The 273,298-nt window shown below is 39.0% G+C and overlaps 1 protein-coding gene across 2 annotated transcripts; it reads left to right on the plus strand.

The window, feature by feature from the left end:
- Positions 1-2,802: 2,802 nt before the first annotated feature.
- Positions 2,803-241,612, plus strand: GRM1 (glutamate metabotropic receptor 1). 2 transcript variants are annotated; one of them, XM_070733671.1, is made up of 8 exons: positions 2,803-3,517; positions 68,495-68,744; positions 161,390-161,625; positions 179,828-180,074; positions 196,207-196,375; positions 201,726-201,852; positions 205,213-206,143; positions 240,730-241,612. In XM_070733671.1, the coding sequence occupies exons 1-8, from the start codon at positions 2,818-2,820 to the stop codon at positions 241,610-241,612; spliced, it is 3,543 nt and encodes a 1,180-aa protein (XP_070589772.1). In that variant the 5' UTR covers positions 2,803-2,817. The 2 variants fall into 2 exon arrangements, with proteins under 2 accessions (XP_070589772.1, XP_070589774.1); XM_070733673.1 differs by lacking the exon at positions 240,730-241,612 and adding an exon at positions 235,705-235,765 and having other exon boundaries at positions 2,818-3,517.
- Positions 241,613-273,298: the final 31,686 nt, after the last annotated feature.

Here is a 273,298-nt window from a genome sequence, read left to right on the forward strand (position 1 = left end):
AAAACAAAACTCTGGAAAATAACACTCTGCAAAACAGTACAGTTCCACAGTTCTATGTCTCATGAAATGTACCTACCTCTTTTGAAGTAGGACACTACGACTGTGCCTGCTCTTTCCAGCAAGATGCCACTTTAACTTCAACATCCTTATAATAAACTGAGAACACTAAAACTACTAATTTTATCAGCATACCAAACTCTTCCATTGTATTTTTCAACCTGGCATGAATTTAATCAGGCATACTCCCAACTTTCATGTATCAGACTGATCTTTAAAGAATCCATCTTCTACTTTATTTGGATACCATTTTCATTCATTCAAATGTTTGAAAAATCCAACTCTCTCCCTCTCTCTCCCTCCCTCCCTCCCTCCCCCTCCCTCTTCCCTTCTCCCCTCTCTCTTCCTCCCCTCTCACTCTTCCCCTCTTTCCCCCTCTCTCCCCCTCCCTTTCCCCTTTATCTTCCTCTCTCTCCCTCCCTTTACCCTCCGTCTCCCCTCTCTCTTCCCCTCCCTCTCCCTCTTTCTCCCCCTCCTCCTATCCCTCTCCCCTCCCTCTCCCCACTCTCTTCCTCTGAGTAGTCTTTACTTCCAGTATTAGAAAAGCTAAATTTTAAATTGCAAATAAAAGTAAAAAAGAAAGAAAGAAAGGCAGATCTATATGTACACTTCTGAATCCAATTCTTCCCTCCCCTCTTATTTCCCTCTTCATATATTAGTCCTTGCTTATTGGAGAGGGAAGCAATGATCTGCTGGTACTTGGAAAAGCTGGGCTCTTCCCCCGTTGAGAGAGACATATACAATACAGGGAACTGATGATCAGAAAAGAGCTGGGGAAAAGTGGGGGAATCCGGAGAAGGGCGTTGGGAAGAATGGCCAATCTTCGTATACCAGAAGAGCCTTGGATGACCTGAGCTACACCACCACCACCCTCCGCCGCCCCCTCTCCTTGCTTCATGCGGTAAAACCACGTTGAAGAAAGAGGGCAGTCGCGTACAGCCCATCTCCTTCCATCTGCCTCTACCAGCTTCTGGCAAAGAGAAGAATTGGCAATAAACGTTCTTCTGACCAAGGAAGGAGCGAATTGCGTCCTGGATTCGGCTGAAGGTAAGGTCTGTCTTAAGTTTAATCAGAGCGAGCTTAAGATCGTAGGCAAAAGAGCCCAGCCCAAGACTTCATTATACATGCCGATGGATGACAGATAGGGTGGATTTCCCGACCAATTTGAGACCCTCGGCTGTAGTCAGCGTGCGTGTGCGCAGAGGAAAAAACGGGACTTGATTCCCTTCCTCGGAGGATCTGTCTTCCACCCCTTTCCTTCGTGGTGCTTTGGGCTTCCTGTCCTTCGGGGAGAAGAAAGAGGGAGGGAATGTGAAGAAGAGTGCGGTGCAATTTGAAATCTGCCTTGCGATAGAGAAGCCTACCGCCGCTGCTTAAATTCTCTAGGCATTCAAAAGCCATTCCGAGAAGAATGGGAAGCAGAAGCTGCTGCAACTGGAATTCTCTGTATGTATTTCATTCTGTTGTCAGGCACTGGCGGGAGGAGGGATGGTGCTAGTGAAAGAGGTGCGTGCGTGTGTTTGAGCGAATTTGATAGATGCAAAGATAAAAAGCAGCGAGAGCATGAAGTTTCGGGCACAAAATGCTTAGAATCGCCCTTGAATTTCCATTTCCAAGACCGGAGGACGTCCTTAGGATTTGGGTTGCAGGAATCGCTGTCCAGGGTCCTGAAATCCATAAGTAGCCTAGCCCATGCAACAGGAAGCCCAGACAGGCGAGCTCAGCGAAACATCTCTTTCTTTTTAGTAATTATCTCGAACACCGACCGGTCGCCTTTTAAATCGCATTAAACTACTTAAACTCTAGCCACCTGACTTGCCACCACTCCTGCCCAAAGTCTGCATGAAAACCAAGAGGTGCCAGGAAAGCACATCAGGACTTTGTCTGCGGTTGCCTTAGTAACTAATATGTTTTTCCCACGGCTTGCATAGTTGTAGCTCATACAGAACTACAGATTTTCCTTTCAAAATTCCGAAGATTAATAATCTTGCCAAAAAAGGCTGGTACCTTGTTTGGTTGTTTAACAATTCGAGATTGACCTTTAAATGACATCTTCTTTCTGCTTTGATTTCCCCTTTTTCTTTTTGGTGATGTTTGGAATGGGTATAGCTTTCTCATCCTTGAGTAAACAATTTTTGCTCTTTAAAAAATTACACAACCTATGGAAGTTTGATAACTTATAAGGTTTCCTCAGTCCCATTCAAATATCAGCTTACAGGTAAAAGCCACTTCACCTAGTACATAAAATATATTCGCAATGATATACATGTAGATTGTCAAGTATAAATGAATTCAACTGGTCATGCTAATATCTGCCAATGAATGTATCACTATTAGAATATTATGTGAAATTAATTTTCTGTTATCTTCATCTATGATTGATAGGTAGGTAGATATTTGGGGGGGATTTGTATTTAAGGACAACTTGCTCTTTGCAGCCAATTGATTATGGTGTCTACTAATACTCTAGGCAGGTGGAGAGGGAACTTATAAAGGAAATGACCTTTACAGTGTTTGGCTGTGTCATACTTTTAGCTGATGAATATGTTCTGTTCTTTCTTCTCATGTCAACAGGCTACAATTCACGCCTACAGTGACTTCTGTTGCCCCTTTAAGCTTTTGCTTTAAAATCACCTTGGAGATTCTTAAGAAGTGAAATAGTGAAAAAAGTCTGTCATCTTCTTTATGCTTTTAAGCATGTGTAGACAGGAAGATCCCATGAAACTGGTCACTTGGATCTGGATGGTCTCCTGCAACAAGATGATAGGAGTCCTGCTTGTCTTTTTTCCTGCTATCCTCTTGGAGATGGACTTTCTCCCCAAGAATACTGGGAGAAAGATTTTGATTTCAGCAGCTACCTCCCAAAGATCAGTAGCCAGAACGGATGGGGATGTCATTATAGGAGCCCTCTTTTCAGTCCATCACCAACCCCCAGCTGAGAAGGTACCAGAAAGGAAGTGTGGTGAGATCCGAGAGCAATATGGCATCCAGAGAGTTGAAGCCATGTTTCACACTTTGGATAAGATAAACTCAGACCCATTTTTGCTGCCCAACATCACTCTTGGCAGTGAAATTCGAGATTCCTGCTGGCATTCTTCAGTAGCCTTGGAACAGAGTATTGAATTCATAAGGGATTCTTTGATCTCTATCCGAGATGAAAAAGATGCCCTGGGTCGTTGCCTGCCAGATCCTTTATATCACCACCAGATCAGGGCTAAAAAACCCATTGCTGGTGTCATTGGTCCAGGTTCCAGTTCTGTAGCCATCCAAGTGCAAAATCTGCTTCAACTTTTTGATATTCCTCAGATAGCTTATTCTGCAACCAGTATTGACCTGAGTGACAAAACTCTGTACAAATATTTCTTGAGGGTGGTTCCATCTGATATTCTGCAAGCTAGAGCCATGCTTGACATCGTCAAACGTTACAACTGGACATATGTATCTGCTGTGCATACTGAAGGTGGGTAAGGCATTTGATTTAATTCATTGAGCTTTTGTGTAGAATGCTATTCCAAATCTTTATCTAACTTTTACTTTCAGGACAACCACTATAAGTAATTTACATTTTAAGAAGCAATGGCTACAAAATACATACTTGATATTAAATACCTGCACTTGAGTAATAGATTGTGTTAAATCATAATGCAGTTGGCTTGCTTTTGGGCTCAACAAGTTGTAAGAGCCAGCCATTGTGGCTTTTAAATCATGACTTACAGCTTAATGTGTACCAAACACTTTACCTTATTAGGGTACCATTATTGAAACAAGCTATGGTTCAACAGTATGTGTGAAGTGTAATAAGTGAATGGATGGATTTGTACTTGAACTTCCAAGAGTGAGCTTCCAACTCTTTGACCACATTAGATAAATAAGTCATTTATAATAATGTTGTTTGTTCACTGCTTAGTTTGAGCCAAAAATAAATCACATAATATACAGACCGTATACAAATCCTCTTTTTTCTTTATGCTGTAAACAACTGAGAGCTGTTAACCAAGAATACTGAAACAGAGAGGTTAAACCTCCCCTTTCCACACTTTTTCTTTGTAAAGTTGTTTCTCTGCTTTTTAAAAAAAGAATAAGCAATTCAAAAAGAATTTAGTATATTTTAGAATTGAATCCTAAATCTTCCTTTTGTCTCTGGACAACAAATCACAAGCTTTTCTTTTACATAACATTCATTCCTTATTTCAAAGCTTTTCATTTTAGCATGAATATAAGATATCTTTGAAATTTTAGCTTTGATTTTGTTTTAAAATTCTTTCTTGGGATATTTTCATATGAAGCAAAAAAAGTGGTTCTGATTTTAGGTTTGCTTGTTTTTCACAAAATAGTAATGCATTTTATCCTTAGATAATATATGGAACTAATTTGTATTTATCAAAGAATAAGAACAACAAAATTAGAGTTTATGATGCAAAATGACAGCTACTGTTTCTTATTCTCCATGTTCTTTATACTAAACTATTGAATCTGAAAATAAGTTGTGATCCCAAGTTTACAGCGCAAAAAGAAATATTCATGTATTATATTGTATTTTACTCAAGATACCATTTCCCTTCACTAAGATTGAACAACCTCAAGTTTTATTTCTTATTAAATGAGTAATAGGTGCAGAATTCTACAAAGTTAAGTGATATAAACAAATCATTATTTTTAAAGTCCCCAATTCAGAACTGAAGTGTATAGATTTTCCATAAATAATTTCATTTCTTTGTGTGAATAAAAATACCATCCAATGTCTATGTCAATTCCTTTTTCCTCCAATGATGCTAAAGCTGTTTCAAAAACTAAACAATGCAATTTGACCACAGAAAATTTGTTTTTATTGGACGTTACAATGCTGTAAAAATAATGCCAAAATACTATTAATAATAATAATAATAATAATAATAATTATTAATAATAATATTATTAATAACAATGCCAAAATACTATAGTATACAAATATAATTATATTATCATATTATACTATACTAATGGTATAATAGTATACTATTATATAGCTTACTATTATATATAGTATACTACCACTGTATTTATGTAAAATAAATAGTGTAATATACTACTGTAGTATTGACGTAGAAGAAAATATCATGGGGATAGATTCTCACAGAAGGTTTAATAGAGATGGTTTAATGATATATTCTAATTAGCAGATGAACTTTCCAATTATTACTATCAGTAGTAAGAAGATTCATAGGAAAAACTGATCAGAACTTAGAGGCATTTGTCTACTGCCATGTCATGATAGAAAACATAAAAAATAATGCAGTTTACTATGATATCTGGTCAAGATGATGATCTGTCTATTAGCAAAATTTAGAACTGATCTGGGACAAATAATTTTAGACTACCTTATGCATTCAGTTTCACAATGTTCTCAGTACAGGTTTTTTTTTTCATAACTCTTTCATCAAATTCAGTCTGGATGAAATAAATGACAAGTTTTGATTTCCTGTACCTTTTCCAACCTGGCATTCTCTAAATGTGTCGAGACTGCATCTCCTAGAAGTCTTCACCAAAGACTTTCAATATTTTCAAAAGCAAAAAATCCTGATCGGAGATCTCTCATATGTATTTCCATTTTTACCCTTAGAGTATAAGTGTTTACGTAACATAGAATACAAAATTATGTTATGTTGTATCTTTTCAGAAAGCAAGGGGGTGGAGTACAATCTAAAGTTGGCATAATGCAAGCTAGAGATAGTACAAGTGGGTTTTTCCCCCTTGAATGATTGTTCAGTGAATTTTATACAAATGCATGGCATTTTCACAAATGAAGAGGGTGTAAAGCATTATATGCGCTCATTTAGAAGGAACCCTTTTGCAATCAAGAGGGCTTCCCAGATAAATTAATGCAGAAATTGCCCTTTTAGAGTGATTCTCATTTCAGTGGCTTGTAATGTATGGTCTGAATTCTTGTTTTGCAAGTCCAATATTCTCGTCCCCAATATGCTGACTTCACACAAAAGTGTGAAAGAAATCTCAGTGCCTTTTTATTTTACATAATATAAGAAAACATTCAAGAATTAGTCATCTCTGAAATGCAAGTTAATTAACCATGCCAATTTGCTGAGGAGACTGGTAGTTAATTTTGAAAAAAAGAAGAGAGATTTCCTTTTGAAATTGCCCTGCCATAAAAGAAATGGTGCAATATGACATCTCTATAACATCTGAATTAAAATCTTAATATCAGAATCTTTCCAAATGAAAGGGAAAATGCCACTCTATTCTTAGTGGTTTATTAGTGCTACCTCCAATTTAGCAAAAGAAAAAGATGACTTGCCTTGCCTCATAATCTTGATATAATCATTTTAATACAGACTATAAAACGTTGGAAGTCATGGGGGGTGGGGGCACCTAAGAATTTTCTGTTGAAATTGCATTTATAAGAAATTCCTGTGTTGGGATATGTTAGTAATTTATATAGTAGTGTAACAAAGCTGACAGTGAGAAAGTATAGGAAGAAGTCGTCTTTCATATTTTAGACCACTTTTCACCTTATAGGGCTTATAATAATACAATTCATCATTATTGTAATAATTAACTCCTGCCATTTCTCTGCCATTGGAAACAATCTTTAGCTAAAGGTAAGACTGAGGCTTGCTATATTTACACCACAGTTATAGTTTCTTTGAATGCTATATTTGATTATTCATCATTGTAGTTTTAGAATCTGCACCTGATATGTTTCAAGTGCCTAATGTATTACAGTCACATTCTTACAGAGCAGTTCATTGCCAGATGGCTCAACTTGGGAACATAGAGAATTCCTATTTCCAACACGTTTGAAGATCCCAGTAATTATGCTCTAAACCATAGTATTTTCTTTTTAATGAAAATATTTACATTACCACTACATTTTAATCATTTTCCATTTTAACAAAAGTAATAATGTTTTATCTACAATTGCTGATGGGGTCAGCATTGATAAGGTCCTTTTTAAAAAAAAAAACATCCAGAATGTATCTAGAGTCATGATGTCCATCTGTCTGAAGTTCTGCAATTATTTTAATTCTGGAACAGGAATAAAGGCTAAAAAGACACCTGAAAACATTCCAGAAGCTGTGTGTTTTCTTGCAATGATTCTGACTCAAGTTGCAGAAAGCAGAATATTTCTGGATTAATAAATCATGCTAAGTCTTAATGTGGTTTATTTGGTTTTGGCTTTAGTGTATCATGTGAATTCAGTGACTGTGAATTTGTTTATTGTTGAATTCAGCCATTGTGATTTATTTAATAAACTGTGGACAAGCAAACAATAGATTGGCATGATAATAGAAGCCAGATTTTGTGTAGAGAAAAATCTGTTGCTTGTAACTTAAAATCAAGGTGGTTTTTTTCAAATTTTAGGAGCTTCTATTAATATCACCATGTCTCGTATTATTTAAAGGATCTTATCTAATAGAAATATTAAGAAACCAAAGTTAGCTTGGGGTGTTTATGCTAGCTGCTGAGGAGCAGGCTATTACAGTGTTTGCTCACTATCCACCCAATTCCACTTGTAGAAAGTGGTCTGTAAAAACCAAATTTTATTTCAATATAGATGATGGAGAACTATTCTCCACCTCAGCAAATACGCAAATAAGCTTAGATAGTCTAAGCGAGCAAGTTAAAATACATAATTCTGACCTTCAGTAAAAAGGAATGCTGTGAGGGTTAGACATTTTAAAAACCTCCAGATACATTTAGACTCTGACTAAAGATAGGAGGAGAGTACAATGATGTTGAATGCAGTTAAGAGAGAATTATTTTGATTCTCTGCACTTGAACATTTCATTTGGTAATTTATCTTTGATGAGGCATTCGCTTTTCAGGCACACATTCCTTGACTAGGAATCCTCCTTGGCTCTACCTTTGACATAGACAACCATGAAAAATCAATGGCCAGGTAGCCTATTATCCGACTGAGCTAGTAAATCAGTTTTGACCTTTTGTGGAGGAGAGACACAATCAAGGTTGGATTATTGCAATGTGCTCTTCATAAAGTGGCACTGGAAAATGACACGGAAATTGTAGCTGACTCAGAAAGCAGTGGCATAATTGGTGAATAACATCCCTCAAAGTCATCCCAGTGTTGACACAGCCATAGATTACTGGTTGCTTTCTGACTCAAATTCAAAATGCTCACGTTCATGTGCAGAATTTTAACCCGTTTAAACTCAGGACCATTTCCTCCCACAAATCCATTTTATCCAGGTTCTGTCATGGATATATTTAACAGATTTATGAAAACCTGTTTATTTGCAGATAGAGCCTTTACTTGTAGAACTATAATTACCATTGAAATTGAGGCCTAATGTTTATTATAATAGAAGACAAAACCTAAAATCTGCCTTTTGGCCCAGGGATTTTAATCTAAATCTACATATAGATATAGCACTGACCATCCCAGGCATCTCTTCCTAATCCAGTGCTTCTCAAATAGTGGAGTGGGGCTGTCTGGGGGGGCGGCGGCACAAAGCAATGCCAGGGGTCACATGTGATCCCAGCAAACATGTATGGTCCCTCTCGATTGAATTTCGTGGATAGGGAGTGTTTTCCCAGTTGCATGCTGCTCTGAGCCCGGAAGAGAAGGCGGCCAGGTGGGGCAGGGCAGTTGCATAGGTTCTTCCTGTTCTCAGCGGGCACCATGGTAGCCATGAACCGCGTGGCGATCCTGCTGCTGGGAAAGAAGGAGCATCCTCTAACCCAGTGATTTTCAACCTTTTTTGAGCCGCGGCACATTTTTTACATTTACAAAACCCTGGGGCACATTGAGCGGGGGGGGGGGGGGCGCTACAAAAAGTTTGGACAAAAAATTCTCTCTCTCTCTCTTTTCCTCCCCTTCACTCTATTTCTTTCTCCTTCCCTCTTTCTCTCCCTTCCTTCCTCTTTCTTTCTCTCTCTCTCCATCTCTCTTTCTTTTCCTTCCTTCCCCTTTTTTGTTCTCTTTCTCTCTCCCTCCCTACCTCCCTCTATGTCTTTCTCTCTCTCTCTTTCCCTCTCTCTCTCTCTTGCTTTCTTTCTTTCTCTCTCTTGCTCTCTCTCTCTCTTTCTCATTTTCTCTGTCTCTTGCTTTTTTCTTTCTCTCTCTCTTTCTTTCTCTCTGAGCTTCGCGGCACACCTGACCATGTCTCGTGGCACACTAGTGTGCCACGGCACACTGGTTGAAAAACACTGCTCTAACCAAAAACAGGCTCCACCAAGTTCAGTGTGACTTACTCCTAGGTAAGTGAGTAGAGCAGCCTTCCCCAGTCAATAGTTTCCTTGCAGCTTATAATAAGTAAAATAATAAATATTAACCCTAAAATTTCCGTTGGGGCCCAGTTCAGAGAGTTGGGGTTGGCATGATATGTTTACTTCTTCTAGCGGTGGGGGGGATGGGGGACGGACATAACAGAAAATGATTGAGAAGCACTGTCCTAATCAGAGAATCAATCTTACAATTCCTAATCTAGGGTTTTTGGTACTCTCTGAGTTTGTTGCTTTTCTTGCAGACATTTCATTTTTAAACCAGGTAACATCTTCACTGTACTGAATGAAACGTCAGCAAATTCCCACCAAGCTCAGAGAGCACCATGTACCCCACAGTTCAACTCTTAGTTACAAATATTCTCTTCTGTTGATAGTTTATATTTTCTCTTTGTCCATAAGACAAGTACTTAGGTCTGGAGCAGTAGTGGATTCCAAAACACATTGCTTTCTTTCTTTCTTTTTTTCTTTCCTTCTATTTTCTTTTCTCTCTTTTTGTCTCTGTCCCTCTTTCTCGTTTCTCTTTCTTTTCTTTTCTTTTCTTTTCTTTTCTTTTGCCATGTTTTCCTCCTTTTTTCCCTCCCCGTCCATTATTTTCTTTCTTTTAATTATATGTTTGTAACAGGTTGTTTATTGTTATTTTTGAATTGTATTGTTTTTATATTTGTGAATAAAAAACTTTTAAAAAACAAAACACATTGCTACCATTTTGGGCGTGCTTCCACTGCGCATGCGCAGAAGCATCTCGGGTGGGTGGGCGGAGCCTCCTGCCGTCGCCACTACCGCTTCACAGAACTGGGCCGAACTGGGAACAACCAGCCACTGGTGTGGAGATAAGTCCTCAGCATAAAGAATGTTCATGTTCAATTGTCCATTAAATTCTGTTAATGTCAATTTGCATGATAAGAGAATATTTTTGTAGTTTCAGTAGGAAAAAGATTTGAAATATTAGCTTTCGTGTGGCTTTTATATTGTCTTGTCATTTGTATGAGATTCCATCTTGTCACTAGTTTTTCATGGTATTATTTTGTTTGAGGAAATAGATCAAAAGCATTGTATGCCCTCACAAACTCTGTCCATTACTTTCAGAATACCCAGGCAATGAAGGGTTATATTAGTGCATACATCAATGTACAGAAACAAAATGTGTGCATAAATTAATGTGTTAGAGAAAATTATAGGATGCGTCTATATGTAAGCATGATCTCATTTCCAGGGTAAATATATCTTTTAGCATTGCTTGTGAGGTAAATATTTCTATATACTAAAATATGGTTTTTTTAATTGTATTACTCTACTCCTTTCAAATGGGCAGAAATATATTAAATCAGCCTTACATAACCATAACCAGACATACTGAACACAACTCCCCAGGCATGTGTTGTGGCTTGTCAGATGCTTGACAACTCCCAATTCCAACCAAGCAGTAAAATCAGGATATTTACCACATACAGTTGTGCTAAAAGAAATGTCTGGAGGTTGTATTTAGCTTGTTGGGTCACAGGCTGTGGAGATTTCCTCTGAAACATCTCATGACCTAAAACAAAGAACCTCAACCACAAGGGGATAAAAAGCAGAACTACTGTTTATTGCATTAGAGTTGCATTACATTTCAATCAATGCTTAGATAGGAATACATTCTGTTTATCCATATATGTAAAAAACAATCTCATCCCCATTAACTCTGTTTGAATCTATAGAACTACTCTACATTCCATATATTTGTGAGGCATTACTATTGGAGCAGCAGATGTCCTCTTATTTTGCAGTAGCACAAGAATCCAAACATAGTTAGGATGGGAACTATATTACCGGAGCAGCATGATACAGGGGAAATTCTATAGTTCTGCTTTGGAATAATTAATGTATATGGTATGGATGAAAACATTGATATACACATGCACTCACACATTCTCACATATCCAGCTGCTCACCTTGTATTTAGTGCAAATATCTGAAAGAGGGTGGAAGTGACAATTGAGTAAATGTTCTGACAAACTTCTTGCCCTAAATGTTTCCCAATCAAAGGCAGGTTTGACAGTTTAGGACAAATATATAGCTTGTCCATAAATTGTCAATCAACTATGGACCACCATCAGAGACATCAAAATCTTAACCAGAAAACTCTAATCTTAAATGAACATTAAATACTACTATGGCCTCAAGTCCATCACATTTAAAATGCACAAATGAAAATGGCAAACATACAACAAGAACAAAAGGCTAATACGAACGTCAAGAAATGCATATTGCTAATACTTGTCTCCTCAGGATTTTTTTTCAGGTACTTTCTTCAAGGCTCCAAACACGTGCATCCAACTGGAGTCCTAACTCTACTGATGCAAATGAACAGCACTGAAGCATGCCCCAAACAGGTAAGTCAGAAAAACTGAGCTATCTCCATAGTCATGGACTGCATCATTATGTCACTGAGGAAGAAAGATAATGTATTAGCTTAGCAACTGCCTCTTATTCCAAAGGCAACAATTCCCCATCCACATAGTAGCATGGGGCATATAGATATGGCTTAATAATAAGTCCCTAATGTTAAGTAAGCTTTCTTTATGCATCTCTGAAAGTAGTGAGGGAACACAGCTACTCTAACTAGTAAACACCAACCGCTATGGTAATAAAATGGAACAACTAGAACATGATTTGTTTTAATTTGTAGGGTCAGAACAAAAATACATGAAGGAAAATGAATAGTGGTGGAATGCTGATACACACGCCTTGGGTAAGTTTTTTTAAAAATATATTTATTAAATCTATATCCTGCCCATCTCATTGTCAAGTGACTAAGAGTATTGATTTATTACTCTATCGTCTCTTAAGGTAGGGTAATCCTTAAATGTAGGCCTCGCTGGAAGAATGGGGAACTTGGTTAGAACATGGGAAATGGAGAGGCATCTAGATAAAAGAATCAGCTCTTAGTCCATCAGTGGGTGAACTTTCATTTAGAGCAACTGTCTGTACCAGCTATTGTACTTTACACTTCTTTGATTTTTCTTGTCACTTAATAGGCAGCTGCCAATTTTCTGCCAGACAGAGAATGAGGAAATCTACATGAGAAAGAGCAGCAATTGCAACCAATGACAAGATATCCACTCTTCTGGAAGCTGTCAACTCTACTCTCCCAAAGCTTCTGTTCTTTTTCACAGCACAAGAATAGTAGCCTAGTAAAGGATACCCAGCTGCAATCTATTTGTCACAACCAGAGGCAGAGGGACCTGAAAGATGAAAAGGCCTGGTATCTGAACCTCTGTAAAATGCCTGTAGAATCCATCCCACTATTGATGTTAGTAAACCTGTGACCATATTCCAACAACTCACTAAACTATATTGTAATCTGGCTTAATGTGTCATCTGTACTTGGACCAGGGTTCTGATGATGATTTTGTTATTGCCTTAACTGAAATCTGTAACCATGGTTCAGTTTGGATTACTTTGTTTAACCCACAGGGCGGATGTCATTCAAACCTGGATGGAAAATTTGTTAATGGCTAAATTCTCCCTTTAACTTCCATAGCATGAAATCGGGTGGCAAGAATGACCTCAACAAAGCAAATCTCTACTGCTCCCAATCCACTTTCAGTACTCTTCCAGGAACAATAGAAAGAATAAGAGGGGAACAGCCTTGCCTCATTAGGCTTGTAACACCTGTGACCTCAGTGGTCCATCAACTGCCTTTTGTTTCTTTAGAAAAACAAAAGTCCTAGTTGGTCAGCCAATAGAATGGTAGTTGAGGGACCAGCTAAGGAAGAGAATTGCCGGCAAAATTGCAGCCAACTGAAGTTAGCTGTAATCTGGCAATGTTTGTAACAGACAAATACCACACCTATGGTTAATTCTAAGTGAACCTTCGCACATTGTGCAAAAGAAGTATTTGCTATTAGCTGTGCTTATGCAGCATCTATTAAGCAGCAGTTCTTTTCACAATGGCATATATTCTGGGAGCTGGTGACACTAGGATATTTATCACAGTTGCCTTTCATCTCTGAGCATCATACAAATGGTTTTGTCACTTAGACCAGATGTTCTCAATCTATTTTTTTTGTTCATTCCCCCTCTTTCCAGCCTCATTTATCTCTTAGTTTAATTTACCACGATTAGCTTAAAGCTATTAATGGTAAATGTGATAATTTTCAATACTTATTGCTGCGGAAATTAGGACAAAGAATGAGTTTGACAATTATATCAGATGAACCTAAGTCTGAACAGCCCCGTCAGAAATTTGCTCTGTCCCCTACAAATAAGGCATTAAGAACCACTGACTTAGGCCAAAAACAAGAATGGGAAGAAAGCTGGCCTTGTAAATTATCTTCTTCATGCTCTTCCTGTTTAATATAACCCAACCGCAATTCTGTGCAGCGCAGTGGTTAGAGTGCAGTACTGTAGGCTACTTCTACTGAATGCCAGCAATTTGACAGTTTGAATCTCACCAGGCTCAAGGTTGACTCAGCCTTCCATCCTTCCGAGGTGGGTAAAATGAGGACCCAGATTGTTGGGGGCAATAGGCTGCCTCTGTAAACCACTTCGAGAGGGTTGTAAAGCACTGTGAAGTGGTCTACAAGTCTAAGTACTATTGCTATTAAAATATTTAAGCAACTGACCAAAAATGCAGCTCCAGGCAGCATACAATACAATACAATTGAATACAATATTGTACAGTACAATACAATATCCTAAGTGGCAATAATGGAATGGATATACTATACATACATTTTCTGGTTTCTAGGATAAGCCCACTTAACATCCTTGCCCCAATATCATTGGTAAATAAATAGTGGATAAGTACTCATGGCTATCAATGAGATAGCTATGTCAAGTTTCATAAGACTTTTTAATCTTTCTGCTCTTTGGTAGTAGCTGCAGAACTTCAGCCTCAAACAATTCCTAGCTAAACTACTGATACGGAAATAAAAAAACCCACAAACATCTGCAGAATCAAAGAGCATTCCAAAATAAATATGTGACATTAATTCCATGTCAGAGGGAGTTATTGTAGCACAAAAAACACATGATATTAACTAATAATGCACCATATGATTGTCCATATGAGTTAACAAATACTGCATTGTGAGTTTATCTTTTTGATGCAGGCATACAATAAACACTTTTGACTTCCTTAAAGGGCTGGCTGGCTTTTCCTTGCTGTAAAATGTGGCAACCATTAGTACCTTTATATTGGGAGCACTGAAACACTTTTGGTTTGAGAGAATTAGCCAGTGACACCCAGTTGGGAGTTCCTTTTGTGTCCCTTTAAATTGCTCACTGAAGTGGTATCTCTCTATCTATTTGATCACCCACTTTCAAACTATTGGGTTAAGGGAAGCTGGAGCAAATGACACTAACTCAACCCATTCTATTGGGTTTCAAACATGGGCCTGTCGATCATCAGCCCATTGTCCTAACCATGTGAGCTACTATAGTCCTCTAGACCAGTGTTTCCCAACCTTGGCAACTTGAAGATATCTGGACTTCAACTCCCAGAATTCTGGGAGTTGAAGTCCAAATATCTTCAAGTTGCCAAGGTTGGGAAACACTGCTGTAGACAGCCTCTAAACAACCCAAACTTTCCTGCTTCCTTTAGATGTTATAAGAAACACTGTCCATTGCTGGTTTTGAAAACTTATTCAACTGTCAATCCTTATTAGATTTAGTTTTCTGCTCTGGGCATGAAAATGTCTTTGGCTGGCATTGTCTCTCACATGAATCCAATGCAACTGCTTTGTGTTAGCAGAATGAATGATTGTATGACAACTCACAGATGAATTTCTGAACCCTCCTAGAATGCCCATCGGTTCTTTGGAAAACTGGAGAGGTTGGATCAATTCTCCGATCTCACCAAGTCAAACATTTGCCTTTGGGGCTTTCTAGTATTTGTGGCAAAAGAGTTAGTGGGGGAAAAGGGAAAGGCGATGAGAGCAGATGATCATACATAGAAAATAAGAGTACGAATGTTGCAGTGACCAGGACTGAGCAAAGCTTTGAAAGATATCTTGTGTTTTTTATATATAGTGTGAAATGAAGCATTCCCTAAAACTTGATAGTGTAATCATGTAGTCCATATGATCTTCTAAGAACAAGCAAAGTGAAGCAGCCTCATTGCTTCATTTTACTTCCCTCTTGTCTGACATATATAACACCTGCAAGAGTCTTCTGCTTAGGCTCTGCACCTAAGCAAAACCCTCTGCCAATGCATTTTACACTCCAAAGCATCTTCTCTAAGTGCTAAAGAGGTTGAATACCAATAAAAGGACCTTGCTGAAGCAAATTGCATTGCCTCTTTGCTTTAGTGAAATGAATCACATCACCTTTTGCAGCATGAAATGCCTCTGCAGGGAAAAAGCCACCTTGCTCAGCTGCTAGCACAACATTTTATGTTTTTGTCTGTATTTTATGCTTAAGGGGGCACATATAGCAAGCCTTGCTTATGAATCTATATGCTAGCATATAGCCATGTACATGTTCAGTGTGTCTGTGTGTAAATTTTGAATTTCCAACCAGCTAGTTGATGCAGGGAGAGGTTGTGCAGATACTGAAAGAAAGAAACTGCAAAACAAATGGGAGCTTCACAGCTGTTAAATGCGTATTTGAATTTAAGTCAAGTCTTTGACTAGATCAGGATGACATTTTCCAAAACTACTGCATCCCAAGAAGTGATTCATTTGGGAATCCCTTTTTTATTTTTATTTTTAATTTAAAATGAAACAGACATATAAAAATACACAAACATATAAAAAATACACATATCCAGGATGATTTACATCCCGATTTTCATCAGAAGCACATACGGAGTTGTATATGTTTTTACATCAAATTGAAAACATTTTAGTTTATATTCATCTTAAATACTGTACATTTTATGAAATAAAAAATAAAAAAGAAAAGAAACATTTTAGAGAAGAATGTGAAAGAGAATAGAAAAAAAGACGTCAAAAAGCAAGAAAATCTAGTTTTCACTTTTGAAAAAAGAGATAAACATATTGATTATTAATCTTTTAAACCTTGTATTCTATTTCACTTGTTTATTTGGTTGTTTCTTTGTTTAAGCCAATTGTAGAATTTATCCCAAACTCTATAATAATCAATTTCTTCTTTCCCATCTAATTTTTGGGTTAACATATCCATTTCAGCACATTCCCAAACTTTTTTTAATAATAATTTCTTCTTTTGGAATGTCCTCGCATTTCCATAGTTGAGCATATGTTATTCTAGCCGCTGTTAAAATATGCATAACCAAATATTTATCTTCTTTTTTATATGATTTATTAAAGATCCCTAATTTAAAAAAATCCGGGTTTTTCTCTATTTTTTCTTTTAAAACTTCTATTAACCATCCCTCTAGTTTTCCAATAGATTTTGGCTTTAATACACATCCACCATGAATGATAGAAAGATCTTTTTTCTTTTTTACATTTCCAGCACAGCGGCAATACATTTGGGAACATTTTTGAAATTCTCTCGGGTGCTAGATGCCAACAGTAGAACACCTTACATTGGTTTTCTTTAAATGCATTTGACTTGGTAATTTGCGAGTTAAAGGACCACACTTTTTCCCATTTATCTAATTCAATTGAATATCCGAAATCCCCCCCCCCATCTTTATCTCCACCTCCATTTCATAATTAATTAAAACTTTATAAATTTTGCAGATTAATTTTGTGTCTGTGCCCATAATTATCTTATCTAGATCACTCTTCCCCACTTGAAAACCATATTCCTCCTTATCTTTTTGATATGTATCGTGTATCTGTAAGTATGTCCACCAGTCTAAAGGTCTCCCTTTTTCTTCTAATTCTTTTGATTTTAACATGAATTGTTCTTTCAATAACTCTTTATATCTTATAGTATTATCTAAATGTATTAGACTAGGATGGTAATTAGTTTCAAATGGAGAGACCCATTCAGGTATTTTTCAATAGTGGTGTTTCTTAATATCCTGCCATATTTGTGCATTTCTAAGTATGTTTTTAAAAAAATATGCATGTGTTTTGTATTTTCCGTACCATACGTAGGCATGCCATCCCAGGAGTAGATCATATCTTTCTAGAGTTGATTCATTTGGGAACTGTTGATGGTCTGATTCAAGTTCAATTTTAAAAAGTATTATTTAATTTCTGCATCTACAGTATATACTCATTGGAAATGATAGAATAGATGGATATATGAGATATTCAGTGCAAATGTATCTCTAGACATGTACTGAATTAAGTAATTAAAATAATTATTGTACAGGGGTAGTGTTTTGCTTGATAAAGAGAATTGATCAAAAATGTAAACAATTCAGAAGTAGGCCTTATTCAAAAGGACTTATCTTTTGTGACTATAATTTAAGTGCCATCCTTGCAGTGCAAAATTATATCAGGTTTTTTTTACTACTGTTTTCTATTTTATTGTTAATGGTTTAGTTCCTACTGACTATGCAATAGTGTAGATGAATGAATGTTGTGATAATCAACAGATTTGTGACTTACAGTAAAATATGAGCTGGAGCACTATGTGAATTCTGTCATTTATGTCTCACAATCAAAAGTCATAGAGGGTATCAATTCAAACTATTGATGACAGTGTCCACAAAAAGGCCCAAATCAGGGGACTAAAATATGGGAAAGTACCTCATCTGTGCAGCTAAAAGATTCCATGCAGGTCTGTCATATAGAGCATGAGAAATTCTATGCATTGGATTATTTTGATGGTCTTCCAGTCTTTAGGCACCCAGTGTATGACATCACACCATGCATTGATGGAGCAGACCATTTATTAGTCAAAGAATTCATGTCTTTGTGAACTCATAAATTCAAGAAAGACCACAAAAGCTTCATGTAGAGTTAGAGATGAACATTACAATCAGAGGTTCCTTGTGATAACTATATTTTGTCCATAGACGGTCGTATGAGGCATTAAATTAAACGTGGCAACATGGATTGGCAGTATTGATCCACTTTAAAGCAAATTTTTGTATTTCAACATTGTTCTACAATTTTAACTATTTCAGCCTCTGCCATGTCAACAACAGAATGGTATTTTGGTCCCCAAAACACATTTTTAACTAGACTAAGAAGATTATACATTGGAGTCTCTGAATACAAGAAAGAAACCTCCTTCTAGCTAGATTAAAAAATAATGAGAAAACTCAAAGCACAAATAGAAAAAGATGAGAAAGTAAGGTTTGTTTATTTATTTTTATTTATTTATTTTGTCCAAAACACAATGAGGGTTTTAGTGGGTATACATACATATACATATACTGTGTGTGTGTGTGTGTATATATATATGCGCATGGCAGAACATATGAATGCAGTCAAGAAACAGGAGAAGACCTCCTCCCTTGTCCAGCACATTAAAAGAACAGGGCACGAAATTGACTTTGAAAAAACTAAATTACTCCACAAAACAGAGAATTTATATAAAAGAATCTCTCTAGAAGCTATTGAAATTGAAAAAAGATCTTTTTGTTTAAATAAACGGGATGATACCTCACGTCTGCCAGAGATTTGGAAACCAGCCTTAAACAAAATAAAAACTTCATTATAATCAATATGTCAATCCTTTAATTATTATGATTTTAGAATTTTATATTTGGAAATCAGACTTAAACAAAACACTTCATAATCTTCATACCATTCCTTCTATAACCATGATTACACCAACCAATCAGATCACGGAAGCATAGTCACCCAATCTATTTGCTACATTCAAAGCAAATCTCCACCCCCACACTACATGCTAAGAAGGAATGTCAGTTGCTAATATTCATTTGCAAAAACACAGAGATTGGAACTCCAGCCTGATGATGGTAAATGTGATTTTACCGAAACGTCGCATAGACATGCAAAACATTACACAGGGCAAAACCCGAACTCAGAACAATCTACATATATATATATATATATATATATATATATATATATATATATATATATATATATATGTTTTCGTAAATTTTCACGGGTATATGTATGTAGATTGTTCTGAGTTCGGGTTTTGCCCTGTGTAATATTTTGCATGTTTATGCGACGTTTCGGTGAAATCACATTCACCATCATCAGGCTGAAGTTTCCAAGCTTCGTGCTGTTGTAAAATGGAATGTTTGCAACTGTCATTTCTTCCTAGTATATAGTGTGGGGGTGGAGATTTGGTTTGAATGTAGCAAATAGATTGGGTGATTATGTTTTAGTGATCTGATTGGTTGGTGTAATCATAATTATTAGAAGGATTGACATGGTGATTTTTATGAAGTGTTTTTTGTTTAAGGCTGGTTTCCAAATTTCCAAATTCCAAAATCATAATTATTAGAAGGATTGACATGGTGATTTTTATGAAGGGGTTTTTTTTTGTTTTTTGTTTTGTTTTTTGTTTAAGGCTGGTTTCCAAATTTGGAAACCAGCCTTAAAAAAAAAAAAAAAAAAAAAACACTTCATAAAAATCACCATGTCAATCCTTCTAATAATTATGATTTTGGAATTTGGAAATTTGGAAACCAGCCTTAAACAAAAAACACTTCATAAAAATCACCATGTCAATCCTTCTAATAATTATGATTACACCAACCAATCAGATCACTAAAACATAATCACCCAATCTATTTGCTACATTCAAACCAAATCTCCACCCCCACACTATATACTAGGAAGAAATGACAGTTGCATATATATATATATATATACTGTATATATATATACACATAGTAAAATATATGATGAAGTTTATAGAGGAGATACTCATAGTTAAATATATCTAAGAAATAATAGAAAAGAAGATATAGTAATAGAACATATCAATGAAAGAATAGAAGAAGAGATATAGGAATAGAAGAAAGGTATAGGAGATATAGGAGAGCAATAGGACAGGGGACGGAAGGCACTCTAGTGCACTTGTACTTTTTTGTTATTTTATCTCTCGTTGTTGATGATGGCTCTTCTAAACATAGACTGCATCATATCCAATCATGATAGACACCAATTCTCTCTGCTTTTGTAACATATTGTGATGTGGGATGACTTTTAGTGAAGTGAAATGTCCTGGATCTTGCAGTCTGTCTTTTCATCTGTAGCTTGCTCCTGTTTGGATGATTTGCTTCAGTTGAAAAAGAAAGAAATGTCATTCCTTGCAAGACAATCCTCATATTATCCAATCCATCAATCCATGGTAAAATGAGAAAGGGAGCATTTCATTTGTATTACCCTGGTTGTTTTTCAAATGTACTGAATAATATATAGAGGGGATTATCCACAGCCCAAAAATGTATCATCTCTTAATAAAAGACTCTTCCTGTACCTTTTGGTTTTTAGTCCTTGTGAAGGCAACAGAATAAGTATTTTCAGCTCTGATTCTATAGGTTGGTGCACAGAATTTTTTAAAGGCTGTAGTAGTTTTAAGCATCTGGGAGCATACTCTAACAATAAATTGTCCTCAACTTCCTATGGAAATGCACTATAAGATATATTTATATCTATAAAAAACCTTTGCCAGAATAAACCTATATCTTAACTTCTTCCCCTGAGCTTACTACACATTAGCTTGCTTTAAACACATCGCAAAGAGTTCAATTGTTTTAGCTAATATTGAAACTGGTCTAAATGGATGACATTCAATAATCAGTAATTCAATAATTTTGTTTTTCTGAAAGCACCAGTTCTAATTCCATATATTGGCTCTAAATGTGGCTTTTAATATTTGATATTGACTCTGGGTTGTATATAAAGTAATAAAATCATATGTCTCGAACATGTAGCAGGAGTGTGTGTGTGTGTGTGTGTGTGTGTACGTATATGCATAATTGTTTTCTAGTATAAATTCTGTATAGAAAAACATCAGATTATAGTTACCTCTCATCTTTTTTGAACTTGTTGTATATCTTCACAAATTTTCTTTGCTTTGAAAAGGGTATCTGTTGAATCAGAATAAGTTTAAATGTGTGGCTTTATTTGTGGAATTTAGAAGTCATAAAATAATATTCAATGTTTTAATTGATTTGAACTGCTGAATACAAACAGATGCCTACATTTTTGGGGGGAGGGGAGAAGATGTTAAAGGCAATTTAGAGATATGAGGCACTTGTTGGGTCTGCTGAGGTTTCAACACTATTGTAATCAAATCAAATGAGATCAGATCAGATGAAATCAAATTGTCTGCTACAGCCATAAGGCCAGATATACTAAAATATACAATAATAGAATTGTTACACACATCTGTAGATAAAAATAGGAAAAACAATGAACATAATAAAATCTAAAGATAAATAAGAACATGTACAGTAAAATTAGAAACAGTATTATAAAAAGAGATTAATTCAAACTTAGTTAATAGTGCAAAGTGTTGTACACATGGTTACATAAAACTGAGTGACTTGGGAGGATAATTTTGAGACTTTGTCCAAAAAAGTAACAGTCAATAGAAATCCCATCCCCTGCTTGGAAATTTCTTCAAGATATGATAAATGAGCATTTGTCTGGCATCTTTATATAGAAAGTACCATAGTAGCATATGACTTAAATCTTCCATTGACCACAACCTTACGGACATAACCAGAGAGGTTAAGCACTACCCTTGAAACTTCCAAAAAAGACTACAGATGCTGAAGCAATGTGTCCACCTTGGCTAAAGTGAAAGCCTTATGCCAGTTTAAAATTGTACAACATTGTTAGTATCTATATTTTCATATTGGATAAAGCTAAATGGAGATGGGCTTGAGTCATGTGATAAGCTCTTTTATTATTGAGTGGTCAGCTAATGAGTTTTATTAGATTGGTAAATCCTGGAAATCAGAGCACTTCAGGGAATGTGGCTTTGCCATTTATGTCCCTCATTCTTAACAATGGGGAGAGGGTGACTGGAGTGGAGATTGGAATGAAAAGGAGACTCAGGTTTATTGATTATCCAAACAGGTCTGAAATAGTATGCAACTTGCATGCAATGTAGACCATTTGTTTACATTAAATTGTATTTATTTGTGTCCCAACATAGATCCTTAGGAAAGATGACTCCATTTCTCAGATCTGCCCCAACTCCATTTAGTTGAAGTGATAAGTTCTTTTACTACTACTACTACTACTACTACTACTACTACTAATAATAATAATAATAATAATAATAATAATAATAATTTATTAGATTTGTATGCTGCCCCTCTCTGAAGACTCGGGGCGGCTCACTAAAGTTCAGTAGTTGCAGCAAAACTAAAGCTAGATTTGAGAATTCATGCAAAAGTTTACATTCTTTCCCTTTCCCTGGCCCTCCCTCCTTGACCAATTCAACAGTATCCAATAGCATCCTATTTTGATGTGGGCTCATTCTAGTTTGACACCTCTGGTTCCAGTCAGCTTGTCTCTCTCCTCACCCCTCCATTTGTCTTTTGAGCTTCTCCAAATTCCTGCCCTCATCCGCATTGTGGTTTATTGCAAGATGCCAGCAAAGTGAAACAAAGAAGCTGAAGATAGCAGACCTGACAATAACACAATACAATAACAATACTATCCATATATCCTATATGACTTTAAAAACAGTACAAAACACATTATCTCCAAAAAGGGCAAATGAGCCATGAAAACAACTCCATCAACCCAGTAAAATAAGTAGTCACAGGATAGTGGATTCCTTGATCTTAGTAAAGTTTTCCTTTTGGGGTTCTGCTGTACTATAGCAATTGGTTTTTCCTTTACCACCTAACATAAATTTCACCCTTCCAATATTATGGGTACTTATGAGGATTTTAGCTGTACAGAGGCCACATATATACCATCTTTAATCAATTTTACTGATGAGGTCACACATATTTGGATCATTTCCCACTTGTTAAGCAATATAAGCAGAAAAATCTAATTGTTCTGGTTTTGCCTGTAACTAAAGGAATAGACAGATGTGTACATCCTTTCGATTTAAAAAAAAATATAAACCACACTTTACAAATGCTTTGAAGTGTTTGTCAAAATCTTATTGCATTTGAACACTTTTAACACTTTTTCCACAGTGTTAATTAGCACATGCGAATCCCACATGCACTGTTTTCGGAAAGCAATATGCATATGACTTGTCTTTTAGCGGAAACTTGTTCTTTGGAAATTTGAATCATCAAAGTGGAGCAAAACAGCTTGGACACACATTGCAGAGCCTTTGTAAAGAATAGTGAGAACTATATTGTTGAGATGGACTAATCAGATAATTCAAAGGAGTGTGCAAGCTTTCCTATTCTCCAGAAATACTCATCATACAAATTCCCAAACTGAGCCAGCACCAACAGAAGAAAAATATGTAGGGTTGAACTTTGGAGTACTTGGCATTCTCTAAACTTGGTTGTTTGCTTGTCAATATTTCATTACTCAACTAGGTAACCTCACCAGTGCGAGTGAATGTGGTGTCTGCTCCCTGTTTATATATGGTTTACTCTTTATAAACAATATACACACATATGCTGTTTATATACAGTAACTTGTAATGCCAATGTTGGTGGGTGTATGGTTTTTCCCTTTGGTAGTACTTTGATTAAAGTAGTGTTTTCTGCCTGATTATTGATCTTATGTTAATCCTTGATTGTAGGCTGTTGAAGAGCATACATTCTGATCTTTTGTTTCTTTCTTAGCTTTTTTTTTAATGGTGTGCAAATATGGCTATCCCTGTGTGTCCATTGATGGCTGATTTGTCTGCATGCTAAGCTTCAGGATTTCCATAGCATTTTTTAATTTAGATTGATCTAGGGTGCTCATAGGTTCCCAGTTGAAACTATGATTAATCTGTCCTTGTGAGATTAAGAAGTTTGTCTGTCTGTCTGTCCGTCCGTCCGTCTGTCCGTTGATCCATCCATCCCTCCATCCCTCCATCCCTCCCTCCCTCCCTCCTCCATCCCTCCATCCCTCCATCCCTCCATCCCTCCATCCCTCCATCCCTCCATCCCTCCATCCATCCATCCATCCATCCATCCATCTATTATCTATCTATCTATCTATCTATCTATCTATCTATCTATCTATCTATCTATCTATCTAACATGTATATGAGAGTAGTAGTCTGTATAAACATAACCTAAGTAAAAAGTAACGATAAAAGAGGACAATAGGGCAGGGACAGTAGGCACAGTGGTGTGCTTATGCACGGCCCTTAAAGACATAGAAACGGGGACAGGTTGACAATGGACAATCTAAGGTTAAAGCTTTGGGGGTTTGGGGAAGAAATCACAGATAGTGGATTCCAGGCATCAATCACTCTATCAACATGTCTTTGACTGCTAGTCAGTTTTCATAAATACGTCTGCCTGCCTGACCTTTATCATAGCTATTAGAATCCTTACATTGTACATGGTAGTTGACTCCTGGGCTGCTGCTGCTGCTTCTTCTTCTTCTTCTTCTTCTTCTTCTTCTTCTTCTTCTTCTTCTTCTTCTTCTTCTTTCTTCTCCTTCTCCTCCTCCTCTTCCTCCTCCTCTCCTCTCCTCCTCCTCTTCTTACTGTGTCACTTGCTGTACTTACGATGTTTTGGAAGTTTATTTCCCCTATCTTTATCTTCTTCCATTTTACCTGTCAAAATTCAAAATCCTTACATACTTTGTGGTTCACTTGAATTGATCCTAATAAAGTTTTTATCTGATCATAGATTGAGTAATATTATTAAACCAACTTAAATATGTACAAATATAAAAATGAAATCTATCTTTATATTTGATATTAGGAATTTGGCTTGTCAGAAATAATAAGTTATTTCCTATTATTTTCATAGCAGCCAGCACATGGATTTGCAAATTTGTCTGATTGTTTTCCCCATTCATTATTTTTCATCTTTGTATTTGTGCATATTAAATTTGTTCTCATTGAGAAACAATGATTAATAAATTGCTTGAATGGAAACATTTGAATATACAGCTTGCATGTTAATATTTATATTTCTCTGACTGATAATACTGCCTCGCAAAGTGTATCTGCATATTGTAACAATGCTAAGGAAGACTTCAGGAAGTTGAGACCTAAAGTGTTAAAATATTTAAAGGGAGGGATTGTGGGATACAAATGAAGGGCTTAAAAGGAAATGTAAACCAAGTTAAAGCAGTTGCCATTTGCTTGTTTCACTATGCAGAAAACCAATGGCTTCCTGATATGTTATCACTACTTTGAAACTCAAGAATGGGCATCCTCCTACTTACCTGGGTGTTATAAACCTGAAACTATCTAGTCTTAATCCAGTATCTTAACCCTTGTGTCACACTGACCTGTATTGGATATCTGATGCTCAAAGATCAGATAGTAGTATTACAGAGAGTAAAGTAGAGTAGAGTATGAGTAGAGTAAATCAGAGATTGTAAAGAATTAGTTGGATCCTAAGAGCAAAATTATTCAGTTTAAGGATTCAAATGTGCAGTTTATAATAAAATGGGAGTGGTCTTGATACTATGGAAACCCAAACACACCTGTCAGTTCCTATATTCTGGTACCATTTCCAGAGTTCCCGCAAACACCAAAATGCTATGGAATGGCTGCTGAATTAGGTGGCAAGCTACTCTGAAATAATCTTTATTTATTTGGAAACCCTTGAGTCATATGGCAGAATACTGTATCAAGACTAATTTTAAAAAAATCAAGATGATTTGCAGGAAGAACCTTGCCTAAAACCAAAGCTGATACATATGTATTATTTTAGCTTTTAAGTTATACCTTTTGGCTTTTTAAACACATGTCACAGTGACAAAATGGATTAAGTATGTTTATACATTCTGATTTCAAACAGTTTATCTTCATTTTGAAAAAAGGTTGGAATATTTAGCATGCACATGGGTATACTAAGCTTTTTATGCTTTTCTTCTTAACTTGCAAAAAATATTGGTTTAGTTTAGTTTAGTTTATTTAGATTTGTATGCCGCCCCTCTCCGAAGACTCGGGGCAGCTAACAACAATAAAAAACAATGTAACAAATCTAATATTAAAAAGTAATCTAAAAACCCCAATTTAAGAGACCAATCATACCAACAAACATACCATGTATAAATTCTATAAGCCTAGGGGGAAGGGAGAAAAAAAATTTCAATTCCCCCATGCCTGACGACAGAGGTGGGTTTTAAGGAGCTAGCGAAAGGCAAGGAAGGTGGGGGCAACTCTGATATCTGGGGGGAGCTGGTTCCAGATTGGTGTCAGCAGTACAGGTGCTATTTATTAATATAGTCCAAGTATTGACTTTTATTATCTGCCCCCAACCACCAAATCCTGTCCATATCCACAATCTTAAAAAGAGAGAGAAAGAATGTAACAGCTGGGAAGCTGTCAAAGATATTGGTCCCCCTTTTGTGTAGGGTCTCTCTAATCTTGTACTACCAGCAGGTGGGGGAATTTTCCTCAGGATAAAGAAGAAAATACCACAGTTGGAGATGTGCTCAGGGTCTCCACTGCTTCATGGAAAAACTAACCACCTCTTGACCTCAGAAATCCCAGAAAGCTGGTGGGTAGACAATGTGTCAGCAGATCCCTAACCACATCAAGCTGCTTTTCAGTGTATTGGCTTGTTTTAACAAGATTGACAGAAATCTTGACTCAGGATGAGAGGAAATATTAATGAGCAGGGGATTGCTTCCCTCAGTGTCTCAGAGGAGAAAATAGCACATCAAGAAAACAATGGCTCATTTTCAATGTGGTGACTCTGCCTTCCTGGAAGAGGAAGCAAATGGCAATCCTGTCAGAATGAAGGTAAGGAATCCCTATGATCCAATTCTTGGCTAGGATTTTGCCCACCTTAACACCTTTTTTTAAATACCTGAACTACTTTTTTAAACTAGTGTGCATGTTTATCCACTTGAGTAGCAGATGCAAGGGAGTAATAATACAGCTGGATTAGAGAGCAAAAATGTCTCCAATGGTCCGCAACAGTCTGGTTTTGCTTTTTAAAACACTGCTTGCAAAACCAAATGACTACTGTGGAATGACGTTGTAGTGAACAGTATCTGAGAGGAGGAATTTTGTAGCGATTTGAACCTATTCCCTATTTATATTTTCAAACAATGCCTGACATTTCTGCTAGGGAAACTATGGAAATCTTGGAATTGAAGATGCTACTCAAAGTGGAACGTTGCTATCTGTTTCTTTTAACTGAAAGAATATTTTAAAGCAGGGGTCCTCCAACTTGGCAACTTTAAGACTCATGGACTTCAACTCCCAGAATTCTTCAGCCAGCATAGCTGGGTGAAGAATCCTGGGAGTTGAAGTCCACAAGTCTTAATGTTGCCAAGTTTGAAGACCTCTGCTTTAAAGTATATTTTTAAAGTCAAGTGGAGCAGTGAACTTGCAAGCTCCAAAGGAGATGTCAGCAGGACCATTGCTGTTGATGGGCACCAGGGTCTCAGAGGTATAAAATTGCATTTTAGTTCAATAGCATAGCAAAATAGACCATATTGAATCACATCTCACTTCCTTTAAAAGACCCTTTTGGCTGACGAGTAATATAACACATACAATTTAAAATAATAAAAAGCATAATTGAAATCAGTAATCCTTCATCATCTCATATTAAAATTCCAGTACCCAGAATTATTACCACATTAAAATATATTCCTTTTAAAAGTTACTTTTAAGTTCTAAATAAGAAGAACTGAAAAAGTAGAGCAAGCTGAAGAACTAGTGACCTACTAAGGCAAACTTCCTTCCAGCTATGTATTTTGTGGCTGGCAGGTTTTTTAAAATTATTTTAATGTAGATAGCATTAGCACATTGTTTGGTAATAGGTTAGGAATTCACACTTTAGAGTGGCAGAAGTTTCCAAATAAAACAGGGATGCTAACTGTTATTTCTTTTGTATTCTAAACAAAAGATCCTCCACACTGGGGAGAAATTGCCACCCATCCACATTTGACCTCCATTAAACCACCCAACTTAGATTTTGAAGAAGGATTTGGAAGGAAGGTTTTCTTCTGAACCTTATCAATAAATGAAAAGATGAAATATTGTCTCTGCTCCTAACAATTAACTTTACTAACTGCATTCTAAAAGTTAAATGTAGGTTAGATGCAAATTTGTTTGTTTGTTTGTTTTGTCAAGTACGTATTGGTGGTATACAAAGATATAACAATATTTATATACATGATACTAGTAAGAGAGAAACATTACAACAGGGGACGGAAGGCATGCTGGTGCACTTATGCATGCCCCTTATTGACCTCTTAGGAATCGTGAGAGGTCAACAGTGCATAGTCTATGGGAAAAGTTTTGGGGGTTAGTTGATGATACAACAGAGTCAGATAGTGAGTTCCATGCATCAACTACTCGGTTACTAAAGTCGTATTTCCCGCAGTCGATACTTTAAGTTTGTATCTGTTGTGTACTCGTGTGTTGTGTTTGAACTGAAGTAGCCGTTGACAGGAAGGACATTGTAGCAGATAATTTTATGGGCTATGCTTAGTTCGTGTTTAAGGCAACATAGTTCTAAGCTTTCTAACCCTAGTTAGAAACCCTAGTCCAGTTGCATAGGGTAATCTGTTGCGAGTGGAGGAATGGCGGACTCTTCTAGTAAAGTATTTCTGGACATTTTCTAGAGTGTTTATGTCCAAAATGCGGAAAGGATTCCAGACAGATGAGCTATATTCAAGGATTAATCTGGTGAAAGTTTTGTATGCTCTGGTTAGTAGTGTAACATTACCAGTGCAGGAGGTATGTAGGATTAGGTTAACAACTCTTGAAGCCTTTTTGGGGATGCTGTTGCTGTGGGCTTTGGCACTTAGGTCATTTGATATGAGTATTTTACATATGAGTGTTTTACATATGTGTATTGCAAGGTCTTTTAAATATGTATATTTAACTTATATTCAATATTCTTGTAATTAGGTTACTTCACATCCTGTACAAAGTAGTTGGCAATAGGACAGAGGACAGTCAATTTTCACACAACATTCTGAAAATGGCTTTGGATTAAAATACCCTACACTGGTCATCAAAGTTGTGCAGATTGCAACACCTAGTCAGTTTTCAGGTGCTGCCCAGTCAGTTTCACAAGAGGAAAAATAAAATGTGTGAGGAGCAGAACATATAAAACAATGAGCCTCTCTCTTACAGAGGTCACAGTGATGACAATGTGATGTTGCAAGTTTGATAACTGTGCAATAGATGTTAGAAAATATTACAGCACTCAAACAAAAACCTGCCTCTTGTTTGATCAGTGGAAATCCTGGAACTATTGCCTTGCTAAGAAAGTTTGATGGGCTATCAGATGAAGCTAGGGAAAGTGGGCAATTGGCCTTTAGATTCTTAAATGGCAGCTCTTGACCTAAGATGATTGCATAATGCTAGAATCACCAGAAAGGATTTAAGCCTGACTGAGTGAAGCACCTGTGAATAAGGCCTTAATGTTTGGTAACATATTGCCCCTTAAACAAATTGAAGTGAGATAAAAGGAATTAAAAGGGGCAGGGAGAGGATCTCACAAGACAAAAAGAGGTGAAAAAAACACCCCAAATTAATAATTGCATAATTGAGATCTTGCATGGCGGCTTGGTGGGAAGAAACGAAGGCACCACGTGTCTGATAAGGGCCGTTTTAAATTCTATTATTTTACTTATTTATTATACACTGCTCAAAAAAATAAAGGAACACTTAAACAACACAATATAACTCCAAGAAAATCAAACTCCTGTGAAATCAAACTGTCCGCTTAGGAAGCAACACTGATTGACAATCAATTTCACATACTGTTGTGCACATTCAACTTTGTACAGAACAAAGTATTCAATGAGAATATTTCATTCATTCAAATCTAGGATGTGTTATTTGAGTGTTCATTCATTCATTCATTCATGCATTCATTCATTCATTCATTCATTCATTCATTCACTGAGTGTCATTCATTTTCCTCCCCTGACTTTTCCTGTCTTAACTGATAGCAGTGATATATCTAGCCTGTTCTGATCCAGGATAAAAGAAATTTACAATCCAACATTGCAAACAATGTAGGAGCCAGACCTCTTTCTCATCTGGTTTCCCTTTCTTTTATAATTTATTTATTTATTTTATTTATTTATTTTCTAATACATAAAGTAGAATTCAGTGGATAAAATCAAAGTAAAATACAATAATAGAGGAATAGAAAATAAGGCATTAGGGATAATATGGAAGCAGTAATCATTAGGAATAGTAGAGCTCATATACATGGAGCTAGTAGAAATATAAGAGAGACATTAGAACAGGGGATGGAAGGCACTCTAGTGCACTTATGCATACCCTTTACTGACCTCTTAGGAATCTGAAGAGGTCGATAGTCTAAGGGTAAAATTTTGGGGGTTAGAGGATGACACTACAAAGTCTGGTAAGGAGTTCCATGCTTCAACAACTCGATTACTAAAGTTGTATTTTTTGCAGTCTAGTTTGGAGTGGTTAATATTAAGTTTGAATCTGTTGTGTGCTCGGGTGTTGTTGTGGTTGAAAGCTGAAGAAGTCGTTGACAGGGGGGATGTTGTAGCATATGATTTTATGGGCTATGCTTAGATCATGTTTGAGGCATCATAGTTCTAGGCTTTCTAGACCCAGGGTTGTAAGTAGTGTTGGGCAAACCAAACCTGCAAAGCTCGAGTTCGTGCCGAACTTTGCAGTGTTCAGTATGCCGAACCCGGACTCGAATTTTTTAAAAGTTCAGGTAACATTCAGGTTTGGGTTCAGGTTCGGATGAACACCACAAAACGCCGCCGCCTGGGAGGAGAGTGGGGAATCCCATCATGGGAATTGCCACCTCCTTTTGCTTGCAGCACCGCTGCGGCATCCTTTTCTGTAAAAATAAAAGGAAGCAAAAGGAGGTGGGGAATTCCCCACCTCCTTGTTTATTTTTACAGAAAAGGACGCTGCAGTGGCTTGCTGCAAGCAAAAGTTCGGGTTTGGCGAATTCACCCAAAATTCACGGCAAAGTTCGGGTGAGCTCGCCGAACCTGAACTTCGTTGGGTTCGCCCAACACTAGTTGTAAGTCTAGTTTCCTCTTTCCTGGGATGAATGTCACAAATGCAAATCACATGCACTGAGTCCAGATATTAAGATGGAGACTGTGTCTTATAATCCATGCTCCCTCCTCTGCAGTAGGAAGAACTAGTGTTTCATTATTTGAAGGCATTGTGTCATATCTGGATAGAAGTTCTGTCACATTAAATATTTTGGCTAGACAAATAGCTCATGCTTCGCTTCCTTTGTAATTCTTTCATATGGGAAAAAATGCTAGACATCAACCTGTCTATGAATATTTTATTTCACTTGAGTTGATATACCTAATATAGAAGAGCAATTGAATAATGCTATTAAGGGCATTGGCTGAGGAAACGTAGAAAATGATTTTTGAAAATGTTCATTTCCTTGTTTGTAAACTTCTCAGTGGCCTGTTCACTTACTTAACAGAACTGTGGGGATAAATGTCTTCTAAGAACTCCACAACTGAGTTAAGTGATCCAGTTAATTCAGAGGAGTTAATTACTAGTCCTCCAGGTCCACTCACGGTATGCAAATAACTGTCAAACTTTTTTTAGCCAACATTTGGTCACAGAAATAACAGGAGGAGCTGATGAGAGTGGTATATTTATTGCTGCTCACCATAGACAGAAATTTCAACAGACAAAAACACTCACTGTAGGTAGTCCTTGACTTACAATCCTAAAAGTTTTGATGCTAAGCAAAACAATTGTTAAATGAATTTTTCCCCCATTGTGCAATCTTTCTTGCCATAGTTATTAAGTGAATCACTGCAGTTGTTAAAATTAGTAACAGTTGTAAAGTGAATCTGACTTCCTCGTTGATTTTGCTTGTCCAATGGTCACAAGAGGGAATTTTGTGACCGTGGGACACTGCAACTGTTAGATAGGGTGAATGGGAGAAGCAGACAGAAGTGGCTTCAAAACCATAGCTCTTTATTTGGCAACTATTTACAACCCAGCATAGGCTCTGTCTGACAGTCAGCCCTTTTATAGGGAGCTGCCAGACAGTCTAGCTAGCCAATCAGCATTCAGTATTTTCCCTCCAGAATGGAGGACCTGACTGAAACCTATGTGCTTCAGTCTGAGAATGTAACAGTAACTGTCATAGATATAGGCCAGTTGCCCAGCATCCGAATTTTGATCATATGACCATGGAGATGCTACAATGGCTCTGTGTGTGAAAAATGGTCATAAGTCAATTGTTTCAGTGTTGTTGCAAGTTTGAAAAGTCATTAAACAAATGATTGTAAGTTGTGGACTACATGTACACAACTATTAGATACCTACTCCAAAGTTTTAGAGAGGATCGCCTTTCAGCTATTTCCTCCCTATCAGTGACTCAAGACTAGCCAATCTTTTCACTCTTCCACTCAGCTCCAAATTGCACCACAGCTACACAAGGAACTGTCACAATATATTTCCAAGAACATTAAGCCTCTGAGAAATAGATTTATTGCAACAAAATTAATGAAGGTGCCATAAAATAATTCCACCAATTACTGTTTATAGTATGTGAAATCAAATCTATGCAATATAAAGACTAGAAGTTACTCTTGTTTGTGTGGGAGTGAAAATTCCATCTGGTTCTTTTTTGTAACAAACTGAGCTGGAATTAGGCTGTTTGTTTTTAAGTGTGAGATAACTTGATCTCACAACTTAGTGGAGCAATGATTTCCTTCTTTCATCTATGATCCCGACTTAGCATTTCATTTTGATTGTGATAAAAAGAGGACAGAAAGAGTAAGGAAGACCTATGACCAGTAAAACCACTAACAGTAGCTTAATACAGTGGTACCTCTATCTACAAGAACCTCTACTTATGAACTTTTCTAGATAAGAACCAGGTGTTCAAGATTTTTTTGCCTCTTCTCAAGAACTATTTTCCACTTACAAACCTGAGCCTCCAAAACTGTAACCGGAAAAAGCGGGGAGAAGCCTCGGTGGGGCTTCTCTAGGAATCTCGTGGGAGGAAACAGGGCCAGAAAAGGAGGGGAGAAGCCTTGGTGGGGCCTCTCTAGGAATCTCCTGGGAGGAAACAGGGCCAGAAAAGGAGGGGGGAAGCCTCGGAGGGGCCTCTCTAGGAATCTCCTGGGAGGAAACAGGACCAGAAAAGGAGGGGGGAAGCCTCGGTGGGGTCTCTCTAGGAATCTCCTGGGAGGAAACAGGGCCAGAAAAGGAGGGGAGAAGCCTCTGTGGGGCCTCTCTGGGAATGTCCTGGGAGGAAACAGGGCCTCCACCCTCCCTGTGGTTTTCCCAATCGCACACATTATTTGCTTTTACATTGATTTCTATGGGAAAATTTGCTTCTTCTTACAAACTTTTCTACTTAGGAACCTGGTCATGGAACGAATTAAGTTTGTAAGTAGAGGTACCACTGTATCTTAATATCTATGGAGATTCTCAATAATCCAGGTCCTGGTTATCATAAAGGTGCTTTTCCAAAGGCAAGTGGACTTTTGGACCCCAAGAAATGTGAAATATAAGGAAAGACAAAAATATGATTGCATACTGGCTAGAGCCTGAAAACTGGGAAACAAAATGGCAGAAATAGTTTATATGGTTATTTTATTCAGTGAGGTTGCGTTCTTGTTTCAAAGGAAGGTTGGATGGGTAAAATTTGATTAGGTACTTTGAATGGATCAATTCAAGAAAGGATTTTAAAGTAAAAGAAAAAAATGCATTGTGGATACTTTGAGGTCAGGAAGGCAAAACAGTTGTGAGCATGAGAAGACACTTTTACAGACACCTGCCCTATTTCTTCTCATTTGAGTTTTATGGCCTGAAACCAGCATACTAATGCCACTTTCTCTCACTTTACATACTCTTATATGGTTTTTGGCTTTTTTGCAGCAGGCTAGCTCTCACACTATTGAGAAGCATGTTTGTTCTGAAGCAACTAATTTATGTGTGTGAATGAAAGAGCAGAGGGAGATTTAAGTGTACTGTGTGAGAGAATGCGATTTTTCAATAGATTTATTTTTAACTACACCCTCATTTTTGAAAATGAAACACAGAGAACATCTAGTTTTCCCAGGAGCATTGTGTTATTACACCTATTATTATTTCACTTACCATGAAATACTAATATATAACATAGCTGAGCAACCAATTTCATAATCAGCCTGTGCTAAAAGAATATGAAGGTCAAATGATGAACTAGATTTTCAATCTCCAAGCCTTCTGGCTATATTCGCTTCTTATCTTCTTAACAAGGGCACACAAATTACTCAAGATTGAAGAAACAATTCCCACCTAATATCAAAGAACCGTAGAGTACTCAACCTTTTTTCTCCCAAAGCTTTCATACTGATTGTTGTGATTCAGTCTGAGGCTCCTCAGGGAACGGCTGGAACTCTGCCGGCTCCATGCTCAGAGGGGGAGGACGAGGAACAGGAGGAGGAGGAACAGGCAGACGGGGAAGAGGAATGTCAGGACGAGGAGGAGGGAGAACAGCCTGAGACCCCCGGGGGGGAGCTCTCCCCAGCGAGTAGCCTGGAATCATTAGATGAGAACGCACAAGCCATCATAGATATGAGGCAGAGAAGGGCAGCACAACGAAGGGGACAATTAGCCAGGTATTTCCATCCCTAATAGGCAACAGCTGGGTTTGGGTGTGGTTCTCCTCAGAAAGGTTGAAAAGGCAGGCCAGCCCTTCCTGTATTGTGGAGAGTTATCTTTTGGGAGTCCTGTGACCTTGCTTCGATCCTTGGCGTCTCTGATTCTGGCTTGTGACCTCGAAGGCTGAAAACTTGGGGGAGGCGTGGGTTTTATTATCTACAGTGGTGTGTGTGCCAGCAAGAAGCCTGTTGTATTGTCTGGCCATCGTGACTCTTCTGTGAAGCTTCATAGCATTCCAGTTTGTAAGAACAGTTTTTGTTATCTGCATTTGTTTTCAAAGATATAAAATGACTTTGCTTTTTATCAGAGTGTCTGGCTACTCTTTTTAGTTGGTGTTGGCGTCTGGGGGAACCCAGACAGAACACTTTGTGTGCTCCTTTTAAACTGTATCAAAAGAGAAAAGATAGGAGTTTCTATAATTATCCAAACCGAAGAAATGACTATCTATGAATAGTCAAGAAAACAATTCCAATTTGTAAGATTTCTTTTTGTGATGGAACTATAGAAACTTGAGAATGTTGAACAATGGTCACCAGGAAAAAAAATAGAAACTCAAATTAAAATAATTCATTTTATCATGATTAAATCACTTAACTGAGTATCACAAAGTAGACATTAAAAACAATTTTAGCTCCTGCTAAAATTGCTAGGCTCATTAATGTGGATTATTGCTGGTTTAGTGAATGAAGTAGCTATTTTGATAAATCATCTGAATCATAATGATCTGACCGTATTAAATTTGGGTGGTATTTTAATTCTATTGGAGAAACCCATTCCAGTATTTTTAAATAATGTTGCTTTTTAATTTCTTTCCAGATTTGCATGAGTGAATTTCTTAGTATATGTTTTTTGAAATACTTGTGTATCTTATCTCTTCTATGCCATAGGTAGGCGTGCCAACCTAATAATAGATCATGTCCTTCTAAAGTTAGTATTCGTCTATTTTCTAATGTAATCCAATCTCTAATCCAAGTTAATGAAGTCACATAGTAATATAATTTCCAATTTGACAATTGTAATCCTCCCCTTTCTTTTACATCTTGTAGTGATTTTAACTTAATTCTTGACTTTTTGCCTAACCAAATATAATCTGATACTATTTTAGTCAATTCTTGTTTAAAAAATTACCTGGATTAATAGGAATGTTTGAAAAAGAAAGAATAGCCTAGGCAGGATACTTATTTTAATTGAATTAATTTTTCCCAGTAATGAAAGTTGAAAATTTTTCCAATTTTTAAAAGCTGTTCTAATTTGACCATTTAATTTCATATAATTTTCTTCTTTTAGTGTCATAGTCTTTGCCGTGATCCATATTCCTAAATATTTAACTTTTTTAGCTGTTTTCATATCAGTAATTTGCTCTAATTGTATTATCTGGTTTTTGGTACAATTTTTAGTTTGTTTTATTTTTATTAATTTTTAGTTCCGCCACTTGACCAAATTCTTCAATCATAATGATCTGAATCTGACCTGTGTATCAAACATATGGTGGCAAATTCCAAAAAAGGCAGAATTGTGTCCTTCTTTCAGGTGTTTTACCTTGTTTTAAACCTGCAAATTTAGACTGAAAGACAACAATTTATATAAACCACCTAGTGAATTTCATAGGTAAGCCACAATTTAAAGCTGCCTTAATGCCTTAAAATCAAAGACTAGTAAATTAGCAATTCTACTTTATTATTTATTAACTGTCACTACATGTATAAATATCATACACTCTATGATCCATTGAAGCATAAAAAAGGAAGAAAAGATTTGCAGGCAAAAAAGGGCAAAAATTATGCTGCACATTAAAAGAATAACAGATTAATTTTTTGTTAAGATGCATCAGGGGTCCATATCTTTGCCGCAACAAATCAACATGTTGGTTTTTGGAGAGTCTTTGCATCAGCTATGGGAGTTTTAGTCCCCAGTATTCCAACTCCTGGGTGTAAAAGAATAGATTAGAACAGCAGAGTGAGTTCTGCACTCCACCTATATGCAAAGCCCAAAGCGATGCAGAACAAGAAGAGCTCTTCATTTCGGCTCATGTTATTGGGCAGGTTTGCTAGGAAATAGGCCAGGATCAGCCACTTGGGAAGATGTCATAAATCAGGTATTGAGGAGAGCATCTGAAATGTCACCACAACCTTATTGTTTTCAGAAGGAAGGCACTACTGTACTAGACTTCCCACTCATTCATTTTGACAGACGATCTGCCCGACACCTATAACAAAATGTGACTCAGGAGAAGTACTTTGGGAAATGAAAATTAAGACGTTCTTTTTCCGCTCACATTACAAAGGCAATGAAGAAAGTAATTCATTATGAAGAAGCTGTTTCCTAGTAATGGATTACTTTTATCCAGGAATGCTGACTGCGGGTTCATAACTAAAAGGAAGAGATGGGTGAAAAAAATGAAAGGCTTCTTTATCTCTCTCTCTCTCTCTCTCTCTCTCTCACTCGCTTGCTCGCTCTCGCTCTTTTTAAACCTTTTCTCAACTGTATGAGACTTAGAGATGTCTCCAGCGTTTACTTCTTAGTGATCAAGAAGCTTTTCTCCTGCGGTTACAAACGTTAGATGTTTCTTTCTAATAGCTCTACAACAGTCACAGAATTTGAGCAATGGATAACGGATTTCTTTGTATGTTTTTTTCCTGCAGACTTTTCATAAATTGGCTATATAGCAGAATTGCCAGTGATTTCTCTTCTCCTCCTTTTCCTCCTCCTTCTGCTCCTCTTTTCCTTTCCTTTCTCTTCCCTTCCCCTCCTCTTCCTCCTTTTTTGCATTTATACTCTGATAGTCAACAAGTTATGACTCTTTACTTGGTTTCCTCCTAAGAGCCTCTAAAACAGGAGTGGGCAGCAGGCAGGACGGGGTGAAACGCAGTTCTACCAGCAGAAATGAAGATGTGTGCCCAGCTCCAGTTGTCACTTCTTGGATTACTGGTCTCAGCTCAGCTCTCCTTTTTCCCCCTGCTGCTGCTGCATCTGCACTTCTTGTTTTTTTCTTCTTTCCTCCTTCCTGGCCTCCGACGAGGTTCCCTCTCTGCTGCACAGCTCCCCTCCAGCCTCACGCAGCCACCTCCCACCTGAGGTGGAACCAGAAGGCATGGGTGGAAGCGGCACTGGCAGCATTTATGCTTCTGGCAGCACCTGTTTGCCTAGCTACCCAGCCTGAGGTGGGGGGGAAGGAGAGGGCAGGAAACACAAAGCAAATTGTCATCCCAGCAAGTGACACTTATAACTGACAAGGTTGTAAATCAAGGACTTAACAGTTCACTGGAACAATGATGATCATTCAAGCCACTCCCTCCTGGTCACATGGTCGGCAAGCCACTCCTACCAAGTCATCTGACCATTAAGCCACACCCACAAAATAAACCACACCCACAGTGTGGCAGTAAAAAATTTGGCTGCCCATTACTGCTTTCAAACCATGATGATCAAACACTGGTGGCAGAATTTCCATAATTTTATATTGGAAGAAATAGAAATTAAAATGCCTAGAAAAAGTTTAAGGAGAAAAAAACCCTAAAAGTAAAGGCTACTGCATTCCTCTCCTCTCCCCCCAAAAGCTAAGTTTGATCTCTGATCACCAAAACAATTCTCCATCCCTCCTTCATGCAATAAGAATCTCATTTGTCCTAAGCATGCCTGTACTTCATCTGCATCACTACAGACATTAGAGAGTTTTCCACTCAATGGAGTAAATGTTCTTGTACTCATTCTACATTATTGGTGACTGAAGAAACTCATTCTAGGATGGCTGGAATTACATAAAAAGAAAACTTTCATTGCTTTAGATCAGGGGTGTCAGAGATGTCAAACTCATGGAGTCACATTGTCATCACGTGATATATCACAACTACCCCCCTTTGCTAATTTGGGGATGGTATGGCCAGTATGTGATGCATCCAGCCTGCGGCCCACTAGTTTGACACCCCTAGATGAACTAGTTCTGTTGGCAAATGCTGAATGTAGCTCAAGTCATGTACGTGTGGCTGGTTGTGATCAATCTGCTTTGGAAAAGCTCTTTTTTTCTTTTTTAAAGTATTTTTTTATTTTTCCCCACCGTTTCCACTTACAAACTTTGCTAGATAAGAACCAGGTGTTCAAGATTTTTTTGCCACTTCTCAAGAACCATTTTCCACTTACAAACCTGAGCCTCCGAAACTGAAACTGGAAAAGGCAGGGAGAAGCCTCGGTGGGGCCTCTCTAGGAATCTCCTGGGAGGAAACAGAGCCTCCACCCTTCCTGTGGTTTCCCCAATCGCTCACATTATTTGCTTTTACATTGATTCCTATGGGAAAAATTGCTTCTTCTTACAAACTTTTCTACTTAAGAACCTGGTCACAGAACGAATTAAGTTCGTAAGTAGAGGTACCACTGAATACATCAATATATCCCAAAATATATCAATAGTATGCACAATTATACATTTTTATTTAATCATTCATAATTCAATATCCTATTTTTGCACCTATTTTATGCTGTTATTTATCAGTCTGCTTTTCTTCTTCTCTTTACCCTCCCCTCCCTCTATCCTCATTTCCTCCATCTACCTTCTTGTCCTTCTCTCCCCCTTCCTACTTTCCTCCACTCGTTCTCTTTCTCCCGTCCCTTTCCACTTCCTCTTTCACTCTCTAAGCCTTCCCCAGAGTGATTGTAATACTAATATATTTAACATTTAACAGACTGATGATATATTCCCAAACTTCTTTAAATGACCAGTGTCACTTCTAAACCTCTTGTTTATATAATTTCTGTACTTGTTACTCTTTATTCTAGATATATACTGTACTCTTAATCTAATGCTACCTCCTTAAAAGTCTAATTTTGTCATCTGGGTTCCCTCCATTTATTCTCCATTTTCTTTTCTTTTAGTCATTCTAGTTACTGATTAATTTCTGTATATACAGTGTTCCCTCGATTTTCATGGGGGATGCATTCCGAGACCACCCGCGAAAGTCGAATTTCCGCGAAGTAGAGATGCGGAAGTAAATACACCATTTTTGGCTATGGACAGTATCACAAGCCCATCCCTTAAGACTTTAAAACCCTAAATTACCATTTCCCATTCCCTTAACAACCATTTACTCACCATTATTACTGATACTCACCATTGAATAAGACACTTAGTGATCCTGATATTTATAAACATAATTATTTATTAACAATAATTATTTTTTTTGTTATTTATTTGCAAAAATTATTAGTTTGGCAATGACATATGATGTCATCGGGTGGGAAAAAACGTGGTATAGAAAAAAAACTGTGAAGTATTTTTTTAATTAATATTTTTTGAAAAACCGTGGGATAGACTATTCAGAAGTTCGAACCCGCGAAAATCGAGGGAACACTGTATTCATTTTCTATCCAATCATAAAAAAAGCTCTTTTTTAAAGGTACCTGGGCATGGCACAATTTAAATGTTTTGTTCTGATTCTTGTGAGAGTGCTCACCCCCCTCATAAGTCTTCTGGGACCTAACATAGATTTTTGCTCTTCTAGGTACCTAATGAACCTCTCATCACTCCTGATAATATATATCTCAAACTATTTGAAATATTGACAGTAGTGAGGATGCCAGGAAAATATAGGATTGCTGGAGTTCTCTGCTTCAGAATTCATAATGAATCTAACTAATTTGCAAAGTCAATCAGGTAAAAAAAAAAACCCACATCCCACAATACTAAGGTGACCAGACATCCCATTTTTGGCGGGACAATCCTGCTTTTAAGCAATTTGTCCCGCGGCGTTTTTTTTAAAGCCCCGTTTTTTTAAAAAACAGGACATCTGGTCACCTTACGCTAGCAGGGACAGCAAAGAGGATGAAAAGGAAAGGGAAACGCAGCTATATTCACAACCTCCTCCTCCGATACCCTGTGCTTGGGGGTGGACAGACAGAGCAGCATTTGCGCTGGGCAGGAAAACCCGTTTGCTCTTTGCAAGCACCAGCTCGCCTGGCAAATAAAGATGAGTCCATCTTGGCCTGGCATTTTTCCTTCCCGATGGGCTTTCGCCCCAGTGCCATGACTGCTCTCTGTCATTGATGGGAGGGGGGGGGAGAGATTTATGGGTGGATGGTTGCATGCCTTGGGAGTCTTTCCATCCTTTCTCTCCCTTTGCAGCCTGGGAAGGTTTAAGGGAGGGGGCTGGTGGGCAAGGCTGGGCTGAGTCAAAAGGGCAGGAGGAATTTGGGGAGGGAGTCACCTTTGCTGTTTGTGGCGAGGCCAAGGCTCCCTGGCTCCCCGGCTGGGAATTCTGGCTTCTTGGCCAGCTGTCTCTCTCTCTCCCCCCCCCCCCACACACTCCCCATCCCAACTCAGGAGATGGAAATGCCTCCAACCCCACCCCCATCTCAATTCCTTCTCCGAGCTGAAATAGCCTCCTGCCTGCCCATTCGGTATATCAGTTGCAAATTTGCTATGGCAGCCTAAGCAGTGTGCTATCCATGTTGGAGAACTGGACAGACAAGTGGACTATTGTAAAAAAAGAGATGGAGGGAATGAGAAAAAGAAAGAGGGAGGGAGAGAGGGAGAGAGAGAGAAAGAATTTTTTTGCTAATTTTTTTTTTGCTAAACTTTTTTTAGCGCCCCCCCCCCCCCCCCCCCCGTGCTCAATGGTGTCCCTCTTTCCCAATCTTAAAATCTGGTCACTTTACACAATACCAATCCAAATGAATTTTCTTCAATTAATTAAACTTGGTGTGGTGATTAAGGTGTGAGATTAAGGTCAAGGTTACATGAAGATGTTTGGTGGACTTTTGATCTGTTATTCTCTCCTGGCTCAAGGTTTTGAAAATGAATTACCATAGGCAATCATTAGGTCTGGGCTGGATTTTAGGGTTCCAGTCCAAAGCCACACAGACACGGTATCACTCGGATTAAGGTAGCATGAAAGAACATACCCATCAATGCATATTCAGAAAAAGATACAAAGAGCCAGCAGAAATCTAAGGGCCCAACACCTTATCTTACTGTTATATTTAATTTTATTTAATACAATATATATTATTTGCGTATTTCTCCAAGTAAAGTATACGGCAATCTTTATAAGACTACTTGATTGGTGGTTTATAAAACTGCTTACTAGCTGCAATTACAAACAGTAGAACTTTAAAGCATTGTGGAAGAACAGCTTGGGGAAAAGTAAGAAAATAAAGAAAGAATGACTTCTCTGGCATTTTCTAAATCCTTCAGACCGTTGATATGCCATTGCTTCTGGAGTCTTTTCTCCCATCCTAGAAAATAATGAGTGTTTGAAATATTCCAAGCCTTGTGGCTCTCAACGGCATTTTGTAGATATTAAAAATGCACTCCAGTAGAAAGATAGATATTTACTGTTCATATTAGTTTCCCATCTTGCATGTCATACAGTTGTGTTATGCAACGTAATCTGAAGGAAGTCAAGTTAAATAAGAGACAGCTACACATAGGAAACACAGGAAAATATTGAAGTTTGGAGCGCTCCCTATTTTCTCAGATATGCTTTTCTAAAATGTCCATTTTGACCCAGAATAGACTCGGTGCTCATGCTATTCTTTGGTACCATACATTTGCTTGTATTTCTGCAAACCTTGAAATTCTCAGGAGGATTCTTCTGCAATTACTTTGTTTTTTCCTTGGGCACCCCAGCAGACTTGGCCCCCCCAGCAGACTGACTTTGAATGGCATAGAAACACAGTTGCTGCTGCCTCATAAGTAACATGGCAGCCTAAACATGAGAGCATTGGTCCTGGCAATCTGGTCTAGGAGCAAGTGATGGATCCAAATTAGGAAGAATAATTTTACATCAGAATGGCATCCTTTTTCCAAACACAGCTGCACAGTCCATATGTAGATTGTAATTATGGATCAGGGAGGCCTCTTTTTATACTGATACCTCTTATTCCATACTTCATGGTACATTGAAGTATGAAATATCTGAAATGAGCCTTTTCTTTTTGCTTGCCTCCTTCTATCTGTGGGTGGTTGAGATAGGATGGATGGGTGAACAGATGGCATGGCATTAATTATTTTATAAGAAGTTGTTGTTCTAATGCAAGCTTATGGATCCATTGATATACTGTAAATAAACTTACTTTTAGGTAAATGTGCTGAGAATTGTTTCCTTATTATATTAATTTATTAGAAAAGGTACTACTAGACCAGTGATGGCGAACCTTTTTTCCTCGGGTGCCGAAAGAGCATGGGCATGCATTATCATGCATGTGCAAGTGCCCACACCCATAATTCAATGCCTGGGGAGGGCGAAAACAGCTTCCCCCGCATCCCGGAGGCCCTCTGGAGGCAGGGAATGACCTGTTTCCCAACTTCTGGTAGACCCAGTAGGCTTGTGTTTCACCCTCCCAGGCTCCAAAGGCATCCCTGGAGCTGGGGTAGGGTTAAAATGCCCTCCCCGTTCCCCTGGAGGCTCTCTGGAAGCCAAAACCGCCCTCCCAGAGCATCTGTGTAAACCAAAAATCAGCTGGCCAGCACACACATGCATATTGGAGCTGAGCTAGGGCAACAACTCGTGTGCCAGTAGATATGGTGCCATAGGTTCGCCATCACTGTACTAGACTACATAGTCACTCTGCAAATGGCGAAAGAGATTTATCAGATACAAATCCAATATTTAAAAACAGTTTAAAATGAATGAATGCCATATAATTGTAAATGAATGAATGAATAAATGAATGAATGAATGAATATATTCAGATTTTCATAATTTTTTAAAAAATGGCTGTTCATGAAGCTCTTTAAACTGAATTAACCTTTCTAAAGGCCACTTTAATGTTTATTCTTCATTTTCCAATTTTCTATTTTAGGAGTCTGTGGCCAGCGGTGGGATACAAGCTGGAACGCTAAATTGCGCTCGCTGCCGCAGCTTGGAAGTTCTTGCGAGGCCAGCATGGTTTTGCTACTTCACCTGTGGAGGAAGCAAAATCGCACATGGAGCTGCAAGTGCGCCCATGTTTCAGCATGCGTGGAAGCAAAGAACCTAGCCAAAACACAAGCCCACTTGTGGTTCCGTGCACAATTTTACTTTTTCCACAGGTGCAGCAGCAAAATAGCGCTGGTCTCACAAGATCTTATGAGCCACGGCGGCGAGTGCAATTTAGCGTTCCGGCTCGTAGCCCATCACTGTCTGTGGCTCACTGGAGGGCCGTGGCCTCTTCAGAACCAGGCTGCGCAAGAAATAGGCCAGTGCACATACACAGCTCCCCCTTCTGTGCCCCAAAGACTTCTGTTCTGAGTGGAGCTTCATGCGTACATGCGCATGTCAGTCCACTGTCCATGCAGTTCGGTCCCCTATTCCCCCACATAGCCAGACCACTAAGTCGCAAAGGTTGGAGACCTCTGTTCTATTTGATCACATTCATTTATATATTTGTGAAACTTTATGGCCCCCTTGGGAACTGAAGCCTCATTTAAAAAACACCACAGCTCTCTTGGATGCTGCAAAATTTGCACAAATACAAAAGAACTGAGCCATTTTGCTAAAGATAGCATTGAGAATAACTTGAACATTTGAAAACATTGCACATGTTCAGCCCTTTCTGTCTGAGCTTGATGTTCAGTTTCATCGCATGCAAATACATTTCCTTTATTTCCTGCCTTTCTGCAAAGCCTCAATAAAGAGATAAAGGAGAGAGGGAGAGGGAGTGAAAAAAAGCCACGGTTATCAAAAATTTGGTTGTCTCCACAATAACAATATACTGGACATACAATATCTCACTATTGTGAAACTTTTACTATTTACTGTACAATGCAATCCTATGCATATCTGCTTTGCTGCCTTATTGAATTCCATAGACAATCATAGATAAATGTGCCTATACTGTTGCTTGGTTAATGTTGTGGTTAGCTCTGGCCCATCTCCTGCCCCAAGGAATGTGGAGGTGGATGTGGGGGAGACACCCACATGCCGCAGGCCTGTTTTGCTCCCAGTAGAATCTGCCGACGAAGTCTCATCTGACCAAAGAAGTGTGAGTGACAGGGAAGAGGGAAGTTTGGCAGACAGCCCAGGAGATCAGTCATCTGTATCATCCCTGGATTCTGAACAAGAATTAATGTAGAGTGATGCATAGGAGACAACAACTGAAGGATTATTACAAGAGAAAATGAGGCCACCTGTGGTTGGGTGGGGCTGCTGTAATTAGTGCTACAGATAAAAGTGCAGCCTGGTGTTTTAGCCTCATGGCAGTTTATCTGATTCATTGTTTCATCAAGATCGTGGTTTGTGCTGTTCAGGATTGTATGTGTGGACTCTCTGGACTTTAGAATTGGACTCAATTTCCCAGTTATTGGGTGGGCAGTTGGACTGCATTTAACCTGTGCCTTGTTTGTACCAGAAAATCCCTTTGACATTTAAAAAGGGAGCTGTTTCTGTTTTTCTGTTTATAAAAACTTTTGGGTTTTCCTTTTATTGTGTGGTGTGTGTCTTCCTGGACTAATTACCCTGTAATTATGGTGGTTGAGACACGCCGGCATAACAGTTAAGAAGAAAAATAAGAAATGAAACCTGATATTTGCAGATAAATATCTCCAGATCCCATCAACTAGACAATGTTGCTTGGTGGGCCTAGGGGAAGAGCCTTCTCTGTTGGGGCTCCGGTCCTCTGGAACCAGCTCCCCCTAAAGATTCGCACTGCCCCCACTGTCCTCACCTTTCCCAAGAGTCTGGAGACTCATTTGTGCCATCAGACTTGGGGCTATTAATTATTTGCACCCTGGCCAATAAATGAAATCTATGTTTGCTGTGTGAATGTGAGTGATTGATTTGTAATAAACCTAGGGTATAGAGTAGTTAATTTTAAAGTTAAATTAGATCTAAGATGTTTACATTGTATTTTTATATGTTGTAAGCTGCCCCGAGTCCTCGGAGAGGAGTGGTATATAAATCCAATAAAGTAACTAACTAACTAACTAACTAACTAACTAACTAACTAACTAACTAACTAACTAACTAACTAACTAACTAACTAACTATTATGAACTAACTAACTATTATGAACTAATTAACTAATAAATAAGTCTACCAGTTGAAAAGATCCAATTCCACATGGATTTTGAATTTCAGAGAAGTATTTTAAAATCAGACAGCATACTGATTTCTCATCTATTAACACAACCAGGAACTGCAGCAAATGGTGTGAAATGAACCGTTTCTGAACTATAACCTGAGTGTTAATGAGGGCAAGTTAGTTTGTAGATAAATGCAGAAAGCAGACATTTTAATGCTTTGCGAAGGTGGCATTTTCTTTACAGGGTAAATAAGCGTGCCACAAGGCTGACTTAATTGCACCAATTGTCTGTCACTCATTTTACTGGGCAATGAGGCCAGGTTGTGATTAACTCTGGAAAAGCATTTTAACTTATATACAGATTTTGTGATTAACATTTACCAATAGGTACTGAAATGGAAAACAGACCATGGACAGGCAAATTTTCAACTTTTTAAAAGTTATGTCTGAGTTACACCAAGTAAAGAGGGAAAAAATTTTCTTTCTCTCTTAGGATTTTCTAAGATGGCTGATTAGGAATGGATTTAGAACAAGTCAAAGCCCCCCCACTTTTTAAACCAGGGCATAACTAGCTTGCAAAAATTAGGTAATCCTCAACTTATAACAAAAACTGTTCCAAGTTACGATGTCACTGAGAAAAGTGACTTATGACCAGTGAAGGGCTACCAAATTTCTTACTACCACACTGTGGGCGTGGCTTATGCAGGACACCCTGCATTTTCTTTCAACATCTTTCAGTGCAAATTGGGTGCTCTGGGGTGGAGCTCCATTTTTGCTACCCCACTGTGTTCCCCCCCCCCATCCGGACTGCAGCCCATCCCTTCTTATGACCATTCTTACCACCATTCTTACGACCATTGCAGCATCCCCATAGTCACATGATCAAAATTAAGATGTTTGGCAACTGACTTGTATTTTTGATCGTTGCCATGTCCACGGGCCATGTGATCCCCTTTTGTGACTTTCTGACAAGCAAAGTTCAAGTGGAAAACCAGTTTCCCTTAGCAACCGTGTTACTAATAATCACCAACTGCAACTATGCAGAAAAAAACCCTATGGCAAAATAATAATAATAATAATAATAATTAATAATAATAACAACAACAACAACAATAATAATAATAACAATAATAATAACACTAATACTACTACTACTACTGCTACTACTACTACTACTACTACTACTACTACTAATAATAATAATAATAATAATAATATATTATAATATTATAATTTATAATAAAATAATATTACCCAGCTGTGGTACTTGGCACGCTGGGTGCAGTGCCAAAGGATCTCAGCGGACATTTGAAAACCATCGGAATTGACAAAATCTCCATCTGTCAATTGCAAAAGGCCACTTTACTGGGATCGGCAAACATAATTCGCCGCTACATCACCCAGTCCTAGGTGCTTGGGAAGCGCTCGACTGGTGATGAAATACAAAATCCAGCATATTGATCTTGTTTGCTGTGTTGTATCGACATAATAATAATATGGAGCAAAACTCACGGAACAAATATTTCACTTAGCAACAGAAATTGTAGTCGTAAGTTGAGGACTATCTCAACTTACACCAGTATTGCATAACATGTGAGGCCCATGAACTTGGATGCTTTAATAAGAAACTTTGTGGACTATTTGTGAAGGTCAGATCTATTGAGGGCTATTTTTTTTTGAAGACTCATTGTTGCTTCTTTGTTGGGGTCTCCAAAGACAACCTGGAAGAAAAAAACCAAACAGGGCTTCATTTCCTGCTTGTGAGTATTTAGACTAGAGGTGTCAAACTCAATTTCACTGAGGGCCGCTTCAGGATTGTGTTTGCAGGGAACCAGTCTGGGTGTGGCCAGCTCAACATCACTTGCTATGTGATCCAGTGTCAGAAGAGAAGGATACCAGTCACATTCAGGGAAGGATACTAAAGAGCTGTTAGTCCTAGATATACCAGGCGATTGGGTCATGGCCACGACCCCTGCAGAACATCATCAATCAACTTGTGTGGAGCTAGTTCACTACTTGTGGTGCACCTGGATAGTGTGGAAGCATGAATAAACAAATTAGCCATTTCAGGCTGCCCAACTTCTCTGTGATTACACTGTAGACTTCCTGGTGCACAAACACATCGACATCACATGTATAAAAGTGGTGGGACTTGTTTCATGAGGCCATGATGCTATTTTTGTCATTTTGATGAAGGCATTAGTTTCTGTGGTTGGCTCTTCTAGCTATAGCATTCAGGAGCATACATTTTATAATCTAACACAGGGGTCCCCACCCCCCAAACCCACATCTGTAGATTGTTATCTGTTAGGAACTAGACCACCCAAGCAGTGGTCTGTTAGGAACTAGACCACACAAATGTTGAGCAAGAAAGCAAGGTTTCATCTGTGCATGCATGAGGTGTAGGTTGTGCAAACACAAACACAAATGCACGCATGTACGCGCGCACACACACACACATCCAAAACCAGTTCCTAGTGCCAAAAAAGATGGGGATCGCTACCCTAACAAACCGTAGTCAAAATAGTTTTGTTTTTGACTGGTTAATTGTGTTTGGTCTCGCTTCAGGAAATGTATGATATCTGGTCTAGAAACATTTTGTGCATCTGAAAGGTTCATTATCTTTTCACTGCATGTTTCTTGCCTCTTGTCACAAGGCATTGCATTATTTCATGCCAAGAGACTTCATAGAAGTGTCTTACTAGAATCTGGAGTTGATCTGCTTTTGTTTGGAGGTGGGGAACAATTTTACAGACAGATTTATAGGAAAATTGATACTGAAGTTTCTGACTGATTATCCCATACTAATTTTTTCTTTAATCTGTATGAAACATTGCATGTATTTTCTCCTACCCTGTGCAGTTTCATTTGCAATTTATTTTTGCAAACAATTTTGTCTGAATTAATCTTTTCTGGACTTTAGTTTGAATATATAATTTTCCTATATGGATTGGCAAATGTTTGTGTGTGTTTTTTTTAAATTTGGAGAAACGTAATAGTTGTCATTGAAATTCAATATAAATGAACTACCATGACCTGATATCAGCTATTTCTGTAGAAATGTCATTCTTCAAAAGAGGTTATTTAGAATGTGTGAACATATGTAACAAGCTCATCTTTTCCGGCTGTTAGCGCAGCTGTGGCTTTTTTAGGCACTTTTCCTAGAGAACCAAAGTGACTGTGCAATAAAGTCAGGCAAAAAAAAAAGAGTCTGGAATCACTTCCAAAGCAGCCATCACAGGCTAGAAAAAGATGCAGGTGTTTTAATGGTTTGAAAAATAAAATAACCTCTTTGCCTGCCTAGAAGCTGTACAGCATGACAATTAAGTCTTTCTTTTAGCATTCACAATAAGATGCCAGCCACACCCTCACCATATATGGCAGTGATGGTGAACCTTTTTGATTCGTGTGCCAAAAGATTGTGTGTGTATGTGTGTGTGCCCACAACCTTTTCCTTTCCCCCATGCATGTGCGCAACCCACCTCCCCACCCCATCTTTGCACATACACACAGGCCTAACAGAAGCCTGAGACGGTGAAAAAAATATCCAAACCAGCAAACCGGAAGTTTGGAAAAACAGACTTCCAGTTTGCCCGTTGTGCTGTTTTTCACAGCCTAGAGCCTTTAGGGAAGCCCAGAATGTGAAAAACAGCACAACGGGCAAACTGGAAGTCCATTTTCCAAACTTCTGATTTACCCATTGGAATGTTTTTCACACTCCGGGGCTTCAGGAAGCTTCCCTAAAGCCTCCAGATGGAGAAAAAGCCTTTCCCAAGATCGAAAATCAGCTAGCTAATGTGCGCATTTGGAAATGAACTTCCTGTTGCGGTATTTTTTGCCAGCCATGAGCTCTAGAGACTTTCTTGAAGCCTGGGGAAGGTGAAAATGTCTTCCTCCTGCTTCGGGAAGGCCAAAAACCAGCTGGTTAGTGTGCACATGTGCACTGGAACTGACATAGGGCCTTGTGTGCCCTCCGACATGGCTCCATGTACTACCTGTGGCACACGTGGGATAGGTATAACATATTTGGCACTTTTTGAAGTCCTTGAAGAAGCTTTAGCATTTCATCTCTGCTCCATTTTCACAACAGAAGAAAACAGTTTATAATATAACAGACAAACAGGTTAAAATTCTCTAAACCAAGCTTGATTTCATTGAATTTGTGTTTAAAGTCTCTAAATCTGCTCTTAAGGGGGTTAGTATTGTTCAGTTGTTGGGAACTATTTTGCTTTCATGACTTACAGTAGATGAAAACCAAAAGACTTTTCCTTGTTCCACGAATGTTGCAAAATCAACATTTGGCTGAGTTCTCGGAACTTCCCTTGTCTGTTGGTGGTTGATATTCCAGATAAGGTTTAAGCTAGAATCTCTTCTGCCTCTCAATACCAGCAAATGTAGAAATGCAAATTGATGTTTTAGCAGATGCAATCAGCAAAAGGTTGAAATAGAGATGGTAGGAGAACTGGGGAAAGGCAATACTTTGCCTAAAGTTTGATACTTTAGCAGATGCAATCAGTGTAGGGCGAACATAAAAAAAGCAAAAAAGCAAGGAAAACCAATACAGTGGTACCTCTACCTACAAATGCCTCTACCTATGAACTTTTCTAGATAAGAACTGTGTGTTCAAGATTTTTTTGCCTCTTCTTAAGAACCATTTTCCAATTACAAACCTGAGCCTCCGAAACTGTAACCAGAAAAGGCAGGGAGAAGCCTCCGTGGGGCCTCTCTAGAAATCTTCTGGGAGGAAACAGGGCCAGAAAAGGTGGGGAGAAGCCTCGGTGGGGCCTCTCTAGGAATCTCCTGGGAGGAAACAGGGCTTCCACCCTCCCTCTGGTTTCCCCAATCGCACACATTATTTGCTTTTACATTGATTCTTATGGGAAAAGTTGGTTTTTCTTACAAACTTTTCTACTTAAGAAGCTGGTCACGGAACAAATTAAGTTCATAAGTAGAGGTACCACTGTACTTTGCTAACCATATTAGCCAGTTGTCTTTAAAACTCTTTGAGTTGCAATACTTGTCTTTAGAGAACAATAGGACTATTAGTTTACAGTATACTAATAGCCTCCCCGAACAGAAGCTGATATTTGCGTAGACTATTTCTCTTATTGCAAACATAATTAACAAATTAATTTAAAACAAATTCAAATGCTAGGTATTTATGTTTAACAAAATTCCCCAAGCAACCAAGAGATTTTGGCTTCAGTCTTGTACACATTGATGTGCATCATGATATCTCTAGCTGCTATAGGCCTGGTGTAGAGCAGTGGTTAGACTGGAGTACTGCAGGCTACTTATGCTGACTGCCGTCTGACTGCAAGTTGGCGCTTGGACTCTCCCGAGGCTCAAGGTTGACTCAGTCATCCGTCCTTCCGAGGTGGGTAAAATGAGGAGCCGGGTTGTTGAAGGAAATATGCTGACTCTGTAAACCCCTTAGAGAGGGCTGTAAAGCACTATGAAGTGAAATATATGGTAAGTCTAAACGTTATTGCTATGTTATTTATTTATTTATTTATTTCCATTTATTTATTTATTTATTTATTTATTTATTTAGTCCAATACATAATACACATTGAAGAGAATAGATATGTAGTAATATAAAAAAAGAAAAGAGTAGAAGAAAAGATATAAAAGTATAGGTGAACATATCTGAAAAGAAGAAAAGATAAATGAGATAAGGAGAGACAATTGGACAGGGGACGGAAGGCACACTGGTGCACTTATGCACGCCCCTTACTGACCTCTAAGGAACCTGGAGAGGTCAATCGTGGATAGTCTAAGGGAAAAATGTTGGGGGTTAGGGGTTGACACTACTGAGTCAGGTAATGAGTTCCACGCTTCGACAACTCGGTTGCTGAAGTCATATTTTATTTTTATGAACTATTAAGTTCATAAGAGAGAGTTCACAACCCAACACACGTTTTTCATTTGATCCACCCTTCCCCCAGTATATAATAATAATAACACCAACAACAACAACAAATTTGGAAGGGACCTTGGAAGTCTTCTAATCCAGTGTTTCCCAACCTTGGCATCTTAAAGAGATCTGGACTTCAACTTCCAGAATTCCCCAGCCAGCGAATGCTGGCTGGGGAATTCTGGGAGTTGGAGTCCAGATGTCTTCAAGTTGCCAAGGTGGGGAAACACTGTTCTAATCCAACCCCCTACTTAGGCAGGAAACCCTACACTACTTCAATATATCCTATTGATTTCTTTCCCCATTTTATGACTATGTGTTTATTCAAAGTTTCCTAACTAAAGCTGAAATGGATCACTGAACCAACTCTACTAGCTATAGACTGAAGGAACTTATCTCCGTTTTATCCCTTCTTCGCTTTTTTTGTGCTTCAAATTCTCAAAAAAATAGTTGAAGCCAAACTATGTTTACCTTTCTTGCTGCCTCTCCAGAGAGCAAAAAATGTTAAGGAATCAGAACTGCACCCCCAGCTTCATACCTGATCTTACTTCATTCAAGAGGATAATGAAACCAGTTGGTATTAGCCTGCCTTATACCCTTTTGTGCTATTTTGGTATGTTCTTTTGTCTGCTTCTGCTATGTTTAATAGGTGGCAGTGCGATAACTGAGGCTTGACTCGTAACTGGGTTCAGTTATATTTATTAAACACAACAGAGAACAAGTAACGAATAACATCTGAGGTAAAACAGCTCCAGACAGCTCTTTAAATAGGCAGTTGTCTGATGGAGCAACCAATGATTCTGCTCCTAGAACAGCCAGTCTAGAGCATAGGTCTTCAAACTTGACAACTTTAAGACTTGTGGACTTCAACTCTTAAAGTTGCCAAGTTTGGGGGCCCCTGGTCTAGAGGAACACCAGAACACTGTGCCTTCCATGAAAAACAATTTGACCAGTTGAGATAAAAAACCATTAAACTACAGTACTTTCCCCTATGGATGACTGATTAGGAATCCAAAGCCTTGAAACTGACAACTGGGTGCCATCTAGCCCCTAATAAAGGGAACAATTAGGTAACTATAGAGGGTTTGTCATGTTTTGGAGCTGGGTCAGAACAATTATCTTTCTTGATTCCATTTCCATAGTATATTAGACTTTCCCCTCTCTCCCACCCAGTAATCTCATTGTGACCTAGATTTGATTGAAGGTATTCTCATGGGTTCACCGGCTAATATTAATTTAGCTTATTTTGATGTGGGCTGAGGTATGATTTGGGTCAGGCTATTTTAGAGTTTAAAATCTGGTTTGTTGGAACTTTGGTGAGCAAACTTTATGAAGGTAACTAGCCCCTCCTTGGCAACCTGCCACTAACTTTTGAATGACAATGAAAGAGTGCAGATTGGATTAGAGATCTGCAGGATTGTTTATTAAGCTAGAACAAGATCATTGGCTTTTACTGTATTCCTACATTGTGAGATTTGGATAATGACCTCATAAACAATCTGGAATTCAGCCCCACTGACCACTCATAGATTTCAATTTGTTCCAGGATGTTTTGGAATGCTCTGTTATTGCCTTGCTCATTTATGTATATTTGTCAGACTTTGTAAATGTCCCAGCCCAGTTTGTTTTGATGGAAAATACTGAAGTTAGTCTTAATAAATTCATTTGTTCAGGCTGTTTGCTTTGCAGGTCTTGTGATCTAGATTTCTGGATGAAGGATGGGCTTACAAATCATTGGGCTAATATTATCATCTTCCCCAGTGCCTTATCCAATGTTGACGTAGAAGATGACCAAGCTGAGCCTGAGGGTGGGGTCATCCTATGTAAAGCTCCCTGTAAATTTCACTGATTCTTATCTAGCACCAATCTTGACCAATAAAATACAGAAAATAGTATAAGGGCAGACTAGATGGACCATGAGGTCTTTTTCTGCCATCAGACTTCTATGTTTCTATTAGTAGATCAGATTTTTGTGTATAGAAAGCATGGGATACATTTGTAGTACTTTTGACTTCTATTCTGGTTCCTGGTTTCTTGCACCTGACAGTCTCTGGATAATAATAATAATAATAATAATAATAATAATAATAATAATAATAATTTATTAGATTTGCATGCCGCCCTTCTCCATAGACTGAGTGGCTCACAACAAAATAATAACAGTGTAACAAATCTAATATTAAAAACATCTAAAACCTAACATTAAAGCCATGCAACATAATCATACCATGTGTAAACTATATAAGCCTGGGGGATCTCAATTCCCCCATGCCTGGCGACATAAGTAGGTCTTTAGCAACCTATGAAAGGCAAGGAGAGTGGGGGCGGTTCTAATCTCTGGGGGGGAGTTGATTCCAGAGGGTTAGGGCTGCCACAGAGAAGGCTCTTCCCCTAAGGCTTGCCAGATGACATTGTTTAGTCAAGGGGCCCGGAGAAGGCCAACTCTGTGGGATCTTATTGGTTGCTGGGATTCGTGTTTAAACAGAAGACGGTTCCGAAGGTATTTGGGTCCGATGCCATATAGGGCTTTATAGGCCATTACCAACACTTATAAAAATTATACGGATAATGGTTATCCAGTATCTAGAAGTAAAACCAGGGGGGAACGCAGTGGAGTAGTAAAAATGGATCTCCACCCCAGAGCATGCAATTTGCACTGAATGATTTTGAAGGAAAATGCAGGGAGTCCTGCATAAGCCACATCATCAGCGTGGTAGTAAAAATTTTGGTAGCCCATCACTGAGTAAAACACATCTAGATGTCATCAAGTTGGGGAACGCCCGAAAAGAAAAAAGAAGGCAAACCTTTGCTCCCAATTTCAAAAGTTGCTGATTATAAATCCACATTTTCCTCTTGGTAAAAACAACTGTCAGGCAACAAATCTTGATTAAATAATTTAAGAAATATTTAAACTATTAATTTCTAATGCATTTCAACATTCAAATTATTTTTCCATATAATATAATTTAATAATCATGTTGCAAATGAAGATATAAAACTTAATTAAAATGTCAATTTTTAAAATTAACTTTGCTTTACTTTAAATTGGTTTACTTTGATAACCCATTTACCATAAAGCTGATTTTGCAGATATGTAGAGAGCTTGTGACATTTTACCTGTTGTCTCTAAGTAAAGTTATAATCAAATTGCTTGCTGATTAATTTTGTCTAATCTAATTTACAAACAAGGGCCTCATCTTTTTTAAGGACAGCATCAGAAATATTCACACAAATGGAAATATATGAAATAACAACAATAGCACTAACAATGATAACGAAATGACTATTATACTAAAAGATTAGTATGAAATCATTGAGATCAAAGTCACTTTAACAATGGAAACATAGCTATCTATATGGTTATAGCCATGAAATATTCATTACTTCAGATTCTGAAGAACATATGGTGAGTGAGGAAGACATTGAATGTGGCAGGTTGAAGTTGATGTTTTATTATTGCTATTTTGGGTGGTCATCTTCTTCAGAAGGCGTTTTCAAAAAACCCACTATTCTTTATTTCTCCAACTTGTCTGAGTTTTCAAAAAAGTGGAAGACAAGCATTAATTTAACAAAGACGAGGGGGGAAATACACTGGTTTCCCATGACACCTTCCAATACTGTAACTTTTTTTACTTTAAGAAAAAACTTTAATTAATTTACAAATTAATTAAAGATTGCCCTTGACATACTGCTTTCAATGATGTCCCAGTTAAGATACCTATTTAGCAAGTTATGCCCAAATTTAGAATTTAAGGAATTGGGTTTCAAAAGAAACTATACAAGTTTAGCAAAAGCTTTTTCAATAACTCTTCTTTGTGTTCCAATTTTTCTCTATCTTGCACAACTACGGTTTTCAAATTTGCTGAAGGATAAATAATGACAGGGCAAGCTTTTAATGGTTAATCCCATAATTGATTGGCTGATAAAAGAATGATAGATCCCCCAAAAGATATTATTTGTTTGTGTATAAGACAAGATATTCTGTGTCTAATAAGAGAGATTTTATTTTAATAAAATAGAAGATTATAAGGTTTTTTTTATTTCTGATCAAAGTTATTTAAGTTATTTCAGATAAATTGTAACATTTTATTGCTCAAATGTTAAGGTTTAACTTCATTTAGATTAAATTAAAAGTTTATTAAAGCGGTCTCTGTTTTTATTTATCACATGCATCGTCGCCCTCTCTGTTCATATTTTCCTGACTGAAATCACTTTGTGATAGAAAAATAATATACCCACTTTGATGAATCACAGGACCAAGAATACCTGGGGTGAAGTTTAACAAATTATTTTCAAGTGCTTAAATCTCAAAAAGTTCAGTTCCTTTCATTTCTAATGCAGCAATGCTTATCATGATCTTTGGCCAGGCTGTTGTAAATGATTGGATTTATTATTATTATTATTGAGAAATGTTATCCACAATAGGATTTTTGTTATAATCTGTTTTGTTGTTTAAATTCTGCTGTGCTGGAGAAGTGTAAGTGTACTCTGAAGAGTATATGAGTGCATGTTTTGAATGGATTGAGACATTTTATTACAATTTATTATAATTTTTACTATGGATTTTAATTTCTCTCAAATGGCTTTTAGTTTCTGCCACAAATTCTTAATGCAATTAATGGAAACATGAATTGTAGTTTCAGATGTGGTATTTTCTTTTCTTTTTTTTAAATTAAATTGATTTTTCATTAAACAAACAACACAAACAACATTTATCATTTAAAGGAGCTACAATTGCTCCGCTAGTCATAGAAGTCTAACTAATACAAAAAAAAAGTCTAACTATAGTCAGATCCATACAGAAAAACAATTAATAATATTCTACATCTATATTTCCATTTTAATCTTATGATTCATTTGGTTAAAATCAGTTCTAATATCAATATAATACTAAACTATAACATTCAATTTTGTATTTTCATTTTAATAAAATAATTAAACTAATTCAAGCCAATTAATTAAACACAAAAGCTTATATTTTAAAATTTCTTAAAATACGACAATGCTACATAGTTATATTCTTTTAAATCTATTTCTTTATATCTAATTTAACAATATAATATAATAAAATATTTAAAATCAGTTACTCATTATAAAAAAAACCCTTAAAATTTCCATATATCATTTATTTAGTTTCATAAATTCTAATGTTTTACAATTTTTTCATATATTATTAAAACTCTTTTTTAATATGTGGCATTTTCTAAAGTCGATCAGAAACAAAGTAGGACAAAATAAGAGTCAGATGCTACGTGTAGCACAGATATGGCTAGTTCACTCCTTCACTACATTATTAAAGAGCATTGTGTGAAAACCTCAATAAATCAACACTGTGATGGATGGTAATAAGTATGGGTCTATTTGAAGGTGGCCCTCTCGTAAGAATTGGGTGACCTAGAATATAAGAGAGGTAAAGGGGATGAAATGGAATGGAATGGAATAAAATGAAATGAAATATTTGGTGTCTGTGAAATTATGAGAAAGCATAATATATCTGAATCTCTGACACTGGAATCTATGGGAAAGTGGGACACGTATGTGTAACTCTTAACAAAAAGACTAAAATGTGTGTCAGACTGTTTTATCTGAGTTTGTTATCTAGTGATAGGTGCATGATACACTCTCGTAAATGTTGATAATGGAATAGTTATGATTGTGCCTGGAGGGATAATGTGTAATAATCTAAATAAATGCAGTTCTTAGTGCAGAAAGGGGTAAGACCTATTCTATTAGACAGTGAAGGGCTACAAAATGTTTACTACCACACTGTGGGCGTGGCTTATGCAGGATGCCCTGGGGTGGAGCTTCATTTTCGCAATAGCCCTCCACTGCTATTAGACCAGGAGTGTCAAACTTGTGGCCTGTGGGCCAGATGTGTCTTGCCCTGGCCATGCCCACCCCTGGTTTAGCAAAGAGGAATAAAGTCATGATCTGTCACATGACAACAACATGACATTGCATGTTTGACACCCCAGTATTAGATTATCTGAATATGGCACTGAAAAAAATGACTCATGGCTGTTGCACGATCCCCATGGTCAAAAGATCAAAATTTGATCACTGGTCAACTACCTCATATTTATGATGGTTGCAGTTTCCCAGGGTCATGCGATAATCTTAGATGTTTTATGGCAACAAAAGTCAATAGGGAAGCTAGATTCAGTATACAACTCTGGGAGTAACAACAACTGATTCACATAACAATTGTGGCAAGAAAGTTCATAAACTGAGGCAACACCCATTTAAAAACTGCCTTGTTTACCACCAGAAATTTTGAGCTCAGTTGTGGTTGTAAGTCAACGATTACCTGTAGCTGGATATGAAGAAGCGAGTAGAGAAATTGGGTCATCCACACACCCAAGAATGAATGAGTATAGTAATTACTGAGTAGTATCAGTATAGCTTTTCCTTGAGGTTCTCTTAGTTCATGATCTGCATGGCTTAAGAACCTGAATATTCTTGGGATCAACCTATGCCCATTGGCTTTTGCTGATCCTCTTAGATTTGGGACAGTATTTGGGACTCTCTGTCTCTCTCTTCTTCGATAATATCATCTTCAGGCATTGAGGATGACCAATTGTGGTGCCCTTTTTGGGAACAACATTCCCCCCAAGATTAGACTGGATCTCACCTTGTTGTTTCAGAAAGCCTTTAAAAACTTAGCTATTCTAGAGGGTTTGGGAGAGTTTTTATTCTGGCTGGGCATCCATCTTGGTCTGTGTTTTGAATTTGGTCAAGTTGTCTGGAATAAAGTCTTACTAGAATTGTTTATTATATATTTTTTATTCTGAAATTTGAGTTTTAAAATTCTGAGAGTTTTATTCTGAAATTACTGTTTTAAACTTTGGGATGGAGCTCCATTTTCGCTACCTCACTGCATTCCCCCCTCTCCCCATCCGGGCAGTAGCTGACCCCTGGCTGCAGCGCTATGCTCCTTTCTTCAGAAAGTCCAAGTCATCTTTCAGCCCTACCAGTCAATTTTATTTCAGTTCATAAATTCAATTTTAGAGCCACCGGTATCTGCACATGTGAATTTCAGGGAGGGGGGGCAGAATAAAGAGGGACAACCAGTGATATCGCCTGTCATGATCTTACTGTGAAAATAATATAATATATATATATTATGTCATTTGCATTGTGTCATTCTGTGACTAATGCAAATTACAACATTCGTGACACCTGTCCAGAAATAACAGCAGGCGATATCACTTGTACATAATTGGGGATGATTGTCCCTCCATTGCCACATTGTGGTTAGAAGGCTCTTCTTCTCCTTTGAGAAGTCATTTTCTTTTTGTTTTCTTTTTTTCCTCCAGAGATTAGAAAGAAAAAGAATATTGCTTATCTGCCACCCATTTCTGCTTCTATTTCACTCCCCCACATAGTCAGGGAGATAGAAACAGGATGATCATAGAGCAACAATGACAAACCTTCCCAGTAGCAAGTGCCCAGCCCGATGTGTGTATGCACGCATGCCAGAAACCCAAAGATCAGCTGGCCAGTGTACGTGCACATGCCAGCCATCTGGTCTTTGGGTTTCTGGTGCATGCATTTGTGCTAGCCAGTTGGTCTTCGCATGTGCTGGATCACTGGAAACCTGAAGACCACATGGTCTTTGGGTTTCCAGCATACCAGGTGGTCTTTGTGCGTGCTGGAGCAACGGACACCCAAAAACCAGCTGGCTAACATGCATGCTGGTCTTCAGGTTTCCAGCATTTTGGCGTGTGCAAACACCAACTGGCTGGCACATGCAACCATAAGAGCAGTTGGCAACAGCGCGCATGCCCACAGAGATGTTTCTTCATGCCACCTCTGGCACGTATGCCATAGGTTCGCCATCATGGTGATAGAGTATCCAGAAAGGTCCCTTTCACAAGGCTTTTCCTTGGACTTGGTTTTAATTTCATGATAGATTAACTCAGGGCAGTAATGGGCAGCCAAAATTTTTACTGCCACACTATGGGTGTAGCTTGTTTTGTGGATGTGGCTTAATGGTCATGTAACCAGGTAGGAGTGGCTTGAACGATCATCATCGTTCCAGTGAACTGTTAAGTCCTCGACTTACAAACTTGTCAGTTGTAAGTGTCACTCACTGGGGTGACAATTTGCTTTGCATTTCCTGCCCTCTCCTTCTTGGGTTGCCCCCCCCCACCTCAGGCTGGGTAGCTAGGTGAACGGATGCTGCCAGAAGCATAAATGCTGCCAGAGCCACTTCCACCCATGCCTTCTGCTTGCACCTCAGGCAGGAGGTGGCCATGTGAGGCTGGAGGGGAGTCGGGCAGGAGAGAGGGAAGCTCATCCAAGGCCAGGAAGGAGGAAAGAAGAAAAAAGCAAGGAGTGCAGATGTAGCAGCAGCAGCAGGGGGAAAAAGGAGAGCCAAGCTGAGACCAGTAATCCAGGAAGTGACTGCTGGAGCTGCGCACACGTCTTCATTTCCACTGGTGGAACTGCGTTCCACCCCGTCCTGCCTTCTTGCCTTCTGCAAGCCGGAATGTCTAATTGGGCTTGCCTTCGCGGCTCTGGAGGTACTGTGAGTTTGAGTGGAATTATGCTTCTGTGCCTGTGCAGGTAGCAAAATTGCACATGGAGACCCAGGTGCACCCATGTTCCGGTGAGGTTTTTTGCTTCTGCGCATGTGGAGGCGAGCCCAATTAGGCATTCTGGCTATCAGTCCACCTCTGGATTAACTCTGTCCACCTCTGGATTAAAGGTCAGCAGTTCTCATGATAAGCCTGATTGACAAAATTAGTTTAGTCTTTCCAGACTGGGTAGGTTTAGAGTTATAGCTACTCCCTTAAGTACAGCTAGCAGACCTGGGTTTCAAAAATGCAAATGAGCACACTGCAGGGTAGAGATGCAAAACCCTTGCCTTGCTAGTATCTAAAGGGTGCCTAGAGAGTTGCAGCTCAAGACAATGGACTGGATCAATGGACTGATCCTCTTTTAATATTTCTGTGACACCCTAACACTTTATTGACTCAGTTAAACATTTTGTAAGAATAGGGCTCATTCAAAACTTAATTCATGAAGGATTGTAATACTTTGGCGTATTGCACTGCAAAGAAAACAGCAATGTGGTACTATCAACAAAGGAGAAAATTGTAGCTCAGGGCTGAAATAACCTTCAATGTGCTACTCTTAAAGGACAACAACTAAGCCAAATAATTTTTCAGAGCCAAAATTAGAGAACTATCCAGAAGACCGATTAGGTTCCACAGAGTTGGCCTTCTCCGGGTCCCGTCGACTAAACAATGTCATCTGGTGGGTCCCAGGGGAAGAGCCTTCTCTGTGGTGGCCCCGACTCTCTGGAACCAGCTCCCCCTGGAGATTAGAACTGCCCCCACCCTCCTTGCCTTCCGTAAACTCCTTAAAACTCACCTCTGCCATCAGGCATGGGGGAATTGGGGCATTCCCCCTCCCTCTCCCTGGGCCTGTATAATTTATGTATGGTGTGTCTGTGTGTATGTCTGGTTTAATAATGGGGTTTTTAATGTTTTTTAAATTTATTAGATTTATTATGAATTGTCTTATTGTATGCTGTGAGCCGCCCCAAGTCTATGGAGAGGGGAGGCATACAAATCTAATAAATAAATAAAACAAACAAACAAATAAATAAATAAATAAAGTGCATATTATATGTGCAAGATTGTTGGATATATAGCTTCACTCCTTAACTACAAAGGTTTCCCAAAGGTTTTCAGCAGGAATTTCTATTACCAAAATGAAACAGGGAAATCCTGATTGCTGACCATTAAGTTCTGAATATGTTCAGTTATTATTTATGAGCTGCTGTCTTAATATGATGTTCAGTGTGGTCCTTAGAATGTACTCTGATACCCTAATACTGGATCATCTCATTTTACTATTTACCTTCGTGGATATAGGTTTATATATCTTAAATGTATACCAAAAAGAGATAGGGAAAAAAACCCCTTTAAATTTCTAGTTAAGGAATTAAAGAGGCATAAAACAACCCTGATTAAAGCAGCTTGAAATTCGAAAGACAAGAATAAATAAAGCTATGATCCCAAAGTTCCTGTCTCAGAACAATCATCCCAAAAAAGAAAATGTCCCATGCTACAGATCAGGATGAAGTGAAATTAACATTTAAAACAATCCTGAGGGCCCAAATCAACAAGGTCCCCTGTGCAATATAGACAAGCTGAAAATATTAATGCCACTGGCAACTAGGTTTGATGGGATATTATTAAGATTCCGACCTAGAAACCAGGAAATGGGGACTCTCAGGTGGTTTTTCAAAAGGCAACTGGACTGTTTTTTTCCTTGAGGAAGAAGACGATGACATTTCATTTATGATCCAAGAAGCTTTGTCAGTTATGCCTGGGTAGTAAGGGAATGGTAGCAGCAGGTAACAGGATGGTGGGGACGAATGGAAGGATTGTATTTCTTTGCAGTCATCTGGTCATTAGCATTCTCTTTGAGAGCCATTGACACCACTTGGAAATCCTCAAAGACAGGAATAATTAAAGCTACAATAACAAAGCCATCCCCCTTAAGCATAAAAGCCAGTTGGGTGATTTGGGTTAAGTCTCTTCCCCCCTCTCTTTTAACCCAACTCACCTTTCAGGATTGCTATTGTGGGGAAAATAGGAGGCAAGAATAGTAGGTATGTTCACCACAACTTGAGTTCACTAATTATAAATAAAAAGGAGGGATACAACAACCACAACAACTTGATAGGTGGATAAAAATGCCAAATCCAGTCTAAACATCTGGTTAACTGAGCAACGAACCACAATTACATTAATCCCTTGGTGAAGCACAACTTGGATGTGGTTGTGGGTCTTGTATTCTCTGAGAAGGATGGGAGCTATGGCAGAGATTCAACCATACTGGACCTGCAAATAGAAGCAAAATGACTTTGACAAAAGAAAACAAAGGTGGTAGCAATACTAATAGGCAGCTTGAGTGCAATCCCAAAATATTTGGAGCACCACTTGACAAGCACTGAAAAATTCACTGTCAATCAATTGACAAATCAATCAGTTGGAAAACGCAGCTTTACTTGGAAGAGCTTCCATCCAGAGACAATATCTTTAACACCATCAAACATTCACATCTGCTTATGCCAGGTCCTTGAGAAAGACTCAGTAGGTGGATAAGCATGAGAAATTTATTCTACATTTTTAGCTCACTGTACAACAAACAACAATAATAATAAAGTTACATTCTGGTTTCTCTTCAGGTCATATAAATCTTTCACCTTGTAAGTATTTCTCTAGCAATATTAATAAACTCGACTTACTGGTTATATTTTGCCCACTAGATGGCGCTCATATGGATTTATATAAATAACATTCATACTTACAAAACTAATTGTACAAACCAATCCAGTCTCTGCCTTAGTTGCTGGGCAAAAATAAGATAATACCTTTTTCCTAGCAAATCATCAAAGGTATGTTAGCACTGGAAATCTACATTTGTTCAACAGCATGATTGCATGGTGCTTACAAGCAATCTTCAACCATAAGAATGTGGGAGCAATATGCTGACATTTAAAACCTTCCATAATGTGCTGTAAAGCACTATTGAGCAGTATATAGGTATGACAGCTATTTCTATTTTTTTTTTAAAAAAATTGTCAAGTGCATATTTGTAGTATAAAAAGATATAACAATGTTTATACACATGATGCTAGTAAGAGAAAAACATTAGGACAGGGGACGGTAGGCATGCTGGTGCACTTATGCACTTCCCTTCCTCACCAGGAACGATGACCTCTTCCTCACCAGGAATTGGGTAAGGTCAACAGTGGATAGTCTAAGGGAAAGATTTTGGGGTTAGGTGATGATATTACAGAGTCAATATATCTCACAGAGGACATGGGTTGGGCAACCTTGGTCTTCTGACCCAGCCTTAGCATAAGCAAGAAACAGACTCTGGGTCACAAAAAAAATCACTCTTTATTTAACTCTTGTGAATTAATTGCATTAGAAACATAGAAACATAGAAGACTGACGCCAGAAAAAGACCTCATGATCCATCTAGTCTGCCCTTATACTATTTTCTGTATTTTATCTTAGGATGGATATATGTTTATCCCAGGCGTGTTTAAATTCAGTTACTATGGATTTACCAACCACATCTGCTGGAAGTTTGTTCCAAGGATCTACTATTCTTTCAGTAAAATAATATTTTCTCATGTTGCTTTTGATCTTTCCCCCAACTAACTTCAGATTGTGTCCCCTTGTTCTTATGTTCACTTTCCTATTAAAAACACTTCCCTCCTGGACCTTATTTAACCCTTTAACATATTTAAATGTTTCAATCATGTCCCCCCTTTTCCTTCTGTCCTCCAGACTATACAGATTGAGTTCATTAAGTCTTTCCTGATACGTTTTATGCTTAAGACCTTCCACCATTCTTGTAGCCCGTCTTTGGACCCATTCAATTTTGCCAATATCTTTTTGTAGGTGAGGTCTCCAGAACTGAACACAGTATTCCAAATGTGGTCTCACCAGCACTCTATATAGCGGGATCATAATCTCCCTCTTCCTGCTTGTTATACCTCTAGCTATGCAGCCAAGCATCCTACTTGCTTTCCCTACCGCCTGACTGCACTGTTCATCCATTTTGAGGCTGTCAGAAATCACTACCCCTAAAGTCACCCACCGAAAAGTCTGGGCAATAGTCCTTCAAGGAATTAACTGCAGTAACAGACGTTATCAGTTCCTTGCAATAATTGCAAGCCCATGAGGCTGAACATTAAGTTCCGAAAAGCAGTCTTTGCCACGCAAAACACAATGAGCAAAATCTTCAGAAATACTAACTGTTGTCTGCTATGACAACCACTCCCCTTTCCTTCTATTTATTCCCCAGCCAGGGAGGGGCCATTCAGCATCCATGTGTGTTTTGCTTCCCCAATCAACTCCTTGTCCTCCATCATTCACCTCTCCTAATTGCTCTGTGCGTATGTGCATCGGGAACAGGGCCCAGTTGTTCTTCCTCCTCACTTATACTGTATCAGCTTCCAAAGGCAGCTTCCACTCCAGTGGCTGAAAAATGTCAGACCACCTTGGCTCTATCTCTACGTTTGATGCAGAGCATTTATCCGAACCTTCCCCAGTCTCAAGAACTGGCCCAAATTTATCCCAAATCTCCTCATTGTCCGAATTTGCTACCAGCTCTGTTGGCAGCTGGTGGACTACAACACTGGGCTTCAGACTCAGTTATATTCTGGTGACCTGGTTCAGATCTTCAGTTTTGAATATTGGAAGGTGAAAATTGGAGCTCGTTGCTTTGCCTCAGTTTATCTGTTAGCTGCAGGCACAATGCTTGAACGAACATGAATGCAGTGGGGAGAAGGGAAATAGGTACTTCCCATAAACTATGATCATGTACAAAAATATGAGAAAACATGTTGCTACAGCTAGGAATGCCAAAACTCTTCTGATAAATTGCAACAGTTCCTTGTATTTTATACTTTATATGTTGTATCACTTTCTTTTCTTGTGTGTTCTTAAGTTACCTACAAATATATAGTGAGTCCACCTTGGGAGGAAAAGAGTAAGAAAATCACTATATTGTTGCTTTTGCATTTAATTTATGACTCAAAGAAGTCACACCACTCATTCTATAAAGCCCCACAGAAAGCATAAAAATTGCATTTGCTCTTATTAATTTCACACCAAAAGAAACCAAGGAGAGGCAATTTCCCAAAACAATGAGTTCTGAAGGTGCCTGAAGGATTGCCAAACAAAGCTAAAAAGCACAGCTGAGCAACTTGCAAGATTTTTTAAACCAGATGGAACAATACCTTGAATAATGCTCTGTTGCCACAGCAATTACGAAGAAAGAGACGAATGGGGCCTCTTGGAATATTGGCAACCTTTGTTCATACTTCACTGTGTGTTCCTAGTGCCCTAAAAGCTGGCAGACCCATTGATTTCTGTCTCCACAGAATTAACAAGACCCGAGCATAAGTGAAAACCTCGCTTTTGGTTAACCTTCATGTCCCCTTTCCTCAAATGTTTACTTTCAGGGGTCTCTGCTAACAACGGAATGCTATCCTTTCAACTAGGCTAGAAACAACAGAGTCACAGACTAAGTGAAAATAAAGTAATGCTAACTGGGGGGAAACCCCTTTACGTCCTGTTTGCCTTCTTTGCTTTCCAAACATGGCTCTTATGATGGTAGTGAAATAATTTGAGCCATGCAGCCTGTGTGATTTATCTGACATGTAAGATGGAAATTGATAGTCCAGCCAGGAAGATATAGATTAGAAAGCGCTGCTCCCCTAGGTCACAAATAAACTATATAGGAATGGATTATTCTGTAGATTTGTTTTAATCAGCTAAGATTTATTCAGTGGACAGAGGAGACACAACTTTGGTCATTTTAAAACCTGTTGGGTGCACTGGAACTAATAGTAGTATAGAGTAGAACAACAGAGTTGGAAGGGACCTTGGAGGTCCTCTAGTCCAACCCCCTACTTAGGCAAGAAACTCTACACACTTCCTTTTGTGGCAACTTTTTCCACTTTTGAGGAGTCCTTGGTGCTCTCCGAACTTACTTGTTTTTTTACAGATGTTTCATTACCCAAACTAGATAAAATCATCAGGGCTAGTAGTTTGTTGTCAGTTTATATTCAACTGGCTTGCCTGTCATTGTTAGTGGGGGTGATATTAGAGATTCTGTGGCTGGGTTGTTTACTATTGGCTCTTTGGTGGTTTCTTGATTGGATTATTTGTTGGTCTGATCTGTTGGTCTGATGTTAACCTTGGAATTACCAGTAATCTTTCAGGGCTGGGTGATAGTCTCTTTTGCATAGTCTATATCTCTATATAAACATATGTCTATGCTGCATGTCTATTGATGGCTGATTTGTCAGAGTGCCAGATTTCTAGAAATTGCCAGGCTTCTAAAAACAGCAACTATATATAGGACAAACAGGTAGACGACTGGCAAAACACATCCACGGACACCAACTAGCAGTCTGAAGACATGATGGGAATTCTTTAATTTCACAACATGCAGACAGATTTAATCATCGTTTCAATTGGGAAAATGTGACTCTTCTAGACCAGTGGTTCTCAACCTGGGGGTCGGGACTCCTTCGAATGACAGTTTCACAAGGGTCGCCTAAGACCATGAGAAAAGACAAATTTCCCATGATATCAGGAACTAAAGCTTCTATTCTGACACCTTGGAACATATTTTTTACAATCTGACCAATCAGGCGTTTACAGTGGGGGGAGTCCCTCTGACCTACCTGCCAATCGGCTTAAAGTCCTGTTGGGAGAATTGGGGCTAGACTTATGGTTGGGGCTCACCACAACATGAGGAACTGTATTAAGGGGTCGCAGCATTAGAAAGGTTGAGGACCACTGTTCTAGACCAAGCCAAGTCCAAAAACGCCAGGGACTTTCTAGATGCCTGGCACTCTGACAAATCAGTCATCAGTGGGCACAGAGACATCAACAACATCTGTACACTATGCAAGAGATAATCAACCAGCCCAAAAGAAAACCAAAAGACTCCAGTACCTCCCCACCAGTAATCAGCAGCCAAATCAGCATATATTAACTTAAAGGTTAACATCAGACCAACAATCAAATAAACAATATCCTAATAAAGAAACAGTCAAAGAAACCAACAGTAATAAACCCAAGCAAAATATCTCTTAAGACCACCAACAATGACAGGCCAGCCACTAGAGCTGTGATGGTGAACCTATGACACCTGTGCCACAAGTGGCACACTGATTCATATCTGAGGGCACATAATGCATTGCCCTATGTCAGCTCCAGTACACATGTGCGCACTGGCCAGTTGATTTTCGGCCTTCCAGAGAGTGGGGGAGGACATTTTTGCCTTCCCCAGACTTCAGGAAACTTTCCGGAGCCTGTGGATGGCAAAAAATGGTCCAATGGAAAGTTCATTTCTGAACTTCCAGTTGGCCTGTTGGTTCTGTTTTTCACCATCCATAGGCTTGGGAGGCTTGCCTGAAGCCTGGGCCAAATGACCTCCCACCTGCCCTCGGAAGGTCAAAAATCACCTGAATCCATTTTTTGTCACCCACAGGCTCCATTGAGATATTGGGTTTGTAAGGTGAAAATAGTTTGGAAGAAGAGGCAAAAAAATCTTGAAATCTTTGTTTCTTGAAAAGTTTGTATGATGAGGGGTTTGTAAGACGAGGTATCACTATATATACCCCAGGTGTTACCCCACTGACTCACCAGGAAGTTTCTACACAGCAGGCAATTGCTGAGCTATCAAACCACACCCAGCCACCAGTATTTATAGAAGGAAGGCAGCTCAGGTCTCGCCAAGAACAAACTGAGCCCTGTGCACATGCACAAAGGGGCAGCGCAGGGGGAGTTGTGCACATGTGGAGTTGGTATGCATGCATGGGCTATTGCGCATATGCATACTCTTTTGACACACTGGATACTTCAGGAAGCTTCCCCAAAGCCCCGGAATGCAAAAACAACCCCAACAGGCAAACCAGAAATTCGTAAAAATGGACTTCCAGTTTGCTTGTTGTGCTGTTTTTTGCACTCCGGGGCTTCAGGAAGCTTCCCTGAACCCTCCAGAGTGCAAAAAACAGCACAATGGGCAAAAATAGGTTCGCCATCACTGCACTAGAATATAAACTGACAGCAAACTGCATTCCTTACTAGCACTGATGATGTTACTTTGTTTGGGTAATGAAATATCTGCAGAGAACAAGCAAGCTCGTTACGTCAACCCGTTACGTCAAACCTGAGCTACAAATATTCTCCTTTATTTTTCCCTTTTGTTTAGGAAACTATGGAGAGAGTGGCATGGAGGCTTTCAAGGAGCTGGCTGCACAGGAAGGCCTTTGCATTGCTCATTCAGACAAGATCTACAGCAATGCGGGAGAAAAAAGCTTTGAGAAGCTGTTACAGAAGCTCCGGGACAGGCTGCCAAAAGCCAGAGTTGTGGTTTGTTTCTGCGAAGGAATGACCGTCAGGGGAATCCTCATGGCTATGAGACGCATGGGAGTATTAAGAGAGCTTCTACTGATTGGGAGGTAAGTCATGTACCTTTGCTTGCTGTCATACCGGGACAAAGAGGAGAAAGAAAAGTAAAGCCACTGAGCTTGTTACGACTATAAATCTAGAGTTCAGAACCAAGAACTCTTCTGGAAAACTAAGACCACAGCCTAGGCTTATATTCATTTTCTTCTTCTTCTTTTTTTAAATAGATTTTTATTACAATACAAAGATTAAAAAGAGCAGGTATATAGTGTTGTACATATTGTATCATTTCAGAGTACTTTGTATAGCTGTTGTACTTAAATTCTAAAATACTTTATACAGAGCTGCCCCTAGTTCCCCCTCCCTCCCCATTGAACTGTTGACCTAACAGTTCTATTTTTCCCCCTTTGATATTGTTTTTCTAATTGTTGTCTTGTTTTAATATTTCCTTTCTCATCTAATATATGATTATAATTCACCAGTTTTTGGATTTTGAAAGTACTTGGATATGTAAGTGCTTCCATACTAGAATACCATCTTGGAATTTTAACATAGGGTTCTCTTTTAGTCTTTGTCCATGTTGCCATTAAGGAGTCTCTAATTATATGATTTTTAAAATATGTTGGGACTTCATTTTTTTTCATTCCAAAGGAATCCATGCCACCTTTGTAAAATGTCATGTCCTTCTAAAGCTAATAATCTTTGATTTTTAAGTTCTTATGTCACAAACACCTCATGTTATTTTTTGAAGATCATTTCCATTTCACTTTGCCCTTAAAATAGCAGAGCAAATTTTTAAACCAACCAATGTTCTCTGGACAGGTTCCTTGAATGAACAAAATGTGCAAGCTTGAGTACGAAAGATGGATTATATAAATACCCTCTGGTAAAAGGAAGCATTGTGAGCTAGTAGTATGGTCTTACTTTATATAAGAACTTTTTTTATTAGTTTATATCAGCGATGGTGAACCTTTCTTGGTTCACGTGCCAAAAGGGTATGTGCGCATGTGCTAGCATGCTGTAGATCTGTAGATCAGCAGTTCAAATCTCATCACCGGCTCCAGGTTGACTCAGCCTTCCATCCTTACGAGGTGGGTAAAATGAGGACCCCGATTGTGGGGGCATTATGCTGGCTCTGTTCAAAAGTGCTGTTGCTAACATGTTGTAAGCCACCCTAAGTCTAAAGAGAAGGGCGGCATAAAAATCAAAATAATAATAATAATAATAATAATAATAATAATAATAATAATAATACCCCTTCCCTCTCCCCATGCATGTGCACCCCCATGCTGCATATGTGCACAAGCCCCCCCCCCAACACATATATGCACAGGCCTCCCTGAAGCCCGGAAGGGTGAAAAAACCATCCAACGGGCAGACCAGAAATTTGGAAAAATGGACTTCCAATTTACCAATTTTTTGCACTCTGGAGGATTCAGGGAAGCTTCCTGAAGCCCCAGAGTACGAAAAACAGCACAACAAGCAAACCAGAAGTCCATTTTTACGAATTTCTGGTTTGCCCATTGGGCAGTTTTATGCATTCTGGGCTTCGGGGTTAAGCTTCCTGAAGCATCCAGAGGGCGAAACGGCATTCCCTGAGGCCGAAAACCAGCTGGCTAGCCCATGCATGCATGCTGTACCTGACATAGGACATTGCCTCACGGGCCCTCCAATTTGGCTCCATGTGCCACCTGTGGCACAAGTGCCATAGGTTTGCCATCATGGGTTTATAATATATGTTGTGGATTAATAGAAGAGAACAGGGTTGACCTTGGAGAGAATACATGGCAACTGTTAAGACAACATGAACTTTTTCTGGAAAAACAAGATAGTGGGAGAAAGAAACTCAAAATTGTCCCACCTTGATTTCCTTTGGTATAAGAAGGAGGAAAGACAAAATACTTACACGTTTTCAAGAATCCATTATTTTGCCTTAAATTAATGAAGTAGAGTTCCAATATTTTTGTGGTAACTGCTTCCTGACCTGGCCTAATTTGAAAGGCTGACAGGTTTTGAATAATGTTTCTTCTTTTTTACATGCCTCCCTACCACAAAGATCTCCAAATATTTCAGTCTCAATGGCTTATTGTCTTTCATTTGTTCACTTTTATGGAGACTTTTATTTTGTGAGAAATACATAAGGACAAAACCCAAACATCTCCAGCCCCTCACTTAAAATTTCCAGCTCTGTACCTTGATAGTTTCCTATCCACTTTCCATCATTGTCCATGAATGGTGGTTATGAGGAAGGAAGGAAGGAAGGAAGGAAGGAGGGAGGGAGGGAGGGAGGAAGCTTTTGTCATAATTCCCAGGAAACTTGCTGGGGGAGGTGAAAGAAGGTTGCTCTTGTAGGAGGCGGTGATAAGGCTGAGAAAGGAATGGGAGAGATAGCAGACATGAACAGTCAAGAGAAAAGACTGTGTCAATTGATACACCTCATCTTGCAAACGGCAACTTAGTCCAAGTGTAAAATGATTCAATGATAGCAACTTAATGAAACTGCACACACAAGCCTGTGGAATTTTTTTAAAAAAAATTATTTAGATTTGTATGCCGCCCCTCTCCGCAGACTCGGGGCGGCATACAAATCTAAATTCCTTTGCCATTTTCAAAATTCTATATCCACCCCAAGTTAGCATGGCTTACTGAAATCTATGCAGTTCTTGCTTCATTGAACTTTGTGCTGCTTGATAATTGGACATCATTTCTCTGCTTGCTCCAAAATTAATAAAACTAATATTTTCAGTTGAAAATGAAGGTCTTTCACTACTTCATCTGATAACTGAAACCGTGTCATAATTAAAGATCATCTATATTTTTGAGTGTTGAAAGTGTTTCTGAGGGAATGGAAAATTATGTACAAAATGAAAACATTTTGATAAATATTTCCAGCATACATTTAATCTTGAACATCTTGAGTTGCTGTATTTGAATGAAGCTGGCAACTTTGAATTATATTCATGCAGGAAAACTCCAAATATGTCTGAGAAATGTCATGTATTTTAGTACAAGGAAGGCTCTGTATCTCCATTTTTTCTTTTTGGCTAAGCTAGAGTTGAGGAAGGCTTTCAGTCAAGTATATGGATGTTTCCTCTTTTCAGGCAAAAGCGGAAGCAAAAGTAGTTGTTTTAGCTGATTGCTCAGGTGATTGGCACAGGTGAGACAACCCTATTGCTAGGCATCAAAAATATCATGTATTTGGCAATTTGTGCCAGAGGTGGAACTTATGTCTGTTAAACATCATTGACAGATACCTGTTCCTCTTTTTGCAGCTGCCTTAGGGTTTCAACTTGTCACTGTTTCAATTTACCATTTCTTATGGACCCAGATGATGTATCCCTGCACTCAGTGATAGACTGAGCTGTCAAAAAAGAAAATAGTATTGATAGGAAACCTGAGTACCATAAAGCCTGTCAAAATAAGGGGAAGAAATTTGGAGTAAATACTTTCTTCCTCCAGTTTATTTACCATAATTCATAAACATAGTAGCAGATGCCCTGAGAGTAATTATCCCTCTTCCTTAAACAATTGTAAAACTTATGTAAATATATTTTCCTTCCTTCCTTCCTTCCTTCCTTCCTTCCTTCCTTCATTCATTCATTCATTCATTCATTCATTCATTCCATATGAATGGTTGAGACATTTACCATATATGGTTACCCAATGTGTCTTCAAAAACTTATCTTTCTCCCCTCAAATATGCCGTCTTTGAAAAGGACCAAGATATGGAATAATGGACAAAAGGGAAGTGTGTAATGTTGTGATTGTTGTGGGTCTCCAATGACTGCTCTAGGGGAGAAAAATTAAAGAATTGCTGAATAAATATTTTACACTTCAGTGATGTTTATAGCTTTTCCTCCCTTGTATATTAAAACCATGCAGTTATATATAAGTCCACTAGGGAAGGTATATGATTGTTCACTTCAAAAATCTACCTATTTAAATTTCAGTTTCTTCCTCTATTTTTCCTCATATCTTTCTTTCATTCATTTTGTCCTGTGCCACCTCATGTCACTTTATGTGACATGTCAACAAAGGGGAGCATTGAAAGAGGAGGCTTCATCTGTTTTTTAATTCCATATCAATCTCCATCTATCCTTTTGAAGTACAGATTCATGCCAACAGATATATCCGTAACAATATCATTTTCACAACTATAGTAAGATGATAAAAAAATTAACCCAAAACAAAAACATGTACAGATTGGAAGAAAGGAAAGCAAATTTCTCTCACCCACCCACCCAATATTCATCTGAAATTTTACCAGTTTCTTAGTGTCGCCTCTATGCTGCAAGCTCGGGCAGGAGCTGTCATGTAAAGCTTAAATTGCTTTTTAAATTGCTTGACAAACTGAAAGAAGTCGCAAAATCTGAGAAATAAACATACTAACAGAACAAATTATGATGTCATTTTTCACACTGGCAGAATCTGTTTTTTAAATAACTGAAATAAAACATTGGCTAATCTTAAGAAAACCCCTTATTTTTCCTAAAACAGAAATTTGGAATGAAGACAGATAAACATGACAGTTCTGATATCCTTGAACTTTAGGAATGCACCAAGATCTTTTGTAGAGTTTAATTATTTCTAAAAATAATAAAGGTAGACTACTGATAAATAAAATATTTAAACTCCTTCAAAAATTTTCCTGAGAAACTGAAGCACATTCAGCTTGTGTGTCCTCATTTGGCTGCTTGTAACAGAAGACTTTATTTATCTTCCATTCAGTTGACTACAGTTTATATTCTTCCTTTCTCCTTTTGCTGCTATATTGATTTTCTATCTTCTCTAGGTAAATTCATGTCTTATTTTTTCCCTCTTCTTAGTTCTACATCCCTTAATTTACATTTCTACGTATTGCTGTAGCTTGACTTAACTCCAGCCACATTCTTGTTTATCTGTGTTCCTCCTGCTGGTGCTTAAATTCCCTGCCTCTCCTTCATCCTCCGCCAGCCCTCACAAAGGCCCTTGTTAATTGCTTGCAGGTGCTACGCTTTTCTTTGGCTTTCTGTTGCTGAGTAGAGGGGGCGGTTTCCGCAGCCTCCATTTCTGGTCTGCTGCTACATTGACTTGCTTCTTCAAGCCTTGTGTTGGATCTTTAGTTTTCTTGGCAGTCTCTGCCAGTTCCCTGTTTTTACATTCAAAATTTTGCCTCTTCTGGCTATGAAAAGCTTACCAGCATTCTAGACTTCATTTTTTTAGATGCTGCTGTGTAAACTTCTAAGATCCTCAGTTCCTTTGTCCTTTCCACACAATGAGCTGTCATACTGCTCCTGGTCCAGAGACTCTCCAGCCAAGGGCATTCTCATCTGGGTACTGCCACTGAGATTTCAGTAGCTGTTGCTAGTCTCTGGGGTTCTCCCAGCATTTAGTAGAGGCGTCCAACCACTTCCTGTTCTTCATAGACCTCACCTTCTTCATCTTCTTGCCCATGCCACAGTGCTCTGCACACTTCTGCTTTTCCCTCAACTGTGGACTTCACTTGCTACAAGTAAGCTACCCCTTACATAAAAGGTTTGACTAAGGTTGGCTTTAAATTGAAAGAAAGTGACACATATATTTTCTTTTTCCTCTGCATTTCCTCTTGCCCACCTATCCACTTCCTCAGTGTTTAGGAAGTTGGCAAATTTCCTAAAGATATGTTTCTTCCACCAAGATTTGAACTTTTCACATTTTAATTTATTTTATGTTGATATTTGATTGTTATTTACATTTTAATTGTATTGAAGCTTCTGTAGAATGCAACTACTCTAGGCAAGGAAAGGCAGGATATAGATAATAACCATAACCATAACCATAACAATAACAATAATCATTATCATTATGTCAATACAATACAGCAAATGAGATCACTATGCTGGATTTCGTATTTCATCACCAGTCGGATGCTTCCCAAGCACCTAGGACTGCGTGATGTAGCGGCGAATTATGTTTGCCGATCCCAGTAAAGCGGTCTTTTGCAATTGACAGATGGAGATTTTGTCAATTCCGATGGTTTTCAAATGTCCACTGAGATCCTTTGACACTGCGCCCAGCGTGCCAAGTACCAATGGGACCACTTTCACTGGCTTATGCCAGAGTTGTTGCAGTTCAATTTTTAGATCTTCGTACATGTATTTCACTATTTTCTCTAGCTGCTTCTCCTCAATTCTGCTGTCCCCTGGGACATTATTATTATTATTATTATTATTATTATTATTATTAATAATTAGATTTGTATGCCACCCCTCTCTGGAGATTTGGGGCGGATGCAAAATTAGTGGTAATTAATTGATTAATTAATTAATCGATCAATCAGTTGAAGCATGTGTGAAATAAGGAAATGACAAAACCTGGAACAAAGAGCAATGAAGTGAAATACTGTACCAATCAGCAGTGTTCCCTCTAATTTTTTGGGGGGGTGGGCGGAAAAGTATAGTGTCTGAGCGACAGTCCCTTCGGGACTGGGCGACACAGAAATAATAAATAAATAAATAAATAAATAAATAAATAAACAAAGAAACAAACAAACAAAAAAAACCACCCTGTTTTGCCTCAGAGAATTTCAAAATAAAATACTGTACTGTGTGTCTATAACAGTGAGCTTATAATAGGGAAACTCTATCAATATCAAAATGCCACTGAAATAGTTGAGCTAGTTTCAAACTAGATTTTGATTTTCTTTCTCTCTTCCTTACTCCCATTCTTTTTCTTTCTCTTTTCCTTCCTCTCTTTTTTCTATCTGTTTCTCTCTCTTCCTCTCTTCCTCTCACTCTCCTTCCCTCTCACTCTTTCCCTCTTGGCTTCTGGGCAGGTTTGGAAAACTCTGAGTTGATGATGATTTTTAAGTGAGCGATTGCTCACTGCTCAGCTTACAGGGAACTATGCCAATCAGTGGCCAAGCACTTCACATCAAATAGCAGACCACAAAACCTTTTTAAAAGTACATAAAACAATAAATTTGAAGAATCCTTGGGATTCTCCAAATGTCTAATTTGTAGGTGAATTCACAGAACTGGTTTTCTACAGCTTTAATGGTATTTATTGAAGAGATGTCCTTAGAATACAGGCTGTACCTTCTCACGTGAACAGTTCTGAAGCTGATACAAACATAAAAATTGTGTGTTCCCTGGACAAAAAGAGAAAGGGTCAATTGATGGCACATGGAGAAGAGATAAGAACTGACACAGGCTGAGGTTGTGATTTGTTCAACTATGATCTGTTGCTCCTTCAATGTGTTTTTAGTGTCTTTTCTGCAATGCTATTTTGGCTGCAGGGGGAGAGCAGAATCTCAATGTCTACAGATACATCCTTAATTTTGCTTTTCAAATGGGTCAATTTATCAGTGGGTAAATCTGATTTTGTTTTTGTTTGTTTTTTGGCATTTTTTCTCTCTCTCCAATCATATGCAAAATGACATACCATCAATCTTGAAAAACATCACAATAATCATTTTTTTAAATTCTGTATTCATAATCCATCCAATGCTGCCTCCTTTACATTTGACATCTGGACAAGAATAATTACTCAAACTTCTTATATGTATTTAAAAAGCTATTAACTAATACAGGGTTTTTTTTAGGCTGCTTCTTTTCTAGTCACATCTAATCATTTAGGGCATAAATCTGATTTTGTTTAATGTAAGAGGACACAGGTATACACTTACAGACTTTCAAATTTCTGTTATATCATACAACAGTAAAGTGGCATTCATGAAACCCTTAATGGCTACTTGGAAGGGTGAATAGTAGCAACCAAGAGAGAGTCAACAACTTTAATTCTTTGCTAACACTTAGAGGGCAACCAGTTGATCAGCCAGTACAGTAATTGTTTTGGGGAAATGATAGCCTCATTTTTCCAAAACAAACTATATCTATTATCATTCATAGTTGTTCAGTATGAAAATTGGTGATGGCCTTTTCTGTGGCTGGTGACATTCAAACCTTGGCAAAAAAACCCGCCCATGCCTTTACAGTGTCATGCAAAGGAACCAAATGAACAGCGCAGCTGTTCCAGATGTATTTAACACACATGTTATTGGAGCAACACTATTTATGCTAACAAGGTTTCCTTCTTTCTCCAGAATAGGAGGAAATTGTGGCAAAATGGCTATATAGATGACCATTACAGGTTTATAAATAGAGTTAATAGAAGAGAGTTAATAGAAGAGGGATGGGGTCATTGGCATAGAAAATACCGTCTAACAGTGGTGTAAAGCAAACCTCACAGGTAGTACTTCAAATTCAGTAGAGAATACCCCCCACCCCCCAGATTGGCTATACTTTTATAAAATGATTAATATAAACATGTCCATGGTCATGCATATATTCATATAGCTGTCAAAAGTTTAGTTGTTTATTGGAGCTGTGGTCATGGCTCATTTTTTCATGATGAAAACAAAGAAAAAAATCTTTTGCTGGTGCAGAGACGTATTCAGAGTTACAGTGGTATCTCTGCTTAAGAACTTAATTCATTCCGTGACCAGGTTCTTAAGTGGAAACGTTCTTAAGTAGAAGCAATTTTTCCCATAGGAATCAATGCAAAAACAAATAATGCATACAAACCCATTAGGAAAGAAATAAAAGCTCAGAATTTGGGTGGGAGGAGGAGGAGGAGGAGGAAGAGGAGGAGGAGAGTCGCTGCCAAAGGAAGAAGGTGAGGTGAGGGGAATTTTAAAAAATCCAAAACTTTAAGGTTTTTTAAAAAAAGAGGAACTCTGAGGAGGCGAGGAGGAGCCTGCGCCTCCAATACACCCGGTGCAAGGCTGCCTCCCATACACTGGCTGCTGCTGCTGCTACCTGCTGCCTCTTCCTTCCCAAGTGAAGGGCTCCCCTCTCCTCTCGCTCACTCACTTTGCAGCAGGTGCTTTTCCTTCACTGTGGTGACTTCTCGGCTACCCAGAGCGAAGGGAGCGTTTCTTTTCTCTGGGCACTGGCAGAGGTTTTTTCCCTGTCCAAGCGCCCAAAGAAAGGAAAATGCTTCGTTTGGTCTGGACTGCCAAAGCCTCCTTAAGTGCCACCAAAAGGGCTCTCTGGCAGCCCAGATGGCCGGGATTAAAGGGGGAATGGCAGGAAACTGGCCGGGCCTTCGTGCCACTCTCAAATTTCCTGGGAAATTTTTCCGGGCTTGGGTTCTTAAGTAGAAAGTGGTTCTTAAGTAGAGGCAAAAAATCTGGAAAACCCTGTTCTTATCTAGAAAAGTTCTTAAGTAGACGCTTTCTTAAGTATAGGTACCACTGTATTTATTTTGATTCTTTGGGCAACACAATGCAGCTATACCTAGGCACATTGCTGGTAGAAGGTGGAGATGGACATGGCATTCATTTCACTGAAATGTTTATCATTCAGGACAACAGTCGTCAGAGTGCAGCTCCTGAATTTTTAATTTAGAAGTGCTACACATAAAAGATTGGTAGCAATACAGGAAGCATTTTGTTATATTGGGATGAAGGTAATCTTCAACTGGGAATGGATTTTGTGCCTCTCGGTGAAAATAGTAGACAGGTCCATCATATTTATATTTGATTTGTGCGTGTTTTAAATATGCAAACTGCTGCCTTAGTCCAGCAGTTCAGAGGAAGGGCATGTTGCAGGCTTGTTGCAAAGCGTTCTACTAAAACTACTGCTGAGTTTCCTTACATAGTTACTTTGAGAGCTCCTTCCTTCATTCCTCCCTCCCTCCCTCCCTTCCTTCCTTGCACTTGTTTCCTGGAAAGCAAATTATTGATTAAAGTCCGTGACATATTTGTGTGGATAATACTATGTGATTTCTTTATTTCAGTTTCGTAGCTGAGCTTTTACCTTTATATCCTGCATTGGAATCCTGAGTACATCAAAGAAAAAGGAAGGCTAATTTGGGCTGGTAATTGCATAGTCCAGTAGCATTTCTTACTAGTTGGAAATGTACTTACAACTTTTGGTTTCCAGTCAGTGCCAGGACTTACCCAATTGCAGTGGTTCTGCATTGTGTCTGTATATGTAGAGTCAGAGTGGTGGAGGTGAAATGTTATTTCTTTTCTGTATTCATAGAGCTTCAAAATCATAAGAATATAGAATGGAAAGGTCCTAGAGATAATCTAACTCAACCTCCTACCTGGTGCAGGAAACTACTCCTATTACAACTCTGACAAATGACCATCCACTCTCCATTTAAACTTCTCCAATGAAAGAGAATCTCGTGAGAAAGTCTAATCCATTGTTGAGCCATCCTCATTGTTAGAATATTTTTCCTAATGCCAGCTGAAATGTACTTATAATTAAAACCCACTGTTTCTTGTCCAGTTTTTCTGGAATAGCTGTGAAAAATTTCTGCTCTTTTATGTGACTTCCCTTGATATACTTTAAGATGCCTATCATGTGTCCCTACAAAATCTGACACCTATATTATTTTGTTTGTTTTAAGCCCCTATAGGAAGAATCTTAGATTCAAATTATCGCTCAGTCCACCTATATTTATACACACACATATTATACATAACCCACATGTATACATTTACATGCATCTATTGAGGACACAACTTCATCCAAACTCCTTAAATCTACCCAAAGCAGTCCTATTTCACATCCAGTGTTAATGTTAATTTAAAACAGAACACCTATAGTTCAAAAATAAATGTGTTGAGATGAACAAATATCGAATGAATTCTACTCATTAGTGCAATTACAGTGAATATAAAATGAGCTCCAAATATCTTGAAGGGTTCAAATTGAATTCACAAAAAAATTGCCACCTTAAATTGCAATGTCTTTGGCTCGTTCTTTGGTTAACTGTTGAATAGCAATAGTAGAGACAAAATAGTTGTGACATTTGCTCATAGGAATCCTTGAGTTATCAGAAAACAAGCCTTGTGGGCCTTATGTACATACTCAGGAAATCTCCCAATCTTATTTGTTAAAGTATCTGAAACAGCTGGGTTAAAAAACAAATTGGGAAGAAGAAAATATTCAGGTAAAAATATCTGGGAATAAAGGACAAACTTTTTATTCATGCTTTCCCCTTTTCCCAATCTGGAATTTAAGAAATTCCAGGACTTTGTCATAGGTTCTTAGAATTCCTCTGGCAGACAATGCCCACACAATCCTTCTTGCAAATGCTTGTTTATACATAGCCGGTCAAGGATAGAAACTAAGCAAATAGCATTCAGTTAATGCATAAAAACAACCTGAACTTTCCTCATCTTTTTCTCGCTTCTGCTTTCAAAAGTGTGTAATTTTTTAACGGCCTAATTGATTTACCATTCCAAAATTAACCCTCTCCCTGCCTGCTATAATGTTGCTTCCACTAACATGTTAGTAAGTCTGTCCTAAACTAAAGCTTCCAGTGTAGCTATTTCTAAATTCCCCAATGAATTAATCAAAGGTTTCCATTAAAACTTTGCTGGTAATCTCTTGTGGCTAGCACAATCTTGATCTACTTTTTGGGTAGCCTTCAATTCCTTTGTCCCTCTAAGAATTTACCCAGGTTCCACAATATCCTTCTCTTTAGATGGTGATTTCTATGCCAACTCCTCTTTGGTAAATTCAAATCAGCCTGGAACCTGATTCCTTCTTAATTCCATCTTCATTTACTAGCTGTTTTCCTTCTCCCTATCTGAATCCATCTCCAAAATATCTCACAAGTTTCTTAATCCATTTCGAGACTGTGTGTGTGTGAAAACCTTGTCTGTTTTTCTCTCAGCTCTTTGCCACTTTCACATTTTTACCACAGGGATAGTTTACATGTCCATGAGATAACATGTCAGGGTATTAGATGATGTCTACACTCTCCACTCTGTTCCAGACAGATTTACTTTCACTTGGGATTGTACAAGTAGTATGCAATATTTTTTTAACAAATAGACAATCAAAGAATGTGAAACAAAAACCCAGCTAGACAAAGCTGTATTTTCAATCTCTGTCTCCCACCTTCTTTCTTCTTGCTACCACTCTTTGTCAGTAATAAAATAATCACATGAAAAAGAAGGACAGCCATTTTTGTCCCTTGTGTCACCTGCTATGTTACAGTCCTGCCAATGGCACATTTTCTCATTAGAAAAGAGAAGGTGAAAAAGGGAGGTGTTTTTTAACAAAAAAGCCTGAATCTCGATTACTGATTCAGCAGGATTTTATATTTTGTTTGGAACCCATGTATGTAGACCTCATTGGAGCACCCTCATCCTCTCCAAAAGAAGAAGAAAAAAAAATTCATTTATTTTTTAAAAACCACATAACGATGATTCACTTATAATATCACTAGATTTTTATTTTGTTCTTATGACTAGGAACAACTGTCCTGGCAAATAAATACACCATATCATGCATCTTAATATTTATGATCCTGCAATATCACTATTACAATTCAATAAAATTCAAAATATGATAAATGAAGCATACAAAGCTTCATGGAAACAAAGAGAATGCTCCAACATTGAGACGATACTGAAATAATTGTAACATTACTTGCTGCTGCAATTTCAGGAAAAAGTTCCATTCGTGGAATGTCCAAACCATAAAGAATCTGACAAAGATGTCACTGTGAAGACTCTTGGAAATACACAAAGCCAGGTGGCAATGTGGAATTAATATAGGAATATCAAAAGAATGAATACAAGCTCCTGACTCACACAAGTAGACAGAGTTTGTAAATTTGGAATCTGTTCTGACTGCTTCTGTGTACTTCTGCAAGTACTTGGTCCATACTTTCTTGGACACATGAATCTTAAATTGATCAGTGTTCTGTCTGGGTCACTCCGGAAGCAATGACCAACCCAAAAAGATAAGCCAGACACACCAGTTGAATCCAAACACAGTTTTATAATGATAAAGAGAAAAGAAGCCAACAGAAAATGTCCTTACAGATCAGGAAAACAGTGGAACTCCAAATAGATACACGAAGGCAATTGTTCATACAAAAACACAAGATCCTTGATGCCAAACGAGGCTGTTGCTAACAGACACCCACCTCCCACGGGTCTTCAAGACTGTTGGGCCACGAGCCAGGAACAAAAACGCTGAAAGAAAATGCAGATAACAACAACTCCACTTTGATAACACTCCACGCTGCCGAAAGGGTTTGCCTGCCTTATAAACCCTTCCCTGCTAATGAGGACCACACCCAACCCCCTGGTGTTCCTCATTCAACGCTGATAATACCTGTTCAGTTGATTTCTCCTTTGATCTATGCGTCTCTGTCGCATACTAATGATAGCTTGTGCATCGTCATCCAGGGACTCCAGAGAATCAAAGCTACTTGCTGGAGAGAGCCCTTCCCCAGGGCTCCCAGACCTTTCATCAGCATCACTTTCGTGACTGCTGTCTGACTGCCAAGAACTCTCCTCTCCGCTCTCAGCCTCCCCCGGGCATGGAGCCAGCAGAGATGCAGCTGGTCTTTGATCTGACTCAGGCTGAACCACAACAATCAGATGATAAACAATACCAAAGAGTGGTATTTTTTATCATCTAATAAGGATGATATCTAAGAGCAGTAGAAAAACAAAAACAAAAGACTCCACAGAGAAGACCAGGCTGTGATTCTTTTTCCCCTTTGATAAGCTTGGTTGCTCTTGGTATATAATTTCAGTAAAATGATTAATAAGAATCTCTTACCCAAAATTGTGGATGGTGTGTGGGATGTTCTGTAATGCATCTTTGAATTCAGTGGTAATGAACACTGTTTACACGAAAACTTTAAAAACACCTTCTGTCTCCCTCTGTACCAAAAAATGTAAGGAAAGAGTTTTTGCATTTAATTGTGGAAAAGTTGACCATCTGTATAATTACTGACTTTGCAGCAAGCCTGTTTACCTCTTTCATCAAAAGGACATTTTCAGATGTTAAAGACTTTTTATAGTCATCCAATTAATTACATTTTTTATTCTAAGATGTTAAAACCAAGCAAGTGCTTTTATTTCAAAGTAGTTCTTAGGAAAAGTTTCATTTCCAAAAGCTAAGGTGCCAAAGCCCTTCCATATTGAATTTCAGAAAATGGGAAGAGTGGAAAAGGAAAAAATATTGCTGTATGCTGTATGATTCTACTTCTTTAAACCTTGGAATTTATTCTAAAAGGCAAAGTAAATTGTCATGAGCCAACTGGTGGGAAGCTAAGAGACATGAGAGGAAAGTTTGATGGGATGAGACAAAATCAAGTCTAATGATCTGGGAAGAGAAAGTTAGAATAGGAAAAATATATATACTGCTCAAAAAAAATAAAGGGAACACACAAATAACACATCCTAGATCTGAATGAATGAAATATTCTCATTGAATACTTTGTTCTGTACAAAGTTGAATGTGCACAACAGCATGTTAAATTGATTGTCAGTGTTGTGGACAGTTTGATTTCACAGAAGTTTGATTTACTTGGAGTTATATTGTGTTTTTTAAGTGTTCCCTTTATTTTTTTGAGCAGTGTATATACAGTCCTGTAGCAATGTGGCAGTTGGTCCTCTGTCACTATCAAGACAGTTTTGTGAGGCTTTGGAAAAACAAGGGGCAGGAGGCAGAACATGGGATAACTTGGAGCCTGGAGGGAAGTGTCCTGGGAGTGTTTACAGAGCATTTACTGCTGAAATTAAGCTTGTCTTAGAGGAATAAGCCATATCTCTGGGTTTAGGTAGCTTCTGAAGATTGTAAGCCCCAAACCATCATACAACATAGAGAATAACTTTGCTCTTCTTTTTCCTATCTTCTTTATTTAGCAACAAAGGCATATACTGCCTACCTCATTAATGCTCTGGGTAGCTTGCAAGATCCAATTTAAACATCACTGCAGCAACAAGTATAATAAGAAAATAAGAAAAAACTAAAACAATATTGTTAAATGTGAAGTTTCAAATTCTGGAAGACAACCATTAAAGACCCCAAAGTGAAGTGGCAGCTTTATCATCAGTGTCCAAAATTCGGAGCCACTCACCAACCTCACAAATAGAAAAGATAGTAAACAAAATAAGAGATTGTGCATGCACATACATACAGCTTTGGTTTGCAATGAAGTTAACTACTTAAAATGTAATTGAATCTGGTTCAAAGGCAGTTTGAGAGGACTTGTGCCACAGAGGCAGCCCATTATATTTTACTGTCTGAGGTAAAGGAACACATGCACACTATGTACACTCTAATGACATGTATACAAGTTGACTGAATTGGCAATTGAGCTTGCTTCATTGCACCATTTTTATGCAAAAGGCACCTTTGGAAGAGCCATGACCTGGATGATTGACAATCTCCATAGACATTAAGTCAAACAGATCATTATTTATTTTAGATTTGCTTTCATTCTTCATTAGTGATGAGTAAGCCATTTTTCTTCCCATTACTGACCCTGGTTGCTTAACCAACACTCCTAAGTCCTATAACTCACTTGATACCAGATGTCCAGGAACTCCAATACTTAGTGTGGTCCTTTTAACCAAGGTCATACTGACCAATCTGGTATGGATTTCTGTTAATTACATCTCACCATATTGATACTAGGAGGAGGAATATTATTTTCTCCCAAAATCATGCCACCTTACAGGCTAATATAAATAAAGGAGGAGCCATTTTCGGAGAAATACCAAAATTTATTTTTTTACAATGTTGTATGTGGAAGAAAAATGAGTAGTGATGGATCTGAGAAAATAAGTATACTGTAAAACAAAATAGGACAAATAGGAGAAAGAAAAAGCATCATGACATGAATCTGGATATATTCCGTTGGATTTTATTTAGATTGAGATATGCTACCAAAAGCTAAGCAGAAGACTTCAATCAGTCACGTCTGCTGCTATTTCTGTCGTCGGCATTTAAGTAGAAAATGCATGGAGTGTTTTATATACTATCATCAATCAGTTGTTATCTTCTGGATTGACAAAGTTTACAAAAGAATGACGCCTTGAATGTGACGAAAGATTGGAAGAGATTACCTGCAATTGTGATGGAGTCTTTTGTCCACTTTCTCCCATATGCCCCCCAAGAAAATGACTGACATTTCTATGATCCTTCCCAAATAAAAGAGAGTATCTAAAGGACTCATTCAGAAACAGACCAGACATGTCAGTTGCTCTTCAGTGATCTCATAATGAAAATCATATGAAGTAGGGCAACACTCATTTTCAAGCCCTAGAGTTCCTTTCGCAGAATAGTAGTATGTAATGTAATTTTTTTTAGATTTAGATTTAGATTTATTGGATTTATATGCCGCCCCTCTCCGTAGACTCGGGGCAGGTCACAACAATGGTAAACAAAACATAGTAACAAATCTAATATTTCGCAATCTAAATTACAGTTTTAAGTTAAAAAATCCAAAAGAACCCCAAGCACACAATCGAATCATACACAAAAACTACATGGGCAAGGGGGAGATGTTTCAATTCCCCCATGCCTGATGGCAGAGGTGGGTTTTAAGGAGTTTCCAAAAGGCAAGGAGGGTGGGGGCAATCCCAATCTCTGGGGGGAGCTGGTTCCAGAGGGTTGGAGCCACCACAGAGAAGGCTCTTCCCCTGGGTCCTGCCAGACAACATTGTTTAGTCAACGGGACCCGGAGAAGGCCAACTCTGTGGGACCTAACCGGTCGCTGGGATTCGTGCGGCAGAAGGCGGTCCTGGAGATATTCTGGCCCGATGCCATGAAGGCCACTTTTCAGGATAGTGGGGATTTAACAAGGAAAATGGATTTCTTAAGGTTTGCAGATACTTAAGGCATTTATTTCCCATAGGTTTGTTATTATAAAAGGGAGCGAGCGAGCACCAATTTAGCATATAATGAAGATATTGGACTAGCACTAATCCACAATTGCGTCCAAAAGCTCATTGGATGACAGGGCAAGTCCCCCTCTCACAGAGCTGTTGAAGTCAGGTAAAAGCAGAGAAAGGAATACTGCCTTGAGCTTCTCTACAAAAGATGGAATCTTGTCCTGATAAATAATAAGCTGTGTGGCCTTTGCTTGGCAAAGCAAATGAAAGCCGTGCACCGCTGTCTTCTCATCTTATTATTTCTAAACCAGTTAATAAGAGTGCCAAAAGTTTTGCATTTTGATGTTTCAGCAGTCACCCTGACACTGTGATGCAACTTTCATTTATTCGTTGTTAAATGCTAAAACCATGAATCTGAGTTTTAATTCCCATCAGCTCAACCTGCATTGTCAGACTTCATACAAGGGCTGGGCAGTAAATCACAGCTCTCCAGATGCTTAACTCCTTTTCCGTCCTTGCTTTGACACAGGTCTCAGGCACAGCTCAGCTAGATTAGAATCGTTACTTCAGACAAATAGAAAGCCTTAAACATTCCCCACTGGGTGAAAGATGGCAGAGACTTGAACTTGCTTCAGGGTTTCAACTCATGACTGATGTCCTCACTATCAAATAATTGCACAATCTGGGTCTTCATTTTACCAACTTTGGAAGGATGGAAGGCTGAGTCAATCTTGAGCTGCTGGGGATTGAACCCCTGTAAATCAGCAGAATTATCCTGTAATGCTGCATTCTAACCACTGTGCCATCTTGGCTCTTGATTAAAATATTGATTACCTGTTTTCTATGGATTATGGAAAATAGAGGTTTGAGTTTAGCAGGAGAGAAGCACTTGTGACCTGTTATCTTTCATATCTAAAATCTAACGTAGAAAATAATAGGCTTTAATGGTCTGAAGAGATTCTCTCTCTTTTTCTTCCTACCACTATACCATTTTTTAAAAATGTATTATTCTTTAATTAAACATTTTACATTAATTAAACATTTTTACATTCTGGTTATTGGACAATTATCCTACATTCATTAACACCCTTTTCTTATTGACTTCTCTCTCTTTTCTACTTGTAATAAACATATATTTATTTACATATAGTAAATTCATAACGACACATTAATTCATCCTTATATTTCCTAATATTTCTGTCATAATATAAGATTTTGCTACAAAGGTTCCATTTTTACTATCCTTTTAGTACCTTTTCTTGCTACTTTCTTACTTTTGTACTTTATTAACACACAGTATTCCTATCCTGTGCATCTACTGTCTAACTATTTGTACCAATCAACCCATATTTTATAATATTCTGATTCCTCTTTGTTGTTTATTACTTTAGTAAGCCTATACATCTCTACACATTCTAAAATTTTATTAATCACTCATTCTTCTGTTGGTATATTGTAGAGATTCTCAGTCATCCAGTTCATGGTTGTCCGAAAGGTGCTTTTTTCTGGAGGCAACTGGACTTTCTTGTTTTTTCTTTGAAGACATTTTGCTTCTCACCCAAGAAGCTTCTTCAGCTGTGATAGGATAGTGGGGAATGGAAGGATTTATATTCCTTGCAGACAGCTGGTCATTTGCATTCTTTTAGATGGTCACTTTTAGATGGTCGCCGATGGACACTATCTATGTCCTCAGGGATACCTGCGTAGTGCTCCTGATTCCTATAGTCTGCAATATTTTTCTACTCCCACCCAAGGGGGGTTCATCTCAAATTGTACAACTACATTAAAACCAACCATTGACTTCACAGAGTAATTTATATGCACAGCCAGTGCCCATTTTGGCCATCTGGGGTGATGAAAATGGTTGGTACAACCTAAGGAGAAAATTTATTTACAGTGATCCCTCGGTTAGCGCGGGGGTTACGTTCCAAGACCTCCCGCGCTAACCGATTTCCGCGTTATACTGGATGCGGAAGTAAAAACACCATCTACGCATGCGCACCATTTTTTTCATGGCCGCACATGCGCAGATGGTGGAGTTTGCGTGTGGGCGGCGGGGAAGACCAAGGGAAGGTTCCTTCAGCCGCCCAACAGCTGATCTGCTCCGCAGCGCGGAAGCAGCGAGGAGCCGAAGATGGGGTAAAGGCAAAGGGGAAACCCCATCTTCGGCTCCTCGCTGCTGCCGCGCTGCGGAGCGGATCAGGTGTTGGGCGGCTGAAGGAACCTTCCCTTGGTCTTCCCGTCGCCCAGGCAAAGGGGAAACCCCAAGATCGCTTGCTGCTTGACGCTTTGCAGCTTGGAGCCTTGCTTCGCCTCCTTCGCTGCAATAGGCAAGCGGCAAGCGATCTTGAGAAAGAGAGAGAAAGGAGGGCGACTTGCCAGTCCATGCCCCCCTGGATGAACAGCCTCGCATGGCCCCAGCGCCGGGCTCCGCTGTTGCCTCCGCCCCCATTCGGCTCTGCAGCTGAGAGGCCTTCCCGGCAGAGCCCTCCCCAACAGCTCCCGCCGCCAGCGCAAAAAAGAAAAGAAAAAAAAATCCCCAAAAGAGGCAGGCACAAAGCGGGGGCACAAGGGGAGCTGCCCGGCAGAGGTTGCTTTTTTTCTTCTCGTGGGCAAGTGGAGGGGGGGAGAGAGAAGGGAGGAAGAGAGTGTGAGAGAGGAAGAAAGAGAGAGAGAAATGATAGAAAAAAGGGGAGAAAAAAGAGAAATGAGAAAATGATTGAAGCATAGTGACAGGAAAGAAAGAGAAAGAGACAGAGAAGTGACTCTTGGTGATGACGTATGACGTCATCGGGTGGGAAAAACCGTGGTATAGCAAAAAAACCGTGGAGTATTTTTTAATTAATATTTTGTGAAAAACCGTGTTGTAGCGTTTCGCACTAATCGAGACCGTGCTAATCGAGGTATCACTGTATTTATTTATTCATCCATCCATCCATCCATCCATCCATCTATCTATCTATCTATCTATCTATCTATTTTTCTTTCTTTCTTTCTTTCTATCTATCTATCTATCTATCTATCTATTTTTCTATCTATCTATCTATCTATCTATCTATCTATCTATCTATCTATCTATTAGATTTGTATGACCATATATGGAGAAATTAATGAATTTAGTTGAACTCTCTCTAGACAGATTTTTTTTCACTTCCAAATTCACTTTTCTATGTCATATGCTGCCCTAAATTGGAATCTTTTGTGCTGTCCTAAATTAAAGCCTTTTGTCAATCCTTACCGATAGACCAATTTTTCTCTTTGAGTTTTTTTTTAATATGCAGGTATCGCTCTGACATTTTTTCTTCTTCTTCTTCTCTTGACAAATCACAAACTCATGCAACACTTAGCCAATTGGTTTGAATGAATTGTCGTTCTTAGAGGAAGAACCGGAAAGAATCACTCCTGAATGGAGGGAAATGGTGACACTGATGATACGTTTTTCTTGCTATAAACATCAGCCTTTGTGCCTCGCAACACCGGCGAGCTATTTATTGGATGCTTAGATAAACCCAATGCTTTTCTCTTCAAAGAGAAGAAACTGATTTGGGGGGACAGGAGGCAGCAAGCTATTTTTGCTGATCCTGTGTTCCTGGCACAGTACCCTTCATTTTTCTGTGACAGCATGAGGACTCCCTTGGCTGTTTGGAGAACAAACCCCTGCACTCCCCACTCCATAATGGCATCTCCAGATGGAGGGTTCAAGGGAAGAGAAAAATGAGAGCAGAAATGCATCTCTTTCCATTTCCAGACAGTTTCTCTTATCCCTTCCCTTCGTTCCAAGCCTTGCAGAATATACTTGGTTGAAATACTTTGGAACAGCCTCTTGTTTGCTTTTAGGAAAAACAAAGAATCATGACTTCACACTCAGCCTTGGATATTCACTTCATAGCAATAGCAGACTTATATACATCTTCACGGCGCCTTTCATAGCAATCAAGAGGCTGGTCCAAAGTATTTCAACCAAAGATTAAGTATATTATGCAAGGCTTGGTTGAAACATCCAATAAATAGCTCGCCTCTCCAAGCAGGTTAGAGAGTCCACCTATTGCTCCTAACAATCTGGGTCCTCATTTCACCAACCTCGGAAGGATGGAAGGCTGAGTCAACCTTGAGCCAGTCAGAATCGATCTCCTGGCAGTCAACAGAATTAACCTGCAGTACTGCATTCTAACCACTGTGCCATCATGGCTCATTATTATTATTATTATTTATTAAATTTGTATGTTGCCCCTCTCCGTAGACTCGGGGCGGCTCACAACAATAGTGGCAAAACAATGTAATACAAATCTATTAATTTAAACTAAAAACCCATAATTTAAAAACATGCACACAACACACCATACATAAACAATATAGGCCTGGGGAAGATATCTCAGTCCCCCCATGCCTGACGGCAGAGGTGGGTTTTAAGGAGTTTACGAAAGACAAGGAGGGTGGGGGCAATTCTAATCTCAGGGGGTAGCTGGTTCCAGAGGGTCAGGGCCACCACAGAGAAGGCTCTTTCCCTGGGACCCACCAGACGACATTGTTTAGTCGACGTGACCCGGAGAAGGCCAACTCTGTGGGACTTAATCGGTCGGTGGGATTCGTGCGGCAGAAGGCAGTCCCGGAGATATTCTGGTCCGATGCCATGAAGGGCTTTATAGGTCAAAACCAACACTTTGAATTGTGACCGGAAATTGATCAGCAACCAATGCAGACTGCAGAGGCATACTTTGGAAATCTCATGATTGCTCTCGCAGCTGCATTCTGCACGATCTGCCAATCACCAAATTATTTTTAAAAACACATAAAAATAAATAACATTAAAAAAACCTTTAAGATTCTCTTCCAGTTTTTTTTCCTAGGCCTGTGATGGTGAACTTATGGTATGTCTGCCATTGCACGTATGGTATGTGAGGCATTGCCCTATATCAGCTCCAGCATGCATTGCACAGTGGTAGCTGATTTTTTGGATTTTTTGGGCATTTTTGCTCTCCCTGAAGCCTGGGAGAGTGAAAAATGGCCCAATGGCCCAACCGGAAGTTTATTTCTGAACTTCTGGTTGGCCTGTTTGGCCATTTTTCACCACCCCCCAGGTTCAGGAACTGTTCTGAAGCTTGGGGAGAGCAAAAATGGGCTAATGGGCCAACCGGAAGTTTGGAAATGAACTTCCGGTCTGGCTGCTGGCCGTTTTTGCTTTTCCCAGGCTTCAGGGAAGCCTCTTGAAGTTGGAGGATGGTTAAAAATGGCCCAATGGGCCAACCAGCAGTTAGTTTCCAAGCTGTTTTTTCCTATCCCCCAGCTTCAGGAGTCCATGGTGAGTCATGTGCACATGTACATGGGCAGCGGGTATGTGTAAACACATGGGGGGTTGTGTTTATACGTGGAGGAGAGCATGGACATGGGGAGGGTGTGCATGCATACACTAGCACATACACATATCCTTTTGGCACGTGAATCAAAAAAGGTTCACCATTACTGCCCTCATTTTGAAATCAAAGGCAGTTGACTACACTGCATGTAGGCTTTCAAGTGTATATCATACAAAGATTTTCTCTAAAAGTCTGGAATTGTCCACAAATTTCCAAATAATTGCACATTCAGTTGGAAATAGCCTTAAGTCGTTGTAGATTTTTGTTGATATACATGGAGGGAGAGACTTATAATAGCAACTTCAAATCAAATCTATTTTATCATGGTGACTGACCAGAATTCTATGAGTTAATTCATTAAAATAATTAAACAATTTATATATCAAATAGAATAAATTCATAACTAGGTCATCAAGGAATTCAGGGCATGTCTAGCTTAACAGCCAGAATAACAAAATGTAGCTACATTCAAAGAAACAAAATCATAGAGTGTGATAAAGCTAACTGTATATAAATCAGAATTGTTTGGGTATTTTGCCAGATAGAGAGTTGTAGAAATTTGAATATAATTGGCATGAAGTATGGACCCAGGGGATCCTTTTCTACATATTCTTAGCTCAGAAGATATGGTTCATTCTCTCTCTCTCCCACCCCCTTCTCTCTCTCCCTCTCTCTCCTTCCCTCTCTTATGATTGGTTGTACAATCAACCAGATATTTAGATGAGATTTGGCATTTTTATCCACCTGTCGAGTCCTTGTCAAGGACCAGCGATAGCCATATTTGGATGTTTGATGGTCTTAATGGTATTGTCACAGGTTGTAAGCTCTTTTAAGTAAAGCTGCCTTTTACAGTTTACTGATTTTGTCGATGCCATGGTCCCCAAGTGATGCTTCAAATGTTTTGGGATTGTTATGGTTCATCACACATTCAGCCAGATGTGTGTGGCTTCAGCCACATTCAGCCACACAGAACAGCCCACAGCACATAGAGAAAGTTTGGAAGACAAAACTTCTGTCCCAGGGGATGCAACCAACTTCCTGACCCAATGTTTGGGGGAAAGTTAAGTCTTTCTAAGAGGACAGAAGGGCCTCGATCATCAGATCATGGGGTGTAAAGATTTGTTTCACAAGGCTGGTGCTATGACAACACCCACTGATCCCCAAAAGATGACACAGTTTAGTAGAACATCCTCATAGCTCTAGCAGGGTGAGCAGAAACTGTTGGAGAAAGGAAGTAATGGGCTGTTGCCCCCAGGGGAGGACTCAGTAGGGGTAGTAAGCTTATGCACAATTTATTGAATACTTAATAGTTTTTTTATTGTCCTTCCTTCTCTAGTACCTTAGTATGATCCTTAATTACTTTTAAAATAGGAAATAATTAAATAGTATACTTTTACCCATAAATGCTTTAATCATTTAATCATTATTTAGAATTGAACTTTTATAGCAATTAAAGAAAATTGAGCTACTTCCCTAATCTGTTATCATACTGAACCTTGTGAGTTCAGTACAAAACCTTCAAATGTTACTGTGCTCCTCAACAAATATTGCAGTCTATCAATTGTCCTTTTTGTGGCTATTCAAATAATGTGACTTAATCAACTGAAAAAGAGTCCAAGCACCTATTTGAAAACTTATCTTGGTTGGTAAGCCACTCCCACCCAGTCACATGATCTTTAAGCCACCCCCCTGGTCACATGATTGTCAAGCCACTCCCACCTGGTCACATGGCTGGCAAGCCACTCCCACCCGGTCACATGATGATCAAGTCACACCCAAAAAATATATGAAGCCCATGGTGTACCAGTAAAAGTTTCGGCAGCCCATCACTGGAGAAAAGTAGACCCACAGGTATTTAGCCCCCATGCCATGTAGGAGTGTAAGTTGACACTAGCACCTTGAATCTCATTGGTAACCAATGCAACTTGCATAGTAGCATGAGATTAATGTACTGAGGGGTGCCCGTGCTGTAACTAATTGTGGTGCTGCATTCTAGATCAGCTGTATGATACTTCTGAGAATCTTTGGAGTTTGTATAAATGCTTTTGATCTTGCATAGAGGTGCAAAGATATGAACACTCCTTTTTTTAAAAACAACCCAATAGGCCAGAGCAAGGAAGTCTGGCAGGTAGGATGACAGAATTGAAGCAATGCTCTCTGAGCCATGGCTACAGTGTGCATGAGATATTTACTGAGTGTTAATTGCACACAATTACAGGATTTATTTTTCTAAAGTGTTACCAGCCAATGTCAATAAAAAGGCAGGCAGTTGTCTTGCTTTGTGTATGTGCTAATTTATAAAGTGAATTGGTGTCAGGTTTTGGTTTTTTTTTCATTTTCATCTCTTGCTTGACAATGCAGCAGAGAAGAGAAATCCTAGATATGAAGATACCAATTAAAATGGTATCTAAAACAAAAGCAGCAGGGCTGTCTCACTCATTTACTTGCATTTTTGTTACATCAACCAGTTTATGGTGATTGTACCATAATCTGTTCTAAAAGCTATCGGGTTTTTTTTCTTTACAATAGAAATATGATTGTTGAATATAAATAATGATGCTCTTCACAGAAGTCTCACAGCGTACAGTACATAGGAAATATATTTATCGTTGTAAGATGCCCTGAATCCCATGGGGTTGGGTGACATATAAGTAAAAACAAACAAGCAAGCAAACAAACAAACAAATCCAGGAAATATTCCAGGAAAAAAACAGACAGCATAATACTGGAAGAACAGAACTGGTCAGTTTACAGTCGTGAGCATTCTCTCACATAGTATGCTCATGGAAGATGAAATGATTCAGTGGGGGTTTCTTTAGGTATCCAAGATCCAGTCAATATCTAAAATATAAATGAAAATTACAAATTACGAACCACTATACGCAGTAATGGGCAGCCAAAATTTTTACTGCCACACTGTGGGTGTGGCTTGTTTTGTGGGTGTGGCTTGTTTTGTGGGTGTGGCTTGTTTTGTGGGTGTGGCTTGATGGTCATGTAGGAGTAGGAGGGGCTTGCTGGCCATGCGACCAGGTGGGAGTGGCTTGAACAATCATCATTGTTCAAGTGAATTGTTAAGTCCTCACCATTGTCGCTTGCTGGAGTGACAATTTGCTTTGCGTTTCCTGTGCTCTACTTCCTGGGTTGCCCCCCACCTCAGCCTCAGGCTGGGTAGCTAGGTGAACATGTGCCGGTCAGCTGTTGAGACCCCCCGCAACTCCTGCCAGTGCTGGTCTCCCTGCCACTTTCCAAGGGGGAGGAGGAAGTCGGGAGAGTTTTTTTTAAAGTATCGGAAAGCCGAGGGAGAGTCACAAGTTTATTATTGCTGAACGACGCCTTTCCATCTCAGCTGCATGCGAAGTGAGGGCTTCACTAGGGGAAAAAGACCACAGCCCAGACTGCTTTGGCATGGCTTGGCTTGGCTCTCCTTTTTTCCCTGCTGCTGCTGGGTGCTCCTTGATTTTTTCCTCTTTCCTCCTTCCTGGCCTCGGGAGGGGGCCGCATGAGGCTGGAGGGGAGCTGGGGAGGAGTGAGGAAAGCTCATCTGAGGCCAGGAAGGATCAAAGACTTTCATGGCATCAGACCAGAATATCTCCGGGACCGCCTTCTGCCGCACGAATCCCAGCGACCGATTAGGTCCCACAGAGTTGGCCTTCTCTGGGTCCCGTCGACTAAACAATGTCGTCTGGTGGGTCCCAGGGGAAGAGCCTTCTCTGTGGCCGCCCCGACTCTCTGGAACCAGCTCCCCCCGGAGATTAGAACTGCCCCCACCCTCCTTGCCTTCCGTAAACTCCTTAAAAGTCACCTCTGCCGTCAGGCATGGGGGAATTGAGGCATTCCCCCCCCTCTCCCCCGGGCCTATACAATTTATGTATGGTATGTCTGTGTGTATTTCTAGTTTAATAATGGGGTTTTAAAATGTTTTTTAAATCTATTAGATTTGTCATGAATTGTTTTATTGTATGCTGTGAGCCACCCCGAGTTTACGGAGAGAGGCGGCATACAAATCTAATAAATAAATTAATTAATTAATTAAAAAAGAGAGGAGTGCGCAGCAGCAGGGGAAAAAAGGAGGGCCGAGCCAAGACCAGTAATCTAGGAAGTGACTGCCGCCGGTCAGCTGGAGCTGTGCACACAGCTTCACTTCTGCCAGTGGAACTGCTTTCCACCCTGTCTTGCCTGCTGCCCACCCCTGAGTATACGTAGTGTGGTGGTAGAATGGCACTGAGGAAATCTAGAATCAAGGCCACAGTTGGAGAAAATAATTCATAGGATAATGTTGGGCAGTCATGTTCTCTCTCAGGCCATCCCACCACAGAGTTGAAAGGAAGTGCTATATAGGCCATATTGATGTGTCTCAATCTTAGCATCTTTAAAATGTTTGGAATCATAGGGCTGGAAGGGAGAGACCTCGGAGATCTTCTAGCCCAATTCCAGGAGTCTTTATGCCACCCCAGTTAAATGGTTATCCAGACTCATTTTAAAAATCTCCGGTGTTAGAGCATCCACAATCCCTATGACATTGATTAATGTCAGAAAATTCTTTCTTCTAGGTTGCATTTCTCTTTAATAAACTTCCACCCATTGCTTCTTGTTCTTCCCTCTAAGGCCCTAGAGAATAAATTGATCCCTTCTTCAAAGTGACAGCCACTCAACCTCTGGAAGACAGATGTCACCTCCTCTTCTTATCTTTTATTCATTAAGATGGGCATACCTCAGTCCTTCAGCTGTTTCATCATATGATTTAACTTCCAGACCCTTAATCATCTTTCTTGCTCTTCTTTGCACACTTTCCAGGGTCTCAATATCTTTTTGTACTGTGGTGACCAGAGTACATAATAGCTTCAGTGCCGGCAGTATCACTTCTCATTGCTTGATGCTATCTTTCTTTGATGCAACCCAGGGCTGCATTGTTGTTGTTAGCCACAGAACACTGCTGGCTCATACTTAATTGGTAGTTAACTAGGACATCTAGGTCCCTCTGAGACCTACTATTGTTGAGCCAGGTATAATCTATTCTATAACTATACGTTTGATTTTTCCTGCCTAAGTGCAGATATATGGACTTCAACTCTTAAATTTTTTCCAGCCAGCATGCTGGGAATTGAAGTCCACACATCTTAAAGCTAGTGCTGTAGCTATTGTTATGAAATGATGACTAAATCTTCTCAATCAATTATTTAGTTATTAAGCTATGCAAATAAAAATTCATCTTAACGATATCCAAAAGATTATACTTCTTGATTTCTGTACTGGAACCCCAGGGATAGCAGAAATAGAAATACATTTAGAAAGTGAAATTAAACAAATAAAACATGCACAGAAATGAAAGTCTAAATTTCACATGCTTTTATGGCAAACGTGAAGCTTAGGAAATGTGTGACTCTGTCAACTTCTACATCTTATAGAAAGGAAGGAAAGAAGGGAGGGAGGGGGGAAGGGAGGGAAAGAGAGAGAGAGAGAGGGAGGGAGGGAGGAAGGAAGGAAGGAAGGAAGAGCACAGAACTAATAATAATGTTTTATATGCTATACCATTGCTAGGCATCGTATAAATTAATCAAATATTTTTATAACTAGCAATAGGATCATTTATATAGATTATATCAGTATTTTTCAAATGTGGCAACTTTAAGAGGTGTGGATGCTGGCTGGAAATTTTTAAGAGTTGAAATCCATATCTCTTAAATCTGCCAAATTTGAAAAAAAACACATTAGATTAAACTAAGGCTGGGTCCATGACAATCAATTCCTCTTAAAATCCATGTATTTTTTCATACCTACTTAGTTTAGATGTGTATGCAGTTGTAGTTCTGCAAAAGAAGATGACAAAAGCAACCTTATATTTACATATTTCTATGAACAAAAATTTGTAGAAAATTCCAGGGATAATATATTACATGAAGAAAAATTGAAAAGCAATCCTAAAAACACTGTCCAGGTGTTCATGCTATTTATATTTGTGGGGTTTTTTGTTTTTTTTAAAAAAGCCAATGTTTACATAATATTCTCTTTCTTTTATTAAAAAGTCAAGTAAAGATGGTCATCTGTCATTTACTACAGAAAGCAGTTCTCTGTTTTAAGGAAGTTCTCCAGATAAAAGATTATCTCAGGGACCGCCTTCTGCTGCACGAATCCCAGCGACCAGTTAGGTCCCACAGAGTGGGTCTTCTCCGGGTCCCGTCAATTAAACAATGCCGCTTGGCGGGACCCAGGGGAAGAGCCTTCTCTGTGGCGGCCCCGGCCCTCTGGAACCAACTCCCCCCAGAGATTAGAATTGCCCCCACCCTCCTTGCCTTTCATAAGCTACTTAAAACCCACCTCTGCCATCAGGCATGGGGGAACTGAGATATTCTTTCCCCCTAGGCCTTTACAATTTTATGCATGGTATGTCTGTCTGTATGTATGTTTGTTTTTTTATATTAATGGGTTTTTTAATCGTTTTTAGTATTGGATTATTTTGTATACTGTTTTATTATTGTTGTTAGCCGCCCCGAGTCTCCAGAGAGGGGCGGCATACAAATCCAATAAATCAAATAAATCAAATCAAATCCAAAGCATCTGGATGATCTTGCCTAAGCTGGAGAGTCAGGCCAGGTCAGAACTTAATCTTCCAGTGTTTCTGTGTGTTTAGGCCAGTGATGGGGAACCTATGACAGAGATGGCACATTGAGCCATTTCTGCTGGCACACGACCAGTTGCCCCAGCTCAGTTTCAACGTGCATGTGTGTGCCGTCCAGATGATTTTTGACTTGCACAGAGGCTCTGGGAGGGCATTTTTTGTTTCCAGAGAGCCTTCCAGGTGGATGGGGAAGGGTGTTTTTACCTTCCCCAGGTTCCAGAGAAGCCTTTGGAGCCTGGGGAGGGCAAAACACAAGCCTATTCGGCCCACCAGAAGTTGGGAAAACAGGCCATTTCCGACCTTCAGAGGTCCTGCAAGGGGCAGGGGAAGCTGTTTTTGTCCTACCTAGGCATTGGATTGTGGGTGTGGGCACTCGGGCATGTGCAATAGCATGCGCCCACACTCTTTCGGCACCAGAGGAAAAAAAGGTTTTCCATCACTGGTTTAGGCTAATAATCCAAAAGAAGACATGGTAAACCATTTAGATATTGCTGAAGTCGTATTTTCTGCAGTCAAGTTTAGAGTGGTTTACACTTAGTTTGAATCTATTATGTGCTCATGTATTGCTGCAGTTGCTCGTGTATTGCTGCTACTTTTATACTTCCCTTTCCCCATTCGCAGTCTTCTTATCAGAAATTATAAACCTATTCATGGGCATTGGCTTGGGGACGCTTCTGTAAATGGAAGCAAATGAATTTATGATTTAAGAAATTAAAGATTGGCATGCAGTAAACAAGGCAAAGCTAAACAGTTAGAATTTTAGAAAACACTATCAGAGATAAAAATAGAAAATTCTCCCACCTGAGACTACTTGATCTTTAAAAAAATTTAATGAAGTGCCTTTGAGCTCTCATTTTTAATCTGGGTTATATGGTTGTATATATGTAGTTTTTGCTCTTTTGGTTGCAACACATCTCATAAGTTTTTGATACAGATGCTTTTCACATCACAACAAACTATCAGAAAAAGGAAGCTGGTAAATTCTAACAAATGAATAATAACAAGCCAAATGCTGGTTCTTTTGTCTGTTCAAAATTGCTCTAACTCACTTCATTTAATATGCATTCATGGATGAAATAAACCCAGAGACAGGGTTAAGTGAGAACGGTACCTTTATTCAGCTCAGAATAGGTAAGTGACTTTCAGCTAGTACTGTCTGCTTTGCCTGGGAGAAACCGCTCCTTTTATACATTTGCGGTTCCCGCCAAAGCAAAGAGCAGCCGCGTCTGAGCCAATCAGGAGCGACTTCCTGATTCTAGCTCAGACAGCGCTTTAACAAGGAACAAACTATTTACAGAGATACAAGGTAACCATTACAGGATACAACAATGGAGTGCTTGCCTCTTGAATGCTGTGATTCCCAACAACAGCTGTCACAGTAAAGGTATCTAAGCAAGCAGGGTGTGAATTGATGGCGGGCTTGCTCTGGAGAGGACTTCTGTATTTGGCACCTTATCCTGCCATCAATTCACATCCTGCTGATGAAAGCTGGGCAGGCCATGTTGCAAGGATGCCAGACCATCGCATTACCAAACAACTCCTCTATGTTGAGCTGTCTCAAGGAAAGCAATTGCATGGGGGGAAAAGGAAGTGATACAAAGACATGTTGAAGGCCTCCTTCAAATGCCTGGATATCGACACCACTTCCTGGGAAACCCTGGCACAAAATCGATCAACATGGTGCATGCTGATCCACCAAGGCTGCCAGACATCTGAGGACAGAAGAACAATCATAGCAGAAGAGAAACAAGCACCCCGCAAAGTTAGAGCTGCAAATGCTGCAACAATGGTGGCCACATATATCTACCCAACATGTGGCAGAACATTTCGTGCCCTTATAAGTCTTACCAGCCAGCTGTGGACACATTGTGGACAGCCCAAAACCTGTTAGATGTCAAGGTCATCTTTGAACATGATGGATGAACATCATCTAAGCAAAAAGCAGAAACTAGTACAGTGGTACCTCTACTTATGAACTTAATTCATTCCATGACCAAATTCTTAAGTAGAAAAGTTTGTAAGAAGAAGCAATTATTCCCATAGGAATAAATGTAAAAACAGATACTGCATGTGATTAGGGAAACCACAGGGAGGGTGGAGGCCCTGTTTCCTCCCAGGAGATACCTAGAGAGGCCCCACGGAGGCTTTTCTCTGCCTTTTCCGGCTCTGTTTCCTCCCAGGAGATTCCTAGAGAGGCCACACGGAGGCTTCTCCCTGCTTTTTCCGGTTACAATTTCGGAGGCTTGGGTTTGTAAGTGGAAAATAGTTCTTGAGAAGAGGCAAAAGAATCTTAAACACCCAGTTCTTATCTAGAAAAGTTCATAAGTAGAGGCTATCAGTTCTCCAGAACCTGTCAGAACCTGCTGGATTTCTGACCTCTTCCCATTAGACCAGGGGTATCAAACTTGATTTCAATGAGGGCTCCATCAGTGTTATGTTTGATGTGGGGGGAGGATGGAAGGGCATGGCCGGGAGGCATGGCCAGATTGATGTCAGGAGTGCCTGTGGTGGCCTGAGCACTCTGCCAGTGAAAACAAGCTCCCAAGTTCTGCTTTTGGTACTCTGCCAGTGAAAATGAAACTCAATTTTTGCTGCCAGAGGCACAGCAAGCCAGTCCTTCACTGTTTCCAGGGCAGCCCTTTGGGCCAGATCTAATCACGCCATGGGTTGCATCCGGATCTTGAGTTTGATACTCCGGCATTAGACAGAGGAGGATTGTGATATGGCCACTCTGCTGGAAGAAGGCTTAAGAAAACCAAGGACCCTCAGGAATAACCCAGGATCCCTTTTCCAAGTCAAACTTCCTACCCTCTTGGATGCAATCACTAGCATTGTAGTGTGTATGTTACGATAATTGTCGTGATAATCAATGTTGTTCTCCCATTAGATTAAAAGATAGATTCATCATCATATTTCAGGATACTAATGTGTCCCATAAGGTTCCTCTGAGCGAAACAGGTTCCATCCACTTTGTTAGGAGGTGATCCAGGGGATTGTCTGAACGTTCTTTCTCTCTTTTTAATATAACCTTCTAGGAAGGAATGTTTTCCATCAGTGTTTGTGATTTCTTAAAGTTTTCCTTCCTTGGATAAATTTTGAGAACTTGGCCCCTCTATTTCTCTGTCTCCAAACCTCTGGCCATATATGTCCAGTTGTGGTTACTATGGTCAATTTTCTTTATTCATTGTGTATTGTGGTCTACATTTTCGGTTCTTATATCCTTAATGAGCCATTTCTGTCTCCACATAGACTGTGGAAACTTCACGCTAGACTTCAAGCATCTTACTGTGTGTGTGTCTCTCCATTCTTCCTCCGTACTCTGGATCCTTGGTTTCCAAATGAGATGCAAAAGTTTCCACAGTCTGTGTTGATTTGATCACACTTCCTTCTGCAGAGGAGCTTTAGGGGTATGCTGACTTCAGGTTTCCAGCAAGACTTGATACCTGCCCACACTGCCAAAAGCACCAAAAACTGGTTCAATGACAGTGGGATTACTGTGCTTGATTGGCCAGCAAACTCGCCTGACCTGAACCCCATAGAGAATCTATGGGTCATTGTCAAGAGAAAGATGAAAGACATGAGACCAAACAATGCAAAAGAGCTGAAGGCTGCTAGTGAAACATCCTGGTCTTCCATAACACCTCAGCAGTTCCACATTGAGGCAGTAATTGCTGTAAAAGGGGCCCAAATGAAGTACTATGTATATATGCATGCTTATACTTTCCAGAAGTCCAATATTGTTCTATTTACAATCCTTGTTTTATTGATCACATGTAATATTCTAATTTTCTGAGATGGTGGATTTGGGGTTTTCATGAGCTGTACCCCATAATCATCACAATTGTGACAAATCTCAGCTTGAACTATCTTGCCTTACATTATTATTATTATTATTATTATTATTATTATTATTATTATTATTATTATTATTTATTAGATTTGTATGCCTCCCCTCTCCGTAGCCTCGGGGCGGCTCACAACAACAATAAAACAATATACAACAAATCTAATAATTTAAAAGTCACTAAAAACCCCTTATTAAAAAGCAAAAACATACACACAAACATACCATGCATAAACTGTAAAGGCCCATATGTAATGAGTCTCTCTCATATATTACATTTTATCTTTTAAGTTGCATTACTGAAATAAAATTTTGCATGATATTCTATTTTTTTAAGTTTCACCTGTATTTAAGGTTCATTTGTTTGTTTGCTTACTTTTTTATGTGTTCACCAAACATGATAAAATTTACTTTCATGTTGTTCACATGTCCAACATACATTAGAGGTACCTTTATACAATTTCTCTAGCATAAAAACCAATGAAACATCATTTTTATAAAGTTCTGTTTCAGGTCATAACACAATATTCATTTCAACCCTTTTAATTATATAATTTCCCACTGACCTTTTTGTATATTGTAATTAAAATTCTTAGTAACTATGGAGATTCTTAATCATCCAACATGGTTGTTCAAAAAAGCTTTTCAAAAGGCAATTAGAATTTATTTGTTTTTTCTTTGAAAACATTTCACTTCTCATCCAAAAAGCTTCTTCACTTCTTAACCCACTTTATCACACATTCTTAACTTGTTCTTCCCATTTCAAATGTAAATATCTGGAGCTTGTTTCATATCACTGAACAGATTGGTTTCTACTGCTTGAAAGGATAAATAATTACAAGAAAATGTTCAGACTAAATATTTACTTTTCTGTATTAAATCATAGCTCTGTTGTGAGCATTAGACTGCCAATAACAGTTGCAAGAAATCCATTAATTCAAGATATTCAAGTTACAATGAAACTCAGTCCAGGTCATAAATTATCAGATTTTCTGCCTATTTATTAGATGTTTTGCAGCGGAGACTTTGATTGAGACTTAGATTAATATAAATTAGGATAAACATCAATTTATATAGCTATGTAAAATGTTTATAATTTATATTTTATTAACATTGTATTAATTTGGAATAATATAAATTTGGATTCACACTTCTATCGAGAATTCCTAAATGGCAAATTTCAGGAAGGAGTGTAGATATGATCCAGTTAGTTACATAGTAAGTTTCTTTCAAGCTTTCCTCTAAAATAGGATTAACTATTAGCAATCCTATTTAAAATTTTCCACAATAAATCACTTTCTCTTTATGATTAACCAATTCTCAAATGTCCATTAAAGACAAACAATTAGGTTTCTTTTCTAATTATGGCAATTCTCTATATACTTTTACAATAGTAATTCTAGACATTTTCTCTTGCTCTGGTTTTCAGAAATATATTACTTTAAAAATAAGAGTTTCAAAAATTTTTGGATGAATAGTTTCTTGACCTTGTAAAAAATGAAGTCTTTAAGAAATCATTTAGCCAATCTTGAAGAAATGTCAATACGATTTTTGTTGAATTTGAGAATAAATGATACAAAACTTGATAAAAGAAATAAGATTTTGTGATAAAGCATATGAGTATCAATAGGATAGACACAAAAGATTCAATGACAAAAATGTGAATACATTTTTTAAAAGAATATGATGCATTGGTAACAATGACTTAAAAGGGAAATAAATTGTAAGTCTTAATTCCCACACTAACAAAGGTTAAAGCGATTGTTATAGAAACAACCAACTGCAAATTCCTGCTTAATAGTGAAGATCCCTACCTCTTAATTTGAGAGTGGCATTTTTGTACCTCTACCTCTTCTATTTAAATAAATCTTGATAAATAGGACTCTGTGATAACTGTACTTCAAAATGAATCACCTTTAGTTCAGGCAGCTGCCAAACAGTTAGACAAAAACAATATACAATATTTAATATAAAATGTATTTGTAATATAGTATTGTGCTGCATTTTCTACTGATCAGACAAAACAACTAGAGTCAGGGATTACTTTTAGAAACTTCTAGAGGAATTAATTGCAATAGGTCTGCAAGAATTATAATATATAACAGAAGGCCAAGCAATCAATGATTTCACAGGCATGCTTAATCATGAATAATAATGATAATTCAAAACATCAGGAGCACCAACTGAAGACTTTTTAAAAATAAAAGCTGAGCTTGTGCATGTGAAAATGGAATATTGAATGCTTATCATGCATGAATAATTTTATTTATAATATTTATAGCCCATCATAATTCAGTGAGACTCTGGGTAGGATTCAACAAGGTCACAAACAACAGTGCAGCATAAAAAACAGCTTAAGTAGTAAAATGTTACACACAGCAGACTAAGAATATTCCATAAAAATAGGGATCACTACTGAGATGGCCTATCACCAGGCCCAAATCCCATGGTTTTGGGTTTTTTTTAATAATTAGACTAGACAAGCAGGTTTAACATCAGCAAGTCATTGCCTGCTTTATCCCAGTGCTGTGACTTCAACACAGGTGTTATTCTGAACTGATAGAATTGACTCATCATCGGGAACCTAATGTCAGGGTTCCGAGTAATACACCCATTGCAAACAGAACTCTGAGGCAGGTTGATTCCTCAAAGAACAGTTTTATTTGGAGTATCATCTTGGCAGAGACTGGTAGATAACCAAGTCTTAAGAGTTCCTGCATTTTCTACCTCATTAAAAAGTGAAAGTTTCCTGTTCTCTCACATTGTCCAATCAGGGTGCTAGCTGGTTACCTGGTTACTTTTCTCTTTCTCCTCTGGCCAGCCAGCAGTATCCCTCCCCCCATTTTCCTTGGCTCATAGGCTGAGGTGGACTGCTACCAGAATGGCTAATTGTGCACAACTCCGCAGTTCTTGAATACAAGTGCGGGATCGAGCACAATTATGCTTCTTGTACTTGTGCCGGTAGCAAAATCACAGACAGGGAAATTTCATGCAGGCGCATTTCGGCAATGTTTTTGGGTTCTCCACGGAGAAGCAAAAAACCTCACCGAAACGCACCCCCCCACGCATCCCTGTGCGCAATTTTGCTGCCAGCATAGGTGCAGGAAGCATAATTGCACTCAATCCCACACTCGCGTTCCAGAGGCCCGGAGCTGCGCGCAATTAGCCATTCCGGAAGAAGCCATTCTCTGCTCATACGGAACTATTTTGTTTTTGCTACAAAACTCCAGTCATCTCTACAGCCTCCTCAGCTCGAGTCTGTGTCAAGCTTGAAGCTATGTGAAGAAAAATCCCCGTAGAAAAAGCTACAGAAAAGAAAATGGCCACAGCCAGGTCAGCTTCCGGTTGGATACCTAGTTGTATTTTTCTGAGATACTGTCAACCTCAATAGAGAGAACAGACCAGGAAATCAGCTCCATAGGAAAACTGGAATGTACAATTATGCAAGCATTCTTCCCACCAAATTGTTTTAGGGTTAGGGTTACCCAGTGAAGAGCTATCAAAATTTTTACTACCACACTGTGGGTGTGGCTTATGCAGGACACCCTGCATTTTTTTTCAACATCTTTCAGTGCAAATTTCGTGCTCTGGGGTGGAGATCCATTTTTGCTACCCCACTGCATTTCCCCTGGGGTTACCCTTCTCTTTCTCTACATCCCCAAATCCCCAATCTGGAAATTCTAGGATTCTTTACAATAGCTGGAAATAAGGTTAAGTGGAACTGCAATCTGAGGGAACTGACAGAAGTGCTCCATTCCATAAATGCAGTGTTGTGGTTAGCTCTGGCCCAGCTCCTGCCCCAAGGAATGTGCAGGTGGATGTGGGGGAAACATCCACATGCCGCAGGCCTGTTTTGCTTCCGATGGAATCTGCCGACAAAGCCTCCTCTAACCAAGGAAGCGTGAGTGACAGGGAAGAGGGGAATTTGGCAGACAGCCCAGGAGGAGATCAATCATCTGTATCATCCTTGGATTCTGAACAAGAATTAATGACACATCCACGCATGCGTAGAGTGATGCATAGGAGATAACAACTGAAGGATTATTACAAGAGAAAATGAGGCCACCTGTGGTTGGATGGGGCTGCTGTAATTAGTGCTACAGATAAAAGTGCAGCTTGGTGTTTTAGCCTCATGGCAGTTTATCTGATTCATTGTTTCGTCAAGATCGTGGTTTTTGTGCTGTTCAAGATTGTGTGTGGACTCTTGGGGAATGCACTTGGGGAAAAGGAATCCTCAATCTGAGTATTGTATTGGCAGTTCAGTGTTGGCAAATACTTCAAAAGAAAAGGATTTAGGGGTAGTGATTTCTGACAGTCTCAAAATGGGTGAACAGTGCAGTCAGGCGGTAGGGAAAGCAAGTAGGATGCTTGGCTGCATAGCTAGAGGTATAACAAGCAGGAAGAGGGAGATTATGATCCCACTATATAGAATGCTGGTGAGACCACATTTGGAATACTGTGTTCAGTTCTGGAGACCTCACCTACAAAAAGATATTGACAAAATTGAACGGGTCCAAAGACGGGCTACAAGAATGGTGGAAGGTCTTAAGCATAAAACATATCAGGAAAGACTTAATGAACTCAATCTGTATAGTCTGGAGGACAGAAGGAAAAGGGGGGACATGATCGAAACATTTAAATATATTAAAGGGTTAAATAAGGTCCAGGAGGGAAGTGTTTTTAATAGGAAAGTGAACGCAAGAACAAGGGGACACAATCTGAAGTTAGTTGGGGGAAAGATCAAAAGCAACATGAGAAAATATTATTTTACTGAAAGAGTAGTAGATCCTTGGAACAAACTTCCAGCAGATGTGGTAGATAAATCCACAGTAACTGAATTTAAACATGCCTGGGATAAACATATATCCATCCTAAGATAAAATACAGAAAATAGTATAAGGGCAGACTAGATGGACCATGAGGTCTTTTTCTGCCGTCAGACTTCTGTGTTTCTATGTTTCTATGACTCTCTGGACTTTAGAATTGGACTCAATTTCCTAGTTATTGGGTGAGCAATTGGATTGCATTTAACCTGTGCCTTGCGTGTACCAGAAAAATCCCTTTGACATTTAAAAAGGGAGCTGTTTCTGTTTTTCTGTTTATAACAACTTTTGGGTTTTCCTTTTATCATGTGGTGTGTGTCTTCCTGGACTAATTACCCTGCGGTTGAAACACGCAGGCAGAACATGGAGAAGCACCTTAGGACCAAGGTGTTATTCCAGGACATTTCATTCATTCCTCAGTCTAATCTACACTTGTTTACTGAGTAAGAGAAACCAGTTAAATTTAAAAATTGAACATGATAACACTCTGGGTTTTTTTATTTTTGAATTTTTTTATGACATATGACATATGAAAACACACAGATATAAAAGAAAAATACACATATCCAGGATGATTTACATCCTGATTTTCATCAAAAGCACATACGGAGTTGTATATATTTTTACATCAAGTTGAAAACATTTTAGTCTATGATCACTGTAAATACTGTACATTTTATGAAAGAAAAAATAAAGAAGAAAAGAAACATTTTAGAGAAGAACTTGAAAGAGAATAGAAAAAAGACTTAAAAAAAAAAAGCAAGAAAATCTGTTGTACATACTCCTGATCAGTTGGAGGATGTTGAAGAAATTGAGGACTCTGGTGCAGATAGTGTTTATGAATTAGTGGGGGGCCCGGGGTTACAGGTAATAGAACAGGTGGGAGGCCAGCCACAGGATGGGGCTATGAGTTCAGGATCTAGTGAGGAAGAATCAGACGTTCACTGGGTAAACCCTAAATTCAGAAGGGCCCAAAAACGTAGATAACAGGTGTCCGGAAGGAGATATTAAGGGGAGGAATGGGTTAAATACTATAGTGATGTATTTGGCACGTCAAGGGTGGAGTTTCAACATTGCCGAAGAGAAATATGGAGGGTTTTCCGTGCCGCTCCCAAGTAAGCAAAAGTATTCTGTGTTGATTAACAGTCAGTTCTGCTGTTTTAGAGATCATGCTGTTGGGAAATAAATCTTGTTAAGTGGAGAAGGAGAAGGAATGTGAGAAATGCAATTAAGGAAGATAACAGGCCAGGAAATATGTGCCAGTATGAAATGTGTTTGAATCCGTAAGAGAAGAGAATAAAATGGAGTTTCTTTGTTTATGAAATAATGCATTTAATAAGAGTTATTTGTAATTGCTAAATTTCTACCAGAAACCAGAACAAAATCTAGTTTCCAATTTTGTAAAAAAAAGCTGAACATATGGTAACACCCAGTAGTGGGTTCTACTTACCTTTGCTACGGGTTCAGGAACGGGAACGTATGCACAATGCTACTGCACATGCGCAGAACATTTTTGATGGATGGAGCCTCCCACCACCGTCGCTACCTGTTCACCAAACTGGTAGCAACCCACCACTGGTAAAACCACAGAAGAAATGCCATTCAGAAAATTTTTGCCTTACTTCAATAGAAGAAAAAGAAGATTCGAGTACATTCTTCCTAGAATTAGCAGTAACAGATTATCTGAGTCTTCAGAACTTTTGGTTGTATAAAATTCCGAGACATTTCTATAGCAACAGCACTGGGCTACTACCAGTGTTATTAGTTAGAAAGAGACAAAACGCCGAGTATTCCCCCACTTTTCTTGCAGTGCTGGATATATACAAATAAACATTGCATTCATCTAATTGCTAGTTATAAAAATGTCACTTTTTAATCCTACTTAATACTTTAGTTCAGAGCAACAAAGCTTTAAATGTTACTTGTCAAAATATAAGTTAGGCTGAGTTCAATGGGAAGGGAAAAAAATGGCTGTCACACTTTTTCAAATGAAACTATAGAGAGGAAACAATTGCTGCTATTATATATATATAATAGACATCAGTTGGAATAGATTTACTTAAAAGTGTTGACAGTTAATGTGAATGAACTAATTTTCAGGCTTAATGGGTTGGGATGGAGACAATATAAAGACAAGATAAATTTGCAATTAAGAATTTATATTGAAATGCCAACATAACAGTATACAGTAATACCTCGTCTTACGAACTTAATTGGTTCTGGAAGGAGGTTCGAAAGGCAAAAAGTTTGTAAGACGAAACAATGTTTCACATAGGAAACAATGTAAAAGTGATTAATGCGTGCAAGGGGAAAAATCGCAAAATGGCGCTCTGCTGGGCGCCGCCTCCCGGCTGTCACCTTTTAAAACAGCCGGGGGGCTTCTCAGCATTCTCCCGAACCTGAACTTTTGCCAAACTTTTCAGGTTTGGGAGGCCGCCAAGAAGCGCCTGGCTGTTTCAGAAGGTTGCAGCTAGGCAGCACCACCCGATGGAGCGCCATTTTTGTGATCGGCGGCGGCGTTTTCGGCCGATCTGGAGGCTGAAACAGAGGTGAGGAATCCCAATAGGGAATTCCATGGACGGAGCTTTGATGTCCTGGAGGCCACGTTTTGGCCGATGTTGAAAGAAAATGCAGGGCGTCCTGCATAAGCCACGCCCACAGTGTGGTAGTAAACATTTTGGTAGTCCTTCACTGAATTGCTTCCTCAAAGCAATGCCCTCCAAATAAGCAAGGTTGACCAAATTATGAAGGAAGTGCAAGGAAGGAGAAGAGAGATCAGTAAGGAAGTTTCCAGCCATGTAGTGCCATAGGAAATAAAATCTTAAGATAAAGGGAATCCATCTCATACCCCCCTCACCTCAAAAAAAGATGCATGGAAGTGTGAAAAAAAGCATAGGAACTCAAAGCATGAATGAGAAGCTTACCTTTTTCATATTCCAATTTGCTTTCCATTTTGTTATGTCTCTTTCACCTTACCTAGTAATTTAAATAGCCTTTATCATCCATACTATATCTCTAGATTCTTGATTTGCATTTCAAGTACTGTACCATCTTTATACGAGGCACAATGTTTTCCCAAGCTTGGTAAGCAGATTAAAGACACAAAGTTATTTTATAGTTCTAGATTGGAAGTTGGAATGCTGCATTTCTATTTCCCCCTAAATATTATTATTATTATTATTATTATTATTATTATTATTATTATTATTATTATTATTTATTATTATTATTATTATTATTATTATTATTATTATTATTATTATTATTATTATTGTGATGATGATGATGTCAATACAACACAGCAAACAAGATCACTATGCTGGATTACGTATTTCATCACCAGTCAGGTGCTTCCGAAGCACTAGGACTGCGTAATGTAGCAGTGAATTATGTGTGCTGATCCCAGTAAAGCGGCCTTTTGCAATTGACAGATGGAGATTTTGTCAATTACAATGGTGGTTATTATTATTATTATTATTATTATTATTATTATTATTATTATTATTATGATTTATATGCCGCCCCTCTTCGAAGACTCTTGGTCCCGACTCTTGGCTTTATTGAATCAGCTTCAGATCCATTTCTCCTTGCAGCTATCCAAAGTTCTACTCTAGGTAGTTTCCTATGTTAGCTAGAGTTTTCAAATATACGGCTGGACCTCTGTTGCAGCTTACTTATCTTTACGCTTGTAAAAGAGGACATTACAGATAGTCCTTGCATTATGACCATTCATTCAGTAACCATTCAAAATTACAACACTGTTGAACAAATGTCTGTGGAGATTCTTAGCCATCCAGGTCATCTCAAAGGTGCTTTTTCAAAAGGCAACTGGAGTGACGAAGAAGTTTTGCTTCACATCCAAGAAGCTTCATTAGTTCTCCTGTCAACTGTCAACACCTGTTGAACAAATGGTATGACTGGTCCTCAGAGTTGTAACCATTTTAGGATCCCCACTACCACTTGATCATGACCTGGGAGATTGGCGTCCAATTTGTGATTACAATGCCATAGCAAGAAGCGGTCATGCAGTTGTACTTTCTGATGTTTCTGGCTAGCCAAGTCAATGGAAAAACCAGTGGGAAGTTCTAAATCACTTGATGACCCACATACTCTTTGCTTAATGACACAACAGGGACTTTTGGAATTGCTGTTGCTCAGTGACAGTTATATGACATTGCATCTTACAACCATATTGCTTAGTGGTGGAAATTTCAGTTCCAATCACTGTTAAAACCTGAGGAATACAAAATAAATCCAACCCACAAGATTTTAATATTTTAATATTGTTAATGCTACCTTTTTACCTGAACTCCATTTGTGTCCTTTTTCCAGCTATTCTATATAATGATAATTCTTTTTTTGGGTGAGTGTGATCTTCAATACATATTATATGAATAGAATTTTTGAAATTGTGGTTCCAATTTAGGACTACATATTATAACAATGTAATACTATTTTACTTTGAATATAATAAAATTCAAAGACACATAACATCTAATGTTATAAAAGTACAATTGTGTTATTAAAAATAGGCACCCATTTTCATTTAGTTAATAAGTCTGCTTTTTCTATTCCTATCTTTTTTTCCCCTGAGTCCTTCACCATTCTGAAGCTTTCTTCTTTTTCTCTTTGGAAATGTTTAAAATATGCTGAAAATTATCTTCTGTAGAGCCTTTAACCTCTGGTTTTTACTTAGACTGATTTCCTTTTCTTAATTGTCTTGTCTCAGTTTAAACTGTAAGCCTTAAGGCTCAATTTATTATTTTTAACATAATTATTCTATAGCATCCAGTGTTTCAAGAGTCTTATAAATATTAATGACACTGCTGCTGTAACATTATTAATAGTATTTGTATTACTAACCTTGAAAATAATCTGCTTCATCTAAAGACATTCAGGCAATTGCATGATAAAACTGTCAAGAAAAGTGAATTTCATCTACTCTTCCTCTCCTAATCATGTTCTGTTTCAGATTCTGAGATTAAAATGTATACAAATTCACCATTGCAGAATAAAGAGAATCTGTTTCTGGAAGTGCATAGAATGTAATATATTGACTAGCTGTCAGGTGCATTTCTTTTGAAAGGATGTAAATATTAATCCTTTTTTTTTAAAGGATTAAATGTTTACATCATTTAGTTATATTATGAAGTATTGTTGGCATTTCTATGGTGGTGTAATTTTGGCTCAACAGGTTCCATTTCCAATGTCATTAAAAGGGAAACACATTATTGTACTGCTTCAACAATAGCTGTTGAAGAAAATTATGGAAGTAATTATAGAAGTTCTCTGATATTAGCAAAATTCCATTGTGGCAACAATAAATCCATTACCATAAAATGATTTAATTCATTTAAACATACACACATAGAGGTTTTATAACTGTAGCATTACTATAGTCTGTTCCTTTCTTGAGTTCTTCATATAAGGCTATATTAACAAAAGAGATGAGCCACTTTAAAGCATCTTGAGTTTTGTCTGAAAATGCATCCCTTGTGAATAGGATGATCATTTGCTGTGAATAGCTCTCTGTAAGTAGATTTCCACGTAATATTCAAAGGCAACTTCTCTGCAGGACTGTCTGATCTATTTCTAGCTAAAAGATAACTCATAAGAATGTAGAACAGAATTCTTAAAATTATCCAGTCACAATTAGCTCCTAAACAGCTGTACAGGTCACCTAAACACAGTCTTTCCTACTAAGCTGAGAAAGATGTTATATCTAGTTGAGAGATGATGATTATTCCAAAGTTATTAGCATATTTCTGTAGAAATTATAATTGTTAAGTAACTGGGCTGCTACCACTGCTGTTTGTCCTTCTTAAGGTACAATGGTTCAGTCATTAAAGTAGTAACAGGTTCCTATCCTTTGACTATTGTAAGTCAAGCAAGCAATCTGAAACACCTGTTTTCATGTATGCACAGTATCACTTCCGATTTTTACTCTGTTTTGATAATGAAGATGCTGCCATAGGAACTGTTGGCTGTTTTCTGTGAAGAGGAAGAGATCATTTTTTTGTGTATGTATGCAAAAAAATAAAATTACTAAGCCTTTTATGCCGTGTCTAAAAGACAAAAAAAGAGAGAGTCTGCATGATCATAATCTTCCTGATGAATTAAGCAGAACTGCCACACTCCCATTTTCTTCTCACAATACTGAATGCAAATTCCAATCAACATTCTTCATAAACAGACACATTGAAAGAATGGGATAAAAGCTACTTATTTCCCAGTCCTTTGACCACTTTGCGTAGACAAGAGAGCAATTAACTGTTCCAGATAAAGTGAATCTAAGACATCATAATTTTATAAGGAAGCATTGCCTATTTCTTTTGTCAAAGGGAAAATAAATAATACTGCTTCCAATTTTATAGGCTGGTTTCCCCCCCCCTTTCCCCCTCCACACTTTTCCAGCTCCCTAACTTGGGGATGCTATTGCAACTACCGATAGAATGGGTTTGATGCAAGTAATAATTGTAGAAAGCTTTGAAAGACACAAAATCATTACTGCAGAATTTAGGTTGAATAACCATCTCACTATGCTACTCGGCTTCTTTGTCCCATTCTTGATAGTAGGAAGATGGGAAGCCATCTATTTCCTGGTGAGAAAATGATCAGATCAATCTACCACATTCCATGATAGATCAATGATGTTACAAAAGACAAAGACGTTTCCAGAAGAATAGTCATCATACATTTTTATTAACTCTGGATTATTGGATTCAGGACTGATTTCTGGGTACGAGGGCTGTCCCAACTAGTCTTCTAGATCAGGGCTGTCAAACTCATATCATCACATGATGTATCGGGACTTTTTTCCCTTTGCTAAACCAGGTATGGGCATGTCCAGCAGGTGACACATCCGGCTCATGGGCCAGGAGCTTGACAGCCCTGATCTAAGTTCTATTCTTTGTATACAGTAATGCACGTTATTAGAAGACCACTTGGTTTATTAATTGAAGCTAAGCCTTTTCCCTGAAAACTCCAATGATTTAGCCTGGATTTTTCTCCTTGTAAGCTTGCAAAGACAACCTGGAAAAGAAGTTATATCATGTAGTTCAAGAATGTCATTGTACTGTTTACGTAAATGGGGCCATTCATACTATTTGGTGCAGTAAGCACTAGCAGTAGCAATAGCACTTGCTCCCAACAATATGGGTTTGCATTTTACTGGTCTCAGAAGGATGGAAGGCTGAGTCAACCTTCAACGGATCAAACTCTAGGCTGTGGGCAGAGTTTCCTGCAATACTGCATTTTAACCACTGAACCATCAGGGCTTAAGCACCAAGTTCTCTTCTGCTGGGACTAGACATTTTTTTAGAAAGAAGGAAAGAATAACTTGTTGCTTGCTGACTCTTTAAACAACTCTTTAAAAGCTGTTACTAGGCAACCTTTCAGCTTGGGTGGGATACTATACTTGAAGTCATAGTTATTGGGGGGGGGACCACCCCGAAACCCCTGAATCCATACTTGAACTAAAAGCATTATTAGACAAAGATTGTGCACATATTGATGAGGAACTTGCATACTGTAAAAAGGTTAGATGAAGGCAAATTAAATTAGATAAATTGAATTTTCTTTGGTCAAGTTAAAAGGGAAGGAAAGTTAATGATTTATTGGGTGGGATACTTAAGAAAACTCTCTATGGTAAAGCAAATTGGTTCAATTGGAGTGGATTTATTAAACATCCAAAACACATACCAATGGAGTTTCACCAGTGATAGCTACTGATAGCCTTGAGCCATAACATTATTAAACTGCAAATGGCAATCCAAAATCCTACTCAAGGTTATCACAAATGCAGCTATTCAGGTGTTTCTAATGATAGTTAATGTAGTGTATAAATGCATGATTGCAGTTTTATATATCAGGGCGAATACCTTTATTTTTTTTAATGGAGGGGCATGGATGATCTCAGGATCCTCTGGGGATTATTATCTTAACATTCATTCCATTCATTGCAGCATGAATTTTTAAACTAGGATACTTGTTTGGAATGGACTGGTCATGGAAGGAGGAAACAAGAATTACCCAGTCTTAAATGTAAAGCAAATAAAAAACAAGTGTTTATTGTATATGTGATACCTGGTAGCTGACTCTTTCAATGTGCAAGACATGCAGAGACACGGTTTTTGGTCAATGCACATAATTTGAGTATTTGCTATGTCAATATGTGGTGGCACAATGATTAGCATGCACTATTGAAGGCTAATTCTGCTGATTGTCAGGGGTTCGATCCTCATAGGTTCAATGTTGACTCAGCTTCTATCTTTCCAAGATGGTAAAATGAGGATCCAGATTGTTGGGGGCAATTTTCTGTCTCTGTAAACTGCTTAGAGAGGGCTGTAAAGCACTGTGAAGTATTATATAAGTCTAAGAGCTATTGCTATATGATCATGTAAAATTGAACTATGGTCTCCAGAGCCAATAAATAATAAAGGGTAGAATGTAAAATATTATGAATTACCTATATTTCACCCTGGACTGCATCTCTGCAAGAGGCTTATAATCTTCTTGTCAGGTATAAACAAGAAATATTGTAGCATCTAGGCATACAACTACTAATAGAGGTAGCTATTTAGGGTAGAAATAGCTATCTAGGGGAATGACATATTAGACTAGGAAGGTGTAGATCTCAACCTGACATGGAGATTCTCAACAAATGATCAATGTTTTAAGCTGCGATCATGAGAAAGACTCAAGAGTCTGCCTTTGAAAGAAGTATTTTTAATACTTTACTAGGCAAACCTGACATGACCAGAGATAATTCATTTCCTAAAAAGAGAACCAGAATTATCATTGGTGTGCAAAAAAGCAGTGACTTCAAACTTCCTGGTTTCCCCATTGAAGTTGCTTGTAGGAAGCAGGTAGATAGGTAGGGAACATTGGAAATAATTCTAACTCCTTGTTGACCTGCAGAACTGCCTACTACTTTGCTAAGGGAAGGAGATAGAAAGGGAGCTGTGGACTGTGAGGAAAACTACACTCCTGTTCTGCACCCTGGCATGCCCCAAAGTCTTGTCTGTCCAGGGATGAAGGGGGTTCACCCATTGACCACCAATATCCTTCAGCCAACCCTATCTCACAAGTAGGCATCTGAGTTGCTTTCTCATCTTTTCTTTGCTCATCCCCTTAACTACCATTAAGAGATTTAAAATGTCAACTTCTGTTCCATAGTAGCCAATTGCTACTTGCCCATGGGGCCTTCCTCCATCTGATTTGGTTCAGGGGCCAGAGAGCCAGAAAAGACGGCAGGGACATTTCCTTACTCCAAGCAATCTACATTTTACTCGGAAGTATAATCAAAAGCATGGTGGTGCTGAAACAACCACCAAATATCATTCCTATGAGTCCTAGCATTCTGTAGGTTTCAGCCAGGGATGAGCTACTGCCCAGATGGGGGGAGGACGCAGTGGGGTAGCGAAAATGGAGCTCCACTCCAGAGCACCCAATTTTCACTGAAAGATGTTGAAAAAAAATGCAGGGCGTCCTGCATAAGACATGCCCACAATGTGGTATTAAAAATTTTGGTAGCCCTTCACTTGATTTCAGCCCATTTGAATTAACTTGGTTCAATAATAGTTACCCTTTAAATTTGCCCTTCAGGTTTTGCCCATTGGAAGGTTATAAACAAACAGACAGGATAGTTTTAGGGATATATAGATAGATTAGTTTTCCATAGCAACAGGAAATCTTATTAAATTGTTAGTTTCTTTCCCAGTGTTTCTCTAGGTCAGTGTCAAAATGCAACTGTTAAGGGACCACCTTATATTTTTTTTATTTCTAGAAGATATCACATTGAAAAGACATACTATTCTATAATAATTAAATGATTCTCATTAGTATTTCTCTTTTAGTCTTTAATGTGAAAGATAAGGGCACTTTGCTTTTTCTAATCCAAGGTCAGTGTTGAGTATATAAAGCTATTAAAAAGAGAGATGTAGTATTCATTGGAAACTTGACCTAAATATGATAGGCTCTTGAGGTATCTTTAGTAATCAGGGGGGAAAATAGATACTCACACTCAAATAGATTTTATGTCTATAAAGGTGAATCTTCAATGCACTGTACCATGAATGCCAATCACGATTGCCAGCCAGAGACCACCAACTGTACATCCAGCTAAAGCTTGGGTGGGTGTTATGAAGAGCAATTTCAATGTTGATTATTCAGATCAGTGGCTGTGGAGTTACCTGTACATTAAAGCCTATTATTTTCCATGGCCTATATTAGATTTAGGTATGAATGATGAAGGTCATGAGTGTTTTTCTCCTACTAAGTCCCAGATTCAAGCCTCTCTATTTTCCATAATCCACAGCAAGGAGGTAATCGACATTTTATGAAAACGTTTTTATAAACCCTTCCCTGTCCCCATCCACTATAAGTGCTATCTTCTTAAATTAATGCCAAGTTTGCTTATGAAAATTATTAAAGGGCTAGCCTTTTGAATAATTATTTTCTGTAAGGATGTTAGATGTGAAAATTAAATGAAAAGAAAATATCTCACATGATGCCACATGTGAAAACAGCCCGATTTTTTTTTTTTAAATCTCATTGGTCCTTTGGACTAAAAGAAGCGTAACAGCCACATATTAAAATTCTTACGTCAAGCATTAAGAAGAGAACAGGAGCTAAATTACAGCAAATGAATCATTCTGGCCTATGCCATTTACTCCAGCATTACTGGGTAGCTTGATATTAGAACAGCAGAGTCTTTGAAGTGAGTTTGTATAAATGAATAAGCAAATCTATATCAAGGGCATGGTTGTCTTTTTATGGCATAGTCAGAATAAATATTTTACACAAACATGATTTCCATTCGATAAGATATGCTCTTAAAATGGGTAAGTAAATGGGACCATTGCAAAGCCTAACCATCTTTTTATAATTAATCAACTGTCTTTACTTTTCATGGAATGTTCTTTCTTTTGATTAAAGTAATGTATATCTTTTAGTTGCACTTTATAGTAAGTGTCCCAATCCAATGTGCTTCAAATGTGTCAGACTTCTGTTTTGATTAGCCAGAATAAAATAGACTTGAAGTTCACAGACTTGGAATGAGACTACCTTACTATTTGTGAGGCAACCTGTAAGAATACTGTTACTGACAGGAAATTATATTATTTTTTCAAATTGTATTATTTACAGCCACTAGAGTGGCTGTAATCCCAGGGCTGCTGATAATTTCAGAGTCAGGGTAACTGCAGTGAGATTATAATTTAGTCAAATGAATAAATATACATTGAATTATACACCAAACTAATGTTTTATCTTCATGAGGTTTATTTAGAATTCTTTTGATTTGGCCTTGATGAATATGAAAGATGAACATTCAATAAGTTGCTGAAGAAAAAAAATTCTTAAAATAAAAGTAAACGTCAAAAATTTATTGTCCTGTTTTTAGGTTATCATAAACATCTGATGAATTTTAACTTGGGCACAGCTTGATATGACAATATGTCATCCAGACAGCAAGTGGTTGTTGTTCCATTTACTGCATTTTATAGCAGATGCAAATGTTACCTTTGATTCACTTTGCAGTGACCTTAGGGAGAAAATAGGGATTTGTTAATAAAAGTTTCAGTGTTATTAAAGAAATATAGGCATGGTTGAAAAAGATATAACTTCAGAAAAAGAGTACACTGTAAACTAGAACAAAACAATTTAAATATATAGCAGATGAGGAAAGCTACAAGATAAGTGGAAACTACTAAAGAGGTATTAAAAATGAATTTAGACCTTATGAAAATATAAATGTATCTATATTACTGAAAGTACTTTCATTTTGGAGCTCAGACTCAATTCAAAATGGCTTGCAATCCTTCCTTCCAGCTACCCTTGTCGCCATTACTTTCTTCTCCTTTCTCAAACTTACAGGAAAATAGTAAGGATAACTTACAGTGAGGTCTTGGGGTTAAGATCATCTGATATTAAGGCTCAGATAAAGAATATTTGTAAAATACAACTGGAAGAAGGAAAACAGATTCATATTTAGATTCATGGAGACTGTTAAGGATATAGAGACATGGAGAGAAAGAAAAACTGTCCTACTTTTAACTTTTGGGCAGTGGTAGTGATCAATTGAATCTGTTAAGAGAGATTTGATTACATTTAAAGAAATAATGGGATAAATGCAAATGTGATAAATGCACATGAAGAATCTGTAATTATAAATGAATGAGACAGAAATAAGCCAAGAGATGAAATAAGATCAAGACAATGTGACACTAGATTTTTTTTAAAAAAGAATTTTGCCTGAGACTGAAAGCAGCTGACAAAAATAGTAAGGACAGGATTGTTGAAACCCTAATATTATTTTTGGAATAGTTGACGGGCCATAGAAAATCATCACAAGAAATAAAAAGTTAAGGAATGTTTTAAGAAACATACTTGTGCCCTTTGTGAGGAAAAAGATAAGACACAAGATTCTATGACAACATCTTAGCTTTAAGATAAGGATTTATGACTAAGGACTACATAAGAAAAAAATAATACAAAATGGATTGGTTTGCTCAAGGATAAAATAATATATTACATATGTAATGTAATCTTAAAGGGGAATGTAGCTGTATGTAACTGAGTTTCTTTCTTAACTTTAGTTTCTGTATTTTTTAATGTTTATCTTTTACTTGTTTAAAATCTCTAATATAATTATGTTTTAAACACTGCATATACTACAGCTTGGATTTTAGTTTATGCTCTTATAGCACAATTTTAGCACTCATGCCTTAGTAGATTCCTTGCAATTGGAGAAATCTAATTTCAGATCCTTACTTGGTTATGAATAACAGAATAACAGAGTTGAAAGAAACCTTGGAAGACTTCTTGTCCAACTCCCTGCTCAAGTAGGAAACCTTATACCATTTCAGACAAATAACTGTCCAATCTCTTCTTTAAAGTCTCTAGGTGGTTGTGTCTAGAACACCCACAACTTCCGGACGCAAGTTGTTCCACTGATTAATTGCTATAACTGTCAGGAAATTTCTCCTTAGTTCTAGTTGCTTCTCTCCTTGATTAGTTTCCATTCAGAAACCAGAAGGCGGAACAAGTTTGCTTCTTGTCCTGCTTTCTAGTTCTTTGGAAAATAGTTTGACACTCTCTTCTTTGTGGCAGCCCCTTAGATATTGGAACACTGCTGTCATGTCAACCCTAATCCTTCTTTCCACTAAACTAATTCCAATCCCTGCAAAGCTTCTCCATGTCTTGTAGTTGTCAGCCCCCTAATCATCATTGTTGCTCTTCTCTTTGAATTTCAAGAGGTATTCTTAAAGTCATTCTCCATTATTGAAAGATACGATAAAAATGAAAAGGATGCTTATGTGAGCTTCCTTGATAAATCAAAAATGTCTATCTATCCCATTCTTTCATGCATAAATGTATTATTGTGCACTCCAATAGTCTCTTCTGCAAAGATATAAATGCTACTATTTATTTATCATTAATTCAGTCATCAAATTTAGATACTACCATCACATTCTTAAATGACTGAGTAAATTGAAAATTTAGCTTCCCATAAAGCAATGCTTTCATATAGTGATGGGCGAACCCAACAGTGTTCGGGTTCGGCAAGTTCGGACGAACTTTACGCAAAATTCGGCCGAACCCGAACCCGAATGGGGAATCCCACCAAGAGATTCCGGGGGCGGAGCTTTGATGTCACGTATACCAGCCAGTTGCTAAGGACGCCAAGGTGATCACTTCCTGGATTCCATGGAATCCAAGAAGTGATCACCTTGGCGTCCTTAGCAACCGGCCGGTGACATCAAAGCTCCGAACACCGAACACGACCCCGAACTTTGCCCGAAGTTTCAAAAAATTCCGGGTTCATGTTCGGCATACCGAATATCGCAAAATTTGGTATGGACCCGAATTGTGCGGGTTCAGTTCGCCCATCACTACTTTCAAATGAACATAGCCATGCATTTGGCTATGGTCAAAACCTTTCAATTATTATGGAAAGTGAAGCTTGGACAGAAGGAAAAAAATAGTAATTTCCAAATCTGTGAAATCTGTATGCTATTTGTAGACATACTGAATATAGGCAGGAAGTGTAGATATTCTTTACATAGAAGAAAAAGTTGATTAAAGAAAGGGAGAAACATATTTCCTTGAGCTATGTGCTGTGTTGAATGGAAGAACAGGATTTTGTATTGATATTCATAGTAGATATACTCCTATTCAATGTGCATAGTCCAGATCTAACAGGAACAAATGTGGTACACACAATACTTGACCGAATGGGAAAGAACTAATCTCAGACATAATATGAAGGCTGAAATATGGCAGAAGGGCAATAAATGCCCATCCTTCAAACATCTTCATGGAGGTACATTATTTAACAACATGAGAGCAGAAGAATACATTGCTCTGCATGTTAGGCTGCAGAAAAGCAGAAAGTTGTACAAGTGGTGGCATCTCTATGTTTTCATAACATTTAGTTCCAAGAACGTAACACTTGGTATCTGAAATGGCATTCAAGATTTTTTTAAAAAAAAAAAATCCTAAATCCACATCTTTTTGCTAGAAAAATAATAAGAAACCCAAGGAAGACTACAGTGATGAAGAAAGGGTCAATATTAACAGGAGAACAATAATGTGTTCTTCATTGGACTTGAAATCAGCAGTGAATTTTTGTATCTGTGAGTTGACAGTACATAAGGGAGACGAGGAAATACCAGTTAGCAAGTTCTGAATTAACTGCTGTGTAAAATATGCCAAATGTTCACAATATGTTAACATACTTCAGCAGACATTTCACTGAGGCAAGAAATTGAACATGTACCCCAAGATTATCATAGAAAGCACTAGATATTTGCCACAGCAGAATGATTTCCCATTATGTGTTTCCTGACTGAACTGAAATTCAGCCTGTTCAAACAGCAGCTTAAAAATGCGTATAATGGAGAGGATACGGATGGTTTTTAAATAAGAAATTGACAATACCTGATATATTCCTTTCTACTTCTTCTCTGAAGCTACTGTCACATTGGATCGATCTTTTCCCTAAATCTCTACTTTATCTGAGTAGTCTTGAACTAGTAAAGAATGAAAAGATTATGGCACCAAAGTTAAAAAGATGTTCTAAGCATATATAAGATGCCTGGAAGATGAGATACACAGCAAGTATCTCATGTATTTTAATTCAAGGTGACATATACATGAACTTTGGCATTTATTTGTGGTGACCATCACTGAAAGTCATAATAATTCTTTTTACAAGCCCTTTTCACCCAAAGTTGATCTTTACAACAAATGTTGCCCGTATCTGTATTAATGGTATGACCTGTCCATCAAGAGAAACCCTATAATTTGATCCTCGAAGACTAATGACTATATAACAAGAAAAAATGTTACAAAATAAGAATTAATCAATGTTAAGAAAAAAGGATATTCTGTCTAGTTTTAGTGAATATTTATTTATTAATAGAGTTGAAAGGGACCGTTAGGTCATCGAGTCCAACCCCCTGCCTGAGCAGGAAACCCTACAGCACCCCAGCCAAATGGAAGTCCAGTCTCCTCTTGAAGGTGTCCAGAGTTGGGGAGTTCACCACCTCTCCTGGCAGGCAGTTCCATTGGTTGATCGCTCTGACCGTCAGGAAGTTCTTCCTTATTTCCAGGTTGAATCTCTCCTTGGTCAGCTTCCAACCATTGTTCCTCGTCCGGCCCTCTGGTGCCCTGGGGAATAAAGAGACCCCCTCCTCACCGTGGCAACCCCTCAAGTATCTGTAAACTGCTATCATGTCCCCTCTAGACCTTCTTTTTTCTAGGCTGTCCATGCCCAGTTCTCTCAATCTCTCTTCGTAAGTCTTGGTTTCGAGTCCCCTAATCATTTTGGTTGCTCTTTTTTGCACCTTCTCCAGAGTTTCGATGTCTTTTTTGTAGTGAGGTGACCAAAATTGGATGCAGTACTCCAGGTGGGGTCTGACCAGGGCATAGTAGAGTGGTATTAGTACTTCCCTGGTCTTGGAGCGTATTCCTCTGTTGATGCAGCTTAGGATTGAGTTGGCTTTTTTGGCTGCTGCTGCACATTGCTGACTCATGTTTAGTTGATTGTCCACCAAGACTCCAAGATCTCTTCCGCAGTCACTACTGCTGAGTGGGGTATCTCCCAGGCTGTATGTATGTCTAGGGTTCTTTTTGCCGAGGTGGAGGACTCTGCATTTGTCGGTGTTGAACCTCATTTTGTTGGTATGGGCCCACTGTGATAGTCTGTCTAGGTCTTCTTGTACTCTGAGCCTGTCCTCAAGGGTGTTGGCTACCCCCGCCAGCTTGGTGTCATCTGCAAATTTTATTAGTTCCCCTTTTATTCCCTCGTCCAGGTCGTTGATGAAGATGTTAAAGAGTACAGGACCCAGGACAGAGCCCTGTGGTACTCCACTGTCTACTTTTTTCCATGTGGATTTGGTGCCGTTGAGGACAACTCGTTGGGTGCGGTTGGTCAGCCAACTGTTTATCCATCTACATGTGTAGTAATCTACTCCATTTTGTTCTAGTTTGTGGATTAGGAGATTGTGGTCGACTTTATCGAAAGCCTTACTGAAGTCCAAGTATATGAGGTCCACTGAGTTGCGTTGGTCAACTGACTTGGTTATGGTGTTGAAAAATGATATGAGATTGGTTTGGCATGATTTGTTTCTGATGAATCCGTGCTGGCTATTGGATATGATCTTGTTTGTTTCTAGGAAGTGGGTAAGTTGTTTTTTGATTATTTTCTCCAGTATTTTTCCAGGTATAGAGGTCAGACTGATTGGTCTGTAGTTACCTGGGTCGGTCTTTTTGCCTTTTTTGTGGATGGGGACTACGTCAGCTCGCTTCCAGTCTTCCGGTAGGTCTCCAGTGATCCAGGATATTTGGTAGATGAGGAGGAGTGGTTCCGCTATGGTGTCTGCCAATTCTTTTAGGACTTTGGGGTGAAGTCCGTCTGGCCAATAGAATAGAATAGAATGGAATAGAATAATTTTTTTATTGGCCAAGTGTGGTTGTATACACAAGGCATTTGTCTTGCTGCATATGGTGGGGTCCATATATTCATTAAATTTACAGAAACAGCTTCAAGTGAGGAGATAGTCAACAAAAAGTAAAATATTCTGTCTGTATCCATTTTTTAACACATTTCCAGACAAGGGTATGTAGCCAATTCTACATACCCTTTAAAAACAAAAAGGAAATACTTAGTTGCACTATTTCCCCAGATCCAAATCTCTGCAGGTTAGTGGGGGCTCCACTGATTAGGAGGCTAGATCACATATTTATGAATCCAAATGTTGTGTCATCTTTATGTATATCAGAAAGATAAATTCTTTTGGAAATTCTCTGAGGGGCAAAAAGTATGCTACTCAAAACCAAAACAAAATACTTAGATTTGGAATGCAATTTGCATAACAGAATGCATAAGATGCCAGATTTAATAAAATGATAAAAAACTGGCATATGCATATGAAAAAAGAACTATAAAAGTAAAATTCAAACTACTACACAGCAGTGTTTCATTGATGCATTCCTATACATGCATACTGTACATACATACAATACGTACATACATGCATATGTCTTTTTTTTTTTTAGTAAAGCTACAGTAGTAAAGCTACTGTAATAAGAAATAATAAACACATAATTAAAATGGTTTTCCAGATAGATGGGTCGGTGGATGGATGGAGATAGATGACAGATGATAGACAGATAGATAGACAGATAGACAGACAGACAGACTGACAGATAGACAGACAGATGAAAGATAGATGGATGGACGGACGGACGGACGGACGGACGGAGACAGAGACAGAGACAGAAACAGAAACAGAGACAGAGACAGAGACAGAGACAGAGACAGAGACAGACAGAGTAGTTTGATAGACAGGTAGCCATTTGCAGAGGGCATGGAGGTAACATCATTTATATGGGAAGGAAGCTGAAACTTGTAGAATCGTTTTGATAGAGTGGTGAAGTTAAGTGAGTAACTCAGAATAAGCATGTGATGCCTTTTTGGGGGGACACTTCTCTGTTGTATTTATTGCATAAAAATAAGAATGGAAAACCACCCAGACCTGCAGCTTTTTCTTGAATTCTGGTAGGATGATCTTCAGAAATCAGATTGGGTGTTATAGGTTGCTGACTTTTATTTTAAATGGTTTCAAAGAGCTGAGAACTATAGAACATGATGATGATGATGATGATGATGATGATGATGATGATGATGATGATGGAGAAGGAGAAGAAGAAGTTGATTTATTTATCTGTCTGTCTGTCTGTCAGTCTGCCACCCAACTCTAATTGGACTTACAATAATATATGTCAAGTATATATAAGATTACAGAGAAAGTATAAACATAATTGTGAATACATGAATATATAAACATGGTTATGAATATTATGATTATGATTGTGATTGTGATTGTGGTTGTGATTGTGATTGTGGTTGTGGTTGTGATTGTGGTTGTGGTTGTGGTTGTGATTATGATTATGATTATGATTGTGATTGTGATTGTGATTGTGATTATGATTATGATTATGATTATGATTATGATTATGATTATGATTATGATTATGATTATGATTATGATTATGATTATGATTATGATTATGATTATGATTATGATTATGATTATTTATTAGATTTATATGCCACCCCTCTCCGAGGACTTAGGGCAGCTTACAACATATAAAAAAGATAGTATACATCGAGATACAGTTAATTTGAATTAAAAGTTACATTTTAAAAAGTTAAATTTAAAAACTAAAAAAACCTATTAAAATACACACATATCCATTCATACAAACTCATACATTCATTGGCCAGGGGGCAGAGTCTAATAATCCCAAACCTGGCGGCGTACATGATATGGTTACAAATACATGGGGACATTAGGAAAGGGATGGTAGACATGTTTGTGCACTTATGCACGCCCTTACAGACCTCTTAGGAATGGGGTGAGGTTAATAGTAGATAGTCTAAGGTTAAAGTTATGGGGGTTTGGGGAAGAAACCACAGTCAGGTAGTTTATTCCAGACATTGACCACTCTGTTGCTGAAGTCGTATTTTCTGCAATCAAGTTCGGAGAAGTTTACCTTATATTTGAATCTCTTGTATGTTCATGTATAGTTGTGGTTGAAGTTGAAGTAATCATTGACAGGTAGGGCGTTGTAGTGGATAATTTTATGTGGTACACTTTGCTCAGACCAAAGGTGACATAGCTCTAAATTGTCTAAGCCCAAAATTCCAAAGCTTGTTGCATAAGGTATTCTGTTGCGAACAGAGAAGTGGAGGAATCTTCTCGTGAAATATCTCTTTACATTCTCAATTGTATTAAAATCCGATATGTACTGCAGGTTCCAGACATAAGAGTTGTCTACATGCCTACAACTGATTTAAAATTCAGAGTTAAAAAGAAACAGCACAATAGATTCTAAATGCTTTACTTCTACTCTGAAAATCTGGAGATGATAACAACTTTGTTTTAGGTAATAGGATACTAGATTTTCAGTGGTAGTTTACTCTCAAGTAAGTGTCCATTGATTGCTGCTTTAGGCTGATTTCTTGTAACTCAATGGTATAAACGGGACTTGCAGCAATGCTGTATCCATCCTTACGGAAATGGTATTTAAGTGAAACAAGATATAGGGCTGTTGAATACTTTTGTTTATATTCCCCCACTTTCCTGAAGTGGGTTTTCTACAAACATACAGACAAATCCCAATGAATCAGTACCATAATTACATGGTACTCAGTCACCTTTGTGTGGGTGCCTTGAACAGAAAGAAGCAGTTCTGATTTAATTTAGCCACGTTTAGCTGACATATTTAGGCACATGTCCCCATTTGTTTTTTAATCTATTTTCATGTTCCTGTCAGGAATATAATCTTTCCTATCAAGTTCCATAGCATATAATTCAATACGTCCATGATGAAGTAGCTGAAAGCTGAGCTTCTTAAAAGTGTAAAACAGCAGATTAGTTATTGATACCCGATCATTTTTTTCCTCTCAGTGTGTATATTTTTGGCACCCTTCCTCAGCCTTCCTGCTGTGCATTTACACAGATTTGCTAATGACTCAAGATCTTTAATTCAGGCTGCCCCCTCCAGATGTGCTTAGGGCGACATAGAAGTGCATTTTCCTGGCTCTATAATTGGGAATACTGGGTTTTGTGGCAGCCTACTATCAACCTTTGGTGAAGTTTCTTGAGATGATTGCGGGGTGCACTTTGTGGCATTTTGTTTGTAGGATTAATAACAGACCTTTGGGTTTATTCCTGAAAGGAAGGAGTGAGTTAAACAGGCCTCACAGTAGGGAAAAAGATGCTTAGAAGAAAGCAATGCTTTGTGCCATGCTATTTCAATGTGTTTTTTTTGCCAGGAATATATGCTGCAACAAGTTTAAGTAGTTTGACATTTAAGGATATTCAGTGAAGTTTGCAGGAAACCCAGAACAAAGAATGAAAGGAAATACACAACAAATCCCAGATTTTTTAAAATGCTGAGTTCCACTTCTACCCTTTCTAAAGTCTGCGATACTTTACTGCTGCTATTTGTAGACCAAACTCCACATGATCCATAAGGGAGACAAAAAACCCCAAAGATAAAATATCTACATTTTAAAGAAAGGAGCTAGGAAGATGAGCTGATCAAATGTTAGAATTTGCGTATGTTGCAGTGCTTTCATGTCAGACAAAATTCCATATCTTCTCTCAAATAGAAAGTGTGCTTTTGCACGTGCAGGTATTCTTGTAACTGTTGCCTAAATCTATTTTTATTTCCAGTGTCCAACATTCTTTTCTGCATGTTAGAAGACCCTTGCGAATTTTTTTAAATAGCAGGGAACTTGTTGACAATGGGAGCAAATCCATCTGGATTTGCCATATTTTTGCAAATATTTTTCTCTATCTTTAAAAGCTGCATTGAAAGGTTAAACCGCTGCTGGCAAAAATTCTCTCTTCTGTTCAATTACAAAAGAACTATACATTCTTCATACCAATTTAATAGACTCCATCTTTCAAAGATGGCCAACAGGAGCAGTCAACAATTTCAGATCAATACTATAATGACTAGCATAGGAAGGTTGATTGCAGATGCCTGGATTCACATCCCTGATTAATTTACTATTTATAACATTGCTTTTCAGTAATATGATGTGCAGACTTAGTTGTTATGTTTTAAACCATAATTCATGGTTACTGTGATTGTGGTCCTAGCTGTTAGTGCAAATGGTTGTACAACTTGTGAAATAGCCCACTATAATTTCTCTAGCATCATGGTTCTTCATAATTTGTAAGCCTTCCAGTATCACCTTCTAGGGGAGGCATATAAATTAGAAAGATAGATGAGAGAGAGAGAGAGAGATGAGGGGGGGAGGGAGAGAGAATAAGTCATTGATTTAACAAACCTCTTTAGTCTTGACCAACTCAAATTTGCCCTTCCATCCTTCCAAGGACAGTAAAATGAGGACCCAGATTGTAAACTGACTTTCTAAACTGCTTAGAGAGGACTGAAAAGCACTATGAAGCAGTATATAAGTCAAAGTGCAATTTCTACACATAGAATTTATAGGACCATTAGTGCGTCTGTATTTTTAATGTGTAGATTTGACAGTGAAATGCTAAATGTCTATTCAGAAATAATTTAATTAGATATAATTGATTGAAGATCAATCTGACCAAGTTAAATGCCTCTAGCAACTTTGAGAAAAGAATAAGTGGGTAATTTGTACCATTGACTGTAGAAGTTCAGCCACTTATAATCTATTTCATCTGTGAGGTGGTCTTTAAGTCTCATAAACAAACAAACAAACAAACCCTTCCATATTTATTATATTTAATAAAGTAACAAATATATTTTATGCAGGAATGTTTGCCTCCCTTTCTAGATATATTGGAACACAGTTATAGACATCCCAACTAGCATAGTTATACTGACAAAAGAAGATGGAAATTACATATATCTAGAAGACTTCCCATTGAGAAAAGTGCATGTTTGTCCTTCTTCAAAGATATTATGGTAGTCATCTTATTACTGGAAAAGTACATCATGTCAGCTATTACAGATTATATATACCTTATCTAAGTATATCTAGTACTTTGAATACTTTCCAATCTTCCCTTCCAAGCTTCAATGTGGATTTGCTGATTTCCTTGCAATCATGTGCATATTTTTAATGTGCAGCATCACATTTTCTGTTACATTTCTACACTTGACATTTATCTCTTCTGTTTCCTGGTTTATTCAAAGCAAAGAGTGAAATCCAGTGAAAAAAGCACCCACTGATGCTGTGATTCACACTAATATTTCATGCTAAGAAGTGGCTATTGTAAAATGTCATAAGAAATTGTTCCGTAAATGATCAGTTTGGCGAATTTTGTTTTCCATGGCCATTAGTATCGTTTGAAAGAGTATATTTATTTCAAATGTGTGAATCAACGATGATCAGACTTCAATTCAAGATTCAGATGCAGCAATGGTCTGCTTGAAACAATTTGAGATTCAGCTGAAATAATTATATTTTTTATAATTTTCATAATTATTAAGAAATAGTAAGAAAAGAATGAACTATAACGAGGAAGTATTAAAGTACTGGTAGTTATTTCTTTTTTTCTTTGGAAAAATGTGAATTGCTTTAAACAAACTCCCCCCTCCCAACATTGAAAAGTGTGATTATATGCTCATTATCAGCATTGTGTATATAGCATGGCTATGTTGTAAAGGAATAATCTGGGTTTTATGTGTATATAACAGAGGTGGGTTCCTCCCTGTTTGGACCGGTTCATCTGAACCAGTAGCAACCTATTGGTGATGTTACAATGGTGTCACAGAACCAGTTCAGTAAGTGCCGATCTGTTGATGCCACCACCTTTTAAAAAAAATTCTTTTACCCCCCCCCCCTTTTTTTTTTTCCTTTTGCATATGTGCAGAAACCAACTTTCTGGTACTGTGCATGCATTGCCATCTTGTTTTCAGCTTTAAAAAAAAAAAATCGGCATTGCACATATACATGCATACCCATGCAGTGCGGCCATATGGCATGGGAAGAAGCAAACCAGCAGCAAGGTAATCGTATATCTATATATATAAAAGCAAAAACCGTTCATGCATTAATCAAAAAATCTCCAGAACTATAAAGCCTACAAACTTGAAATTTGCCACCCATGTGCCTCTTGCCTTTTAGGTACTCACTAAGAAAGGATTTTTCAAAATGACCATTGGGGCATTAGTATTTCCTATATTATTATTAACATGTTCTGATGCTAAGGAGTTCTACTCCCTCTCCCCACCTGAAAATAAATCTGATCCAAATGCAAAACACAAACAGAGAATCTCACTTTCACTTTCGCAGCAGCAAGCACATTTACTACAGAACAGTTGAGTTAATCTTTCCTGTCTCACATAGCAAATATTGTTTGAGTTTCCAAACACCTCTCAACTTTCTCACACATTGACAGAATGCTAGCCACAAGAATAGGGATGGATGCTGGCAGGCAGAGGCAGAATTTTTTTCCCCTTATTTTCCTCCTCAGTTCAAATGAATCTGTTCCTTCTACTATAACATCATTTAAAGAGAAAAGAGGCAAAAAAAAACAAGAAAAGATTTACCAAAGCTATTAGGAAATGACAAGTAAGAGAAGCTGCACACAAATATCTCCAAACTCATCCTCATTACTGCTGCAGTGGCAGTAAAGTCTACCTCCCTCTCCTTCAGCCTTTCCCTGAACCCTTGCACGGGCTTCTCACCAATGAAGGGCTACCAAAATTTTTACTACCACACTGTGGGCGTGGCTTATGCAGGAAACCCTGCGTTTCCTTTCATCTTTCAGTGCAAATTGGGTGCTCTGGGGTGGAGCTCCATTTTCACTACCCCACTCTGTTCCCCTCGGTCTGGGCAGTAGACCACCCCTGCTTCTCACCCACCAGCATCCAATGGCAAAGCACTTTCTTTCTGCTGTCCAGAAATACAATGGATGCTTCCAAATAACTTTGTTTACCCTCCCACTTGGGTTTTGGAATGTTCCAGACAATAATTGAATAATACAAGTATTCGGATGAGAATGCCTATTCATCTGCAACTCCCTTTAAATATACGGACATGAGGCATCAACAGGGAATTATTCCAGGTATAGCCTGAAGTTACATTTCTTTCCTGACAACTCATACAGCCTTCTAAATGCCATTTTATGTGCTGGTTATTCCCAATAATAGCTTATTAGCAAACCTCCTCTCCTACCAATCTGTGTTTTAGATAATTTTATGGATGGCTAGAATGAATGTGTATGTGTTTTGTTGTTGTTGGATACTGAAACTGTCTACCACAATGTTTACTTAGTTGCTCCAATGTGAAGTTTCATAGTGATGGGTTTTGCTCATTGCTGGGAAGACAATGAAGCAATGTTGGCATAAATAATAGCACCAGGAGAGATGCTTCTCTTTCTTTTGAATCAGCCTTATTAATTACGGAAATGAATGGAGATGATTTAACAGGGCTGAGATGAAGGCAGAAAAAATTATTCAATACAATAATAGGAATAGAAGATTTGCCCAGCTGTCCCATGGGAAAACTGCAGTGAGTCCTTAATATGCAATGTGGAAATGAGAATAACTATGGGCATTTAGAGAGTGGATCAATTAATTGAAGGTCTTTCTATTTACCTGGAATCACCCAATCTAATTAACTAGTGCAATGTTATTGTAATGAAACAAAGAATACATTTATGGTCCACAAGCACATTAAAAACCAATGAGATATCATTTCTGTGGCTGCTTCCCCAGAGAAACACTGATTCCCCTTGGGATTGCCATCCTTAGCTTCTTCAAAAGAAGACGGATGGGAATAAGTATCTTTATCAAATTTCTCCAATTGGAAAAGCAGTTAAAGAAAATATTGCTGGCAGGGAAGAAGCCAAGACCTCCCAGATTCCTCCCTTAATGATAGTCTCCAGAGAATAGTAGAGCACACTTTATTATTTATTTATTAATTCAACTTCTATGCAGCCCAATCCCAATGGGACTCTACTTATTATTTTATTTATTATTGTAGAATAAACCATGTAGTTCAATCATCATCTGCTAGTTTTATGGCACACTCTCTGCGTACATAGGGTAAGTAGATTGTGTTTTAGACAAACAAAACAAAACTGTGAAGCTTTGTAGAGGCCCACGTCTTTACTGGTTGGTTTTTAAATATGATAGGGTTTTATATGCTTCTTTTTTAATATTAGATTTGTTTTGCTATAATATTGTTTTTATTGTTGTTGTGAGCCACCCCGAGTCTTTGGAGAGGGGCGGCATACAAGTCTAATAAATTATTATTATTATTATTATTATTATTATTATTATTATTATTACCAATGTTTCTTGGGAAATCCTCTTGAAAGATGCTTTGTGAAACAGCACGAGACCTCTGAAAAAGAAGCAGAGGAACTGAGATCCCACCCCCTAGCTTTGGCCAGCACTTTCAATTGGAAGATGCTGCAACCAATGAAGGTCTTCAATTTTTCAGAAAATGTACAGATTACTAGAATTGGAAGGTCATCTAGTCCAACCCCCTGCTCAAGCAGGAGTCCCTACACCACTTCAGACAGATGGCAGCCCAATTTCCTCTTGAAGGTCTCAAGTGTTAGAGCTCTCACAACCCCCTAGGCAAGGTTGATCGCTTTCACTGTCAGAAAGTTTCTCCTTATTTCCAGGTTGAACCTCTCCTTAATCAGTGCCTAATAAAGCAGCTTGACCCACTCCTCCCTGTGGCAGCCCCTCAAGAAACACTGCTATCATTTCTCCCCTGGTCCTTCTCTTTGCTAAACTGTCTACGCCCATTTCTTGCAACCTCTTTTTGTATGTTATAGTCTCCAGTTCCCTAATCATCCTGGTTGCTCTGCTCTGCCCTTTCTCTAGTGTTTCAAAGTCTTTTTAGTAGTTTGGTGGCCATAATTGGGTGCAGTTAGGTTAGGTTTATTGGATTTATATGCCGCCCCTCTCCGCAAACTCGGGGCGGCTGTACTCTAGGTGCAGTACTCTAGGTGTGGTCTAACTAAAGTATTAAATTAAATTTAAAAAGAACTTTCTCAAAAACTTACCCAGAGTGGTCTAGTAAGAGTAGAATACCAATAACCACATCACTGGTAGCCCTTCAAAACCAATAACAACAACAGACCCTGCTCTTCAAAGTTCTGTCACGATTGAACACAACCATCATTTATAGCACTGCAAGGAATACATACCCAACTGCTATGGCTTCTATTAGTGAAAACCAATAATAGCCTCTACTGTCATTGTACATCATGTATACAACAAAATTTGTTGTTAATATTAACAATATTATATTATTATAGATTCTAGAAAAAGTGCAGAGAAAAGTAACAAAGATGATTAAGGGACTGGAGGCTAAAACATATGAAGAACGGTTGCAGGAACTGGGCATGGCTAGTTTAATGAAAAGAAGGACTAGGGGAGACATGGTGCCAGTGTTCCAATATCTCAGAGGTTGACACACAGAAGGAGGAGTCAACCTATTCTCCAAAGCACCTGAGGGTAGAACAAGAAGCAATGGAGGGAAACTAAACAAGGAGAGAAGTAATTTAGAACCAAGGAGAAATTTCCTGACAGTTAGAACAATTAATCAGAATAACAGCTTGCCTCCAAAAGTTGTGAATGCTCCAACACTGGAAGTTTTTAAGAAGATGTTGGATGACCACCTGTCTGAAGTAGTGTAGGCTTTCCTGCCTAAGCAGGGGTTAGACTAGACGACCTCCAAAGTCCCTTCCAACTCGTTGTTGTTGTTGTTATATATTAAGCATATGTGAAAATATTGAATTTGAATGCAGCCCTAGACCAACAAATCATATATATAATATATTACTATAGCAGTCTGTAGCTTTCAATCACAGGATTGAAGACTATGCTGCCACAGCCAATACTAAATGAGTGGGAAATGGGGAAGGAAAACCCTTTAAGCACCATTAGCCAGAGTATTCTCGTCCATTAGTCATTCCAATTAAGCTATCATGCTTCTCCCTGACTACACCAAAGTGATATAACCAGTGAGGGTATGCCTATTCCCAGTGTTCAGCCTTCAAGCAATATGAAGTGAATCTTTCTTCTTGTGTTATCAGATTAATCTTAGGTTTAATTAATTTCCTTTCCTCTTAGTAAGTTTCAATTTTAACTTGTATCCATGCTTCCTTTTGGTCATCTTTTACATAAATATTATTACATTATTGTTTGTCACATAATAAGCCATATGTTTAGATTGGATTTGGCATTTTCGTATTCTTATTGACTCCTTCCCAGTATAGGCAGATGTTGTTTAATAAAATGAAATATATCACTGAAGGATGTAAGCTGTTCCAAATAAAGCTGCCTTTTGCAATTGACTGTTGACGATCTGTCAGTGCCAATAGTATTCAAATGGTGTTCCAGATGCTCTTTCATATTTTGATTCATATGGCCACTCATCTCATTTAAGAGACCTAGGTTTAATGCAGGGTCTGGCTTCATGAGAGTCAATATCTCAACTCCCAAGTCCTCATTAAAGTGAAAATAAAAATAGTGCAGCGACCTATTTCAATGTGACATCTCAAATCACTCCACCTTGATGCCTCAAATCAAACAGGACATCTTAATTGGCCAGTCTCTTCACTCTAGTGGAGGGGTCCAAGTCCTCCTTTGAAGGTGCAACAATTGATTGTGTTGTACTGCAATCCACAGGGAAGCACAGATTTAATTCAGAATGCCACTTCAAAGCTTCATCACAATAAAGAACATTTCAAAGATTTGTGAAACTGTCATGTGAGTGAAGCAGTGTATACCACACTGCTATCATGTTTTCCTCACACTTCAGAGGAAATAATACATAGTTAAATTTATCATAGTACTTATGAATAGTGTTGGGCGAACCTGACAAAGTTTGGGTTCAGCGGGTTCAGACAAACTTGCTGTCGGAGTTCAGGTAGGTTCGCCAAACCCAAACCCAAACCCCAACCCCAACACCTCTGGCCTGGCAGGAGGTAAAGTGCTGGGGAGAGGCAGCGATGGGCTATGAGCCAGAACGTTAAATTGCACTCACCGTTGCGGCTCGTAAGTTCTTACGGCAGAACCTGCCTCCCGAGCCCTCTTGCCCAGCGGGGGTGATGGCCCTGCCCCTATTTCTCTCTCATTTCGGCAGCTCCCGGGCATCGCCCGCTTGATGGAGCCTGACACCTCCCCCCCCCCAGCGCTTCACCTCCTGCCAGGCAAGAGGGCTTGGGAGGCAGGTTCTGCCGGGCCGGCTTCTGAGGATCCTGGCAAGCAGCTTCAAGCAGGCAATAGCCGGGAGCCTCCCCCTCCCCCCCACCACCTACTTGAAGCTGCCGGCTGGGATCCTGAATAGCCAGCTGGCAGAACCTGCCTCCCCACCCCTCTAGCCCGGCAGGAGGCTAAGCACTGGGGGGCGAGGTCAGGCTCCGGGTCTGTAGTTGCCCCTCCTGCCCCCCTGCAAGCCGAGTTGGCGGCTTGAGCCTCAGAGCCTCCCCACCTCCCCGTCCCACCCACTGCGGTGTTTGAGTGAAAACCGAACCTGAACATGGACTTCTGGAAAAGTTCGGGTTCAGGTTCGGTATGCCAAATCCCGCAAAGTTCGGCACGGACCTGAACTATGCAGGTTCGGTTCACCCAACACTACTCATAAACTAACATGGTCTGTTTATATACACATTTTGTTTCTATCCAAAAATAAAGTTCAATTTATATTGGAACTTTCCTTTGTGAGTTTCTAAGTCTTAACACAGGTAGATGTAATAGATGTGTGCACATCACTGTGGTAGTATGGCTGTTTATTTTGTACCACAAACAGATTATGGTTAACATTCCCCTCTGTGTACTTGTCTTTTGACAAGTTGCAATGAGATAGTTGAGATCTTTAACACGAATGAAGGCAAATGTCCCAGTATAATGTTGTCCCAGAATCCAATCTGGATCAGTCATTGGGACCAGAGGTTTAATCTTCTGAGCATTCAGACTAGTGATGGAGCACAGGGCTATCTTAAAAACATTATGGGCCCTGGGCAAAGCAGTGTATTGGGGCCCCTACAACAACTACTCACAGAAATAAAAATTTAAATTGTTGATAAAATTAAACATATATTATTATTTTTAGCACTTCCAACTATATTGGTGTTGAAACATTAAAAATATTTTATGTAGCAATAACTAATTATCTTTTATGTACACTGAGAGCATAGGCACCAAAAACAAATTCCTTGTGTGTCCAATCACACTTGGCCAATAAAGAATTCTATTCTATTCTATTCTATTCTGTTCTGTTCTATTCCATTCTATTGTCTATTTATTTATTTGTCAAACATGTATTCTATTCTATTCTGCACTATTTCTGCTAGTTTTTTCTCACCATTCCTATCATCCTTAGGACTGTATGACTGTTAGTTATTGCTTGTATCCTAAGATTTTTATTAACATTGATGGTTTCCTGATTGCTTATTTGACTCCTATGACAATCATTAAGTGTTGTGCCACATGATTCTTGACAAATGTATCTTTTTCTTTTATGTACACTGAGAGTATATGCACCAAGACAAATTCCTTGTGGGTCCAATCACACTTGGCCAATAAAGAATTCTTCCATTCCATTCTAATCAACATGATACATTTGAACAATACACAAAGCTTGAAAAATGCAATAATACTCAGAAAGCCATACAATTGTTGTATTTATAGGATACATTGAAGGTTTAACACAGAGAGATTAGTATGGGCCCCTATGCTTATGGGGCTTCTAGCTCACTAGAAGCTAGAAGTGTGTTGGTCTTCAACACTTGATGGTTCCTTTGTTCAGTTGGTTTGCAACATAAAATAAAAAGGGACACTGCCTTTCCTCATATAACACAATCTTAACTGAGCTTGAAGTATGAATTCTTTGCATTCTTTTGAGCTCATCCCAAACAAATACACAGTCTTGGATAAGAGATAGTTTCTGAACAAATGTTGAAGTGTTATCTACAATTTTTCACAGGCACAGTGTGCACATAATTTTTTTTTTGTAAAAGCAATTATACCTCAGCACTTACATAGTCTCTTCTCTCTAATCTTCTCAGAAATTGTTCACACCCTGTATGATGTGACCTCAAATGCAGTGTGAAAATATCACAATTCACAGTTTAAAACCTCCCCAGGCTTATTCCACTCAATAATTTCCTTATTGTTATAAATTAATAGCACACTCTGCAGCTCAACAGATGTAATTTTAGATCTGACTTATAAAACAATATGCGTTTTATAAAACTAACCAGGAAATGTTGTTGATTTCAGAGGGAGAGAAGTCCTGAAGTGATGGGGTTTCCTCCAAGATATTCTGGAAACTTCCCATCTCTTTTCATTTGGATGAAAGAGAGCAAAGCACAGCATACATCCCAGAGATAATTTCCTATGGCATCCAAACTTGTCCCTTGAGATCTGAAAGGGGTGACCAAGTATCAGGAAAAAGGGAAAATTTAGCATTGCTGAATTGAATTCATTGTTATTTTTCAGGAACTGAATACATCTCATTTTTCTGCACAAGGAAAATACTAGAGACATAAAATGTACTAAATAATAACAACAGAGTTGGAAGGGACCTTGGTGGTCTTCTAGTCCAACCCCCTACTTAGGCAGGAAACCCTACATTATTTCAGACAAATGGTTGTCCAACATCTTCTTTAAAACTTCCAGTGTTGGAGCATTCACAACTTTTGGAGGCAAGCTGTTCCATTGATTAATTGTTCTATCAGGAGATTTCTCCTTAGTTCTAAGTTACTTCTCTCCTTGTTTAATTTATACCCATTGCTTCTTGTTCTACCCTCAGGTGCTTTAGAGAATAGGGTGACTCCTTCTTCTTTGTGGCAACCCCTGAAATATTGGAACACTGCTATCATGTCTCCCCTGGCCCTTCTTTTCATTAAACTAGCCATGCCGAGTTCATTAAATTAGCCATGCCCAGTTCCTGCAACCGTTCTTCATATGTTTTAGCCTCCAGTCCCCTATTCAGCTTTGTTGCTCTTCTCTGCACTCTTTCTAGAGTCTCAATATCCTTTTGCATCATGGCGACCAAAACTGAATGCAGTATTCCAAGTGCGGTCTTACCAAGGCCTTATAAAGTGGTATTAACACTTCATGTGTTCTTGATTCTATCCGTCTGTTAATGCAGCATAGAACTGTATTGGCTTTTTTGGCAGCTGCTGCAAACTGCTGGCTCATATTTAAATGGTTGTGCACTAGGTCTCCAAGATCCCTCTGATAGTTACTATTGTTGAGCAATGTGCCACATACATTGTACCACATACAAATGAGGCGGTAGAAACCATTCTTTCATTAATAGAAGCTAATGTTGAAAAATACTGACATATCTAAAGATGTTCAAAGATCTGCAACGAATGGACATGAAAAAGATGTGGATAGGATGCCCTTATTTTAATTCCAACGCTAGAGCAAAGAAGGAAATCTTCTGCCAGCTGAGACCTATGTTTTAATTGAAGAGCAAAATTGTCAGGACGTGAGAGTAGGACCAGAGCAAAAAGTATCCTTGTGCAGAATTTCAGAGGGTGCTTCAATCTAATGAGACTTCGCAGGAGTGCTTCTTTCAAAATGAGGCTCTTTATCAAAACAGAGCATCTGTCTGAAGCACCTTTCTATGGGAAAGTAATAATAGCCTAAAACAAGTGTGCCTGCTTTGATTCAAAGTACCAGGACTGAGTGACTTTGCTCTCAGAGTTGAGGTACACTTGAATCAGAGAGCTGTGATGGTCCAGAGTGAAGCAACTCTTCTACAAATAGTGCCATTTTGCAGAGACTTGGTGAAAACCACTAATTAGTAAGTGAACATGTCAGGTTTCTGCTGGAATGCTGCCGTTTCAAAGGGAAGGGGATATGTTTCTTGGGGCTGATTGCTTTTAATGCTTTTGCTCTAACCACATGGGAATTAGGGAGGGGAACTGGGCCATCAGGATAGATGCTCTCCCTCCCAGCTGGTTCCAGCCTGTTTCTCAAAGCTGCAGTGCCCTGAGAATCAGCTGTTATCACCATCCATCCTTGGAGTTCTCATAACACCTTTGCTGTATTGCATTGGCCACTGGTGAACATGGGGTAGAGGGTGGGTTCCATTTTTTTACTATCACTCCATGTGTGTGGCTTCAATTTGTGGGTGTGACTTAATTTTGTGGGAGTGGCATGTGACTGGGTAGGAGTGGCTTGGTGGTCATGTGATTCGGCAGGCATGGTTATTTACTATTTACTTTTTACTTGCTGTGATATCTGCTGTGTGCTCCTCAATTCTTGAAGAGTCTGAATGGCTGATCTAAACCAGCACATAGAGTTGAAAACAAAAGTAAGCATCAAACATTCATCACAAAAATGTTCTACTTCCAAATGCAGAGGACCAGTTCTCACCATTCCCCAGTCCTCATCTGAAGTTCTGGATCTTCAGAACTCCAAGATAAAATGGGACATCTGGATGTTCAAGGACAAGTTTGTAAAAAGAAAAAAAAGAAAGACTTGTGCAGCTTGAATCAGCTGTGTTCAAAAAGGACACAGGGTTTAAAAGGATGGCGGTGCCAGGTCTATAGAACTGGTCCAAACCGGGAGGAACCCACCCCGGTTTGGACCAGGGTGGGGGTTGAATGGAGAAAATTAGTTTAACTTTGCGTGGGACTCTTCAGACTTCGCCTGACTTCTCTGCAATCACTTCTCTCATTAAAAGTTCCTTTTGAAATACCATTTGTTTCAAGAATTATGCTTTCCCGAGAAGATAGCTGAGACAGGACCTTACATTAGAGAGTCTGAAGATTTAATTCAAATGAACATTTACATTAATAATTACTTGCAGGACCACCTTCTGCCCTATGAGTCCCAGTGACTGATTAGGTCCTACAGAGTTGGCCTTCTCCAGGTCCCATCAGCTAGACAATGTCACTTGGCGGGGCCTAGGGGAAGAGCCTTCTCTGGGGGGGGGGCAGCCCACTGGAATCAGCTCCCCCTGGAGATTCACACTGCCCCCACTCTCCTTGCCTTCCGTAAGAGTCTTAAGACCCACCTATGTCACCAGGCTTGGGGCAATTAGGTCTCAGCCCCCTGACCAATGAAATAAGATATGTGTTGTATGACTGAACTAGCATGATTGTTTTTAAATATTGGACTTTTAAACTGTAATTTTAAATTTAATTAGATTTGCCTTTGTGTTGTATTGTTATAATAAATTTTGTGAGCTGCCCCGATTCCACAGAGAAGGGCGGCACAGAAATCTAATTAATAAATAATAAATAAATAAATAAACAAATAAATAAATACTGTGAATGGTATGTATGTTATAATTGCACATGCCTAATTCTTTCCCACAGATCTAGAAACCAGCCCTTTCTTAATATAATTGCAAAAAAATAATAGTCATAATCCTGCTGTACTCAGCAGATTTGATTGGAATCCAACATGCACAGACTATATTGCTATAGTACAGTGATGGCGAACCTGCCCCCCAGAGGCACTCTGGAGGCTGGAAATGGCCTGTTTCCCAACTTCTGGTGGGCTCAGTGGGCTCGTGTTTCACCCTTCCCAGGTTCCAATGGCTTCCCTGGAGCTGGGGGAGGGTAAAAACACCCTCCCCCACCCCCCTGGAGGCTCTCTGGAAGCCAAAAATGCCCTCCCAGAGCCTCTATGCGAGCCAAAAATCAGCTGATACATCAGTGGCACAAACATATAGTTGGAATTGAGCTAGGGCAGCGACTCGTGTGCCAGCAGACATGGTCATCACTACTGCGATTGTAATTATTGTAGTATATTTATCTTACGCTAGGCTGTATTTCTTTATTGAATCCATCTTGCTAGGATTTGCATGATAATTTCTGCTTCACAACCAAGAATGTGGCTGTTTAATAACATATGTGTGCTAAAAGCCATGAACAAAAGATATGAAAGATTAAACAAATAGCATGCCATGGAGGCAGTGAATCTGGCTAAATAAATAATGTTAGAAAAATTGGAGAGGATTGTTCCAAGAGAAAGGGAGGACTGGATCTATGGTTATATATGAGTAAGACACCTCAGAAATTTAATCTCAGCAGCTGGGTGGACAGGCAAGAAATCAGTAGGTTTAACAATTGTAATGCTGAAAGTTTTATATCCTGGAGCCAAAACGTTGTTAAAGGACTTTAACAGCTAATTTTTCAAGTGGACATCTTTTTAGGCTAGCAACCCTGAATAAAGAAATCTAAGTAGTTTGCTTCAGAGTTAGCATTTCATACACAACACTGATTTATCCAATCATTTACACTCTTTTGGTCTTTTATACCTAGACCATTAATGCAATAGCCATTGTTCTCTCGGTGGTGATAACACCAGCAGCAGCTAATGGTTATTTCTCTCCATTTATAAAGCAAAATAGTAGCAATGGATTGAATTAAAATTAACTAAAATCTCATGGGGTAACCAAGTTCTACATGACTAGGATTTCTTATATAACAACATTTTATGAGATTTTATTAATGTTATGAGGTTTGTTTAATAGTTTTAAAAATTGAGAGAGCCACATAAATTGGATCCAATTTATGAAAAGGTAGGTGACCCCAGTAACTATTGAGTTTCAAAGAACAGATTTTAATTCCCTTGGGTGGCTATTACCATTTTTCTAACATTGCTTCATTTTTCTCACTGTGGTTTCTTTTATTCTGCTTAGTTTTAAACTGACAAGAGATTCAATGCATTCAAGTAGTTTACAAATACTTGTAATAACATAAAATAATTCAGACTTTCTATGAAATCAGTAGGAAAGATAAAATTCAATTTTAAATGAATTTTAAATGTAGTCTGATAATCACCAACGTGTCTGAAATATACAAATGGATATTTGAAAATTATTTCATAATACATTTTTATTTATGCTTATTTGTCATCCAATGTCAATATATTGTCATATTATTCAAATATATTGTCATATTATTCAAATTGTAATTAATCAGCTTTGATGTCTATGGAAATTCTTCATCAGAGTTGAAGAAGCTTCTTGGATAAGAACTGTAATGTCTTCAAAGTAAAACCAGAAAATCCAGTTGCCTCTTGAAAAAGCACCTTTGGGATAATCAACTTTGAACAACTTTCAATATTAAATAGAATTCCATTATTAAATATCTCTTCTGTAGAGCAGCTCATATCTTGTAGATCTGCTATTGAGGAGATTATTTTGAAGTAGTCTAAAATTGTAATCCTAGATGTTAGGAAAGAAATAAATTATGAGTGAGTAGGCAGCAATATACAGGTAAAATTCCCAAATAAATAAATAAAAATTTAAACAAAACACATCTTTTTTGTTAAAATGTAGTTTTTGTTCTCTGAGACATTAGCAAATTCATTCTGGCATCATCCATTTGGTCGAGTATCTTACAAACCCTATTTGCCAATGTATTCACCTCCATACACCGACAACACGCACCCATGATGTAGTACCAGGTTGATCAGGAAACAGTCTTTCTCCTCCCCTCAAAAAAATTGGTACAAATTTTTTCTCTTTAATTTCTGCTTTTCAATTTTTTTTCCTTCTCTTCTCTGAATGGATTTAAAAAATGTCTGCAGTAGCGGAATGAGAGCCTGAATACAAGGATTAAAACCCAAAATGGCTACAGAGAAAAAGGCCAATTCTCTGTTGTATCCAAAATCCTTGTGTTTCTTTGATTTACATACAGACTGACTGCATATTTAAAATGCTTTTCCTCACTCAGTCCAATGAATGAACAAACATATGAATTTATTATGTGGAGAGGCCCAAGGATAGAATAGCAATGTTTATCCTGTTTTCTTTAAATTTCCCCAGGCTTCAACCATATACATAAATACAAATATGAGCATCTACAAGGCAGGGGGGAATGGAGTGACAAAATATGTATTGTGATGCGGTAATGCAAACTCTCAATCTGTGTTGCGTTATTGCATGCAAGTACTGTACCTAAGGAGCAGTGTTTCTTTCATGGTTTGTTTCATTATTTTAATGAAATCTTGGCATGTTGTAGACCTCATGACATTTGCTTTGGGCAGCAAATATATAACGCAACATTTCCTTGTAAAATCCCTATGTGCCTGCCTTAATAAAACATTCATTGTCAAAATAGCCTTTCTTACATAATCCACACAGCACGTAATAGATACAAACCAAATGTAAATCACTCTAAACTTGACTGCAGAAAATATGACTTCGGCAATAGAGTGATCAGTGCCTGGAATGCACTACCTGACTCTGTTGTTTCTTCCCCAACCCCAAAATCTTCAACCTTAAATTATCTACTGTTGACCTCTCCCCTTTTCTAAGAGGTCTGTAAGGGGTGTGCATAAGCGCACTATTGTGCCTACCGTCCCTGTCCTTCTGTCCTATTATTTTCATTTCATTTCATTTATTGGATTTATATGCCGCCCCTCTCCGAAAACTCGGGGCGGCTAACAACAGTCATAAACAATATACAGTAAAAATCCAATACTAAAAACTAACTTAAAACCCCCTAATGTATAAAACCAACATACGTACAAACATACCATACATACAGTTGTATCAGCCTAGGGGGAGAAGAGGTCTTAATTCCCCCATGCCTGGCGGCAGAGGTGGGTTTTCAGTAGCTTACGAAAGGCAAGGAGGGTAGGGGCAATTCTAATCTCTGGGGGGAGTTGGTTCCAGAGGGCCGGGGCCGCCACAGAGAAGGCTGTTCTCCTGGGTCCCGCCAAGTGGCATTGTTTCGTTGACGGGACCCGGAGAAGACCCACTCTGTGGGACCTAACTGGCTGCTGGGATTCGTGCGGCAGAAGGCGGTTCCTGAGATAATCTGGTCCGGTGCCATGAAGGGCTTTATAGGTCATAACCAACACTTTGAATTCTGACCGGAAACTGATCGGCAACCAATGCAGACTGCGGAGTGTTGGTGTAACATGGGCATATTTGGGAAAGCCCATGATTGCTCTCGCAGCTGCATTCTGCACGATCTGAAGTTTCCGAACACTTTTCAAAGGTAGCCCCATGTAGAGAGCGTTACAGTAGTCGAACCTCGAGGTGATAAGGGCATGAGTGACTGTGAGCAGTGACTCCCGGTCCAAATAGGGTCGCAACTGATGCACCAGGCGAACCTGGGCAAACGCCCCCCTCGCCACAGCTGAAAGATGTTTCTCTAATGTGAGCTGTGGATCGAGGAGGACGCCCAAGTTGTGAACCCTCTCTGAGGGGGTCAATGTTTCTCCCCCCAGGGTGATGGACGGACAGATGGAATTGTCCTTGGGAGGCAAGACCCACAGCCACTCCGTCTTGTCTGGATTGAGTTTGAGTTTGTTGACACCCATCCAGGCCCCAACAGCCTCCAGGCACCGGCACATCACTTCCGCTGCTTCGTTGACTGGACATGGGGTGGAGATGTATAACTGGGTATCATCGGCATATTGATGATACCTCACCCCATGCCCTTGGATGATCTCACCTAGCGGTTTCATGTAGATGTTAAATAGCAGGGGGGAGAGGACCGACCCCTGAGGCACCCCACAAGGGAGAAACCTAGAGGTCGACCTCTGACCCCCCACTAACACCGACTGCGACCGACCGGAGAGGTAGGAGGAGAACCACTGGAGAACAGTGCCTCCCACTCCCAACCCCTCCAGCCGGCGCAGAAGGATACCATGGTCGATGGTATCGAAAGCCGCTGAGAGGTCAAGAAGCACCAGGACAGAGGACAAGCCCCTGTCCCGGGCCCGCCAGAGATCATCCATCAACGCGACCAAAGCAGTTTCCGTGCTGTATCTGGGCCTGAAACCCGACTGCTGGGGACCTAGATAATCGGCTTCTTCCAAGGACCGCTGGAGCTGGAGTGCCACCACCTTCTCGACAACCTTCCCCATGAAGGGAAGGTTGGAGACTGGACGGTAGTTATTGAGTACGGCTGGGTCCAGGGAAGGCTTCTTGAGGAGGGGGCGCACGAGCGCTTCTTTATAGAGTGTTGGAAAGACTCCCCTCCCCAAGGAAGCGTTGGTAATCTCCTGGGCCCAGCTCCTTGTCACCTCTCGGCTGGCCGAAACCAACCAAGAGGGACACGGATCCAGTGAACAGGTGGCAGAACTCACAGCTCCAATGGCCTTGTCCACTTCATCAGGTGTCACCAAGTCAAACTCCTCCCAGACAGATGGACAAAGACGTTTAGCCCCAGTCACCTCGACTGACTCGTTGTCAGTCGACTCTGTTTTACAATTGGAGTCGAGATCGGCCCGGATCCGAGCGATTTTATCAGCGAAAAACGTGTTAAAGTCCTCGGCACTACTCTGTAAGGGCTCCCCAACTCCCCCCTGATTAAGAAGGGAGCGGGTCACCCTAAACAGAGCGGCCGGGCGGGATTCCGCTGATGCAATCAAGGCGGAATGATACGCGCATCTTGCCGCCTTGAGCGCCACTTTGTAAGTCTTAATAAAAGCTCTTACAAGTGTTCGATCGGATTCGGACTTACTCTTCCTCCATCGCTTCTCTAGACGTCTCTTCTGGCGCTTCAACTCCCGGAGCTCCTCGTTGAACCATGGAGCTCTACGGGGTCTAGCGCCACGGAGAGGTCGCAACGGCGCAATACGGTCAAGGGCCTCCGCTGCCGCCTTGTTCCAGGCCTCAGCCAGAGACTCTGCCGGACTGCGGACGAGTGTATCTGGAAGAACCCCAAGCGCCTTCTGAAAGCCTTCTGGATCCATCAGGCATCTGGGGCGGAACATCTTAATTGGTTCCGCCTCCCTGCGGGGGAGGATTGGAGCCAGGAAGTCAAGCCGCAGTAGAAAATGGTCTGACCATGACAAAGGCAACACTTCTAAGCCCCTTAGTCTCAGACCATTACTCAGTTGCTCAGAGAGGAATACCATGTCGGGTGAGTGCCCCCCCTCATGAGTCGGACCCTGAACTACTTGGGTCAGGTCCATGGCTGTCATGGTGGCCATGAACTCCTGTGCCAATCCAGAGGATTCGCCGAGCGACGGCAGGTTGAGGTCTCCCAAGACAATAAGTCTAGGGAACCCCACCGCCAGCCCGGCTACCTCCTCGAGCAGCACAGGCAGGGCTTGTGCCACGCAGCTGGGAGGCAGGTACGTGAGAAACAAGCCCACCTGAACCCCTAAGTCCAACTTCACCAGGAGGGACTCACAACCCGCAATCTCCGGAGCAACGAGTCTACGCAGGCAAAGGCTCTCCCTGGCTATAATAGCCACTCCTCCCCCCCTTCCCCGGGGTCGAGGTTGATGCCATATCTGAAACCCGGCTGGGCAAATTTCAGAGAGAGGAACTCCTCCCTCTGGGCCCAGCCAGGTTTCAGTTACACATGCCAGGTCGGCCTCCTCATCCAGGATCAAATCCCGGATGAGGAGAGCTTTATTTACCACCGACCTGGCATTGAGTAGCAGCAACCTGAGCCCAGGGCCAGATTTACACTCATCACCAGTATTCTGGGTTGAGCTCACGGAGCCGGAACAAGGGATCGTTATTAAGCAACGATCCCTCCTTCCCCTGTAACGGCTAGCTCCGTGACTCCCGCCATATCTGCCTCTCCCCAGCAGCACTGAGATATCCTGACCCTCTGTCACCCCAGAGATAGCCGCCCCTCCCCCTCCCGCCTCTCCAGCGCCAGGTTGGCCAAGTGTATTATTTACATCACTCCCATTCATTTCTCCCATACTATGATCCCACCCATCCCATCCGCCCCATCCATACCAATCATTTGCTCCATACACCCTATGCCCATCCCAGTTATCCATCAATAAAACACCCCCCCAATAATTTAGTTAAAATATAAATCAATTAATTAAAATACTACAGTTAAAATACTAATAAAAGAAGTAAATACAAATAGAAAATATAGAATATATAAAATATAGGTAATAGTGTAACAATTCAGTTGATTAAAATGAACCCAGTCAGCAGCAAATAACAACAGCACCAAGGTCTCAGGTAGTAAAGTCACAAATTGCTCAGAGTCAAGAGTCATTCTATATCTCCCCCACTCCTCAGAGAAGGGGCGGTAGAACGTCCTTATCCCAAGTATGCTGGTTATTAAATTAATTTCCCTGTCTCTCAGAGTCCTTAGTGTCAATGATGATTTCAGATCTTCCTTCTCTCTTGTCCCATCCACTCTTACAGTGCCTCCAAACCGCACTGGTCGGCCCTCCGTTGGTTCCCAGTAGTTTTGCAGCAGAGTCTCATTACTATAGATCTCATAAATTGACATGCCCAGTCTGTTGTGTTCCCAGCAGTAGCCAAATTGGCAATCCAGACCTCTATGTAGCCACAGTATGCTCCTTTGGTGGTCATAGTGGTACTCTCCTCCTTGGCCTCTTTGTTTTCCCATAGCCCTCTGTCTCCTCTCTCTCCTCCTCCTGCAGTTCCCCACTTGGCTGGTCTTTTGACGCCGAACACCCCCACCATTCGGTGTTCCCGCGTCTCGGGACCGCTTAGTGTATCTGGTGGGTCTGGCTGTTTCAATTTGGCTGGCTCGATAACTCAGCTCAGCCTCTCAGTCTCTGAAACTCTCAGTCTCTGAAGGTTGTAACTCGGTGAAGAAAAGAGAGAAAAGGGCTGCAGGTAGTTTCGATCTGATTTGCGGCCGCCATTATCCTTTTCATCACTTCTTTATACTTTGTTATGTTAATACAGACTATAACTCTATACTTGTTTGACAAATATAAAAAATAAATAAATAAAATAAATAAACTTCATGTAAGAGAACAGTGTGTGCATTTTTGGAGAAACTCCCAAAGTTGCAGAAGTACAAAGACAGTATTGCTTCTAGAAAGAAAGAGGATGCTAATTCGGTATTTTCGAAGGGGTGTGTAGACTGACAGGAGAGTACAAGTAGGAAAACGGGAACCATTTATTCTTAAGTGGTACATGATTCAAGATGCAGTGATCTGATTCACACATCAGATGAAGCTTTGTTTGGTAGATAGATACAGAAGGATCTCGAGTGACTTGAATATTGGGCGCTATCTAACAAAATGAAATTCAATGGTGAAAAAAGTATACAGATATGGTATATGCACAGGTAGAGTACGTGTGGTGCCTTGCTCAACAGTAGTAACTGTGAGTGGGACCTTGGAGTCCTAGTGGACAACCATTTAAATATGAGCCAACAGTGTGTAGCAGCTGGCAAAAAAAGCCAACACAGTTCTAGGCTGCATAAACAGAGGGATAGAATCAAGATCACGTGAAGTGTTAATACCATTTTATAATGCCTTGGTGAAGCCACACTTGGCATACTGCATCCAGTTTTGGTCGTCACAATATAAAAATGATTTTGAAACTCTAGAAAGAGTGCAGAGAAGAGCAACAATATGCTTAGGGGCTAAAACATATGAAAAACAGTTGCAGGAATATGTCTAGTGTAATGAAAAGAAGGACTAGGGGAGAGATGATAGCAATGTTCCAATATCTCAGGGGTTTCCACAAAGAATAGGGATTATTCTCCAAAGCACCTGAGGGCTGGACAAAAAGCAATGGGTGGAAACTAATCAAGGAGAGAAGCAACTTAGATCTAAGGAGAAATTACATGACAGTTAGAACAATTAATCAGTGGAACAGCTTGCCTCCAACACTGGAAGTTTTTAAGATGTTGGATAACCATTTGTCTGAAGTTGTGTAAGGTTTCCTGCCTAAGCAGGAGGTTTATTTGTTTATTTATTTATTTTATTAGTTGTACTTATGAGTTGGACTAGAAGACTTCCAAGGTCTCTTCCGACACTGTTATTCTATGTACAGTATGGTCAGTTGGTTATATGATTGGTTGTTTGATGGAGCCATATTAAAATTCTCAGCATCTGATTGGTTTCCTTGTTGATTGGTCATTCGAATGGTCTGGTTTCTTACATATTCATATGCTGAATCCAAGTCAACATACTTGTTAATTGCTCTTTTGGTGGAATACCAGGTTTTAATAAATTCATGTGGCTGGCATGGCCAATGATTTTTGTTCCTTCCCAATTGAACTGGTGTTGTTCATTGTAATGTGGCTTGAGGTCACGGATTTTTGGTCATGCTGTTTAACTGCTAGTTGATATTCATAAACCCTTGTTTTTAATTGCCTTTCTGTTTGGTTTGGTTTGGTTAGGTTTGGTTTGGTTAGGTTTGGTTTGGTTTTGGCTTAGCATTTTGCATGAACTCAGTCAATAATCGTTTATAAACCACTGTTATTGTTTTTCAGTATTCCATCATGATCAAGTTATTGCTTAGTGCAATAAAAGAAGTCATTCACTGTAATGATAAGATTGTGATCAAATATATCACATTGATAATCAATCATGAGTATCCACACTTATTTTATTGGCATATATTCAACATATTTAAATTTATGTCTATTTATGAGCTTTGTCTGGTTTTCAAAGAGGGGGAAAGGAAAGGAGAAAGAGAAAGAGAAGGGGGAAAGGGAAGGGAAGGGAAGGGAGTGCCTATATATTGTCTACTTAAGAACGCCTCTACTTAAGAACTTTTCTAGATAAGAACCGGGTGTTCAAGATTTTTTTGCCTCTTCTTAAGAGCCATTTTCTACTTAAGAACCCAAGCCCGGAAAAATTTCCCAGGAAATTTGAGAGCAGCACGAAGGCCCGGCCAGTTTCCTGCCATTCCCCCTTTAATCCCGGCCATCTCGGGCTTTTCTGGCCTGCAGAGGAGCCTTTCAGTGGTGCTTAAGGAGGCTTTGGCAGTCCAGAGCGAACGAAGCATTTTCCTTTCTCTGGGTGCTTGGAGAGGGAATAAACCTCTGCCAGCGCCCAGAGAAAAGAAATGCTCCCTTCGCTCTGGGCAGCGACTGTCCTCTTTTTCCTCCTCCCCCTCCCACCCAAATTCCGAGCTTTTATTTCTTTCCTAATGGATTTGCACGCATTATTTGCTTTTACATTGATTCCTATGGGAAAAATTGCTTCTACTTACAAACATTTCTACTTAAGAACCTGGTCACGGAACGAATTAAGTTCTTAAGTAGAGGTACCACTGTACTTAGTTTATTAACAAAGGTACAAGGAACTGTCATTTTTATTTATTAGTCCAGAAGTGAACATGTTCCTATAAAATATTAATGAGAGAACAAATTATATTAATTAGCATGTATAGAAGTGCTCTGCCTTGGGCATGTCTGCATACAGTTTGGGTTGGGGGGGTACTGTCATAGCGCCGGCATGCCAAATATGCCTCGGTGTATACCCTGGAGACCTACTAATATGCAACAGCCACTTTTACTAAGCACTGACGATGCTAGAAGAGCTAGAGATTCTCATGGTAACAACTCCCAGTGACACTAGTGTGATAGGCTGTTAAAAAGCATTATGCAAATATGAGTATATGCAGTGCATATGGCACTTAACAATTCCTGAATAGATATTTACAAAATAGGCTATCTATCCAAGGCTATAAGACTGCATCTGGTGTTTTTAAGAGTTTGGGGGAGGGGGAGAATCTGTAGGAATGAATCTGAAGGGCTAATGCTCTGAAATGCCAGCCTTTGATGTCATATTTCTCACCCCACCCCCCAGTTAATTCCATTAATCGCAAAATATATCAAGACATGTTTTGAAGGCAAGATTATGGAACGTTAGGAATTAACCCAGAACCTTTTTTTCAAGCAGCATGATGAAGCAGATTATGCATATCTGTACAAGAGTAAATTGTTCAAATCAGAAGCATATTTATTTGATTATTCATTTACTTTAATGTTCTGCGGCTTACAATAATTGTGCTAAGACCATACCTCTATATTTGCATTGTAAATGATGCCACAGAGAGCAGGAGAGAGGTTGCATATTTCATTTTCTTCGGTAGTTCTTTGCCTATTACAGTATTTGGTTATATCAGAGCTGCACTTTCGGAAACTAGCCAGCCCAAGCAGCAAACCAGTCCAACCAGCCAACCACAGAACAGTAGATGTGGAGTTGAAGTCTTCAATGAAACACAGCAGCAGTAGGAAGTCTTGGAAAAATATATTTACTTCTTATTTACACTAACTGTATTCTACTTTATACATACATTACACTAGTATCTCACTAGTATCTCACTACAACTATTTTAGTTACAATAACTCACAGGAACCAATGGATCACTACAGCAACTTCAGAGCACACTTCACACAGAGCAGGATCAGATATCAGAGAGAGAGCGAACGAACAGAACAGCAGAAAGCAGAGAGCTCTTGCGTATTTAAATACTTTTCACCTGATGACATTGCTGCAAGCTTAATTGCCTCGGAATGACTCAGCATTCTCTATGTAGGCCTTCCTTCTGCATTGAGACATTACCTCAGGATATGCTTAATCCTGACAGGTTATACAAAAAGTTCTATTACAATAGTATTGCCATTTCCTAAAAAAATCAAAGTGGGCTTCTTATGTCACTCAGTAAGTTAAGTAATAATGAAACCATCAGTTCCACAAATCTTTCTTCTTTTTATGTAACTAGAAAAGACTACTTAGTTTCTCCCTGAGCCTGACTTTTTTCGCTGGTAATTTTTTAAGTCAATTTAATTTAATTTAATTTAATTTAATTTAATTTAATTTAATTTAATTTAATTTAGTTTAGTTTAGTTTAGTTTAACTTAACTTAACTTAACTTAATTTAATTTTTTAATTTAATTTTTTAATTTATAGACCGCCCAACTCCTGTTAGACTCTGGGCGGTGTACATCAAATAAAAAAACAATATGAAACAATTTAAAAACTCCTAGAATAACATTCATCAGTTCTATGTTGGAGCTAGATGCTCTTGTTCAATGATCCCAGGCCTGATGGCAAAGCCATGTTTTTAAGGCTTTCTGGAAAACCAGGAGGGAGGGGTGATACGGATCTCCAGGGGAATCTCTGGGGGAGAGGCGGAGCCACCACACAGAAGGCCCTCCCACATGGTCCTGCCAGTTGGCATTGTTTGGCCGATGGGACCTGGAGAAGGCCAATCCTCTGGGCTCTAATCAGATGCTAGGAAGTGTGAGGCAGAAGACGGTCCCATAAACAGTCAGGCCGTAAGCCATGTAGAGCTTTATATGTGATAACCAACACCTTAAATTGAGTCCGGAGACCCAATGGAAGCCAGTGCAGCTCGTGAAGTGTTGGTATTATGTGGGTGTATCTAGGCACACCTACAACAGCTCGTGTGGCTGAGTTCTGGACTAATTGTAGTCTCCGAACGCTCTTTTAGGGTAGCCCCATGTAGAATGCATTGCAGTTGTCGGGCAGTGAGGTGATAGGGGCATGAGTGACTGTGAGAAGAGACTCCCGATCCAAATAGGGTCGCAACTAGCCACATGGATACTAATTTCACAATGACTTTTTCAGAGTATGCCTTGCTTTAGAGCAGGAGTGTCAAACTCGCAACCATACATCATCACATGATATATTGCAACTTTTTCCCCCCTCATTAAACCAGGGATGGATGGTGGTGGCTAGTGTGTGATGCATTTGACACCCCTGTTCTAGAGATTCAGGCATCCCATAAGTTTCAGTATGGTGCCTGAAACCAAGCTATAGTTACTCTCACTGTGATAAATGAAATCTGGACTGAAGGCTTATAAATAAGACAAAAATATAATTTATTAATCTATTTATTTTATTAATCAAATTTGTATGCCACCCCTCTCCGTAGACTCAGGGCGGCTAACAACAGTAACGAAACAATATAAACAATTCTAATATTTAAGTTAACTTAAAAAGAAATCCCAATTTAAGAAACCAATCATACATACAGACATACCATGCATAATTTTTTTTTATAAGCCTAGGGGAAAGGGAATATCTCAATTATCCTATGCCTGACGACAGAGGTGGGTTTTAAGGAGCTTACGAAAGGCAAGGAGGGTGGGGTTTTTTTGCAGGATTATATGGTAAAATAGACTGGCTGTAAGTGGGCAAAGTAGTTATGCAAGAATGTATACTCCTCCTTATTTATTCAGCCTCATATTTATTTAGCCTATATATTTCTTCAATTTTAAAACCACATTCATCTTCTTTCAATTTGGCTTCCCTTAATATATATTCATATTGAGGGAAGCTGGGTTGAAGGAAGATGAATGTGGCTTTAAAATTGGAGGAAGAAATATCAATAACCTGTGCTATGCTAATGACACCACTCCAATAGCTGAAAATGCAAAGGACTTGCAAGCAACAGCATAAAAGTCAAGGAAGGCAGTGATTAAATCAGACCAAACTGAAATATAATTGGCAACAACAATAAAGTAATGACAACAGGCATAACAACCAGGCTCAGCATTCACAATGAAAATATTGAAGTCATGGGCAGTTTTTGTCTTTTTGAATCAACCACCAACCAGTAAAGGAACAAGTAATTGAGAAATGTGCCACAGACCAGCATGTGGTACAGCAGCCATAATGTATCAAAAATAGATAAAATAGGAGTAGTATACCAAATAACACACAATGTTTGTGAACAGGACAGGGCAGGGCAGGGCAGAGCAGAAGAGAACAGAACAGAACAGAACAGAACAGAATAGAATAGAATAGAATAGAATAGAATAGAATAGAATAGAATAGAATTCTTTATTGGCCAAGTGTGATTGGAAACACAAGGATCTTTTCTTTGGTGCATATGCTCTCGGTGTAAATAAAAGAAAAGATAAATTTGTCAAGAATCATGAGCTACAATACTTAATGATTGTCATAGGGTGCAAATAAGCATCAGGAAACAATCAATATTACTATAAATCATAAAAGTACAAACAAGAAGTTACAGTCATACAGTCATAAGTGGGAGAACATGAGTGATAGGAATGACTAATAATAATAATAATGCAGCCTTAGAGAATAGTTTGACACTGGTGAGGGAAATATTTGTTTAGCAGAATGATGGTGTTTGGGGAAAAACTGTTCTTGTGTCTAGTTGTTCTGGTGTGCAATACTCTGTAGCGTTGTTTGAGGGTAGGAGTTGAAACAATTTATGTCCAGGATGCGAGGGGTCAGTAAATATTTTCACAGCCCTCTTTCTGACTCGTGCAGTAAACAGGTCCTCAATGGAAGGCAGGTTGGCAGTAATTGTTTTTTTCTGCAGTTCTGATTATTCTCCGAAGTCTGTGTCTGTCTTGTTGAGTTGCAGAATCAAACAGACAGTTATAGAGGTGAAGATGACAGATTCACTAATGCTGTGAACATTAGTGCAGAGAATAATGCAGAGTCTATGGAGAGGGGCGGCATACAAATCTAATTAATAATAATAATAATAATAATAATAATAATAATAACAACAACAACAACAACAACAACAACAATAAAATAAAAAAGCAAAATATAAGAAGCATGAATTCATAAGCCCCAACTAGTAGTCCAAACTCATGATGCTATACCACTATTATCTCTCCATATAATAATCTAGGATATAACCTCAAGGGTTAGTAGAATTTTATAAGGTCAGATTAAAAAATGCAAATGAAGGGGTTTTGGGGTTTTGTTTTTTTTAAAAAAAATTGACATTCTGTCTAAACTATGATAACTTGATATATACGTGTCACCCTTATCTATGGATCTATCAAAAGATAAAACCAAATTGACATGAACTTTAATGGCTATCCATGGAATTCTCCCATCAAAACATGTGCATAACTACCTGTAATATCTTGGTCAATCAATGGACCGCATCTTCCCACATCTCCTGTATTGATGTTAGATCAGAAAATTGATGTTACATCAGAAAATCAATTCCACAGGAAAAATAGAACTACACTTTAGATAGGCAAAAATAGTAGGCTTTTGCATGTCTGATTGTGGTTTGCCCATTGACTTTCTTTTACTCCAGTGAATTAGGGAGGCATTAGGACTGAACCATTTCTGAATTTATTTATTATATTTACAGTATATGCCGGCTGTCTCCCTTTCCAAAGTGGCTGTGGGTGGCTGAGTGAAATTAGAATAAAATATGATTTAAAATGAAGTTAGAATAAAATACAGTCTAAAATAAAATTGGAATAAAAAACAATAATTTAAGATATAGATAAAATAGGATAAAATTATATTTTGGTGTCACCCCTGCAATCTAGGCCAATCAGTCCCACATATGCAGATCTGAACCGAACCATTTTGTTTAAGTACTGTGCAGTGTTAAATGTTATTTTCAGATTCTGGCTGCACATAAGGTAAGTTATTTTGATATGGGGATCCCAATGAGTCATTTGTTTAGCATATGGACCAAGGCATGTTTTGCAACTTTAAACTGTGTGAATTTTAGCTCCCAGAACCCCCTGCTGGCTGGGAGAATACTGGGAGTTGAAATACACCACAGACCTAAATTCCAACTGTATGGGTTGGCTGCCGATCAATTTCCGGTCACAATTCAAAGTGTTGGTTATGACCTTTAAAGCCCTTCATGGCACTGGACCAGAATATCTCCGAGACCGCCTTCTGCCGCACGAATCCCAGCGACCGATTAGGTCCCACAGAGTGGGCCTTCTCCGGGTCCCGTCAAGTAAACAATGTTGGTTGGCGGGCCCCAGGGGAAGAGCCTTCTCTGTGGCGGCCCCAACTCTCTGGAACCAACTCCCCCCAGAGATTAGAACTGCCCCTACTCTCCCTGCCTTCCGTAAACTCCTTAAAACCCACCTTTGCCGTCAGGCATGGGGGAACTGAAACACCTCCCCCGGGCATGTACAATTTATGCATGGTATGTTTGTGTGTGTGTTTGTTAATAAATGGGGTTCTTTTGAAATCTTTTTAAATATTTTAAATTTATTTGGATTTGTCATGATTTGCTGTATCTTGCTGTGAGCCACCCCGAGTTTGCGGAGAGGGGCGGCATACAAATCTAAATAATAAATAAATAAATAAATAATAATAAATAAATAAATGGGTTAGCCATAATATATGGCTGAATACTATTAAAATATAATAAGACAGTATAACACAAAGGGCCTCGGGATACAATCAAAACAATAACATCAAGAAGGAAATATCTTCCTCATTTCCCAAACCATTCTAAACTAAATCCAAACTAATTACAATGATTGGTGACCAAGATAATATGATGATGCTAAGGAATGCCTCTAAATCAAGGTTTCCCAAATTCAAATTTCATTCATATTGGACCATTTTGCTGGGTGTCTGGTTTTTTTTTTAATTTGCTTCTGAAAATCCAAATCTATTTTACAATGGGAAAGTTTAAAAAAGAGCTAAATTGTTTATATTTGGGGGGGGGACGTAGTTGAAATCTGCAGACATGGGATCATTTTATATTGAGACTCCTGGGGTGACGTCATAGTGGGCAGCGTAGAGAAACAGATTTCTCGCACTCTGACCGATTTTTTACATTTTTGGAGGGCGAAATGCATTAATCCCCTTCTAACGGACATGCCATTCACTTTGTAGTTTCAGTCTGACTTGGTAAACTTGCACTCAACAATGAAAAAAATGGTGTTTTATAAGGTTATTGAATATGTAAAGGCAGATTCCTGTCTTTAAAGGAATGTGTGTGTGTGTGTGTGTACATGTGTACAAAATCAGCAATAGGAATTCTCAGTGTCAGAGAGGGATGGAGGGGGGAGAGAGAGAGTTAGTTCTGTGATGTGTTTGCAACAATCAGGATGGCTGCCAGTTTTCTACAAGGAGTCCTGATTTGGCTGCTTAATGTTGCACAACTATGGCAACAGCTATATTCTTTTACTGGATCAAGTCACACAAGGAGAAGCAGTCCAAAAAGAGAAGAGTTTTATCTTCCTTGGGATTCACCTGGGATGTCACCCACTGACATTATTCCATTTAATTAAAGGCATCCCAAGGGAGTGTCCTTTTTTTAGTTTCAAATGCTAACCGTAGAACTCCGTATCATATTCAGGGTCTTTGCTTAGTGCTTGCTGCGTAAACTGGTTCATGCTATGTCACAAAATACAATTAGTGGCTTAGCATATTGTCCTAATTCTTTATTGCTTCCCATAACTTAGAGGAAGAGTCAATGTGAGAGTTGGGTCCCAACAGACAAAGTGCCACACAGCTAGGTGGTGGTATCCAGCAGCCAATGACCTGCCAGGGTTAATGAAGGATCCCATTGTAAACATGCCGATGATCCTAAATGCTTACTGCAACAGCTTGCTTTATGCTGATGATAGGATTTTATTATCATATTCACAAGTAGGATTACATAGGCTATTAAGAAGATTCAGCTCTTATTGTCAGGATAACTCCCTAATCTTATCTATCTATCTATCTATCTATCTATCTATCTATCTATCTATCTATCTATCTATCTATCTATCTATCTATCTATCTATCTACCTACCTACCTACCTACCTACCTACCTATCTATCTATCTAATCTATCTATCTATCTATCTATCTATCTATCTATCTATCTATCTATCTATTTATTTATTGGATTTGTATGCCTCCCCTCTCCGTAGTAAATTAGTAAATCTAAATAGCTTATACAAGCAACAATCAAATAGGATGTGAGTCAGGTCTTCTACCTCTGCCATTCCACAAATGAAGAGACGCTCATTGTAGGTATAGAATGGAATCTCCCATATCTGACCATTGTGTCAAGCTGTTCGAATCTCACCTGCATAAATATCTCCCTAAGACAGAGATGGAAAACCTATGGCACGGGTGCCACAGGTGGCACAAGGAGCCATATCTGAGGGCACGCGAGGCATTGTCCTATGTCAGCTCCAAAGCAATAAAGTCCAGCACACAAGATTCCCAAGGAACTGCAACAGATATTCTTCCACAATGGCCAAACCCACATGCTGTTATTTATAGCAGCAGCCCTACTTACTGGAGCCCCACCCAAACACAGGTGGCCTCCCTTATTTCCTGTAATATGTTCTTACTTGGTCTCTTCTATGCATAATTCTGCGCTTGCATGGGTCCAAAATGTGATCATCTGAAGCAATAGAAGATAAGGAAGATTGACTGCCTTGGCTGTGTGTCAAGCCCTTCTCTGCCGAGTCACTCCCACCTTCTTCTTCTTCCAAGGAAACTAAACTCTGAACTGATTCTGTCGGCAATAACACAGGCCTGTGACATGTTGAAGTTTCCCCTGCATCCACCTCCCCATTCCCTGGAGCAGGAGCTGGGCCAGAGCCAACCACAACATATATCCTTAATTCTTTGGGCAGCTCTTTTTTTTCCTTTTCTTTTTCTTTTTGAGTTATTCTCCTATTACACAAGAAACAGGAAAGCCACAGTTTCTTACAAAATATGTTAGTTTGGTGATCCAGGAGATTTGTGATTGTAATTTTATTTGCTCTAGTAGACATAACTTGGGGAGTCCATCAGTCTCCATTCCACTGACTTTGCACCAGTAGTTTATGCTCTAATTCTGAATAGTGCATGAATTGTATCAATTCCCAATTCAGCTGTAACTTGCTGCAGCAGATGTTCTTGGATCTATACCCAAAATGCATCTCAAACGCAGGGATTTGCTTATTTTGGGACTGTGATTGAGTATAGACCCCAAACTTCTGCTCCATATAAGAGTATAGGGGTAACCTTAGTTTTATAACCTTTAATTAATGGGGCTTTAATTAATTAACTATGGCTCTTTAGTTTAAGCAGTAAATTCAAAAGGGCTTTTACTCTAAATGTGCTCCATTGATGATGGCAAGCCCAAGAGCCAGTCTTGGAAAAAGTTATGCCTAAAGACCAGTAATGGGCAGCCAAAATCTTTACTGCCACACTGTGGGTGTGGCTTGATGGTCATGTGACTGGATAGGAATGGCTTGCAAGCCATGTGACCAGGTGGGAGTGGCTTGAACGATCATCATCATCTCACCAGTGTTCCTCTCTGGGGTGACAATTTGCTTTGCGTTTCCCCTGCTCTCCTTCTTGCGTCGCCCCCTGACTCAGGTGGGGTAGCTAGGCGAATGGGTGCCGAACAGCTGTTGAGAAAATACGGGGGAGGAAATGGACCCCCTGCAACTCCTGCTGGTGCTGGTCTCCCTGCTGCTTTCCGAGGAGGACGAGGAAGAGGATGGAAGGGGGAGAAAGTTAGTTGGAGCTGGGCACACAGCTTCATTTCCACTAGTTCCTTGACTATAATTTTATAGCGATGTAGATGCAAGGTGCTGGATTCACAGAATCTGTAATAGTCGGAGGCAGGAGTCGGCAATCAAGTCTTTATTAGAATTCAACACAACAGAAAACAGATGAGGAACAAGCCATAACAAGTGCCGGTGTTTATATACTAACTCTGGCTGAGGTAACAACCAATCGGGTGAGAGAGCTTTGCCACCCTAGCACCTGACGAACGAACTAGCCAATCACAACAACCTGTAATACTAAGCCTTCCTTTGCTTAGTCTCTGGGCAGGACATAATAGAATCCACACAGCCTTGTCTGCGTTTAAGGAGCAGTTGGAATCTTTCTGATGTTCTGCCTACATGAAATTATTTTTGTGCTTCAAGGTGAATAGGTATTCCTTCCAAGAAATCCATGTACATTTATTTCTGTCTTGAATATCTTGAACAACCTTTGGAAGTGGCTTCAGGTCAGATATGTAAATTGTTTATGCTAAGTCTCATTGATTTTGTAGCCTGCTTGGCTGCTGTGAGAAGCCAGCAAATTAAGCTCTTTCTGTGACAGAAAGAGCTGCTGGTATCTTTCTAGATGGCAACAGACTCTTTTTTAGATGCCAACTTAGTCTGTTTTTCTGCTGACATGATCATGCATATTAAAAATTAAATGCAGTCTGACTTGCATTTGGACTTAAACTCCAAGCTATGAGTCTTTGGAGGCAGGGGTTGAAGGGGGAAGGAAAGCACTAAACTGTGATCTTAAAAGTTTGTGAACCAACATTTAAAAAGCCAGAAATGCCCCCAACCAAGGGATCTTTCTCCCCCTCCTCCTTATTTAGCACCTGTGGTATCAAATGAGCAAGAATTTGTTTGCTTTTCAGACAAAACAGTGCCAGTGTTTGTTTGTTTGTTTGTTTGTTTGTTTGTTTGTTTGTTTATTTGATTTGTATGTTGCTATGTTGTTTTACTATTGTTGTTAGGCTAACAACATTAGTAAAACAACATATAACAAATCTAATATTTAAAATAATTTAAAAGACCCTAATTTAAAAACCAAACATACACACAAACATACCATGCATAAATTGTATAGGCCTAGGGGGAAGGGAATATCTCAGTTCCCCCATGCCTGATGACAGAGGTGGGTTTTAAGGAGCTTATGAAAGGTGAGGAAAGTGGGGGCAATTCTGATCTCTGGGAGGAGTTGGTTCCAGAGGGTCGGGGCCGCCACAGAGAAGGCTCTTCCCCTGGGTCCCGCCAAATGACATTGTTTAGTCGATGGGACCCAGAGAATGCCAACTCTGTGGGACCTAACTGGTCACTGGGATTTGTGCGGCAGAATAGCAATCATGAATAGCAGGTGGGATTTCTTTCTATCACCCTGCTGGCTATCCTGAAGAAATTTGTTTTGTTTTTCCCCCCATTCTATCATATTAGGTAATTTACTCTACAATCCTCTGGATCAAATTGTCTGATCAGCTTCAGGAGCTGTGCTAGCCAAGTAAAAAATGCTGTACATTGCTAGTATCTTTTTATTGATTATGTGCCATCAAGTCAGGGTTAACTACTAGCAATCACATAGACAGATTTTCTTCCTGACATTTTCCCCCCTAAACTGGTCCTTCAAGTCTTTCAAACATGCATTCATCATTAGTCTGAGTTCCCTTGCCTTGCTTCTGGTCATTCTCTTCTTCTTCTACACTTCATCAATCATAGGGCTGGATTCTACTTACCTTCCCTACTGGTTCACATTGTGATGGAAGTGCACATTTTGCGCTTCCCAGAAATGATCCTCTGCGCATGTACAGTACTAAAAGAAAAAGCTTCTGCACATACACAGAGGCAAAAAACAAGATGGCGGCATGTACAGCGAACTGGCTGTACAAGAGAACTGGCTCGGGGGCATATAAGGCTTGGGTCACTGCCAGTTCCAGCAACCCAGTCCGCCAAATTACTAACAGTTCTACAGAACTGTTTGTAACAGTCCAAACCTGCAGGAACCCACCTCTGATCAACCATTTTATATTCACCATCCATGTGATTTTCCTGATAAGAAAATGCAGGTTTGTCATTGCCTTCTCCCACATAGTATGAATTGATGCCTCTACCTTGTTCTCTGGCATCTTCTTGTATGTCACTATTGGTATCTGCTTGCTTGAGCTGGACAGCTGAGATAACCTTCATGTCTTGGGTGACCCCACTGGGAATATGTACCCTTGTCCAGTAATGGGCAGCCAAATTTTTTACTGCCACACTGGGGGTGTGACTTATTTTGTGGGTATGGCTTAATGGTCATGTGACTGGGTAGGAGTGGCTTACCGGCCATGTGATCAGGTGGGAAATTGAATTGGACGGTCATCATCGTACAAGTGAACTGTTAAGTCCTCAACTTACAGCCTTATCAATGTCGCTAGCTGGGGTGACAATTTGCTTCACGTTTCCCGTGCTCTCCCTCCTGGGTTGCCCCCCCACCTCAGGCTGGGTAGCTAGGTGAATGGGTGCTGCCAGAAGCATAAATGCTGCCAGCACCGCTTCCACCCACGTCTTCTGCTTGCATCTCAGGTTGGAGGTGGCTGCATGATGCTGGAGGGGAGCCGGGCAGGAGAGAGGGAAGCTCAGCTGAGGCCAGGAAGGAGGAAAGAGGAAAAAAGCAAGGAGTGCAGCAGCATGGGAAAAAAGGAGAGCCAAGCCAAGACCAATAATCCAGGAAGTGACAGCCGCTGATTAGCTGCAGCTGCACACGCATCTTCATTTCCGCCAGTGGAACTGAGTTCCACCCCATCCTACCTGCTGCCCACCCCTGCCCTTGTCGTACACTTCCAGCTTTCTCCACTCATCCCTGCTTCCACCATAGTGAGGGATAGCAGAACTTGGGAGGAGGTAACTGCTGCTGCTGCTGCTGCTGCTGCTGCTACTGCTGCTGCTACTGCTACTGCTATTACTATCAATAATAATAATAATAATAATAATAATAATAATAATAGTAACAACAACAGCAGCAGCAACAGCACTTAGACTTATATACCGCTTCACAGTGTTTTATAGCATGCTTTAAGCAGTTTACCAATTCAGCATATTTCCCTCCACAATTTGGATCCTCATTTTACCCACCTCAGAAGGATGGAAAGCTGAGTGAGATTCGAACTGCCAAATTGCAGTCAGACAGCAGTCAGCAGACCTAACCTGCATTCCAACCACTGCGCCGCCATGGCTCGTGAATAATAGCCACCATGTTGGTAATTTGGAGAAACAAGAGATATTATTGGAGGAAGAAATATATGTTAAATAATGCAATGATGGGAAAGGGATGGTATAATATGATCATGTTTTTCTTTATATTGCCATGGCCTTTGGATGAGTTAAAAAGCTTCTGCTTAAATACTATTTGCATATATGCTTTGATCTAACTATAGCTTTCTTCTTCTTCTTCTTCTTCTTCTTCTTCTTCTTCTTCTTCTTCTTCTTCTTCTTCTTCTTCTAGTGATGGATGGGCAGATAGAGATGAAGTCATTGAAGGTTATGAAGCTGAAGCAAGTGGGGGCATCACAATTAAACTGCAGTCTCCAGAAGTCTTATCATTTGATGACTACTTTTTGAAAATAAGACTGGAGACCAACAAAAGAAATCCTTGGTTCCCTGAGTTTTGGCAACACCGTTTCCAATGCCGCCTTCCGGGTCATCCTCTAGAGAACCCCAACTTTCAAAAGAATTGCACCGGTAAATATATGTTTCTTGTCTGAACAAGTTTGAGCAATTTTTTGTTACCTTCACCAATTTAAATTTCTTTTCTTACTTTTCCAACTCAACTGAATAAAAACATTGATGGTGGTATTGAGCGAACCCCACAATCAAATATTGTTGTAGCTGTCAGCATTGGGCAGCCTCCAGTTTGCCACTGCTACTTTGACGAATAAATGAGTGAACGAATGAATGAGTCCAGATCCTTGCAATCAAAGAGTGAATGTTCAAGGATGGTATGTAATAATACCTGGTGTATTTAGCTGTTCCATGGCTCTGTTTAAGCAATTCTTAATTGCTTCCCCCCCCCCCTTTCTGCTGTGCTGAAGCAGAAGTTTTTGATTGATTCGGAATTGAATTTGTGGGTGGTTTAAAAAATAGAATAAAAGCTTGGTTTAATTGCTAACAAAGCTTTGGGCTTGTTTTTCTTTCTCCCAGAGTTCTCTCAGAGTTTCATGTACAATGTTAAAATGCTTTTGAGCATCTTATATGCAGTTTGTGCTACGAAGATCGATAGCATTGAAAGTGATAAAGGTATTCAAAAACTGCCTGTATAGTGTAATCAAGACTTTTACTGGTACAACACAAAGTGAAAACAAAAAACTACTTTTGCTATTGTGCAGTAATATTCCAACAATGTGATAAGATTTTAAAGACTGCTAAATCTTTGTAGCTGCAACTGAAAAACTGATTATTAACATTATTGTTCTTTAGAAATAATTTCTATGAAATGCCACAAACTACTTCATACATTGAACTCAAAAACTTCAATTTCTATTAGCAACAATTGAAATTTGCATCTCCATTTTTGCTTATCAAACAGAATTGTCTGGAATTATTTCAGGTCATCAGCTTCATACCATGACTGAACTGATACATTTATCAGTTCCTGCAAAAGATTTAACATGCTTCATGGGTTACAATCCATGAGTTTTGGTGGTACAGTAATGAAAATTGTGTTTTGATCAGCATGTAAATAAAGATTAGGCTAGTTCAGTCAGCTTGTAAGTCATAACAAAAGGATGTATGTGGTGCAGTGGTTAGAATGCAGTACTGCAAACTATTTCTGTTGACTGCCAGCTGCCTGTAATTTGGCAGTTTGAATCTCACCAGGCTCAAAATTGACTCAGCCTTCAATTCTTCCGAGGTAAGTAAAATGAGGACTCAGATTGTTGGGGGAGCAATATGCTGACTCTGTAAACTGCTTAGAGAGGATTGTAAAACAATGTGAAGCAGTATATAAGTGTAAACACTATGGCTTCCCTTCCCCCATGGCCTAAATTGCCAACCCTGTCCTAAACAAACTTAATAGTTTAACAGTCAGTGTGGCAGTAAAAAGCAAAATGGAAATAAATGGGATATACGCCCAGGAATATAAGAGTATAAATGAGTTAGGTATAAACAATGGTATCTTCCTGGTTTTGATAGTATGTTACTTCAAAATATGTTTCATTATGTATCTAAGCCATGGGGGAGAATGAGACTGCAAAGATTGTGGGAGATTATTGCACCAGGATGCAAGGAATTTGTACTGTGGTTATGTGCTTTTATGTTCTACCAGCTGTACCTGGCCATGCATTGTTGTGGCTCAGTCTGGTTTGTCTGGTTTGCCAACTGTAGAACATGCAATATATAATTGCCGGAGTGGCGGAGCAGGTAGAGTGCTGTACTGCAGGCCACTGAAGCTGACTGTAGATCTGTAGGTCAGCGGTTCAAATCTCATCACCGGCTCAAGGTTGACTCAGCCTTCCATCCTTCCGAGGTGGGTAAAATGAGGACCCGGATTGTGGGGGCAATATGCTGGCTAACATATTGTAAGCCGCCCTGAGTCTAAGGAGAAGGACGGCATAAAAGTCAAATAAATAAGTAAGTAAGTAAGTAAGTAAGTAAGTAAGTAAGTAAGTAAGTAAGTAAGTAAGTAAGTAAGTAAATAAATAAATAAATGTCCATATGAAAAGCAATACATGTGTAGGTCTGAACCGCAGGTGCATCTTCGAATGCAACGTGTCAAAATTTCAAAGCAATTGGTGAAGAAGGTCCCATTTTAAGCACCTGCATGTTTTTACCTGTCACAGATGTGCCATCTATGTAATATAGGCATATAAAAACATATGTGTATTCAAATGCAATGTTCTATCAAAATTCCAAAGCAATCGGTGAAAAACCTTCGGAGATTTGAATAAATGGACATTTACATTTTTATTTATATAGATTTTATTTATATAGATTATTTTGTGAGCAGCTCAGGATTGTGGTTCATAATGTAAATGAATCAACTAAGATATACTGATAAATGTACCTTCTATTGATTTAACTAATTCCCCTTTAAAGTTGAGTATACTGATAACAATCACTAGCTGGGAAGTACTTCCTTTATCTGATCCAAACACTCCACAATTCAACTTCATAGAATGAGTTTTCTGTATCTCAAATCTCTCATGCATACGTTTATATGCCTGAGTCATATTCTCCACCCACAGCATTTGTCTGTGTTAAAAGCCTCAAACCTTTTCTCCAAAGGAAGCTACACTCCTTGCTCTAATGTTTCTATTGATATTTATTTATTTATTTGTTTGTTTATTTATTTATTTATTTATTTATTTATTTATTTATTTATTTATTTATTTATTTATTTATTTATTTATTTATTTATTTATTTATTTATTTATTTATTTACCTATCATTTTGCTATTCCTTGAATTCTGCCATGGTCTGCATCTTACATCATGTTCTAGTACAAATTAAATTAATTAATAATTTAAAATATGCATACAAAAAGGGTGTAGATTTTGTTTTTGTAATTTCAGTGTGCATGCTAATCAAGTATCAAAGCATTACTGATTCAATCCTTTTACTAAAGTGAAGTTGAAGAAATATGTATACCTGAAGAAAATGGCATTTTTCATTATTTCCCCCTCTACTGAATGTGGTCTTACATTAATTTTTGGTCATGAGGTTACAGTTTTCATTGAAAAAGTTTATCCCTTCTTGAGGTTTGCTTGACTTCACTGAGTTCAACTTGGAGTTACAGTTGACTGGATCAGTGTCATTGGGACCTAATCATTGATTGCATATAATTTTGCATATTGTTCCTGCTTTTAACTTCTCAGATGATTGTTGCAGAGAGCAAAATGGGGACATAGGCACTTTAAAAAAATAACTGGTACAACAGAATATTAGATGAAAATATCTGTAAATATTTTTTATTTTAAAAAACAATTTGGGAAAAATATTTTACTTTCAAAATTTGGCAGAGAAATAGTACATATGTTTAATATTAAAAAGCAATGTTTTATTTTAAAAGTGGATGCTATAGACCAGTGATGGCGAACCTATGGCTCAGGTGCCACTTCGAGCTATATCTGCTGGCACGCGAGCTGTTGTCCAACTCAGCTCCAATGTGCATATGTATGTCATCTAGCTAATTTTTGGCTCACACAGAGGCTCTGGGAAGGTGTTTTTGGCTTCCAGAGAGCCTCCAGGGGGGTGAGGGAGGGCGTTTTTACTCTCCCCTGGCTCCAGGGAAGCCTTTGGACTATGAGAAGGGTGAAATACGAACCTACAGGGTTGGGAAATAGGCCATTTCAAGCTTCCAGAGGGCCTCTGGGGAGGGGACAGGGGAAGCTATTTTAGCCCTCCCCAGGCATTGAATTATGGGTGTGGGCACTCACACATGTACAATAGCATACATGCATGCTCTTTCAGCACCCGAGGAAAGAAAGGTTCGCGATTACTGCTGTAGACAATACATGAATAAATACAGAGCACTGTAAGTCAGGTTAACCTCTGAGAATAGCTCCAGTTCTCTTGGTCATCTCTTGGTGTACACCAATTTTTAAAATGGGATGCCACTAGCAATCCAATAGAATATGTCTGATAAATTACATAAATACAGAGATGGAGACATTACTCTAATAAATTCCTTTCTTAGAGTAGACTAGAAAGAGAAGTAGAATGGCTGCTGGAAGAATCTGACATGCATTAGACCCATAAATGTTGACTACAGCATGCAGGATATCAAGTTCAGGACCAAGGACAGATCCAGCAGTATATTTCACCCAGTGTCTATGGGGATTCTCAGTCATCCAGGTAATAGTGGCTTCCCACCGCCTTCTAATGGCAACTGGACTGTTTTTTTTGAGGAAGAAGAAAACATTTCTCTTCTCCTTCAAGAATCTTCATAAATTGATTTTCACCCAATCTTTTGTTGATATTAATTGATTATTGATAAGATAACCTTATTGCATTATATGATCCTATATACAATTTAAATAATAGTTCTGTAATTATAGTAAAGACAAATTACCTTGCTGCTAACTTCTACCCTTTCTTCATAGGATGTAATTACACAGTTCAGTGCCCTAATAGGCAATTTACTGAAGACCTGAAGCTTGGTGGGGGGATATTCCACAAGGTTTTCTAAAATCCTTCCGTCAGATTCAGATGGCAGTATGGTATTTTCCTGGGATGTTTCCATAAATATGTAGATCCAGCACAGATAGTCTCATCTGACATGGTGCAAGGATTATCTTCCTTCCACCCTCCACTCTCCCCTGTTTTGCAAGATGTTTCAAAAAGAGAAAAACTTAACAGGAGATTATTATCAGCTTGCCTTTATATCCATTCAAGACCTTCATAAAACATTTGCATGGAAACTAGATACTAGAATAAATGAACCTTGTGGCTTTCCCCCCCACAAAAAGACTATTTGCAGTTTTACATACTTAGGTTGTCTCAGATCCCCTGCTATTTTCCTCTTGTGCATAGCTGGTACCACGCTGACTACATAAACAGTGGCATTTCTCTTTGAAGTCCACAGTAGAGGAAAAGAATTATTTTTCTCATAATGTCATTTAATACTTTAATAAAGTTATCTTACCGCTATTTTGTATGTTGGGAAGAAAGGGGGAGTGTTCATAACTTAGTGAGAAGCAGGAAATAAAATGGAAATCTATGGGGGAGGAGTTCGATTCAAAGTAATTGCACGAACATGCTGTGGTTGTATTTTTCTCCCATGAAAAGACCTACTATAGCAGGTAATTGTTCTAAACACTATTTTAATATTTTAAAACAAAATTCAGAAAAGATAGTGTGCATTTCAATTTTACTATGGGTTGATACACTAAAAAGGCAGCAACGAAGAACAAAATAAAATTTTATTTCTTTCTCAGATTTAACTTGCCAAGACTGTGTTTTGAGAATACTTCTGGCCAAACTTATATTGTCGGCATCATACAAAGAAAACATTTATAAAATGTTTTATTGTTGGCACCTACCTCTGGCGCGATTGGCAAAGATGTTCCCAGCAACATTGCCGAAATGTTGGAAAAGAAAAAGGAGCGAGGAACATACTATCACTTGTGGTGGACATGTTCCAAGGTTAAAACATTCTGGAATAAAATTAGAAGTTGGTTGGAAGAAATTTTACAGAAAGCAATTGACCTAAAACTGGGATTGATCTTATTGGGGATATTTTGTACAAAATATACAAAAGAGGAAGATACTTAATACTACAGGGTGCGTTCCAAAAGTACTACAATTATTTTTTTTAAAGTAATTTATTGAACAGATTTTCACAAACACTTAAAATTCTTCAAAGTACTGTCCTTGGGCATATTGTTTCCAGTGACTCTGCTATGACCGGTACGCACCCTGGAAGGTGTCTTCAGGGACCTCTCGCAAGGATTAAAGGGGGGTGGGGCAGTGTTGGCATCTGGTGTTTGGCCAGGAACTTGCGGACTTGTAGCGCATTGTGGCAAGGCATGTTGTTGTGAGGGAGCTGCCAGGTAGTGGAGATGTCTTTTCTTGTCCTGATGACCCTTTTTCAGAGTCTTTCCAGCACATCTACATAGAAGGCAACGTTAACTGTCTGTCCTTGAGGAACAAACTCCTTATGGACCACTCAGTGTGTGCCACTCAGAGCTTTGGTATTTTGTTTCTGGGTCATATTCAAAAAGCCAGGTTTCATCACCAGTGATAATGTTGTCCAAATAATCAGGTTCAATTTCTATATGTTGCAAAAGTTCACTTGAAATTTCTGCTTGGTTGGTCTTTTGGTTGTCTGACAACATCTTGGGAACGAGCTTGACGCACATTTTTCTCATTGCTAAATCTTCAGTAAAAATGCGAAATACAACTGTAGATGACAAGTTCAGTTCATTGGCAACCATCTTGATACTCAATCGATGGTCAGAGTCCAACAATTGTTGAATACAAGCCACATTGTTGTCGGTTTTGCTGGTTGACAGCCGCCCAGAGCGTTGTTCATCGTGAACCTCTTCCTGACCCTCCTTAAAGGCCTTTAACCACTTCAAAACTTGTGAGTAGGACAGAGCAGAGTCCCCATAAGCCTCACAAATCATTTTGTTAGTCTCCTCAGGAGATTTTTTCAGTTTAGCACAAAACCTAATCGCGTAACATTGCTCGGCCGGCTTGCAGAGGTTTACAATAACTGACATCCTGTTGCTTCCACAGCTTGGAGAGCACTGAGACCAGTTTCGCGGCAAAGCTTAGCATCCCCCCCCCCACTCCAAGTGCTTCAATCCCACTCCGACCAATAGGAATAGCATGGGAAATTCAATTGCATTACTTTTGGAATGCACCCTGTATATATAACAACAGCAGCCAGTGTAATATATGCCAAAAACTGGAAAACTAACAATGTTTATAATGGTGATTAAAAAGATATTAGAATCTCTGAGATGTGTAAGCTGATGATGGAGATACGTGAAAAGGAGAATACTGAATTCTACAAAATATGGAACAAAATGTATAATTGGTTACAATAAAATCCAAAACTAAAAATCTGGTGATAAAAGAATGATGAATCAAAATAAATTCATAAATGTTCATGCTCTCTGATCTTTACCTTGGAAAATCAATTGAGTGGTATGAATAAAACAAGATAATAATTAGAGACATCAAAAATATATTCAGAGAATAATAAAGGTGTATAGATAGATTTAAATATGTAATAATGCTTGGACAAGGATTGTAAAAAGGATTACTGCTTGGACAATAATGCTTGGACAAGCTGTAAAAAGGATTACTGATTTACTGTTACTTTTTTTCAATGTATGCTAGTGTTTGTTGATTGTTGGTTTTGTCTGTTGGTTTTTAATGTTTAAAACCTAATAAAGATTTTTTTTTAAAGAGAGAGAGAGAGAATACCTCTGGCCGAGACACCATGGTTTTCATGCAGTATTAGACCAACCTGCTTCATTATTTGAAACTCATCACTAGTACAATGGCCTTCTCATTAAATTAGATTTTATTTTTGGATAAAGGGCACTGAGTCGTAGTGGGATATCTGTGTTTCAAACACCAGCTGCTTTAGAGGCACATTTCAAGAACTTTTAATTGTATTTTAGTTGCCCAAGAGAAATCTCCTTTTATATATGGTGCAATTTCATAAAACTATTTCAAAGTTGGAAGTAACCTGCTTTGCAGAGCATCCATAAGTGCTATCACAAAGTGATCATTTTGTGACCAAGGGAAAGGACAAAAAGAGCATCATGGAATTGTTTGCATCTCAGGAGTTGCATTCACAATGTCTAAGAACCACAAACATGGGATTTGAACAAATTCAAAAGAGTCAGTGATGTAAGCACTCACCTCAAAGAAAGATAGCGAAATTGTAGGAGTGGAAAAAAACTATTTATCTTCTAGTTATAGGCTATTATATATATAGTACATGAACTGAAATGGCTATTCTACAGAGAAGAGTAATATAGAACTAAAATATTGAATTAAATTAAAGCTTAGCATATAACTGGAATAGTTACACCACCTCTTGATTTTAAAAAATAATACTCCATTTAGTAGCTTAAAACAAGAAGGTGGTCTGGTTGTTCAATTAGGATGTAGGGTTCTTTTTACTGCTTATAGAGCTGAAGTTTACCTTTCAATAACAGAGAATATTTACAGTCCAAGGTACTCGGTGAGTTTGATCATTTGCTTGCAAATATTTCATTAATATTTCATTAATCCAACTAGGTATCATCATAATCACTGCATGGGACTTGCCCCCTCAGTTTTGGTGGGGGTGTGGTTTTCTTCTTGATAGTTCCTGATTAAGATATAGTTTTCTGCTTGCCTAGTACTAATCCCTGCTTATCTAGTTGTTGGCTGCCGAAGAGGATGTGTTTTGTACTTTTTGTTTCCTCCTAGTTTTCTTATTGTCTCTTTTCAATAATAATAATAATAATAATAATAATAATAATAATAATAAGAAGAAGAAGAAGAAGAAGAAGAAGAAGAAGAAGAAGAAGAAGAAGAAGAAGATATTAGATTTGTATGCCGCCCCTCTCTGAAGATTCGGGGTGGCTCACAACAGCAATAAACAATTTAGTACAAATCCAATAATTAAAAACTGAAGCTAAAACCCACTATTATTTAAAAACAGTCAATACTACTCAGTCATACCACACATAAATCTTACTAGTCAACGAGGGAGTGCATCAATTACCCCATGCCTGGTGACATAGGAGTCTTCAGAGTCTTGCGGAAGGCGAGGAGGGTGGGGGCAGTTCGAATCTCTGGAGGAAGTTGATTCCAGAGGGCCGGGGCCACTACAGAGAAGACTCTTCCTCTGGGTCCCGCCAGATGACATTGATTAGTCGACGGGACCCAGAGAAGGCCAACTCTGTGGGACCTAATTGGCCGCTGGGATTCGTTGTTGTGGGAAAATGTTGTTTGTTTGTTCGATTTCTATGCCTCCCAATCCCGTAGGACTCAGGGCAGCTTACAACAATAAAAAACAATACAATAATAAAAAAAGAAGTTGAACAACAATAATAAATAAAAACCCATAACCCTTACAACCCATTTAAAAAACCCAAACCAATCTAACAACATACACACTAAACAAACGTAAGTCAGGCACGTCTGATGTTAACTTCATGGCCCCCAGGCCTGTCAACAAAGCCAGATTTGAACAGCTTATCCAAAAGCCAGTACAGTGGGAGCAGTGGGAACATTGGGGTGGGGAGTTGGTTCCATAGAGCCTGGGTGGCAACAGAAAAGTTGCCACGGTCCTGCCAATCTACATTATTTAGTCGATGGGACCTGGGGGAGGTCGAATCTATGCGATCTAACAGGCCTCTGGGAGGTATGTGGCAGGAGACGGTTCCGTAAATAAGTATGGAAATATCATTTATTTCTATCTGTCTACTGACGGCTGATTTGCCTGAATCCCAAGCTTCCAGGAATTCCCTAGTGTTTCTGTATTTAGCTTGGTCAAGGTTGCTCACAGATTCCCAGTTGGAACTATAAGTCTGTCTATGTATTGTGAGATGAAAGAGTTTTTATTGTGTCTTTTGACTGCTAGTTGTTGTCTGAATGTTCTCTGCTAGCCTTCTGCCTGATTGTCCTAGTTAATGGCTGTTGCATTGCTACCAGTTTGTGTGCATGCTCATGTGTGTGTGCAATGCTTCTCCGCATGTGCAGAAGATTCTACTCAGGCACAGAAATATCTTGCCGCCAGTACCAGTTTGCAGAACCATGCCAAACCAGGACCATCCCACTGCTGCTACTGAGTCTTTGGGTTTACTTAAGATGTTTATGTACTACAGTGATGCCATTTGTGATAGTCTGATGTTTTGTTTGTTGATGTTTCTGATGTACAGCAGTGTTATCCTTTCCATAGCATGTGCAGGTTGTGCTCTCGTAGATCGAGTGGTTGTGTGGGTATCTATTTTGTTGGAAGGTGTTATGTAGAAAATCGGTTTCCATTTTCTGGTTTTTCTACAGTGCATTTGTATTTTTCTGAATTCTTGTTCTTGTGTGAGCTTGGGATGTTACTTTGGTAGCAAAGCCCTTGCTTAATGTGGGGTGTTTTTTCCACAGACCTGCATTTTTAATTTGCCATCATTTCCTTTGTTAAAAAAAAGATAAATGTGTTGTTTTCTTCTTCCCTTGTTTTATGTGTGTTCTCTAGTGGTTCCTTTTTTAGCATGACAAAAGTGTTATCTAAGTACCAAGTCCATAATTTCTAGACACTGCATTACAGTCTCTGTATAAATTCTGAGTGATCCCAAGGACATCCTTCTGATTTATTAGTATATTTGTCCAGAAAACTGGAAATAGGTAGTGAGACAAAGGTTAATGAGGTCCATGATTCTGCGTATTTCAATCTTAATGTATTTGGTTAGATTGTTGTGTTGTGTAACACTGCTGCCATGGTTTCTCTCCCTAGTTCTGAGTCTATGGACTTGAAGAGTGCTGAGCCATCAGATGACACCATAATTTCCTCTTTTCTATTTTTAGGTGTTTAATTTTCTGGAGGCACTAGTGGGAGTTGATAGAATATCTCACTCCCCTCTGTGCCATGTCTGAGATCTCCTAAGAAGGTGGCTAGTTAGGCAAGGATGTTTTGTAATAATAGGATAAGGTGATGGAGTTAAGCAAGAGGAGAGGGTTCTTATGGAGGAATATTTTGCAAAAGAGAGAGAGAGAGAGAAATAATGAGTAAAAGGAACCACCCTGATTATCTCCAGATATGCTGGGTTTCAGTTCCCATAACTCATTTTATGACTGGAGAGGCTGCTTAACTCTAAACTCCAAAATATCTGAGAAAGCTACGTTTAGAGATACATCTCTCATTTATCTGACAGTTGATATATAATAGCCTTTGGTGCCTGAAATATTCTGCAGTTTATATGCTGCATTTATATGTGACAGCACATGGAAATGGACACTTTCATTCCTGTCAAATCAAGAGGAAAGCCATCAAGAGGAAACAAAAGCCTCTAATATGCCTGAAAATTTTGCATATGAAAATCTCATGTGAAGAATGGGGAAACTGATGACTTATCAAGAATCCTTGATATAATGGTGTCAGCACGGAAAATGGGGGCCATGTACACTGAAAAAGGCACATTAATATCATGTTTGTGATAGCAGCCGCAATGCTGAGCTATTCCTTAAGAATAACGGGATGTGTGGATGACCTTGGGAAAGGAGGAGAAGAGATGCTGGCTAGAAAACAATTAGAGAAGAGAAGCAGGCGTCCCCACTGATCTTCAGAGAAAGAAAGGACCACCCTAATGGATCAAGCAGGTAAACCTGGCATCAGGAAGTTTGTAGCTTTCAAGACTTCCAAGGTTCTATCTGGTATCGGACCAGAATATCTCTGGGACCACCTTCTGCCGCACGAATCCCAGTAACCAGTTAGGTCCCACAAAGTTGGCCTTCTCTGGGTCCCATCGACGAAACAATGTTGTCTGGCAGGACCCAGGGGAAGAGCCTTCTCTGTGGCGGCCCTGACCCTCTGGAATCAACTCCCCCAGGAGATTAGGACTGCCCCCACCCTCCTTGCCTTTCGCAAACTCCTCAAAACTCACCTTTGGAGTATGGGGAAATTGATTCCCCTGGGCTGCTTCCGCTTTACGCATGGTCTGTATGAGATGTATGATTTCTTTTATATTAAGGGTTTTAAATTGTTTTAGTATTGGATTTGTATTGTTTTTGTTGTGAGCCGCTCCGAGTCCTCAAAGAGGGGCGGCATACAAATCTAATAAATAAATAAATAAAATAAATATAAAATAAAATTTATTCACTTAGTTGTGTTTCTTTTTTGGGGGGGTTAAGCTAGGAGGGTTGACATTAAGGCAGTGCTTCTCAGTCATTTTCTGTTATCCCCCATCCCCTAGGAAGAAGTAAACATTTCGCATGCCCCATCAACTCTCTGGTCTGGGCCCCAATGGAATTTTAGTGTTATTATTTATTATTTTAATTATTATAAGATGCAAGCAAACTATTGCTACCAGGTTAGGGCCCTCTTTTGACACGGGGTCAGGCCAGCTTAATCAAGGTGATGTTTTGGAGTCACTGGCCTAGCCCATTAAGATGAATGGTGTGGAAGGAAGCTTTAGGGTGCCATTCAATAGTTTCGCCCAGCTGCAGAGGATGCAATTCCTTGTCCAGCAGCAGGTTTGCCACACCGTTCATGGCTACTGTGGCACCTGCCGAGAACGATAAGAACCCACGCAGCTGCCCCGCCCCAACTGACCACCTTCTCTTCTGGGCTTGGAGCAGTGTGTAACTAGGAAAACACTCCCTGTCTGGGGGAATTGATCAAGAGGGACCATGCATTGGGTTTTTTGCATAAATATTTTTTATTTTTTTCGATCCTCCATACATCAAATGTTTACATCACCATAAACAAAGCATAGTAAGCATAGTCACCAAGAATACCTTGGTTTGGCTTCAATCTAAATCATTACTATCGGTGTCTGCAGTCTGAACTTCCATTATCTTTTCACTCAACCTTCCTTTCTCTCCCTCTTTTCCTCTCCTATCTACTTTCTTTGAATTTCTCTCCACCTTCCTCTCCACTCTCCATCTCCTCCTACCTTCCTACTTCTTCTCCTTCTTCCTTTACCCTTTTCTGAGTGAAATATCTTTAATTCTTTAATAAACAACAGTCTGTTTATTGAAACAGACTGGTAGTTTCTTTCTGCATTCTTATAGTCTTGCCAAAGCTTTTATTATTATGTTATTATTTTCAATCTAACATTAGATTAGATGCATAACCTTTATCAGTGCTGCCTCCCTCCTATTCTCATCATCTGGGTTAATAATAATACTTTTGATTCCCCCCTTTTTCTTTTTAATCATTACTCAATCTCTGAGGGACCCTGGATGTTCCCCAGGGTCACACGCACCTCCTGGCATTGCTCCCCACAACCCCGAAGGGGGTGCACCCCACTATTTGAGAAGCACTACATTAAGGGAAAGCCAGTTTTACCCTAAAGGTCTAAATACAAATTGTGAGTATTGTATGGATTCAGGTGGTCCTTCCGCCACTCCAAATAACTGTATGATGCTCTAAATTGGATTATAATGATGGCCCCAGTCCCTCCTTTCTTATAGTCTTGTCCAGTGCACGCTAGAGCTTAAAATGGAGAGTTTTTTTCTTTTGTGAACTGCCTGCAGTGTGGAGATTTGAAATGTTACAAGTGTTGGATTTCATTAGAGGAGAGGAGAGAAAGGAATAGATTTAGGGTATTTCCATTTATGTTGACCTTTCTTAATGACCCTGTTCTGCACAGAGGGTAGATGGGAAGGTCACTGCTGCATATTTAATATAATATATAGCCTGATACCAAATGTGATGAAATTCTAAGTAATAAGTAAGAGTTTTCTCTACAGTATGATTCCTTGGTTGCCTCGTATTGCCTAAGGGAAAGAGAAATACCTGCATTTTTGCTGATCTACTTCTGAATCAACCTCAGCTATTTCCTCAGTATTATCTCAAGAATGAGGTCAGTTTGTGTAGGATAATTCCTGCACGTCACTTAATAAACTTACCCTTTATTTTTCCTTACATCACTCTGTCGTAACCTCATCCACTGAGGAGTGATCATTTAATACTTCTGATATAATCCCTTGGAAATGAAATGAAATTGCTAGGGTGTTGTCGTAATGTTAACCTAGTCTAAAGTTTAAAACATCAGTGTTATTGTCAGCTGAAGGAAGGTGGAAGCAGGATGTCCCACTTTCCCTAATTTCAAACTATGACCCTGAGAGAAAAAAAAAAGACTATATGGAAAGACATCTCAAAATGGGTGAACAGTGCAGTCAGGTGGTAGGGAAAGCAAGTAGAATGCTTGGCTGCATAGCTAGAGGTATAACAAGCAGGAAGAGGGAGACAGTGATCCCGCTGCATAGAGTGCTGGTGAGACCACATTTGGAATACTGTGTTCAGTTCTAGAGACCTCATCTACAAAAAAGATATTGATAAAATTGAACGGGTCCAAAGATAGGCTACAAAAATGGTGGAAGGTCTTAAGCATAAAACTTATCAGGAAAGACTTCATGAACTCAATCTGTATAGTCTGGAGGACAGAAGGGAAAGGAGGGGGACATGATCGAAACATTTAAATATGTTAAAGGGTTAAATAAGGTTCAGGAGGGAAGTGTTTTCAATAGGAAAGTGAACACAAGAACAAGGGGCAACAACCTGAGGTTAGTTGGGGGAAAGATTAGAAGTAATGTGAGAAAATATTATTTTACTGAAAGAGTAGTAGATGTTTGGAACAAACTTCCAGCAGTTGTGGTCGGTAAATCCATAGTAACTGAATTTAAACATGCCTGGGATAAACATATATCCATCCTCAGATAAAATACAAGAAATAGTATAAGGGCAGACTAGATGGACTGTGAGGTCTTTTTCTGCCGTCAATCTTCTATGTTTCTAATATCAACATAGCTGAATAAATAAATAAATGGATAGAGACTATACTGATTTCCCCCTTGGTGAGTAGAATGTGAATTTCCTAAACCCTTTTAGTAATGAAAAACTGAAAAGTACAATGACTTCTTAGCTTTTAGTGTTGAATGATGATCAGTTTGTTTTATTCCATGTTAGACAGGTAACAACATATAACCAAGTATGTTGTTGGAAGGAGAGTTTTTTGCTAAATACCTTTACAGGAAACAAACATTCCAAGATAGCTGACTATGTGAGGTAAAATTGATTGTCACCTAAGCTCTGGATAGATTTTTAATTTTTCTGACCAATTATGAACATGTCAATTAATTAATTTTCCATCTCTTGTATAATAATTTCTCAAAATATAGCAAACATGCAACTCCAATATAGGCTTAAGAACAGAGATGGGTTCCTCCCGATTAGGATCGGTTCGCATGAACTGATGGCAAACCACTGATGATACCATGGAACCAGATCTGTTGGTGCTGGTCCGTGAATGCCACCATCTTTTGGGGGGATTTGGGGGAGGGGTTAAAATATTCTTATGCACATGAGCAGAAGCTGAGTTTCCAACACTGTGTATGCACCGCCATCTTGTTTTTGTTTTGTTTTTAATGAATGAGAATGTTTGGCACTGCGCATGCATACATACACAAAGCATGTGCACGCCGACAAGGCTCAGCCACAAAGCCCTGGAGGAAGTGAACCAGCAATGAGATAAGTTAGAACCCACCCCTGCTTAAGAACCTGACATCAATCTATACCAATCACTGACTCCCAGTCTCCTTTTCTTCTCCCTTCCTGGTTAATTCCAAATGTGGGTTAGCTCACTTGTCTAAATATGCGTCTGTTAAAACTTGGCTGGCATCAGGGAATAAATTATTGCTAAAATGCTACAATGATTTTATTGTAATCCTGTCACTGCTGTTCTTATTCCTTCTTTTTAAAAATTAGTTCTCTCTGTCTCTCTCTTTTTCTTAAAAAGAGAAACTGATCCAGATGGCTCGAAAGTGCCTATGTGTTACAAATTGGACTAGAAGTAAGAATGATAATAGGAAACAATGGAGCATCAGGAAATATAGAGGAAGCAATTATAGGGAGAAATAATGGGTGTAAGAAAATTCAGTTTTTCCCCCCTCATTAAAATTTTGCTTTGTTACCATGAAGTGACATTTTGAAGAACATTCCGGGCTCTTTGACATTGACCTAAATATCCAACCACTCAGTTTTTAAACATTCTGCCTATCAAAGCTTTTAGGAGTGATAAGGGTTGTATCAATCCGGATACATTTCTTTAAGGAGAGGTAAGAGGTAAGAAATTGTTTGGTGTGCAACCCCAGTACTTTATAAGCTTGCACTAACAAGTCAGCTAATTCTGATTGCAGTATCTGCAATCCTACTCTTATGTAATGAATTCTGTTTCTTAATGCATTCAAAGGGATTCATAGTTTGGGATCCAATATGTTAAGTTATGAATCTTTTGAAAACAGCTTGTTGTTTCACAAGAAAGATGCTCATTCTGTTGTTGCTTAGCCTACAATAGCAATTGTGTTAATAACGGGGTAAATAATAAAAGTTGAGGCCTAGCACAAATATAACTTTGATAGGCCTGATAATATTTTTAAATCAAGTGGTTCTGTTCTAGCTGAACATCTTTGCTGTAACTCTTGTTGACTTTTTAGCCATGTGAATTTACTTTCTTGTGCTAAGGAAGCTTGATGCATTTCCCCCCTTAAAATGTGTTTTATATGCAGTCATTTTATATGGGATATGTTCTTCTATGAAGCAAATATATGTTTGATATGTTACATGTGATATGCAAATTCTACATTCATGAGTAACGCCATCATTTGGATATAATTTCCCACTTAAGCATTCTTAAGCAAGAAAAAAAAATATGTTACTTGCATAGGAAATCCCCAGGCAATACAGCTCAGACATAGCAGTATCTGATCACATTTTTGCAATACTCTATAAGGAAGTCAATATCATTCTAGAGTCAACTTGGGTCACTGGAGAACCACCACTTTCTGAATTTCAAAAGTGACAAATAAACTATGCTATAGTGCTTCATTGCAAGCTGGTTTCTCATAGAAAGATCAGATCAAGGCATGGTTATGACTGCTGAAATAATTAAATTTTCATGATTGATTTTTGAAGGAAATAACAGTCAAAATACCAACCTCCAAAACATAGCCAGAGTTTTCTTAAGGCAAATTTTAAGATTTGAAATGCTACTTCTTCTTTGAACCATCAATGCAGAGTATTTGCCAAGAGTTTTGTGTCTCATCTCATGCAGACAGCTAACAGTCTTCTTCTGCAGTGGTACAATGTAAGATATATACTGATCTGGGACATCTGGCACTTTACTCATGAGGAAAGCATTAAAAAATTTGGGTGACCTAAAGGTAAAGTCTACTGGTGACTTCATACCCATGTCCAGCTTGTTTTCTTGGCCATAGTACAAAAGATTTTGCCATGACCTTCTTCCAAGATGTTTTTGATAGCTATCTTTAGCTGGCACATGCATTTTAAAAATAGCAACAGTTGGTAAACAACAGAAAGGAACAACAATCAATTTATTGACAAATATCAAAATGTTTTCTTTTTCTTTTTTCTTTTGTTTTTAAAACCATACTTACACCTAACTCATACCAAATATTAATAAAGTTATTATTAGTAGAGAGCCTTTAAACAACTCAGAGACAAGAGTCCTTATTTGTCAAGATCATTCATGTTTTGCAATACCACTTCTCCTTTTGCTGCTTTTATTTTCTAGCCAGAATTACTTTGAAGGGAGGGGGGGGTCATCAAAAGCCATACTGCAAATCAATAAAACCACCACTTTCATTACTACAAGCTACACTACGCATGATTTTAGAATGATTAAATCTCTGCTAGTGTTAGGAAAAGATTGACTAATGTTCTCAATATTCAAAATGTAAAATAAATAAATACATCATTTTTACTGGTGCATCACTCCTGTACATTTTGATACTATGCAACAGCCACCAGAACTATTTTGAAAAATACATCGTTTTAGGAAACTTGTCATATTTCAAATGCTGCAGAACAATTAGGATAGCCACTGGTGAGAAATATTGAAGATCAGTTATAAGATGAGGATTAAAAATTGGGAGGTTTGTGATGGGGGTGTTTGAAGCAATGGTGGGATTTTTAAATTTTTCTTGAGCTACTATTTTATTTATTTATTTATTCATTCATTTATTTATTTATTTAGTCCAATACATAATACACTGAAGAGAATAGATATGTAGTAATATAAATAAAGAAAAGAATAGAAGAAAAGATATAAAAGTATAGGTGAACATATTTGAAAGGAAGAAAAGATAAATGAGATAAGGAGAGACAATTGGACAGGGGACAGGACAGGGAATTTGACAGGAATGCAGTAATCCAGCTGTGGAGGAATCCTGAGATGCCATAGGATTTGAGTTTTAGGAGTAGTTTGTCATGGACCACTGAACCAAAGGCTTTGCAAAAGTCAATATAAATTGCATCAATGGATTTTCCTTGATGTAGGTGGGTAGTCCATATGTTTTTGCAGTGAAGTAGTTGCAGGATAATTTCTTTCTAAATCCAAATTGTTTGTTAGAGAGTAGGTTATTAGATTCTAAGTAGAGGGTGATTGATTGATTTATAATTGATTCCATGACTTTACATGAGATGCAGCATAGCGAAATTGGTCTGTAGTTGTCAACGAGAGAAGGGTCTCCTTTTTTGAAGATGGGGATGACTACTACTTTTGACCATAGCTTGGGGAGTGTGCTGGTCCTGAAGGAATTTTGAAAGATGATGCTTAGTGGTTCGGCTATAGCAGAAGAAAGTTTTTTTTCCTAGCTGTCTAAAATACTAGCTGTCTAAAATACTAAATTTCACTGTAGAAGAACATTCTGAAAAGAGTTCTTTTCATTTTAGAAATAATACTTTGTTTTCTGATTACAGGCAATGAAAGCTTAGAAGAAAACTATGTCCAAGACAGTAAAATGGGATTTGTTATCAATGCAATCTATGCTATGGCTCATGGCTTAGAAAATCTGCATCATGCCCTTTGCCCGGGACATGTAGGACTCTGCGATGCTATGAAGCCAATTGATGGAAGCAAACTTTTGGAGTCTCTCCTAAATTCATCATTCACTGGAGTCTCAGGAGAAGAAGTGCGGATTGATGAAAATGGAGATGCTCCTGGAAGGTACGATAAGATCATCATTGTTTATACATCTTAAATCCGAACATATATGTCTATGTTTCTACTACTACACCAGAATATTCTTCCTAAATATAATTTCATCAGTGGTAAGTCCAGAACTTCTCATTTGCTCCAGCATTTTGTCATTTTTTAGACCTTCATTCTGTCTTTTGTTAGGCCTAATAGTTGCACTCCACATTTTGGTTATCTACTCTTTCTATTATCTAGCATTCAATGTAAGTGAATACTTCTAGTGCCACTTTGATACTTTATAATTAAGAAATATTTCAAACATAGCCTCTTTGTGCCAGTAGAATCAAAGTCTTAATTCATGGGTGTCTTTTTTTTTCCCTTGAAGGAGAAAGATGAAGCATGAGTAAAGCTCTGCTGATTCTGCTGGTGTTTTTATAGGAGCATCAGCAGAATTCATTGTCCTGGGTTACAAGTGGAGCATTTAATTTGCTGAAGTGGATCAATATTAGGCTATTGAACTAGGCTCTGTAATACTCTGCCTAGCACGTCGAGGCTAATATATATATCAAGGTCTGAACCTTTCACTACTGTTTAAAATTAGTCTCTCACTCTCTCTCTCCCCCTCTCTTGTATTATTAATCTTCCTTAATAAAATACTGTATGTATGCCTTCTTATTAAATAAAGCTACTAGATGTCACATACAGACTTTGGAATAATTCTGTATGTGACATTGAATAAATAAAATGGCTTGACAGTATTGCAATGCAACTACAGTGGTACCTCTACCTAAGAACGCCTCTATTTAAGAATTTTTCTAGATAAGAACCGGGGTTTTTTTGCCTCTTCTTAAGAACCATTTTCTACTTAAGAACCCGAACCTGGAAAAATTTCCCAGGAAATTTGAGACCAGCACGAAGGCACAGTCAGTTTCCTGTCATCCCCTCTGGGTTTCTCTCTCTGGCACAGTGTATGGGAGGCAACTTCGCGCCTGGTGTATGGGAGGCGCATGCTCTTCCTCGCCGCCTCAGAGTCCCTCTTTTTTTTTAAGCCTTAAAGTTTTGCATTTTTTTTATTCCCCTCACCTCACCTTGTACCTTCGGCAGCAACTGTCCCCTCCTCTTCTTCTTCCTCCTCCTCCCACCCAAATTCCTTCATCACCTCTCGTCTTGACTATTGCAATGCACTCTACTTGAAGAATGTTGACTCTGTTGACTCTCTATCTGAGGGCTGATGGATGGCCCAAGTTCTGCCTCTGTCTCACTCTCTCTCTATGACTGCTCTATTCCCTCTTCCCTCTCAGGGTTCTCTGACTCCCACGCCTCCTCTTCATCTGATTCAGCTGCTGGAGGGGCTGGTGGCTGACAGGCCACAACATATTGTTTCTTTGTAATCATCACATTTCTTTGTTGTTGTTGTTGTTTTGAACAACAACAAAAAATAAATAAATAAAAGACATTCGTTCCATTAAATTTTATTCACTCATTTATAAAACTGATCTTAGAATGTTTGCGAAATGTCCATTATGCCTCTCAGACTGAAAAGTTTGGGGAGCCCCGTTAGCAATAGCAATAGGACTTAGACTTATATGGCACTTCACAGTGCTTTACAGCCTTCTCTAGGTGGTTTACAGTGTCAACATATCAACACCCCCCCCCCAACAATCTGGGTCCTCATTTTACCCACCTGTCCAATTGTCTTCCTTATCTCATATATCATATATATTCTCTCCTTATCTATATATATATCATATATATTCTCTCCTTATCTCTTATATCATATATATTCTCTCCCTCCCATCTACTTCTCTTCTTTTTACTTTCTATCGTTATATATATTACTTAATGTCTATTCTCTTCCATATGTATTGTATATTGGACAAAGAATAAATAAATAAAAAAATAAACCTTGGAAGAATGGAAGGATGAGTCAATCTTGAGCCTGGTGAGATTTGAACTGTACAGCAAGAAGCTTGCTGTCCTGCACTCTAACCACTGTGCCACCAAGGTTGTTCTAGGCTATCTATGGGTTCTAGGAATTTGGGGCAATGCTTTATGATATTTTCACTTCTAAATAAGTGTGTTCCAATCAATCCTCAGGGAGGGAGGTAAACACACAGGTCCTTAGGAACTCTGCTCTGGCTTTGGACCTTTCTAGATGCAATTAAACATCTGTGTACAACTGGTAGGGAAGGCTGTCTGTTAGTTTGGCAGGAAAAGCTGCCTTATGGTAATTTGTTCCTCCAGAGCCCATAGGGATATGGCACAGAAGAATGGCTTAAAGATGAGAAATCAGCAAAAAAGCCCAGTTGTCTTGTATGTGAACAACAATACATGCAGCTAAGAACTACGCAACCTATTAAATCTTATTCCTGAACAAGATATAAAAGTATTAGGAGTAAATGAATCATCTGAGATTTGATTTGAACAATTGATTTTATGAGTTGTGTGAATTTGATTCAAATATTGATTCGTTTCCACAAATTGAGTTACTATGTTGAAGAGAATCGGCAGATTGAACTGATTCAGTTGAAATGCTTGATTCAGCTCAAAAGTACTTGAGTTAGGGAGAAGTGCTTTAATTCAGTGCATAAAATTGATTTGGAAATCCGATGAAAGATTCAGTTTGAAAGGTAATTCAAGCAAATCATCTCTGAATTTTACAAAAAATATATCTTTCAATCAGTTCCTCAGCTCCACAAAATGTTGGTTGTCTGCTGCACGAATCCCAGTGACTGGTTAGGTCCCACAGAGTGGGCCTTCTCCGGGTCCCGTCGACTAAACAATGTCGTCTGGCGGGACCCAGGGGAAGAGCCCTCTCTGTGGTGGCTCCGACCCTCTGGAACCAGCTCCCCCCAGAGATTAGGATTGCCCCCTCCCTCCTTGCCTTTTGGAAACTCCTTAAAACCCACCTCTGCCATCAGGCATGGGGGAATTGAAACATCTCCCCCTTGCCCTTGTAGTTTCTGTATATGATTCGACTGTGTGCTTGTTTTTTATATATTGGGGTTTCTTTTGGATTTTTTAACCTAAAACTGTAATTTAGATTGCTAAATATTAGATTTGTTACTATGTACTGTTTACTATTGTTGTGAACCACCCCGAGTCTGCGGAGAGGGGCGGCATATAAATCCAATAAATCTAATCTAATCTAATAATCCACTGTAATCTGATTAAAATTAATCTTGTAATGCTCAGGTGTGTAAATTCCTGTAATCATTGAGTGGATATTACATGGAACCAATCCAGAGAGGCACTTTGCTCACGAGGAAAGCATTAAATGATTTAGGTGACCTAAAGGTAAACTCTTCTTGAGCTGAGCTGGACTACTGGTGACTTCATATCCATGTCCAGCTTGTTTTCTTGGCCACAATACAAAAGGTTTTGCCATGACCTTCTTCCAAGACGTTTTTTGATAGCTATCTTTAACTGGCACATGCATTTAAAAAATAGCAACAGTTGATAAACATCAGAAAGGAACAATAATCAATTTATTGACAAATATCAAAATGTGAGTGTTTTAAATTTTAGAATAAATAAAATAATATTCATCATATTTCCTACAGTTGACAAGCCTATATATTTCTGATAATAGTACACATATTTTTGTTGCATTATAATCTTTAATTATTTAGTTATTCAAATATCTCGATATTTATTTTTATGCCAATCACCATATTCTGAGTGTCATTCCTTTTACTACAAATAAAATATTAATAATCATATTTATTACATTTAAGAGATTTATATGGTTCTAATAATAACACACATGTTTATGTTAAATTATAATCTTCCATTATTTAATTATTCAATATTTCAGTATGTTATTTTTATGCCAATCACCATATTATTCAACGCTTAATACTACCATCGTTCAAGTTCTGATCTCCCCTCTTGTTATTAATTCTTCACCTTATTATTCAAAAATACTGTATGTATTCCATTAATCTCCCTCCCTCTAGTTTCCATCCCTATTCTAACTTTTAATTATGCCACTATTATATTTTAAAATATTCCTTTTCTATCCACGTTTTAGTACAAATAAAATGATATTCGGCATATTTACGGATGACAAGCTTACCATATTTTCAGAGTATAAGATGCACTGGAGTACAAGACGTACCTTAGTTTTGGGGGAGGAAAATAGGGAAAAGAATCTGCTTACCACATATTCATCTGGCTAGCGTCCTTAGTCTGAGTCTGCTTCAGTACATTATTTTATCCCCTGGTTAGGGCTTTAAAAAAAACCTTATTCAGAAAGAGTAACAATGAAAGAGCTTGCAAGGCAGTAAGAGCTGGGAAAATCATTAGCACCTGGTTAGGGGTGGAAAGAAACATTCGGAGCAAGTTAGAACAATGAAAAAAACTACAAATAAAGGGTTAGGAAAACATTCTTCACAGAGAGTAACAATGAAAGAGATTGCAAGGCAGTAAGAGCTGGGAAAATCATTAGCACCTGGTTAGGGGTAGAAAGAAACATTCAAAGCAAGTTAGAGTAGTGAAAAAAACTACAAAAAAAGGGTTTAGAAAACATTCTTCACAGAGAGTAACAATGAAAGAGTTTGCAAGGTGTCGTGGTTAGCTCTGGCCCAGCTCCTGCCCCAAGGACTGTGGATGTGGGGGAGACATCCACATGCTGCAGGCCTGTTTTGCCCCCAGTGGAATCTGCTGATGAAGGCTCCTCTGTCCAAGAAGACATGAGTGACAGGGAGGAGGAGAGTGGGGCAGACAGCTCAGAAGGAGATCAATTATCTAGCTCCTCCTTGGACTCATAACAAGAGTTAATGATACAGCCACGCATGCGGAGAGCGATGCATAGGCAACAACAACTGAGAGATTATTATCAAAGAAAATGAGGCCACCTATGGTTGGGTGGGGCTGTGGTAATTAGTGAGGCTGCTATAAATAGCAGTCTGTGGGTTTGGCCATTGTGGAGGATTATCTGTTGGGTTTCATGACTGCTTTACTGACTTTGACCTTTTGTGTGCTGATTTTTCCCCGCTTTGAAACTAAACCAGAGCAAAGTGTGTTTCACTTTGTGAAAGAAGAAGGACTGTGAATTGCCTCACAGCTGCAAGCTAAGTATCACAGAACTGATAAGGGACTTGTACAAATTACCAGTTTGTTTGGAGACGAGTGCTCTTTGCTATACCAAAAGAGGGCTTGGTTTAAGTGAATTTTCATTATAAAGAACATTGTTTCGAATTTTCAAACGTGTGTGTGCCTGAAATTTGTACCTGTGAATTTTTGGGAGGATTCTACCAGAGAGCCTGACAGAACACAAGGCAGCAAGAGCCAGGAACATAGTTCACCTGGCAAAGAAACTTATTCGGAGCAAGTTAGAGCAATGAAAAAACCCTGCAAAGACTTAGGGCTTGGAAAACATTCTTCAAGAGAGTAACAATGAATGAATCTGCAAGATAAGAGCTGGGAAAATTGTTAGCACCTAGCTAGGGCTGAAAAAAGAAAGTTTAGGAAATAAGTTACATTCAGAGTATAAGACACAGCTGAATTTTCAGCCTCTTTTAGGGATGAAAAAGATGTGTCTTATACTCTGAAAAATACAGTATATAGTTATAGTAAGAGTACTCATGTTTTTGTTGAATGATAATAAGATATTTCAATATCTTATTTTATCTCAATCACCATTTACTATAAATAAAAGATTAATAATGAAATTTATTATATTTAACATACTTATATGGTTCTAATAATAATTTGCATATGTATGTTAAGTTATAATCTTCCATTATTTAATTATTCAATATTTCAATATGTTATTTTTATCTCAATCACCATATTATTCAAACATGTTTAATACTACCATTGTTCAGGTTCTGATTTTCCCTCTTGTTATTACTTCACCTTATTATGTAAAAAATATGTATTCTGTGAATCCCCCTCTCTGAAAATAGGCCTCCTGAATAAGACTACAGGTAGTTCTTGCTTAGCAGTGACAATTGGGACTGGCAACTTAGTTGCTATGCAGCTATGCAGCCACTAAGCAGAAAATCATGTGACCACGATTGACTTCTGATCTCACTTCCTCTTCAATTGTTAAGCAAAGCGGCATGATTGCTAAGCGAAACGCTCAAGGGACTCAAACTTACGATTTTTATTTCTGCCTTCTCCATTAATTCTGCTGGTCACAAGCTGGTTGTGTGATGTGTGTGATCATGATCATATGACTGCTGAATGCCACAACAATCATAAATATGGTGGCACTTTTTTTCACCATGGTAACATCAAACAGTCGCTGCACAAGGCAGTCAGCAAGTGAGGACTACTTACAATGGATCTGGACCACTACAATTGGTAAATGGCAGCTGAGAAGCAGGCTTTTTCTTATCTCTTTGCTACCATCAAGTGTGCTAAAGTCCCAGATCTGTCCTTTTCTTCTTACAATTTCTAGTCCCCAAAAACCAGAAAATAAAAATCACAGCTTCTGGTTGCAGTTTTCTCCTCATTCTGAATTTCAATCAAAACACTTCTCTGTCTGCCACCCACAACATTTTTTTTCTCATCTCTATCTCTCAAATGCCTTTCGTCTGTCTAGACTTGCTAGTGATTCCTTCTCTTCCCCCCCCCCCATTCTGCTTCATTAGTTTCAACATCTTGTCAGTACAGTACTTCCTTTTGCATAAGTTTTATTCTGTCTGATAAGCAGCAGAAATGTGAGTTAGCTCCAGAAATCTTTTGTAAGGCAGGTTTTCAAGCAGAGAATATTTCCTGATGGCCTGCAAAAGCAGGGATGCAATAATAATAATAATAATAATAATAATAATAATAATAATAATAATAATAATAATAATGGCACAGATGATCCACTGGAACTTGTGCCGGAACTACCATTTCCCAGTGGCAAAGAACTGGTGGGATCATAAGCCCGAAAAAGTGGTCGAAAATGAGCAAGCAAAACTACTGTGGGACTTCCGACTTCAGACTGACCGAATTCTGAAGCATAACACACCAGACATTGTGATCATGGAGAAAAAGAAAGTATGGATCATCGACATCGCAATCCCAGGAGACAGCAGAATTGAGGAGAAGCAGATAGAGAAATTAGTGAAATACGAAGATCTTAAAATCGAGCTGCAACGACTCTGGCATAAGCCAGTGAAAGTGATCCCAGTGGAACTTGGCACGCTGGGCACAGTGCCAAAGGATCTCAGCGGACATTTGAAAACCATCGGAATTGACAAAATCTCCATCTGTCAATTGCAAAAGGCCGCTTTACTGGGATCGGCGAACATAATTGGCCCTACATCACGCAGTCCTAGGTGCTTGGGAAGCGCCCAACTGGTGGTGAAATACGAAATCCAGCATAGTGATCTCGTTTGCTGTGTTGTACTGACATAATAATAATAATAATAATAATAATAATAATAATAATAATAATAGCGCAGTGCCAAAGGATCTCCTCAGTGGACATTTGAAAACCATCGGAATTGACAAAATCTGTCAATTGCAAAAGGCCGCTTTACTGGGATTGGCACACATAATTCACTGCTACATCATGCAGTCTTAGCTGCTTGGGAAGCGCCCGACTGGTGATGAAATACGAAATCCAGCATAGTGATCTCGTTTGCTGTGTTGTATTGTTATAACAAGAACAACAACAACAACCAGATTTGGAAGGGACCTTGGAGGTCTTCTAGCCCAACCCCCTGCTTAGGCAGGAAATCCTACACCACTTCAGGCAAATGGTTATCCAACATCTTAAAAACAGTGTTGGAGCATTCCCAACTTCTGGAGGCAAGCTGTTCCATTGATCAATTGTTCTAACAACCAGGAAATTTCTCCTTAGGTCTAGGTTGTTTTTCTCCTTGATTAGTTTCCACCCATTGCTTCTTGCCCTGCCTTCAGGTACTTTGGAGAACAGCCTGACTCCCTCTTCTGTGTGGTAACCCCTGAGATATTGGGACACTACTATCATGTCACCGCTAGACTTTTTTTTCATTAAACTAGACGAGTCTACGGAGAGGGAAGGCATACAAATCTAATTAATAATAATAATAATAATAATAATAATAATAATAATAATAATAATAGACATACCCAGTTCCTGGAACCGTGCTTCATATGTTTTAGACTCCAGTCCCCTAATTATCTTTGTTGCTCTTCTTTGCACTCTTTCTAGAGTCTCAACATCCTTTTTACATCATGGTTGCTCTTGTGCAAACACATCCAGGGCCAGGCAATGGACACCAAGAGACAAGAGGCTCATGTCTCAACCCTCAGGTTTCATTGTGGTCCTTTCCTTTTGAAACTTTATTTATTAAAGTCATGCCCTGGTTATTATTATGGATGTTTGTTTTTATGTTTAATTTTTTAGTCCCAATATTCTTGCTCTGCATTCTGCATAACTTCCTTAACTTCCTTATTATTTTCTTGCTTATAGAAATCTGTCTGTAAAATTTGTCTGTATAATTTACATAATTTACCCAGAAGACAACACATACTTACTTTACAAATATGATATTGTTTAGACTTCTATCCATTTTACAAAGACAGGATGGGGGCAGCGCAGGATGAATAGATTAGCTTTCTGTTTACAGAAGGACCCTTGAATATTCAAAAAGAAGTGGAATCTGCTTTCTCACTTTAAATACACATTGAACGGCACTGTAAATTTCTAATATTATAGTCAGCAGCTTGGAAGGAGGAAGAGCAGGAGTGGAGGAGGAGATGATGATCAATCCATGGTTTGTTTGGCTCAGTCAATTATGTGAAGGTCTTTAAAATGCAGCTTTCTTGCCAACATTACCTCATAAGCATCTACTTTACTATAAATTAGGAAATATAATTCTAAACTACCTTTCAATATGAATTGACCTATTTAGAATGAAGCAGTTCCTTGCCAAAAATGAAGTTTACAGACATTGCACAGATTAATATGATAACTGGTTTTGCTTTCTTGCTTATAGAAATCTGTCTGTAAAATTTGTCTGTATAATTTACATAATTTACCCAGAAGACAACACATACTTACTTTACATTTTTTTACCCTTTTTAATACATCACCATATTTTATTTATTCACATCTCCAGGTTGTTAATTACTCCTCATAAAGCATTTTTTTTTCATTTGCTTTTCACTTGGCATTTTATAACAAGAAATCTTTGATTGCCCCGAGAGGAGTGAATTAGCACATTTTTCAGTATGCATACCCAGTAATTCCACAATATAGAATAGGATTCCCATTTCAAGTACTGATAAAGGGAATAGATCATTAGATGCAAGCCAACAATCATTATGTGAAAAAGGCCTACCAGGTCAATCTGACCAGGAATCAATTTTACAGAAAGACTAAAACTGTTTTTTTTAATTAATATTGGTTATAATAAAAGAATGTTGCATCTTTTTGGTATCCCGTTAAAATTGGAGTTGTAATGTTCAGACCTGCAAATTGCTGGACTCTTTGAGTGGCTACTAAATGGAAGATATCCAGAGGAGCACTTTGCACAGGATCACAACTAGATGCAATATTCCAAGTGTAAACTCATTAGTGTGATATAGAGTGATAGTATCACTTCTCATGATTTTGAAGCTATCACTCTATTGATGCAACCACGGACTGCATTGGCTTTTTGGCAGCTAAAATACATTATTGTTTGGTAGTTAAGTGGTGGTTCACTAATACACTTTGATCCTCTAATAGACTCAAGAATTTTAACCTAATCCTATGTAGTTTCTGCTCTGGTAATCTCACACTACTAACCAGAGCATACAAAACTTTTGCCAGACCAATCCTTGAAACTAGCTCATCTGTCTGGAACCCACACTGCATTTCAGACATAAAGACTTTAGAAAATGTCCAGAGATACTTTACTAGAAGAGCCCTCCACTCCTTTACTTGCAACATAATATCCTACACAACTATACATACAATCCTAGGTTTAGAAAGCTTAGAACTACGTCGCATAAACACGACTGAAGCATAGCCCGTAAAATCATCTGCTACAACATCCTTCTTGTCAAAGACTATTTCAGCTTCAAACAAAACAACGCATGAGCAACAACAGATACAAACTTAAAGTAAACAGCTCCAAACTTGACTGCAGGAAATACAACTTTAGTAACCGAGTAGTTAATGCATGGAACTCACTGCCTGACTCTGTAATATCATCACCTAACCCCCAAAACTTTACCCTTAGACTATCCACTGTTGACCTCACCTGATTCCTAATAGGTCAGTAAGGGGCATATATAAGTGCACCAGTGTGCCTACCATCCCCTGTCCTAATGTTTCTCTCTTACTAATATCATTAATGAAAAAGGCGAAAGATTTATACGATCTGAAGAGAAACCAGAGTATGGTTATATCTTTGTATGCTATCAATACGTACTTGACAAAATAAATAAATGAAATAAATTAAATAAATAAATGAAATAAATAAATAAATCTTACTTTCCACCCCAATGGATAGCATCTTGTTGGCTAGGGCTCAGTGCTCAAGTCTGTCAAGATCCTTCTGATGTTTGAGTCTATCTTCCAAAGTGTTAACAATTCCTCCCAGTTTGGTGTCGTTTGAAGATTTAATGGGTTCTCCTTCTATCTCCTTATTTTCAATGTCTAAGTGTGGAGCTGGGTAAAATAGCAGATTCAGTGACTTTCTCAGAGGTGTTACCGGTTTGTGGCCAAGAGGATAAAACAACGTGTATCATAGAGTTTAATGTGTGGTTAAAGCAGTGGTGTAAAGCTGAAGGTTTTGGCTATGTAAGTCATGATGTCAGTAGGTGGTCTAATAGGGAGTTGTTTAAGAGGGATGGTTTGCATCCATCATACAGAGGTACCCAGGTACTCGGTGAGGAATTCAGAACTTTTTTGGACAGGCATTTAAACTAGGTAAAGGGGACAGAGATGTAACTGATGTGGGTGATTTCTGTCCCCGACCAATGAGGATAAAGCAGTTTTTGGAAGCTTATGAAAAGGGAGCTGCAAATAAAATAGATGTAGTTGTTGATGATAAGGGGCAAACTAATAATGAAAATAATGTTCTTCGTGTAATGTGCACGAATGCTCGAAGCTTGAGCAACAAGCTCTGTGAATTAATGGCCATAATATCTAGAGATAATTTGGACCTGGTTGCCATAACTGAGACATGGTTTAAGGATTCTAATGAATGGGAAATATCCATACCAGGATATACACTGTATAGGAAGGATAGAATAGAGAGAAGGGGAGGTGGAGTAGCCATTTATGTTAAAGAAACTCTAAAAACAACACTAATTCAAAATACATGTCAAGATCTAGAGACCCTCTGGATTTGCATGCAAAATAAAGACGGTTCTGTCATTAGAATTGGGGTGATCTATAGGCCTCCAGGGCAATCTGAGGAATATGACAACAAGATGGTGGATGAAATTACCCAAATGGCAGTAAAGGGAGATATTGTGGTTATGGGTGATTTCAACATGCCTGATGTTGACTGGAATATCCCCAGTGCCCTTACATGCAAAAGTAAGAATATAGTAGAGGCCTTTACAGGAGCAGCTCTGGCACAGCTGGTTAAGACACCAACTAGAGGGGAGAATATTCTAGATTTAGTTTTTACGAATGGGAATTGGTTTTCAGATGTCAAGGTGGGAGAAAATTTAGGTTGCAGTGACCATCTATGTTTGTGGTTTGATGTAAAAACTCATTGTGAGCAATCCTATAATGCAACCAAAGTATTGGATTTCAGAAAAACAAATTTTAATGCAATGGGGGAATATTTAGATAATGAATTAAAGGGGAGGGATAAAATGGCAGGAGCGAACACCCAGTGGACTGTATTTAAAAAGGCCATCTTAAAAGCCACTGGACTGTATGTAAGACAAATAACTAAAGGTAAAAGGAAGAAGAAACCGCTATGGTTTAGCAATGATGTAAGGACTATAGTCAATGAAAAAAAGGCTGCCTATAGGAGGTATAAAGAGTCTGGAAGTATAGCTGATAGGGAGGTGTATAAAATGAGACAGAAGGAGGCGAAACAGATAATATATGCTGCTAAAGCCTCAAAAGAGGAAGAAATTGCCAAATCTCTAAAGAAGGGGGATAAAACCTTCTTCAGATATATTAGTGATAAGAAGAAGAAAAACTGCGGCATCACGAAGCTTAGTACCGGGAAAAATACATGCATTAATGGGAATAAGGAGATCGCTGACCATTTCAATAGCTACTTCTGTTCAGTTTTCTCAAAAGACACCTTACAAAATAATACTATAGAGGGATATAGCATTGCTTCCAACTGTACGGATTCAGCTCCAGTGATCTTAGAAGCCGATGTCTTAGAAGAACTTGAACGATTAAAGATAAATAAGGCAATGGGTCCAGATGGCATCCACCCCAGAGTTCTTAAAGAACTCAGATCTGTCATTGCTACCCCCCTGACTGATTTGTTTAACCAATCCTTGTTAACAGGAGATGTTCCTGAGGATTGGAGAATGGCAAGTGTTGTGCCTATCCACAAGAAGGGCAGTAGAGAAGAAGCTGGTAACTACAGGCCAGTTAGCTTGACATCAGTTGTCGTTAAAATGATGGAGACTCTACTGAAAAAGAGGATAAATCAGCACCTAAAAAACAATAACTTATTGGACCCAAATCAGCATGGCTTTACTGAAGGCAAATCATGTCAGACTAATCTCATTGATTTCTTTGACTATGTCACAAAGGTGTTGGATGAAGGTGGTGCCGTGGATATTGCCTACCTGGACTTCAGCAAAGCCTTTGATACGGTTCCACATAAAGAGCTGACAGATAAATTAGTGAAGATTGGACTTAATCCCTGGATAGTTCAATGGATTTGCAGCTGGCTGAAGCATAGACACCAGAGGGTTGTTGTGAATGGCAAGTATTCTGAGCAGAGTCAGGTTACAAGCGGTGTGCCACAAGGGTCTGTTCTGGGTCCTATTCTTTTTAATATGTTTGTGAGTGACATAGGGGAAGGTCTGGTAGGGAAGGTTTGCCTATTTGCCGATGACTCTAAAGTGTGCAATAGGGTTGATATTCCTGGAGGCGTCGGCAATATGGTAAATGATTTAGCTTTACTAGATAAATGGTCAAAGCAATGGAAACTGCAGTTTAATGTTTCCAAATGTAAAATAATGCACTTGGGGAAAAGGAATCCTCAATCTGACTATTGTATTGGCAGTTCTGTGTTAGCAAAAACTTCAGAAGAGAAGGATTTAGGCGTAGTGATTTCTGACAGTCTCAAAATGGGTGAACAGTGCAGTCAGGCAGTAGGGAAAGCAAGTAGGATGCTTGGCTGCATAGCTAGAGGTATAACAAGCAGGAAGAGGGAGATTATGATCCCGCTATATAGAATGCTGGTGAGACCACATTTGGAATACTGTGTTCAGTTCTGGAGACCTCACCTACAAAAAGATATTGACAAAATTGAACGGGTCCAAAGACGGGCTACAAGAATGGTGGAAGGTCTTAAGTATAAAACATATCAGGAAAGACTTAATGAACTCAATCTGTATAGTCTGGAGGACAGAAGGAAAAGGGGGGACATGATCGAAACATTTAAATATATTAAAGGGTTAAATAAGGTCCAGGAGGGAAGTGTTTTTAATAGGAAAGTGAACACAAGAACAAGGGGACACAATCTGAGGTTAGTTGGGGGAAAGATCAAAAGCAACATGAGAAAATATTATTTTACTGAAAGAGTAGTAGATTCTTGGAACAAACTTCCAGCAGACGTGGTAGATAAATCCACAGTAACTGAATTTAAACATGCCTGGGATAAACATATATCCATCCTAAGATAAAATACAGAAAATAGTATAAGGGCAGACTAGATGGACCATGGGGTCTTTTTCTGCCGTCAGACTTCTATGTTTCTATGTTTCTATCAAAATCCTTTAGAGGTAATCCTCAACTAAAAACCATTCATTTAGAGATGGTTGAAAGTTATAACAGTATCAAAAAAAGGGGCTTATCACAGTGTTTCACACTTACATCTAATGCACACTTATCAAACATTGGAGGCTTGGCAACTGGTTCATATTAGGATGGTTTTGGTGTCCTGGGAACATGTGATTCTCTATTTTGACCTTCAGACAAGCAAAGTCAATGTGGAAGCAAGATTAACTTAACAACTGTTGCTAATTTAACAGTTGCTAACAGATTCAATTTAAATCTGATATGTCCCATTCATGTCCACACAACTTTCAGACATTGGGACAAAATGTGGACAGCATCTCTGGCCCAAGTCCATGATGTACCATTGGGTACCATAGAATGTCAATGTCAGAAATAAGGTTAATTCTTGAAGTAATATTACAATGCAAGAAAATGGTCTGTAACCATAGAGAAGGCTGATGTAAGCCATAATCAATAATCATGGGTTTGCCAACTGTGCTGCAATCTGATTGGCTGTAACCTATATAAAAGGAATAACACCCTTGCATGGGTGTGGTTTGTGGTTTTGTGGTTAGTGGTTAATGGTTAGTGCTTTGTGGGTGGTTGCAATGGTGGATGTAAATAGGAGTTGTATGATAGTATTGTGATAGTTCAATTAGAGAAACATTTTGCTAAGAAGAATAGTAAAATATATTTTTACAAGAAAGCCTACTGCAGTGTTTTCCATTGAAGACTTCAATTAGGTATTGTTGTGAACTATGGCTAGCTGGCAAAACTCTCCCAACAGTTAAGTCATCCCAAGTCAGTTGAGTTGGGTGGCTATAGAAATTGAATGAATGAATGAATGAATGAATGAATGATCATATGATAACCCCACACCCTGAAATGCTGGATGGTTTTACATAGACAAGTTTTCTTTTTGTTGTTTCTGGCCCAGCCTAGTGATTTCATTTCTTTAAATTGAGTATAGTAGACCAAGGGGCATGGTGTCTAAAACATTTTTCTCTAGGTACTACATTTACATAAAAAGAAGGATGGATGGATATTGGGAAGGGAATGAAATCTCTGTAAGTAGACTATCAAGCTCAGAGAACACAAGATAGAACTCCATATTTCAATCCTAAAATACAGAAATTCTCTTCAGTTGGAATAATGGATGATCAATAAATCAATCAACCAGAATAGAGCTGAAAAGGATCTTGGAAGTCATCTAATCCAACTCCCTGCTCAAGCAGGAGGTCTATGCTATTTCAGACAGGTGGCTGTCCAGTCTATTCTTAAAAACCTCCAATGAGGAAGCAGCTACAACTTCTGAAGGCAACCTGTTCCTGTTAGGAAGCTTCTCCTTGAGTAGTTTCCATCCATTGTTTCTTCTATTCTGTTGCTATGGACAATAGATTGAGCCTCTTTTCTTTGTGGCAGACTCTCAAATATTGGAATACTGCTATCATGTCATCCATAGTTCTTCTTTTCGCTAGACTACTCAATTCCTGCAACTGTTTTTCATATGAATGGAATGGAATGGAATAGAATGGAATAGAATGGAATGGGATGGGATGATATGGGATGGAATGGAACGTAACAGAACGGAACAAAACAGAACAGAACAAAACAAAACAGAATAGAATAGAATTTTTTATTGGGCAAGTGTGATTTGTCTTTGGTGCACATGCTGTCAGTGTACATAAAAGGAAATATACATTTGTCAAGAATTATAAGGTACAACACTTAATGATTGTCATAGGGGTCAAATAAGCAATCGGGAAACCATCAATATTAATAAAAACCTTAAGGATACAAGCAACAAGTTACAGTCATACAGTCATAAGTGGGAGGAGATGGATGATAGGAATGATGAGAAAAAATAGTAGTAATAGTAGTGCAGAGTTAATAAATAGTTTGACAGTGTTGAGGGAATTATTTGTTTAGCAGAGTGATGGTGTTTGGGAGGAAATTATTCTTGTGTCTAGTTGTCTTGGTGTGAGAGTAGGAATTGAAACAGTTTATGCTCAGGATGCGATGGGACAGTAAATATTTTCACAGCCCTCTTTTCAACTTGTGCAGTATACAGGTCCTCAATGGAAGGCAGTCTGGCAGCAATTGTTTTTGTTTCCATGCCCTGAATCATCTAAGTTGCTTCTTCTTTGCACTTTTTCCAGTGTTAAATTTTCTAAAGGGTTAAATTTCCAATGTGATTTTAAATTGTATGTGGACAGGATAGGGCTTATTCTATTTTGACTGAGGGAGGAGAAGATGAGATGTTAATGCTCTAATTTTTTTAATTAGACTTTTTTTCCTCTTTCCATTCTGTAGATATGACATCATGAACCTACAACAGATAGAATCTAACCGTTATGATTATGTCCACATCGGGACTTGGCACGAAGGAATCTTGAATATCGATGATAACCGAATTCAAATGAACAAAACTGAAATGGTCCGGTCTGTATGTAGTGATGCATGTTTGAAAGGTCAAATTAAGGTAATTGTTCCTATAGAAGTACTTTTGTTGAAAAGGATGAATGTAGGATGAATCCATGAATGTAGGATGAATCCAGCTCTATTCTGATTGATTGATTGATTGATTGATTGATTGATCACCCACAAATAATTATGCTTAAATAACAGTGTTAAATTAATGCAAAATTCTTAATCAAAGCAAGCCTTCTTCAGAAAACGAATTCTTAAGGATCCAAAGATGGTCTACAAGAATGGTGGAAGGTCTTAAGCATAAAACCTATCAGGAAAGACTTAATGAACTCAATATGTATAGTCTGGAGGACAGAAGGAAAAGGGGGGACATGATCGAAACATTTAAATATGTTAAAGGGTTGAATAAGGTTCAGGAGGGAAGTGTATTTAATAGGAAAGTGAACACAAGAACAAGGGGACACAATCTGAATTTAGTTGGGGGAAAGATCAAAAGCAACATGAGAAAATATTATTTTACTGAAAGAGTAGTAGATCCTTGGAACAAACTTCCAGCAGACGTGGTTGGTAAATCCACAGTAACTGAATTTAAACATGCCTGGGACAAACATATATCCATTGTAAGATAAAATACAGGAAATAGTATAAGGGCAGACTAGATGGACCATGAGGTCTTTTTCTGCCGTCAGTCTTCTATGTTTCTATGTTTCTATTCTGCATTCAGGATAAAAAATACAAACTGAGCATATTTTTCTTACGAATTTCCTCTCCTAGGAATCACATATTCTGCTTTTTGGGGAAAAGATTGTTAATGAATTAGAATTCAATATCTCATGTTCAATGTGCAATCTTTAATATGACTTTAGAACCAAATACTTGGAAAGCAATTTGTAGACGCCGAAGAATAGTTTGGAGAATCCCTCCATCCTATTGGAATAGCTGTGTATTCATTTGAAGCAACCTTCAAGCTATGTGGTTTAAAAGGATCTTTTTTCCAATAAAAATAATAATTCAGAGATGCACATTGGTAAGGAAAAATGTGATTGAAAACATACATCAGTGCCAGAGGTGGGTTGCTCCCAGTTCGGACCAGTTCTATAGAACCAGTAGTGGGAATTCCTCCCTCCCGCTCGCAGAACTAGGAGCGATCACCAACTGGCCACACCACCATCTGGTTTTTGGCTTCTGCGTATGGCTTTCTTGTACTGCAAGTGCACAGCCATGCAGATTAGCTACACAATGCATAATACACATGCACACAATGTGCATTCACCCACATGGCGCAGGAGGAAGCGAACCGGCAACAAGGTAAGTTAGAATCCACCACTGATCAGTGCGTTCATAACATTGCCGGGAATAATTTAAATAAGCTTTTTCGGGGCTCCTCCTTTTGACACATGTTCCTGGGAAAACACACGGTGGTTTAAGATATTCCCAATAGGTGCTATAATAGCAATAGCACTTAGACTTATATACCACTTCACAGTGCTTTGCAGCCCTTTCTAAGCAGTTTACAGAGTCAGCATATTGCCCCCAACAATCTGGGTCCTCATTTTAACAATCATGGAAGGATGTAAGGCTGAGTCAATCTTGGGCTGGTGAAAATCGAACTGCTGAACTCTGGCAGTCAGCAGAGTAAGCCTGCTATATTTTATTCTAACCATGCACTACCATGGCTCTTAAGGAAACCCAGGTCCTCTCACCTTTTTTCCTTCAAATCCAGAATATTGTCCAGGCCTCAAAAAATAATAAACATTTTACTCCAGGGCTTTGTGGACAATTTTTGTTGGATAAAATAATAATGATTGATGTGGAACTCCATTGTGTTTTATCCCAGATTTTGCAGTATATATGACCTCATTTTTCTTCCCGTTAGATGTCCTAAACTTTACCTTAAGAAATGCAGCCTGTGTGGCATTTCTTAAAGCTTTTCCTCTTGTGTTTAAATCACATCACATTACCAACAGGGACATTTAGTTCTTGGACACAATTGCAGTATTCAGGTCCTTCCTTCAAGGTGTTTTCAAACACTTCTTTTTCTCATGTTTTTATTCAGCATGGTTATCTCCCCTAAAGACACAAGTAAATGAAACACTTTTGTCTCATCACTACCATCTAATCCTGCATTTTTAGTAGCTCTTAGATTTCTTGCTGATAGAAACATAGGAATATAGAAGATTGATGGCAGAAAAGGACCTCATGGTCCATTTAGTCTGCCCTTATACTATTTCTTGTATTTTATCTTAGGATGGATATATGTTTATCCCAGGCATGTTTAAATACAGTTACTGTGGATTTACCAACCACGTCTGCTGGAAGTTTGTTCCAAGCATCTACTACTCTTTCAGTAAAATAATATTTTCTCACGTTACTTCTAATCTTTCCCCCAACTAACCTCAGATTGTGCCCCCTTGTTCTTGTGTTCACTTTCCTATTAAAAACACTTCTCTCCTGAAACTTATTTAACCCTTGAACATATTTAAATGTTTCGATCATGTCTCCCTTTTCCCTTCTGTCTTCCAGACTATACAAATTGAGTTAATTAAGTCTTTCCTGATAAGTTTTATACTTAAGACCTTCCACCATTTTTGTAGCCCATCTTTGGACCCGTTCAATTTTATCAATATCTTTTTGTAGGTGAGGTCACCAGAACTGAACACAGTAGTGTTCCAAATGTGGTCTCACCAGCGCTCTATACAGCGGGATCACAATCTCCCTCTTCCTGCTTGTTATGCCTCTAGCTATGCAGCCAAACGTTCTACTTGCTTTCCCTACCGCCTGACTGCACTGTATTTGTCTTTCTAGCTTGAAAAGTTTCTCCCGATGGTTTCGATGGTTTTGGAAAGGGAGGGTGGCAAGGGAGAGAAGGGGTGTTCTTTATTGAATGGTTAATGTGAATTTATTTACTTCAAAAAGTGTTAGTTCATCCTGTCTCACTTGCAGTCCTATCTTGATGGCATTTACTAGGGGCAGTGGCAGCGGTGGGTTCCTACTTACCTCGCTGCTGGTTCGCATCACAATGTTTTGCGCACACTTGCACGCCAGGGGTGGATTCCCATTACTGCTGCTACCGGTGTGCTGCGTGTGCAGCTTTATTTATTTTTGATTTGATTTGATTTGATTTGATTTGATTTGATTTGATTTGATTTGATTTGATTTGATTTGATTTGATTTGATTTGATTTGATTTGATTTGATTTGATTTGATTTGATTTGATTTGATTTGATTTGATTTGATTTCCGCCCCTCTCCAAAGACCAAAGCCTTCTGCTTTATTAAAAAGACTTTCCATCGGGGGGTTTTCTGAATGAAGAGGCCATATCTGGCACCACAGATGGTGCAGTGGTTAGAATGTCGTATTGCAAGCTCACTGTGCTTACTACCAAGAGTTTTATTCTGTCTGGCTCAAGGTTGACTCAGCCTTCCATCCTTCCAAGGTCAGGAAGGGAAGGAGGTAGAGAGAAAGAAAGAGAAAGACATAGATTGTTGGGGGCAAAATGCTTACTCTCTATAAACTTCTTAGAGAGGGCTGTAAAGCACTATGAAGTGGTATATAAGTCTAAGTGCTATTGCTTTATCATATTTTATTATATAACATTCACTAAACAACATGCTAGCTAATTATGTTATATAATTCCAATTGCCCTGCATAGAAACTAAAACATACACTATATACTGCATTTCCTCTGTTCCCACATCATAGGCAGCTTTGAGCTGCAAACAAAATCTCTGTTTGAACAAAACCTCTACCTGCTGACTCCATTTGTATCTTGGTAAAAACAATTTGCTACCCACCATGCTACTTTGGCATGAAGAATTAAAAAAAAACATGTACAGAAAGTTAGCTTGTCAGAACAATGGTTCCATTTTACATGGTGGAGGATGGCTAATAAAAAGCTGCATTTTACAGAAGGGGAATATCTATCAGTGAAGTATCAATTTAGTAATACTTTATTTGCTCTTTCCTTTTTAGTCCGATGAGAAAAACAAAGGACCTGCACTATTCAATTTTCAAAAAATGGGTAATTCTAATGTTTTCAGTAGAGACCCAAATAAACTCACCTGACCTGTGCCCCTCAATCAAAATCTTATTGTCTCTTCTTGAATAATTCTTTTATTTGAAAGGAGGGGACAAGTAAAGTGGCTACAATTGAAGATACTGATTTTGCTTTAGATAAAGATGTTGGACAGGTCTCAATTAGAGTTTCTTTGCTCCAAAAATGAACTCTGATGAGTATGAAAGTGCAAAATCTTTTTCATATTTTTAGTGATGGTGAACCATTATGGGGTAATTTTTTAAAAAAAAAATTCTCCACATTCAACATACAACTTCATATGCTTTCAATACAACTTTATGTATATGTATATGTATATGTATATGTATATGTATATGTATATGTATATGTATATGTACATGTATACAGTATACTGTATACAGTATACAGTATACAGATATGTGTCACATGTTTTGGCTGAATTTTGAAAATTAAGAGAGACTAGAATAGATCTATTTCAGCCTTATTTTGGCCTCATCAGCTAGCCATACCCTCACTGGGACTTGAACATATATATGTGTGTGTGAGAGAGAGAGTTCGTAGATTTTCACGGGTAAAAAAACAGGACTGCTGAAGGGTCTCGGGTGGAGGAGGCCACTTTTTTCCTCTCCAGGCGCCTAGAAAGGCTCTGGAGCTGGGGGAGAACAAAACACAGGCCTTCCTCACACCGTCTGTAGGCTGGAAACAGTCTGTTTCCCAACTTTCAGCGGGCCCAGAAGGTCTAAATATCTGTTGGTTGGCACACGTATGCCCACTGGACATGAGCTCACGTGCCCACCAATATGGCTCCAATGCCACTTGTGGAACACATGCCATAGGTTTGCCATCAGTGACCATTTTCCACTTACAAACCTGAGCCTCCGAAACTGTAACTGGAAAAGGCAAAGAGAAGTCTCCATGGGGCCTCTCTAGGAATCTCTTAGGAGGTAACAGGGCCAGAAAAGGCAGGGAGAAGCCTCGGTGGGACCCCTCTACGAATCTCCTGGAAAGAAACAGGGCCGGAAAAGGCAGGGAGAAGCCTCTGTGGGGCCTCTTTAGGAATCTCCTGGGAGGAAACAGGACCAGAAAATGCGAGGAGAAGCCTCCATGGGGCCTCTCTAGAAATCTTCTGGGAGGAAACAGGGTCTCCACCTCCTTGTGGTTTCCCCAATCACACGCTTTATTTGCTTTTACATTGATTCCTATGGGGAAAATTGCTTCTTCCTACAAACTTTTCTACTTAATAACCTGGTCACGGAACGAATTAAGTTCTTAAGTACAGGTACCATTGTTTTGCTAAAGGGATACCGTATTCAGAAACCACACTTAAAGGTTTTCATCTAAAAACAAATATCTAATTTCATTGTAGGTTATAAGAAAGGGAGAAGTGAGCTGCTGCTGGATTTGTACACCTTGCAAGGAGAATGAATTTGTGCAGGATGAGTTCACATGCAAAGCCTGTGAGCTGGGATGGTGGCCAAGTGATGAGCTGACAGGTATGAGCAAAACGTTTTACAATAAACAGTCTGTCAATACCTCCCCAAAGTGTTTTTTTTTCTTGTTTATCTTTCATGTTCCTTCTTAAATTCAATTCCAAAGCAATGTGTCAGGCCGTAGCCATCATTTGGAGTTAGAGATTTTGGCCTGCCACAGTAGAATAGTATCATGGGAACTGGGAAGGATAAGTAGCATGACAGGGAAAGTTACTAACCCAAATTCCTTTCTTAGAGTTCAAGGTCATCGTTTATTCTTCACCAGTGGATGTAAGGAGGAGGTCAATGAAATCCCTGCACTCGGACTGGTCCTCATGATGGACTTGTGGGTGTGGGAATGGGGGATGAACCTTAACCTGGGTGGGGTACTGGGAGGAAATTAGTATTGGAAGGGCAACAGTGTGACCAACATGGTTCTGATAATAAATCGAACCTTGGATGAGAGAATTGGATTGGAATCTGATGTATTTCTCAGATGCTATTTGGGGCGCTGACACAAGGCATAAAAATGAACAGACAGCAAATGTAGTGTAAAAAAGTTTTTAAAAAGTAGCAATAAAAGTACACTACCAAAAGTATATATCTGATTACACCTACAAAAAAAAAAATCAATTTCCAGACAGGTAGTCCTTATTTAGCAACTGCCTCATTTCACAGTTACAACAATAATGAAAACTAACTTATCCATCAGTCCTCGTGTTTATAGTATTCATAGGTCTGTAAAGCAAAAGAAAGCTGAAGTAAAATCATAAGCACTGTAACAGTATCACTTAGCAACTGCTTCGTTAAATTATTAAATCCCAGCTGTGATCGCTAAATAAGAACTACATGTATATGCCCACTTCTTTAATGAGGATGTACAATTAAGGAACTTTGGGAAGCTGTGATCCTAAGAGGGGAGAAAATGTGTACACATTCCTCTTGTGGTATGTTTTTGAATCTGCTCTGCTGTTTAAATGCAATTCATGACATCTATCTTAGGACCTTTGGTCAAGTGGCAAAACTCTTAGAAGAACCTATCTTACCAGCCATTAAACAACTCCATGGCCTTCTAATTCATTTCTGAACACAAGTGAAAATGGACATTAAGTTAAACAGCTCAGAATTTGTCATTGGTAGGAAACACTTAGCAGTGAAGAAGCCAATGAATTTGCAATATAAACTCAAATTTGCTAAAAATCCAAGCCATGTTTACCTCTGATCAATCACATTAACATTCACTTTACTTCTTAGAAAAAGAAAGGAGGAAAGAGAGTTTTGCATTTGTTCCACTTTGCTTCCAGTTGCTATTCCATTCCACTCCACCCCAAAAATGACACAGAAGAAATCTGCATGTTCTTCCTGCCTGCCGCTCAGTCCCATTTGCTCTATGGTTTAGGAACCAATATGTCATAGTGGTTAAAACGCTAGGTTGCAACAGAGTAAACACAGGCTCATCCAGCCATGAAGTTCACAGGCTAGTTTGGGTCAGTCGTTCTCTTTCGATCCAATCAGTGAGATACAAGGTGCAAGGTATAGGTACAAGATTCTTGTAAGGAAAAATATATGAACAAGAATTGCTATTCCTGCTACTATTCCTGGAGAAAAGATAGGAATCCAGGGATCTTTTTAGCAATGCCCTTACCAGGAATCTGGTATGTGTGCATACTGCTGCTAGTTATACCACCCTGGAAACAATAAATAATTTGAATTAATAATTTGCTTTAAACAAAGAAGATCAGGCATTTGTTCTTGATAGTCAGATCGTAAATAAGACTGTACAATTGCTGCACTCCAAAACCTGTAGTTGCTGTGTATTTTTAAGAGTTTAAAATTTACAGTTAGTTTTCACCACATATATCATTACAATTGCAGAGAAGCATTGAGATTATTGGAACATTGTGAGGGAGTAAAACTGTAGGTGGCAATAACTACTTAAACCATCCAACTCCTATATTTCATGGAAACTCATTTTCCTTTTTCTGTTGCTCAGCAGGCATGTATAATATACGAAGCATTCATTTTAAACTTTACATACCCATGCCTACATTATCAACCTCCTGACTGTTGATCAAATAAATTAGCGCCTAAACCGGGCAATCAGCATAAACAGGATGATGTATCCCACTCATGTACCCTTAGTCTAGATCTTTTATTCCTATTTTCTCTAGAAGGTGGATGCAGGGTTTCATTTAGGTAAAACAAACAAACAAAACATAATATTATCTTGACGGTTAATGAAACTGAAGCTGCTGGATTTCTGGCTGTCCAGATAACAAGCTATGCAGACAAATAATTGTATAGACTAGTGGTTCTCAATATGGGGCTCGGGACCCCTTTGGGGGTTGAATGACTGTTTCACAGGGGTCGCCCAGGACCATGGGGAAAGACAAATTTCCCATGGTGTTAGGAACTAAAGCTTCTATTGTGGCACCTTGGAACATATTTTTACAATCCGACCAATCAGGCGTTTACAGTGGGGATGTCCCTCTGACCTTTCTGCCAATCAGCTTAAAGCTCTGGTGGGATAATTGGTGCTAGACTTATGATTGTGGGGGTCACCACAATGTGAGGAACTGTAATAAGGGATTGCAGCATTAGAAAGGTTGAGAACCATTGGTATAAATAATGCTGTCGTGTAGAATAAGGACTGAAATGCACTTTATCTATTTAAAATATAAAAAATTGTATATTCTTAATATTGCTTTTAATAGTCAGAAATGTTGTCTGGTAACCATCAAAATATCCAACCACTTTAAAAATTAAATGCCTCTGCTCTTTAATTGTCTTATATACTATAAATGTCTCAGAACATGAATAAATATGTTGGCAGGAGAATTAATTTCTGTCTATGTGTTACTAAATAGAAACTGTAACTAACATCTATTTGGTCTGAATGCTGTCCTGGGGATGTGCGTTGACCGTGAAGTTGTAAGTATAAAGTTTAGAAATGAATAGATTTTGAAAACCAAATTCGTCAAATTGCCATGAAAGAAATTAAGAAGAGTCTATTCTTTTTTATGTGGAGTGAGAGACTACAACAATGATACACGAGAGAATTTGTGCTTGTTTTGTAACAGGCTTTCCCTTGTGTTTCCTATTTCTTCAAAAATTTGTGGAGCAGATTTAGCAAATACTCAGGGAGCTGGAAGGAGGAAGGATAATATAATTTGTTGGCAGATTTTGTGCTAACAGTGAAATAACATAATTAGATGAGGATTTTTTTTACTACCTCTTGTGCAAAGATCACTTGCTTTGATATGAATGCAGGATTACTTCTATTATGCAACTGCTCTTTAAGGATCCCAAAGGAGTTCTTTATTTTGCTATATTTGTCGGCTTTTCCAATGATTTCTTTTTCTTTTTTCTTTTTGTATCCTGTAGGCTGCAAACCTATCCCTGTAAAGTATCTGCAGTGGAGTGACATAGAGTCCATTGTGGCTGTGGTCTTCTCTTGCCTCGGCATCCTCGTCACCATGTTTGTTACCCTTATCTTTGCACTGTACAGGGATACCCCCGTCGTCAAATCCTCTAGCCGGGAGCTGTGCTACATAATACTGGCGGGGATTTTCCTTGGTTATATATGTACTTTTACCCTCATTGCTAAGCCCACGGTCACTTCATGCTACCTCCAGCGTCTCCTGGTGGGGCTTTCCGCTGCCATGTGCTACTCAGCCCTAGTAACAAAAACCAACCGCATTGCACGCATTCTGGCAGGGAGCAAGAAAAAAATTTGCACCCGCAAACCACGCTTCATGAGTGCTTGGGCCCAAGTAGTCATTGCCTCCATTTTGATCAGTGTACAGCTGACCTTGGTGATTACACTGATCATCATGGAGCCCCCTTTCCCCGTCCTTTCCTACCCCAGTATCAAGGAAGTCTTTCTGATCTGCAACACCAGCAACTTAGGCGTGGTTGCCCCAGTGGGTTACAATGGACTTCTCATCATGAGTTGCACTTACTATGCTTTCAAAACTCGCAATGTGCCGGCCAATTTCAATGAAGCCAAGTATATTGCCTTCACTATGTACACAACTTGCATCATCTGGCTTGCCTTTGTCCCTATATACTTTGGGAGCAACTACAAGATCATTACAACTTGCTTTGCCGTGAGCCTGAGCGTGACAGTCGCCTTGGGGTGCATGTTCACTCCCAAGATGTATATCATCATTGCAAAGCCCGAAAGGAATGTCCGCAGTGCCTTCACCACTTCGGATGTGGTGCGTATGCATGTCGGAGATGGCAAGACACCTTGTAGGTCCAACACTTTCCTCAGCATATTCCGGAGAAAGAAGCCAGGGGCTGGAAATCCAAAGTAAGTACTTTGACAATGCATCTATATAACACTCTTTCTCTCCTCCTTCTTCTTCCAAAGCCTATGTTGCTGTTTTTTTTCAAAAAAATATTTGCATTAAAGAAACTAGGCAAGGAAAAAATCTGAAATAGGGATCTATGTCAAGGATCCCAAATAAAATGGCTTCGACCTGACAATCTGGTCTTCCTTTTTGTTGCTTTGAAACTGCAACCAGTCTAATATTCTGAAATGTTCTTATCATCTCATGTTATAAACCTTTCTGATTTCCTTTCTTTTTTGTTTTCTGCTCCCTAACAATGTGCTCATAAAATAATCGGACAGCCTAGTGAACTATCAACAAATCTTGGAAAGGTTCATTTTTTACATCTACAGTGGTACCTCATCTTACGAACGCCTCTTCTAATGAACTTTTCAAGATACGAACCCGGTGTTTAAGATTTTTTTGCCTCTTCTTCCGAACTATTTTCACCTTACGAACCCAAGCAGCTGCTGTTGGGATGAAGGGGTTTCTTTTTTTCCCCTTTTTTGAAGAAAGAAAAGGGAGGGGCAGCTTGGAGGAGTAAAGATTTTGCATGCTTGCAAAAGCACTGAAACGGTGTCTTTTTAAGAAAGAAAAGGGAGGGGCAGCTTGGAGGAGTAAAGATTTTGCATGCTTGCAAAAGCACTGAAACGGTGTCTTTTTAAGAAAGAAAAGGGAGGGGCAGCTTGGAGGAGTAAAGATTTTGCATGCTTGCAAAGGCACTGAAACTGTGTCTTTTGAAAAAAGAAAAGGTAGGGGCGCCCCCCTTCCCTTTCTTCCTTCCCACTCACCCTTTAGCCTAGCCTTGCTTCTTCCACCCACCCCCTTTAGCTGCTCCTCCCTGCCCTCTGTTCGCCTCCCTTCTAAAGTTTGGGATTTTCCTGAAGGATTTGCACACATTATTTGCTTTTACATTGATTCCTATGGGAAACATTGTTTCATCTTACAAACTTTTCACCTTACGAACCTCCTCCTGGAACCAATTAAGTTCGTATGATGAGGTACCACTGTACAATAATGTTTCATTCTGTGCAAATGCAGCCACACAATGATGAATTTACTAGCCCTTTACTAACTTATATATTAGGCTTCTCACAGAGAGAATGAAAATCTCAGCTCTCCAGATGCTCAGCCTTTCCTCAATGCGACGTACCTAATAGAAAACTCACATGCATCATGCAATAAGATTAGTTTCTTGGAAACTTTATAATGTAGATAAAGAAAATTTGCTCCCCCAGGTGTTTAAATGCTAAGCCTGCTTCTGCTTCTCTGAATCAACAGATACTGGATTGCTCTTTTAGCCTTGGGAGACAATTGTCCTGTATTGACTTCATTTCTTACATTATGGGCCTGGGTCCATAATGAACTGAGATTCTATTATTTTATTTATTTATCATTGGATTTCTAGGCTGCCCTTCCTTGTAGATTCAGGGCAGCATACAAAAGAAATGCATCTATATAACATGCTCAGTTATTGACTGAAGTGAACAGTCTTTATCTTCTAAGAGTCCTTATGTTTCAATAAACTTTTTTCATACTCCAATAAGCTGACAGGTAAGTCAGCTGGAAAGGTCCTTTTTTAAAAAAAAAATATTTATTTATTTCTTATTAAAATATTGGACACAGTGTGACCATCCTGGTATTATCTCTGCTAACACACTAAAATATAAAACAAGTAACATCTTTAATCCTCATACATTACTAATTATATATAATTATGGTATCCTTCTGCGCCGGCTGGAGGGGTTGGGAGTAGGAGGCACCATTTTATGGTGGTTTTCCTCCTACCTCTCCGGTTGCTCACAGTCGGTATTAGTGAAGGGTCAGAGGTCAAACCCAAGGTTTCTCCCTCATGGAGTTCCTCAGGGGTCAGTCCTCTCCCCCCTGCTGTTTAATATCTACATGAAACTGTTGGGTGAGCTCATCCAAGGACATGGGGTGAGTTGTGATCAGTATGCTGATGACACTCAGCTGTACATCTCCACCCTGTGTCCACTCGGTGAAGCAGTGGAAGTGATGTGCCGGTGCCTGGAGGCTGTTAGGGTCTGGATGGGTGCCAACAGGCTCAAACTCAACTCTGACAAGACAGAGAGGCTGTAGGTTTTGTCTCCCAAGGACAATCCCATCTGTCCATCTGTTACCCTGGGGTCATTGACCCCCTCAGAGACTTGGGCGTCCTCCCCAATCCACAGCTGACTTGGATCTTTTGGCTGTGGGAAGGGGGGTGTTTGCCCAGGTTCGCCTGGTGCACCAGTTGCAGCCCTATCTGGACAGGGAGTCCCTGCTCACAGTCACTCATGCCCTTATCACTTCGAGGTTCGACTACTGCAATGCTCTCTACATGGGGCTACCTCTGAAGAGTGTTCAGAAACTTCAAATCGTGCAGAATGCAGCTGCACGAACCATCATGGGTCTCCCCAGATATACCCATGTTTCTCCAACACTCCGCAGACTGCATTGGCTGCCGATTGGTTTCTGGACACAATTCAAAGTGTTGGTGATGACCTATAAAGTCCTACAGGGCATAGGACCAGATTACTTACGGGACCTCCTTCTGCCACACAAATCCCAGTGACCAATTAGGTCCCACAGAGTTGGCCTTCTCCAGGTCCCATCAACCAGACAATGTCATCTGGTGGGGCCTAGGGGAAGAGCTTTCTCTGTGGCGGCCGTGGCCCTCTGGAATCAGCTCCCTCCAGAGACTCACACTGCCCCCACCTTCCTTGCCTTTTGCAAGACCCTTAAGGCCCATCTATGTTGCCAGGCATGGGGCAGTTACATCATGCCCCCCCTCTGACCATTAAACGTTATGTGTAGATGTGATTGAGTTAATTGACTGCTTTTTAATGTAATGGGATTTTAGCTTATAGTTTTTAACTATTAGATTTGTACACATATTGTTTTTGTATTGTATTCTGTGAGCTGCCCCGAGTCTTCGGAGAAGGATAGCGTACAAGTCTAATAAATTATTATTATTATTATTATTATTATTATTATTATTATTATTATTATTTCCAATATATTCATTTGTATTTACATATATTACACCACATTCCAGGTCTATAGGTCCTAGTTATTTCCTGTTCCAACTCCCATCTCTCATTTCCAACCATTGGTAAAATCTATTCCATATCTCATTCATATTCATAAGGATCTTAAAGCCATTTCAAATTCAATATTTTTTTGATTCTTGTTCTGTTTAACAAAAATATCCATGGTGAATGCTATGCTCACCCAAACTACCCTGCAAATCTGTCAGAGTTGTTGGACGGCTGCGCATGGAACACCACTTTAACCAGCAGATTGACAAATATTGTATTTTGGTAGCTTTCAGCTGACTGAATCTTTTCGCTAGAAATAATAGGCCTCACGTTGTTTATGAATGATAGTGCAAGACTCTCTAAGAAATATCTCCTTGAACTTCATGGGAATGCGGCAGAACCTTATGATTCATTCACTCCATCATTTTTTCACTGCCTGAGGAAAAATCTTGTATTTTTTTTTCCTATTCATGCAGTCTCCATTGAAAGGAGAAATTAACAGAAGATTTTCTGTAGTTTTCCCTTTATTTAAAGAGAAGGAAGGAATGTTGTGGGATGATAATTATATGCACAAGTAGCTGTAGGGCAATTAGATGAATTTCTTACCTTATAAAACAAAGTTTACACACACATTAATATATAATATAGCGATGATATCTGAGACTATCATTACCATCTTTATCATCATCCAACTCATTTAGTTTCATATTCATACTTGACTAATTTCATAGCATTCTACACAGTGTTATTTCTAGATTGGTATTATTAGACAAAAGTGGTTCATCCTGGAATAGAAAGTAATAGTAAGCTAAGCTATTTTTTATTATCATTTAGATAAAATATAGTTGATGCTTGATATTTACCAAAGCTTAAGAATTTGAAGGGCTCAGTTTAGGAACTTCTGGAAATGTAATTGCAATAGATCTTCTCAAGATGACAGGTATGCAATTATCAATGCTGAATGATTATGTTTCTATGATCTATGTTTCTATTAGCAGGATTTAAAAAATGGCCTGAAATAGCAATCCACATAAACTTTAAAATTTATTTAGGTTTTTTTTTTTTTACAATAGTGATGCAGACAAAACATTAGAACCCTGAGTTTGGAAAGATTACATGTACAAGAATAGGTAAATATTATGCTTAATTGGTTTTTTTTGTCTTGTGTAGCAGGAAATTCAGTTCTATCTGTTATGAGGAATATAATATTTCTGACAGGGTTTTAAAATCATTTTTGTTCCTTTTGAAGAACCTATTTATTGATTTATTGATTTATTGATTTATTGATTTATTGATTTATTGATTTATTGATTTATTGATTTATTGATTTATTGATTTATTGATTTATTGATTTATTGATTTATTGATTTATTGATTTATTGATTAGATTTGTATGCCGCCCCTCTCCACAGACTCGGGGCGGCTCACAACAATAATAAAAAGCAATGTATCAAAAATCTAATATTAAAAAGTCTCTTTATATAAAATGTTAAAGTAATTACTCTGATAATTTTATAATTCTTATCTTTTTTTATTTATTAAGTTTTAAAATAAAAGAAATAGCATTAAAATGTCCAAAGATATCAATATATATTGCCGAATTAGAGACAGGAGAAGAATAGATAATGGACAATATTGAACATTTTATAATTAGCAATGAGTTCCTCACCATTTGCCTTTGAAAAAAACATCTTAAGCTCAGCTGAGAATTTAGTCTAGAAAATAACATGGAAGTAGATAAAACTGGAAGAACTGAAAACCATTCCCCTGGGGATTTTTTGTTCATAATGTCTCCCAAAATGCACTAAAATGCTATTTAAATTTGAATGCAACTTATGAACTTTGAGGAAAAAAATATTTATGACTGTTTACTTTGTGTGAAAATACATACAAAAATAAACATTTTGTACAGATTTATTTTTTAAAAAAAAATCAGATTACTGCAGAAACAGACAGAATGTATTAATGAACTACCATGGTGAGAGGATACTAACAGAATTAGTCAAAACAGAAAACCATTGCCTTCAAAAAGGATTTTATTATAAAAACACATCTTAAAAGAAATGTTTCATTTTAATTCCTTAAACAGTTGTATTAAATGAATGTTTACCTTTGTAAATGTTCAGATTATCTTCTGTCTGAATTAAAGTTAATTGTACCTAGTTTATTTTATTTTATTTATTTTATTTTATTTTATTAATTTAACTTCTATGCCGCCCAATCTCAAAGGACTCAGGACATATAATGTTAAAGCATAATATGATTTGAGATTTGGGGCTAAGTGCAATTTAGCATTATTTGGAACTTGGGACTCTGGGAGGTAAAGCATGGTTTAAAAATTCTGGCTTTGGGTGTTATCTGAATTCACCTAGTATGAAACACCAAATGGCCCACTGTGCCATTCTATTGTGACAAAGACACAGCTGTATTCTAATTGGTATCCAACTTTAGTTTAATCTGGAGTTTCAGGGGTGTCAAATTCACATCATCACAGTGGCGTCAGGTGACATATTGGGACTCCCCCCCCCCTTCACTAAACCAGACACATCAGGTCCTGTTCTATTTGATCAAATATATTCTCATTTCCCTACAAGAAAGGGCAAAATAGTTTTGGAGTAGCCTTGTCTTGTAATAAAATATATATTACCAGCACATTAGCTTTATGCAACTTTGACACTTGTCTTTGTAAATGTTAAATTTGGGGCATTGTCTGGGTGTTGCTATTATTCTGGGCTTTCAGATTCTGACTGAAAATTTCATCATACAAGGTAGAAGGCTGAATGCTTACTCCTTTATTTTCCATACTCATTCCATACGGCCCTGACATTTCTCTCTGTAATCTATTCTGGCCCTGGCCTCCGTTCCAATACATTAGTCCAACCTTTTCTTCTGTATTCCAATCAGGAGAAAAAATCTCCCACCCTTCTAGAAGAACAAGGCCCAAACCAAGCCAATACCGCCTCCAAGGTCCACATCAAAGAAGCAGCTATTATTATCACAGTCAAGGAAGGGACCTCTCTAGCGGTGGTTTCAAAAGATTTTACTGTCGGTTCTGTGGGGAGGATGACTTGGTGGGTGTGCCTTGCTGGGAGTGGCAAGGGAAGGACAGTGTAAAATCTCCATTCCCACCCACTCCAGGGGAAAGATCCTGCAAAAATCTCCATTCCTTCCTCACTCCAGTGGAAGGTTATTGCAAAATCGCCATTACCGTCTGATCAGCTGGGATTCGGGAGGCAGAGAATAGATGGGGGCGGGGCTAGTCACAGGTGGTATTTATTCTCTGAACTACTCAAAATTTTCACTACCGATTCTCCGAACTACTGAAAATTTCTGGTACCGGTTCTCCAGAACAGGTCAGAACCTGCTGAAACCCATTTCTGGACCTCTCTACTATGCCCTGTTCATTCTTTTGCATTCGCCTGCAAATTAAACAGCACAAGATGGCAGTGGAGCTTCCCTGTCTTGTTTACAGATTTTCTCTGAATTTAATAATGTCAAAATAGGACTGAATACATTAACATTTTCCAGGAGAAAGAAACACAACTTCATTTTCATAACAGCATCTAGAGCAGCATTCTCCAGCCTTATGTGGTCCAGATGTGTAAGATTACAAATCCATTGTTCTGTCTGAAATGAAATAAATTTCTGGCTAATACATCTCAAAGTTGCAAAGACTGGTGATGGTGGGACATAGGGGAGGTTGCTCTTAGATTATTTTCCTTTTCATTGCATAATTTGTTGCTTGGCTCTTCACCAAAGCAGGATTTTAAAAGTGTTTGTACTAATGTTTTCAAACATTTTTTTAATAATAGCAAAAGGAACTATTGAAGAAAAATATCTTTTTTTCTAAATATTTATCTGCAGTATATACATAATGTGTAAATAATCCCTGTATATTATGCGTTATGAGAACATACATTTTTATATATATTTGACAATAGTCCAATATCTCAAAACTAGCGTTAGAAAGCTTCTGAGAAAATCTTTTTCTTATAACATTTTTAATATTTTAATTTTTGCCTTTGATTCTTTTTCTGCTCAGACTTTGTGAAATTAGAAGCTATTACTAAACTATATTCTCTATATCGATGAACGGATGAATGAATATTGTATGAAAAAAATAAAATCACCGCCATGCCCATATAGAATAGTTGCAAGCCTAAACCTTAACCCAAGCTTGTTTATAGAAGCAAAAGATGCCGCATTGCAGATGTACATGTTATTATGCTGCATAATCATTAACATGGTGATGGGTGTCCAGGAAAATAACATTAACTTTAAAGTACTATCTCAGCAAGCCAAGTCGCTATAAATGCGAAGTCTTTGGGACTGCCTGAGGTTGATTGTTTGCTTGCAGATGTTTCATTACCCAACTAGGTAACATTATCAATGCACTACATTTTTGCAGGAGGAGGTTTTTGCAGAGTTTTAAGTTACTGTCTATCATTTGGAGTTGGGAGACAATATAAAACTTAAAGCAAATAAGAACTTTGGCATGGATGTCAAACTGGTGGCCTTTGGATCACACATAGGCCACGTCCACCCCAGTTCCACAAAAGGAAAAAAATTAACAATACATCACGTGATGTTAACGTGATGCCACAAGTTTGATACCTATTAACAATGGTATAAGTCTTGTGAATGGAAAGAAGGGGAGTTTAGAATCATAAAGTCAGCAGTGTTCTGAACCATTGTCCAATCACTTCTTCTGAACAGTGGTTTTGGAGATATTTTCTCCATAACAATCCCACCCACCCCCTTAACAAACAAAATTCAGACACCACCAAGGTCTCCATGGTTTAAGTCTGAGCTACCTAGTCTCTTCTATTGAAGATATAAATGCAGTTGTGAATCTAATCACAGAGATCAACCAACATATGTGTTCTGCCGGAGTGTTTCAACCGCCCGTAATTACATAGTAATTAGTCCAGGAAGATACACACCACACAATAAAAGAAAAACCCAAAAGTTTTTATAAACAGAAAAACAGAAATAGCTCCCTTTTTAAATGTCTGGTACACACAAGGCACAGGTTAAATGCAATCCACTTGCTCACCCAATAACTGGGAAATTGAGTCCAATTCTAAAGTCCAGAGAGTCCACACACAATCTTGAACAGCACACGATCTTGATGAAACAATGAATCAGATAAACTGCCACAAGGCTAAACTGCCACACTGTTCTTTTTATCTGTAGCACTAATTACAGCAGCCCCACCCAACCACAGGTGGCCTCATTTTCTCTTGTAATAATCCTTCAGTTGTTGTCTCCTATGCATCACTCTACGTATGCGTGGATGTGTCATTAATTCTTGTTCAGAATCCAAGGAAGATACAGATGATTGATCTCCTCCTGGGCTGTCTGCCAAACTCCCCTCTTCCCTGTCACTCATGCTTCATTGGTCAGAGGAGGCTTCATCGGCAGATTCCATCCGGAGCAAAACAGGCCTGCGGCATGTGGATGTTTCCCCCACATCCACCTGCACATTCCTTGGGGCAGGAGCTGGGCCAGAGCTAACCACAACAATATGTAACTCAACCATCATATGTAACAAGAGATAAGATTTACTTGACCTGCAGTAAACCAGTTCTGAAGGATGTTTATCTAGCTTAGCTCCTAGAGAGAGAGAAATCCCTTTTCTATCTATCTCGTTGTCAGTTGATATCCAATACTTAATATTAATTTCTTGTCATATCTGTTACTTTTTTTTGGAAAAATTGCTAAAACCATCATTCCTCAGGAATAACAACAACAACAACAACAATTAGAAATTATGTTTGATGTGGTTGTCTAAGAAATGAACTCCATTGCAATTTCCTTTTCTTTTGCTTAACAGACATTCCATTGGTCTTTGGCAGAAGGAGATGAACACTGTAATAATAGTAAAAATTAACTTTCAAATGTTTTTGTTCAATTTCTCCTTTCTATCTTTTTCATTCTTTTCAGTTCAATGGAATGTTGGAAAGGAATAATATAAAGGGATTTAAGATATTTTATGTCCAGCCATCTATCCGCAGAATAACTTTCCAAGAAGAGGCAAAATGGGAACAGAGAAAAAGTCAGTAAAAGTAGCCAAATTAGAAATTGATCCAGATCTCAGATTGGGGCAGAAGGATTTGCCATGGAGAAAATATCCCCAATACAATTCTATGGAGGATGTGTTTGGACAATGGTTCAAAACACTGCTGAATTTATGATTCTAAGCTCCCCTTCTTCCCATTCACAAGTCTTATAGTTTATTTATTTATTTATTTATTGGATTTGTATGCCACCCCTCTCCGAAGGCCCAGGGCGGCTAACAGCAATAATAAGACAGCATATAATAATAATCCAATACTAAAAACAATTAAAAACCCATTATAATAAAAACCAAACAGACATACAGACATACCATGCATAAAATTGTAACGGCCTAGGGGGAAAGAGTATTTCAGTTCCCCCATGCCTGGCGGCAGAGGTGGTTTTAAGTAGCTTATGAAAGGCAAGGAGGGTGGGGGCAATTCTAATCTCTGGGGGGAGTTGGTTCCAGAGGGCAGGGGCCGCCACAAGGCTCTTCCTCTGGGTCCCGCCAAGTGGCCCGCCAAGGGGCTTAGAAGTGTTGTCTTTGTCGTGGTCAGATCATTTCCTACTGTGGCTTAACTTCCTGGCTCCAATCCTTCCCCGCAGGGAGGCGGAACCAATTAGGAGGTTCCGCCCCAGACGCCTGATGGATCCAGAAGGCTTCCAGATGGCGCTTGGGGTTATTCCAGATACACTTGTCCACAGTTCGGCAGAGTCTCTTGCTGAGGCCTGGAACAAGGCTGCAGGGGAGGCTCTTGACCGGATTGCGCCGTTGCGACCTCTCCGCAGCACTAGACCCCGTAGAGCTCCATGGTTCAACGAGGAGCTCCGGGTGTTGAAGCGCCAGAAGAGATGTCTGGAGAAGCGATGGAGGAAGAGTACGTCCGAATCCGATCGAACACTTGTAAGAGCTCATATTAAGACTTACAAAGTGGCGCTCAAGGCGGCAAGATGCGCGTATCATGCCGCCTTGATTGCATCAGCGGAATCCCGCCCGGCCGCTCTGTTTAGGGTAACCCGCTCCCTTCTTAATCAGAGGGGAGTTGGGGAGCCCTTACAGAGTAGTGCCGAGAATTTTAACACGTTTTTCGCTGATAAAATCGCCCGGATCCGAGCGGACCTCGTCTCCAATTGTGAAACAGAGTCGACTGACAATGAGTCAGTCGAGGTGACTGGGGCTAAACGTCTTTGTCCATCTGTCTGGGAGGAGTTTGACTTGGTGACACCTGATGAAGTGGACAAGGCCATTGGAGCTGTGAGTTCCGCCAACTGTTTACTGGATCCGTGTCCCTCTTGGCTGGTTTCGGCCAGTCGAGGGGTGACACGGAGCTGGGTCCAGGAGATTGTCAATGCCTCCTTGGGGAGGGGGTCCTTTCCGCCCCTTTATAAGGAGGCGGTTGTGCGCCCCCTCCTCAAGAAGCCTTCCCTGGACCCAGCCGTGCTTAATAACTACCGTCCAGTCTCCAACCTTCCCTTCATGGGGAAGGTTGTCGAGAAGGTGGTGGCACTTCAACTCCAGCGGTCCTTGGATGAAGCCGATTATCTAGGTCCTCAGCAGTCTGGATTCAGGCCCGGCTACAGCACGGAAACTGCTTTGGTCGCGTTGATGGATGATCTCTGGCGGGCCCGGGACAGGGGCTTGTCCTCTGTCCTGGTGCTCCTTGACCTCTCAGCGGCTTTCGATACCATCGACCATGGTATCCTTCTGCACCGGCTGGAGGGGTTGGGGGTGGGAGACACTGTTCTTCAGTGGTTCTCCTCCTACCTCTCCGGTCGGTCGCAGTCGGTGTTAGTGGGGGGTCAGAGGTCGACCCCGAGGATTCTCCCTTGTGGGGTGCCTCAGGGGTCGGTCCTCTCCCCCCTGCTATTTAATATCTACATGAAACCGCTGGGTGATATCATCCAAGGGCATGGGGTGAGGTATCATCAATATGCCGATGATACCCAGTTGTACATCTCCACCCCATGTCCAGTCAACGAAGCAGTGGAAGTGATGTGCCGGTGCCTGGAGGCTGTTGGGGCCTGGATGGGTGTCAACAAACTCAAACTCAACCCAGACAAGACGGAGTGGCTGTGGGTTTTGCCTCCCAAGGACAATTCTATCTGTCCGTTCATTACCCTGGGGGGGGGGAATTATTGACCCCCTCAGAGAGGGTCCGCAACTTGGGCGTCCTCCTCGATCCACAGCTCACATTAGAAAAACACCTTTCAGCTGTGGCGAGGTGGGCGTTTGCCCAGGTTCGCCTGGTGCGCCAGTTGCGGCCCTATTTGGACCGGGAGTCATTGCTCACAATCACTCATGCCCTCATCACCTTGAGGCTCGACTACTGTAACACTCTCTACATGGGGCTACCTTTGAAAAGTGTTCAGAAACTTCAGATCGTGCAGAATGCAGCTGCGAGAGCAATTATGGGCTTCTCCAAGTATGCCCATATCACTCCAACACTCCGCAGTCTGCATTGGCTGCCGATCAGTTTCCGGTCACAATTCAAAGTGTTGGTTATGACCAATAAAGCCCTTCATGGCACCGGACCAGAATATCTTCGGGACCGCCTCCTGCCGCATGAATCCCAGCGACCGGTTAGGTCCCACAGAGTTGGCCTTCTCCGGGTCCCGTCGACTAAACGATGTCGTCTGGCGGGACCCTGGGGAAGAGCCTTCTCTGTGGGGGCCCCGACCCTCTGGAACAAGCTCCCCCCTGAGATTAGGATTGCCCCCACCCTCCCTGCCTTTCGTAAACTCCTTAAGACCCACCTTTGCCGTCAGGCATAGGGGAACTAAAACACCTCCCCCTTGCCCATGTTGTTTTGTTGATTGATTGACTGTGTGCCTGTTTTTTTTATATATACTGTTTTTATGAGATTATTAATTTTAAATTGTAACTAGATGGGTGGGCATTGGATTTGGTATTATGTACTGTACTGTTTTTTATTATTGTTGTGAGCCGCCCCGAGTTTGCGGAGGGGGGCGGCATATAAATCCGATAAATCTAACCTAACCTAACCTAGTTGACGGGACCCGGAGAAGACCCACTCTGTGGGACCTAACCGGTCGCTGGGATTCGTGCAGCAGAAGGCGGTCCTGGAGATAATCTGGTCCGGTGCCATGAAGGGCTTTATAGGCTTTATAGTTCTTCTCTGCTTTTAAGTTTTATATTATCTTCTAACTCCAAACGATATACAACTATTTTAAAAAACTCCAATCATACCTCCTTCAAAAGTCAAAGAACTAAACAAACATATAAATAACTGTTCCCATAAATACCAATATGCTTCACCAAGTTCACATCACTACCACAGCCAGTATGAAAAAAAAGATGAACAGGTAATAGGTTTATGTATAATTCATGCCTGGTTTAAAAAATCCTGATGTATTAGAATCGTTTCAACTCCTAACCTGTTGGAAACTTGACAATGTTCAGATACCTTTAACAAATAGCAAATACATGCTTGGTTTGTGAAAACATTTCATTCAAATCATTCTGGACTCATGAGTAAGCCCATTCCTCCACGTCCTTTGATAAGAAAGGATGAGAAATTATTATTTAAAACTAACAATGCACATTGTCCACAAATCCCTCTTATAATTTGTAAGGAATATAAGAGTTCCTTGCTTTAATTTGTCCATTTATCTTTTATCTCTTCTCTCAAAATGCCATGAGATTAAAAAAAATAAAAAATTAAGGGGTTATAAATGTTTACAACTATTTAAGTTTATTACAGTAAAACATAAAATCTGATTGAAATTGCATGGGTCTGAAACATTAAACTTATTTTACAGACTGGCAATATCCATTAATTACTTCAAACAGCTATTCATTTTTCCTATTTTCGTTTATACATCTTTTGAGGCCAAATGAAAAGGCTATTTGGAGAGTAAACTTAACCCATTTAGTTGAAAGTAAATTTCACTGAAACTGATTGGATTTACTTCCTAATGATTGTCTCTGATTATATTACGAACATTGAGGACTTAATAAAGACTAAAGGAAAATATAGTCTTTTTATAGGGAAATAATGCCAAGTAGGATGAATATAGGCTGCTGAAGGAGAGGAAGAAGGAAAGTCATTCATGCTATGTATGAAATGAATTTTCTTTGGAAATACACATTGGTGGGTTTTTTTAAACAATAAAGTAAGATTTTATAATATTTTATTTTTAGATCCTTATAGTCAACATGTGACTATGCCTAACAACTTCATTGAGAAGTCCCAAGAGTCTCACTATGTTAAAAAAAAATCATCACATAAAGAAATTTGTATTTAGAAAGATTGGAAATTTTACAAACTTGTTATTAAGTGACTAGCTAAAAAACCATGCTTCACTACAAAACTATGTGATGGGGCTTTGTAAATTGACATTTAAAGCTTGAAAATTAATTAGTAGTTTAAAAAGGGACTGTATTATTTCATTAGAGATGGTAAGCTAAGTTTCTGTTACAGATGAAGACATTATTTGCATCATATAGACTTTCAATTCATCCCTCAGATGAATTGCTCAGGACTTCCCTATAAACAACATTCCTGGTTTTGCTCTCTAGCTTCCAGATAACCAGGCTGTCAGTTGAACTGTCTCTGGATACAGTAACATAGAGCTGGACGTGGAAGAAATAGGCAGCCTCCCTTACTTGTGTTTTCCCAATTACATTTGTAAATCTTGTCCTGAATTTTTTTGCCACTTTTCCTTTTAACTGCTATTACAGTAAAGTTGTGATGATGAACCTACAGCACGCATGCCACAGGTGGCACATGTAGCCATATCTGAGGGCACACAAGACATTGCACTATGTCAACTCTAGCGTGCATGTACGCATTGGCCAGCTAATTTTCTGCCTTCCAGAGGATGGAGGAGGCCATTTTCACCTTCTCCAGCCTTCAGGAAAGCCTCCGGAGCCTGTGGATGGTGATAAATGGATCCAATGGGCCTACCGGAAGTTCATTTCTGAACTTCCAGTAGGCCCATGTTTCACCATCCACAGTCTGCAGGCTTCAGTGAGGCCTGTGTGTATGTTTAGGAGCCAGGGGGGGGGTGCGGGCACTGGGAGAAGGCATTGCATTATGGGTGTAAACATGCACACATGTGCTTTTGTGTGCGAGTGTGCCCTTTTGGCACCTGAGCAAAGAAAGGTGTGCCATCACTGCAGTAGAAGAAACAGATTCGTCTGAACTGAGGAGAAAAATGGGGGGGGATCTGTCTCTGCCTACCAGCATCCATTGGTATTCATCAGGCTAGCATTCTGTTAGTGTGTAAGAGAGTTGAGGTGTTTGGAAACTCAAACAGTATTTGCTGTGTGAGCAAACCTAATCTCCTCCCCCCCGGAGATTAGGACTGCCCCCACCCTCCTTGCCTTTCACAAACTCCTTAAAACCCACCTCTGTCATCAGGAATGGGGAAATTGATTCCCCTAGGCCGTTTCCGCTTTATGTATGGTTTGTATGAGATGTATGATTATTTTATATTAAGGGTTTTAAATTGTTTTAATTATTAGATTTGTATTGTTTTGTTGTTGTGAGCCACTCCGAGTCTTCAGAGAGGGGTGGCATACAAATCAAATCAAATCAAATCAAATCAAATCAAAAAGAAGGAGAAAAGAAAGAGTCTGTGTGTGGCTCAGCTCAATCATTCTGTAGTAAAGCTGCTTGCTGCTGTGAAAGCAAAAGCAAAAATGCAACGCCTCTACTTGTGTTTTGCATTTGGATCAGATTTCTTTTCAGGTGGGGAGGGAGGAGTAGAACTTTTTAGCATCGCAGCTTGTTAATAATATCATAAGAAATACTCATGCTCCGATGGCCATTTTGGAAAATCCTTTCTTAGTGAACATCTAGAAGGAAATAGGAACAATAGTGGCAAATTTCAAGTTTGTAGGCTTTATGGTTTAGTGATTTATGTGTGTATAGTTTTCGCTTTTATATATATAGATATGAAAATCATATACTACATGCTGAAAAGTGAAGTCATTGCTTGCTCATTTTAATGCCCATTCCAGAAATTAAACCCAAGGATCATGGTTCTCCTTTTGTGTCTCTATTTGTTATAAACTGTTTACCATTAACATCATTCTGTGCTGAAACAAAAGCAAAACGTCCTGTGGACTACATAACAAGTGATCAAATAATTAAACACCTAAAGAAATGCTTCTGAAAAGAATATTTTGCTGTAGCAAAAACAACTCACAAATGCCCTCAGAATTCCTGGGGATAATTTTCTATTTTCTTGAAGTTTTTAAATGAAACAAAGGCACCCATACATATACTTTCTCTTTGGTTCAGATTGTGGGCTTGGGTGTTTGATCTCAGCAAGAATGGCTTAAATCTTACCAACATTGCAAAGATCTCTTCATTGTTTACAGAGAAATATCTTAAACATACGCATGCAATCTGAATGCCAACGAAATTATTAATGTTGTATTTGCATCAATGTTTTCTGTTCTGTTAACATCAATTCCTCTTTTCTTCATCTTAAATTTAGGTGAGCTGTGTTAAATTTTAATGGAGAAGAATGCTAAATATTGAATGTTTGATTTTCAATGTTCTCTCTCTCTCTCTTGCATATTTTATTCAACAAGAATTAATTACAATGCACTGCCCAAATATTTGCCTTGGCTCAGAAGCCTATGCAAGACACACTGGCAGATATTTATTTTATTTTATTGGTTTTTCAAATTTGGAGACTGCTCATCTCCAAATTTCTCAGAGCAAATCATCACTTTGTATCTATCAGTCTGAGGGAGCCTCACACACACACACACACCGCCTCCCATCATCTCCCCTACTCCCAATAATCTCTGCTAGGAATATGTTCTCAGAAAAGTTACTATATAGTATCATAATTATACATGCCATCCATTTGTGAAATTTGGTGACAATCCAAGATTTAAGTGAACCTAAGTAAGCAGAAGATGCTTACCCTCCCCATTTTTCCTCTTTCTCTATTTCTCCATGATGCCCATAGATAGAACTGGTCTATTTATAGATAGATAGAACTAACCGGTTATGTTCCTTACTACCCAGTGGGTCTGCTGCTCCAGTTTATTTTTTAATTTTATGAACATAGTCTAATTTCCAGATCTGGGCTTCAAAAATCCAGATGACCATGGTGTCAGCAACAGTTTCAGTAAACTCTTTGCTCGTGGTTATTGGATTTTTGCAACCTAGATTTGATAGTCCTGTTTTAACGAAAATAAGTTGTCTTGATACATATAAAGCACCATAACCAGGGGTGGGTTCTGGATTTTCTCGCTGCCGGTTCACTCTGTGGCATGCCACGGGGGGCGTGCACATGTGAATTGTTTTTTAAAAAGCTTCTGAGCATGGGCAGAAGCTAAAAACAAGATGGCAGTGGCTATGGCAGCACCAAAAGAACCAGTTTGGGGGTGAGGCAGGCCTGGATCGCTGCCGGTTCCAGCAACCCAGGCTACCAAGTTACTACCTGTTCTATAGAACCAGTCCGAATTAGGAGGAACCCAGCTTTGATCATCATCATAGTCCAAGGGTAGGCAAGGTTGGCTCTTCTATGACATGTGCACCTCAACTCCCAGAATTCCTGAGCTAGCATGATTAGCTCAGGAATTCTGGGAGTTGAAGTCCACAAGTCATAGGAGATCCAACTTTGCCTACTCCTTTCATAGTCCAATGGAAGACCATCAAGGAAGACAGCATATGTAAGCTAGATTGAGAAATGTTTGTAAAAAGATCAGGAAGATGTTAAAGGAAAATATCTTCTATTATAAGACATTTTCCATTCCTAGAATGATTTGAATCTGTCCATGAATCTACCAGGAATCTTCCTTGACTTGAAGGTGATTTTATCTTTACCTTTCTAAAGAAGAATCAATAAGGCTTCTGCAAATGTAAGCTTTTGTTTGAGAATGTCATCAAACCCATAGATAGATGGATAGTCCTTGTACGTGAAAGATTTCAAATGCCTTCTAAAAAGATTGTCAAAAATCAGAGACAATGCTCTGTTCTGAGCTAGTAATGGATAGGAGCAAGAATAAACCAACAGTTTTTACGGCAGCAGATATAAAATTTGACACTATCTAACCAACATAAAAGGTCTGGAATTACAGTTGAACAGTTAGCAAGTCAAGCTGGCGAGGACACAAAATGGTTTATTTTTCAGCAGAGAGAGGAGTGGAGTGATTTTGATGACTCAAAAGGATCCCTTCAAAATTGATGAAGGGACAACGAAATGGCAAATCCAATTCTGTCTAAATGCAATGCTACACATATTGGGCCAAGAAACACAATGCACATTGATGTGTTCTAAATGAGCTGGCAGTGCCTGATCAGGAAAAGCTCCTGTTGCTGTCATAGATCATTCAGTTAAAATGTTAACTTAGGACACGGTGGCTGTTAAAAAGACAAAACATTTCATTTTGTGTATCATTAGGGAAGAGATCAGAATTAGCATATCCATTAACAATGATACAATCATATTTGATGTTTATATTTCTCATGGCATCTGAAAAGTGGGGGGGGAAACGTGTAGAAAAAGACAATCTCTGCAAATCCTATAACAGGGATGTCACTCATGGCGTCACGGTGGTGTCTTGTGACATATTGGGACTCCCTCCCTTTTGCTAAACCGGGCATGGCCAGCGGGTGATGCATCCGGTCCACGGGCTACGAACTTGATAGCCTTGTCCTACAGTGATGGCGAATCCATGGAACAGGTGCCACAGGTGGCACACAGAGCCATATCTGTTGGCATGCGAGCTGTTGCCTTAGCTCAGCTCCAACGTTCATGTATGTACCAGCCAGCTGATTTTTGGCTCACACATAGGCTCTGGGAGGGCATTTTTGGCTTCCAAAGAGGCTCCGGGAGGATGGGGAAGGATATTTTTACCCTCCCCTGGCTCCAGGGAAGCCTTTGGAGCTTGCGGAGGGTGAATCATGAGCCTACTGGGCCCACAAGAATTTGGGAAGCAGGCCGTTTCTAGCCTCCAGGGGGCGGAGAAAGCTGTTTTTGTTCTCCCAAGGCATTAAATTGATGATAGTGTGCGCCACACTCTTTCGGCACCCAAGGAAAAAATGGTTCGCCATCACTATCCTATAACATATAGACTTGCTATTTTCTTGTTTGAGTTGGGTAGGTTTCCTTGAAGAAGTGGGGAGCAACAGAAAGATGTGAATTTATTTATTGTGTGAGTGAAACTGAGATAATATATTTGGTTATTAAAACATTTTCCTGTAGAATAACTATATATCACAATGTATTATTACTAACAAAATGATAATACATTTTCATACTTTAATAAAAGAGTTTGTGCAATGGATTATTTCCAAAAGAAGCTAAATTTGCATTATTTCCAGAAAAAAGCTAAATTTTCCTAAGAGCCATCAGAACAAATACTGCATGGGTTCAGTACAACTACACTAATATACTTTTTGCTTAACAATTTGGAGGTTGCAGTATTTTAATTCCACTTCCTTGCTATTTCTTGCCTTATAAAAAAAAGGTGCCAAGGGGGAGTTTAAAGCATGTACCACAGTGAATCATTTGAAATTACTCAGCTGAAACTTTGCAGACTTAATGTCCTTAATATGCTTTGTAATCTGTCCTTAATAAAGCTTCCCTGTATCTAGAGGAACTGTTGTTAAACTAACTGACCTATAATTTCCTAAATCCCCAGATCCTTTTAAAAACTTAATGTTCCATTTGTTTGTTTTCAGTCATTGGGTGCAGAGGCCAATCTTAGACAATTTAAAAAGTGTGGGGTGTTTGTTAGAAGGCCAATCATTTTGATATTGAATGCACCCCTAAGTGGTTATATTTTTTTTTAATCATTGGTGTTATTTTGGAGAAAGAATATCACCGCACATTCTTTTTTTCCCTTCCTCTGATTTGCATTTTACTTTCTATTTGTTTGGACTGTGAGTAAGTCTGTATTGACTTCTTTTTCCTCTACACTTGGGCAAGGTGTCCACTTTCCAAAGAATTTTTTTTATTTTTTTTATTTGCTTCTCATGGCTTCTTTGGCTCTATTTGTTACCAATGTAATTATCTCTCTTGATTGGTTTGGCACCATCTAAAGGCTATTTGTTATTTTACCATTATCTTGAGATTTATTCTCATCATTAAAATTATCCCTAAGTGGTACATAACATACAATGTAACAAATTGAATATATAAAAACCAATAGAGCATCTCTACAATAAATATTACTAATATCAATACAGCATCAAATATCAAGGAGAACAGAGATATTACTTTGTGCATAGAAAGTGGAGAATATACTGGGGAACAGAAGAAATAGCTGAAAGCTATCTGATAGATAGCAGAATCACAGTCTACAGAATATCACATCATCAATAAAATCTCCCTTGGCAACTATAGTAATCCAAGAGACTCTAGTCAGGGAAAGACATTTCAGTTTCTGGACTTTTATAAAGGTTTTTGATTCTTAACAACAAAATATGGAATGTGATCTGGTAGAAAATAGGCACCTTACATAGTTTCCTATGCATGGTGCATTGTCCATCTCTTTTCTGCTACATTCTGCATTAAGTCTATACCTGAAGAGCAGGGAAGGGTTCAAAAATAGGCAGAGAACATGTAGGAGTGAATGAAGCCAACTTTATTTTCCAAGAGCGAATCAATCCAAACTTATTTTCAAGCCAGCTTTCCTATAATGAATGTTACCTCTTACACTACATCAGTTATGTACATGCACAGTTTTACATGACATGGTCACTTTCCTACAATGAATTGTCTCATTCATAATGTTGCAGGTGGAAGGACACAAAGACAAAACTTTAAGAGTAACTGCAGGCAAAAATGTGCTTTGATTGTGCAAGAAGGCATGTCCCTCCTGGAACATTTTGCTACTGGGTAGAATTTTCCCAGGCTTGAACTTTCCCATGCCTATCCAGAACTCCGTGTTTGCAAGGCGTGGACAAAAAGCTCATGCTAACTTATGCTAACAGCATGGTGTGAACTGAGCATCCATATGTGGCTTTGTGTCACATCTGGGCTTGCCCAACCATATGACCTTGGACTTACACAAGGACTACTACATATACTAATTTCAAGCACAGAACCAAATAGAGAACCAGACAGCAGTCTCAGAAGGAAGTTAATAATCCATGCATTATTGTGGTAAAATATGTCTCATCAAGGCAGGACATTGCTGATGCACCAATTTAAAGGGATAATACAGTGTAATTTCCTGCTATAGAAATTACCTAAATACATTGGTAGTAAATCTAGAGATGCTCCTATTTCTTTCTTTCTTCTGGGCCTGTAAACTCCCTAAGTTCTATAAACACTCATTAGCATTCAGTGTGTAGCAATTTGTTGTGATCCAATCCATCAATACTGTATGTGCAAGCACTGAGAAATAGCCAGTTTAAATATATTAGAGAAAAGCCAGATACCGTTTACATGTCAGTGACATCATGTCTCAGATTTCTAATGACTTTCGAATGCCATCACATACATTTTAAATAGCATTTTGGGTGACATTCTAGTCAATAAAATCCTAAGAATGTTCTAACATGGAACTATTCAGAGTTAGTCTCTGGGACTGGTTATACAAATTAGAATTGTTGCAAAATATTTTTCCAATGTCCAGTTTATTGAGATTGGGCCAGTTCCTAGTTCTTTCTCCTACAGAAATGATATCTAAGAATATATAAGAGTAATTCTGGCCCAGAATTAATATAGGCCTTAATATAGGCTTTAAAAGGTAATCAATATGTTCCAATAATGTTTGCAGTTTAATTGCTGAGAATTTCTTGAATATCTTGTCCCCAAAGGTAGAGGCAGTAAAAGGTATTTGTCAAATCCAACTTCAAGAACACTTTTTTTAAAGTGACTGACATTACTCTTTTATTCAGTAAAGGATTTAACAGTTCCTTTGGCTCAATTGATCAGTTCTCCATGGTTAAAACACACTAAGTTGGGCAAATATTTGCCCATAATTTGAGACTTAATAAATTTAATGAATAGGCTTTATACAGACTTCCTTATATGCATCAGAACTTATTACATACTTCAGAAATTTTCTATGGCACAATTTTCTTCTAGGTTTATACTTGGGAATTAATGTTCATTTCAGTGATATAATTGCTTTGACAACAGTAATGTGCCACACACCATTTCAAGTTGTATAGAAAACCATGGCCCATCTTGTGAGTGGGTAGACAATTGTTCTGAAATGCAAGGTTTGTAGAAGCTGCTAGTGCCAAGTTGGAAAAGGGCTAGGCACCTGGGACTTGCATATGAAAGTATTTGAAAAGTCATATTGGTGGCTAATGGGGGAGCCAAAAAAATAATTTCCTTTGGGACAAAGATTTATTTTAAACATGTTGGATATTTTTATTTGGGACAGGAGGAATCGATGGAGATTTTGTGTGCCTGGGTGTATGTGTGAGTTTGTCTTGGAAAGGGCAACAACCAACCCTATTTACAAGGAAGCCAAGTCCAATTAGTTTTTGGCTGCAAAAGGACTGATGCATTAATTCAACAACCAGGACTTGCAACTTCATCTCCAAATGACTTACAGCAGGGGTGGGGAACGATGACCCTTTTGTGACTGGTGGACTTCAACTCCCAGAATTTCTGAGTCGGCCAAGTTATAAAGGGGCCATCGTTCCTCACCTCTGATCTATAAGCATGGCTGTCAATAAGACTGTCAAATTGATATCAAATTGGAATCAGAAATATTTTTATTAGGGGTGGTTGACACAAACATTTTAAAAGATGACAGATACCTAATCATAATTTAATTACTGCTGCAAGAATTTGTTATGCCCAAAACTGGAAAAAGGACTCCACACCCACCAATGTACATATTAAAAACAAAATAATGGAATTGGCAGAAATGAATAGATTATGCTTATAAAAGAGAAAGAAGACTCAGTCTTCTACAAAAATTTGGGATAAATGGTACAAATGATTGCAAAAAAAGAACAAGAAAGAGAAAAAAAATTAGCTTAAATATATCACAATGAGGAGATCTTATAAGAATGTAAACGGAAAGCTTTGTTAGATATGCTAAAATATAGATAGGAAAGATTTAGGTAAATGCTAGACATTCTAAGATTTGGTAAGATATACTTATTTGATTTAGAATGATTTTTATTTGTTTTAATTAATTGAGTTTTTATTATGAATTTAAGTTACTATTACTACTAATATAAGAAATAGAGTTAAATTGGAAAAGCATGTATGATACCGATATGAAAATCTGCAAACAATTTAGAAATGTATAAGGGATAATACGTAAGGAAAGAGAGAGTAAGGTTATCTCTCTTGTTTTTAAAGTTGTGTGTATATTTTTTGTTTGTTACTTATATTTGTATATGAATTTACTTTTTTCTAATAAAAATTAAATAAATAAATAAAAAATAGTGGCTGCTTAGTACAGGATCCTTGAACTTGGGTAGGAAAAGAAATGACAGCTTTATTTTTATCTATATTACTAGCTTTCTCTTTTTAAACAATTCAATAACTATATTTCAGTAAAATGGTTTTCCTTTGCAATGCAGTCTATAGCTTTGTATTTGTTTTACGCACTTTAATTTTAATACATTTATCTGAGAAGGGATATGGAGATTAAGTGTTCTTTGTCTAATATATGAATGTTAAATGAAAAGAGAGCTTTTCTCAGGAAAGACCATGTTAACTCATGCATACCTTGGACGCACTTATTTCTATAAACACATTTCTACATTAATTGAAGTGCGTAAGCTTACTCAAATAAAGTCTGCTCGGTGTATCCAATACTTGCTAACAGTCACTTCATACATTATAGACCCTTTTATTTTTATTAACCAGTGACAGTTGGTTGAATTGGAAGCTATTGAAAATAAATAAATACATACATTTTAAAATGCCAGAGGTTCACTCAGAGCAGTTGGAGTTCTGTAATAGATACAGATACTGCGAGCAGCAGCCAAAACGGCCCGTCGGAGGAGCTCTCAGCAGCCACCCCATTTCGTTGCCACTTCCCCCTCTAGCCCTCCACTTCCTCCGCTCCCCGCAGCCGCCCCATCCCACTGCCAAAATCCCCACTCACCTACTGCTTCCTTCGCCCCCTCCCGCTGCCCAAATCACCCCTCCTGATGCTTCCTTCAATGCCCCAAATCGCTTCCAATATCACCTCTGCAGACGCTTCCTTCACTGAAGGAAGCAATTTGGGGCAGCGAAGGAAGCATCTGGAGGAGTGGTTTTGGAAGTGATTTGGGGCAGGAAGGAGGCGCCTGGAGGGTTGATTTTGAAGTGATTTGGGGCAGGAAGGAGGCGTCTGGAGGGGTGATTTTGGAAGCAATTTGGGGCAGGAAGGAGGCGTCTGGAGGGGTGATTTTGGAAGCGATTTGGGGCAGACACTTCCTTCGCTGCCCATCTCCACTCATTTGCCTTCTTTAGGACCTCCATTCCTCACTTCTCCTCACTGCCTGTTTCCACTCTGTTTATCTATTTCCACTCCGTTTGCCTTTGCTTCATCCACCTGCCATTTTTTTTAAAGCCTTAAAGTTTTGTATTTTCCTAATGGTTTTGCATGCATTTTTTGCTTTTACATTGATTCCTATGGGAAATATTGCTTCTACGTACGAACGTTTCTACTTAAGAACCTGGTCATGGAACGAATTAAGTTCATAAGTAGAGGTACCCCTGTAGTTAAATATGTGTACTTTCCATCTTTTTCACAGATCTCAGAGAACAAAAACTGCATTTTACATATTCATATTTATCTATTGATCAAATGTGTATGTCACTGGCACAATTAAAGCAAGGGATTACAATAAAGCCAATTTTAAAAAGATAAAATGAGGAACAAGCTGAGAAGAATAACAGACCAGATTTTGGCTGAGAACTCCCCTTTTGGTGTGATACCAATATCAGGGCATTCAGCAAGCCTTGGCATATTTTGTATTGTACCTTTGTAAGAAAATATGAAAAAAAAGAGAAACCATTTTGCAGCTCAGCCTGCAGGGATATCCACAGGATATTGTCACAAAAGTCAAGTTGGTGACTGGACCCAGTACAATCAAAGCTCCCAATGGTTTTACTTATTCGTTTTACAGAAATCCTGTCATCCTGAGACAAATACCACTTCTCCCATGCCCTGGTTTGCTTTGAAATAGGGCTTATGCGAAGTACTGTAGGTCTACATTGCTGTGGCTTATACTTTAATTTAAGCATGCAAGTGATTATTTATTCCCTGCTCAGCCCGTTAATGTTATGTCTGCTTTGTCTTAAGTCTGAGCAGCAATGCTTCCGTTGGTAGAGCAAACTATCATGCAGAGTAAAATTTGAGAAAAGATAAATTAATGTAATGTCCGATGTTTTCACTCTTTGTATAAGGAACAATCTTCTTAGATAAAGAGTTGTTATTCCATCAGGAGTCAATGTAAAACATACTAAAACAAAGAGAGGTGTGTGTGTGTGTGTGTGTGTGTGTGTGTGTGTGTGTGTGTGTTAGGTTCCTGCTGTTTTGGACTGGTTCTATAGAACCGGTAGCGGGAATTTCTCCACACACCCTCTTGCTGAACCAGCAGCAATGGCCAGCTGGCCACGCCCCCAAACCGGCTCGGCATCATCGCCTTTGTTTTTGCTTCAGTATATGTACAGAAGCAGGGGGTTTTATTATAATATGATATGACATGACATGACATAACATAACATAACATAAACTAAACTAAACAATGTTGGTTGGCAGGCCCCAGGGGAAGAGCCTTCTCTGTGGCGGCCCCGACTCTCTGGAACCAGCTCCCCGCAGAGATTAGAACTGCCCCTACCCTCCTTGCCTTTCGTAATCTCCTCAAAACCCACCTTTGTCATCAGGCATGGGGGAATTGAGATATCTCCCCCGGGCCTATATAATTTATGTATGGTATGTTTGTAGGTATGTCTGCTTAAAAATGGGGTTTTCTTAACTACTTTAAATTTTAAATTGTAAATTATTAGATTTGTTATGAATTGTTTTATTATGTTGTGAGCCGCCCCGAGTCTACAGAAAGGGGTGGCATACAAATCTAATAAATAAATAAATAAAATAAATAACATAACAATATTGGACCCAAATCAGCATGGCTTTACTGAAGGCAAATCGTGTCAGACTAATCTCATTGAGTTCTTTGACTATGTCACAAAGGTGTTGGATCAAGGTGGTGCCGTGGATATTGCCTATCTGGACTTCAGCAAAGCCTTTGATACGGTTCCACATAAAGAGCTGATAGATAAATTAGTGAAGATTGGACTTAATCCCTGGATAGTTCAGTGGATTTCAAGTTGGCTGAAGCATAGACATCAGAGAGTTATTGTTAATGGCGAGTATTCTGAGCAGAGACAGGTTACAAGCGGTGTGCCACAAGGGTCTGTTCTGGGTCCTATTCTTTTTAATATGTTTGTGAGTGACATAGGGGAAGGTTTGGTAGGGAAGGTTTGCCTATTTGCCGATGACTCTAAAGTGTGCAATAGGGTTGATATTCCTGGAGGGGTCTGTAATATGGTAAATGATTTAGCGTTACTAGATAAATGGTCAAAGCAATGGAAACTGCAGTTTAATGTTTCCAAATGTAAAATAATGCACTTGGGAAAAGGAATCCTAAATCTGAGTATTGCATTGGCAGTTCTGTGTTAGCAAAAACTTCAGAAGAGAAGGATTTAGGGGTAGTGATTTCTGACAATCTCAAAATGGGTGAGCAGTGTGGTCGGGTGGTAGGAAAGGCAAGTAGGTTAGGTTAGGTTAGGTTTATTGGATTTATATGCCGCCCCTCTCCGCAAGCTCGGGGCGGCTCACAACAATAATAAAAAACAGTACAGTACACAATACCAAATCCAATGCCCACCCATCCAGTTCCAATTGAAATTAATAATCTCATAAAAAACAGTATATATAAAAAACAGGCACACAGTCAATCAATCAACAAAACAACATGGGCAAGGGGGAGGTGTTTTAGTTCCCCCATGCCTGACGGCAAAGGTGGGTCTTAAGGAGTAGGATGCTTGACTGCATAGCTAGAGGTATAACAAGCAGGAAGAGGGAGATTGTGATCCCCTTATATAGAGCGCTGGTGAGACCACATTTGGAGTACTGTGTTCAGTTCTGGAGACCTCACCTACAAAAAGATATTGACAAAATTGAACGGGTCCAAAGACGGGCTACAAGAATGGTGGAAGGTCTTAAGTATAAAACGTATCAGGAAAGACTTAATGAACTCAATCTGTATAGTCTGGAAGACAGAAGGAAAAGGGGGGACATGATTGAAACATTTAAATATGTTAAAGGGTTAAATAGGGTTCATGAGGGAAGTGTTTTTAACAGGAAAGTGAACACAAGAACAAGGGGACACAATCTGAAGTTAGTTGAGGGAAAGATCAAAGGCAACATGAGAAAATATTTTTTTACTGAAAGAGTAGTAGATCCTTGGAACAAACTTCCAGCAGACGTGGTTGGTAAATCCACAGTAACCGAATTTAAACATGCCTGGGATAAACATATATCCATTGTAAGATAAAATACAGGAAATAGTAAAAGGGCAGACTAGATGGACCATGAGGTCTTTTTCTGCCGTCAGTCTTCTATGTTTCTATGTTTCTACAATATAAAGATACAATGAGCATGGCCTTCCAGGCAATTCCTGAGTTGGACAAAGTTTTACTATTTACATGATGACTGGTTATATTTAGGCCATCAGATCTAATCCCCTGCCTGAAAAAGGAATGCAGTTAAACCACCTTTGACAGATGATAGTCTAGCCTCCCTTTAAAAGCCTCCAATGAAGGGGATCCACCTTCAAATTAGATCCATTCTTTTAAGAAGAGTTTTTACTAACATTCTATTGGCTGGGGAATTCTAGGAGTTGAAGTCCACACATCTTGAAATTATGTGATTGAAAAATAGTGCTCTAGAATGAGAGAGTAAACCTAGTAGGCATGAAGGTATCTAAATGCTCCTCTTTCTCTTCCTTGTTCCTTGAAGCAATCATTTGTTATTGAAACCTCTGATTTATTGTATAGATCTGTAGCATGAGACAAACTTGCATCATGAAGCTCAGCATTTAGGAGAGAGCGAAGATGTAGCAAGACTCATGAATGATGCTTATAACTATCTGAAATGTCTGTGCTTCCCAAGGTAGAGGATGTAAATGCATTACAATGGAAAATTAGAATAGAAAGTTCACTTTGCTTTTGCATGAATGTGTATGTGCACATAATTTAATTTCTTGCTTGACTGGATATCATATCACATTCCCTTGTAACGGTAGACCTCTAAATATTTATAAAGCAAGCAGAAGGAAGAAAGTTAGATATTTAGAAATGTATCTCTTTAATAGTGAATTATACACAGAATTATTTTCACTTGTATCTAGTATCCAGTCATTTTCTCTGGAGAGCAAACCTTTATTCATAATTTATATAATCCAATTGACACATGCACATTAAAACTAATTTCTTTTTTGATCGTATTTTTCCAGAGCCCAGTTTTAAAGTTAAATATCTGGTCCAAAGATACTGCTGCAGGCAACTTGGAGGCTGGAGTTTTGCTTTCCATTTGTCAGTCTCATATATCACTTTTATTTTAATTTTTTTTTTAAAAAAAACCAGAAACAGGTAAAGTAAAGGCCTGGATGGAAGCAATGGAAGTGTCAGAAGACAAACTGATCTCTGTAGAAATTACTTTACCAATCCCTGATATAAAGATTCTTATGCCTTATTTTCTAGAGAAGGGCAAATGTCTCCCATTGTACGAATATGGATGCTTACTGCAGTAAGCAACCAAAAGAAGATTCATGTTTACTTGAATGATCAATACTTCAAAATACAAGAAAAATTGCTTAGACGTCTGATATATGTTTTCTTCGTATCCAACCTTATCCCAGTTTTTTTTTCCTGCAGGTGGACCGCTAGCCTTAAAGCGGCTTAAGCAGCAGAATTATTTGAAACTGGGTAGAAATGAGTACCCCTTATGCAGCTGTAAAATTTTCACATTTCAGTTTTGCGTAATCAATAAAGACTTTTAATATTTCATCATGTGCCCAAGGGAAAAGGGCAGCTGTCTCTTCCCATGAAGGTTGGCGATCATCTTTTATCTACTACAGAAGAAGCTAGGATTAGCCAGAAAGAAAGAGCCTAGCATCAGCATTCATGTGACAACATTTACTAGTTTGAATTTCGGTTTTGTTTTGTTTTGTTTTGTTCTATTGGTTAAGTTATAAATCAGCATATTACTTAGGTAAAGATGTTATTCAGTGAATGGTTTTATATATTGTGTGAACGCAGCCAGCTTATTTTTTTGCTACCTCTTTGCCTTTTGTATCTTAACATGGGCTTCCTTCTATTATAAAATGTCAATACAGCATAGTAGTAAAAATACAGGCCTTTGTATGTTAATTGATGAAGCGGTTATCAATCTACCATCTGAATAACCATCAGTGTTTTCCCTTTGGAAACATTGCATATGGAGCATAGAAAATATGTGAGCATTTCATAACATTGCACAAAAATTTAGTATGTTATCAGGGTGGAAAGTTACAAAACCAACAGGTAAGTGATAGCTTCTATTTAGTTTATCTGTTTTTGTAATCTTCATGACCCTTCTGACGGTGGTATAGCTTTTTTTTTGGCTAGAAAATCATTGATTAGCATATTCATTAAAGTGGGCTAAAATAGGGCATTTGGCAAGAGCAAATGATGAAAGTGTGATAAAGGAATGGAGGAACCAGTGCACTATGTAAAGCTATCAACTCTTCAAATAACCATTATACTGTACATAAATTATTTTGAAGTATTTAGTCCATAGGCAAGGAAGCACCCACATTTTATACCAATCCCTAAATGAATTTGGCGCATTACTAGCAGATAAATCCACAAAAGTTATTAACCAACTTACATCTTTCTGGATTATCTATCCACTTATTTCCTTTGGCTGAATCAATAGTCCCAGTCAGTGGTTCTCAACCAGTGGTCCATGGACCTCTGGGAGGGCTGTGATGTCATCACAAAGAGTCCAGAAAGGCTTGAAGAAACGTTATAATTTAAGCCTTGAGTTAAGTCTTGGGGATTTGTAGCCATGGTCTGTGGCCACCAAAGGTATTTAACTTTGTTGTTCTGCAGTGTTGTAGGAGGGCACAGATTTCAACCTATTCAAAGGTTATTTTCACTTCCACATTTTAGGCACATAAGGAAGGTGATTGAGAGAGGAATGTTGTGTAAAGAGCCATGGAGTAAGTGTGGAACCAAGGAACCAAGGAACCATGAACAGTGCAGCTCCTGCACCATTCTCTTTGGAACTCAGTCCCTTTGAGTTTAGTAGGGCTTTCTCCTAGGTAAGCAAGCATAGAATTGAAACCTGAGTAATGCAGGCATGGTGGAGAAATGGCAAGATGTCCAAGGAAGATGGAACACAGCACCCTGCTGAGTGGTACAACTGCCAGGAATGTGGATGTGGATAACCACTCATTGGGTATCTTTTTCTTTTCAATCCTCAGGAAGAGGCAGCCAGAATTCTCGCCCACCAGCCAGTGTCCGTCGGCACATGTGCAGCTTTGAAAACCCCCAAACTGCAATGAATGTGTAAGAAAAGCTGCATGACAAATAGTGGTGTATCTTTTTTTTTTAACCCATTGCTTTCTCTTTCTCATGACTTTCTCATTTCTAATAATGGTGCATGCCATTAATGACAGAAAAGTCGTGTATGTGTCCCATTTTTCACACTGCCTTGACCTGCTTGTCCATATATACTTTCAAGGACACTGTCAAAATAATTTTTGGAGGATCTTTTTCTGTTTTTCATGGTTGTCACTTCAACAGCTTCTGGCTGAATTGCAAAAGGGAAAAAAATGGTTTACCTGTTCATTTTATCTTTCCCATAATTTAGCCCACAATTTTTCTTGTTCATGGTTTTGCATGGAGTTGAACTGGTCTTCTTTCAATGACAGCTGTCCATTTTCTCTAGCAGCTTCAGCTGCATCCTGGCTGTGTCCAGTTCTTCTTGCCTACTGAGGGCTTCAAAAAAATTTAGCCATAGACCAAATACAAAAAATACTGATGAACATGACTTTGTGTAGTTGGCCATATTGGAATTTTGGAAGACAAAAAAAATGAATCAATGGGACAATAGTAATAATTACTTATTATATAGTTCTTCTTGCTTATCACATTAAAAGTTTCAAAACTAAGCAATTTTTAAAAGTCACAGACTAAACTTGTTAAGCAATGATATAGCAAGAAAAACTATATTAAAAAAAAACAGTTGCATGATGGAGCCCACATAGATTACGCAGTAAAGAATACATTTCAAATCATGTTGATGGAATTGAATCTGCTTTCACTAGATTGGTGGAAAGACTAAGGGGAGAAAGAGCAATAAATTAACCACAGAGAAGAAAGTAAGACAGGATAACAGAGGGGAAAATGCTGCTGAAAAAATAAGGTTATTGTATGCCAACCATCCAATATAAGGAACCTCAGTGGAAATTTTAAAAACAGTTATCAACCATTCTCAGTATTACATGACATGTAATGTACCCATTTCATTGGATTCTGTTTTGTATGTTAGATGACAATGGAAATTATATGACACACCAAACTGAAATAGGTGTATAGGTGCTAATGAAATAGTCATTAGCATTGTGGACAAGATTGATATCATTACTGAAATTTTTATTGGGATATATAATATTCATGGGGGGGGGGAATTCAGGAACTGGAGTTCCTGTCAACACTGATTTAAAATAAAATTCTGAAGATGCTGCCAAAAAGAAGAAAAAATCAGAAATTAAGTAATATAAGTCTGTAATTTTATAAATTCTTGCCTGGGAGTCAGCCTCATTGACCTCAAAGGAACTTTTGTGTGTGTGTACATGTATGTATGTATGTATGTATGTATGTATGTATGTATGTATGTATGTATGTATATGGATGTATACCAACATATATAAGTTATGTTTTAAACATGTTGTTTTAATATGCATTAATCAGTATTACTGTTCAACATATTCTGTATTGCAGTATGTTTTATATTCTATTTTATATCTATATAAAAGTATAAAATCCATTCCCATGGATCTTACAGAGCATCTTTGGCCTGTTTTCTCAACATCATATGCATTATTTGAATTAAGTCCTTTCCCATATTTATTTGGAGTTTAGTTCACTTTCTCCTACAGAAAAAAAATCAATAACTCTAATATATAAATCCTGCACATCAAGCTTTCCACCAAGCTTTCCCAACTAAATAACCCCAGCGACACTCATTTAAAAGACTTCAGCCTTATACATGAAAGAAGCTAGAGTTAAATTTCCATCTAAAATGCATTCTGTGCCTTTGATTTATTCCAAACTGAGCATGTCTACCTTCATTTGAGAAATAACTCAGTGTCAATCCATAGAACTACAGCACTGGATAAAATACAAATTTATCTAGTCAGCATTTACATTGCCAAACAGTATGTCCATCAGCTATTGAGAAATGTACTGAAACTATAGTGCATTGCAAAGCAGGTGATTTGTATCAGAAGGTACTAAATAGATACATCCACATAAATCTAATTTAAGGAGCATAGGATTATTGCAATATCTACTCTGAGCATCACAGTTCACAGAGCCTGCAGCAGTATGTTTCTATTCTCCGTGTGCTGGATATATATTTCACATATGAGTCCATTGTTCAGAATAAAATTTTACTTCCATGTAATATAGAAAAAAATAACCAGAAATACCTGTCTTTTAAAGCTATTTTAAATGACTGTTTTGTAATCCCATGCTCGCACAACATAAAATGTCTACAAAAAAATTCCACTGATCATCTAAAGCTGTCATTGTAATTAATACAGCTAGTAAGCCGTCATCATTCCAAGAAATTCTCAGAGTAACAGTCTTGCTTGAAGTCTTGTGTTCCTACGCTGTTGTTTTGGTTCTTACTCATTACAGTACTTTCTTGGTGCTTCCATATGATGAACCTCTTTCTAAATAGTGATTGTCCTGCGCTGTGGGAGTTGGGACCCCTTTGGGGATCGGACAACAGTTTCACAGGAATCACCTAAGAGCATGGGAAAAGACAAATTTTCCATGGTGTTAGGAACTAAAGTTCTATTCTGGCGCCTTGGAATATACTTTTACAATGTGACCAATCAGATGATTACAGTGGTGAGGTCCCTCTGACCTTCCTGCCAATCAGCTTAAAGCTCTGGTGGGAGAATTGGTGCTAGACTTAGGGTTGGGGGGACACCACAACATGAGGAACTGTATTAAGGGGTTGTGGCATTAGAAAGGTTGAGAACCACTAGAGCAAAGTGGCATCACTTTTGATTTCTTTTCCCTAAGCATGTAAGGTCATTTATACTTACCAAATGTATACCAGACTTACAGGTATTAGGACAGAGTGGGTTCCTGACAGTTTGGACTGGTTCTATACAACCAGTAGTGGGAATTTCCCCCTGTTTGCTGAACCAGCAGCGATGGCCAGCTGGACACGCCCCCGAACTGGCTGTCTCGGCTGCTCCATAGGTGCCGCCATCTTGATTTTTGCTTCTGAGCACACACAGAAGCAGTTTCTTGCTTCTGCATGTCTGCAGAAGCTGTGTGTTTAGCACTGTGCATGTGTGCGTGCAGAACACATGTGCCCACACAGCACCTTGGGAAGCAAACTGGCAGCGAGGTAAGCTAGAACCCACCCCTGTACTAGGTATGTCTGCATTTGTGTTTTAAAATATTTGTTGTCACAAAGGTTGTGAAATTGATTTTCCACACTATATACACAAGTACACAGGTACAACTGTACAATGTATGTGCCACGAGAAAGGTAATCCTCAAACCTCCATGACTCTAATGGAGAAAATTCAACAGATGAATGTGAATATTTCAGACTGTAATTCCCCACATCCACAAATTGGAGCTAGAAAGGTTTGTATTGATGTTTTTAGCCGACCAGACACATTTTGTGTGTGTTGTGGAAATTGTTGCATGCGAAATGCAAATCCAGTGTTACAGACTAAAGATTGTATGTTATAATGTTGAATGCTTTTTCAAGATTGAAGTTGAGTTTGTGCATCATTTCTGGAAACTATGTCTTATGTGCATGCACTTAATTTATATTTGTTCAGAATCATAGGCTGACAACAGAGCAGGAGATAGCTGTATCCATTCCCCATTCAGCCTCCCTTCTCCTCCTTAAATATAGAGGCTGCTTACTTTTTAAAGAGGGATTGAAGAAATCTGCTGTTTATAATTAATAGTAACAACATTTAATAAAGAAACAATATACAGTGGTACCTCTACTCACGAACTTAATTCGTTCCATGACCAGGTTCTTAAGTAGAAAAGTTTGTAAGAAGAAGCAATTTTCCCCATAGGAATCAGTGTAAAAGCAAAGAATGTGTGCGATTGGGGAAACCACAGGGAGGCTAGAGGCCCTGTTTCCTCCCAGGAGATTCCTAGAGAGGCCCCATGGAGGCTTCTCCCCTCCTTTTCCGGCCCTGTTTCCTCCTGGGAGATTCATAGAGAGGCCCCACAGAGGCTTCTCCCCGCCTTTTCTGGCCCTGTTTCCTCCCAGGAGATTCCTAGAGAGGCTCCACAGAGGTTTCTCCCTGCCTTTTCTGGTTACAGTCTTGGAGGCTCAGGTTTGTAAGTGGAAAATGGTTCTTGAGAAGAGGCAAAAAAATCTTGAACACCCAGTTCTTATCTAGAAAGGTTCATAACTAGAGGCGTTCTTAGGTAGAGATACCACTGTACAGGTAGTCCCTGGTTTACGTCGTCCCCTATGTATGATGTTTCGTCGTTACGATGACTCGGGGACAACTTCAAAGTCACCGCTGCTGCCGCCACCACCTCCGTTCGAGTAAAGGGATCTCCGCAGTGGGTGGTGGCTTCGTAGACCCCGCGGAGATCCCATTGCCCGAACGGAGGCAGCGGCGGCGGCTTCAAGGGATCAACAGCTGGTCCTTCTTGGCGCTGCATTGCTGCAGCCTCCGAGGCTGCCCACCACGGAGATCCCCTCACCCGAAAGGAGGAGGCGGCAGCCTCGGAGGCTGCAGCAACGCAGCCCCAAGAAGAAACGGCTGTTGGTTCCGACTTACGCCAAACTCGGCTTATGATGGGCCATGGGAACGGATCCCCGTCATAAGTCGGGGACTACCTGTACTTGTTACAGTCATTGCTGTTGATGTTTCTCTGCATCTCCTCCCAGGAAGTATATAAACCAGGGACAGAGAATCTTGAAATCAGTTCATTTGCTATTCCTTACTAACATTACAGGGGGAGGGAATGAAGATCTATTACTTACTGTGTCTGGTGGCAGCCGTGCATATTCTGCAACACGTTGCTCTGTCCCCAACATCTGAAACTCAAAGGGAATAATTTGCCTCCAGACTCTAGATTTAAGAACAGTGGCTGTAGTTGCTTCTGGGAAGAACTAAGACTGCAAAACACATGGGGATTTTCTAAGATGAATGGGTGCTGGTTGCCTGTGTCTGCCTATGGAAATGTAAATAAACTCATCTTTATTTTATTTCCAGTTCTAATGGCAAGTCTATGTCATGGTCTGAACCAGGTGGAAGAGAAATTCCCAAGGGACAACATATGTGGCACAGGCTCTCAGTGCATGTGAAGAATAAGGAGCTAGGATGCAATCAGACAGCAGTGATCAAGCCCCTAACTAAAAGTTATCCAGGTCCAAGCAACAGCCTCACTTTTTCGGACATCAGCAGTAAGACTTTGTACAATGTTGTGGAGGAGGAAGCAAGCGAGTCAGTGCACTTCAGCCAAATGAGTAGCCCTTCCATGATTGTACACAGAAGAGTGATGGTGATGCCTCCACTGCAGGCAGCAGCAGAGGACATACAGAGTCCCAAAGTCTTACCTCCCCCACCGCCGCCTCCCCCACCGCGATCCATTATGGAGCAGCTGCAGGGTGTGGTCAACAAATTTGCCACTGGCATTCCTGATTTCAATGCTGTAATGCCCGTGGCCGGTGCAGGAAACGGACTGAGGCCCATATATCATCCTCCAGCAATGCAGACACCAATCTTGACACTACAAATGGGCACTTTCAGTAAAGAGCCAGTTTCACTCCCATCTGAGGAAGAGGAGGAAGAGGAGGAGGAAGAGGAGGAGGAAGAAGAAGAGAATGAAAAGTTTAAGCTTATCCAAGATTATGTGTATGAGAGACCAGGAAATTTAGACGACGAGGAAGAGGAGGAAGAGGAGCAGGCCACCAGCAAACTGACTCTAGAAGATTCACCAGCACTGACCCCTCCGTCTCCTTTTCGAGATTCAGTGGCTTCAGGCAGCTCTGTGCCTAGTTCTCCTGTGTCCGAATCAGTGCTTTGCATACCTCCCAATGCAACTTACACCGCCGTTGTTTTGAGGGATTACAAGCAAAGCTCGTCCACTTTGTAGAAGAGAAGCTGCTCTGGTGAAAGCAAATATAGCCTGCCTTCTCTCTGAGCTTTAATTGGACAGGGAGAAATAGCACAAGCCCCCTGGGGCAAGTGAAAGCCAATGAGCATGGTGTAGAGGGTGGGGCAAAAATTTGAATCCTGCACTAAATCCATTAGAGGGCTCCAGTTCTTTACTTGTTATGTGTGTGGTTTTGTTTCGTTTTGTTTCAAAAAAGGAAATTATTGTGTTCAAGAGTAGTGTGTTCATTGAAATTCTGACAAAGCACAAATCCCATGTACAACTTCTATAGCAAAAAGAAAGTGTAACAGTAACCCACAGTGTTCACAAACACACAGTCACATCATACACTCTCTTGACATTTGAAGAGGACTCTGCGTGTTAAAGTTAGGGGAGAACCGTGCTGCGTCTCCATGATGTACCCCACAATTGAATGCAGCAGACACTACTGTAATGCAACAACATTTGTCTGGAAGGAGAAAATGTATTTCACTAAACCATTTTTAAGTGAAAATAGCAAGACATCTGCTGAAATTATGTTGGGGAAGTCATGTAGCATGTTATCATATAGCTCATAAAGAACGTTTAGAAAAATGATTTAGCATCCCCCCCCTTGTATACTATTTTTTAAAAAAACCTGGAGTAAAGCATAAGAAAGTCACAGAAAAATTTATTGATATAATCAAATCCAGAATCCCTGTAGTTTTAAATTCTTTGATTTGCCATGGTGGTAGAAGACTGCAAGCCAGGTGACTGTTAACACTACATTCCCTGTAGCAAAACAATAGTTACTCAACTTTAATAGTCCAAGGAGATTGCCATGTACAATTACATTGTTTGTTTGTGTTACTATGGAAACAACTACATATAATGATATATTTTCAGCAACAGTTACTACTTTAAGCAAAAAGTTGTTCTTAATAGCAGTTCATTAGATTAATAGTAGATGCAAGAGAATGAATGTTTCTGTGTGTGTGTGTGCGTGTGTGTGTGCGTGCGTGCACATATGTGTGTGTATATATATGTAACTATACAACATGTGATGTAACTTCTAATAACTGCCACTGGAGGATTGTCCTAGAAATATATTATGAATATTTTTATGTTTCAATCATGTTTTATATTGCATTGTTTGAAAATATATTATAAACCTTTGAAGATTTGTATGTCGTGCTGAAACATTTTTAAAGAGCTAAGCTTCCCCTTATAACAGGGTGTTTGATTTTGCTGATATATTTGCCATGTGGAATTATGCTGTTGAAAATAATTAGTGCTCCAATAAGTTGTTATTTCATGTGATTTAAGGAAATGTGATGAATAAAGAATGCATCTCTTTTAGAAATTTTGCACATGGCAGTATTAAACCTTAAACAGAACCTTCAGAAAAATATTGAAACCATGTTTAGCTTCTTTTAGAAAAGTAAAATATATATGTTGCCATGGTAAATACATACAGTATATGTTTCTTTCCTGCTTTAGCAAAACCTATGTAAACCTGACACCAGCCTCTATTGTTATTTTTCTACTCCTGCTCTGTAGATTTCCTCCAGTTTCAAAATATTTCCCCCCCTTCTTTGGGTTTATTTTCTAATAATAATAATGCTTGGTTTAGATTCGTGCCCACTCTCTTTCTTTCTTATCTTTAGTTTAGTTTAGCTCTCATCTAAGAAAATGAGAGCTAAACTAAAATCAGAATCCAAGCGCAGGGAGAATTTGGGAAACCACGAAGTTGCACCTGGGTGAATCTGAGTAGAAGGACAATTGCAAAATAAATGTTTCCTCTTTTCTGTTATACCTGTATATCCTTCCTCTGAACACCACTGTTGCAATAATCAGAATAGCCAATCTCAATAAAAATAGTTTTAACCTTCCTGTAGGATTGATTCTTGGTCTGGTCTACTTAGTGGGGCTGACACCAATCTTGCAAATCTCAGTTTTATATTTGATCCTCATTTTTATAGTTTAGCAAAGTAATCTTTTTTAGACTCTACACATATTGCTCCATTCCCCTAGTACAGTGTTTCCCAACCTTGGCAACTTTAAGGTATCTGGACTTCAACTACCAGAATTCCCCAGCCAGCGAATGGTGCCTGGGGAATTCTGGGAGTTGAAGTCCCGATATCTTCAAATTGCCAAGGTTGTGAAACACTGCCCTAGCAGAGCATCAGATGCTCCTCATGTATCTTTCTGAAGCACCCTGAGCCTCAGGACAAATCATTCCTAAAATCTAAAGACAGCTTTGCACCAATGACATTAGGGCAGGGGGAAAAAATCTGGAAAATATCTGAGCCAGATATAAAATTGACTCAGAGTTATGCTGGCAAGAACTAAGCTGTTTATGTTTCTGAATAAAACTTAACTCTTTGGGATATATAAAGTTTCTGTGTCTCTCCACAGCAAAGTTGCACACAAGTTGCTTTTTTCAGAGTGGGCAAAAGGTTTTTGGAAAAATGTATTCCACCAAAAGCAAGTTTTTCCTATCTATAAAGATTACAGTTTTCATTTTATTTTATTTTATTTATTTCATATCTGTAAGGATTACAGATTTTATAGAGAATTTTATTTACTGCCCAACTCCTGTGGGATACTTTATAGCTTATTCTAAAAAGAAAAGACTAAAAATATAATGCTGTACACAAAAAAAACCCATAATATATATGGCCATATATTAATTAACATTTTCACTGAACTAAGTTCATTTTTATTCAGAAATTTAGCAAATAATTATAAATGGGCAAGAGCCAAAGTTATGCAAGTAAATATCTTATGCAACAGATGTTTCAATCCTGCCCCTTCTATGGACCCTCATATCTTTTAAAAATCTATCCCACAAGATCTCCAAATCTTCTGAAGCACAGGGTGCTAGACCAGGGGTGTCAAACTCGTATCATCACAGCGGCGACACTTGACATATCATGACATTTTTCCTCTTTGCTAAACTGGGTGTGGGTGTGGCCAGCATGTGACACATCGGGCTCACAGTTTGACACACCTTGCCAGGCAAAATAAAGTATAATAGAACCCCTGGTCATGAACGCTTCTAACCATAACCAAATCGGGTTCTGACCAAAAAATTCTCAACTTTTTGTGTGTGTCTGATTTTCCCTTCCATACCATTTTTTTTCTGTAAGCACCAAATTTCTAAACTGGAAATCACAACCAAATCAGTTTGTGATCTAATATATGGAATGAATTATGTTTGTAACCATGTACAGTGGAAAGTATGAGGAACATACCATTAATTAATATTGGCTAGTTTCAGTACGCAATAAATACATACATACCGGTACATACATACATACATATATACATGCATACATGGATATATCTACTGCCCAGCTTCAAATCCCGGTAAGGGTACTGCTAGCTGATGAGAGCTAAATAACTTGGAATAGATCTATACTAGTCTTCCTTCATTTTCATTATCAGCAAAAATATCAGGATAGATAGATAGATAGATAGATAGATAGATAGATAGATAGATAGATAGATAGATAGATAGATAGATAGATAGATAGATAGATAGATAGATAGATAGATAATTATTGTTGTTGTTGTTGTTGTTATTTATTAGATTGGTATGCCGCCTCTCTCCGTAGACTTGGGGCGGCTCACAACAATAATGAAACAATATACAACAAATCTAATATTTAAAAGTAACTAAAACCCCTTATTAAAAGCAAACATACACACAAACATACCATGCATAAACTGCATAGGCCTGGGGGAGATGTCTCAATTTCCCCATGCCTGATGGCAGAGGTGGGTTTTAAGGAGTTTACGACAGGCAAGGAGGGTGGGGGCAATTCTAATCTCCAAGGGGAGCTGGTTTCAGAGGGTCGGGGCCGCCACAGAGAAGGCTCTTCCCTTGGGTCCCACCAAATGACATTGTTTAGTCGACAGGACCCGAAGAAGGCCAACTCTGTGGGACCTAAGTGATACATACATACACAAACACACACGTCTGTGTGTGTGCATGCAGTATTTATTTTATTTATTTATTTATTTTGTCCAATACACAATGAAGGTTATAGAGGATATACCTGTAGTAAAATATATCAAAGGAAGAATAGAAGAGAAGATATAGGAATAAAATATATCAATGAGAGAGTAGAAGAAAAGATGTAGGAATAGAAGAAAAGATATAGGAGAAATAGGGAAGACAATAGGACAGGGGACGGAAGGCACGCTAGTCCACTTATGAATAGAAGAATAGTTTTCTTGAGCTAAGTTGGTTCTACAATTTTGATCTGAACTGGGACATCATTTAAAAATGGGTAATACTGTATTTTTCCCATTTCTAAGGTAACAAGATCAACAAGCACATTAGAAAAACCAGTATTTCATACAACTTCTGTGCTAGTTAGAGATCGCAATTTGTATTCTGTTCTGGTGAATTTGCAAGCACTAATTTTGCAAAAAATAGCTACAAGAAACATTTAATTAATGCTTCATATATTAGCTTTTAATTTGTAACACAACTGCGAACTGGATACCTAGCTACTGGATACAGCAATTGTCTCTCTGAAGGGCAAGATCTCACAAAATATGTCATTGCACAAATTTCTGAGATATCTGTAAAAGTTTTCATTGCTGTCTATTGTATGATTAATTAAAATTATCTTTATAATATTGTCTAATGTGTTTTATATTGATTATGATAGAACATTATTTTTCATGAAGTCATCATAATTTTAAATATAATTTGTATATCCCTAAAATACCATTTCAATGATTTAGTCCTTATTATGATGACAGACTGATTCAAGCATATACTTATATCACTCAATTGTTTTCCAAAAATTTATCATTTCCTATGCTGACCCATCTTCCTTTTTGCTGTTTATGTCCCATCCAGCTATGTTTTCAGGATAAACCTGAAACTGCATATATGGTGCTGAACATTGGGATCATCACAGTAGTGAGATGAGATGTAGAAGTGTACATACACACATACTCAACAGTTATGTTGACACAATCAGTGGTTAACTAATTTATAATTTACTCAACCCGAAGTTCTAGCTTTGCACAATCCTAATGTGCTTATATGGGCTGCTATTATCCAACATGCTAACAAATTGTGGCAATTAGTAAATCGCCTGTTGTAAGTTTGTGCCTAGCATCTTTATCTCCTACATAACAATTTTTCACAATTACCTGTCTGCAGCTAAATTGCTACAAAGACCACATTCAGACAATTACTTAGAAGGCAGATTAATATAGTTGTTCTTCTTCTTCTTCTTCTTCAAATCAGTAATATGACTTGACCATGCATTAGAGCTCCATTTACTGAGCGTGTAAGATGTGCTTAACTTACCATAAAAACTTAAACAGGTGCCTGATTACAACTACCTAATTGCAATTTATTATTTCACATCTTCCACTTGAATTTGAATTGCAATGAGTAGCACCATCCCCATAATGGATTATTTTAAACAACATTTTTCATAGAGAACTCAAGCACTGCATTAATTATACTGACGTAGACTACATTTCCACACACCTCAAAGGGTCCCAGGTGCCTCCTGAAATGTAAATGTAATTCAAATTAAATTGCAATTAATTCACTGAATACTTATAGACAAGAGTTATCCGGAAAGTAAGGTAACAAGGCATGTAGCGCTCATGGGGAATGTTTGCGGGGGAAGTTGGTATTACTATCGTATAGCGCGAATAAGTAATGCCAGTGATCAATAGATCATCGAGTGACATAGTGGTGAAGGTTAGAGATGAGCGTCCTAATTTCATTTCCCTCCAAGTGCGAAGTGTGCGCTGTAATAATAATAATAATAATAATAATAATAATAATAATAATAATAATAATTTATTAGATTTGTATGCCGCCCCTCTCCGAAAACTCGGGGCGGCTCACAACAACAATAAAAGACAATATAACAGTAAAACAAATCTAATATTAAAAGAAAAAGACAGAGGAACCAAAAAACCCCACCAACCCTTCAGCCCCAAACTTCCCTCAATCACTGCAAAGCGATGCAACCGAAGCCCCCCTTGCTGGCTATTTCAAATCTAACCCCGCCTTCGTCTGCCTCGCCCACCCGTCTTTCAGCCAATCCCATCCAGCGGTTCGTTACCTGCTCCCAGCCCAGCCCTTCCTGCCAACTATGCTACCTGAATGCTAACGGCATGAACGCTGCTGCGATGGGTGCCCAGGATTTGTGTGTGATGGTTGCCCAAGATTTTTCGTGACGATTGCTGAGTTTTGAAATTTTTGGCTGAAGGAGAATGGATATGGCGCCAGTGCATTGATTGACATTCTCTGGAGTATGGTGATAAGCCCAAATTTCATCTCCTGTCGCTATACGGTTGAGAAAAGCCCTGCCTTTAATCTCAAAACGGTCAAGAAATTCTCAGGCGACATTGACTCTGTCAATTTTGTGCACTTTAATAAGCATCTTGGGCACCCATCGCAGCAGCATTCATGCCCTTAGCATTCAGGTAACATATTACAGCGCACATGTCACACTTGGAGGGAAACAGAATGAGGACGCTCATCTCTAACCTTCACCACAATGCCAGTCAATGATCTACTGACCACTGGCACTGCTTGTTCACTTCTGCTGGCTTCCCACTACAACATAGTTGTCGTGGTTTATGAGTGATTAAAGTCCATTAGAACCTTAACCCCGCGGAGTCAATGGATAAAAGCCTTAGTCATTTGTTCAAAACAAGATATCTTTATTATAAAAACGGAAATAAAACATGTCTCGAGGGACAACTCAAAAATACAGTACATCTTTACAGAATGGAAGATAGAAAGAGAAGAGAGTAAGGAATGAAGAAGAAGGAAGTGACTTGGCAGGATATTACATCATAATAGGAGGATCTTAATAAGGCACACATAGTTAACTCTTTCATTACTGAAGGTCTCTGAGAGGCTGTCAATATTCAGCGTGACAATAGTAATACCAAATTCCCCTACAAACATTCCCCGCAAGAGCTACATGACTTGTAACCTTACATTCCAGATAACCCTCGTAGTTGGCAAAAGGGGCAAGGCACATTTTAATATGGGTCAAGGAAACATAAATGTTCAAATTTAGGGTAATGATTTGGACTGAGGTTTTGGGAATATTTTTTTTATGAGATACAACTGGGTGAGGCTCAACTCCTAATGTCTGCAACAGCAAATGCTTGCCTTCTCAGCAATAAACTGTTGGTCTTTGAAGAATAATCTGTGATCCGCTTAATCCCGTCCGATCCACTTGATCCTTTCTCTTTTCCTTTGGTATTTACCTCAGCCCTCTTAAACATAACTTCTTTTAGTTCTTCATCTGTTCACATCACACACTTAAAATACATGAGTTCTGCTTACTGAGCAGTGCCTTAAGGGAGTGATCATTCTTTATTTGGTCCAATATTGACCGATGACTCTTCTTGCAGTATGCGATACTCTTAGTAAATATCTTCAGAGCCGTATTTCAGACATCAATATTTTTTCTTTTGCTGTTTCTCCTTGTCCAGCTTTTACAGCTGTAGTTTACCTTGCCACTGGAAAGTCCAGTCTTTTAACTTTTCTGGTCTACTGAGCTCAAGAAAGCAACACTGTCTGCTACTTTTCATTCTTTGCTATCAGTTATGAGTTCATTCTGCATACTGATTAACATTACTTACATTTTTCTTTTACAGTTTTATTTTCATAATGCATTCTTGTCTCGACTTTCAGCTGATAAAATATCACGTACATATGTCAACTGCTGATGTCTTGACCTCCAATTTGAGCCCTCTGTCCTTTCTCCTAGCCCTCCTATTCTTGAAATACCTTGACTATAAGTTCAAGGTATTTGAAACAGCACTTTCACCCATAATTCAATGAAACAGCTTCCTCCATCTCCCTGGAGGCCCTCTGGAGCCCGGAAAGGGCCTGTTTCCCAACTTCTGGTGGGTCCAGGAGGCTCGTGTTTTGCCCTCCTCAGGCTCCAAAGGCTTATCCGGAGCTGGGGGAGGTTAAAAATGCCTTCCCCTATCCCCCTGGAGGCTCTCTGCAAACCAAAAATACCCTCCCAGAACCTCTGTGCAAGCCAAAAATCAGCTGATCAGCACACACATGCATGTTGGAGCAGAGCTAGGGCAATGGCTTGCATGCCAGCAGATATGGCTCCATGTACCACCTGTTGCACCCATGCCATAGGTTTACCATCAGTGACATAAAGGACAACATTCATCCTCCTTTCTCTGAACTCTTTTCTACTGCATAGCTCCCAGTGACTCAGGGTCCCATCAGCTAAACAGTGTCAGCTGGTGGGGCTGTGGGGGAAGATGGCTCCAGCTCTCTGGAACCAGCCACCCTGAGGTCCGCACTGCCCCCACCCTACTGGCCTTCCAGAAAGCTATAAAGACCTCACTTTTCCAGCAGGCCTGGGACCATTGATCAATGAGGTATCATCTAGATCCAGAGTCAAGAGAGATGCGTGGTTTGAATATGGGTTTTTTAATTATTTTTTAAATTGTTCTTTTTTTGATGCAGTTTTCCTTGTTGTAAGCTGCCCATAGTCCTTGGGGAGTTGGGCGGCAAATAAATTAAGCTAATAAAATAAATAAATAACTAATTTGTTTTGTTCAAATTTAGTTCTTACAGAGGCTTCTTCTTCATGAAAAAGATTCCTCAGGAGACTCCAATATTTTGGCGTGCACAGGAGCTTTAACAGAGTCTTATTGTAGTCAATGAAGGAAAGGTATAACCCACTCCTTGAATTGTCTTGTGGTCTCCATTATTCAGTTTGTATTCACCAATGAAGGATCCAATCCAGGTTGGTCACTGGAGACCAAAAGTTTAGTCTTCTGAACTTTGAGACACATTCTAGCTAGAGAGAAGTTCTTTTGAGGATGGGCTCCAGCAAGACTCTGGAAGCTCGGAAGACTAAACCTCTGATCCAGTTGACCAAGCTAGATTTGATCAATTTGCATTAACTATCAGATCTCACATCTCTGCCTTTTCTGATATCTGCTTGTTTGTTTGAGATTTCTCTCTCTATGTAATATTCTTTTTTTTCCTTTGAAATATCTTTTAAAATATTCCCATTGATCATTTGCATCATTCTTCTTATTATATAGCAATTCTTTCTCACTCTCTAGTCTTGTTTGCATGAGGTTAATTGCCTCTTTTCTTCCAGCCTTCAATGTTCATTTCATGTATGCCTTGGAGCTTTTTTATTTTGGCAGGTCTATTGCTTTTCATATCTTGCTTTCAAGTAAAATTGGTTTCTGCAAATATTTCAGACATTCTATAATTCTATTTGTAAAGGATTTCAGGATACTCTTTCCTTCTTTAACCTTGTTTGTCTCAGTCTCTGTGAAGTCTCTTCCTACATTAGCTATACATATTCCTGCAAGCTTCTTAAAACATCACCCATTCCCCTTTCTATTTTCCTCTGTTGACATTTTTGATTGCTATATCTTTCCCTAGTCTTCCTTATTTGACCCTGACATTCTGCAATCAGTCCTTCTACATCCTTCTTACTACACAAAGCTTTTGTCTTCATTTTGTTTTTCAATTGTGATCACTGGTTCTTAAGAATTGTACACGCTTTCCTAGTTGAAATTCAAAGGGGAGATGCCTTGCATTTTATTACAATTTTTCTTATGTCCTCTGAATTGAGAATGGCTAAAGTTTTTATTCACATAAATTAGGAACACCAAATGTGTTCCTTGTATTGCTTTTTATATTCTGACTGCATTCTGCCAAATCAAATATTATTCTCTTTAATTTTCTATATTTACCCTGCACATTTAACATGTATAATTTATGGTCTATTCTACAGTTTGCACCTAAGTACTCATGCTGAATGACATACCTCTTTTCAGCTTCATTTAAGTAATTGATTTGATTCCAGGGAATCCAGAGATATCTTTGCATCATTTTTCGACTCAGATATTAGCAAAAAATCTGTAAAGACTTGCCAACTTTGTAACTACTTACCTTTTTTTAACCCTGATCAAATAAATCATCCTGACATTCTCTCTCTGTGTGTGTGTGTGTGTGTGTGTGTGTGTGCTTCCAACAGATTTATTCCTTAATTCATTCAAATAGCGTTGTAGGATTTGATTAATCTTGAATTCTTTATTCCTGGCAGAAGTTGTTTAAGGCTTTAGCCTTTGTAAATCCAATAAGAAGAACCATCCAGGTCCTTCTCTTGATCATTTTATTCCACTTAGACTTTTTAAAAAGAAAAGAAAACATCAGCCATTTTGTATATCCATTAAAGCAGGGGCCATACCAGCATCTGGTCCATAGCACAATAGCGTGCCAGCAATTGGGCTGAGCAAACAAGTGAAGTCACAACTGTGGGATACAGGCAGTACACAAAAACCACGTCCCCTCCGGTCCATGGAAAAACCTTTCTGCATGGAACCAGAGCTTGGTGCCAAAAGGTTGGTGGTCGCTGCAGTAAAACATATATTTTCCAAGTCATTATGTTGGTCTTTCATTTGCAGATTTACTTCTGGTATCATATCTTTCTTGTCAGACGACATTTGTTCCACAACTGTCTTTTCTTCAATAATATCTTTTGGAGATAGTCTATCTCTAGAGCAGACACCTTTACTGACACCTATGATTCTCTGACTATTAATCAGAGTTAATCAAACTATTAATCTGACTATCTCATTTAATATTTTCAATTTTACAACATTTTTGCATCGTTTTGTAAGTCCCAATAAATAAAAGCAGAGTAGTATATTGTTTTCCTTCTGCCTAGGAACTCTAGTCCCCTCTAGTGTTCAGTTTTTAAAACAAAATTATTTATCTTTGTGGTAGTTTGCAACAACCCCCCAAAATAAATCCATTATTATTAGTAGTAGTAGTAGTATTATTATTATTATTATTATTACTATTATTACTATTATTACTATTATTACTATTATTATTAATAATTATTATTATTTATTATTATTATTATTATTATTATTATTATTATTATTATTAAAACAATAGATTTGGAAGGGATCTTGGAGGTCTTCTAGTGCAACCCTCTGCATAGGCAGGAAAGCCTACACTACTTCAGACAGATGGTTATCTAACATCTTCTTTAAAACTTCTAGTATTGGAGCATTCACAACTTCTGGAAGCAAGCTGTTCCACTGATTAATTGTTCTAACTGTCAGGAAATTTCTCCTTAGTTCTAAGTTACGTCTCCCCTTGTTCAGCTTCTACCCATTGCTTCTTGTTCTACCCTCATCTAAAAATGTCATCTTTAAATTAATATACAAAAGTTCAACACTTCTTCCTCGGTAATTGAAGGCGGCCTCATCATCTACATCTGCATTAGAGGTGGGTTCCTGCCAGTTCAGACCAGTTCTGTAGAATTTTCCCTGCTGGTTGATCTACTCCTGAATTGGCTTACTTTTTGTTTTTGCTTCTGCGTACATACAGAAGCTGTTCTTTGCTTCTGTGCATGTGCAGAAACTGGGTTTTTAACACTGCGCATGCACACACGCTCACACAGTGTGTCAGCTAAATAAACCAGAACCCACCCCTGATCTGTGCGTCTAAATAATTCATAGATATTTTCTTGTCATTGACTTATACCACTACAGTGGTACCTCTACTTACGAACTTAATTCGTTCCGTCACCAGGTTCTTAAGTAGAAAAGTTTGAAAGAAGAAGCAATTTTTCCCATTGGAATCAATATAAAAACAAAAAGTGCCAGCTAACGCAGTGAGCCCCCCTTATTTGCTCCAGCTTCTTGCCAACCTGTCAACCTGTCAACGACTACTTCAGCTTCAACCACAACAACACAAGAGCACACAACAGATACAAGCTTAATATTAACCGCTCCAAATTGGACTGTAAAAAATACAACTTTAGTAATAGAGTTGTCGAAGCATGGAACTCATTACTGGACTCCGTAGTATCTTCCCCTGACCCACAACATTTTACCCTCAGACTATCCATGGTTGACCTCTCCAGATTCCTAAGAGGTCAGTAAGGGGCTTGCATAAGTACACTAGAGTGCCTCCCATCCCCTGTCCTATTGTCTCTCCTATATCTCATATATCATATCTACTATTCTTCTATTCTAATCCTCTTATACTACTCTCATAATACCCTTCTATTCTCTAATTGATATATTCTATTCCTAAATTTTCACTTCTATTCTTTCTCTAATATATTTTACTCGAGTATAACCTTTATAACCTTCATTGTGTGTTGTTGTGTATTGGACTAAATAAATAAATAAATGAATGAATGAATGAATGAATGAATGAATGAATAAAGAAAGAAAGAAAGAAAGAAAGAAAGAAAGAAAGAAAGAAAGAGTGAGTTTGGGGAAACCACATGGAGGGTGGAGGCCCTGTTTCCTCCCAGGAGATTCCTAGAGAGGCCCCACAGAGGCTACTCCTCACCTTTTCCGGCCTTGTTTCCTCCCAGGAGATTCCTAGAGAGGGCCCACGGAGGCTTCTCCCTGCATTTTCTGGTTACAGTTTCGGAGGCTCAGGTTTGTAAGTGGTTCTTAAGAAGAGGCAAAAAAATCTTGAACACCCGGTTCTTATCCTAAAAAGTTCATAAGTAGAGGCGTTCATAGGTACAGGTACCACTGTATATGATTTTGGGAGTTATTTCTCTTAGATGGGTTGGCTTTTCTCATACCTACAGAGCCCATCACAATTCACTGTTGTTGATTATTCTTAGGTTTACACTTCACATGTTACCCTTACTGGAACCCCACTCTCACCACAGGATCATTCTCATGGTCACTGAATCTACTGAATTCCCATACTAGTTCCCAGTAGCAATCCTCTAAGAGGCTATTACCTTAGTTTCTTGGCAACAATATGAAAATGATTGGCTATTATCAATCTTGGCAGCTTTAATTTCTGGCAGCTTTAATTTAATTGATTGGAGAATTCTGGGAGTTGAGGTGCACATGTCTTAAAGTTGTCAAGGTTGAAAGAGGCTGTTTTGGGGAAGGGGTTTTCAGTCCTCTTGGTCACATTTATACATTTGGTATTCTCTTCAGGTCTCCAAATACCTATCAGATCCACTTAGTATCTGAGCAGAAACAAAGTCAGCCAGGAGCTGTCACTTAACAGCTTCTTTAAAGTCTCTCAAAGGATATATTTACAGAAAAAGATCCATAAAATGGTACTTGGCACAACTGAACCTACAAATCTATCCCAAGAAAGCAGCAGCCAACTTACAACAAAGCTCTCCTAATGGGGTATTTAACCCACACTTGGGGGGGGGGGGGAGAAGGGTTTCCACAAAAATGTCATATTGGCAAGTGATCAATGTTTATATTACATCATAATCTTTAAGCTCCTAAGACTTTAAAAGCTTAGCTGCATTCACAAATGAAATGCTAAAAAGAATGCTGCTTTTCAAAATTTACAGATTAACAAGTAGCATTGCTTTATCTTCTGTATATCATGCACAGTGTTTAGGAAAACTGGCTAATACTTTATATAACCCTAATTGTCACACTATGGCAGAGCCCTGGTGCTGCAATGGTTAAAGTGCAATAATTACAGGCAAAGTTTGCCTAAACCTGGAGTTTGATCCTGACAGGACTCAAGGTTTACTTAGCCTTCCAGCCTTCCAAGGACAGTAAAACAAGGATCAAGATTGTTGGAGGCAATGTGGAAACAATGCTTCAAGACTGTAAACTGTCCAGAGAGTGTGGTAAAGAACTATGGAGTTGTATAAAAGCCTAAATGCTATTTCTGTTGCTATTAATGGAAGATGTAGTAGACCTGTCTTGTACTGAAGCCACCGGTATCTACTCCCAGTAGCTATATACTGTATATATTGCCCAATTTCAGGCAGTGGGAGAAATGTATATTTATTCCTATAGTTGTGTATGACAAATATATCCCATATTTACTCCAAGCGTATCTCATTAAATTCAGTGAGAATTATTCCTAGATAAATAATTGCTACTGGAAACTGTTCTGTCGGGCTCTCTGGTAGAATCCTTCCAAAAATTCACAGGTACAAATTTCATACACACACATGTTTGAAAATTCAAAGCAATGTTCTTTATAATGAAAATTCACTTAAATTAAACGAAGCCCTCTTTTGGTATAGCCAAGAGCACTCGTCTCCAACCAAACTGGTAATTTATACAAGTCCCTTATCAGTTCTGTGATACTTAGCTTGCAGCTGTGAGGTAATTCACAGTCCTTCTTCTTTCACAAAGTGAAACGCACTTTGCTCTGGTTTAGTTTCAAAGTGGGGAAAAATCAGCACACAAAAAGTCAAAGTCAGTAAAGCAGTCACAAAACACAACGATCAGATAATCCTCCACAATGACCAAACCCGCAGGCTGCTATTTATAGCAGCCTCACTAATTACCACAGCCCCACCCAACCACAGGTGGCCTCATTTTCTTTGATAATCTCTCAGTTGTTGTTGTCTATGCATCGCTCTCCGCATGTGTGGCTGTATCATTAACTCTTGTTCTGAATCCAAGGAGGAGCCACTCTCCTCCTCCCTGTCACTCATGTCTTCTTGGTCAGAGGAGCCTTCATCAGCAGATTCCACTGGGGGGGCAAAACAGTCCTGCAGCATGTGGATGTCTCCCCCACATCCACAGTCCTTGGGGCAGGAGCAGGGCCAGAGCTAACCACAACAGAAACAATCAGGCAAAAAGCAGGGAGGAACCTGTTAATGGTCAAAGATAGAATAGAATTCTTTATTGGGCAAGTGTGATTGGACATACAAGGAATTTGTCTTTGGTGCATATGCTCTCAGTGTACATAAAAGAAAATATACACTTGTCGAGAATTGTCAAGAAAAAGACTTAAGAAGGACCCAGGATTTGTTATTTTCAGACTTGCAAGATTGATGTAAGCTATCCCAGTTATCTCAGACAGGTGACATGACCAGATGAACTAATTCTAATTTATGGTAAGGCTACATTATCAGAATCTAGCCAGTCTGAAAGTTCAACTCTTCCACCATCTCTTTTTGCAGCCCGATCAATTAGACCCTTTCTAGATTTGTTTCACTGCCTATTAAGCAAATGCAGGTTTCTCTCCTCTTGCCTGATCATTAGGCAGTATCTTTTTCCTTCTTCACTCATTTCCACATACCCTTGCAGATCTCATGCAAATAAAACCATTGTCATCCCATGGATCTAATGCTGCCATGTACCATGAATCCACATACCCAAATCTTTTGTGAGTTGATTCAAAGACAAACATGGTTGTCTTTGTGGGTGTTTATCTTTAACCAGGAGAAGGGGACAAGTTGGTATATAAATATCATTCCATTGTCTGCATACTTTTGGTTCTGTTTTGGAATTACTGGTTCTTCTGGGAGAATAATTCAATTGCATGTTTGGCTACTGTATTATTCCAAAATTGACAGGGAGGAAAAGTGAGGCTCAGTGTTTGCTATGTTCATCGGAAAGAAAGAACACTGCGCTAAACGTTGGCATATGGCGGTTGGTCACAGAATTCAATTCTTTCATTATTTACTTAGGGATAACTCCCACTGAATTTAATATGCACACTTGGAGTAAATATGGGGATATATTTGTCCTACATAGCGATATGAATAAATATATATTTCTTCCACTGCTTGAAACTGGACCATATGGTTTTAAGAGAAAGTGTCCTTCTGTTTGGCTCTCGGGCTATGGCAAGCCTTCCACAGTGATATGCATTTGGCTCCTATTCTTCCAGAAAATACAAACTTGGCAAAACTACGTCTCTTCAACAAGCTGTTAACTGTTAATTTATCTGTAATCATTCTGATTTTTTATTTTTAATCATATTGATCTCTGTGTTGTGTTTTACATTCTTTATTTTGCAAAACATCTTGGGTGTTTATATAACCTGGAAGCTGGAGTATATATACACTTAATATAGTTTTTAAACTTGCAAGCACAGGTAGTTCTCAACTTATGATCACAATGAGCCCAGAATTTCTGTTGCTAAATGAGACAATTATGAAGTAAATTTTGCCCCATTTTACAATCTTTCTTGCTATAGTTAAGTGAATAACTATTGTTCTTAAGTTGGTAACGTGGTTGCTAAGTGATTATGGCTTCCCCATTTATTTCGCTTGTTAGAAGAGTCATTTATATGACTACCAAGCATCTGAAGTCACTTTTTTCAGTGCCAATGTAGTTTTGAATGGTCACTAAATGAACTCTGGTAAGTTGAGAACTATCTGTACTACAAATCACTCAGAGAGAGACCTTTCAATCGGTGAGACATCACACTCCTTTGATATGTGGGCACTACACACATACATAGCCAATTTTTAATCATATCCATTTCTATTGTAGGTGAAAAATGGATACATAGATCCTTATTTAAATTGTACATATTAGGCACATTCTTTTTAATTCTAATTCTAATTTTCATTTGTGAACAGTCACAGAAAACATGCCCAGCCAGAGTTTCAATATAGACGAGAGAAAAATTCCACTTGAAAAGTAATTTTGAAAATTGCAAACTACAAGAATATGGAATACAGGTCACAGTTCCTAATAGCATCTGAAATTAAATCAGAGCCCGAAGCACAGCATTCCTCAAAGTTCCAATTTATTAACTTAGCCATGTTGGCACATTTGTGAGAAATTGAATTTAAACATGCCTGGGATAAACATATATCCATCCTAAGATAAAATACAGAAAATAGTATAAGGGCAGACTAGATAGACCATGAGGTCTTTTTCTGCCACCAGACTTCTATGTTTCTATGTTTCTAAATCCAAATCTAAAGCTGCAAGGATTTCTCCACCCAGTTTAAAGTTTATTCCCTTGCTCCCACACCCACAAGTTCATCATGTAGACTAGTTGTCTTCTGCCAATGTGTCTGCTACTCCCATCAGCTTCTGGGCAAGTACTGAACAAAAAATGACCTTGAGTATCTGTAAGGAATTTGTTATGGCTACATCTCTACATCTCCCATGCAATAGCCCCTCCCAAGTTCCCACAGCAAGAATACATTCTAAAGCATAAAGCATAAAGTGTGGCAGGCCAAAGTAAACAATGGCGTCGGCCTGACAATACATTAACCACATTATTCCAGCTGCACACAGCCAGCCTGTCCTATGAGAATTACAAATGTCTTCAAATGTTCTAACTTGACACCTTAAAGGATGTAAATACAATGGCCTTCTTTCAAAGAGTCCAGGTCATCCAATAGAACATACTGTATATGGTACTAGAACGGCATAATGAAGAGATCTGCCAACATGGCATAACCTTCCTTCCTTCTCTTTCCTGTCACCTCCAAGTTTGAAAAGGTTGTTCTTAGCAAGTTGCAACTTATCATCCCAGGAACAGACTAAACTTCAGAAGAAGAAAGAACAAATAAACAATCTGTTTCACTAAGATTTACTGAAGCACTGAAATGGGGAGGGGTGGGCCTGAAGAAGTTATATACCTAAGCACTATACAATCCTAGTTTTAATTAAGAAAACAGAATTTAGACAAATGTAAAAACAGCAAATACAGAAAATCAAAGGAGGATACCTGAAACACTCGAGTGTGCCCATGGGTCATTCTTTTACACCTGTTAGAAATTCTTTTGAAAAAAAATTCTCTCTTAAGCTCTGTTTTCTGTGTTCCCCAATTGTGTTACATATATGCAACGTCTACAATTTCCAACCAAGAGATTCAATGCCAGTATACATATCTAGAAGGATTCAGATTATGGAAACAGGCCTACAGTGACTGGGAATGATTCTTTAGAGTTTTTAGAGAGAAATTTTTCTTTAGACTTCAGAGAACCTGGATTCATGAATATATCTATGTTGTTCTCCCACTGAGTTACAGCCTTTCTACTTATATATACAGTGATACCTCATCTTACAAATGCCTCATCATACAAACTTTTCGAGATACAAACCCGGGGTTTAAGATGTTTTTGCCTCTTCTTACAAACTATTTTCACCTTACAAACCCACCACCGCCACTGGGATGCCTCGCCTCCGAACTTCCATTGCCAGTGAAGCACCCATTTTTGCGCTGCTGGGATTCCCCTGAGGCTCCCCTCCATGGAAAACCCCACCTCCGGACTTTCATGTTTTTGTGATGATGCATGGGAATCCCAGCAGGGGAATCCCAGCAGCGCAAAAACGGGCGCTTCACTGGCAACGGAAGTCTGGAGGTGGGGTTTCCCAGGGAGGGGAGCCTCAATGAAAGTGCAGCATTGCAAAAACACGGAGGTGGGGTTTTGAGAAGTTTGGTGTTTTTGCGATGCTGCGATTTCACTGATGCTCCCTTCGCTGGAAAACCCCACCTCCAGACTTCTGTTGCCAGCGAAGCGCTCGTTTTTGCAATGCTGGGATTCCCCTGCTGGAATTCCACTGCAGCATTGCAAAAACACAGAAGTCTGGAGGTGGGGTTTCCCATGTAGGGGAGCCTCAGAGGAATCCCAGCAGCGCAAAAACGGGCGCTTCAGCTGGCAAAAGGGGTGAATTTTGGGCTTGCACACATTAATCGCTTTTCCATTGATTCCTACGGGAAACATTGTTTCGTCTTACAAACTTTTCATCTTAAGAACCTCGTCCTGGAACCAATTAAGTTTGTAAGACAAGGTATCACTGTACTTTAAAGTGTTTGTGTTAAATTGCTACCAGCAGTTCCTGACATTTCTATCCTAGACTAAGAAGGGAATGAAGGATTGCTGTTGCTCTGTTATTTTCCAGTCTTTTTTCCAGTCCTTTATTTCAAATTAATTTATTTATTATTTTATTTTATTAATTTAATTTATTTAAATTTATAGGTTGCCCAATTCCCTAAGGATTCTGGGTGGTTCACAACATCTATTGGAATTTAAAACTTCAGAAAACAAATCAGCCAAAACCTCCCAGAAAAAACACCTTCTCTGCTAAATTAAATTTTTCCCCTCGTGGTAGCACATCTGTTGGAGGGTTATGTTGGGTCCAGACAGGCTGCATACTGAGTAAAGATGTTGAGCCACCTGCACCGCACTATTGTATAATAAACATTTACAGCATCATTGCATAAGATGCATCCCTGTGTGTCAAATTTGCTTTGCTTTGCTTTGCTATCATATCACCAATCCTAATTTCTTCCTGAGCGACAGATCTAGGCTTCACATCCCAATGCTAAAAGTGAAATATTTATATGATCTGGAAAGAAACCAGACTACTGTATTTTATGAGCCCCGGTGGCGCAGTGGTTAGAATGCAGTATTGCTGGCAAAGTCTGCCCACAGCCTGGAGGCAAAGTCTGCCCACAGCCTGGAGTACAATCCTGATGTGGCTCAAGGTTGACATAGCCTTCCATCCTTCCAAAGTCAAGAGAATTCTATTCTTCTTCCAGCAAACCAACTCATAATGAATATTTTATTCAAAATTGTTCAGTGCAAAGTCCAGATTTGGGAGATGTAAGGACATAGTTTTCGGAGAGGGGTGGCATACAAGTCTAATAAATTATTATCATTATCATTATTATCATTATCATTATCATTGTTGTTGTACTTTCTGGCAATCGTTGCTACAATATTACAATGGCCAGCTTGCATCTGCCATTTTTAATTTCTCACAGGGTAAAAGAGTTATGCAATGTTTTAGTATTTTCCCCCCTTCTTTTCAATCATGTACAGTTCTTGGAGATTGCTTGAAAAAGTCCCTGCAATTTTCATGGCAAGCTTTTTCAGAAATAGTTTGCCAGTGCCTCCTTCAAAGGGCTGAGAAAAAGTGACTAACTCAGGGTTACCCAGCTGGTTCTGTGCCTAAGGCTAGCTAGAAATAGCTAGGCACAAAACCAGCTGGCTGACCCTGAGTTAGTCACTTTTCCTAGATATAGCTAGCTTGATGCCTTAAACACAACACCAAACTGACTCTCCTAGGTCTTAATATAGGTTGCTCCTATCACAGCAACAAATCTTATTAACATCACTTTCAAAAGAACATACGAGAGTCCCATAATAGCATAAACATGTGACGAAGCTTAGTACCTTAGACTTAGATGCTTAGTGAGCCTAAGTTTTGGATCCAAATTCTTTTGGAGTTCCGTTCTCCCTGATCAAAGTTCAGCTTTGTCCTAAACATCCTTTCCAATACTCTATATATCACTATTTGGGTTTCTTTCTGCTCTGCTATTTTAAAAAAAATCAAGCGATGCCAGAAGAAAGATTGAGCACAATATAGAATTGATTAAATTATTTTCCCTGAAAGCTAGATTGTTTTACACTTCACATGTTCCCCAAAATCCATAGACATCTTATCCTTGATAAAATGTTGTAGATAAGATTTATTTTCTTTCTTCAGCTTTACACGAACTCTGGGCTCCTGTCTCAGTTTCTTGCTCTCCATACCTTGCGGGGTGAAACCTTAGCATCTCACTCATTGAAAATATGACATTTGTGACATATCTAAGGACATTTGTGAAGCCCTCAAGGTGGACTATTGTTACTGAGCTACTCGCTATCTAAAAGCAGATTTTCTTGTTTGAAGACACTCAGTATAGGAGTAGACTAATCCTTGGGACTACATGTATGGTATATTAGCTCCTAGATCTTCTACCAGCTGCTCTGCGTCCACAGCTCAGCAGGGACAACATAGGCAGGAGTCCCCAGAGAAAATAGATGAATAATTCATGATACAAAAGAGAGGATTGAATTGTTTTATTTAATTAAAAACCACTAGCTTGTGCCTCTCTCGTTCTTCTGTTAAACCAGGGGTAGGCAAAGTTGGCTCTTCTATGACTTGTGGACTTCAACTTCCAGAATTCCTGAGTTAGCATGATTGGCTCAGGAATTCTGGGAGTTGAAGTCCACATGTCATAGAAGAGCCAACTTTGCCTACCTCTGTGTTAGACCACAACAGTATTATATACGAGTAATGTGGTTGCATGAATACAAATTGTACAATGAAACCCCAGCATTTTGAAATAAGTGACCTCATTTGGAATTTTAAAGCAATGTTTTGCATACATTCAGAGTGTGCAAAACTCTAAACCTATGGCACGGGAACAGGTCATAAAAATAGGCCTAGAAAGATTTATTTATTTATTATTAGAGTTGAAAGGGACCTTACAGGTCATCAAGTTCAACCCCCTGCCTGAGCAGGAAATCCTACAGCACCCCAGCCAAATGGCAGTCCAATTTCCTCTTGAAAATGTCCAAAGTTGGGGAGTCCACAACCTCCGCTGGCAGGCCGTTCCACTGGTTGATCGCTCTGACTGTCAGGAAATTCTTTCTTATCTCCAGGTTAAATCTTTCCTTGGTCAGTTTCCAACCGTTGCTCCTCGTCCGGCCCTCTGGTGCCCTGGAAAACAGTGTGTCCCCCTCGTCTCCATGGCAACCCCTTAAGTAGCCCTTCTTTTTACTAGACTATCCATGCCCAGTTCCAGCAACCTTTCTTCATATGACCTGGTCTCTAGTCCCCTTAGCATTTTAGTTGCTCTTTTCTCCACCATATGGAGAGTTGCAATCAACAAACTACCACAAGCTTAAGCAGCTTCTTTGTCTAGCAATCGGCCCTTGCAAAGATTCTGAGAAGCTGTACTTTAATTCTTTCTTCTAAGGGGCAATAACTGATTAAAATCGCATTTGATGGTTGCCATTGCAAAAATAAGTTCTGACATGGATAAGATTCTGGTGTGAATGAACTGTTTATCTCTAAGACATTGCATCTGTTTAAAATTTGATGCAGTTTTTAAATGGCTACGCAAAAACAACAACAACAACCCACCAACCCAACCCTATCTACATTTGTTAACTGCTAATTTCTTTGTGAAGGACAAAACCCAAAAGGCTTGAAATAAATACTTTTCCACACATTTTTTTCTGCACACACTTATCAGTTAAGATATGATGTGTTAATGGGAGGCCTCAGATTAGATAACCAGCTAAGTCAGTTTTAGCAAACCCCTTTTAAATATTATTTAATACTATCCAGATGTCTATACATATTTTTGCAATAGCAGAAGACAAATTCCTTTTCTCCACAAAAGTGTTCCATTTTTCATTTGCCCGACATTTTTACCTAGTCCTTTTCTTATAAAGAGACCCAGATGTATTACACAAGATAATCTATGTCTATATAGCAATAGCATTTAGACTTATATACCACTTCATAGTCCTTTTACAGCCCTCTCCAAGCGGTTTACAAAATCAGCATATCGGCCCCAATAATCTGAGTCCTCCTTTTACCCAATTTAGAAGAATGGAAGGCTGAGTTAGCCTTGAACTGGTGAGATTTGAACTGCTGAACTACAGCTAGCAGTTAGCTGTAATAGCCTGCACTGCTGCACTCTAACCACTGCGCCACCCTGGCTCTTAGAGGATATAGAACAGTGATGGCAAACCTATGGCACATAGGTATGTGAGACAGAGAACTCTAGATCTTCCATAGCTTCCATCAACATGTGGTTTTACATGGTATTCAGTGTTTATTAGCTCTTCAGGTAAAATTATAATCTATATTAGAGAAAAAGTAACTTATTTATCTCCACAAGGAAGGGGGGGGAAAAGGATCACACTCACACACAAAAGAAATGTGAATGGACAATAGTAATAGAGAGTTGGCCTTCTCCAGGTCCCATCGACAAAACAATGTCATCTGGCGGGACCCAGGGGAAGAGCCTTCTCTGTGGCCGCCCCAACCCTCTGGAATCAACTCCTCCTGGAGATTAGGACTGCCCCCACCCTCCTTGCCCTTCGCAAAAACGCCTTCCCAGAACCTCTGTGCAAGCAAAAAATCAGCTGGACAGCACACATATGAACGTTAAAGCTGAGCTAGGGCAACAGCGTGCGTGCCAGCAGATATGGCTTTGTGTGCCACCTGTGGCACCCGTGCCATAGGTTTGCCATCACTGTTCTAGAGTTTTCCACATTCTGAATGTATGCAAAACATTGCTTTAAAATTCCAAATGGGGCCACTTATTTCAAAATGCTGGGGTTTCATTGTACAATTTGCATTCATGCAACCACATTACAAAGACAAAAGTGAATCTCAAAATCATGAACACTATTATATTTTTACCAAGAGTACGCAGTTTTGAATGTTGCAAAAGCATTATTCCCCAGAACTGTTGATTACAAACAGATTGTAAACAGATTGTATGTTAAGATATTAATCAACACTTTTCTTCTTCAATTTTTTATGAAGAGACACTTATGATTTCAGATTACCAAGGAACCTTTATTTTATTTAATTAAAGTAAAATGTGGAATGTCTCAATTTGTCTTTTGATTCTGTCAGCATTTATCTTCCTGTAGGAATTAAGAAAAGGAAATTGTTCATCATTGGATGATTTGGCAGTGTTCATTTGTGCCTTCTTTTTTTGTCATCAGAATTAATCAAATAAGACAGCCCTGACACTGCTTCTATCACACTCATCAGGAAAGCTGAACAACTTAATAGATATTATCTGTACATTGAAATTCAAGATAGGCTTCCTGTTCTGAGCTACAGGAAATCTTTAGAAAGGCATTTTTGTAGGCTTTCAGTAAATTTAAAGTTTTGTTTTTGTCCCAAATGAAATAGGAAAATAAAAGGGCACGTTAGATGCTTAGTTGCAAAATATCCAGTCACAAAGCCGACAATCAGGGTCACACCAAAACCTGTAAAACATTAGCTTTCCAGTGGGATTAAACTGAAGTGGCTGTGATCAAGGTAAAGCATATCTGGTGGCAAATGTCAGTTTAGTTAACTGAAAGATTAGAAAGATTTTGAAGAAAATTGAAACATTTCAAAATATTCTTATATAACAATTGTGTTTTGATTTGATCATTTTCCTCCAAGATACATACAGTGGTGCAGTTGGAAAAAAAGGTAATTCATTTTTTTGTTATGAACTATCAGATTTATTATAGCTGAGGTGTTGTGGTTAGCTCTGGCCCAGCTCCTGCCCCAAGGACTGTGGATGTGGGGGAGACATCCACATGCTGCAGGCCTGTTTTGCCCCCCCCCCTGTGGAATCTGCTGATGAAGGCTCCTCTGACCAAGAAGACATGAGTGACAGGGAGGAGGAGAGTGTGCCAGACAGCTCAGAAGATCAATTATCTAGCTCCTCCTTGGATTCAGAACAAGAGTTAATGATACAGCCACGCATGTGGAGAGCGATGCATAGGCAACAACAACTGAGAGATTATTATCAAAGAAAATGAGGCCACCTGTGGTTGGGTGGGGCTGTGGTAATTAGTTAGGCTGCTATAAATAGCAGCCTGTGGGTTTGGCCATTGTGAAGGATTATCTGATTGTTGTGTTTCGTGACTGCTTTACTGACTTTGACCTTTGTGTGCTGATTTTCCCCCGCTTTGAAACTAAACCAGAGCAAAGTGTGTTTCACTTTGTAAAAAGAAGAAGGACTGTGAATTACCTCACAGCTGCAAGCTAAGTATCACAGAACTGATAAGGGACTTGTACAAATTACCAGTTTGTTTGGAGACAAAGTGCTCTTTGCTATACCAAAAGAGGGCTTAGTTTAAGTGACTTTTCATTATAAAGAACATTGTTTTGAATTTTCAAACGTGTGTGTGTCTGAAATTTGTACCTGTGAATTTGTGGGAGAAGTCTACCAGAGAGCCCGACAGAACACTGAAGTTAACTGGAATAGTGATATTTAAACGAATTGGAAACTACTACTACTACTACTACTACTACTACTACTACTACTACTACTACTCCCATGTTTCCTGCAAATGGAGGGTCACAGCACCTGAAATCTACACCGGCAAAACAATTTAGAAAACAGTTCAGAATTTAGTTAGGAATATTTTGCTTTCATTTTCGGAGAAGTTATATTAAAAACAAAATGCATAATAGATCAATTCCATGTTGGACAGAATTATTCAAAATGGATGTTCAAACTTTATCCTGTCTTCTGTCTCCTCAAGTTTACTAATGCATTAACACATAATAGGGAGTTATTTTTTTAAAAAAAATAGCATTTGACAAACATGTCAAACAAGTTGAGGGGAAGGAATTGCTGCAGCTTAATTAATGCATTTATTTTCAGATTAACACCATGTGACATAAACTGTAATACCATTGTATGGTCCCTGCCCATCTGTCCTCTACCTGCAGACTTATTAGCTCAGGGTTGAGATTTACCCTAATGATAAGTTGAAGTACCTTGACTTTTAGGATTCAACAAAGTTTAATTCCCAACAACTTCGAACACCTTGAAAAGGCTGAGATGCAAGTGAAGGCCGCAGGTTCCCTTTATTTGTGCTGTGCTTTTCAAGTCAAACAAGAAACTCTGCTTTTAAAAAAACATTACTTCAGCCCATAGATTATATATGTCATGGGCAGTATTCTCTAAAGATAATGACAGAAATGTGGCAATAACAGTGTGACATGGAAATTAGTTCACAACGTAACTGAAAACCAGCTCCATGCCAATGTTTTTGCTGCAATTCCTCTAATATGACACATAGTTTTGCAACATAAACATTAATTGGGTAAACTGCCTCATGCTTAGGACAATTAATTTCATGAGGTAAACTATTTGCGAACCAAAAGGTCTTAAACACCAAATAAATTGGAAGAGCCAAAACTCTAGTTTTTATTATAATGTATGGGATCCACATCCTTTTGAAATAGAACTTCAAGACTGCGCTGTGGTAGCAGCCGCCAGATTGTGCAATTTGTGCGCGACCGCTCCTGTGCCAATCCTTTGGGCGCCACCATCGTTTTTCTTTAATTTTTGGTCTTCTTTGCTTCCTGAACATGTGCATGGAAGCAAAATCACACTGTGGGTGTGCATGTCCTTGTGCTGTGCGTGCAGCACACCAGTAGCAGCAGGTACTGCTGTCCCTGTGCATTTTGTTTTTCTTGCCTAAATGTAGAACCGTACTTTCATGAGGTCATTAAAATCATACAGTCATTAAAATCATCATTAAACAAATCCAGTTCTCTCCATAACTTTGCTTGTTGGAAGCCAGCTGGGAAGGTTGCAAATACAAACCCATAACCCCGGGATGCTGCAACCATTATAAATACATGCTGGCTTCCAAATGATAAAATTTTGATCACATGACAGTCACAATGCTGTGATGGTCATAAGTACAAGGATTAGTCATGTCATATTTTGTCAGTGCTGTTGTAATTTTGAATAGTTGCTAAACAAATGGTTGTAAGTCAAGGAAACTTCAGATTGTGTTCGGAAACTTCAGATCGTGCAGAATGCAGCTGCGAGAGCTATCATGGGCTTTCCTAAATGTGCCCATGTTACACCAACATTGGTCTGCATTGGTTGCCGATCAGTTTCCGGTCACAATTCAAAGTGTTGGTTATGACCTAAAAAGCCTTTCATGGCATCGGACCAGAATATCTCCGGGACCGCCTTCTGCCGCACGAATCCCAGCGACCAGTTAGGTCTCACAGAATTGGCCTTCTCCGGGTCCCGTCAACTAAACAATGTCGTTTGGCGGGGGCCCAGGGGAAGAGCCTTCTCTGTGGTGGCCCCGACCCTTTGGAACCAACTCCCCCCAGATATCAGAGTTGCCCCCACCCTCCTTGCCTTTCGTAAGCTCCTTAAAACCCACCTCTGTCGTCAGGCATGGGGGAATTGAGACTTTCCGTTTGTTTATTTATTTATTTATTTAGTTAGTTAGTTATTATTTAGATTTGTATGCCGCCCCTCTCCGCGGACCCGTTCCCCCTAGGCTTATAAATTTTATGCATGGTATGTCTGTATGTATGATTGGTTTCTTAAATTGGGGTTTTTAAAGTAACTTAAATATTAGATTTGTTTATATTGTCTTATTATTGTTGTTAGCCGCCCCAAGTCTACGGAGAGGGGTGGCATACAAATCTGATAAATAAATAAATAAATAAATAAATAAATAAATAAATAAATAAATAAAAATGAACAAACAAACAAACAAACAAATAAATAAATAAATATACAGACAATTTAATGGTGCAAAATTCAAGCCCATTTTTGCCTGTTGTTTGTACATAACAGACTAGACATATGCATTCATACATACATACATACATACGCACACCCACTTTATGTGAAAGACAGCAGCCTCCATCTGCTCACAGTTTTAATATCTGTCAGCTTTATTCATGTGACAAGTTATTTTCACACCTCCATCCTTGCCCCACAGCTTCTACTGATATGTGGGAAGACAATACTGAATTTTGAAGGCACACAGATTGCTTTTCTGTATCCCTTCGCGTCTTTACGCCACTGACAAAACTTTGAGAGGGTTCACATTCGACTCAATCTGCTTCAGATGAGCCCAGATTCAATTTGGATAGGTTTCAAACTTTTCCAAATCATCAAAGTTTAATTTTCCCATTTGGCTGGCTTGATACACATTACTTATAATTGGATTCCTTCCCATCCTATGTTTTGTATCTGGCTCCACCCCAGGCGATATTTTGCACTCAACTGCTTCAGTTAAAACACAAAGTAGGTATCATAACCTTTCAATTTGCTCATATCCAATCTACAATTTATCAGTGATCACTGAGCTTGTCAGTATGTTTTAAAGTCATTTCAAAGAATTAATCAAGTAAATTTACAGTGAAAACAAGGACAACCATTCTTAATGCAGTTTTTTTAAAAAAAAAAACAGAAAAGATGCTGCCTCCCTATATAATCTCAGGAGTGGTTAAAATATTTTTCCACCTCCTCCTTCTCTAGTGCCTTATTACAGTGATCCCTCGAGTTTCGCGATCTCGATGTTCGCTAAACGCTATATCGCGAGTTTTCAACCCGGAAGTAAACTCCACCATCTGCGCATGCGTGCCCTTCCACGCATGCGTAGATGGTGGAGTTTCCCCGCCGGGCAGAGGCTTCCGTGGGTCTTCCCCCTCTTGCCCCGGTAAGGCGCGAGCAACGGCGTGGGCGGGTGGGCGGCACACGCGCGGGGAAACCCCAGGGCCGCTTCTCAGCTGAGAAGCGGCCCCAGCAACAGCGCGGGGGGTGGGCAGCACGCGCGCGCGCAGAGGAAACCCCAGGGCCGCTTCTCAGCTGAGAAGCGGCCCCAGCAACAGCGCGGGGGGCGGGCAGCACGCGCGCGCGCGCGGAGGAAACCCCAGGGCCGCTTCTCAGCTGAGAAGCGGCCCCAGCAACAGCGCGGGGGGCGGGCAGCACGCGCGCGCGCGGAGGAAACCCCAGGGCCGCTTCTCAGCTGAGAAGCGGCCCCAGCAACAGCGCGGGGGGCGGGCAGCACGCGCGCGCGCGGAGGAAACCCCAGGGCCGCTTCTCAGCTGAGAAGCGGCCCCAGCAACAGCGCGGGGGGCGGGCAGCACGCGCGCGCGGGGGGGAAACCCCAGGGCCGCTTCTCAGCTGAGAAGCGGCCCCAGCAACAGCGCGGGGGGTGGGCAGCACGCGCGCGCGGGGGGGGAAACCCCAGGGCCGCTTCTCAGCTGAGAAGCGGCCCCAGCAACAGCGCGGGGGGCGGGCAGCACGCGCGCGCGCGGAGGAAACCCCAGGGCCGCTTCTCAGCTGAGAAGCGGCCCCAGCAACAGCGCGGGGGGCGGGCAGCACGCGCGCGCGCGGGGGAAACCCCAGGGCCGCTTCTCAGCTGAGAAGCGGCCCCAGCAACAGCGCGGGGGGTGGGCAGCACGCGCGCGCGGGGGGGAAACCCCAGGGCCGCTTCTCAGCTGAGAAGCAGCCCCAGCAATAGCGCGGGGGGCGGGCAGCACGCGCGCGCGCGGGGGAAACCCCAGGGCCGCTTCTCAGCTGAGAAGCGGCCCCAGCAACAGCGCAGGGGGCGGGCGGCACGCGCGCGGACAAGCAGCAGCAGCGAGGCGGCGGGGAAACCCAATCTTCGGCTCCTCGCTGCTGCTGTGGAAATAAAAACACCATCTGCGCATGCGCAGATGGTGTTTTTACTTCCGCACCGCTACTTCGCGACAAATCGATCATCGCGAGGGGTCCTGGAACGGAACCCTCGCGATGATCGAGGGATCACTGTATTTGCTATCAAGCTAATGTAGATTCTCAGCAACAAACAGAAGACTTCTCCAGAATTATCTATTCCGATTCTGGCTTTTCAGACTTTCAATAATATACTATCACAATTTTTGGATTTATCTATTTACTGTGGATGCTTTTTTCCTCTTCTTTCACTTTCCACCTTTCTCAGTGATATAGACTTCTCAAGAGAGCAGTGTCTAATAATGTATACAAAATATAATAATTTGAGCCTCGTTCTTTATCTCTCACATGAGAATACTGGATTGATTTATTCTAAGATCCGTGTGTTTGTTTTCTTGGCTATCCTAATTGGCGTATTAAATAGGTGTCAGTACTCTTTCTATTTATTCTTCAACAGATTCAGTAGCTTCTGTAAAAGCCAAAGAGGAAGTGAAGACATCTCCTTTATAAGTAATATGGAAGCATTTCCCTATTCTGATGTACATAAATCCTGACACGGTACCTTCTGTTCCAGTAAGAGCAGTGAAGGGCCACAAAAAATGTATTACCACACTGTGGGTGTGGCTTATTTTGTGGGTGTGGCTTGATGGTCATGTGACTGGGCAGGAGTGACTTGTCAACCATGTATAACTGAGTAGGAGTGGCATGGCGGTCATGTGACCAGATGGGAGTGGCTTGACAATCATGTGACTGGGGGATGGCCTAAAGGTCATATGACTGGCTTAAAGGTGGCCAACTTGACATCACTCACATCAAGGATTTGGGTCAGGCTGCCTGGCCTCTCCTCACCTCAAAGAGATACAAGGTATTTACTATTACTGAACATCCAAAATATACAATTTAATCCTATATGTATATATGCCATATGTGTACATACATATTACACACAGGCACTCAAATACATTATCTCCTATATGTAAGCTCCATTTTTGCTGCCCCCATTACGTCCAGCCCCGTGTGGGCAGCAGCCCATGAATGAGTAAGAGCCTATGTTAAATTTTACCAGGTTTGGCTATGTCAAATTAATCCCATTGGCTATCAGTTGGTCTGCATAGTTTCTGAGTCAGCTGTTAACCACTGCTAGTGACCAACCCTCAGAGTACTAATGACCAGATGGCTGCAAAGAATATAAATCCTTCAATTCCCTACTAGTCAATTTAAACTGAAGATGCTTCTTGGATGAGAAATGTTTTCAAAGGAAAAAAAAACAAGGAAGTCCAGTTGCCTTTTGTCAAAAGTATCTTTGGGGCAACCATGACCCGGATGACTGAGAATTTCCATAGACATTCCACATGGATATTTTGTAGGATATACAGAGAATGATCTTATTCCTATTTATCCACTATCTTATTTGTATCGTTAAACTCAGGACACCTTTTATTTTTCTTTCATGATACTTTCATACTTCTGGGTAGGAAACTAAATGTACTACTGGTAGAATCTTTTGAAGTTCAGAATTAATTCTAAGAGCTTGGGAAATTGATTTTCAGGACAGAACTTCAAAGCTTTTAAGCATTAGGAATGCAGCATATTAATCTCCAAAGTGACATAATCCATCTCACCTTATATTATCAAGCAAATAGCTCTAATTAAGAATGCCATGGGTTTTTTTTTAAAAAAAAATCTTCTGAAGTATAGAACTTTATCACTGTGAAACCAGTCTTTTACCATGTACAAAAATACAGTTGCTCTGCATTTAATTCTTGAAATCAATTGATGCTTTTTGACTCAGGATTTTTAATTACTTTTTAATTTAAACATAGCCCTTGGAAACTTGGAAATATTTCCAATGTCCTTCCTAATATTTAATCTGTCTTGCTTTCTTGAGTTCCAAGACCATCTAACTATAGGTGGCTTCATAAACTTTTTTAAAAAGCATTTAATATATAACAATCATTGTCTAAAACGGAGCAACATATTATCTTTCTACCCCATACCGACCACAATTTAAAAAGGCCCATTCAAACATCCTAATCCAAGGTTTGGGGAAAAACCAGGTTAGAAAGTGAGAACCTCACCAATATCCAAAATATGAAATTACAGCAATACAAAGGCCCCACCTCCTGGGATGACACTACTTAAATGACAGAACCCAAAGCAAGGCAACTTCTACAGAGGAGCACATACAAAGCATAAATTGGGAGATGGTTTGGTCCTTGGCCATGTAGGGATTTAGCAATTCAGCATCTTGAAAGTAACTGACAATGGGTGTCATTCACCGTGCAAAGGTATTTTATGGCCAAAGCAAGGCTTGTGCATCACTGTTTCTGCCCCTCCAATCCAGACCAGCTATAGCTCCTGAGGGCTACAATGGCAGCAATAAGCACACCTCTTGCAAAGTGACCGATGACTCAATGATTATAAGGAAGGCTTCTAAACCCAGGGACAAGTGCAAGTTGTAAACAAATTGAATCCTATGGAAAACCCAGGAGGATCCCCAGAGTTTTGAGTCAAGCATTGCAATCCGTTTCAGGACCATGGACGAAAATCCTCAAACCACTTGGTTTTGCTAAGCTTGAGTCTAAGCCTACTCCTCTTCATTCAGGCCAAAACTACCTCCAGGAACTGGGAGAAGACCTTGGCTGCATTGGTTGGTCAGCTAGGAGCCAGGATGTGCAACACAGTGTCATCCACATACTATTTATACACGATCTTACCCAGAAGCCTCATGTAGAGGAGAAATACGACACCAAACCCTAAGGAACCCCACAATTAAAAAATAATAATTGACACTTCACATACTTCCATGTTGTTGTTCTTCTTATCACTTTGGTAACATATCTGGCCTATCAATGCCTTATTCTTTACTTTCTATTTACTTTCATATTTACTGACTGCAAGCTTGATAGTAAATATAGACAGGAGACAGTCTACAGCCGTAATGGTGA

This window comes from Erythrolamprus reginae, chromosome 1 (genome assembly GCF_031021105.1).
Source record: "Erythrolamprus reginae isolate rEryReg1 chromosome 1, rEryReg1.hap1, whole genome shotgun sequence".
NCBI lineage: Eukaryota > Metazoa > Chordata > Lepidosauria > Squamata > Dipsadidae > Erythrolamprus > Erythrolamprus reginae.

Coding starts and splice junctions, on each gene's coding strand:
- GRM1 (XM_070733671.1), top strand. CDS start 2,818: ATGATAGGAGTCCTGCTTGTCTTTTTTCCTGCTATCCTCTTGGAGATG. Junction 3,518..68,494: donor ATCTGCTGTGCATACTGAAG/GTGGGTAAGGCA, acceptor CCTTTTGTTTAG/GAAACTATGGAGAGAGTGGC. Junction 68,745..161,389: donor GAGCTTCTACTGATTGGGAG/GTAAGTCATGTA, acceptor TTCTTCTTCTAG/TGATGGATGGGCAGATAGAG.